Raw genomic sequence first — 288,358 nt, forward strand, 5'->3', positions numbered from 1 at the left:
ACAAAATATTAAGAACATTAAATCCCAGCCCCCCCCTCCCTTTTTTATAACCCACATCTCACTTGTAACAAAGCTTAAAACTCCCTCTGTTACTCATCTGCTCCTCTTTTATCTCCATCTCCTCCTCCGTGTAGAGATACTTGGAGAATCAATAAAGAATAATGGATTTTACCTAGACTCACCTCAGCAGTGCACTTTATAGAAAGAGTCTGCAGTATTTCTGCCCTCACTCTGCTCCCCAGCATGGCTGCTCTTCGGGTGGCGGTGTTGCTTTATCAGCCTGCTTCATCTGGAATAAAATATCGAACTACTCCAGAAACTGCCATAAATTTCTATAAGTAGTCATTGTTACTATGATCATTCCTAATGTTTTTGGCTGAGTTGCTGCATTCTTTAAAAGGAAACTGTAAAAGATAAAGGGTGATATCCATAGAAATACCAAAAACAGCAGACAATAAAAAGACGCATATGTGGCTCAATCAAGGCAATCTTAATATAAAAACGCAGATATAGGCATTGACATTATTTTATCAAGGTCATTTTTTTATTGTATTTCGTGCCAGAAAAATATAATACCGACCTTGATAAACCAGTTTGAACCCATTTATCAAACGTCTCCCACTCTACCCCTAGAATTGCAGATCAAGGACACGAACATAGTCAGACATCATTAACATATTTACTCAATCATATATAAAAATAAATGGTCATTTTTTCCCCACATGCATTCAGTACTCTAATAACATTACAGTTATGTGTTAATAACGACAGCTGCCACGCTTTCGACAAAGGATGTGAATGGTTGCCAGGTAACATACAATTTCCCAAAAGATCCTCTAATGACGTATAATTTTTTTCTAGATGAAAATGAGGCATTACCTTTCTTCCAGTGGCAAAACACGGCAGAAAATCCTTCTATTTAGAAAGTATAAGCCTTCTGGGCAATAGAGAAACGAAGACAAGGAAATCACAAGCATCATGCTCACTAAGAGAAATATGTAACGGGACCACTCCCGAAAAGTGAAATCAGCAGAAAGGAATGTACCATTTGTCCATATATTTTAGAGAAAGTCTCAAAAATGCCTTTGCAAATGATATATAGCTTTGGACATAATCAAAACGTATGTAAAAGTGTAGCTGGAGCCCTCTGCATTGGTCACATGGAGGATCAAGGTGTGTCTGGATTTTTGATTTGTCCTTAGACCAATGATGATGTACAACTACAAACTGCACCACAGAATGTCTAACACACTCTGAAGAGGTGGAAATCCTTAAAATATTTGGCTAATTTGGGTCTGGAATTGGTTTTCCTTAAATCAGTTTCCCATTAGTTTTTAAAAATATTCTTAGATAGCAATTTAAAATACAGATTATCTTTTGCTACTCTTGTAGTAGCAGTAGAGCTAGACAGAAAGATCCACACACCAACTGCCATATGTGTCTGTCATAATCCTGGGTCCTAGCCCCAGAATTTTTGTGGACTTTTATTTAAAATGCTATTTGGTTCTTGGTTTGTAAGTCAATTAGATTTGATTGTCATATTCCTTTCTGTCCCTAACCTTTAGTTCTTTGTTTCAGTTGCTATCTAGTTGTAATATTTATTAGTATTGTGGTTTGGATCATTTTGTGTAGTTGTTTCTCATTTTTCTAGCCTTACCTCTTGTATCTTTCTGTGTCAAGACTGTGTGTGTGTTCGGGTCTTGTCTCTTTCCATAATGATTGGGGTTTTTTGGCTGTCTCTTGACTTTGGGGTCTTATTTCTAGTTTTATTTCTTGTCTTACTGAATGTTGATTATTTTTACATGTTTCTTGTTTCCCTGCTGTTTCCACTCCCCTGCATACTGTATATACACCCCAGCCTTTCAGTTAAACCTTGTTGTGTTGTGCCTCCCTGCTTCCCGTGTGTGTTTCTCTGTGCTGCCTGGATAGAGTTACTTTGTTTCTTGGACTTTGGTTTCCTTCTGTCTTGGATTTTAGCATAGATCTTTATCAGCCATAAACGGCTCACGTTTTATTTTTTGATCTCAGCCTTTGCGTCCTGCATTTGGGTTCTCATTTTACACACTCTTTACATGCTGTAGTAATTCTTCTTTTTATGCCACTATCATTGGAGTTGTTCTCTATTAAGCATGATGTCAAATATATGAAGTAAGTCATTTGTTCGAGGACATTTCCATTCAACTTGATATTTAAGAGCTCACATTCTTTGCTGGTGAACATTAGCTTTGCTGCTGACTTGCTTATTTCCATGTCATGTCAAGTACCAACTAAGCAAACTGATTTCAGCAGGTGCTGCGCTTTAGTTGATGTCCCTGGAATAAAGGCAATGTCATCAGCAAAGTGGAAGTTGCTGAACAGGTGCCCTCTGAAGAGCACTCTTACTCAAGCACATGTTAAGTAAGTCTGATAGGATACAGTGTTGCTAAACAGCTCTACTATTTTCATGACACTAACAGCTTTGTTATGGAGGACATTTATGAGATTGCCAAGGTTTTTGGGAAGCTCCAGTGGTCCAAGACCTTGAAAAGCACTTGGAGCTGTGTGTGATCATGTGCCTACTTGTAATCAGTGAAGTCCTTCTGCCTTCCCTTTCATATGTTTCTCTGCCAAGGTGTTGCAGTTGCAGTCACTGACTTGTGACCTCTAGTAGAATTTTACTTGATTGGCTTATTAACCATATTGCTTTGTAGTTCTCACATACATTTGTTTACTTTTTCACTGGTTATAGTCAATTCACTCTACAGATTTGGCCATTGTTCAGAGTCCCACACTTTTGAGCAAATGTTAAATAAGACTGACCCAATCCTCTATGCTTGAGGGGTTCTACTTGAATTCCATTGGAACCAGGTGACCAACCACTATTCAGCCTGTTCACTGCTTGCTGTACTTCACAAAGCATGACTGTTTATTCTTCATCCTGATTGCTGTTAGTTTTGGAGACCTTGTAGGACTGTTGGGTTTCATGAAGTTGGGAACTGTGGGTAGCAATGCTATGGTTAGATGTTAGGAGTTTGTTCTGCCTGCCAGGTATTGATCTTTAGGGCACCTTGCTATCATTTATATGTATTGCATCCTCTGGCTGCATGTAGTGCTGATTCTGGCTTGATCAAGGCAAGGTTAATATATCCTATAACCCCCCCCCCCCAAAAAAGTGTGGAAATAGCAAACAAACTCTGGAAACAGAGTGAAACTAGACTGAAGTGAAAATAACAATTAACAGCAGACTAAAAATGACTGAAAAATCTAAAATTGTAATCTCTCTGCTCACTGCTAAACCCGGGTGGCAAGCAAAAATGAATGCAAAAAGCAAGTGGCAACAAAATTAAAACAATGCACCAAACGTAATGAACTTTTCTGAGTGACGCATTCTGACAATTATGCCAGTAAATGTGCTGTAAACATTATTTTGTTCTTCACGATGAATTGTAATAACTTTAACAACCCCCCTGGCTTTTACCCACGACTGTCAGTCTTCACTTCTCCACTGAAATACCTCTGTACCTGAAATTTTAATACAGATGAAAGATGATCCAAACTGTTCATCTAACATTATCAGCATGGTCTCATCAACTTCATCGACTGTCATGCTATGGAAAAGTTGTAGGGGCTGTTTTTCAATTTGAGGCCTTTCATTTCTCACTTTAACTCTTCATTTCCTATCATCCTATCCTGCCTACAATCCTTTCATTTGAGCCTTAAATAAATAACTGCATAATTTGCTTACATAAACTACTGGTTGTTGTTAAAAATCACAGATCTTTAATCTAATTTTTCTGTATTGACAAAAGTGTTGACTCTTCTGCCTTCACATGTACGCTATATGAGTGGGATCTCATTCTTAGTCCAAAGGGTTTCATATGATGTCAGGCCACATGTTGCAACTATCCCATCTTCAACCCCTCTGGTAAGGCTTTTCCACAAGGTTTAGGAGTGTGTTTACTGGAATTTTTGACCATTCTTCCAGACTTACATTTCTGAGGTCAGACTCTGATCTTGGGCGATAAGGCCTGTCTCACTGTCTCCACTCACTTCAAAATGTGCTCTGTCGGGTTGAGGTCAGGACTCTGTGCAGGCCAGTCAAGTTTTTCCACATCAAACTCGCTCATCCATGTCTTCAAGGACCTTGCTTTGTGCACTTTTGGAGAGTTATGTAGGAACAGGAAAGAATCATCAAAAAAAACTGTTCCCACGATTCTGACAGCATGAAATTATCCAAAATGTCTTGGTATGCTGAAGCATGCTGAATTCCTTTCACTGGAACTAAGGGGCTGCGCCAACTCTTAAAAACAACCCCACACCATACACCAAACTTTATACTTGGAACAGTGCAATCAGACAAGTACTGTTCTCATGGCAACCATCAAACCCAGGCTAATTCTTTGGATTGTGAAATAGAGAAACATGATTCGTCACTCCAGAGAATACATCTCCACTGCTCTAGAGTCCAGTGGCAGTTTGCTTTACACCACTGCATCCAAGGCTTGGCATGCGCTTGATGATGTAAGGCTTGGCTGCACCCATTCCATAAAGCTTACTACGCACTGTTCTTGAGCTGATCTGAAGGCCACATTCAGTTTAGAGGTCTGTCACGACTGACACTGCAGAAAGTTGGTGACCTGTGTGCACTACGTGTCTAAGCACACGCCCATCTGTGATTTTATTTGGCCTATCACTTTGTAGCTGAATTGCAGTCATTCCCAATAGCTTCCACTTTATAATAACACCACTAACAGTTGACTGTGGAAATATTTAGTAGAATATTTGGTAATATTGTATATTATGTGACTTTGTGACCTTATTCTAGTTTACTTTTGTAAACATCTTATAAATGATAAAATCCTATGTTTTGCAGAGGTTCACATCTATGGAATGAGAGTGATAACTGCAATTTCTGTTTTGACTGTTATATTGCATTATTTTTCTCAACAGACCATACGCCTCTGCTTTTCTAATAGGTTTGTTAGTTTCAGTTTTGTGAGGATGGATAACATTAACAATGCTATCCATTTACACACACATTGTGCTATGTGTTACATATTTATTTAGCTGTTTCTTTAGACACTTGTCCTGAAGTTAAATTACTTAAATTAATTAACTCTATGTTTAAATCTTTCACATTCCCCTCAGCCTGAACTGAAATGCCTTTTGGTGATCTCTACAATTTTATACCATTGCATGCAATTATTATATTTTATATACTAGAATAATGTGCTCATAGTACAATTCTATTTGTCCTGTTCATTCTGTTGGCCATGAAGTGAAAATGATACAATGCTTTTATGAGGTGCATAAATAAAAAAAATGGTAATTATAGCTTATTACTACGTGGTTCCTAGGGCATATGATGACAGTCTAACACATCATGCACAAATTGAATTGCAGAAAGTTTGAATCCTGCATAAAATGTCAGTAAAAACAGAAATCTCATGAACCCACATTTGATTAACAATAGAAAACATATCAAATTATTAAACAAAAAATCACCAATTTATGAAAATCACAAAATAAAAATCAGTTATTTTGAGTTTTATGGCAGCAACAAATTTCAAAAAAGTTGCCACGGGGCCTTTTTAGATTGTGCTAATGTATGGGTTCTTTTTTTTTTTTTCCATGATAGGGCTTTAACATGCATTTATGCATGGCTCAGTGAACTGTGTTCCTGATCCCATGCAGTGATTTTCATGTAAGAATCGTGCCTGTTGGCAGTCAGTCAATATTGATTTTTCCAGATTCTCTGAATATTTTGATGCCTGACATCTAATGAAAAGTGTTTTACTTTGAGGAATGTTTTTCTGAAATTGTTTCACAACTTTTAGATGCAGAGTTTTGCAGAGACTCCCTTCCTGAGATGCTCTTTTTTGCCAGTTAACCTAATTAATTGCAAAATGTGCCAGCTGTTTATTTTTAGTACCACCTGTTTTTCCAGCTTTGTTTTTTTTTTTGCCCTTTCTTATTTATTCTTTTTTTCAGATGTTATTGCAAATTCAAAATGACCCAACATTAAAATATGTCAGTTTAAGCATTTGATGTTTCCTATTTTATACACTGAAGACAGAAGAGCCCCAAAATTTGGGCTTATGAAAAATGCAAACCGTTCCTTCTGTTTATTTGCATTTTACATAGCCTGAGATTTTGTGAATAAATAATTAAAATGATATGATCCTGCTGCTGTAGTTGCACAAAGGCAAAAAACAGGCAATTTCAACCCATTGCAAGGTGGTTGCAAGGCAACCTCATAATACAGAAAAATGCATAACTGAAGTTTTGTGGATTAAATGGGATGGTTTTGCAATGAAAAAACAATGACGTTGCAATGACACAATTCTTTAACAAGGTTTTGTAGATATAGTCTAAATACTAGAAAACATGTAATTGTTGCCCTCTGCTAGGTAGATGGTTGCTAAGCAACATGATTTTATGATCTGATTTGGATAAGAACCTTCAGGGACCTATGATGTACCTGTGTGCTCAACTCTTGATCATGTAGGAGTTGATAGACAGACACACGGGCAAACTTTGTGTATTATAGTGGTATATTATTATATTTTGGAAGGGCACTTTGGGGGCACAGGGACCTAACTGTCTTCTCTTTGCCGCTATTGGTTATGCCCTTCCAAATCACCAGTCAAGCTGCACGATTTTAGTGCAGAATTTCACTTTGTTCCTAATTTGGGAAGATAAGATCTGCAGAACTATGCTGCTGCATGTGTGCTCACCTCTACCACTTAATATAAACTATTTCCGCAATACCTCTTTCTAATTTTTCTATTATCTTATTGTGTCTCCTGTCATCCATATTTGATGTTGTTGCTACTTTGGTTTTAATCAGATGAATAACATTCCCATCAGCTTCAGCTGCACTATGTTTAGTGCTAATTAGCAAATGTTACCACACTGACTTGCCTCAGGTTGTATACAGGGTAAACACTATATCCGCTAATCATTAGCATAACATTGTTTTTTTAGAATATTAACATACTGACATTAGAAGTCTACTCCATGCCCTGCTGCGCCTAAGTAGTGCTTCACAGCAGCTTGCATTGCTTTTGACTCTTGGTTTTGTTTATGCTAAGGATGACCTTTAGAGCCCAAAGTTTTCCTGTAATAATATTCACGTTGAAATTTAGACCCTTTAACTGTTGTAGGCAGGTGCACTGTGTGTGAATACTAAACAATCCCTTTAAATGTGGTGTTCTTACCAGGTGCTCATAGTGTCAGTGACTTGCTGACTTGCTCATCTGTACTGGCACCACCGCAAAGCGTCACTAATGAAGTGCATCATTGCCAGTAATTAATCTCTACCTGACGTTAATTGCTTTATCGTGTCGGTTGCTCTTATCGCATCTTTTAATGTCGTTAATGCTCTAAAGTCCTTGAAAAATGTTTCATTCTTTTCTTCACTCCATTAGGATTTAACTTTCCTCTTTTTATCGGGTATTTACAATGTGAAATTGCCTCTGTGGTATAATTTACGACCACACCAAGCCAATGAAAGCTCCATTTTGATAATTCATTCCTTCTTTAATGTGTTTTTTTTCCCTGAAACATTTCATGCCAAGTCATCTTGAGGTGCAAAATCACACATATTCAGACTCAAGTCAAGTGCACGCAACAAGCCATTTATCAGTGTTAATGAGAAGCCCTGCCCCAAAAAGAGCTGAAGAATAGAGCAGCTTTCCCTCATTGTGGAGTCTGGAGATCAGGGAAGAGTAAGAAATCATTGTAAATGCTGCAGTGATTTGGGGGGGAAGGGACGGGGCATTACTTGAAGGAGAAACTTGTTAAATATGTATGTAGGTGCTGAGTGACATGGCTATTCAAAACAGCGAAGAGTCCTTGCATGACACGTTTTTTTTACACAGATAACTTAAAGTTTCTCTGAATCTTGCTTTGGGTTCACAACAGTTTGTCTCCGTCTGCCAGACTCTGCATCAAATGCTGCTGAATAATGAGAGAGAATACAGCTGGTCTACTTTCAACTTAGCAACAAACCCGAGACACATCAGGACTCTGGGGAGTAAGCCTATATTGATATAACGCAGCTTTGAAATTAGATGTTCTGGAGGAGGATCCGATGAGGGGGCAAAACTTTAACAATGCCAACCAACTTTTAAACTTTTCTCTTTTATTAATGTGAAATTTGAACTGGGAATTGCAATCAGTGATCTCCTGATGCCTGTATGGGGTTTAAAAATGGGATGTTCAAAGATGTTTTTTATCCATCTTTTGTCACTATTTTGTAAAGGCATTTCCTCATCTGTCGATGGAGAGTAACTTGATTATTCATGTCACACTTTGTGTCCCGTCCTTGTCGCTTCAGATCAAGGATGTGCAACCCTCTCAGGCCTCAGACTGCTCTGTGAGATAATTGGTGTTAAAGGTGGGTTGCACCTCTTCCAGCAGAGAGTCCGTAATAAGTATAGGGGCTGCACCATGCAGATGTCAGCTCAGCTCCAAAGTCACTACTGGCACTATTTCCCTTTTTACAATCCAGCCACAAAACTCATTTTTGGCTCTATTCAGCCATGTGTCGGTGGTCAGGCGCGAAAGCCATTTTTCACTTCATCCAGCTTGTAAAGCAGCCATATGGAAGGAAGGGCCTGGCTGCACCCACACTGGCTCACCACTACAGTAATAATATTTCACTGTCTCAAGGTCATACGATATTTATATTTCTCTCTAAACAGTTTTACTAACGTTTAATCAAATGTTTAAAATGGCTTTGTGAGACAAAAAAAAAAGTCTAGTTCACTTTTTCCTCGATCTCATAAAAAGCATTAATCACACCATATCATTATTGCCGCTCCTGTACAGGTGAGTGTCACACACTTTGTGACATGCTTCTGCAAACATTTGTGAAAGAGTGGGTCGTGTTCAGGAGCTCAGTGAATTCCAGCGTGGTACTGTGATGGGATGCCGCCCGTGCAACAAGTCCATTTGTGAAATTTCCTTGCTACTAAATATTTCACAGTCAGCTGTTAATGGTATTATAACCAAGTGGAAGTGATTGGTGACGACGGCAACTCAATAGCTACAGACCTTTGAACATTATGTGGCCTTCAGATTTGCTCAAGAACAGCGGGTAGAGAGCTCGTCGAATGGGTTTCTGTGACCGAGAAGCTGCATCCAGCCTAACATCACCAAGTGCAAATAGCACATAATGCAGTGGTTTAAAGCATGCTGCCTATAGGATCTAGTGCAGTGGAGACATGAGATGCTCTGGAGTGACGAATCAAGCTTTTCTTTCTGGTAACCTGATGGATGAGTCTGGGTTTGGCAGTTGCCAGGGAAACATGACTGTATTGTGCCAAGTATAACATTTGGTGGAGGGCGGATTGTAGCATGGGGTTGTTTTACAGGAGTTAACTTGAACTCTTAATGCTTCAGCATACCAAGACATTTTGGACAATTTGATGCTCCCACCTTTGTGGGAACAGTTTTTTGGATGGTCTTTTCCTATTCCAACATGACTGCCCACCAGTGCACAAAGCAAGGTCCATAAAGACTGGATGAAAGGGTTTGGTGGAAAGAGCTTGGCTGGCCTGCATGGAGTCCTGACCTCTGGGATGAATTAGAGCAGAAACTGCAAGCCAGTGTCTGATCCCACAAATGTACTTCGGGAAGAATAGTCAGAAAATAGGACGTCACTTTCATATGCATTTTTAAGGCAGACGAGTGAACACTTTGGGCAATATAGTGTATAAAAGTGATTAATGAATAAACAATTGAGGTTTTTTGTTTGTTTGTTTTCTTCAACATATTTATTGATGGAACAAAAGACGAAACATGGTTTGAATCTTTCTCACAAAGAAATAAAAGAACCTTTAATAGAGCATATTAAATCTTCTCTTTAATTTAGTATAAGGCTAATAAAGAAAGCAAAAAAAACCAACTGCACAGAGACAAATTAAAAAGAAAAAAAAATTGATGAATAAATAAAGTTTAAAAAAGGGTCATTAAATACAGGATGGACAAAAGATTAGGGTTAGAGTTAGATCAGGGTCACTGTCATGAGATGGGGGTTATAATGAACTAAATCAGGTCAGGAAGAGCTGCCACTTAACCAAGAACTTTTGGGATTTGCCTTGGAGAGAATAGCTGATCTTATCAAGTTCAAGAAAGTACATCACATCACAGAGCCAGTGAGTGTGGAAGGGGGCACTGCAAGACTTCCAGCAGAGGAATAGGTGTCAATAGTGAGGTGAATTATAAAACCTTCAGCTGATTAGTAAAGAACCGCCTGTATTCGATTAGCAAACAATTGAGATTTTGAGAAATGTTTTGTCCTAGAAAAAAACTAATTAGGCCATAAAAAACTTTACAGTAAGTTTGTCTACACATTTTCAGTGAATGAAACTGCAATGATTAAATGCAACTCCTGAATACCGCCCAAGGACACTCTCAGTGAGATGCATTTTAATGTGTGCCAGGAATCACCTCCACAAGTTTAAAAACTGCATTTCCCTTCCTTGCTCTGCCTGTATGCTAACTGCTTTGTTGACTGTTTTTTTTTTTTTTTTTTTTTTTCTATTCAAAGACTGAGTAAGACAGAGACTGAAAATCAGCCTACTTCTCCTGATCCAATTGAGGGGGGGGGTCATTGCCATCTACACAGCAGGGGAAGAAAAGATGTTTTCTCCACAAACCTTCGGATTTGTGTGCATAAAAACAAAAAAGTGGTGAACATGAATATTTCATCAAATCATTACTGTGCTGCTAAGTGAGGAGCATGTGGAGGAAGCTATTACATCCTCCACTGTGCCTTTCTTTTAGCAGAGGACCCCCCCCCAAAAAAATACTAAGCCGCCCGCCATCTAAAACACAAAGACTGCTGTGTGACAAAAAGATCACCATGAGCGATACTAATCGGATCACACATTCATATGGTGAGCAGGGAATTGCATCTAATTCAAATGCTGACATCGAAACATCCAGCACCTTCCAGCTTTTATTATAATGAAATTTCACCTGATTTCAAAGATCAGAGATGGAGGAAGAAATGATACCATGAAGGGCTTTGTAGACAAACAGGAGGATCTTGAAACTGATTCTAAAGCTCACTAGCAACCAGTGGGGAGAAGGTAAAACAGGTGTAATATAATCTCTTTTTCAGGTGCCTGTGAGGAGCCCAGCAGCAGCATTTCAGACAAGCTGGAGAGGGGACAGAGCGGACTGACTGAGACCAGCGTAAAGTGAATTGCAGTAGTCCAAGCGAGAGGAAATGAGGGCATAAGTGACAATTTTGCAATCTCTCATGGAAAGAAAAGGCTCAATTTTCAAAATAGAGCTGAAATGGAAGACACTAACTGGTTTAAATTGAGATCTATGTTTAATTTCTGGGTAGCATAGTTGTGCAGTGGTTACCATTGTTATTTTCTAGCGAGAAGGTTCTGGGTTCAAACCTTCTGGTTGGTTGGGGCCTTTCTGTGTGGAGTTTGCATTTTCCCTCCATGCCTGCTTGGGTTTTTTTTTCTTCTCTGGGTGCTCTGCTGTCCTCCTACAACCCAAAGACATGTATGTCATTATGAAACAGATGTCAGGTGTGGGCGTGAGTGTGAATAGTTGTCTTAACGCTCAGTATTATTTCAATTCAGTTCGGTTTTGCTTATATATAATATAAAGGCACTTTATACAGCAAGGTAAGACCCTATTTCTGGAGAAAACCCCAATAACCAAGCAATATGTCCCTTAGAGCAATCGGAGGAAAAACTCCCTTTTCAGGGAGGTGTAGCCATTTGTAACAACTGGTTGGCATTGTGGAGAAAGAGAAAAGAAGGGAAGAGAAAAGGAAAGAAAAGAAAAAAGAAAGGGAGGAAAACATGTGGAGAGAGTAGAAAACACAGAATAAGGGAGAAAGAAACAAGAAAGAAACGAACCACAAATGGGACAAAGCACAGACAAGGAGATAAAAGACTATAAGTTAATGATATGCAACAAGAGGTGGCTCCACGTTAGAGGGGCATTATAGCTGAACACGCTTCCTTCCTCCCACAACCCCCCCCCCCCAACAAAAAAAACAAAACAAAAAAAAACTGACTGGACTGTTGTCTGTGGGTTGGGCAGCAGCTTTCACGTTAAACGTGAAAGCTGCTAGATTATTTGCCCTGCGTGTTGACATCACTGGTCCACTACGGCCCCGCCTCCGCGCTCGGGTGATGCTGATCCCCCCTTGCATCAGCACCATTTCTGGTTTCCTTGCAAAGTACCGAGAGAGAGAAAGAGAGAGGGGGGTGGGGAGAGAGCGAGAGAGAGACTCAACCTCACCAGAGCGTAGAGGCGTCAGACTGCCGCCACAGCATCCCGGTTACGCACTGTTCAGAGGCCCCATCGACCGATCACCGCTCCAGAACCAGCTAAAGGAGAAGTCAACATAGCCGGGCGCGTTGCCACAGCTACAGTCAGTAATGGAGAGCCTGCTGGATAATCCAATGAAAGCCGTTCTTTATCTGAAGGAGCTCACCACTATCGTCCAGAACCAGCAAAGCCTGATCCAAACGCAGCGCCAGCGCATCGACGAACTCGAGCGGAAGGTGGAGGACCTGATCGGAGAGAACCGACAGTTGCGGGACCCCCATCACTACGTCCAGCAGCCCTCTCAGCACCACCATCACCACCACCACCACCACCCGACTCACCGCAGCGCCAGTCCCCAGGCGCCGGCCCACCTCCACCAACACCCGGGGAGCAACAAAGCTGCGGCTCATCTCGGCCAGCAGGCGCATCATCAGCAGCCACCACCACCCCAGCAGCAGCAGCATCAGCAGATTACCGGTCTGTCGGCCCAGCCTCAGCCTCAGCAGCAGCAGCACCCGACTCCTCCTGCACCGTCTTCCCACCACCCACAGCAGCTGCAGCTCGTTCCCACCTCGCCGCAGTCGCCCAAAGCGAGCCAAGCCAGCCCCGACTCCGCCGAGGAGGACAAGAGGAGCCCCTGCTGCAAGTCGCTTGTTCCGCAGACTCCAACCACTCTCTGCCGTTCAGTGGGTCTGGCCAGGAAAGCGGAGTAAGTAGCTTTCGTGCTGCGTGCACTGCATAAAAAAGTTCCCTTTCAACGAAAAAGGAACATTAATAATAATGATGATGATAATAATAAAAATATTGAGATCAGAGCCAATCATCTTCTGTTTTTAGCGCCTTTACCTGATGCAAGTGTAGCCATGTGCCTTTTCCCAAATGACCTTTAATTAAAATGACAGAAACTGCTCTGTGTGTCAAACAGGTGACATTACTTCCCCAGATCTGCAGACTTTCTTACCTCTCATGAATATCAGATTCAGTGACCTGAGTAATTTGTTCTACATATTACATTACTGTGACGTTACCTATTTTATTGCAGTTTTTCCAGTCTAAATATAGACTGGAAGTAGCCATCATGTCAAGTCAGTGCACGCACACACTATAACAGACCACAGTGTCTGTATGAGCTCAGTGCTGGACTCCACGTGATTTCACTTTGATTTACTTAACATCCCGCTTTCAAGCTGAGGCCTAATTTTCTCATTCAAGTTCCTCCTGTGTTTTCACATTGTTCACTCTCAGTCACGGTCCTATTAGATCAAATGAATACTTAATGGATATTGATTTTGAGGACCGAGACTGGCATTTTAACTTGGGTTAATTTTGCACCAAGGTAGAACGTGACCACCTTTGCACGACCAAACAGTGGAAAGGATGTTTTTTTTTCTTTTTTTGGGAGAGTAGAACTGAAATGTGGTTCATTTATGCAGTTTACATTTTACAAAAGCTGTTCTCTTTGAGATGAGGTTACAGCGCTCTGTTTCCCTGTGCCCCCTCGTGTTTCCACATTCTGACTGTGGAATGCATCTGTTAAAATGCATCTGTTTTTAGGCACGGCTGAGGTAGCAGTTTCACAGGTGCCAGGAGTGCCTGGTGACATCGTAAACACCCATCTTAAAACATCAAGCAACTCCTAAAGGCACATCACTGACTCTGAGACGAAATGTCAGCAATTTTGCTTGGAACACACCTACATGGAACTTTGATAGTGCAGGCTGTGGGTAAAAACAGCATATTCCTCATTAAGACAGAAACGGAAACACACAAGAGGAGCAATCCGGCAGGAATAAAAGCAAAGATAGAAAGACATTTTGGGGCTGTTTATAAATCGCCTTACAGCCACGTCAGATTGAAGCTGAATTTTCTACTTTTTATAGAAGTTTTGCAATTATGGGCATCTTTACCGCGAATAAAACATATAAACCAAAATGTAAATCATCAGCAGCTATTTCTATACACACTGATTATTTACTACTTATCTTTGTCTTACTTGACAGTAAATTGCTTATAACCTACACAAAGACACAAGCGTTGGCTCTGCAGGCACTTTTCACCAACAAATACATTAACGGAGCAAAAATTAATAAATGAAAATAAACACTGCCTGCATTAGGTGAAATTTTGGACGCCGGTAAAAGGTCAATAAGGATCAAATATTTATATATCTTATATCAGAAATTAATCAATACAAATGATGGATGAAGGTATAATAAATACATTTTGTCCGTGACCTCTTTTATGTAGCTTTAGTTAAAATGTACAGAGAAGACTGATGAGTGTTAGTATGCATCTATATCTTACAGTTTTCTATTGCGAGTAAAGCCATTCAGTCTTGAATAGATTACTAGTTTGACCATTTCAACTGTTTTTATGCCATTTCTGTGCATCTTAAAGTTTCTCCTCTGTGTCACCTTCTTGCTGGATAACAAATCCTCCACAAAATTGCAGGTGTAGTGCAACTGCATCATTTTTTCCCAGTACCTTTTTGTCATTTACAACATACATTCGAGCTCACGGGTTCTGCAGGGCTCACATGGCATATTCTGATCAACTGGCATATTCTGATTGGCATTACAAAAATCCCCTTTGATTCAATGTTGTAAAACAATAAAACCTGCAAACCTTTCGCATTTAAAAGCGCTGGAGTTGCTTCGGAGGTGTCCGTGCTGCTGATGTTGTTTGCCTCCTGCAATCAAGGTCACATGAATTGACTCTTCCAGATCCGCACAGTTACAGAAACAGCACACTGCACTGAGCCCCATCTGCTCCACTTGGCTGCATTTGCATTGTTTCTGTTAATCCAGATTGATTCATCATGCCATTAAGTCGTAATTTCTAAAGAGTGCAGGGCAGGAATGGTACCGCACACACACACACACACACACACACACACACACACACACACACACACACACACACACACACACACACACACACACACAAAAAAATCAGCAACACACAAACCCACACAGTATGAACTGTACAAAATGCATGTGATTCAGTAAGTAGGTTCATTTGTTGATTCAGTGACCGTGCCCCCTGACAGTTCCACTAGGGTGATGAACAACAAGACAGAGAGATGAAGAGAGGGACAGAATTTAAAAGAGCGTATGGTCCAATATCCTATCGTTAATGTAAAAGCGGTGATACATAAAATGCGCGAGACGTGAAGCAGCATCGTAATTTCCACTTAGAGCATTGATCCCGGTCAGGCAAGATTGTGAGTCGTTGAGCTGTCACTGCTGCAGGAGAATAGATACATTTCGAGTAATGGGAGGGTGACAAGGACACATTGCGAGCATCCTAATAAGCCGTGCATGTAAATGTGCCTGTATATTTATCTATTCTATTTGCTGGCCAGTGACTTCTGGTTATTCCTATCACACAGTAAGTGCTGTGCAACAAGTGGCTTCTCCAGAGAAGTTTGTGGAAATTAAATGATGAGGGAAGCCCACCACACCCTAAAGCAAAAGAACAGGGTACAGGCTTTCTTCCTGACATCGCCAGGGTGTCTGTTTTCTGCTGTTTTCAGTGATGCTGCTAACTCAGATTTGCCCCACTGCTTGCAGTAGCTTTACATTATGAGCGTGGTATTGATCTTATCTAACTCTTGGAAAGAAAGCAAATAAATATATTTCCCCAAAGTTCACATGCCTATTGATCAGTGAAAACAATGAACATGTTTTATTTATAAAAGCATACATTTAGGTATGCTTCCCAAAGAAACAAGCTGAAATAAGCAGTCAAAAGTGCTGATGTGGAGGGATTTTCACGGTATCTCACTATGTCTTTTGAAATAGATTTTTGTACTATATTTACATGCATGTATTTTGCACAGTTGCACAAAACAGATGCATAGAAATCTCAGGAAAAATAACCCAAATAGCATCAAGAGGTTCTTGCATTAACTGCAGAATTAAACAAATAATTCCTGACTATTGAGATGTAATGGATTTCCAGCTTAGCCGCCATTTTCCCAGCTCAACTAGGTGTTTTTGTTTGATTAAAAGACAGCAGAAAATCCATTTGCAAAGCTCTAAATTAAAAATTAAATGCTCGCTTGCTCCCATCATGCATTTCTCGCCCCCTTCATTATTTTAGCACTGCGAATCGAGGCTGTTTTCAGCTTTGAGCGTCAAACTTGGCTGAAAAGTTGTTTCTAGTAACTTCTCAGAGTGACAGTCTGAAGTGTTGCAATTGTGTTACTCAGTCTGAGGCAGATTCATAAAGGGCCTGTGTGATCTAAACGCAGCAATCCTGGCTACACCTCTTTCCTCGTCACCCTTTCTCCGTCAACTGCGCCTCCAACTTTCTTGGCTTCCATTGTTCATATTCTCCCAATCTTTGACTCCTTCCTCATTACTTCTTTTCCCTTCTCAGCTGTCCATCTGCTTGTCTTTTCCCACCCTTCATTCAAACTCCCTCTCTTAAATTTCCTCTTCTCCACATGCCTTCATATCACCATTCCCCTCCCCACTTCGCTTTTCCCCCTTAATCAGCAGCTTATGCTTCAGGAGCCACCTCTGCAGTCTGAATCAGTATTCACACCAGTCCTCAAAACTATCAGGCTCTCCACCACTTAAACCATCTCCTGACTGGACTGGAGCCTTCAGTTCACCCTGCCTGCTCTGTATAGGAGCTGCCGTGTGTGTGTGTGTGTGTGTGTGTGTGTGTGTGTGTGTGTGTGTGTGTGTGTGTGTGTGTGTGTGTGTGTGTGTGTGTGTGTGTGTGTGTGTGTGAAAACGTATGTTCAGGAGGGAATCGAGGAGAGTGACATTAAGAGTAGGCGAGGTGGTGCGTTTGTGTTCATAGGGGCGACTGAGGTGGAAATCCCTGAGTTCTCACGTAGCTCCAGGTGCTTCTCTACCATTTTTTGTACCTCCCACACACTCTTACAGATATAATAGGCCTCTTGCCTTTACACACAAAACGCTCACTAATGCAGATAAAACCCTGACATGCCACATGGCAGCCTGCATGTTTTTCCACATTGGCTGCAACTCCCTCTGCACCCACCGTGCCCTCGTTTTCCCTCCTACCGGGCCCTGCACCAACTGGAGAGCAGAATGTTCGATATTTTACATGCCATTTCCTGCCTGCGACCGTCTCCTTCAGGAAAATCGTGGGGGGGGGGCGGTTTCACATAAGTCTTCTAGATTGGGATTTCAGTGAACACACATACACTCACAAATACATTGTAGCATACATTAGAGTAACCCCGCCGTGTTTCTGCTGGATGCTGCATCGTCTCCTTGTTCTGAAGCTCTCAGATCAATGAGCCTGGAGCTTGACAGTTCATGCTCTAACAGCTAAGCCATCACTTTAAAGACCCGCTAGCCTTGATCCTATTAAATCTCTGTTCTAAGGCTAGACTATTGCTTTTATCAAAATTTATTGTCTGCCTTTTCTCCAAATAATATTCTTCATGATGACTTTACAGGAGCACTGTGCAACCAACACAAGGTTAAGAGCCAAAGAGACTGCTAAAGATATGTGACAATGAGTGTTTAAATTGATGAATGCTGAATGCTTCTGGGGTGATTGTGTCACAGGAGGTTGAGCAGGTCATCCCTTATTTGGAAAGTTGAGGGTTCAACCAGCCTGCTTGCCAAAGGGTCCTTGGGAAGTGTGTCTGTGAATGTAGCTTGCAGTGAAAGAGTGTTTTGAGTGGTCAAGAAGACTAGAAAAACACTACATTAGCAACAAATCTTCTTTTAGGCATAATAAATGTCGGATACCTTTGCATCTCAACTTACCACTTGTCAGTGCTGGTTTATTTTTTCCTATCAGGATAGAGCTGGGGCAAAATGTGTTCAGGATGTTTGAGTGTTTGCTTGCTCTTATTGCATGCATCCAGTTTTCACTTCAGCAGGTTATACAAATTTAGTTATGGGTTCTTTACCCAGTAGGTGATTAAAAAAATCCCCTGAAGATTAAAATGACAAGAAAATAAATTTTGTAGTGCAATAAATAAATAAATAAAAGATTTTAAGATTGCTTAAAATGTTTCAGTGAAGTCACGTAACTTCAACTTCTGTGAGTGATACAACCTAAATTCATTGTAGCTCCACTTCTGCACTTCTGTGATTGCCCAAGTTTCTAGGCCAAAAACCTTGGCACAAAAAGTGATGTGACTAGTTCAAAGGCAGTGGTGGTAAATGGCAAAATATATATTTATGATTCAAGAACAACCATTTCCTGTCTCTAGAGCCTGACAGAAAAGTAATACTGCTTCTAAGCATGTTTGTGTATTGGAAAACAACTGTGGGAATGATTCCAAGAGAAGTAGATGGGTGGATGATGGATTTTAGGAGGTAAATGGTCCTTTCTATTTCTTGCTCTCTCTCTCGCTCTTTCTCTCTCTCTCTCTCAGCCCCCTTTCTCTTGCCATTTCCCTTTGTACCATTACTGGAGCTCTTTACTCTACTTCCCCCTCACCTCTCTGTATGGGAATCATGTCTGTTCGGTTATGACAGGGTGACTGCTGCTGCTGGAATCCAAATCATGAATATCACATTTGGTGCGTAGTGCTTTTAAATTGCTTCATTTCTCTGAGGATGTAGCTGCGGGGTGATTCCTGACTCACTGGTAGAATATTAGCTGTTTTCATGCACAAGTTGAGCAGGTCGAAAGACTGTCCCAGCTGTCTGTAATCCAACCGTGTGCGCTCATGTGTGCATATGTACTTAGGATTGTGACTGTTTTTGTGTTAGGGTGTAAGAAAATTACATAAAAATTGCTGTTTTCGGAGATATACGGGATACATATCAAAGCTTTTACATTTATTTCAGTGTGTGTATATGTGTGGTAATCCAGAGTGTAACTTCTTTAGGATTTGCCTCACTGGACACTGGACTGTTGGTCTACAGTGCTGGTTTGATCCAATTTAGTTGTAACTGTGGCTGAATTTAAATTGAATTATATTGTACTGAGTGCAAATACTCTGCAAATGGTATAAAATAAAATTACAGTTAATGGAATGGGCAGTTCTCTTCACAAGTGTGATGAGAAGCACAGGGAAATTGATCAGTTCTGTTGTGCTCGCATAATTGACTGAAAACATCCACCTTAAAAAAAGAGATTCAGTTCAATTTTTCTCTGTAACAAATTCAGTGCTTAAATGAAAACAAACTACTGGCAGCTACATTTGTCAGTGTCAAATGGTTTATTACTGTAAAACTATTACATTACTGTGTTGTATAGAACATGATATTTGGTTGCCATCATACTATTGATTTAGTGTCCCTACTCTGTCTGTGATTTCCATCAACATTACATTAAAGTGCCATGAATATAAATATAATATATGAAAAATACTTTCCTCTATACCTTTCCTGGTGAACAGGGTCTTAACCGGTATGTTCTTATTAATGCATTAGGTTTCTCATCTTTTCTTAATTGGTAAAGGGGTCTTTGTTATGGTGACACACTACCCACTGACAATAATGTATCAACACAGTTAGTGCAGGACTCTATGCAGTTCTTTTTAGTCGAATGTAGCTGATTGTAGTTGAGCAAATGTGAGCACCTCTATGAGAGCAGAAGTTTTGGCAGTTTGCTGGTTTGGAGGATTTAGATGCACATTAGCAGCACACCAAGAAGTGGATGTCCCATGGTGAGACCGTGCAATGGTCAAAGAAATTACAAAAAACCCAAGAGACTTCTGGAGCAATGTCCTTTTACAGCTAAGACCAACATGAAAATATTTCACAATAATGCACTGTGCTACAGTAATTCAGCATAAACACCTCAAACCAACTGTAAGCAAGTTGCACCTTTCACTAAGTCGAAACCCAGTTTGGGACAAGCTGTTGTCCTGCAACAGAACAATGAACACAACAAACACACTAGCAAATTTACAACAGAATGTCTAAAAAAGAAACGAATCAAGGTGCTGCAATGACCCAGTAAAAGTCCAGATCTAAATCTGAAATACTAAAATGAAAGCCCACAAATCTCGATGAACTGAAGTCATGTCGCAGAAAAGAGGGGCAAAAATTCCTCCACAACATCTTGATATGAGAGACTAAAAAATTCATGCAGAAAAATGATTACTTGAAGGTACTGCAACTAAAGTTGGTTTTGCAACTTATTGAATTTAATGGGGTGTACTTAGTTTTTCACAGGACTGTATAAATGAGAGAAAAAAAACCCAAGAGCTACATCTCTGACTCTACAGACCTCAGTTAGCATGTTAACTGTTATGCATGTTAACCGACCTGCATAGAGTCCTGTGAAAATGTTCCTTTTCACAAGATTGTAGCAAAAATAACAGTCACCAATATTACTTATGCACTACTTTTAAAGTAGAGTTGAGATGACCTTTGTTATGTACTTGCTCTATATAAATATTGTAAAACCGTACTGAAGTGTGAAGTTAAACATTTAGTGGGAAGAGTCTTTGCACTTTCCAGTACATAACTGTCATCCTGGTGGTGCCCAGTTCGTATCATTACATTGACTCTGGGAACGGATGAAAAATGATCTTGCACAGATGAGTTTGATGTGGACTCAAGCAAAACAGATACTCAAGTGTGACTTTTCCGAAAAAGAAAAAAACTGTATTATACCACAAAAACAATATGATACTATACAAGTTTTCCTGGATTTTTTGCAGGAATGTATTCATTTATTTATTTTACACATGAAAAAATCTGAAACCCTTTTTTCAGTACAAGCTAAAAACTTGATCCGTTCAGTAACTGTATATGTCAGGTTTGATTAAAGGTGTTTTTGACTGCGTTCCAGGTGATGCCAGGTGTTTTGTTTCAAGCTACAGTGAGAGGGGTGATAATGTGGCACGTAGTACAACAGTGTACAAAAACCCCCCCAGAATGACAGACAGGCTAAATAATTGGACAGATTAAAAAATAAAACAGGGGCAAAACAATTGCATAACACATACTGAGAAGCCCCATAGGGCTGAGGAGCCCAAATGTTGTCCCACTTTCCTCAAGGCTGAAGTGCAAAACAGTTTCCTTTCATTGTCCTCTATCTGCATGCTCCCTAATCAATCAAAATGAAAAACTTTGGCTCAACCGTTCTTTTTCTTGTTATTTTTTTCCTGAACATGGCTTCCAACTGTTTCCCAGGCAACACGCCGACTCGCTGAAAGACAGACGTGCCGTTCTCGTCCTTGACGCATCCAGATGCCTCATATGACATTTCATTCCATTAGTAAATATTGCACACCCACAATGTGGCTCTGCCCAGGATTTTGACATGTTTTTGTAGTTTGTCATGTTACACTAGCTGCGCAGCAAGTTGCCGCCTTCATGGTTGGAGGTAAATTATTCACACATCTGATGGATGCATTTCATTTCTTCTCCATGCAAATGAACAGCAGGCCTAATGAGCAATCAGCGGAGTGCACGCGCGCCATTAGTATGCAATCTACATATTTCAGAGTTGTGTTTGCAAATGGAAATGCCATCAGTGTTATCATCTGGTGTCACTCAGTCCCATCGCATATCGTAAACACATAACGTCACGAAGTAACCAAAGCTTGCATCAATATCAGTTGCTTCTGAAATCTGTGCTTTCTCAGCACTGCGATAACTTTTATTACGTTAATGGTACATTAACAAAATCTACAATCATATAATATTTCAAAGAGCTGGCCTCTTTAGCAGCTGCTTACCAATGGTATGATTTAAAACTGTATTTTTTTTATTGCTGAGCTAAGAAAATAAGTGATGTGCAGATGTCATTAGAGTAGCACTAGTACATGCCTCGTGGCTTGCTTTAAAAAAAATCTCCTTAAAATCCATTGCAATCTGTGTTATCGTTCAACTTAAAATATGCTTTTAGGCGTCAGTTAACAGCTGCTAACATATGCAGTGTTTTAAAAATCTGTTGACCGTAGCCTAACGCTTCTAAATGTCTTCAATGTTATGCTTCATTTAAATCTGTGCTGCTCTAAAGTTTGCCCTTCATGCTAAGATGCTAGAATTCCTCAAGGGCAGACAGCGCTGTGGCATGTCTGCGAGTGGTCAGTGAGCTCCTGAAAATGTTCTTTGAAAGTAAAAGCAGTTGTGGAAAAATGTCCTCCCATCTGTCACAGAGATTTCACCTCCCGAAAGCTTAGCAGAGAAAATCCCTCGACAGACAATTGTGATTGTTTAGCACCATGTGCACTCGTCTGCATCAGCGTGTGTGTCCGCACGAGCCTAGGCGAGCAGTTAAATTATGGGGTTGTGTTGGAGGTGAACAGTTTGAACAAAATATTTAATTTTGTGTCATTTTTGAGTCCAGTAGTGAGATTTAGTTAAAGAACTAAAGATATATATGATCCTCTAGCATCTTGTGCTACTACAGAGTGTTTATTGTCCAGCTGTGTGTTACGCTTCTTTTATATGTTGAGGGTAAAAATGATTTTGCAAAGGATAAACCTGTGCATCTTCAATCATAGCTCACCCAGCAAGCCTCCTCTGCCCTCAGTCCTCTCTCCTCTAGATGCATTTCCAGAATTGAGACATCCTTCAAGATGGCGTGTGGGATTGATGTCCGTGTCACAGCGGGAGGATGGAGGTTACAGGAGACACGGAGGCACGCAATAGACAAATGAGACGAGGAGTTCAGCAAAAAAGGGAAAAGGGAGAAAAAGTAAAAACAAAAAAAAGAAGCCATATGAGAAATATAGATAGATATATAGAATGATAAAGGATGATGCACACAGATAATAGGGAAGATGCAGTAAAGGGAAATGTATACAGGGACTATATATGTTTTATTTTATTCATAATATGAAGTATGCAACATATGCATTTCCTGCCTTTTCAACTTAGTGTAATCTGAACATTACTGCAGTTCGTTTATCGGCCGTTGCTCTCTATCCAACATAATCTCCGTACAGCATTAGATACTCGCACAGCTACACGCACACACACACTTGTGGACAAGCGCACGCTAGCCTAAGGAAATGTCAGGTATGGTTAACTTTACGAGCCAGAGTAATGTTCAAAGCCATCCACCTAAGCCTGCGAGGCACCCTGGAGTTGATCGGAACAGGCACTGCATGTCCAATCGCCTTTCCTGGTCTTCTCAACGGATCACATAAAGTCTCCACCAAGCCTCAACCATGATTTATTGTGCTGTGTAGTAGAAAAAATATACAGGAAATACTGTCATTCATGTAATAATTTCATCACATATTCACTCATTTGCATTATTTATTGCAGCTGTGGGTGCAATTTTTTTTACCTGATTAATTTGACTTTTCACTTATGAAGCTTTTAGAATTTATAGCTGCTAAAAAGTTTGTGGCTTGTATCGGCTGTGATCTGTGATATTTTGTAACCATCATAGCCTGCGCGCACATTTGGACGACCATAAAAGCACTCTGTCCTTCCCCTGCACTGTGGTTACATCATCAACGCCTGTCTGTCAACCCTTTGACGCCAGTATTACATCATCAGGTACACAGTCCCATAGGGAGGAGACAATGTTGTCTTTGGATGCTTCGACTTGGAGCAAATCCTAAAAACGGGCTAATGAGGTAATCAGGACACGGATGCTATATGAGTCATACATGTGAGACCCGAGCTTGCACGCCTTCATTTTCCCCACCGTACAAACACAATGTACAAATTATGCGAAAATCCCAAAACACAAATGCTGTCTGAATGTATCCATGAAAATAAGTTAAGCTATGTCCTCAGAAAATATAAGGAAACTGCTGCTGATCTGTTACATGGCATTTTCCTCATCAGCATTAAATCTGCAGATATGACAGCCATGTCAGTTTGTTAGCATCAGCGTGAAGTGTGGAAAATATCTGTAAAATCTGACCCGCTGCCAAGTCTTCAGCAGATGGCCCCGCAGCAATACGGTGCAGCTTGATGCTCGATATGAGCTGCTAAAATGGTTCGATAGTGGAGGCACCAGCTGGAGGTCAGATGGACGGCAATGGAAATAAATAAAAAAATAAGTAAAAAATGCTGCTTTCATGAGAGACAGAGAGTGAATGTAATTTCTGAACGAATAAAAAAAATGTCTTTCTGTCACATTTAGCATTGCGCCTGTGAATCAGTCAATTTTTTCATTTATTCAGGCTGACAAAAGAGTTCAGGCTAGCAAAATCAGTTGTGTCCATAATATTAAAATTGATTTTGAAAATCCGATTTATGATTTGCTATAAAAGGAGTCAACCAAATGAAATGCAAAAATGAGAAATAAGTGGAGCAGTTTGCTGAAACTTGTGCAAGCCTATGGAAATGTAGTATATAAGGAAGCAGGAACCATGTTAGTATAATTCTAACAGCCTTTTCTGTCAGTATTTGGTGGTATTTGACCACCTTTTTACACAGCCTGAACTCTCTTAGGCAAGCTTTCTTGTAATTTCTTTAAGACACATTAAGGATCTGCGATCCATCGCTCGTTTCTGGATTTCTCCCTTCCAGTGACCTAAATTTTTGGCCATTGTGTTAGTCACAGCCAGTCACAAAAACACATAATCTGTTCTAATTTTCTTAGTTTACTTCAATCTACGAAAATATCACATGTAAATGTGTTTGATGGGCATAAAATAGCATTGCTACCCCCAAAAAGTGATTCCCAAAGAGCTATTAGATCCAAACTCAGCATGGTGTGAAGTAATTCATCTGAAATACAAGGGAACTGGCCAAGTCAAAGACAAAACCAGGAGGGGTAGGGCTAAAAAGAGTATCTAACTATGAAGAAATAGAAAAAAAAATCCAGCAAAGAGCTGACACAGGACCTGATAGATGCATGTGGACCCTCATTATTAAGGAAATGCTTATAAATGTAGAAAAGAATGTTAAATTACACAAGAACAGGATTGAAAACCAGTGCCAGGTTCTTATGGAGTGATGAATCCAAATTTGACATTTTTGGTTCAAATTGTCATCAATTTGTACAGAGAAAATCAGGCGAGAAGCACAACAGTGAGTATCCACAGCCATCTGTGTGAATGGCAATGGCTTAATTTTTCAGTTTAATTGTGATCTCAAACACAAGTTCAGTACTGTTATAGCATACGTGGATCGAAAAGCACACAATAGAATACTACAGTATGAGTCATGGGTTAGCCTCCCCAGAGCCTGGACCTCAATATTATTGAAGCAGCGTGGGATCATCTTGACGGAGGATGGATCAAAAGCTGCCAAAAACCCAAGAAGAGCTTTGAAATGTCCTTCAAGAAGCCTGGAGAACTATTGCTCAAGACCACTTAAAAAAAAGGGCTCCTTAGAAGCAAAATATAAAGAAATGATGGGTAGCTCAAGACTTTGCATAGTAGTTAATGAGATATAACTCTTACTACATTCTGTAGGAAGATTAAGCTTTGTCATGATGAGATGTAAGAGATGTCCAATTTGAGGCACGTAGGTGATTCTAAGAATGGGAATTTTTCTTTTACTCACACATATGGCCATTTGAGGCAGCGATAAGTTCACAGTGACATAATCAAGATACACGTGGCGCTCACAGACTTTACAATTGTGAGACTACATTATTCACACTTGCAGGTGCATATTTGTTCACCCCGTTAATTTGTCTTCCTTTTCGCATATGCTACTTTTAGAACTTCAACATTTGCTTTCAAGCCTAACAAGCAGCTGATTCAGGTCCATTTTGCTCTAAGATTAACTAGTTTCTGGTTTGCGGTTACAAGCCTGTGTGTTCTCTGGCATTAAAACCCACATAGGACTGTCTTAGTGTGGCATGAAATTTGGCTAAAGAACAACATTTCTCACACAAACATCTGCCGATGACATAAATCCAGCTCAGTGTCAATCTTCGCTGAGATGGAGCTCTCTTTGACAAGCGTGCAGTCTGGAAAGTGGTTCACTCCTGTTCGTCGAAAGGGCTAGAGCTCTCTCATGCTCTACTGGGTGTGCCTCTATTCATCAGAAGGTTTTTAGGTTTTATTGAAGAGGGACCAACAGCTGGGAGTGAAGTTAAAATAGAGCATAAAATGTCGAGAGCCTGGAAAGTGCTTTGATTTCAGGGGGTGTGATATCAAAACTTGATATTTGCTGTTGATATTTTGTACATGTCTTTTTTCCTTGTACATAACTCATGTCGCTGCTAAAATATGCCCAAACTGACAACACACTATGAAAAACCTGGTTTATATTCAAATGAAGCTTTCAAATGGGCTCAATGTTCAGACAAAGATTATTACTCATCACATTCGGAAGCTTGGTTTCCACCAACTGGAGGTTTGTTTTGGCATAAACGCAAAGCTTTAGAGTGAACTGGTTTACTGTCAAATGCTGGAAATCACATAGGCTATGATCACACAGAGAGAGTGTATATATAAAGCTAAAATCCTGGAGGTTTTTTTTTTTTTTTTTTTTGAGGGCCTGAATATGCGGTTGGAATGTTTTTCCACCTCCTTTGTTAGCTTCATCTTGGAAAATTGGACTTGCTTTCTCGTCCATCTCCAGCTCTTTCCGTTTAAAGAAGGCGAGCTAAGCCGCTTGGGAGAGCCCATAAGTCCATGCTGACGTAAACCTTTCAGGGATTTTTTTTTTTTAATTCACTGTCTGTATGTCTAGAGGAATTAATATAGCAGGCTTTAAGGTGTGTGTGTGTGTGTGTGTGTGTGAGAGAGAGAGAGGAAGAGTGAGATCACTGCATTACTCATAATAGATGCCTGATTTAGTTTAAGGATAGTTTCCTGCTAATAATTCACTGCACTATCATGTTTAATTTTAAAGCCCCAACACACCCCCAGATGCAAGCACTGGGTATGTGTGTTGAATTTATTCGTCACAGAAAGCCTTACACACTTGTAGCCTGTAAAACACGGTGATAAACTAGCACTTAGAGCGGCTGCCAATTTGCCAAATGGAGGTGAAGTATTGCAAAAACATTTTGGGTCTCTATTTTTTATTTAACATGATCAAAGTGCTTCCAATAATACTGCCACAGGATGAGCTGACTTGCGAAATGCATATAATATATTAGCCGACCTAAATTAATCTCAAGGGCTGAGAGGATCGCTATGGTGATGCAGAGTACCAGTGTTCTCTCTTTTTTTCCCTTCTGTGTGAAGCACTGACAGAGCTGCTTGGCTTTAAAGCCTTTTTTCAATGGAACGCATCATGAATGTGCTTTATATAGATTTTTTTGTTGCTTCATATAGATTTCACCTTGAATTTTAAATCCATTTATGTCACAGTGTGAAATAATGTCAAAAAACAGAAATTAATCCCCTTTAAAGCTAAGTAAAAGTCCTCGGCTAGTCTTAATATCTCCCCCCCAAGGTTAATTCTTTTTGTATTTACCTTGTTTGGCCTTCAGAGGCAGACTCTGCCTAATATTTTATTTCCAGACTGCCAGGATATGCTGTGCAAAACCTAATCTATCAGTTATCACATGCTTTGATCTGCCCCCCCCCACCAGCGCATGCAGGTTTTTTTTCCACCTTGAGCCTTCAGCCAGAGAGCTATTGACACAGTAAAGCTGGATTCAACACTGGGAGGAGCGCATCGACAAACACATTAGACACCACAAGTTAAAACAAAATACAATGAAACTGCTGTGCACAAATTACGCTCTCCCTCACACAGAGCCAGTGTGTGGAAGAGCTTATAAAAGCTTATAGATTTTTTATAGGTGGTATTAGTGAGCTCAGGCCATGAGGGGGGGGAACTGAGTCATTGGTGTGGAAGATCAGAAAGCAGGTCATGCGAGTTCAGTTTAATCTTCAGTGCCCGCATTGATCAAACAGTCCGCTACTTGCCGGTGGTGCGTGTGAGTGTGTGTGTACAAAACTAGAGGCAAGGATTTGCAGTCTTGCAAATGTTCTAATTCAAACGTGTGGAGAAGAAGTCCTGTTGATGTCTTGTAGAGGAAATGTTCACTTAAGCCTAAACATGGGAGTGAGTAGATTGCCATCACCCGTAGACAGATAGAGATTAATTAGGAAATTATAGCTGCTAGTGTTGTCATATCAGTGCAACTTGTTTCCACCATGAATAGATTCAGGATATATGGTGCCATAGTTAACTTGTACGCGGGGTCAGATATGTGCTATCTCTCTTGCGCAGTCGTCCTTTTAGAAGTCCCCTCGTAAACCAGAACGGTTATAAAAAGCTTGCAAGCTGTTTTGGAAAGATGGAGGTGATAGTAAAACTGAGCAGAGAGATGGTAAAAGTAATGGAGAGAAAACTGAGGAGCCAGAGATCAAAGCAGGCAGAGATAGATAAATGAATGAAAGGAAATGTGCTTTAAAAGATAAAAAGAGTTCGTCCTCTTTCCATCCCACATTACCTTCATGTGCAGTGTTTCCCCCCCAAATTAGGTGAAATCAAGTGTCCTAAGAGTATCGAAACAGTCTGCCTCTGCGTGGATATGGATGTGACTGTGTCTGTGCACACATAAGAGATAATGGATCTGCCTCACACATGCTGTGGCTGTTGTTTTTCTAGAGTTTATTACCTGCATCTGTACATGAACCAATCAGGACACAAAGTCAAGAACTAACAGCTTTTGGACTTAAACAAAATAAATCCTATAAGTCAACGAATGATGCAAAAATAGTGGTGAGTTGGGTTTTTTTATGTGTCTGCAATTCTGGTCTTAAACTCATCACACTATACAAGATAAGCCTGATGGTTAAACATGGGTTTGGAGAACATTGTGCGGATAAGCATAAACATTACAGCAATGACTACAATAAAGTAGTAAATGATGTTTATGATAGAACGATCACATAGGCATTTGAGATGGTGATGGCTTAAATAATAAGACTTCCTGCGTTCCTGTTTCACTCATTCACTTAAAAAAAATCTTTGGCTTTCTTTAGGTGTTCAAGTAGGTTCAGGCACCAAAACATCTTTTTCTGCATTGAATTATGATAAATCTGGAGTGATCTTGTCCTCACTATGCTGTATGTGTGAAAGGCTAATGGTAAAAGAAACCAAGCTAGCAGCTTGACTGAATCATGGCAGTTGAAACTATGGGAACTGACCAAGAAGGGGCTCACTGATCCACAATGAAATAATTCATAAGATAATGATATTTGTGCACGAATGACAAATACCCATATTTGTTAATGATTTAGAAACATTGTAACAATAAATTTCATTGTATTCAACTACCAATTCATTTATTTAAGACAGTTGTTATGAAAGTTTTAAGGTAAAATGTTTTATGGTGTCACTCAGTGCTTCATGGGGTAACTGTTAATCAAACTAGCCTTTTAAAGACACCAAAATAAGTTGGTTTTTTTATCCATATATTTACCTCTACTTATCCAGTTCAGGGTCACAGAGGAGCCTGTCCCAGCTGTCATCAGGCAAGAGGCAAGATTACATTTTGCCGCAAGGCTAGCTCAAAGAGATAGATCACCATTCAGTCTCACATCCACACCCATGGCCAATTTAAAATAAACAGTTAACCCAAAAAACACGTTTTTTTTCGACTGTGGGAGGAAACTGAAGCCCCCACACCACCATGTTGCTCTTTGCAATGTTGTAAAAATGGTCATTTCTGCTGGAAAGTCAGGTCAGCCTCTAGTGGTCATTAGTAAAAATGCACATTTTGGCTCTGACTTAAATTTTCAGCCCCAGAGGTTGCTGCTTGTTTTGGACAGAGGCAGATAACTTCCCCCCTCCACCCATTCACAACATTGTGTTAAGCCAAGCTGCTGGCTCCAACTTCATTTCAAGCATATACAAACACTGTTTTCATCTTACTCTTGCCAACAATGCGCATAAGCATTAGTTAGAAAATTAATGCAATTTGGCCATGAATGCAAGAAGTGAAGACATGCCAGGCATTGTTTGTGCGACTCTTAATAAAAAAGATTTGCTCTTTTTGAAAATGTCATAGTACAAAAGTGACAAACAGATTTTACTAGGTTAATTAAACATTAATGTAACCCGTCTGAATTGTGACTATCAAAGTGCATATAATTTTTTTATGGACCTTCAGAAAATAAAACCTTTATCTATGTGAACAAGTGGCTCTGCTGTTCCAGCACTCTTACTAATCTGTGTCCCCTCTGAGACCGCCTGTGTTCTGGACCTATTAAAATCGGCCACAGCGGTGTCATGCTCGTTAAGGCGAACACAATTAGAGGAGCCATTAACAATGGGAATTAATTTGCTGTCATACCCTCCCTGTACTGCCTGCTATTGTTGCGTCCCCCCAACCCCACTGCCACTCCACCCCAGCCTTGCTTTTTTGAGGCCCTGTCTCCACTTCTTTTTTCTTGACTTTATGGAGCGCAAGCAGCACAACAATCTGTGCTTTCATGGCTGAGCCGTTTTGGGAAAGTCTAAAAATTATTATTAATTTTTTTCCCAAGGATGCTGTTTAATGTGTGCAACTATTGCACTTCACAAAGGCACTTCACAGGGAACAGACTGAAGTACTCCTAAGTTGAGCCTGTAGTCATGCTCTTGAAGGACGTTTAGAAGAGGGCGTACAGGTCTCCTTGTGATTCCAGTCAGTGATCAAAAGACTAGTATGCTGTAATAAGGGATTGAGGGATTGTTGCTGTTGTAAATGTTGGCCTTGCTTTCCCACCTTTATGTCTTGATTCTCATCTCTCTGTCCTTCCCTGTGTCCTGGGTCAAGGGATGCGACAAGGGATGCGACAAGGCATACGGAAGGCCGGTTGCTCTTGTTGTGGAAGTTTTCCATTTAAATAAAGCCTGCAGACGAGCGGTGAGCGGTAGCTGACATTCTTTAATCAAAGCACACAAAGAAACAACCAAGCTTGTGGAGAGCCTGCATGACCGCGGGGCAGACGGTCAGCAGAGTCTCTCTGAGCCTAACATGGCTCTCAGTTAAATACCTTCTCCAGGAACAAAAGGCAGTACACAGCTGTTTCACACCTTAAGATTCACACTCCCTTGCTACCTCCCAGAGTCCTCGAAGAGACAAAAGATTCTTCCTGTGGAGCTGTCTGCTTCCCCCAACTTCCTAACTAGACCCCCACCATTTGTCCTACTGTATGAGTGTGAGACTTGTTAAAATCCAGTGGCACCAAGGCATTATACAATAAAATAATGTGATTAATACATAAGTAAAATAAATTCCTATACACTCTTTTTACCAGTGACACCCTCTGACAGCAAGAGTAATTGTGCAAATTCTTCTTTAGCTCAACACGCCCAGAACAGGGGGATGGAGAGTCATCGAGAGTGATGGAAACCAAGTGTTAAAAGGACAGAAGGAAAGGAGTGGAATGGGGATAGATGTGGGTGTGGGGGGTATTGGAGTAAGAGATGGATGATGGAGACTGGAAGTCAGGAATGTGGAAAATGTGAAGTAGCTTCAACTTTGAAAGAGAACTGCGAACTGAGGAAGAAAGAAAAGCAAATGCCCTCATAGCTTTTTGACATTAAAATTTTACATCCTTGCTCTGTCCTCACTACAAGCCAGTATTGCCTTCATCTATGACTGTAGGGCCATTGACTGTTCCAGCAAAGGATGGGAATGTCTTGCTTTGATGCATTATCAGTAGACTTGCTGGAGCCACACTTTCACTGTCTTGTCAATTGTGTTTCTTTCTCTTAGAGGTTTTGATGAACTGCTAATAATGGAAAAGTTCACTGTATTAGTATAATAAAAGCACTTTTACACAGTGAGTTCTTGGTCAGCGGCTTTAAAGACAAATGAATCTAATCAGTCTTTCTACTAAAACTTTATGAGAACTATTTGTTCTGAAAAGAGTATTTTACCATTTCACAGCCCATCCTGCCAATGCATTAGTTGGAAGTGGATGGCCTGACTCTTATAGTAGAAGACAAAAATTTCTGCTATTTTGATAATCAATTAATTGTTCTCAGCCGTTAAAAAAGGAACGCACCATGGCCATCCTGGTTCTGAACCAGAAAACAAAACAAAACTGAAAGCATCAGCAGGAATTTATTATTATTTCTTTTGCAATTTAATATCATTGTGAAGACAAAGACAGGGAATATGTAATCGGTTCTGATTATTTGTTTGTTAGCAGTCCAGTGTCCACAGCTTTTAAGATAGGATTTTCAAATGCTGTGTGACTGTAGACCCTGGTAACAGCTACCTAGATTCTTTAAGCATTTGATCTTTGTTGTCACTGTTGGAAGCAAAGGTCAGCATTCGCCTTGAAAAAGAAAACATATCAAGAGTGTTGTACACACTTTTTATTTTCTCAGTATGATCACACACAATATACTAAACTAGATTTGAATAAGAATCAGAATCCTTTTATTATCATTAAACATCAGATATTCAGTGAAATGAACAATGCTAACATCAGCATGTTGTAGTATAAACATCATAAAGCATCAAAGTTTAAGAATAGCCTTTGCTCTCCTGGGGGCGAACAACCGTTTGTTGCACCCATTTTATTGCTTTATAAACAACTGAACAATTTATTCTGCACTTTTTTCATCTGGGATTACTTTTCAGAAGCTTCAGCTGAGTTGAGAATAGATGTTTTTTTCCCGGAGACGCAGTTGCCTGGTCTGCCTCTGTCCATGGTGCTGATTTATTCAAAATATCAACTCTGTGCTCCTGTGGACATCTCTCCTGTATTACCTCTAAACAGGCAAGAATGGAAAAGGATATGGGGGGAAAATTATTAAAATGAAACATCATTAGATAGTTTTTCACCTACGTAGTGTTTTTAATCTTGAGTTGAATTTCCTAAAATAAATATGTTACTAAGATTAAAAGAAAAATCCAAACACTGCAGTATATTTTGGATGAGGAATGATATATTCTTTTCCCTGGTCGTTTATTTCATACATGCTATTTTAAATTGATTTGATCATTTCTGTCAGCATACACATCTTTTAAACCATTTCCTCCACTCCCTCCTCCCCTTTCCTCGTTCCGCGCTCACTGACTCGCCGTGCTACCTTAATATGATTTCCTCATCTTTATCTAGGAATTCTGAGGAGCTTGCAGGGATCTCTTTTATCACTCGTCCACTCTCAGATTCCTGCACTTGCCTTTCTTTGCTATAAAAGGAGCTAACTGTGATGCCCTGCAGGAAAATATGTGGCAGAACTGCCATAATGGACATAACTGCGTTGCTCTATGTAGTAATGCTTCATTTCGTCGTGGATGTTAGCAAAGTCCTTCGACAAAAAAAGTCTTGCTCAGCAGCTAGTTTGAAGCTCGTACAAAAATTGTATGTAATCTGGTAATCTTGGTGACACTCACTAATGGCTTGGTGTCTCTACTCATTCATGCACTTAACTCAGGGTGAACATGCTCAGAGCTGATTGAACTTAATCTGATCAGCTGTTCTTGAACTGAAAACTCAAAGTTGTCAGTCTGAATGTTAATTAACTCTAACTTCATGAGTTTGCTGAACCTGCTTCCTGGAATAGGGCCCAGAGCACTGAACAAATACCATCTTTATTCACATTATAGATACAGTGTAACAATCCTGTGTTAGGCTCCGGGGCAGATATTGTTCTACAAGAGCAAACACAGCATCTCACATTCTCTCACTAAAGTAACATAAAGACAACTGTAATGTCAATAAGCTTGAAACAAAGGAGAAAAGTGACTGGAAAGATCACCTTATAACATCCAAACTCATTTACAGAATATATCATTGAGTAATTTTTTTCCCATGGACCAGCTTCCAGATATATCACACACACATATTTCAGTATGAGTGCATAATTTCCACATATAAATGATAACAGTGTTTCAGTCCTTTACAAAGACAGAAAAACAAACTACTCACTTATAAGAAGTCCAGTTTTGGGGCCTTTTGCTCATCAAAGTCATTTACAGCCTTGCGGTATACTCATCCTGCTCTCTTCTAGCTTTCCTCTTTTTAGCACTACTTTTTTGCTTTGCTTGCCAAACATAATTTAAAATGCCACTGTGCGACTAACTACGCTTAAACAAATTAGACTTCTCCGAAAACAAATTGCTGCATAGTTGACATTAACAGGTTTGCGGCCATTTTGCACAAACGACAAGGAGCAAGGTCAGGAAGTGCAAGTAATATATTTTTCAGCATGGCCCGCCACCATCAAATTTTTTTTAGAAAAAGTGCCTATTTTAATAAATGGAGTGTAAAATGACTGAGTAAGTATTTGCAGGGCTATAATTCAATTCAAAAGAAAAATGCATGCTGCATTAAAAAGTTAGGCTTTTGTTCACAACATAGAACAATGACTTAAACATACAGTGGCACTCTTATAATGTGCCCAGTTTTCTGTAACATTGTACTGAATGCATATAATCACAATGTAAAGAAGGTTCCCTTCCACCAACAGACATCACATGATGTGACAGTATGCTAACTTTCAACTCTGTAAGCCTGTTATGAAATGCTTGTTTCAGGCTAAACAAGCTGTTCACGACAGAGTTAATATATCTGAGATTGTTGGCATAACCAAAATAGCCACACAAAGCCACCTGTGAACTGCATTTATAATTTATTTGTATTTTTTTGAATAAAAAGGAAGAAAAATGTCCCATAAACAAATTAATATTTAGCAATTGTGAATACTGTAAAAGCCTGAGAAAGTGAATGAGAGCTTATGCCAACATTCAAACTATATTGGCTCAATTTTGGCCAAAGACATCAGTCTGCATTGCAGTTCAGTGCTAGTGGACTGCTGAAAATCACACTGTCAGCTGTCAGTGCCTCAAATTCAGGCCACTGCTGTCTTCAGATTGCCATCATAACCAATGCTAGCACAGTGATTTCATGCTAGGGTAATCCTGAAAGTCACCCCATAAATAAACTCTGTGGCAACACTGAGCTTGGATTGAGTAAAGCAGTATCTTAGAGAGTGACTCAGAAACTGAAACACAGACAAAGCAGACATTTCTGGTTGTAAGGAGTGCAAGGAGTTGAATAAGGCGAAACAGGGTGCATGCTGGTATCTTGTTTTCCCCGCTGGCATTGGTTTTATTTGATTAGCTAGGAAGCTGGAAATATGCAGGTGCTGGTGGACTACAGCTATGAGACACAGGGCTGGTGACTGATGGGAAGGAGATGTGTATGTGGGAAACTAATCAGGTGATGAGCTAAAATGGGAAATCCACAGTGGAAAACCAGTGGGCAGTGAGGAAATGCAGGCTTCAGGATGTCAGGAAACAGATTTTGATGCAAATCATAAGACACTGACGGGATCTTTTAACCAGTATGTCGGTCAAAAATTAAAATGCATTGACTGTCTATCTTCTCTAAAACAGCATCCAGATTTTTAAAAAACATTTTTAAACATCAAAGTTTTTAATGTAGGTTTTGCAAGCTGTTGTCAACATTTTGTGCGCTTTTAGAGACTGATAAATTCACCTGACTATAGAGGTTTCTCACGTGATACCATCCAACCATGGTCAAAGGTTATCTGCCTTATTGTATATAGTATAACCACCAGTCAAATGAGTTCATGACTGGCTGGTCAGAAAGGAGGGCAGACAAAGATTTACCAAAAAAATACTAAGTAATGTCAAACTAACTTTGCAGCACTTAAAACACAACTACAAGAAAGAGTCATTAAACTGTTTTAACAAACAAATCAACAAACAAAAAACATAAAAAAATTTATAAATTACTATAATCAATTACGCCCTTCCAGGTCTCACTGTTGTTGCCCACGTGAGCATTGAAGTCTCCCAGTAGGACAACAGAGTCCCCAGGGAGCACCCTCAGCCAGAAAAGGGTGGAGTGCCCACTCCGGGTCAGGGACGAGACCCTGCCCCAAGTGGAGGAGTTTAAGTATCTTGGGATCTTGTTCATGAGTGATGGGAGAAGGGAGCGGGAGATCGACAGACGGATTGGTGCAGCGGTTGTAGTGATGTGGACGCTGCACCAATCTGTCTGTTGATCTCCCGCTCCCTTCTCCCATCACTCGCTGGTCTGTTGTGGTGAAGAGAGAGTTGAGTGTAAAAACGAAGCTCTCAATTTACCGGTCGACCTACGTCCCTACCCTCACCTATGGTCATGAGCTGTGGGTAGTGACCGAAAGAACGAGATCGCGAATACAAGCGGCAGAAATGGGCTTCCTCTGAAGGGTGGCTGGCCTCTCCCTTAGAGATAGGGTGAGAAGTTCGGCCATTCAGAAGGTGCTCAGAGTAGAGCCGCTGCTCCTCCACATCGAAAGGAGCCAGTTGAGGTGGTTCGGGCATCTGACAAGGATGCCTCCTGGGCGAGGTTTCCCGGGCATTTCCCACCGGGAGGAGGCCCCAGGGCAGACCCAGGACACGCTGGAGAGATTACATCTCTCGGCTGGCCTGGGAACGCCTTGGTGTTCCCCCGGATAAGCTGGAGGAGGTGGCTGGGGAGAGGGAGGTCTGGGCTTCTCTGCTTGGGCTGCTGCCCCCACGACCCGGCCCCGGATAAGTGGAAGAAAATGGATAGATGGATACTATAATCAATAAAAAATAATGCATTTTAATGCATTTTAATTAAGCTATGTTTGTAAAGGAAATAACACAGTTCACCCCATTAAGACCATGAACAGTACAGAGGATGGACGTGGGGCTCACACCCCAACTAGCAACTAGGTACACCAACCTCATTCCATGCCTATCTTCTCCTCTTCGACCCATGGGGCTACCTAAAATGGAAACAAACAACTAAACACATGAATAAAATCAAAATAAATAAAAATGAAAAGTGGCAGTGGAGATCCTCTAACCTTATTACTCTGCTACACTTTCATGGTGTTATACATATATTAGTCATTTAGCCACTAGCCACGCTTGCTAAGCCACGATTAAAAAGTTGCTGTCATATATAGTGTTTTGTTCTACATTTAAACAATAACTAAAGTTTAAACAAAATATATGATCGTCTCTGTTTCGTTTCCACTCTTTTTTCACACAGAAACCCAACAGTACTACACCAGTTCTGCTGCCCGGCCCCAGAGGCTCCTGAGGGGGAGACCTCCACTGCCTGTGTTCCCAGGTAAGATGACTGCATCCTTGTTACATCTGCACAAATGTTTATTTTTTCCTTTTAATTTTTTTTTTATTCTGAACAATTTTAAGTTTAATTTCGTTCAACTTTAATTGCTGCCACGTATCATGCATCCTGTTTATAGCAGTGCTGCCGTAGCTACACTAGTCAACACAAGTACCCCAGCAGTGGTATCTAAGTTGAAGTGGTTGTAACTGCTTCAGGTTCTTCCAGGACAAGGTGCATTCCATTGCCTTCATGATCTCATCTATCTTAAATAGCCACCCAGCCACAGAGAGCGAGTCACTCCCCATGGTTTTAAATGTCCTTTGTCACAACAGCTTGGGTTTTGGGTCTTGTTGTGGTTGAGATTGAACTTGTTTCCTGAGTGAATTTAAGATACACTGGATACGATTTGTTATTTCCAGCGAGTGTTAGTGCCATGTTTGTCAGGCTACTGCGATAAACACAATGAAACACAGTAATACGATCTATATCAGTAACATCCCATTTTCTGGACAATGGTCAAGTACTTACGGAAACCGAACAACTGGGAAAATATTACATTGGATTTAGCAGGCAAAGCAGGATGATAATGCTGATGATATCTTTTTATGACAGATTAGCCCATGCAATTACTTAGTACTGGTGGTAAATTACAAATAGGCTATTTAATTTAAATCAAGTTTTCCATGTAATTTGAAAGCTCTGAAGTCAGTTTGATGGGGTAATTTACACCCACTGTCCTGAGAAATATGAAAAAACACAGCAACTAATAATTAGCTGCTGTAATGACTGTACTTTTGTAGGACTATTTTGGCTAGGCAGTTTTGAGGACGCATAATAATCAATACTTAATGTTGTACAGGCAGCCTCTAAGATATATAATTAGACAAGTAGGAACAAAAAAATTAATGAATGGCTTTGACAAGGTATTATCTGGCCCCTTTCAAGCAAAATTGACAGTGCCTCCTGGTTATATTTTCCCCAAGTGCACTCTACCACCAGAATTTGAAAGAAAATTATGATATTCATCTAGTCAAGGCGCATCAATAGCAATTAAGCCATCCGCCCCAAAATGGTTTGTTTGTTGTTGACTGCACGTGTCACAGAATTGCTTTGCCGCATTGTCTGAGCTTGGCAGAAAATAGCAGATAAGCAAACGCCCATTGATAGCAAATCATAGCCCCTGCAGTGCTGGACACAGTAAGTGGCAAAAGGCTGCAGACCAACACAATCACTCTCTAAATACCTCTCAGGCCTGTGTAGTTGAGATGCAGGGGAAGGAAGAGTTGTGAATATTATACAAGGTTTATTTGCTGTTTTGACAAAGCAGAAAAATGGGCTTCAGAAAGCCTGCCGACTTACCGAAACCCAACATCTTGTACTGGATCTGTTGTTACAAAAGTCACTTCAGAGCCTTTATTATTTAATACATGCTGTGACTCTATTGGAAGGGATTAAAGGTTCACAGGAGTGACTCTCATGGGTTTAAAACTAGTGAGGGGTGGGGCAATTCAAAGAGCAGAATTGATCAAGTTCACCGGCTTGAACTTTACTTGATAGAGGGTGTTTGGGGCTGTTGTGTTTTGTGATTGTTTTGTGCTTTGGGGCCATTAGCAAAAGGTACAAGCAAAGTGCACAGCAGAAGGTCCTTGCTAACTTGTCAACCCCTCCGTCCCTGCAAAACACCCCCTCCCCTCGGTGCCAGTATCTGAAGCAAACCACTTCAAAGCAGGACTCTCTGGGGTCCACACGGAAAGCAGCTTGTGGTTTTGTTTTGCCCTTTCTCGTTTCTTCTTGTTGTGTCTTATCTGTTTTTGAAAGCTGTATTCTGTTGTTGTTGATTTCTATATGTCCGCATTGTTGTCAGTGATTGGTCGATCATTTACTCACATGGCATCATCACATCACATAACTCCACATGGCACCCACACCTCATTTCATCCAGCGTCATTCATGCTCACGTCATTCGGGCTTGTTTCTTCACTGTGGTCACACTAAGTTCAAAAGAGCCATGTATGAATATTACCATGTAACTGAAGTCTTGAGTGTGTTTGTAAAACTGCCATAACACATACTCTGTGTACAGTAGGGTCTTTCCCATGTTGGAATCTGGTGCGCCTCCTTGTCGACACATGTATTGCATCTGTGTTCATGTGAAAAAAGGAAGTTCTTATCATGTTGCATGCTTCGGCTTGGCAGTGATCAGAACATAGCTCCCTGTCTGTGTGCGTGGGTGTGTGCTGATGTACATGTGTGAGTGGCAGCGTTTCACTTTGGTACACACATCACAGATTAATTAATATGCATGTAATGCAGAAAAATATACAACACAATCAACAAAGACATCCATAATAACAGACTGCCCTATCACTTGTACGAACACTTTGATTTCTTACTCGCTTTTCTTTACACCTTGCTATTCAGTGTTACATATTTTTTTTTCCTTGAGAACTGACTACATTCTTCTTTTAATAGGTTCAACAAGTTTCTGAAAATGTTCCTCAGACAGTTTGCTTCATATTAACAGGATAATATTACAATTTAGCTCCAGAATTGCTGGCTGCACATCCATGACCTGTATCTCTCATTCCACCGCATCCCAAAGGTGCTCTTCTGTTGCCGTAGCCCATCTGCTTCAAGATTGGGTGTGTTATACATTTAGAGATGCTCTTCTGCATACCTTGGTTGTAATGAGAGTTTATTTGGGTTTCTGTTGCCTTCCTGTCAACTCAAAGGAGGAGGAGCTCTGACATCACTATGGCATTTTTGCATAGATAGCTTCCACTTTACTGGATATTTTCTCTTTTTCAGACAGTTCCAGACTTTAAAGATGATTGGGTGGGGAAATCCCAGGCGATCAGCAGTCTCTGAGATACTCAGAGAAACCCGTCTGCTACCAAAAACCATGCAATGTTCAAAGTGACTTAAATGACCTTTCTTCCCTGTTCTTGAGCAGGTTGTCTTGTCCAAGCCTACCTGCCTAAGTACTCTGAGTTGCTGCTGCATGATTGGCTAATGAGTATATGTTTGTAACTCTATCAGGGAAGGCTGTAATTCAGAAATCATTAAACTTTTAGGAGATATTCCTTATATGTTTGACTTACCTCTGTCTTGATGATGATGATGCTCATTTTGAATTTAATGCCAGGAGCATCACTTATTCTTGTGTGTGCTGACATACATGTTTGTAGTAGTATTTCGCTATGATACACATGGCACAGATTAGACAAAATGCAGGGAAACATACAACATTGGCGACCAGCAAAGAAATCCTTAAAAATAGGCTGCCATGTCACTTGTACTGAACACTTGGATTTCTTACTTGTTTTTTTTCCCCCATACTTATAATCCTTAAGGGTGAAGCATGCCGTATATGCACTCACCAACACTTCATTAGTTACACCTATTTCAACTGGTTTGGACCTTATTTTGCCTTCAGAACTACCTTAATTCTTCATGGTGTCAATTACGTTTGTTTAACTGTGGGCTACTTGAGCTTCGAGTTTTTTTGTTTTTTGATAAATTAATAACAGTACAATTATCTCAAATAAGGTCAGCTGGAACTTACTGGCAATGAAGCAGTGGGTGTACAAGATGACATTCTGTGGAGGACTATTCATGGTATGCATGACATGAGAGATAATCGAAAATAACAAATCACATTTAATCTAAAAATATTTGTGTCATGTCTGTCTGTGGTGATTTGACAGAGTTATGACTCTGACGAGGAGTATGAAATCTGATGCAAACTGCAAATGGTGCAGACTATACTGAAACAAGAGCGAGTTGTCTTCAGTGATAAAAGGGTTTCACAGCAGAAAAGACCTCATTAACATATAAAAAAGACAACTCATTGCCTCGTTGTGCATTGCCTCCGCTTCGGGATGAAGCCTTCGTTCACTCACTAAACCTGACAGACAAAGTGCAATCATTGATGTTTCATTAGCACCGCTCTTTCTACTCTGAGTAATTCAAGCCTCTGTGTCAGAGGGGTCAGCTTAGAAAAGGGCAGCACCATGAGCCTCTATAAGAACTAATTGTACTGATTTGAAGCTTTGTTTGCTCTTGGTTTGTGCACGTCTTTACCTAAGGAGTTTTTTCTGATTAGCCAGGAAGCAGGGAATACACGGGCATTCACAATGCTGTGTATATAGCATCATTTAAATGAGCAGAAAGTGGAAAGTTGAGAACCGAAAAGGAAAGTGAAGATTTTACTGTCACATATAATGAGGACTCTGAGGAGGCTGGAAATTCATCGTGACAGTGTGGTCACTCTTGCCATGCATTAAGGAGGCCCCAGAGGGTTTAGAGACGATAGGTGATCTGTATTCGGGGTCACAAAGTCAGATATATAATCAGTCATTGGAGGGGGTGATTGGAAGGGATGGCCACAGCCTTTCAATTAGTAGTGTGAGCCATCTTTTGCTGGAGTGTGCTAAACTTGCACTCGGGAGTACTGTTGATACTTTTACAGTCCCATAGGGTACCTTAAGCTTAACTTTCTGCTTTACAGCAGAACTGAGAAGTGCTGTAGTCAACACACGGGGCCTCGGGAACCTAATAAATGGAAGGAAAACATGATTATTAGAATATTGTAGCACAGAGAAAGGCACAGCAGAAGATGGCACTCGGAAAGATCCCCAATGGACAAGCTGCAGGCAGAATTTGCTGTGTGTACAATGATTGAGTTTTATTTGAGTCTCTAAGCCTGTAACTACAAATGCGTACCAATCATGAAATCTCAGCTAGTCAGCAGCCTATAGTCAATTGGTTTGATCTGAATGAAAGCACAACAAAAAACAGTATGCACTTCCTCTTAAAAACCCCTCATCGAGCATATATTTATATTCACACTTTGATGCCACAGTGTGAAGTTTACTCAAGTGTTTGGGATTATATCCAAAATCATTTGTTACAAATGTTACAGGGAATCTGCACTCTTGCTTCTGAACTATTTGTTCATTTATTTGTTCATTTATTTTTTGCAGAAGGTGCTAACAGTAGTGCTGTTCTGTTCTGTTGTCAGCAGGTACATGGGTGGTGTTGCTACTACCAGTAGATCAGTAACAGTACACCGGCTTGCTGGGCTCTGCTCTGCTTAATAAATTGCTAGACAGTGTTAATCGTCACCTAGAACTTATAAAGGCATTTGTGCAATTTCTGGCAGACTGACAGCCGCATGCAGCAGGGATGTCCCAAACACAGAGCCACCATAGAGACCGCGCATAGAAAAGACTAAATATATAAAATATTAGAGACACTATTGAAGTACATTCAACATTTAGTCCTTGTTTGTTTTCTTTCATCCCTCATAAAAGACCAGATCAGTTGGAAAAGATAAATGCAACTCATAGATCAAACCATGTTTCCCACAAAATGTCACATGTCAGTGTCAGTCAGTGTCACTCATGCTGAGTTTGAAATATGAACTGCTTTTGCTTTGATAGGTATACTCCATATTACTTTGTTCACCTTTTTTTATTTTTTATTTTTTTGCTCACTTAGTCACAAATACAAAGCACCCATAAAGAAAAGTTAAACATGTTCTGCCATAATAAGTTGTTCCATTATGTTGGATTAACAAAGAAGTGACACCATGAGTGCAGTGAGTCACCAGTTTGATGACCTTCCCCTTTCATGCTAGTGCAGATGACTGTGAGTTAATTGATTCCCAGCTTGTTGTTAAAAATAAAGTCATTGTGTGGAGAATCTCAAGGGAGCTAATTTATCTGTTTAATGAGTGAGCTGTCACTTGTTATGTTATAATAAGCGTAGGCAGTTACTTTAATAGGGCAAACGAAATAATATCGGAGCAGGCCTTTATTGCATGTTCTTGACCATTTTCTGCAGTCAAGCAGAGGAACGAAATCTCACCTCTGTTTAAAGCCCGTTTCAAACATGTGTCTGATTGTCTTATTCTGTTGTGGTAAACTAAACCATCATTTGAGGAAATATGGTATAGCACTGTTTGGCACTATATTAGTTCTGTGCTATTGCTCCCGTAACAATCCTTCAATAATCATTAAAAAGCCACACTATAATAGCAACAAACTGAATTTATACTTGGAAGATAGCTATATATTTCTTTTTTATCAGAGATTATTTCTTTTCATTTACACAATTTATTTAATGATTTGTTTTTCAAAGCATATTTTAATTATGCAGCCAGCCATAATACATTAGCAGAGCTTGCAGATGGTCAAATTTATCATACCGAGCACTTTGGTAAATCTGACAACGCCTGCTGTTTTGACAGTGTTTATCTTAGAAAGCTGGTGAATCCAAACAAGGGGACTCTTGCTTTCTTAACAAGCTTAGAAAGCCAAATACTTTAAAAAGGCATGGAAAATGATTTTGATATACCGCTGTCTGGCCTTGTAGGGAAGGAGAATAATGTCAATACCAGTTAAGACCTGCAGATGTAGGCGTTGCAAGTGGTGAGCTTCTTCCAGCGACATTATAAGAGAATGACATACTCCTCAAAGAATCCTGAACTGAAGTCAAGGGGAGATTACCACAACTTTATAACTTCCAAGGAAGAAAGCGTTTTTCAAACCTTGTAAAACACTTCAAAATAACAGTTCAAGTAAATGCCCATAAGCATTCAAAGGTAACAGCAAATATTTTGTTTTTAATCAAACAAATTTCATATATGCATTGCAGTTCACCACAATTAGCATAAAAATGCAATTTTCATTCTTGCAATATAAAGCCATTTTACTGTAGTTAAACCATTTAGGGCAAAAAATATGGCACGATTTATTAAATCTGAGTGCTGTCACTTTTTGTCTTTGTAAAAGAAATAGCACAGCTCAAGAGACACGATTTTCCTGTCATTGTTGTGTCATGCTGGAACCGTAATGATGATGCTGATAGGTTTGTAAACACTCTTTTGGTCCCAGAGTTAAAAATAAACTGACCAGTCAGCCTTTGGCAGGTGACGGCACACATTTTTTGGCACGATATGTGATCGTGTTGGCAATTCGGCTGCCGAACAGACTGCTTTTCCCCACCACTTCACAGTGCTTACAGGAAGACTGACACATTGCTCAGTATCTAAAGCCCCTTTAAATTAGCTCTCCTGCAGTGCATCTTACAAGTGACATGCACAAACATACACACACACACGCCAACATCTTAATGAGGTATCCAATGCTAATTAGCTTACACAATCTGCCATTTAATTTTCAGAGAGCAAATTAGTTAGCTTCTTCGTGAAGTTTCATCTTAATGAACACATGACAATTAAAAAGAGTTTATTTAAGGAAGCTGTTTGGGTTTTTTGGTTGTTGCTGGGCAGTATCTCTATTCCGCCATCCAAAATTTAAATGTATGATTTATAGATAAAATTAGACCCAGTCCTTTTTTAAATCCCATAGCCTAATCTTTTATGATGGGTTATAAAGAATGATTAAGTAGAGAAGAGGAAGGGTCACACCTTGCAAGCATATGACTTTAGAGAAATATAAAAAAGAAGGACAACACTTTTGGGTCATTGCCCATCCAATGCCCTTGATCGCCAGCACTAATAAAACAAATGCCACGAGTGGTTAAGATGAAGCTGACACCCCGAGAGCTGGCACTGGGGAGAATTATGGTGTTTCAGCGGGAAATTAATTCACCTCAGATCATGGCATGAGTAAGACAGCTGTGTCATCTCAACAAGACATCTTTTTTTTCTGTAATTAATCACTGGAATTAATAATAAACTACACTAATTACCGGAGTCCTGCTGTCTGCCAAATGGAAAGGTGAGGCGGCATGAATAAGGACACAACAGGTTATGCTTTGCCACTTTGGGGAGAAACCCAAATAGAGTTTCTATCTGTTGAGAGAATCTGACAGGAATACAGGGACCATGATGCATTGAGGTAGACAAGGGAACTCATTCAGTGATTGATCTGTTTTGTTGGAGGACGTTCAGGGGCATGTTAAAAAGTATGCCTAGAGCCTTTTTTTTTGTCATTCAGGACTTGGCCTTGAGATGCGTGGGGGAAGTGGGGCACATGCTCTCATCAGCACACCTATTCAAGGCTGAACTCGTTAAAGTGTAAGATCGCAGATGCTTTTGTCTTCACACGCGGCGTTAGTCTCACCTGTGCAGCTGCGAATGAAATTTCACACGTGGTGTCCTTAATCATCAAATTTCCTTCACCCTCTTCACACCATAATTTAATATTTGTCCTCCCCTTCTTCTGCCTCTGTCTCTTTCTGTGTTGCCTGCCATGGCTGGGCTACTGCGTTGCCTCGGCTAGCGAAAGTGACCTTGTCGGCAGTCGTCATGGGAACAGAGGGCGCAGCAGAAACATACAGCCTAGCATTCAGATACCTCCTGAGTGTCTAAGCATTCACATGGATTGATCCTCCTTTAAAAAAAATCTTCCTCGTTGTAAGCCTTAGCTTTTTATTTTCCTGTCTTTCTGTTGCCATCTTCCCATTGGCGTACAGGGCTTTGCCTCTTGGCCAATCAGAAACACTCTGTCAGTGTCATTATCCTCTGGGGTCCATCCATTCAGCTGTTGGTTTTTGTTCCAGTTTATTCCTCTTTAAACACATCCTCTGGGACTTGCGCAGCCTAAATTCGCTTGAAAATTGAAATACAGCATTGTAAATGAATGAAAGGAGCTTTAAAGACTGCGAGTGCTTGGAGTAATTTCTAATTAAAGTGATGCTCCGACTAATTTATTTTCACCCTAAGGCCTGCTTAATGCAAAAGAGCTAAGACACCAGATCTCTTCTTGCTCAGCTGCATGATCAGAGATGTTGTGCACTTGTTTTGTCTCATTTAATATACACAAGCACACAGAAAGAAGACTCTTAGACTTTGCGTGGTGCATTCGTGCACAGTGTCGTGTCAGCCTGTAGGTACTTATGGATTCTTCTGATCTGAGAGTTTCTCCTCCTCTTTTCTCTTGGTTTTGCTGCTTATCTCAGCATTGCAAGGCAAGTGGAAGGTTTTATTGCAAAGGAGATTTAATAAAACCACAACATTTTGATGAAGTTGCTGCAGGATCTTTCATGCACCCAGCGCCTGCGTGTGTTTGTGTGTGTGTGTGTGTGTGTGTGTGTGTGTGTGCCTGAGCTTTGAAATGTTTGCATCTCAGTGTGTATCAGCAATCTTTTAAGTTTCAGCCGTTGTGTAAATGTCAAGGCCGGGTCCTTAGATCTTCCCTGACGCATGCAAACTGCTGTGAAAGCCAGAATGCTGACAGTAATGCAGCAGATTGACACTTTTAAAGAGGCACTCTGAAATAAAAGACAGTAGATAATGAAAGTTAGTTTACAGGTCATTTGGAGTGCAGCTCCGTCTTTTAAAACTGTTGAGTCAAGTTGAGTCAATTTACCACTCGAATGATGTCATAATGATGTCAGCTAACTGAAGATTTGCCTAGAGGAAAGGGTTTAGGTAAAAATGTGTTTGTGTTTGTGTTTATTTTACTGTATACTGTATATATTTGGTAAGAGTTACTTCTAGGATAAAGATGTCACATGAATATATGATCATCTTTTTGACTGCAGTCCATTGTCCTACTCTTTTTGTAGTTTTGGGTTCTTATAGTAAACCAGTTTCTAAATGGCCTATTTTTTATTTTGTCTTGTTCCAAAAAGACACTGGACCTCATTTACTAATATGTGCATGGAAATGTTCTTACCCCGCACAAAAAATTTAGCAAATTTAGCATTGGATTTATTAAATCTGCACACTGGCTATTTTGTTCTTACCATCATTCTATGTTAGAAAAATCAGAATCAGTCTAAACCAACAGGCTTGTATAGTCTGTATATTGTCTGCCCCATCCTAAGTTCTCTATACAAGGAAACATGTTTCTTTAAGAAACTGAAACAACTGTGTCCAAAGAGGAAGACTAAAATAACAGAGTTTTTGAATATTGTTTCCCCTAAGACAGTCAGTGTGACTCAAGTAAAAAAAAGACATGAAAACTATCAAAGCTGATATGAAAAAGACTAACAGATTACAAGGAAAAGAACCAGGAGCACATGATCTGTCAGCCTTAGATGAGAAACTCACCACAAAGAACAAGAAAAGAGTGTAAGTGATGAAATCCAGCCATGATATGCCATTTTTTGTAAAAATCAAAATGATATACAGAATTTAAGATGAGATAAGATAGAATTTACTTATTAGTCTTTTAATATAATTCTTAGCATTTTGTGATTCATGGTGTTTTGGAAAACGGTACATAAAGGAAATAATAATAATGACATTAGTAATGAATATTATCATTGTTATTATGTTAAAAATAATTGTGTACACACTGTGAGTAAATTAGGCCCTTTTTTCTCCTAATCTCAGCATCTGAGAGCGACCTCAAGCTGCTACAAATAAAACACATCCTAAGCAGGAAATCATAATGCTGTATGATAAATGGATCATATTTCTGCTTCAGAGCCAGTCCTTCATTTTGCTGGAAATTCTTCTGTACTCAGTCACAAATGCAACAGTCATTTTTGATTTTCTATACAGGTGGACTGTGAAAAAGTAAACAAAAAAATGCCTAATACAGGGCTTTCCAACCCTTCCAGATTTTATCATATTTTACCACTCTTTGACACATGTTTGCAATGGTTCTGGTCATTTCTAGAAACTGGCTCACACTTCCCTGGAGGCACAGCAACTGCCATAATATCTACTAAAATATGCCGCAGGATGACTTGTTATGCAGGAATAACCATTCTGTGCTGGCAGAGTCACCGCAGGGAAATAATACAATAAATATACATTTTCCTTAATGTTTTCCATTTTTCTGAGAAAAAACGAGGCAGTCATTATGAGCTGAATTTCTATTTCGATTATGGTGCCTTTGGTTCTCAAACTGAATACAGATTATTGATTCACATGCACCTCAGATGGATGCTGTATTCTCGAACTCCATCCTATGACTTTTGATAATAAAGATTTTGAGTACAATGTCAGAGCTTTATGATATATAGGTTTCTGAAACTTAGTGGGAAAAAAGAGGGCTACTATCTCACAAATCCCCTTACACACACCTGCAAGCACACAGATCCACACGATATGCTGTGGCAGCACTAATGCTTTCCTTTTGTTCCTTTCTCGTATTAGTGTTGATCATTTGAGCGGTCCCAGAATGTCCATAGTTCTATTTTACAGACAGGTCAACAGTCTGATGGTGCTGTGATAAAATGCACATTGCGAGTAGGTGATTGTTTGTGCATGCAAGAGACAGTGTGTGCTGACTGGAAACAAAAGGGAGAACAATATCCAAGGATAATTATCTGATCTCTGCATGTAGCTGTCCCTGTAAATTGTCTGCAGCTCCCCAAATGGACAAAGCATTTCCCCTCTGGACAGCAGGGGGTGCTGATGAGGAGCAGACGGTCTGCCAGTCAGAGACATCTGCCTGTCCACATGCTGGCTGCACATTTTGTCCTGACCTTTTAGTTTTTGGCCATCTGCCTATATTTTTTAACCACCACCTCCCCACGTATAGCAATCCTTGCTCCGTCTGTTAAACTGTAAAGTTTAAATTTGAGTCCAGTGGCCATCACTTTTTAATTTATAGTTAATGTAATCTTCTTGCCTTACTGTGCTAAAAAAAAAGAAGAAAAAAAAAAGCCAAATTTCCAAAAAGCAGACATCTGGCACTTTCATTTGCCCTGCCCATCTGCTCCAGAGGTAACTGAGAGGACAGAGTGTGGGCTGTTTATCTCTGTCAGCTCAGATTAACAATCTGCTTCTTCCTGCAGGACACGTCACGTATTAAGGTACTAAGATGTTCTAAGAATGTGAGCTTTGTTCTAACTTGGTCCTTCTAAATTGTTATTATTATTATTATTAGTACTAGTAGTAGTTTAGTAGTAGTAGTAGTAGTAGTATCTTAAATCAGGTTCTTCATATGGAAATGAATTTGATCACTAATTGGGTATATTAAATTGTTAATCTAAATTAGCTTAAGTAAAAACAAGAAGCTGTTGGAAATAGCATTAGTATTATTCTAATGTCACCATACTTTTCAATGTTGGTTTTGAATATTTCTGATTTTAATGTGTGAGTTTGATATGGGATTGATTTGAATCGTGTGTCAGGTTGGGGAATATTTTTGACTGAGAACCGCCTGGTCGGAAATGGAAGGATGAGATTAAAGAACGAAATTCAGAATAAAAAACAATCTAGTGACATAGTTAGTTAATTGGTAATAAGTTATGAGTAAAACTGATTCTAACTCAGTAATATTTTAGGAAATTTTTTCTTTAATTAGTGAGTAATTAAAACTACTGTAAGTAGGAAAATAGGAAACTTGATTGACATATGATCTGGTGTTAAATATATTAGATGGTTACCTAGGCAACCACAGCCAGGATGTCTGTTAGCCACTACCAAAGGTTGTGTTATGAGCAAAGTGATTTGTAAGCACAGAGCTCCAAAATTCCATGATCAGTGAGGTGGCCTGCTGTTAAATCTCCGACTCTTAACTGACTTCATACTTGGTATGACATTATTATGCTTACTTATTTTCCTCAGTCAAAGGGTAAGCCATGGCCGAGGTATTTTTTAAACTGCTGCCTGGTAGTGTCCTTTTGTCTGTCAACAAGACTACCCAGCTAATTTTCATGAAACCTATTGGGAAGGTGAAACATAAGCATAGGAAAAACCCATAATGCAATATAGATCACTTTATTTAAAATGACAAAATAGTGCATAGGCATTAATGGAGGAACTCTCCGAACTCCTTCCTAATTAATTACTGTGAAATTTAAAGTTCCAAAAATGGCAGTTCCCCCAATGCCCACTCGAGGCTGGGTCCAAAGCAGGTCAATCCCCAAAAAGCGGGTCAATCCCCAAAGACTCCATGTTAAAATTCCCAACTTTACATCGTTAAGTATTCATCATGATTTTTTTCCCCTTTTGGATTTCCTGTAAGACTCAACTACTCTAATTAAATTCACTGAACTAGACCTCCTTGCCATGCTGGTGACTTTCAGAAGATTTAAATTAAATAACCTGACAAATAATATGTCCTGCTGTGATGTATAGCCTGTCTTGGAAGTTAATGCTTTAGTTTCATTAAGTGAGGTTCTACCATTTTGTTAGTCTGTTATTTATTGCTAGTCTGCATGTATGTGTGTCTTTGCATTGTACCACTAGGGCAAAGGGCAAGAGGCAGAGTTCACCCTGGGACCCTGCTTAGATCAACACATCTATCATGAGGCTAACACACACACACACACACACACAGAATCATTCATACACACCAGTTAGAATTTCCAGTTAACCCAACATCCACGTCCCTGTCAAAGTGCCTGGAGAGAATCCACAAAAACACAGACAGAACATCTAAACTAAACACAGTTACTGATGCAGCTTGCTATCAGACTTGGTAGCAATTGGGAACTTTGGACACTACCCTGTCTTGCACATATGTTCACTTATTACACAGAAGAAAACAATATTTTCGCAGTCAAAGCGCTAATTCATATTCAATTTAGTTTTTTTAAAATGAGTACTGTATATCAAACTTTTACATACAGTCTAAAATATAATACTGTCCATCACCTGATGGCTAACCAAGCCCAATAGGACTCCTCCTTCAGCTTGATGCCTCCCTTCTGGAATTACTACCATGACGGGCACCAACCACCTTGCGGCCACAGCTCCTTGCAGCAGCCTCAGCTATAGAGGTGCAGGACATCCATTCTGACTCAATGCCTCCATCAGAATGCTGTCGAAGACCTCCTGAACCAGGGCCTCTGCCACGCGTCCCCAGTTCACCCTCACTATACATTTGGGTGTGCCAGGTCACCTCGCCACCTGATCCAACTCATGGTGATCAGTTGATAGCTCAGCGCCTTTCCAGAACATACAGCTGTGGATATCCAAGGTGTGTGTTGAGGTCAGTATCTCTTAACCTCATGCACTAACTCAGGCTCCCTCCCCAGTGTCCCCGGAGTTGACATTCAGTTGTCCCGCACATCAGCCTCGAAAGCCCTGACTGCCGCAGAACGCACAATAATGTCATGAAAGCATTTTTAAAAAAGGACCATGCAAACATGGCCACTAACGTTTCATTCTGAATGCCTTCTTTATACATGTAAAATGAATTCATTCTTTCATTTTAATTACAAGGTGTCTACATACATTTGAAATGATCTGCAGAATGATTTAGACACAAAACAAATTTCAGACAGTGTGGTACCTCTAAATTAAGTTTGTGGGATATGATCTTTCAAGAAATCCAGACCAATAACAACAAAGTTTGATCAAATGGACCAATACGGCAATGCCATGATGATCCATTTGGCAGAATAAATCCATTTGGTATCCTTGTTGGTCTTCAGACAACAATTCTGACGGCTAAAGAACCAAATGGGACAGACAAAAAAAAAAAAAGAAATCCAGACCAAACTGTTGTTGTTTGTATTTATTCAAACAGCAGGTCTTGTAGAATTTACTGGAGTCAACACCAAGTACTACTGGAATTCCTTTGAGGACAACAGCATAGTGCAAGTCTAATAGCAGAAGATAGAAAAGATCAGTAAAAAAAAAAGAAAATTCCCCAAGCTAAAGCACAAATCAAATGAGAGGTAAAACGAGTTGGTCTAAAGTATGATGCCTGAAGACACTGAAGATTAGGAATATATTGGAAAGCCAAAATATTTACCACTCATTTGACGTTTTTCTGTCCAACAGTTGCTTTTCTAGACTTGCAAGATATTGATGTAATGTGGGGAGAGCTGGTCTAGAGGGTCAAAGAAAGTTAAAAAAAAAATTATTTAGAAGCCAATTTGATTTTTAATGGCTGTGCATGGAAACAGAAAGTAAATGTACACCTCATACAACCAAGTTAGACAAGTGCATATAGTACTTATTGATAAAAATAGCCTTTTAAAAACATCATCTACTGCTATGTCTGAATGTGTGGTATTGCCACCTTTGGTTTAGAGACACGTGTTTTTAAAAAAGATGATCTAAATTACATGTAAGTATTGCAAGCTTGTTAAAAGCCAACTTCCATTATAGACAGTTACTTTATTTTCAAGTAAAATCTAACCTAGATTTGAAACACACATCAACAGGCCACTACACTGGTTTTAAATTTGGCTGTGACTTTTCATGACAAAACTTGTTGTACAAATTTTAATAAAATAAACAGTACTATGACTACTATTATTAAAAATGTAATCAAACAAAAATGTTGGTTATTTAAATGTAAAAACAGCGGGCTTATGTTGCTAAAGAATGGCTAAATTTGATATTAAGAGATGACACAGATATTCAAAAGCAGCCACAACGTAAATAAATGCATGGGTTAAGAATACAGCTAAGAGTCACCTGCTTGTAAATTATTGCACCCTGTTGATTTTGCCACTTAACAGTTTGTGTAGATTGAAAAAAAAAAAAAACTGGCATGGTTTTTTCAGATCTTCTAGCCTGCTTCACTTTATCTGATAGGTTCTATTTAAGTGATTTCTTGATTCAAAACGTCCGACTGTCTGTAGCTAGTGAGGGGTGGGAGAGAGACAGGGTCACGCAGCTTTTTTTCCTTAATAAATTAAATGTGTATTTTAACATTTGTTTAATTTTAAAATCTGCTTGGTGATCTAATATGTCTCTGTGTTACAAACATGCAAAAAAATCAATACATTAGGAAGGGGGCAAATACTTTTTCAGAGGACTGTCTAAAGTGTTAATAGCTAGTGCTTTCTCTCTGTTTTGGCTAGCTGTGCTGAGCTAACCTATTGTTAACTATTCCATTAAATACTCATCTGACTTATGTAATGCTATGCCATGCTACTATTGTGTTTGTTTTTCTTATGGCTTTGTAAGCCTGACATTAGATTTTATAGAATTGGTTTTCTTTTTTCATTTCAGCCAGTGAGTCCTCTATTAAAAAAAATCTATACTTTAAAACACAGGCACCTCATGACAGTTTTCAAGCCTCTGACACCTAAATCTCAAAGCCCTGCACTTACCCATCCTTGATTGTGTCTCGGCTTATGTGGCACATTGCACATTTGGGTTTGTTGGCTTCTTCCAAATAACTACATGATCAGAAGAGTGAGGTGCTAAAAGAGAAAAATGGTGAAATGTGTTATATTTATTCTGCTTTTGCTCCTGTTCACACAAACACTAAACAATGTAGTGATCTAACAGAGTGGAGGTTGTTCACCACGATTCTCTGTGAAGTGACATTAGGTACCCCACGTGTGGGTGACATTGTCACGCTCAGCATACATCACCGGGTAGAGTCCTTGTCCTTGACAGCTAGCCGACAGCCTCATGACGGTAGATCAACAAGAAAAAGAGAGGAGAAGAGGAGGTGGTAGAGGAAGAGGAGAGGACACGGAAAACTGCTGACAAGGCTACCTCGCTCTGCTGTCACCTCGCTCCGTGTAATGAGAGACGGGGATGACGAGGAACGTGAGTGGGAGTGAAGGGCCGTGGTTTAGTTTTGAGAATGAGCTGGAAGGAATAGTGAGATTTAATGATGTAGGTACTTGTTTCCAGAGAGATAATATCTTATTTGAATGGGTTTGCTTTTCCGTTTCACTTGTCTGTGATCAGTATAGAAAATATTGAGCAGCTGGGTAAGACTTTATGTGAAAGATGTATGAGCTTAAAATTGGCTTTTGTCTTTCCCCATTAATTTATAATATGTGAGCCACCTTCAGACCATTCATTGCTGATGAAAGGAAATGAAAGAAGGCAACATTTAGTCATGCTTTTGTGCACAATGCAGCTGTTACCATGACTTCAGTGATGCTCTTTATTTATTTATTTGATTTATTTTTGGTGGGAAGGGGGAAGGGTGGGGGTTGAGCCATCTTTGCAGTGTGCATGTCAGACTGTCATACCCTGTCAGCTCTAGCTTTGCTTGGAAGAGGTGATGGGTGGTCATCATGCGTTACTTCAGACCAGTGGTGCCAGTCCACACAGATTTTCCCCTTTTTATCAAGATATGGTTTAATAGACCTCAAATAAAAGGACAAATACAAAGCTGAAAAAAGTGCTACTGACTCATAGGTGGCGCTAATGTGGCTTCCCTGTGCTGAACTTATCTTTGAGTCTTTAATGTTCCAGGCATTGTTAGTATGTGGAGACTCTGCAGCAGATCAGACCTTTCCTTTTCATTGAACTCTTTCAGCCCACCTGGTCATAAAACGCATCATTAGTTTGTTTCTCTAGGAGCCTGCTAAGCCCATTTCGACATAGACCAGCTTTGACATTACCAATCAGTCTGGCCACTCTGTAACAGCCCACATCATCTCCAAAGAAGACCATAGCTGGAGAAAAGAATAAATGTGAAAGCCCACACTGACATAGAGTGACTCCCATTCTGGTTTTAAAAAAAATCTTCACATTTCACTGAGATGTAATTGAATTTTGCCCAGTTCTTATCATCCTGGTGAGGGGATAGCATCTTGCCACTTTCTGTGGAGTCAATGGAAACACAAGATTGGCCACAGCTGGAGTTTAATTTTTTTTTTCCACCCTGGAATAACCAGAGTGAAACATTTTTTTCACCATTCCTTTAAAAGCAATTTCACCGATGAGGAGATACTGAAGTATGAGCGTGTGAGAACAGTGACAGATAATGGAGAACGTGGCATGGAGCGAATGGTGTGCCTGATGCCAGACCATGCCTCTCCTGCCTCGGCTCCATTGTTGCAATCAATGACCTCTTCACTCAATTTTTTTTTCCTTTTCGTAACACCAAGTGCTGGTGACAAATAAACCCTGTAAGAAGGAAGTTAAATAACTTGACACTGAAAGTCTGTGAATATAATCTGGAGAATGTCTTCTCTAGAAAAACTAATGTTAGTTGTTCACTGAAACAGTTTAAAATGACCTCAGTTGAAGGCAGCAGTGTGACTCTGAACATTTAATCAGTTGCGGTAAGAGCAAGTGTACAGTTCAGAAAGTGCTTTGACATTATGGGGTGTGATATGTGTGATACAATGAACAAGGTGCGTGTTTGTGTCATGTGTATATCCATGAGTATATATTTGGCTTTATCAACTATTTGGTTGTACTGGCTTGAGCCTGTGTATAGGTATTGATAATTATTATTACATCCACAATTCTTTATGGTAAAAAGAATTATGTGCACTTTCAAGTCCAAGGTTTTACATACTATATAAGTACAGAACAAAAAGACCAGGTTCTAAAATTATCCAAGCCTCAGATGAACAACAGGGTTTGGGACGTACGCTCCTGGGAAAATTTTAACGATCTTGAATGTTTTCCAGTTGTGAAAAATCTTTCACATTGTAGAATGATGGAAACTTCAAATTGTTTGGAAATAGCCCTTTAGTCATCCCCAGACTGATGGGCAGCAACAGCTGCTTCTTTAAGAGAATTGCTCTTGTCTTTCCTCCTTGGCATTGTGTTAACACACACCTGAATGCTCCAGACCAGCAACCCGTAAAACGCGATGTTAAACCTTAGAATTTAGAGGTGTACTTTCTTTAAACCATGACTGTATATTTAGCAATGAAGGAAAACTGTTTAATCTGTAACTGTATGACTTTTATTATTACTGAAAAATATCACAGCCAGCTGCTACCAAGACAAATGCCTTAAATCCAACAGATGTAATCCCCCGTTGGCTGACTTCGAGGAGCATCATTAGCATAATGATAAATCTACTAACAAAAAAGCAGATTACTTAAAGCTGTGCTAATCAATGTAAAAAAACAAAAACAAGAACAACAAAAACAGGTCTAAATACACGGAGAACAAAAAAGGGTTTATTTTTGTATCTTCCAACTTTACTTTTTTAGCTTCTTCTCACTGCTCTCATCTGTCATTTTGCAGGTCTTATGGTCTCACTAGATGCTACCTGTCCAGCATCAACTGAACTTCTGTCAAACTTAGTGGCTAGCTAGAGAATAGTTGCACTTTCAGTTAAAGAGCTGAAACTGATGTTGGAGAGCAACACAAAGCTAAAAAGTGATTGAATATTAGACTTGGATGGGTGATAGTAAGCCCCTAGTAAATACTAATATTGTTTAATGTCTGCTTAGATGTATAAACACAGTTCATTCTTAATGCATCATCAGTCAGCTTTATAAGACCGTGTTGTGTCAACAGTTACTGCTCAGAATAAACTGGCAAACTCGATGACAAATTTGTATCTCATTGGTTATACACAGAAAAAAACATGTACACAAATTAAAAATATTTCCAGACCACCTAATCTAAAAAGATCTCCAACTCCTCCCTCTTGGTCCTCGGTCAAGCCACTGAGCCTCAAGTTGCTCCATTGGCATTGGTGTGAGTCTAATTAGCTCTCTGAGCAACAGATGCTTTTAGTGATTGTTGGACTATAGTGGCCAAAATTACACAATGTTACTTCTATAGTAAATGTTCATTTCAGAATGATTTAAAATCAATGTAGGTTTGAAAAGAGTAAACATGCTGGATGCATACATGCATCTTCTCTTTTTACTGTGATATCTGTCATGTAGCATATTTTTCTGATAAATCATTCTGATATTTTTTAAGGGGAAAAATATATGGGAGTTGCAAATTTCATATCAGTTCCTGGCTCGGGCCTTTCATCTACAGCATTTTTACCCAGTATACCTTCATGTCTGTCTCCATTGGTCCATATTCTACAGTATATCAGTGCAGCTGAGCTTCCATTTCAGTACCTCAGTCTGCCTTTCATCCTTTTTGTCTAAATTATTCTGGAAATTTGTGTATTTTCATCCCCCACACTCTTCTGTTCTCTGTTAGGCTGTAATCTCTTAGACAATCAGTTTCAGCACTGTATTGATAATCCTCTCAGAACTGATCTTTATTCTTCATACAACAAAGTTATTTTTCACCACTGGGGAAATTTCTCACTCACTCAGTATTTTGCTCTGTATTAATATTTAAATTGAGCAGTTTCATTTTCATTCGTCATGACGTGTGTGAGCCTCTCGGTGACATTGGTGACTCAGTCTAAATAATGCCTGATAAGGCTTCATCCTCTCACTCTCCTATTCTGCTATAACACAGTTAACAACTGCTGTCAAAAAATTAAAAACACTTCCAGATTATCAAAAAAAAGATAGCACCCAAATACACTTTAGCGAGTCCTGATATATTGGATGGCCCTAAAACTACCTCCAGAGTGTAGTAATGTTCAAGAATCATACAGCTTTGCAGAACACACTATATAAAGTATTGCCTCAGGTTGCACACACGTTCCCACTGCTTGAAGAAGATTGCACATTCACATTCAACTCCATAACCTGCTCTAAATCCTGGCCAATTTTTCCCTCATCATTGTGTCCTTCACCAAGGCACTGGCTGATATCAGGAGATGGTTCTGCAGCTGCCCACCATTTCTAATATTTAGAACAGGTTAAATTAATATCATGAATTTCTCTAAGGAGCAAGGAGGAAAGCCATCCTTGTCCTACACAATGTAATGGAAACAAATGGACTAAATGTAACTTAGATTTAGTTAACCTTTAAACATCCACCAAGGTTAGAAGTAATGTTAGTAATTCATACTCATAACTTGAACCAATGAACTGTTTTGCTGAAATGCATATGAGACTTGATTTGATAGGTACCATCTTTTACTTCCTGATTATTTGAGTGAGGCTATATTTTTCTCAAGATAAAAAAACAAAACAGACAATAAGGCGTCTGTAGCATTATGCTAATGCTAAACTAGCAAGCAGCGGCCCATCTTTTTTGGGCCACGGACCGGTTTAATGTCGGACAATATTTTCACGGACCAGCTAGTCTGTCTAGTCTGGACAGCCTGTTAAGGTGTAGCGGATAGAAAACAACAAAATAAAATGATACGACCAAGACAAAAACTGTGGTATTTTGTAAATATAATAATAAACGTGAAATCACTGTGTAACTTCATTAGCAGCGCCCTCCTGAAAATGCGCCAACAACATTGAAAGTAACATCCTCATCTCTGCCCCTTAATGCTCTCTGGTCCCTATGGTAACGTAAATATTTCTTTCAAAATAAGACACACAAATACAACATGGGAAAAGACAGAGTGAACGATAAAAACCCTGAAAACCATCAATTTCACACCCGAGCCTCAACTCTCGCGGCCCGGTACCAAACGACACACGGACCGCTACCAGTTGGGGATGTTACAAGGAATGTATACACTTTGGGCATGGTGGTGGAGGGATGATTTGGGCTTCTTTTGCAGCCACAGGACATGGAAAACATGCAGTCACTGAATCAGCCATCAACTCCTCTATACCAAATAATTTTAGACTCAAAACTAGGGTTGTCTGTTTGACAGCTAAAGCTTGTAAATGGTAAAATGGTAAATGGCCTGTATTTATATAGCGCTTTAATAGTCCCTAAGGACCCCAAAGCGCTTTACATATCCAGTCATCCACACACACATTCACACACTGGTGATGGCAAGCTACATTGTAGCCACAGCCACCCTGGGGCGCACTGACAGAGGCGAGGCTGCCGGACACTGGTGCCACCGGGCCCTCTGACCACCACCAGTAGGCAACGGGTGAAGCGTCTTGTATTGTCTTGTCTTGTCTTGTCCCAAATTAGGTCATGCAACAGGAAAATGATCCCAAGCACAGCAGCTAATCTACAATAGAATCGCAAAAAAACAAAAAGAAAATCGATTTGTGGCATCAGCCACAAATATATTAATCATCCATGGGATCAGTATGCTGCGCTAAAGAAATTGCACACACATAATTATACAAAAAACATTAAAAAGTAAGTTTTAATTGGCAACAGCCACAAATTGGACCATAAGAGAGCTGTGCATAAAGATTATCCACAAATCTTGATGAACTGAAGCAACGTTGTAAAGAAGAGTGGAAAAAATTCCTCCACTTGAAGTCTGAGACCGATAAAGTTATTATTTCAACTTACTTCAAGTTGTTGCTGTAAAAAGTAGATTGTACTTAATTTTCCAAAATTCTTCTGCATTGCTGCGTAATTTAAAATAAATAATGATAGTTTAATACATAATACATTAGAACTGAAAGAGGGTGCAGTTTCTTTTTAACACGACTGTAGATTTAAGCTGTACTAGTAAATACTAGAAGTATTGCTGGAGTGATATAGTTGGTCCTATTGGTAACTGTGGGTGTCTGTCTGCTGAGCTGCTGTTTCCAGTAGCTGGACTACACATGTAATCAGTAAGTCACTCACGTCAATATTTTGTATAAAACCATTTAGACTCAAGTCTGTTCTGAGCAGTTTCAGGTAACCTAGACTTTCTTTTAGTGAAGAACCAAATGCACCTGACTTTTCTCCTCTTGACTATTGATTGATTGACTATGGATTATCAGCACAAACATCTGTTTGCTAAAGAAATTCTGATTTGGACCCTTGAAAGCCTAACCTTTAATTCTCCAAATAACACTTCGAACTCAATCGGAAAGTCAAAGCATACATGAACACCTTAATCAGGGTAGTCTTAAATTTCATTATATTTTCCAGTATAATATCTCTCTGTTCACTCGCCCACATGACATAAAGTAGCTCCCAGGAGATTCAGGATCATGGTGAGTGATGTGGGTGGCTCTCCTTCTTTGATTTAATAAGTACATGAGTAATAAAATACTCAGTAAAAAACCGTGTGGCTCATAACAGTTCAGGGTTCATTCTTTTTTCAAAAGTTGAATATTTGCTTGCTGTAGAGGGGATATGATCTCAGTGGTGACAAATATTGTTACTCACCAATGACTGTGCACCATGCAAAAAGAGGACGGACTTTTTACGTGGTGTTTTTGTGGTATTCATTTAGACGGGGTTGGGGGGGTAATTGAATCATGATCTATACATCATTTTACGTTCCTTCATTCCATCCCTTTTCACTCTGATGCATTTTCCACAAATATGCTCACACAGCTGTGGATAATTGCAGAAAATGTACATCTGTCTTCAAACTACAGTACAGCACTGACTCACAGCTAAAATTTACAGTTAACTTACCTTGACATTTCACATCAGTGGCTTTTTCAGCTCTTTTGTTCCAGTTTCACATCAGCATACAGACAACATATAACTGAGTTTGTCAAACTCAGGTTGACACCCAGCACTTTGATCATAACCATGTGATGAATTACAATGAAACAAGTACTGTGCTTGCTGAATAATCATATTTCTTTATTGTCAGTAGTGTAGCAAGGTAGTAGAAAGAGGCCAGCATATTACAAACTATTACAGTTATCATATTAGTTCATAAGCACCTTTGTCTAATAATTTGAAAGGTGAAACATTTCAGATTCACTTGGATAACAGGCAGTGTGAGATGTGTCATTTAGTCCCATTATATTAAGCACAAGAACTTGCATGTCTGTGAAGGTTACTTTAATATATATTTTCAACAGTTCTCAGACTTTTTTCCATATTAACACCAAACAAGCATTTTCCAAGTTTCTGTTGTTACTGTAAATATCGTGAATATGCTATCGTGTGATCCTTGAAGTGTTCAGCTTCAAGTGTTCTGTGTTGCTAAAGAGAGCCAAGTTCAAATACAAATTCCTGCATGGGGAATCTGCCTTAGGATGTTTTCTAATATGTGAAAAAGGAAAAGAGCCAAAAACAGGAAAAACACTCTTATTTCCCCCTGACAGGCCACATAATAGGCAATTAGTTTGTGAAATCGTCTGGGTGGGGGGGGCACGGGCTCAATTGTTTGTTCCTCTTGCAACGAGGCGAAGCAGCCGCTGAATCTTTCTCCAGGCATTGTAGTTCTTGAACGCACCCCCTTTTCTCTCTGCCTTCCTGTCAGGCATCCATAAAAAGCTGCTTTTGCCATGAGGTATAAAAATAACATTGTGATTCTTGTGTGTAACAGGATGTGAATAACAAGCAGGGAAACAAACACAGGGAAAGAAAATGACATTCTAAATAACTCTTTACAGTGGACGCACTGTAAGTGTTTATCTGGATTTTCAGGATTTTTGTGACATGGACTGCAGGGTAGACATGATGCACATGTTCACTGGAAGCTAGTAAATCCATTTACGAGAAATGTGGTGTTACAATTGTGTGTGAAGGTAGTTTCAAGCACTTGGCTGAGGTCAGTGTGTTAGTAACAAGTACTGAATGACGTTTGCGATGCATGACTCAATATCTTCAGGGTAACATAACCTGGACGTCCAAGAGACTTAATCATAAGTCTTTTGATTTTAGGCTTCCAAACAAGCTTGACAGCAGTGAGTCATGGCCTCACATAGACTTTAGCATTTTTAAACCAACTTGTGCTGCCAATCTTCCCTTCTTTTCCCAGACAATAAATCTGCATCTAAACATTTTCTAACACTTGTATGGAAAACTGCATATCTCTGCATAAAGCAGCAAATACACAAGAAATCATCACATCAAAGTAACGGCGACTGGCTTACTTTGATTTGATTGATGTAATTACAATCAAAATTGTGATTGTAATTGCACCACAGTAGCAAGATTCAAAGAATGGATGTTTACAACCATCACTCTAGGAATGTCAATCACTTTCTCTGTGGCACTGATTGAAATATGTACAACGTCTAAATGGAATACAATTACATTTTGTACAAACATTCATTATTATTTGATGATTTCTAGAATTTTCCTTCAGCTCTCCTGTTAAAGTTGAAAGCTGCAGGACGATTGAAACATTTTCATGAATATAGTGTGGTTTGCAGTAATTGGTATAAGTCCATCATACACTGAAACTAATGCATTGAGCAAATTCTCCATATTCACAAGGCAAATTGTTAATGTAGGAACATATTTTTTTTTCTAGATTGAAGGGTTGACACCAGTTTTATATAAGGGACATTTTATGACACTGAATGATGGTGTATGTCATTTTCCATCCTTGAAGTCCTGCCCATGATTCCTGAGCTGTGTATATAACTATATATTACTGCAGTGTGTCTACCGTATATCTACGATGCAATTTCCACTGCCGCTCTCTCTCGCTCTCTCTCTCTCTTTCTGTCTCCGCATTGCTTGCTGTCTTTCTCGCTTTTACCCACAACCTGGGGCAACAGCTTTTGAAGAGATTCAATTTGAAATACTGGCTTGCATATTTCACGAGCCCATCCTGTTTTTATACCCTGTACTCTATTGTTGCTGGGAAGCTGTTTCATTGACATTGCATGGGAATGCCTGTGGTTACTGGTCTCTGTATGTACTTGCATACTGTATGCGCTACTAGTTTGTTCCTTCAACCTTCTGGGGTGAATATCCTCTTGTTTACTCTTGAAATTCAACACGATAAAGAAAACTCTGGCTTTTTTCTCTTTATAGCAGGAGGCAACACGCTGTTTGTGTTGCAACTCTTTTTGCATTCTCACCTCAACCTGCAAAACCTGTGATACAAATCGTTGGCCCTTAGCAAAAGACCCAAGAGCCTGTGTGGGATTTTAACAAGAGCCAAAGGGCCATTCTTTGCTTTCGGAGACACAAACTGGTTGGCATTGATCTTAGTCGTCTGCTTATTCTGCTTGCTCAGAATGTAGGGATCAAATGTTTTCCTCTCTTTGCCTCTTTCATGCTAAACAGTTGTATTTATGAGCTCTGTCCTTCCACCCAAGTGAGCACAGTATTGACTGGCATCTACATAATCAATCAATTCAAGATTGATCACAGCACAAAGAAGGGTGATGCCCCACACCATTCATCACTGCATGTCCAGTGAAGGTGAATTGCATAGGGTAGGTTTCATCAGCCATTTAAAAACAGCCTTTTTTAGTGAAGAGGAGGTTTTGCTGCATCTTATAACAATTTTAATAACATCTTCTAGTAGAAAATGAATTCAAAATGAGCTTTTCTGTTAAAGAAAAGAAAGGGAATAAAAAACAATACACAGATACTCTTTAACCATGTGAGTCATCTGTGGCTATCTCATGATTTAACCATGTCATGTCTATATTTGTAATCCATCCTACACTGAAGCCTCTCTCACAAGAATGGACAAGAAAGTGCTGCCAGCTTTCTGTAAATTACACAATATGCAGAAAGCATAAAAAATGGTTTCTCTGTCCCTTTCCGGACTTTTTTTCTCCTTTGAAACAAGAGGGTGGCTCGCACTGATGGCGCTGCAGACGTGTGTGTGTGGGCAGCTGATAAATGTCTCCAGTTGACCTTGATCATTGAAAACAGAGATTGAAAGACAAGATATATGGCTCTGAAGAGAGGCCAGATGGATGTCTTTAACTCCAGAGAGAAAATGCAGTATTTATGTTTTAAGTCTTTGTAACTCTCTATACTTGTATATTGCACACAGTATGAATAACAGGAAAGTAGTCAGGCATTAAACGACAAAACAAAACAGCATTTATACTAAAAAAATGGTTTGGTATAAATACTGCAAAAACCAAATTTAAAAAATCAATGGTTTTGTTTTTAGTAATCTACCAGCCTGACTGAAGGGATGGCAATGCTGCCTGTCTATGGCCCATTTTAGTCCACTTCAGACACTTCCAGATCATCTGAGATTCCTCAGCAATGAACCCAAAGAATGATTTCTTGACTTCTGTCAACCTCACTCATCAACAACCACATTAAAGTTTCATAGCCCAATACACTTGCATCATCAATTTTACCGTACAAACAATAAAAATGTACACACTAACTAACTAACTGATACAGTTCCTGGAGTTATCTTTAAAATGGAGTGCTATCTGTCATGGAAGGAATCAGATATGACTTTCTACTGCATCCAAGTATTCCTGATAGGAACTTGAAACATCTGCTAAGTATCTGGGACACGCCATTAAATTTTATACAACCATGAAATTTAACAGCTTTGATCATTCCAGTTTAAATTTGTCAGTGTTAACACACTAAGATGACAAACATGGTAAAAATTATTGAGGTTTCTCGTGTTATTCAATACATAAATTACTTAAGAGTCATCCTTCCATCCATCATTGTCTTCAAATACTCACTAAGTACTTGTCTAGAAAAGGTTTGCTGTCAAAGTAAAGTTCTCTAGCCAACGTGTTTAAAAGGTGTAACTTTTAGTTTGAAGGCAAAAAATATTAGCTTGAGTGTTTGAAGACCATACATTTAAGCTACGACTACAGCAATATGCTAGCAGTTGGGTCATTAATGATACAATGAAATAACAGCCAGTTGCCAGATGGTCACAGATCAGTCTCTAGGTCTGTGAATAAATGTAATGTTGTAATCGGAAGGTTGCCGGTTCGAGCCCCGGCTTGGACAGTTTCGGTCGTTGTGTCCTTGGGCAAGACACTTCACCTGTTGCCTACTGGTGGTGGTCAGAGGGCCCGGTGGCGCCAGTGTCCGGCAGCCTCGCCTCTGTCAGTGCGCCCCAGGGTGGCTGTGGCTACAATGTAGCTTGCCATCACCAGTGTGTGAATGTGTGTGTGAATGGGTGGATGACTGGATATGTAAAGCGCTTTGGGGTTCTTAGGGACTATTAAAGCGCTATATAAATACAGGCCATTTAAATGGGGCTTCACTTGTCACACATGGAAAATCACTGATAGGTAAGCATCTTAAAGTGTTAGTGATCATGTGTCTGCAAAACTTAAATATCTGTTAAACCTGCACGTTAACATCATTGTTAGCATTGTAGCAACTTCGTATTACCATTTAGCTTTCAGCCGTTAAAGTCTCACTAAGCCAGCATAAGTTGGTCAAATTCCAAATGTACATCGATATATTTAGAAATTTCTTAAAACTAATGGAAATCACTTACTTTAGAGATAGCATTTAACTCAAAATCTTCAAATGTCCTGAAATGATAAGCCTTTATGGGTTTAGCTTACATTCCCAGTAAACTGACTTTCATATTAAAGTTAGTGAAACTTGTCTTTAACTTTTATATATAAAGCATTTGATGTGGGACCATTACAGTCATAAAGTGTAAGTGAGCTATGCACCCTCAAAATCTGCTCCATTTTTCTCATTCCCAATGCAATATACATCTCATAACTGCGCCATAATGCCAGCAGACAGATCATTCCCTGTACTCACACTCAAGGTCTCCCACTTATAGCCCTGAGCAGTCACATCAGCATATGGCATTTTAAAAGTGGCACACTCCGAGTAAAACTCAGTGGAACGTCCCCTGTTGAAGCATTGTGAATGTTCATGGTTGGCAAGGGGTTAGGTCATAGATTAATGATGAAAAGGCGGAAATGTGCCATGCCGGGTGTTTTTGTTTGTTTTTTTTTACTAAGGGTGAAGAAAAATGATTAATCTTGACCCGGTGATTAGAGAGGACCTGGGCCTTTGCTGCTAATTGGCTGAAAGCTGACATTGTGCATTTTAATAGCTGTTGTTTCTTTATCTGGGCTTAGTGCCTCTAAACACTTTCAGAAACACTTCAGAAACTTTTTCTTTCCGTCAGTGTGAGACTGAGGTCAGTTGGCTGCAATGCAGTATATTTCTTTGGCTTAAGTGTGCAGCAGAATAACCTGGAAAACGTAAGAAAATCAGCTTTTCCTCAGCTTTTCCTCAGTGCCCTCCTGTTCAGCTTCAAGTCTCTTTTGTACATATGACACTAAGTCATGCATTCCCTGTTTGCAGCGACTGTGATGAATTTCAAATACACTTGAGCAAATTTGCTCCATACATCATCCTCACCATGCATTCGAAGGGAGAAATATGCTTATTTATGCAGAGGCTTCTGCTCTTCAGCCTGCCCTTGTGTTCTGCCTGATGAACTGATTAATTCTCTGGGAGCAGTAGGGTAGGCACTGAGTGAAGAGGAATTCAGCAGAGGTGACAAGGGAATTCATTTCTGTTTAATTTAAGGAATGATTTAAGTACAAAGAAAATTAAGCCAAAAATAAAATGCTTGCTAACTGACAATACACATGTTCAGTGCAAGCCGCTCTTGTAAATTCAAGCAACCATAGCTTAGCTTCTTCTTCAGGGATGTTATTTGCTGTGACTTCTGCTGATGTGGTTTTGCTCACATAATGCCCTCTTCAGCAACTCCTTTGCTGCAGTCCACCAGAGGATAGACCCTTTGAACCCCAATGTTCACACAGTCCAATAACTCATCTCTCCTTCTGCATACCTCTGTGGGGATGATGCAGCAAAAGCTCTGCGATCAAGGTTAATGATCAAGTAAAACTAGCATGAGGCAACTGAGTTCACAGCGGAAACAATCACTGCATCGCTTGTTTAAAGAATGTTGTCACTGATGTCATCGTCTGTCCAGATAACATTATCTTTCTTTGACCCGCCTGAACCCCAGTTTTTACAGTGAAAATCTGCTTAGGGTGCACTTTTCTAGTTGAATAAATCTTGAAAAATAAAGTAACCCAAGCATTAACATGAATCTATTAAGGCCGCCACGCCTTCGAACCACCCACCATTACAGTGGAAACTTTAATCCAAATGAAACAGTCCCTGTAATGGATAATCTCCACAGAACTGACTGGTATAGCTTATTTCTTAATTCGAGTTTACTTTCATTGTTCCTAAACTTGCAATAGGTTTACATTTCTTCATATTTGCTTTCTTGCCAAGAGTCAACTGTAACAATTTACTTTAAAGCTTTCTTCACGAATGCAGTTGAATACTGTAAATCAGGATGTTTTGGGAAAACTATTAGCATTAACATACTGTACATTGCTTACAGTATGTTACAGTATTTAGTAGTCTGGTATTTACCAGAGTCATTCCTAGTCCTATTCCAAGATACATCCAAAGAAAAACTTTAAAAAGAGCTTCACAAGCCCTGGAAAATTATTGCTTGAGATTGCTTTACAATTAAAAAAAAAGTCTGGCCCCTTGGAAGCAAAATATAAAGAAATAAGGGGTGCCTCGAAACTTTTACAAATTAATGTATTTATTCATTTTATGTAATGAATTGCAAATACAATTGTATTACAAATACAAATTTGTAAAATGAAACAAAAAACAACTGGTAGTATGGAATTGCAAAGCGTAGATTGTATACACAGCAGTGTAATAGTTTTCAGACTCTGGTAGCTAGACTTTAAAATAACATTTTCAGTATTTTGCTTTAGTTTCACACTTCAGCTGATGTGAAACAGCACAAAAGCTGGTTAGAGGAGTTGAGTACAGACATAGGAAAACTTCCAGTGCTCACAGAACCACCACATATCTCATTTGTTTTATCCCTGCAAAATTTTATGTGTAAAAACTTTAAAACTGCTTAGCAAATGGATATTTCCAAAAGGTGACAGTTCCTTTAATCTTTCTTCATCTCAGCCTGAAACTAAAAATACCATGTTATATAGAAAAAGTACCCCCAGATTATTGTCCTCCATTTAATTTAAATAATTTTACAGCTTCCTAATGCGTGTGCTCTTTTTTGCTTACATCTTAGATGTGGCAGCCAACTTGAATGAATTACCGATACCCTGGACTTTAAAACCTGATATACTTCCATGTTTTCTGCAGTCAGTGTTGCTTCATGTCGGAAGAACACAGATTTCTTTGCCGCTGACCTTTTGCTCCCTTTTACCTAACAGCAGAAACAATGGATATCAGTGGAGCAGCATCTCCAAAATGCATCTCCTTGATGTTCCCTTGCTAAGGCTCAAAAATGGAGCACAGCTGCTTCTGAGCCACTCAGGAGGCTTTTTAGAGGGAAACTAAGATGGCCATGAGGCCAAAAGAACTTTTATGCTTTAGGGGCACACGCTGATGGGACTTACTGATGTCATTTTTCCTATCTTATTACTTTACCTTTTTGTTGGGCAGCATCACCGTAATTGAATTCACAACATTAACACGAGAAGGTGAAAGCATGGTGATGGACCTGGTTTTGTATCTTTCTACCGCACTCTTTTATTAAGGGTGTTTTCACACCTGCTGTGTTAAGTCCATTTAACACAGTAATCGCATTTGGGCAAGTGCACCGAGACCCTTTTGAGGAGGTGGTCTCAGTGCAGTTCCCAAAACTTCCCATAGCCACATATGCTTTAATGTAATGCGGCAAGTACTATAGATGCGCAAAGGTCTGCATGGTCTAGCAACTAGCTGTGAAATGAACGTAAATTCTCCATGTTCTCCTATATTCCAGATACAACACCTTCTTCCAGTATTTACTTTTATTGCTCCCCCAGACGCTTCTGCAATAAATGAACTGAATAGTCTCACGTGATTTGTAGTGACACATTTTTATTTGCGTGGGGTACACTTGGATTTTTCACTGTGTAAAAACAAACCAAACCATGGGAAAAAGCCACAAGTTTACAAACTCATCAACTATTTGGACCAGAGTGATAAACTATAGGTGGGAAATCACCCCAAAATGCAGTAATTAAATTAGTCTAGTTAAAGCAAGGAATCAGACTGATTAACCAATCTAATAACTTTCCAGTGATGGAAATGGAAGATTAGAAAAAGATAAATGAATATTGAGATGAAATGAAAAGGTCCAGTTTAAACTATACCTTGAGTACTTGAAGGTCAATTTTTATTGGAAAATATGAATAAATCTTGCAGAGTGCCCAGGTAATTAACATTTAAATGGAAACAATAATTGATATCTAGAGAATCATTGTTTCAGAATATGGGCTGTATGTGAGCTATTGTAAACTGAAATGGTCCTCGCTGACTCTGACACTTATATAGTCTATTTGGAGCAGAGAGAACACGCACCTACCTGATTGATATTCTTACATTTCAGACATTATTTTCTTTCATTTGGCCTCTTATCATGAACAGAAGCATTGCCCTGTTTCTCATACCGAAGCTGTAACTGGGATAGAGACACTCTTCCATAATGTGGATATTGCCACACTGTGATGAGCCTGTGGAGTCATCTGGCTAAGATTTCTAATGAATCTCAAAAACTGTATGATACCTGTGGTGTTTGACCTTTTTAGCTTGTGATGAAAGTTTTAAAAAGCAGCTTATGAACTATTCCCCAAAAAGCAAAAAGAAGAAAAAAGTCAAAAAAAAAATGAATAGATTGTAAATCGATTTTTTTAAATTGCTCATTACTCATTTATTTGCCATAGACTTCTCAGATTTATCTTTTAACTCTTTGGAGGGTGTCACTGGGCTAAAATACTACTATTACTTTTGACACACTGATGCAAGAATATTAACAATTAAGTAACCTGATAAGCTGATAAGGGTACAGCAAAAGTCCGTTTCTGTCCAGTTTCTATACTGACCAGAGTTCAAGGTAACTACTGTACTTTTCCCAGGCAGAAATTACAAAACATTTTGTACTTGACGATTTTATGGCTTTCCAGTTTTCTTAATCATTTAAGTTAGATAAGTTAGATAGAAAATAGAAACTTATTGTTTTCTCTGTGCCGAATGGGGTTTATCCAAGTGCTCTGTCCAAAGACGTCCATGTTATGCTAAATAGTTTAAGTTGGCTGTGATAAAGCTTTGAGTGCTGTATAAGACAAGGAAAGTGCTATACAGCTGTGAGTTTGTTTCCAAGAATCTGAATGAATATTGATTAAAAAATGATATATACAAAAAAATGTATAAAAATAGAATGCACACTCCTGTATCCAGGTTCATTTTTGTGCTGTAGCATTAAGGTGCAAAATTGCCACCGGAGCTTTGAGATCAGTTTCTGTGAGATACAAACAGCCTGTCAAGGGTAGAAAAGGAGTACCTTAGGGGGATACAGCCCTAGTGACAAGCCATTGTACCTCTGAAGGAACAATATGGTACTTTATATTCTGTAAGAGAGTGTAGAGTATGATAATATATCAGTCACCAAGCTCTCTGTAGAATATCTTATTTTCCTTTGATGCAGTAAGTACATTTTGCTGACTTCTGTACTATTACTTCATGCAGTACAGAAACAAAGGGCCTGTCCTTAAATATAAAGACATGCATATATTCATAGAGATGTTTCCAGACTTTGACTTACTTTGCAGTATTGCAAAGGAAAACTACTCTCTCATGCATCCCGATTCAATTTAACGCCTGTAAATTGTATAGTATTTTGCCTTCTTTTACCTTCTAAATTTTATAAAACTGTACTAAATTTCATTCAGATTGTTTAAGGTGCATGGATTGTCTTTTTATTTTACACAAGTAGAGATTCCCTTTCTATGAACCTGATATTATCGGTTGTAGCCCAGCATGCCGCCTTAGCAGACGGCCCCAAACTCGCGTCACACCACTGTACCGGCCTGTTCGCAATCACGGCAGTGAGAGCAGGAGATGTCAGTGGACACTATAATTATATTCTGGATGAAAAGCATGGAGGTCACTGCGCTCATTCATCTTCAGAACTGACATATGGAAAAACTGGGAATCGAGAGGAAGCATCCAGACCTCGTCTTGATACATAGAACAGCTCAATCCCTTACCTGGGAAAGATGGAGCAGCAGGAAAACCGCATATGTATATATATATATATATATATATATATATATATATATATATATATATATATATATATATATATATATATATATATATATATATATATATATGTATGTATATATATATATATATATATATATATATATATGTATATGTGTGTGTGTGTGTACATACCATATGTGCATCTGTTTGGATGCGTGTGTGCTAGAGGCATGGTTGGAAAGAGAGGATGACAAGATAGATAAAAAGGATAGAAAAAGTTGATATGCAGAGGGAATGTCAGTCCATTCGAAGGAATGTGAAAAGCCCAAATGAGACTGAACTAACTCTTGAGCTTATATTCGCTTTATAAATACACACACGTCGATATAGAATATGTTGTCAGTGACTGCGTTCATTTTTCATGGTTATTTGTGTGTCTCTTCAAAAATAATTCCCTTTGATCACTTTTTCCTTCTTTTTTTTGTTCCTTTTATCGGAATCTGACTTTAATCCAGCTGCATGCCGCCTGTTGGTTGTCTTAATATCTCTCACCATAACGGGGGCTCTAGCAAAATGCAAATCGGAACGACTACATTTAGATTCATAACAATGAAAGGAAACATTGTAAGCAGGGATCATGGCAGGCTCTCTTCCCCCAAAAGAAGTCTTCAGTTTTTTCCAGGCAGGTCTATTTTCTGCATGAGAAAAAGCTCACCTGCAGCTGAATGTCGAAGCAGCACACTTTCCCTCTTCATTATTCATTGCTCATATAAGCTCTATTTTAGAAGTAGCAGACCTAGCTATACCCGCTCCCAGAATACTTTTTCCTTCAGCCTATGTGCTGCCATATGTGATGGATAAAAGACCCAGGCCTCTTGTGCAGAAGAAGGCGGCAGACATCAAATCTTTTTTTTTAAGTATTAACCCTCTACATTAGCAGAAATGCAGTATATAAGTATGCTTTTATTAATGAAGCCTTTTTTTAGACAGACAAGTTAAGACACAAACTAAAAGTTTGTTGTTGCAGAGCCCTTTGTCTTCCTCTGAAGAAAAATCGTGTTGACTTTCTTCTGAAGTTCTGCATGAAAAGTGGTGATTTTATGCTCAGTGATTCAATTCTTATCACCAAATCCAATAACAGTGGGAAAAAGTCTTATCTTAATCTTGGAAACAACCCAGTTGCCCAGTTGTTGTCACAGTTACTTTTAGCTGGTGTGCAAAACTGGCACAAATTCAAAGTCTTTCAGAAAAATCTGCTGATACATGTTGTTCTTATAATAAACAGGAACAGAAACGTCATTATGTCTTTCAAACTTCATCAATATTTAATCAAAGATTAGTCAGTTTCATGTGTTTAAAGGCACATGCGTGCAAATATAACAGCTACACTCTACACAGCTGGGTTTGTGGTCAATATCACTTTTTTTTTTTCTGGAAGGCACTTTTTTGTACGCCTAAAAGTGGCAGAAATCGTCCAACTGAAAGGAAGAAAAATTGGCAGGGAGAGCGGTTTAAACCATGCTTACTTTTATCTTCAACACAGATGCCAGTGTGTGTGCATTTCCATTTGGACATCCCAATGCCCCGGTTATCAGGGTGTGACGGAAAGGTGGTTCAGAAGCTTTTTGACCGTCTGACAAGCACTCCTGATAAAAGATACTGGCAGGTTAAGTGCGGTCTTACTGAGCCACTAACATGACTGCTTAGTCATGTTCTTCTATCAGCTGACAGGGGAGCATTGAAAACTGCTCACAAGGTCATGTCACTTAGATCAAAATGTCTTCAAACACATTAGATGATTAGAGAAACATATATATTTTATTTGTTCCTGTATATTACATGCCTATTACACCTCTTGTTGTTTTAAAGTGTAAAACGACACCTCCAGTACACTCAAACATACAAGTATTCACACAAGCAGACACACATTTAGTGTAAGAGGCAGTGAGACATTTGTTTCGGCTGCATGACTGTCCCCCCTACGTCTGTGTGTGTGGGAGAGTGTGTCACTATTGGCTGTTAACTATCTTGTTTTTTTTTTCACATTTTCTCTTCTAAAGATCTTGCTGTAAGAAGTAATGCCTTGATCTTTTTCTTTCTTTTTTTAAAATTTTGTACACTGTGGTTTTATAAGCTGCTCTGTGCTTTATGTTTTCCTGGTTTTCATTGTCTGTCAGTGTCTAGACAGACAAGAAAGGCATTCATAGCAGAGCAGGCAGACAGATGAACTGTTGAGTGATGAGGCACAAAAAAGAAAAAAGAGAGAAAGGGTCAACATCTTACCACTAACCCAGGCAGCCTGGAGAAGAGGTCAGAGCTCACCACGGATGCAGCAGACACCTCACTCTGCATTTTCTCCTCCTTTCTGCAGCGATGACCTTTCTCCAGACTCGTCTATGGTTCAGGAAGGGAAGGGAGGAGAAGGAGAGCTGCAGAGTGAGGCCCAGTCACAGCCACAGCCACAGCCACAACCCGAACTGCAACCGCAGCCCCAACAGCAGCAGCAAGAGACTCAGCCACAGACTCAGCCAGCACAGCCCCAACCACAGACTGAGCCCCAACCGCAGATTCAACCTCAGCCTCAACCCCAACCCCAACCCGAAGTCAAACCTCAGCCAGAACCTGAGCCGAAAGCCCAGCCTGCACCAGAGCCCGAGCCTCAGCCGCAAGTCAAGGCTCCGAGCGAGGCGGCCCCACAGGAAGCCCCTAAAGCCCCTTCGCCTTGCCGAGAGGAGCAGATGGTTGCAGAGAAAGAGAATCAAGAGTCAGAAGAAGTTGTGGAGGCAAAGACAAAGCAAGAGGTAGAGGAGGCGCAGGCCAAGCCACGCGAGGGTGAAGCAGCACAGGAGGAAGAGGACGAGGAAGGGGGAGGAGCAAAAGGAGGTGGCGCGGGGAGGAGGGCCAGTCTGCACCACACAGCCTCGCCCTTGAGGGTGCAGCGCAACGGGGCCGGCTCGCACTCCGCCGCCTCTGACTATGAGCTCTCGCTTGACCTCAAAAATAAGCAGGTAGGGTTGTGTTGGGGTTGGGAGGGGGCGGGTTGAGTGTTGGTGTGTTGTGTTTGGGAGAGGGAGGGGGAGGGCAGGAGGTGCAGTAGCTTGGCTTGTGTGTATTGTACGTCCTGTGGTCTGACATTTTTGTGGTGTTTTGTTTTTTTTTTTGTCTGAAGAGAAGGTCAGGTGGTTTGTGGTCAAAGCTGGTGTCTGACTTTTTAATTTTATTTAAATTTTTTAAATTTGTTCATTTATGTTTTTGTTCGTTCGATGTATTGATCCCTATTAGCGCTTATGGGCTGTCAAAAATATTTCCTTTTCTCCATTATCATAAACCATCATCATCAATGCCATGTCATCACTTCATTGACATCCTCAGTTGTCTTCATCACCAAAACTGGACTGTTTTTTTCAAAGTGTTAATTTCTGCGAATACACTAAACAGTTTTCAGGTGCAGGCTGCTTTACTATTCTACCAAGGATGCGCATTTACCCATCAAAGTCGATGTAAAAACAATGTCACAAAAAGCAAGTTTGTATTTGCATGACTCCTTTAAAATTTCTATATTTTCTAATGCTTGATATTAATCAGTGGACGGTGAAAAGCCTTAACATTTGTGGAGAATAAAAGCACATTTCATTGCAGCGAGTTAAACCGACTTTGTCCTGAACTGTGAAAAGTGACTGATTTTGTACGTGCATTTTCATGTTCTCGTGTCTGTGTTCTTATCACGCTGTTCATCAGGAGCTCAGATATCATCTACATTACATAATCATCAAGAGCCATCAAACATTAATTTTCATTATCATCCATCTAAACAACATTCTTCAGTCCATCGAGCTTCGACAAGGTAAGATGGCAGGTAAGGCCCCTACCTGTGGGGCTCCTCACCGTTTTTGTGCTGGATTAATTATGTAAAAGGGCCCTCCACTGAATTTTAGATCCAATTTTAGATTCAGCCTGTAAGAAAAGCACCCTTGAGGGCTGAAAAATGCATTTCCATAAACTGCTGTTTATTTACTGCCTTTCAAAGAGAGTCAGTAACTATAGACGCTGATAAAAGCATGGCCAACTTTAAAGCTAAAATAAACCTGTTTACAGCCGTATATTCTGTTGTCTCTCTAGTTAATTTTCCATTTCATGACAGTTGTACTGGGGATGGACGTTTTCATAGCTAACTTGTTAAATTATTAGGGCTTGAAGTTACTGATGCATCATTAGGGGCGTGGTCAGTGGGCTGGCTGTTGGCTCGGCTTCACCATCTGCTAAGCTGAAGTGCACTTCTCAATCCGTGTTTGTGGATCGGGTCTTTTTTTGTGCCATTTTAACAGGGCTATCTGAACAATAACTGTATTAACACACTGTACATGTGCTCCAGTTTTGGTGTGTCAAGGTGTAATTTATAAAGCAAGTAACACTGTAGATGCATCTTGCTCACCCAGCTTCCTACTGCTAACTAGCTAAGAACTCGACACTCCCTTTCTGCTAAAAGGAAACAAACAAATGAGCAAAAAAGAGCTGCAGTAGTAGAATCTGTGTTTTCGAATGTGAATCCAGATTTGAAGTTATGATTTTGAAAGAAAGCCATCCAAGACTCCTTTAAACTGCCTTGTGGAAGTTGTAATATCAAGTGTAAACTATCCAGGCCCCCCAAATCCATTTGTTTTTCCAAGTTTCCTTTTTAATTCCTTCAATGCTAATTTCGCTGGGATCCTCTGTATTTCAAGCAGAAACTTGTCAGACTTGAGCCACTGTAATGTACATCATGCAGGTATTTTTTCCAGGTATGCCGAGTCCCTTGGTTCAATTTGTTTCTTTACAAGGTACATCTCGGTCCCTCAAGTCTTGACTTCTATTACTGTCCATGTAAGTGCTGTGTGGCACACTTGGCTGCGCTTAATCAATAACCCAGAACAATCAGTAAACATAGTCGGTCTGGTGTTAAGTGTTTCTCAGAGTCAGAGCACCAGTGACACACTGTGAAAGGAAATTTGCTCACAGGTGACAGGGGAGATGTCATTTGGATTGTGTCCTTCTCTGCCAATACATATTTAAATTCGCAGAGTGAGAAGAACACACAGAAAACTGCCAGATAAGCCAGCAAAGCATTCATTCCAAGCCACTGAAACTAATATGTCTGAGCTGGATAGTTTTTCCATATTCACTCTCTGTCAGCTCCATTTCATTCAGTTTTGATTGCATTTCCTCACTCGTCACTTCTCTAATCGAGGCTCAAGGTTCTTTTAACCTTAACTTCTCCTTCTCACTTCCATTTTCTCTCTTTTAATCTTACATCTGAAGGTCCCCCTTTCCTGCTATCTCCCTGTCAACGAGGCTTGAGATACGTGATCAGCTAGATTGATCTTCTGTCTGTACAACCTGGGGTGCAGGGGGCTTGATGGATCTCCAGATCAATGTCAGAGTAATTGAATCTGTGGGGCGATACCTTGATAACTGGGGAAGAACCTCATGATGAAGTATTTGAGCATTAACTCACTTTAGTTTAGCGTTCAACCTCCAGATACCCCTATTACTTTTTCTCTCTAAATAGGGTTAAATTTAAATATATAATGGTTTAAATTTAAATACTACTCATCCCATGTAATAATACATACACTTACACGACAATGTACATTATATTTGTTTTGCTCGTAGCTCACTCATATAAGATGAGCCGTTTACGTTGCCTGCCTAAAGTTGCTGCATACCTGCAAGCCCCTTTGCAACCCTGCTCCACTCAGGCTTGGCATTTTCATGATACGTCTGACTTAATCAGTGTCATATCTGTTGTCACTGATGCTTGCTCCACACTTACACCTGCTTGTTCTGCTGTTTTACCTGGGGGGTTCTTGCTACAGCTCTGCTGGTTTTCCATGTGTGCACATGGAAGGGAATATAGAGTCCCCAAACATTTGCTTTCTGCCCTTTCAGTTAATTTTTGTCAATTTAAACTCTTCTAGCTACAATCCTAGTCACACACAACTGTGCCTACTTTAAGTTGCTCATAAAATGGAGAGGTCTTGAAGAAGTAAACAACTCATGCAGAATGCACAGCACTTTGTTTTATAATGAGGTGATGTGACCTTTACTTCTGCTCAGTAGCTGCTGCTGATATCTGCTTCAGCAGTTCATATTTCCCAAGAATCAAAAGGAGCACTGAAAATGGATTTGATGGGCTGCCTTCACTCATAAATACACTAAAAAGTGCAAATGCATGTTATGTATCTCACAAGGCCCAGGTTAGGGTTTATAGATCTTTTTAATTCCACAATAAGATGATCACTTTTCTTCTCTTTAAACAGCTCATGCAAAATTTAGAATTTTAGGGGGATATTGTTCTGCAGATGTCCGCAGCAGTGAATTATATCTGATTTTGGACACGCGGGGACTTTTTCCTTGTAGTTTTTGTTTGGCCAAGGCCCATCAGTGTGATTCTATTTTTCCATTAAACTAAGATAGTGTCTGCATTAAAATTTAGTCACCGCTGAGCTTTTTCTGTAAATGACTTTGGTCAAGGACGCATGAGCTAAAAAGATTTCCATCCTCTGATGACATCAAGACTTTTCTATTGTCATCCTCATTTACTAATACAGTCAGCAGTAGTTGTGTCCCAGTTTTGCTGTTATATAATCATCTCATTAATCATGCAGATGTTTCTGCGCTGTAAGACTGTGCATGAGCATGAAAGCTAATAATCATGGTTTGAATTTCCACCCCTTATTTCTGCAGCATGTGAGAGATCGTCTGCAGTTTTATTCACACAGCTCAGTCTGTGCCTGCACGTTTAAGGACGAAATTCGACGAATCAGTATTTTAGGGCTGTTTGATTTATAGGGACTGTAAAAAATGCAGTATTTAAACTCAGTGTGGGTAGTATTTTACAAGTCTATGACATTACTTAGCTTTGCAGGTACAGTTCAGCACATTTTGTGTTCAGAAAAAGTCGAGCTAAGCTAAACTACAGTAATACTGCCTCATAGATGAAAGGAAGCAAATAAGAGTGATTCCCAAAAACTGAGTGGATAAAAAGGAGATAAATGTTACCACTGAAAAAAGGTGTTTAGAAAGCATTTTAGTCAAAGCTGTCTTCAACGTTCTGCAGGAATGAATAAGTGAGGTTAACTAATTTTTGATTATTAAGGTAATCAATATTCTTTAAGAAGCCTTCACATATACAGTTTTACAATTAGGTGTAAATGTCACAAGTTGAATATAGATGAGGCTTTTCTAAGAGGCCATTTGTGATAATGATACCGTAGAAGGAGGTGGAGATAGTAATCATGGCACTTGACTCTAAATGGCAACAACTGGCATTTATTTGCAACCAGTAAAAACAAAAAAAACCCAGAAAAAAAGCTGTGTGATGCACCTTTAGTTGACCTTTCGGTTTTGAGACACATTTCTATTTGAAGCAGAAACTTTCAGACTAAAACATATTCCTTTTCCAAAGCCCCTGGGTATTAATATTTCATGTATAGACAGAGAAAGTATTTCAAACCAAGATATCTATCATCCCCATAGCATCTGAAGCCGAGAATCTGTCTCTGCCTCCGCAGCCCAAAAATATTTGAAATTTGCATTTTGAATTCGCACTTGTGTTTAAGTAAGATCATTATCTTAATGTGCTAAACCTCTATTAAACCCCCTGTTTGTTATGGGTCATCTATTTGACTTCAAGAGGATTAGAGACCGGTGTCCTTGACTTCAAATATTTACATACCCCTTCTATCCTTTTTGTTCACCTCAAAGTTCAAGTAAACTCTGTCGTTGCACACTCTAATTTTATTCTGCACTGTAAAATATAACTTGTTGTTTCAACTTAAAAATATGAGGTAAAGGGCTGCCTTAAAATTTTAAGTTAAGTCAAGAAATAGAGTTTGTTCTTATAACACAACCAATTGTTATCTTAATGAAAAATCACATGTTGTCTAAACTTTCATCTTAGTTTAGTTGACTGAGATTTGTTAGTCAGTTCAACTCCTTTAATTGTCATTTTTACTTGGGAAAACCCTTTCAGCTAAATTAAAATAATCTATTGTTTAAACTCTTGTCCTAGTTCAGTTGACTTGGGTTTTTTAGTTAATTCAAATACTTTAGTAGTTCTTTTAACTTAGGAATCTATTTTAGCTTAACTAACATAACCTGTTAGCTAAGTTGATTTAAGTTTATTAATTACCTGAGCTCCTTAAGGTAGCTGAGTGAACTTGTAAATCAGTTTCATTTTAATTATCAGAGTTGATTGACTGGATGTAAAGAAAAATGTGTATTAAACATCTTAAGTTTTGTTTTGTTTTTTTAGCTTTCTAACATCCATTTCAGCAAAACTACCTGTTAGGTTTATCTTAGATCTCAGGTTTAAATACCTACATTCCTTTAAATTAATTTTCTGTTGTTTACAGAAAAAAAAAAAAACCCCACAGATTCCATTAAAGTGTATCTGATCATTTCATACAGAAAGTTTGTTTTAAGAACATGACAAGACAATTACTCATGAGCACCCAACATTCACCATTTATTGTGCCATCTTAGTCATCTGAGAAACAGAAAAATCAGTGACGTAGCTCATCAGGCTCACAATCCATCAAAACTCAAAGGCTGCTCCCAGTGAAACAATAAATTTGAACCTGGTCTTGAGCCCAGTTTGGGTGAAGATTAAATTCTGACCAATACTCTAGGAGCAGTAGTGATTCTTGTGAAGTAACAACATAAAGTCTGCATTAATGTAATGTATCAACGGGACATTTGCTATTTTAGAAAAGTTATTCTTTACATTTGCAAAATTTTTAAACTTCATTGTGCTCAGTCAGACCTGTTAGCATAAAACTTGAAATATTAAAATAGTACAAAACCTTTGATAAGTGACAGTAAAGATCAGTTTATAACAAGTAAGACATCAAACTCTTGTATTTGTCTTCGTTTACAATTGCAACAAATTCCACAGAACCAATATCTCTGAAAATGAGTGCATGCTTCTGAAACATTTGATAATATGAATATTTCAGAAACATCAGTTTGAGTCTGCTCAATTGCAAAACAAAGGAAAAACTACTGACTTGCATGAGATAAGCATCTGCAGAGTCCACCATTATATTGTTGTTCACATAAGTTTCTTAAACCATGAACAAATGAGTAATTGTCTAATCTGGAATGTAAAGTGTAGTCATTTAGTGACATACAAAAGTGAGAATGAGAACTTGCAAGAATAAAAAAAACAAACAGTAAAATAAAAACTGTCCTTAACACTAAGGAGCATACAATTACAGTTCTGCATGGGTTTCTGCAAGAGTCTGTTTCTTAGACCATGCACTAGTGAGATGCACTGCCTTCCACCAATGTTCATTAGGATGTTCTGAATGACTTCAAAGATGTCCTTAAGTTCCTTTGGATAGTCTATGTTGAGGGCAAAAGAAGGCCCATCAGCATGGAAATGGCACTTGAGACATCCCTCAGATTAGACAGGATTACTGCCGCCTCAAGGACAACCAACACATCGATGATGTCTTCTTCTTTCACCATCGCAATGCCAACTTTCATCTTCTTAGAAAACGTGTCTTCAATACCTGTCGGCTATAAAAGGGTTCAAAGACAAAAAAATTAAAAAAAAATTACACAATTACAATTACACAATATCCCTTGTGCTTAAGAATTCATGTCTTTCCAAAGAAGAGCCATACTGATGCTTTGGATGATGGTGATTGGCTTTGGGTAACACTTATTAGTTGTTAAAGTTTTTCAGAATGAGATATGCACCCCATGTTACAAATCCATTTCTTGCTTTAAACAAAGACCATGTTCATAAATAACTGAGCATGTCTTCAATTGCAGAATTCAAACAAAATTTTCAATTTAAATGGTAAATGGCCTGTATTTGTATAGCGCTTTACTAGTCCCCTAAGGACTCCAAAGTGCTTTACATTTCAGTCATTCACACACATGGGTGGATGACTGAATCGTGGCTGAAGAGTTGACAGTTAAGTCTTATAATTGGAAGGTTGCGGTTCGAGCCCCGGCTCCGACAGTTTCAGTCGTTGTGTCCTTGGGCAAGACACTTCACCTGTTGCCTACTGGTGGTGGTCAGAGGGCCCGGTGGTGCCAGTGTCCGGCAGCCGCGCGCTTCTGTCAGTGCGCCCCAGGGCGGCTGTGGCTACAACGTAGCTTGCCATCACCAGTGTGTGAATTTAAATCTACTTATGCTAAATATTGGCTGTGCTCTAAACCAAACCTAGCTGAGAATACATGAAATGTGCAAACTGCAGCTACACTACAGGATCAGATTGTGGCTCCATAGACAATGCTTCTTTAATCAGTTTATTGATTAAAGTTTATTTTTTCCCTATATTAACAGCATGAAAAAGAGCATATAGACATGGCTGAACAGGTTGCATAATTGGCACTGAATATCAACATCCACCTTTACCCAGCTGCCCAATGACTCTCGGCCAGTAACCTTTAATTGCTTACCCAGTCTACACAGTCTCTTTTCCAGGGTCCAGGACATTTCACCAAAGTATTGCCCCCACAGCTGTAGCAGCCACTGCAGCCCCTTAAATATCCTAATATCTCTGCCATTACAATATACAATGTGAGAAATCAAACGTAAAGCTGAAGTGAACAGTACAGCAGCGAAATGTCAAAGACCCTGGTGAAGACATGAATAAACACAAGACACTAATAATATCACTGCTAGCTTGCCAGTTAGTTTCTCTGAAACCCAGACCAAATCCAGTGTCAAAGATCTTGTAATAATACATTTGGTGAGGAAAAAGTACACGTGTTATCATGTGGCATCTATTGTTTCATAGATGCCACATGTTTCATTAAAATCCACTGTGGTGCTGTCATTATTAAATTTACTAAAAGAAACAATGCTAACCTTCACAGTCTTGAAAGTGTGTGAGGGATCTTCCTTTAGAAAATGAGGTCCTCTGTCCTCTTCCTTTGTGTAGGGCTCTGGTCAAAGAAGTCAAAAAGAAAACAAAAACACTTTTTAAACAGTGTTTATGAAGCATGTAGACAGCTCCAAATTCACAGCTTTTTGATACATAATTCCATCAATATATGATTATCATTGGAGATTTTGAATCAGGCTTATCAGGACATTCAAGTAGAATATGATATCCAACCTACCACCAATATACATAGATTCTGTAAAAGTTACCACACTAAATGTCCAGTTGTGAAATATGATGACAGACTTTACTTATCAGCTTTCTTTCAATGAGTTCATCAGTTGAACTGGATAACCTAAAACTTAAACAAAGGATTAGATTTCGCAGTTGAACACTTACATCATCTCCGAAGCATCTTATGAGCCTAGTTAGCCCTCCTATGCCGCTCTTGATTTTGTACAGCTCCACGAACCTCTCCATAATGGTCAAGCACAGCAAAAGGAACCCTTTCAGGTCAACAGATGTAAGACGGGCAAATTCTGCTTCAACCTGAGCAATAGAAGAAGAGGGGTGGAGAGTACCGGCAGAATAAAAAAAGATTCTTTGAGACCCAAATTTAAGCAAACAGTCATCTGAGGCCCATTAGAGAAAACACAAACACACAAAAGCAAACAAACAAAAGATGCACTTTACCTGCCCTTCAGCAAACAAGGAAGTTCAGAGAACAATAAGCTCTGTCTCGAAATCTTTTAAAGTAGAATGATTGTGAAAATGACTTATGTGATGTAAAACTTTAGTAAACGTGCGATTAAAAGAACACTGAGTAAAAGGACAAGTAACAATTTCCTTATTCCTCAGATGTTTACCTTGATGAGCAATACTGTTTTAGTCCAACTGCCTCATTAAAGTTACACAACAGGCTTTTTACATTAAAGCCAGCAAGTCCATTACATACTCCCTTTTAGATCTGAAATACTGTGCACATTCTGTGTATATGTAGTGGACAGCAATTTACCCAAAAGAGCGCAAAGTTTGCAAGTCCACCTCATTTAAATGACAAAGACAGATGTGATCATCTAGACCTGTGAAAATAAATTAATGACAAACTTGCAGTTATGGATGTTATTACAACCACAAGAACCTAAAACAGTCTGCTCCATTGCTTTTGTTAATGAATCATTTGTTGGTAACACATCTGAATATTTAGTTTATTCCACCTGCATGTGATCATCAATAGTGCCATATTACTTCTTAAGAAGTACCCTGAAACTACAATCTTTATATCATTTGTTCTACAGAGCTGTTAAGTTACAATATAATCTGTGGTGTTTCCAGTATGACAAAATGCACAAATTATAACTTACCATTTGACTCCACTGACAAAAATAAATCCCCAGCATCAAGTTTGGCTTCACAGACCTAAAATAAGTCAAATAAAAATATATGTTATAATTATATTGTTTTCGCCATTTATTCATGTTTGCTAATTTTCTGACATATAAACAATGTTAGTTTTGTTACAATACAGAGAATGCAGTTTAATTAAAAGGTAAATTATGCAAAAAAAAAAAAAAAAACTTCTGCAGTATACCATGCCAAAAATCAGTGTCTCTGATGCCAATTATTTTATCACTACAGCTCTTTTAGTATGGAAACTCACACAATCTAGTCATACTGATCACAAGAGTTCAAAAATAAGTCAAAATGGTGAGCTGTTGTTAAGCATAAAGCATTTCAGGGTAACACATAACTGCACAATAGAATTAAAGCAAAAAATAAACACACTGGAGGACTATCTGATAAAAACTAATATAATGCTGGTTTGTAGACCATATTTTGTCTCAGTCCTCAGTGCACTCTTGCAGCTTAGCATGCAGCAGTTAATAACAACTTAAGTGATTACATAGGGGTAAACAGATGACAACAAGCATCCGAGTCCTGCCAAAAAGTTCTTTTTGAACCCAGTCAGTTATTGGAAATATTGCCAAAATGAACTTCCACCAAAATACAACAGCCTGTGAACTTGAAAGAAATTTACAAGTACAGAGACAATATGAAATAAGCTTTATTAATTAGCTGAGTTAGCTTGCTAATATCGCAACAGTGGTTGAGTGCACAACCTTAAAGCTAGCGGCACAATACTTGTGATTTGGTCAGTGCCACATTAAACCCATAAAAAAGGCCATATGTCAGTTTATTAGGTCAAGTTTGGTCATGACATACAAGCTGGACCTTGTCGGCTAAAGTTACATTAGCTAAAGCAAACATTTCGGTAAAAGAGAAAAACACACATCATGCCATAAATTCAAAACATGTTCCAACTTTTGTAGCTCTCTTTCCTTATAGTTATAACCAATGTTACTCACCTTGAAAGCATATTCCAAAGAAGACGATTAGGAAACGTCCAAGTAAAGTGAGCATGTCGTTAACCGCCAATTCCCCATGATGCACCTCGGTAGCAGTCCCGTGAGGCAGTTTTGAATCCTGCTGTGCTCAACTTACCCACATTGTCAAGTTCACATAAGTTGCTGATTTAGCTGGACATGAGTTTTCAAGTTAGCTTTTTTTGGTGTAATTGGGACGTTTTTAACTTGTAATTCTATGTTATAACAACAACTTCAGTCATCTATCGTCAAACTGATATAGAATAATATGTTGAAATAACAAACATCTAGAATTACATTTTACAGTGTGCGTGTTCTGCATTGTGGCACCGCTTTGCGTTGCATAGTTTTTCTCCATTTTTGTCTGCCTCATTCAGAGGGGAACATGAGGTCAGCACGGTGCTGATCTCTCCGTCAGAATCGATTTAGAGACGTGGTGTGAGAGAGCGGTGCCATCGCCGTTTTCTCAGACCACTGTGTCTCCAGAATAATCTCTCCCTCCATCAGCGCTTAGTGAAGTGATCAGAGGTAGAAGTGACAGAGGGCTAATGGGGAAGATTTTCAGCAATGCCATTCTTGGCACGGTCATCTGTCTCAACACCTCTTTCTATACCTTTCTTCCATGCTTTTTTTTAATACACGTGTCTCCTTTTCTTTTACCACATGCATTACATTTGGAGTGGATTAGCATGCAGCCCTTTAAATGACATCTAAGGATTTATTAACACATGAAGAAATCAGAGTTTCCTGAAATATTATGATGAATATTTTGCTGCTATTGCTGACTGAGCAGTAAACTGGAATTTATTAGAATCCCCAGTGCAATCGTCACCAAGTGAACCATTTTGCATCACTGTAACTGGTCTTATAGTAACATTAATGGACACAGCAGGCGGTCGCTGTGAGTTAAAAACCCACTGCATGCAACTCTCTGCACCAGTGAGCCAACAAACAAAGCTGTCTTTGGAAGACACATCAAAAACATTTTCTCTGTGTCATGAAACTTGACTCCAAATTAACGATGTTTTGTCCAACTGGCAGAAAGAAAAGGTTGAAGGTTTTAGACTTTTTGAATTCAAGTCATAGTTCTAAGAACTTAATAGTTATGCAGTGCAGTTAAACAAGACACAAGCACCACCTACATCTATGCTCTACCTTCACATTACTACTGAGAAATAAACTTATGAGGAAGAATGTAACAGTTTGACATATGTGCAGAGCCACACCAGTACGCTTCAGTACCCATAAACCAAGCAGCAGCTGGACTAGTGTTAACATAGAAGGTCAAGGACAGAGTTGCTAAATCTGCAAAGGTCCATCTTCCACTGGGTCTGATGGGTCCTTAGAGATTAAATAAAACAGGTAATACAGACAGAACCACTGTGCACTGTGTTCTGGAAACATGCACTTTGCACCTTTAACTGCACTGTCCAGTGAAAGTGGTACACAGCATTTGCAGTTCCAGCACAATCCTCGTTAGAGCTGCCATCAAATCCTGTCTACTTTCCTCACTTTCTTCCTCCATCCATCATGTTCCAGCTCGTCCCGGTGGCTGTAATTCCATCTGAATGGCACAGTGTATCAGATACGCACTCTAATAACGAAAGCAACGTGACCCAAATGCTTTATTCATCATCCCCGACCCGGCTTACGCGGAAGCCAAAACAAACAAGCTCGACTGCTACATTTAATCAAATGCAGCCAAGCTGACAGCCCTTTTTTTGCGCATTCAAGGGCACCCCTGCAGTGGAACTCTGCAGAATTTGTTTTGATGAGGGACACCTCTGCAAGTAATGAGGTCAATCATATTACCTCAGCGCCTGTCTTATAAAAAAAAAAAAAAGGCCACACAATCTCTATTTTAGTTTCCGCACAGTCATGGTGATAACGTCTTGTCGTATTAAGAGTGCATGCAGCACAGAACAATCCAGATTAAAAAACGATGAATATTCAGACTGAGTTCGACTGGTCTGCAAGGGATGACAGCCACTGAGAAGTCGCCATCAGCAGATACAGTAGAGCTGTGAACCAGCATCCTATTCAGACGCCACCTTAATATTCTCAGTACGTTTCACTTTGCTCACAGAGGCTCTGCAGTGAAATGTAAATGGAGTAGATAAGATGGATTTTCAGTGTCATTCCAACTATTCTAAAGAGCTTTGTATATGATTCGGTTGCTCCAATGGCAATGACAGAGGCTGCATCTTGCTGAATTAACCACTTATCAAAAATTGCAAACCCTACAGCCATTACAGCCTATCAGTGTTTTTTTTTTTCTTTTGCAGAAGTCTGATGGTTTGGTGACTTTGTCCAGGACTAAAGGGAAAGCAGATTAGCAGCTGAAAGTCACAATTTGATCCTTCTTAGCTGCAGTAACCATTCACTCAATTGCATTTGAATTGACAGGAAGGTTACTTTGTACGGACCAAATTTATCCTCTTGTACACATCACTCTGATATAAGAGTTCAGCTCTAAATCCGTAAGAGAATCAAAGGAGGAAAAAGCAAAGATGTGAATTCTCTCAGATGAATGCTTTGCTTTTTATAAAGTACATTTTCATGCAAAATATTTTGAACATTTATGTATTTGTTGTGTTTCTTAGTGATGAAATATAACTCTATTTTGTGGAAAACTGTTTTCCACTTCTTATTTTGCATAAAATTATATTGCTGTTAAGTCATTTGACCAAGGTAGGATTAGTTTGTAGTTGAATCGAGGCAAAAAGGTATAGCCTGAGTTTCTTGTTCACCCTTTCATTCACCAGTCTGGATACTCACTTGGTTCTGGTGTAACTGACGTCCCAGCTTCACAGACATGACTGAAAGGTAGCCCGTCTGCAGCCGTTGACTCATGAACTCCAGTCAGGAGAATCGCTTCAGGACATCGTCCTCAGCTGTCCTTTCTGGCATGCAGCCGAACTTCAGATACGTTCTCAGTCCTGGAAGTATTCAGTTTTGTTTAGACAAGCTTGATGGAGCATGCAGGAGGCAGGATGTATTTGTTGTGAATCCACCAGGCGATTAGCTGCTACAATGCCGACGTGGGCTCCATCAGACGTCACACGGACTTTGTTCTAGTGAAATGACAGAGACACTTGTGTTCTCACACGCAGCTTCGTGTCTAGAAAAGTTCAGGGCTGCAGTGCATGTGTGGAATTGTCTTGAGTGGGTTTTTTTTGTTTTGTTTTTTGAAAGAGTCACCTACTCACTCACGAGAGTGAGTGGGTGACTCTATCAATGTTTTTTGTAGGTGTTTCAGTCCCTGCAAGGCAAACGTTCACCATGAATGAGACTTTCACAAAAATCGTGCTAGTTCTGTTTGTGGTGCTGTTCTTTCAAAGCTGAAATCTCCTCCACATTAATGCCCTTGATAAAGTAAGAAGAGCAACAGAATTATATTCATTGATTTAGTGCGAGTGAAAAGGACTTTGGAAGATAAGCGCTCTTTCTGGGCACTTCCAAAGATACCCACACCCTGATTGTTCTGGGAAACTCAAAGAGGTTTCATCTAGTGTTTGAGCTGCTGTCAGATGAGGAAGACTATATTACATCTCTATCTATTTCCCACAGCATTTGAGCAATTTTTCACAGGCAAGATTAACGGCCTGTTCCGTTTCAGACAATTTAAAGTTGTGTGGAAAACTTCTCTATGGAATTCATGTAGATTATGAGCTCTATTTGCTGAGGAAATATCTGAATGCCATGACTCAGCTATTAGTGTGGCTACAGATTCAGGATACATAACAAAACCAGCTTGGAAAATACATTTACTGAACCATGACAATATTATTTAGATTTGCTGATCTTTAGTATCTAAAAATAGGCAATGTTTTTTTCTTTTTCCAACTGAATAAACTTATTTTTTCTTTAAATCTCCACCTGATTAGTATTCCACCAATGCACGCCTATATGCATTGTACACACACAAAAAAACATTGAATTATAGTAATACTCTTTTACCTATTCGCATGTATCTTGTATTTGTTCAGCAGTTTTAAAAATGATTATACAACTATGACTCTCATATTTGGTCTTAATAATTGCTGTCCTCACTTTTACTATCACTGACACAAAAGACAATTTTCACCAATTCATTTTCGCTCTGTATGTCTCTTTCCATTTTCTTTAGATCGAAATGTTAGAGCACAAATATGGCGGACACCTCATCTCCCGCCGTGCTGCCTGCAAGATCCAGACCGCCTTCCGCCAGTACCAGCTCAGCAAAAACTTTGAGAAGATCCGCAATTCACTTCTGGAGAGTCGACTGCCTCGACGCATCTCCCTGCGCAAGGTCCGTGTGCAAAATACGGAGGGTTTCTCTGCTGAACGGGCCCTGGCAGAAGGCTGTAACCTGGCAGGCATCCCACTGGTACGCTCACCATCTTTGCCTGCCACGGTTGGTGGCACCCTGACCGACCTGGAAGACTCCTTCACTGAGCAGGTCCAGTCATTAGCAAAGTCTATAGATGATGCACTCAGCAACTGGAGTCTGAAGACCATGTGTTCACTCCAAGAAGGCGGCAACTATCAGTTCAGTGCCGATTCCTTTAGCGCAGCAGCGGCAGCAGCAGGGGTTGGAGGTGGTGGAGAAGGTGGGGGTGGGGATGTGCGAGACTCGGTAATTCATCAGGGCTCCGTGGACCCAACCGACCTCTCGAGGAGTGCAAGCAAGCTGATGATGGCGTTTCGAGATGTGACGGTGCAGATTGACAGTCAGAACTTCCGCGTTTCATCTTCAGTTAGGGAATCATCCACTTCTGTCACCCTCAACAGTGGCACTCAGCAAGAAGAAGCCTCCAGCACTGTCACCACCACTTCCACGACAGCAAATTCCGCACCAGCCCCTATCCCACCCGGTCCTTCCCAAGAACCCCCTCCTCCACTTGCAGACATCCTAGCAGAGCCCAAAGAACTCCCACCACCACCCCAGGAGCCTCCACCACCACCAGAGACAGAAATAGAAGGCAGCGACCAGGATGATGAATTCCCTGCGCCACCTCCTTCTGAAGAAGAGCTTGGGGAGATGGAGCAACCTCCTCTGACCCCTCTGGATAAGATGGCATTCCCCCAAAGCCCAGAGGAGGTTGTTGTGGTGGTACCACCACCACCAAGAGAACCAACTGTTGCCCCTCCACCACAGGAGACTATAGTGCTGGGTAGCTCTCCTGCGGTGGAGCCTTTGGATGTTAAGAGATGTGGCTCTGAGACGGCAGACAATAGCTCAGAGCAGATGAGCAGCAGCAGCACATCGACGGAGGCGCGCTCGACGTCCGAGGCGTCGTCCAAGGAAGCATTGCAGGCCATGATCCTCAGCCTGCCACGCTACCACTGTGAGAACCCCGCTAGCTGTAAATCACCCACTCTGTCCACAGACGTCATGAGGAAACGCCTCTACCGCATCGGCCTCAACCTCTTCAATGTGTGAGTAGCAGATTCATTCATTAGTGCTTATGGTTCTATGGTAACAGAAATTTAAATCAGCTACCGGTTTGTTGATGAAATCTCAGTATAATTTCTAGCTTTTGAATTAGTGAAGTGCTGAGTGTTGAAGTTACGTAATAGTAATATAGTTCTTTTCAAATCTGCACAAATTTTTACACTAAAGTTATTGCCAATATTAACACTCTGGTATTCATACTGCAACCTTATTTGCAACTTCTGTTGTATTTTCCTGCGTGCCGTCATAAAGTCAGCAGAAGAAGGAAAAAAAAAGAAAAACATGTGCTCTGAAAGCTTATTTATGTCTGGGGTGTTGCAGCTTTTCTCTCATTCTGAATCCAGTTCCCCTCGCTGTCTAGTGAAGAGTGACAAAGTCAAAACCAGATAAAAACTTCCCAAAATGCCCTGCAGACAGGTGCAAGGTGGTCATATGGCAGTGATAGATAGAAAGAAAAATGTTACCAGGGTAACAGTGCAGTGCATGGGGAATGCACTTGTGTTTATGTATTAAGAAAACAAAACAATGAATCCTGGAGATGTGTGCTTGGTGACATCCAACCACCAGTAAATTAATTACTGAAACATTTAATCATAAACAGAGTTTACATATGAAGAATTTAAGTTAAAGCTAATGTCAGCAAACCAAGGGAAATTAATATCCCATATTTAATTTGTGCGCCACTATCCAATCCCATTTAAAAATGTCTGGAACCACGTGACCCCTGTGTGCTAAATACCCAACAGCAGACTTGGAAGGCATTAATAAATAGAGAAATTTACCATATGCTCTATTAGCCTTTCACCCAGAGCATACCCTAAAGGGCCTAAACACCCCACATATTCTAATAAATGAACTGGACTCATATAGCAAGCTCAGCTCAACCGCTGATCGAGTTGCTGGGTAACAGTTAGTTAGAATGCATGAAGGATGAATCCCCAAAAAATAATGGCAGTGATCCACAAAGCCTAAAATTCTCATTAGTCATTCTACTGCGAGTTGCGAATGTAATTAAAAGTTCCTTCAGCATTGTGTGAACCAGTACCTTGGGAACTGGGATGAAAAATTTGTTAACATTTCAGCCCGAGCAGGATTGGATTTTTCTCTCTGCCACCTCAGCCATTTCTGTAGAAGCTCTCTACGATTTCCAAAATATCTCGCACTGAAGGAAAATACACTCTTCTCCCTTGGGTATGAGATTTTGTGAGGATATTCACCCAATTAGGCCATGTCACACATATTTGCGAGATTGGAGCTCATAAACACACATTATCTTTTTTCTTATAATGCCAAGCTCTGCAGCGCCATAAATGTGCACAATAAAGCCGATTAACTTTGACTCAATGCTGGAATGAGACGATGAAAACAAGAGAAGGAACGAGCTGAGCTCTTAGTGAAGAGTGAGCACAGAAGGAATACCAATGTGGGAAATATCCAATATTTAGAAAGCAAAAAATAAAAGGTGAAAAAGCTGTTAACACTAGCAACTAATGGCAGTCTTTGCTACAAACGATGTTATTTTGTTTATCTTTGACTTTTTAATTAACAGCAGACATCATTTCACATTTTGCCAATTTGACAAACTCAGACCAGTGAACACATTAATATTGTGATTGGTGACAAATTAAAGGAAAAACCTGAATCCCTGACACTCATAGTAAAAGGGTCAAGAGGTAGTGCTAGTCTACTTAGAGGTGAGTGATCACCTTTATTATGTATTTGAAATTTTTCCATACTGACTGGTGTCTTTTAGGATGACATTGCTCCGATATAAAGAGAGCAAGACAACAATGCATGTGTTAATCATTGTGAAAACTTTCTATTATGTTTCTGCTAAAACTAATACATCAATATATATCCAAATTCGATGACCATTTTTTATGATGAGAAAATCCACCTGACTATTAACATTAAAAGCCTCTGAAAAACTATTTTTCATGAGCTACAATTTTGCTTGATTCAGTGGAAACCCGGAATACATTCTGTGTAAACACATTTCTAACGCCAGTGCCAATGTTTTTAAAATCCTTTCTATTAATATCTATGTGTGGTACCTTGAATTAAGCAACTAAAACACCCGAGAAAGCTTCTGGAAAGACTTTGGCCGAAATTATTTTAAAAACAGGTTACAAAAGAATCCAACCTTTAGTCTTCTTAGCATTAAAATGCAACATGGCAGCCACCCATTGCCTCTTAGACACTTCCTGCACTGGCAAATAAATGATGCAGATTAATCCAATATAGACATAATTCCAGGTGAATAAAGCAAGCTGTTATTTATGTGTAGAAAGTGTTCCTGCTAGATCCAGTTACAATAAAGGTGGGCTATGAATGTAGGATATGCTACGTACATTTAATCCATTTTTCAAACATGTCTGCTTTGATAGTTTTAGTCTGACATGCAGGTGGAGTGGCAGAAAAAAGATTGGATGTAGGATTTACCTGTTTGCTCAGTTGAGATACTGAGTGTTTAATGGCAGCCCCCAGTTTGATTATGAGCCTCTGTGACTTTTGAGCGCAGCTTGTGTAGCCTTTCAGTCATCGTCTTCTGATCAAACACCTCGAAAGATAAGCTGACTTTTAAAAAATTGGCTGAGAGGAAAGAGGGAGATAGAATGATGAATTAAGAGCAAAAAGAAAGATAGGGAGAGGCAGGGAAATCGGGCTTGTGGCTTATTAGTTCCACCAGTTCGTATCCTTCGTCTAATACCTTTGCTGTTGTATCCTTTGCATCTTAAACAGGGCTGTTTGCTTTGGGCTAAGACTTTAGGTATTGCTTGATCATGCAGACAAAAAAAGGCTCACAAATATGCATCCAACTGGGTAGTGTAAACAGTGAGTGTGCACTGGTCTGTGTTTGTCTTGCAGCGGGGGGTCTATGCATCACCTTTGCAAGGGGAGCAAGAAGGGTTGGGGTAGAAAGTAAATTAAACAGAGGAAAGTCAAAACTTTGGTGCGTGCGTGCGTGGGTGCATGTGTGCGTTTGTATGTGTGCATACTAGAACAAAAAGGCAAGACAAGTGAGTGATGGAAATGTAGTGCAAAAGCAACAGAGAGGAACTGAAAGAGACACAAAAAGGTAGCGCAGGGAAAAGGTTGAGAGAAAGACCACTTGATAAAGTTTCCACCTTGTGTGTGGCTGGAATGACAATGACTCCATTATGTGAGGAGAGTGTGTGCCAAGGACACTGCCATCACACAAGGGAGCTGGTAGAAAGTCTTCAACAGGGAAATGTGCAAAGAGGAGACAGGAGGATGTGTGACATTAATGACAGATTCCTGAGTAGATTTCTCTTTTGGATGCATGACTTTTCAGCTTAATGCGGCTCAGTTAGACATGTCCTTAATTCACTTTTCCCCGCGCATACATTCTGGTGTAGTGAAAGTATTGATTAGACCTCAGAGGAGGCCCAGCTTCCATAAAAATGGAGACCCGTAACTGCTTTTCAAATTGAAGAAATGTGAGATTTATCAGTGATGTGAAGAGTGAGCATGTGAGACAGACATATCAAGCAAGGCTAATTAACACAGCAACTCCACAAGAGGGTTTCTGCCAATCAGAAGGCGAGGACTCCACAAAAGGGGGGGTCTTGTTTGTTTACTTGGGCATACACAAACCTTTCCTGTATTAACATTCTGCCCTCAGTGCTAAATGACCCAGCACATAATTACAAACGCTGAAATCCAGATGGTCAAACAGAGGAAGCAATTTTAATTTCTCACAGAACCCAACACCTTTTACCCTCATTTGCTCCCAATATTTAAAGAATAAGACAGGCCATACTGCTTTTTTTAAAAACTGTGAACCCATTTCATTAGAACAAAAAATGCTTTGTAACAAGTGCTATCAAATGCTATCTTTTAAATAGATAAATAAACACAACGTGTCATCTTTGTGTGTATATGTTGTAAAAAGTAGCAAACTTGTGCTTTAACAACCAACCAACCTAAGGATGGTAAAAGCAGGCATGTGACTGCAAAAGCTCTGCAAAAGCATGCTTGATGGACACGAGCAGTTTGGTGCAACAGTGGGTCCATGTTAATGATTTGGGGTTTTGAAGCGTTTACAGGTACAACACGCAATCGTGTTTCCACTCAGAGAAATGCACAGGGGTGCTAACCAGCCATCAAGCTGTCACTGGTTAGTAATGAAACAGAAATGTGTGCATCTGGAGAAATAGGCAACATGCAGTGCTGACACTTAAGCTCTTGTAGGGCCCATAAAACACAGTTTTGACAGCACATCTGTCCATTAGCAATAAAATAGAGGGCCAATAAAAGAAGGTATCAAGGTGGTAAGGAAGAGGTGTATTTATGGCGAGGTCGTACTACACCGAGATGTTGCAAAATGAAAATACAAAAATAAAAAAATAAATAAAAACTATGCCTGCTCTGAGGAGGCAAGAGGGAAAGACGCCTGGGAATGTAGCACTATATTTAGAAGTTGTTGTTTTAGCATGACATCTGGGTCCTGTCTGGCACTTATTCTTCCGTTCCCCATGCTTTACACGGGTGTGGGTCAATTTGCTGTGTGTATGTTGTGCACTTGCTCTTTTTTGCAGTTTTTTTTTTTTGTCACACCTAAACTTTGTAAGAACGCGGTTTCTGTTCTTAGCTGTGAATAACATCCGGCACCATCTTGCAAAAATCCTCAAATAAAATACTGACCCATATAATCTTAAAAAAAAGAAGAAAAAAAAGCATCTTTGCTTTTAAGGCTCAGATTTGGTAAGGGAACGTTCTGGAAAAGAAAATAAATTGCAAAACACTCCACAGCATGATGAAAGGATGAAAAAGCAAGAGTGAATCAACAGTGCTTTCACGATCTAAACTTAATGAGTTTACCTGTGCAGCAAAACCCTTGACCAAAAGCATAGTGCTTGCAAATACTCTTTAATATTTCTTTTAAAATAAAACCGCTCTTTGGACAGGTTGATGTGTGCAGCCTTGCTCTGCACTGCTAATCCAAATCTTACACTTCCTGCATGATTTTGCAGTCTTCACCCCCCCACTATCTTTTTCTGATTACGAGTAATAATCACCATGTGGGATCCATCTGTTGTTGGGCAAACATCAAATGAGTGATATCTGCCAAATCCATTTGGCGAGACAGCACCTTCAGCTGAGAGGTTGAGACGCAGAGAGTGTGCCGAGGCTGTTGCAGCAGATGCTTTCAGGCAGTCCAGTCTGCGCTCATCGCCCTCACTCTTTGTCCTCACCCTCCCATTCCCGCACATCTGCTCAGTCTGGTCCTCTTCCAGTCTTCTCTTTCTATTCTGCCCTTTATCCTCCCCTCTGTCCTGCCCTTGCCTCACTAAACCCATTAGCTCTGGTACACACTCTCTTATGTAAAGGCTGTAGTTTAAACACTGTATGAAGACTGGAGTGGGACAGCTGTGACAATAATGCAGCAGCCTCCCCGGAGCAGCTATAGGGTTATAAATAGTTAAGATATTAGCCCTCTATTCATCTATAACTTTGGCCATGTAGTCAACTGAAAGCTCTTGAATCTCCTGAACGGATGCTGGACAGGGAGATGTACTCTCTTTTGAAAACAATGATTCATAGGCCCGCTGAGATATTTCGACAATTTTCTGAAGCATGAGCATGTGAGTGCACCTCATCACTCAGTAAAATAAATGTTTCCATGCACTACTCATGCATTAAATACATACAGTCCCAAATGAGTTTTTGTCTCTGTATCCAAGGGATACCGACATTCATTTACATATGTTAGCTTGATGAATTATATGCCTCTTCTGGAATATGTAAAGAGCAATATAGTGAGGTAACCATGCGTTCGTCCTGTAACAGTGACTTTATACCTACATCAAAGAGTTAAAAGAATTAGCACCAGTCACCAGTTAAACACATTAGGTAACAGAACGAAGCACTGCGAACTAAGAAAAGTAGTAAACACATTATAAGAGCATTTTACCTATCAAGATATAATAAAAAAAAAATGTAAAAATAGTCCTTACAAGGTTAAATACAAATACAACAAAAACTAAGCCACTAAGAAGATAGGTGCTGCTAATCAAATGCTAATAATTGATAATTAGCAAGTGTGAGCACCTTTATAAAAGCAGAAGTTTTGGAAGTTTGCTGGCCTGGAGCAATCAGGTGTGTTTTAACATAATGCTAAGGGGGAACAACATCAGCAATCTTAAAGAAGCAGCTGCTGTCCATCTGTCTGCGAAGGGCTACAAGAGCATTTCCAAACAATCTGAAGTCCATCAGTCTACAATGAGAAAGATTATTCATAAGTGGAAAACATTCAAGACATCTGCCAGTCCTCCAGGAGCACATGTACGAGCAAATCACCCCAGGGTCAGACCTTGCAATGTTCAAAGAAACTGGAAAGAAAATCCAAGAGCTTCATCTTAGATTCTACAGGCGTTAGCATGTTAAATGTTAACGTTCATTACTGTACAAATAAAAAAGACTGAACAAGTATTGCTCAGTCTTGTTAGGTAAAGAAAATGGTAGGACAGGTTGGGTTTCCAAAGTTGCATCTGAACCAACCTCAAGACTTCTGGAGACCCAAGTGAAGATGTTTGTCCATAATGTAATCATGCACCAATAAAATGATCCAAATCCCAGAAGAAAATCTATAACAGAATGACTGAAAAAGAAAAGTATCATAGTGTTGCAATGGTCAAGTCAAAGCCCAGAAGTCAACCTGATTGAAATGAGAGCTAATTTTGAGAGAATGAATGAATCACCACAAATCTCAATGAAGTAAAATGAGTGGGCCAAAAGTCCTCCACAATGATCTGAGAACCTGATGAAGTCATACAGAAAACATTTCTTTAAAGGTGCTGCTCCTAAAGGTGGCTCTAAAAGCTGATGGATCATAAGTTAAACTTTGTTTTTCACACACTGCTTCTACATTTTGGCTTACAGTACTTTTTATTAAATAGATAATTACACATCATGTGTTATCATAGGTCATGTGTTGTTGTTCTGAGGTTGTATTCATTTTAGAACTTGGACTATATTCGAATAATATCCTGTAATGTAATGACTGTACATTAAAGAAAAATTCAATCATGTTAGCCAACAACTAATACAAAGTATATATGTGATCCAACAAGTGCTGTTAAAAAAATACTTCAGTATTTTTTTGGTAACAGATGGTGATGCCAGTAGCAGCTGCTATATGTGAGCAACAGAGTATTAAGATTAAACCAGCTGCTGGTGTAAAAATAAAGTGAAAATAAATAAACTTGATCCCATGATCTTGGACATAAAGTCAATGCTAAAACCACAGAATTATCAGTATAGAAGTTCCTTTATATACAATCTATAGCTAAACTATACTGTATCAGAGGAAATGTAGAGCATAAAGTTAACAAAGTATTGCAGTTATGTCTGTTTAAAACCAGTACTAATTTAACTTAAGGTTTACTCTAATGTAAACCTTGTTAACATTTTTTTAGATTAGCCACCATAAACTAGCATACTAGTCACACTAGTTTAAATAAGGCTACAGGCTCAAAATCTTTGAGCATGTGCGATTTTCAAATTCCACTATTCAGATTCAAGATGAATTTGAATTTATTTATTTAAAAGGGACAGCGCAGTTTAACATAGTCCAAGTACAAAACATGAAACTGATGTAACGCACATAAGTTTATAGCTATTGCTAATTTTCAACAATTGTCCCTTGTTGGGCTTACAATCAAAATAGATACATTTTACAATTGTTCCGATTCTAAAATACTGAGGGAAGGAACAAAACCAACACTGGCCCAGAAGAGTTCAGTCAAATGATGATTTATTGAGCACGCGTGGGAAGATGTACACTGCAAAACATCAGCATAGATCTTCTTCGAACAACCCAATTCAGAATGGTTTTATTCATGTCAAGGTTCAGCCCCTTCAGTGTCACAAATGAACATAATATGCATCAATTACAGTAAAAATAGCTAAAATAGACAGAGACGTTCCTCTTTCTAAGACATTCTTCCAAACATGGTAATTAAATTCATTCTCCGAATAGTCCCTGGGGACTTTACACTTTCTTGACTCTTCTTCTGTCACTTGTTACTAGGCAAGCTCAAATGCAGTTTGAAGCTAAATGAATTCCAGGCCTTTGGCCTGGCCTATGTTTAAATCATATGTTTGTAAGCGTGAATGCTGTTTTAACCTTCTATTGCTCCAAGTCACCCACACAATAGATTGTGAAGACATCGCGCTTCACAAAGCTTGAAACCTTCAATAGACTGAGCGTCAACTCTTAATGAGCACAACATGCAATGTGTGTATACAATGATTATGGCTGCACCTGTAATAAAAAGGTTAATATGATGCTAGTAGCTTTAATAAACAATTTAATGCAATGTTAATGATGAAGAATATATTGTAGCAGTAAAATAATTTCTTAATTCTCATACAATAAAACATACATTTTCATAAAACCAAATTACATCATAGATACAATTACAATTAATAGACAATGAATTAAAATAAAATTAAAAATCATTAGTTAAAATGACTACATCTCTGATTTCCCTTTAACCAAACTTTAACCTTCAATGTAAAGGATCTGATGTCTGTAATCAATTTGATTTCGGTTGGAAGTGTGTTCCACAGATGGCAAGCCTTTATGGAAAAAGCTGACTGACCAAATGTAGATCTGTGATATGATATCTTGCAGTTGCCGTTCACCATGCTCCTAGTAATACGATTACTATCTTGTCTCTGGATGTACCTATTAAGACACTCTCCTATTTATACATTTAAAGACTAATTTAAGAAAGCACAAATGATTAAAACTCTTAAAACTAAGTAGATTATATTTCTTTAACATGTGACAGTGATGCCACCAAACAGATTTTTTATCCATTATTTTTAAAGATTGGTTATATAAGGATACCACAGGCTGAATTGTAGATGGTAGTGCTTGGGTCCAAACTGTCATACAATATGAAAAATGAGAGAATATCATGGAATGCATAAATAACTGAGCTGCTGAAGTGGGTATATAGTGCCGAATTAGCTTAAAACAATTCAGATTAGCCTTTACCGTCTTAGAAATCTTCTTTAAATGCTTGCCAAATTTAAGATGTGAATCTAAAATTATTCCTAAAAACTAAAATGCTTTCTAAAGCATTTATATTCCTTCAAAAACTTTCAAAATGATTGAGACAGACCTAAGCACATGTTAGTAAGGAGGTTCATATATCTATGTGATGTCAGAATAACCCAAAAAACAGAATAGGCAAAATTCACAGAAATGCCACCTTGAGGAGGAGACACTTGTAAAATTGACCAAAATTATGAATCACTAAGTTGCTAATGTTTGCAGAAACAGCTTTGTAATTAGGTTTTAGTTGCTGTACACAGTAAGTGACCTAGGATAGATACCTTTTTTTATTACCAGTGACACTGTTACAAAAAGCATTATTTATTGTCCACCAGAAATGGCTCAATAACATACTGTTTTAATGTTCCAAAGTATGTTCTTTCGAGTGCTCTATGTTGTTTTCATATTTCAACCTAATAACACACAAAAACAGCGAAATAAGACCATTTAGTGAGCACATAAATTACATCAACGAGTTAGATACTAACTGCCTCAGTGATGTGATCTAACCAATTTAGAATCAATTTCTTAGTTTCTTAGCATTAACTAATAGCCATTCACAAAATGTATAATAGCTATACTATACTATAAAGCTAGTGACAAATGAGTGAACAAGGGCATCATTTTGAGCATAGCCAGTCTCGTTTTAATGATGAATTCATCAAAATTTTATCACATTTGAATGAAAAATGTAAGCAAAAGTCAAAGTTTGAGGGGTTTTTTCTCTCATGGTGAAAGAAATTCTGTGGTAGAGGAATATTTTATATCTGTGTATACAAGTGGATTTAAAGTTGCTTCCTAAGGCGGCAGTTGTGATTCTTGTTATATCTTCTAAATTTAGCAGAGTGTTGTGTTGTAGTTGTTAATTAAAGTTGTAATTCAGCAGGGGAGTAACTATACACAGCCTTATGTATGTTTATCTACACTAACACTCTGTAGGTGTTCACTGTAAGATTTTCAGACCAAAATCCTCATCTTTGCAAAGAAATACTTACAGTATATACTGTGGATATAAATTCTAGCCCAGTTATGATTTGAATAATTAAAAGATAACCAAAAAATAGCATCCTTGTTTAACACTTCCTACAACTTTTGCGACAAACGATTACCTTTGTTATTTTTGTTCCTATTTCTGTCACACTGGCATATGCAATGTCGCTAACCGCTGTTCTGAACAAAATGACTTTTTAATTCTGCTAATTTTGGTTCAATATGATACAGAAAAAAATCATCTGTCACGGCTGAATGAATTTCACCAATTTTTCAGGACATAATATTGCAGCTGCACAGCGTCAAACCACTGCTCACATAGCCAGATTTATCTCCACAGCAGTGTGTCAGAGCTGGAGAATGGTGTGACTGCACCCATTATCTTTCTGCTACAGGGTGGAAAAAAGGCTTTTCTGTTGCAAGAAGAACCAAGTTGCCCTTATTGCATGATCCAAATCTTCATCCAGACTTGCAGTTGTTAGCATGTGCTGTAGGTTGGCAGCGCACTGGTTGCTGTTGTTGTTTTTCTGTTCTGAAAGGAGTTCACTTACAGATAGCACAAGAGAGGTATGCAGTGTGATTGTAAATATAGATGTAGAGTGTGGCCACTGGAAGGTTTATATCTACACTCTACATCATGCAAGTCACACCACTAGCTCACTTTAGTTCACTGACGTTTCCCCTTTCCTTTTTGTCTCAGAAACCCTGACAAGGGCCTTCAGTTCCTGATCTCAAGAGGCTTCATCCCAGACACGCCCATTGGTGTTGCCCACTTTCTGCTACAGCGAAAGGGCCTGAGTCGACAAATGATTGGAGAGTTCCTCGGCAACAGCAAGAAGCCCTTCAACAGAGATGTCCTAGAGTGAGTAGCCCACAGGACTGCAGACATTGATTCCCCAAATCATTTTGGAGGATCTTTTCTCAGTAATCTATCCTTTTTCATGAAGCCTTATTAGACACAAGCTGTGCACAGCTCTAGCTTGGGGTCTTATTATTCTCTGAAACTCAATTGTGAAGCCTAAATTATAACTTCACTATCCACTTATGTGTGATTTTTTGCGGTCATTTCATTATAGTTTCCATTGTCATAAACACATCTGAAATAAGCTCAAATTGAAGTGCTAAGATCCAAAATTCAAAAATGAGCTCTTGTCTGATTCTTAAGCTCGCAAATGTAGGTTGACTTGCAGGGCAAGAACTACTACAGAAATTAAAGGAGGTTGACATGAAGTAAAAGTAACATTTTCCTGGCCTAATAACATTTTACTCATCTTTATCACATTCATGTTAAAACTGTTGTTAATATAGAGCAGAAGTGAAAAACAAGGAACAGTTTATCTGTGATCTGATAACATAAATTTTACTTTTGAGATTTCATAAACTTCCATTTCCATTTAGAACATAGGGTAGATGTACTGAAGTGTGGGAGATAAGGCACTGCTTTATCTGTGTGTGTGTTTGGTACTGATACGTGTTGGGCATATTGAGAGGCTGCGTCTGACTCGAGTATTTGGTTTCTTGCTCACTGCTCTCCATAGCTACTTGTATGCTATGTGAAAACATTTTGGCTGACTCCTTATGAAATCTATGGACTGATAATACAGTAGTTTGTAAAAGCGCCAGAGACGTGGGCTCAAACTCAGGTAGGGTCCTTGTGTGGAGTTTGAATGTTAGGCCCATAGAGACTGTGTAATTTGATCACTGGCCACTAGGTGAAATAAGAAAAAAAACCTTGTGACTGCTTTCGTTGCTAGCAAAGACAGCTGCATTCATTAGCTGGTCAGCTGCAACACATTAAAGTGCATGTAAAGGTAGCATCACTGTAGTTTAATTCTGTGTAGTCTCCACTTTTTATAATAACTGCTAACAGCAGAAAGTCTTTGCACTGCATGTAGGCCATAGCACAGGTTTGTTTAATGAGTCCTTCCATCTCTGTGGTGCCGACTTGGCAGCCTTCCAATGGCTGTCAGTGAGATACAACATGGCTCGCTGCTGAGACCAAAAGTAGCTCTTTTAACATTTTCCCAATAATTAGATTCTATTTAAATAATACAAAACTATCAATTTGATTTCGATAGGATAGCTGAAATTAAACCAAAAACTAATACCAGGATATCCTGGTGGTTTATCACTCATCTGAAAGGTTCATGTGGTCACTTCCCATGGTGCACCACAGCAGCATCTTTAGTCTGATCATCTTGAGAGCAAAATCAGGCTTTTAGATATCTTTAGATATCTGAGTTCCCACTGTGTGGTTCACTTCAAAATGCAGGATCCTAAAACTCCAGCTGTATGGCATCAATAACACTTTTTAAGTCTCAGCCCAGATAATTGTGATAACAGGAAGACGCTTTTCCAGTACTGACAGAGCTCCTCGAGAGTTACAGAAGCCATCATGCGACTGTTTTTAAGATCTGAAAAATGACTGTTTTCATCTGACTTTAATATTTGATGTAGACGTTTCTTGGTCTTTGTGTACAGGTATATTTGTCTCAAGAACCTCACAGTCCACTAAAATTCATTTGGAAGCTGAATGGATTTGCATTTTGGTTATGAATGCTTTTCAAAAACAAGTGTTATGTGCAACAAAATATAGATACATGAGATAAATGAAGAAAAAAACAAACAAACACATGAACTTTGGGGTTTAGAGAACAAGAACTAATGTCTCCTTCATATGCATACACACACACACACACACACACACACACACACAACTCACTTCCCCCTGCAAATTAATTCCAGGTCATTAACTTTATTGCCTTTTATTTGCTTTTAAAGTACAAAGATCCCTCTCCCGTCCTCGTCTTCAGTTATTTCCATCTTTCAACACCTTCCTTGCTTTATCTCACTAATTGCCTCTACTCTGTTAAATTCTGCGCTCCACCAATTATGTCTAAATTTGCATATCAGCTCAATGAGGTTGTGAAGATCTTTCTTTTTATCTCCCGCCTTTTTGTACAAGTTACAAAACCAAGAACGGGCTTAGTCTTTGCAAGGTCAGACAAACACTCCATAGCACTCTACCAAGTTGTTCATTCCAGCTCATGCTCATCTAATATCCATATTTTCTCAAACGGACACCGTCATGGTTTCAAAGACATTTTATTAACAGGAATATGCTCTTAAGGCTTCAAGCTCAAATTCACACCACAGATATATTCCCAGCGCAGGTGATATTGGTATATATATATATATATATTTTCCCTGCAGCACTCAAACAGCAGCACTCGGGGTGAAAGTGATGTTGAAGAGGACTGTGATAGAGTGAAAAGTGTGTGAGAGCACTTTCGATAAAGTGTGCAGTCACAGGAGAGCAGGTGAGGGATAGCAGTCTAATGTGAAAATCACTCATGGTGATTTACTGAGCCTGAATGAGTCGGTGTGGATATGTGAGTCTGTGTGTGTGTATGTGTGTGCGTGTGTGTGTGTGTGCACGTGTCTGCAAGCATGTGACTTTTCATGTACAGGGAGACTGTGTGTGCATGTGACCTAGCCTTGCGTCAATATGTGTGTGGTTATGGTATCTCCCTCCTCTCCTCATAAAGCAAACTAAGTCTCATTCCCTTCACATTTCTTGGTGCATAAACAACAATAGTTAAAATGTCTCAAGACAATTAAGCCAATTTGTGGTTATAGATTTGGGTGCCAGAAAATGTACACCCCAAGGACTCATTTACTGATAACACGGTGTACTTGTTTAGCATGAAAAATGAGATCTTGTTTTCAGCCTGTCATCTACTCATTGGCTGCTTAAAATATGGCTCCATCTGGCCTTTTATGTCTTTTTATTTTCATATGTATCTGTATGCATACCTGCCATCGCAGCTTTGTAAACATAAAGTACAGTTTAAGTGGCGTTCTGCAGACAGATGTGTCTATTTCTCTCCAAGGCACTGCAAGCGAGTCAATGATAGCGTGTGTTTGTGTTTGTGTTTTATGTGTGCGTGTGTTTTCCCATGCAGATGTGTAATTATGCCAGAGTGTATGGGGAGAGATGTAAGGGGGGAGGAAAGGGCTGATGTACTTAGGCTAAAGAGCATCTCGTCTGACATTACATAAACAAGGAGTGACAGCCAGGGAAGAAGGGAGAGAGAGGTGGTGGAGCAAGGAAGTGAGTCATGAAGAGGGCGATCAGGGTGGTCTGACAGTTGACGAGTTGATAAAGAAGACGATCAATCCAGGCTCACTGCACATAGTATGAGCTTAACTTTTATGAGCCTTTAATTTTTCTCTAAGTGCTATAATTTGTTGACAATATGCACAATTTGACCTGTCTGTTACTTAAGTGTAATTATTAATTGCACTATCTCTATTAATGCAGCATTGAGCAATGAAGGTCAGAAAAAATCTGTGCTATCCACTCTCTAAAACCATGCAGGTTAGGTTTCATTGGTATATCTAAAAACGCCCATGACTTTGCATAAGATGAGCAGGGATAGATAATAAAAGGTTAGATAATGATCGCGTCTGCTATTTTGTGCTCATAAATGACCCAACCAAAGATACTTGAAACAAATGTATGGTAATTTGTTACCATTTAAGGCCAACCTGTGGTGTCCTATTGGTGTCTATTTGCTTAGCTGTACATTTAAGCAGAAGGAAAGACTGAAAGATGTAACCAACATTGTGCGGAAATGCAGTTGTGTACAGTCTGAAATAACTTAAAAGTGCATCATATATGAAAGAATAGCAACTTTGTGGCTGTAACAGCTTCTTTTCTATTTGCTGAAAAAGGAACAGCAAAAATTTTTTTCTTAATATTCAGCTAATTAACTGTATATAAACGATAGGCTTAGCTAAGTTTCACCCAAGAGTCATTGTGAAACTTCAGGCTGAACAAATTTGTCATCTTGGTTTTTTGAAACTAGATGTGACAAGCAAGCGGTTACCTGAGTGAAACCAAACTGTCAACTGAAGAGTAAAACATACCCTGCTTTAGTTTAAATGTTGATTTGATCTAAAACTAGCGACTGAGTCCCTAAAGTCATCAGTAAAGTAATTACTGAAGTCACAAAGCAACCATTAGGCATCTATACACTCTATGATTTACTCACATATTTCACTTAATGTAAGTAGCAGGAAGCCACAACATGTAAATATAGGTCTGCAAAAAATTAATAAAAAATACCAATATATTACCAGTGCACTACCATCCTCGAGCCTTTTGACCAGCCAGCCGAGTCTCTGTTCAAAGGCCCAAAGGGGACACAAACACACTTTTGACCTGGAGACTCTCGCCTGAGATCACTTAAGTTTTGCTGTCACTCACTGTTTATGTTCGTTTACACTTGGTTGGTTATGTTGCACCCTGGGAGGACACCAGGGCTTTATTTCTGTGCTTTACAGGAGCATGAAGCAACACAGGGGTAAAACAACTAGCTTCTCTTGTTAGTCGACAAGAAGAAGAAACTTTTCTTTCCCTCGTTCTCCTTGAATTTCCACACCATTACACACTATTAGTAGCTCTAATGAGTTGACTGGCAGAATTATTTCAAGATATAGTGCATTTAATAATTGGAATTAATATTAATAAAGTTGGTAGCAGTGTTGCTGTAAGTAGTAATAGAGATGTACAGTAAATCAGTTAGCAATACTTTTGCACGGTACTGTGCAATTGTTTCTTTGTATGTTGCTTACAAGGAGCCAGACTTATCATTTTTAAGGTAGTCTTTAGAAATAGTTCTCCAGGTTTACTGAAAACTGTCTTACTTTGTAGACTGGCTGCTTTTTAACTCATTTTCAGTCCATTTCTTTTACCCGACCATTTCCGTAGGAATGCTGTTTTGTTGGTTAAACCACTTAACACTGACCTATGAATCCATTGGTGTTATGGGTCTAATCAAAACAAATGTTAATATGAACATAAAAAGTACAGACAGATTTTGAGCTACCATGCAATACCATCTGGAAAACATCTGATTGGCAACAGCTTCATTTTCCAGCATGACAATGATTGCAAACACACTGCCAATGCAATAAAACCATACATGGTTAGAAAAAACTACACACACCCACACACAGGGGAACACTATCAGTCGTGGATCGGCCTCTCCAAAGCCTGGACAGTGATGTTGTCGGTGTGAACAGAATTTGCTGTGCTCTGCAGTGCTGTGTGTTATACTGTATGTGTATGGCAGGACTGAAGACTCAGCTATCTGATGCTTTTCTGCTGGAGCAGCATGTGTCACAGTCAAGTACTCACCTCATTAACTCCCTTTGTTCACAGTAATCCATCTTAATGTAGAGTGTGTCTGTGCATCTCCCCATTTCCCGCAGTACTGCAAGCAGAAAAGATCAGAGGCAAAGGATAATGTCTTGACCCCGCTACTTATTTATTTATTGACGATTTTACTATCAACGCTATCTTTTCTCCTTAAAGCATTTAACCCCTACTGCTACTACACTACAACCACTAAGTGTGTGTTAATTAGTTAGTTAATCTTGAATTGGTATGGGCAGGATAAATAATTAGAATTGTACCTCAATAGGCAACCTCACATCACAGCCAGGAAAACTTTAACCCTGCCCCCATGGTGTTTCCAAAGTCACCTTCCACTTCAAACCTCATTTCACCTCCAAATTGCCCTTCTTGTATTTATCTCCCTTGAACTCATTGGACAGGATATTTTGCTTTTTTTTAATTAAAGTAATTAAGCTTGGGTTGTCAGGTAATAGGAGGATTTTCTGCTCTGAGGCATTGTGTGTGCATGTGTGTGTATATGTGTGTCTTAGCAGCTGTGGCACAAGAAGATAGCCGGGCCCAGTCTTATCCCTGGTGTCCGTGCGTGGCTAATACCTGCAGTAAGCAGAGTAGTGCTGTGACTGGGAAGCAGATGAGTGAGACTTTTGCATCCTTTATCTTGGGTGTTCATCCACACATTCATCTAGCCCACCAGTGAAGGGGCAACCTCTACTCAACCTCTAGTGAATTTGGCTATAAATTGTAATATATTTTCCTATCTCCTATGCTCTTTGCTTATCTCACCGCTGCCTCTCTGTACTTCACAGTTGTGTGGTGGATGAGATGGATTTCTCAGGCATGGAGCTGGACGAAGCGCTGAGGAAGTTTCAGGCCCACATTCGTGTCCAGGGGGAAGCCCAGAAGGTGGAACGTCTCATTGAGGCCTTCAGGTACTTACAGTACAGCTAGCCTTTCACGGAAGCTTTTTTTTTTAAAGAAAATGTTTATCAGTCGGTATGCCCATTAAATAGGGAGAACACCAGCTTCTGTTTCCACAGAGTTACAGCTACTGGTTTTACATGTAATTATTATCAAGTTTGTTTCATACCTCATCTATCATCTTGGCATTGCAGACTAAGGTAAACACTACAATATCCATAAGTCTTGGTTGTCAGGGGAATAGAGGAGGGCATGAATAATAGAACAAAAAAAATGGATTTGTAGTTGCGCAATAGCTCCTTATAATTGAATCAGAATTTAAAAGTAGCAGTAGAAACTGTCACTTCAGCTTCCACAAAGTACACAGTTTTAGGCTAAGTAATAGGAGAGTCTGGGATTTGGGGGAAAATAGGCTTGACATGTTATCAAAGAATCTGATAACATGTATGTATATATATATATATATATATATATATATATATATATATATATATATACACATACCAGTTATTTAAAAGACAATGAAAGATATTGAAAGAATTGAAGTGTGAGTGATGTCACAATGAGATGATTAACTGAAATAGCTGAAGTTGTATTGTCTTGCTTTAAAACTCCATTCACTGCACGCTAAACCTCTCCTCATTCAGGTATCTAGCCATAGTCATATATTTAAGTTGGTATTTTGTAACATCTCCAAAAGCAAAAGTAAAAGACTAAAAGTATAGTTAAAGATGTATGTATCAACTCTAATGTAAGCTGCAAAACTTAAAATGTCCAGCTAATGTGACTACTACACTATGCAACCATGTTTTTCTTCTATGATAAAGAAGGATTTTTGGAATGATTCTTAAGGTTTTTTATTTATTTATTTATTTTTTCTAAAAAAAAGAAAGAACAAAAAGGAAAGAAAAGAAAAAAACTGACTTTTAAGCTCTAAAAAGTCATGCAGGCTGAATAGAGTTCTGTGGAAAAATCTTGAGTCATCACCCTGTATTTCTTTATATTTTGCCTCTAATAATTTTTTAAGCAAAGGTCTTTCTTTAGATATTGGCTGGATTTTCACCCATTTGCTGATATTCTTGGATGATTTTGCCTCTTACATTGGGCTTCAGTCACAGTATTTTGGTGCACAATTATGTATGTAGCAGTCAAAACTTTTGATCATGTTTAAATGTAAGTCACCCTTCATATTAAAAAGTCAACTAGAAACAGTGTTTATTATCCAACTAACTGGGCTTAAGTCCATTAGCTACTTTCTATCAATACTGGTTGACAAAATCAGGATAATAACTTAGAAATGAACCTGTTGAATTCAAGGACAAGTTTAAGTTCATGGTCATACAGATAAAAACTGATGGCTAAACAGGCGTAGGAAGGAAAAGAATGAATGCACAGTCAATTCTTACTGAAGAAGCAAGCAAGAAGCAGAGAGGTTTAGCCATGTATGGCTAATATATTTATTTATGTTCAGAAACATTGTTGTGTGTGTGTGTGTGTGTGTGTGTGTGTGTGTGTGTGTGTGTGTGTGTGTGTGTGTGTGTGTGTGTGTGTGTGTGTGTGTGTGTGTGTGAGAGAGAGAGAGAGAGAGAGAGAGAGAGAGAATAAAGGCAATAAAAGAGCAGGATATGAATATTTATCATCTTGAAAGTTATGTTTTCCTCATTTGGCAACATTTTTTCCCCACTGAAATGGAACTTTAGGTGTGACTAGAACGAGGTTTAAAAAAAATACCATCACTCAAGAAATTACTTCAGGGCCAGACTTGTTTTGTAATGCTTTAAGATGCAGTTCATGCAGTTTACAAGTGTTTTGATCGTGAAATATTCTTAAAGAAAGTACCATACAGAAAAGCAAAGATGTGAATTTGTTGTCTTTTTTGGGTGAGAAGCAAGGTTAAGAGGGGACAGAAAAACAAGTATATAACAGTTCAGTCAGAGAACTTTGATATTTGTGCATGCAAAGAGACAAGCACACCCAAAGTGGAGTATTCTTGGATTGGCATATGTGAACATTAATTGAACATGAAGATTATAACACACATTTTACTCTTTCCCTTCTGTGTGGCTGAACTAAAAAATGTTGACAATCCACTCCATCTGAATAGCGAGGCAGTGTATAATTTCTGGCCACAATTTGCGACAGGGTGACAATTTGCGGTGCAGCTGTGGCTCTGTGTGTTAATGCTAACTGTTTGCCATCGCCCCTCTTGAGTAACAACCACCTGCCACAATTGTCAAGGTTCCCAATAGGGAGAAACATGGCTGCATTGTCATAAGCAGTGGGCAGAGAGGTTGGCACTGCTAATGTTTGGACATCAGGCTGGCTCTGCGTGCTATCAGGAGCAGGAGAGAGTAGGAGGGAGGAGGGGCTAAGGAGACAGAGACTAGAAAAGGAAGGGAAGAAGGGGAGAAAAAGGAAGGAGGGAGGATGGTTTATAAATATCCAGCGTTGCATAACCGCCACTGCCTCTCTGTGCCTGCCTTCACTTGCTCCCGGGCTTTGAAATGCCTCCAAACACACACACACGCACACACACACACACACGCATTACACAGAAAGAGAGAAGTCTCAAAAGTAAGTGAAGGGGATTTGAAGCAGCAGTGAAAAACAGCGAGGGGAAAAAGTGAAAAACACCCAGTAGCCTCGGTATCTGCTGCGCCGGTGTACTAATGAATGAGCAAATATGAATCATCTCCAAATGCTGCAGATATGTTCAGTTTATGTTTTCCTTCCTGCATTACAGTGTGATATCTGTATATATTTACTCACTATGTAATCACTGTGTTATGTATCTGCCCTGTATATTACAGTCTTCATCGATGAAGACCATGCATCTTGTATAATTTCGCACTAAAATCCACCCAAGGAGCGCATGATGATGTATTACACCATTCAGGGCAATTTGAAAGAAAAGCTAAATTGCCAAAAACTGACAAATCAATTCAGCGAGAAGCATCATATGTCATTTTACCCTCTCATTTTTGTTTTTTGCTTAGTCATTTTTCCATGCCTATCTGTGAAGAGTAACAGCATACTCAGAAGGCGACATAAATGGAGGTTTTTCTCGCTGCATGGTGCAACATTAGGATTCACAGACAAGGGTGTAATTATTGGTTGCTGACAAGTCACGGTTTTCAGACAGTGAGATGTGAATGAGCATCTGTGTGCCCTGTGATTATCACACTAAAGCAAATACAGTATGCGGGACGCCACAAATACGCAAAACATTTCATTTAAGGCACTCAAACATATATCTAGACATGCACATATGTAATCATTGAGACTGAGCCCTAGAAAGCACAGAAAGCATGAAGCCAGATACATACACACCTATATAGAATGTGGGTAAAGTAAGGGAGGATTAACTACCTTAAAAATGACTCCCAAAATGCAAACTGTTCTAGCCGACTCTTTGTACACAGACAGTTATCAACTATGTTGTAGAATAATGTTGATTGCAGTTCGACAATTTATTTTTAGATGTTACATGGGTGTTTTGTAAACCATTATTGTAGTAAAACTCCAATTCAAAAAAACTTGAGATGTTGTGTAAAGTGTAACTAAAAACAGAATGCAGTGATATGCAAGTCTCATGAACCCATATAATAGAATATAACATGAAATGTTTGAAAAAATTTATCATTTTTAGAAAAAAAAGACAATTTTGAATATGATGGCAGCAACGGGTTTCAAAAAAGTTCAGGCAGGGCAACAAATGGCTGCAAAAGTAAGTGATACTAAAAAGAAACAGCTGGAGGAACATTTAGCAACTAATTAAGTAATTAGCCACAGTCATCAATACCATGATTGGATATAAAAAGAGCATATTAGAGAGGCAGAATTTCTCAGAAGTAAAGCTGGATAGAAATTCACCAATCTGTAGACAAAAAAAACTTTGTCTACAAATTGTAAATCAATTTCAGAATAATGTTCCTCAGCATAAAATTGGAATGACTTTGAATATCTCATCATCTGCAGTAATCATGATCATCATGATCATGATCATCAGTAGATTCAGAAAATCTGGAGAAATCTCTACGTGCAAGAGGCAAGACTTCATCTTGATTTTGGATGCCCGTGATCTTTGGGCCCTCGGGCAGCACTGCATCTTTCTGTCACCGAAATCACTCAATGACCGCTGGGACACTTAGAGAAATCATTGTCTGTGAGCACAGTTCACAACAAACTGCCGTCTAATAAAGCTTATTTGAAATAGGCCGACGTAAAGTGAAAAACTGTTCTGTGGTCAGGCGAATCAAAGTTTGAAAATCCTTTTTGGGAAAACAGCACACCACATCCTCTGGGCTAAAGACGAGTGAGACCATCAGCTTGTTATCAGCACTCAGCTGAAAAAACCCCCCAAGATAACCCATCTTTGATGTTATGGCGGTGCATTAATGTCGATGGAATTGGGAACTTGCACATCTGGAAAGGCACCATCAAGCTTAAAAGACATATACAGGTTTTGAAGTAACATATGTACCCATCCAGATGTTGTCTTTTTCAGGGAAGAAAATGCATATTGCAGCAAGACTAAACCTCATACTGCGTCTATTACATAACAGCATCATGGAATGAAAAATATTGCAAAAATACAAGAATGGGACTAATCTCATCAGTCTGCAGATGTTAAGAAACTGTACAAATTAAAGAAAGAAAATTCCTTCTTGTAAAAAAGAGGGCATGCTATACAGTATTAAAGAACTTTTATGAGGTCAAAATGACTTTACGTTTCTCGTAAAATGGTACGCTGGTACATTTGATATATTTTCTGTGCTTGTGAGATTTACAAATCATTCTGTTCTGTTTACATTTATAATTTGAACAACTTCCTAACTTTTTGGTGACATGTGTTGAGTCTGATTGCATTGTTGCATTTAAAAAGATGTAGCACTTCACAAAAAGCAGCTCTGTTTACATATGCAGACGAAAAGTATCGTGTCCCAGTAACAGTACAGTGCAGTTTACTGTATGCTTGTATTCACAATAGGGATTGGAGGAGAGTGCAGAAACATGTCTGAGTGCAGGGGCAAAGCCGCACGGTGACATTTACTGATGCGTCTCAATGACATCACCTGAAAGAAACCTCAGGAAGCAGCACAAGGAAAATGTACGCACTTGGATTTGTTATGCATTTACTTATTAATCAGAAGTACCAGAATGCTGCTCCTGATCTTTTCTGTGCTCTTTAACCCCTGATCTTTACTTAAAAATGCTCTCTAGCAGGGCTGATTAATTCATGATTACTGTACATATATATATATATATTTCAACAGAAAGCCCACAAGAGCCATACACACCTTCTTTTTTAATCTATATATGCCTTCCATATACATGTTGGATGTTCTCTTGTATTATTCATTACCTAACCATGAAGTTATTCTTGCATCACACCACCTTCTAGGCTTCTAGGAAGACACATATAATGTATGTAAACACCTAGCAGGCATCTAGTAGGCATCTACAAATCTACACTCCAGCACGACACTTCTTATACTCAGGAAAGTAAATCAAACTGAGCCTTTGTTTGCAGAAAAGGTGCCTAGGTAAGGGATTTCACATTTCAGTATTCAAGTATTTTCTCTTCTGCACAACGACAACCTGCAAAAAATTCATCCCACTAAGCCGACAAATGTCGGACAGTGATTAACTGCAGAATAGGACTTGACTTTTTCAGCATTTTGGGGTGCTTAGTGCAAGTAACAGAGAGGATGAAACACTTAAAAAGAAGGTCAAATCCTTTGTTTTTGTCAGCAACATCACCCTCAGTTTCTAGTGTGATGCATGACCCATATAAGTATTCATTCCAGAGGGAGAAATGAGTTTTAGCAGAGCTCACACAACCTCCCCAACGCACTGGTGCTGAGGGGCAGCTTACAGCTTCGTGTGAAGCCACCGGCAAAATTAAAGCCATAACTCTCATTTCAGTGTGACACTCTTATGCTAATGTTGTAATTTTAATAGCATGCAGTGTTTTAAAAAGTGTCTCCTGTGTATATTTATATATGTCCTATTTCCTGTCCCACCCTCTGTCATTCCTACATGGATAAACCATCCTTACCCCCAAATTTATTCATTTTACTCCCACTCTATATTATCTTACATAAAACATGTAATGTTTTGTCAACCCTTAGATTTTTACTGTTTTCTGTCCCTGTTTTTACCTTTTCTTTTACACCCACAGTCAGCGGTACTGCATGTGTAACCCAGATGTGGTGCAGCAATTTCACAATCCAGACACCATCTTCATCCTGGCCTTTGCCATCATTCTGCTCAACACCGACATGTACAGCCCGAATATTAAGCCCGACCGCAAGATGCTGTTGGAGGACTTCATAAGGAATTTACGAGGTAAGGGACATCAAGGTCACGTTGAGGTCGCATTACGGGACAGCTTGCATCTGACGATGAGCATTAAGGGAGTTATAATGACATTAATTACCTGACATAATCAGCTCAAGCCGGTAGGTGAATGTTTTAGGTCGCTTGAGAAGAGGAATGGTGGTTCTTGAGCTGCATAGTTGACAGTGTGGACTCATTGTAAATCTAATACTCAGCTTTCTTTGTCCAACCTGATGTCTTTCCAAGGAGGAACAAGGAAGAATTTCCTTCAGACTCAGGATAATGGCCACAAAAAGAAAGTTGACTAGAAAGCAGCGGTTTTCTTTTTAGCTTTATGTCCTTAGTACAGTTTATGAATATACTGTGTATATTGCTTTTGTTTTAATCTTCTTTAATTTTCCATCTTATACTTTGACTATTGTATTATACTTTTATATCATGTTTTTTATTTCTGCTTTGGATTTGGAAGATTTAATGCTCCATACATGCAGCAGTTGCTTGAGAAATGTTTCCATCACCTTGGTGAATCAATGCTATGAAGAATTAAGGCAGTTCCAAAGATAAAAGGGTGTCTAATGCAGTACAAGCAGGGTGTGCAGATCTAGAACGATAATCTATCCTGTGTTATGTGTTGCACTATGCGTTATATAATATAGCCTATAGAGCAAGGGCATTGAAAGAGACAAGCGACATCCCATAAGTTGAGTTACATATGGTCTAAAAATGAAACAGTCAGAAGGAGATTCTTTTTTTCTTTTTTTCTTTTTTTTTTACACAAAGTTTGTATTTCTCTAGATGAGAATGCTGCTAAATCCTCTGCCTCACCAGTAACTTCTGGTACAGATTCCTGTTGTGGAGCCAATCCCACATGACTCAGAAGAACTGAGTGTCCAACAGTTTCAATCAAACCTCCCTGCATAAATTCAGGGGATAAAGATTAGGTTACGTTTCTCTTCCTGCCTGATTCGCTTTACACAATCACTCAGAGCGGCACCGACAGAAAGCACCTGTAAATCTCGTCTCCAGTATGCAGACAGATGCTCATTCGGCAAGCGCTGAGAAAGAGACAGGAGCGTCATAGTTTTGCTCTCACTCTGTGCAATCAATCAGAGATTGCTGAGGTCGATGCAGAACAACTTTAATAGATTCATCCAGACTGTTCCTCACAATTAAATTAAGTTGGAAAATCAATTTCAACATCTCATGCAAATTAAGATACGCCACTCTCTCTTGGCCGCTCTATTTGTCTTCTGCTCATTTTTTTCTTTGTCTCCCTATCCATTCTTCTGTTTTGTTTTGGTTTCAGTCACAGTATTACGCTGTCTGTTTATTCATCTGTCTTTACTTGTTTATATTATGTTCCTCCTCTTTTCTCATCCACTGTGTCTGTCAAACATATTGATGGAAGAAAACATGCAGTTCACTCAGCTAATTGGCTAAGGTGAAAAGCAATTATGGACCAGAAACCAATAGTAATGAAGAACCATAGAACATTCATTATCTCAATTAAAACAGACTGTCAGTGTTAAAGCTGTTCCACAATAGGGCAACACAATATACACCAGCCTAATTAATCTGGTGACTCAACTCACTGAAAAACTGTAACATCTTAGTTATTGGATTCTTTTCTGTTTTCTTTTTTTCTCTTTTTTTTTTTGGTGGATGGTCTCGTATTTTCACAGCCCATGCATTTCACTTCCTAAGTTCTTGTAGAGGGCTGGCATTAATCAGTACACCTTGTGAAAAGCCAGATTTAAACTTGAGGATGATGAGCACAAGAACAGGATAAAGAGTTGCAAGGGAAACATAAGTAATGTCAGACTCGGACTACAGGAATTTCAGGAGAGAAATTTAGTTCAGGACTGTGGTCAGTACTGATGTTTGTCCCAGGATATCTGATATAAGAATCACTTTTAAGCCTCCTAAACTGTTCACTGACTCATCTGTGACATATCTGATATTTAATTTTTGGTGATTAAAATTATGATTATATGAGCACTCTTCACAAAGAAAGGAGAGAAAGAAAGAAATGAGAGGCTTTTTGAAATAGTGGCCACAAAACAACAAATGCCTCTAATGTGTACTGGTTTGTCTGGATCAGCTTATGGTGTTTACAGTTGCTAAGCAACTGTAAACACTCTAACCCTTGAGGTTAGCTAGCACATTTCTATTGACAGAGATGATTAACACTGAAAATCTCACCTTCAGTTCTCGTTGAAGAATGTTCAAACCCTGTTAACCACATCTCCCCAAAGTATTTTGTCATTCCGAATCATTTAGCGTTTGTTGTTGTCCTACGGTCTCTATTTACAAAGTGGTGCATTGCTTTCTCTTGCAGAAAAACACTAATAACTTCCTGTCCTGCACTCCTAGAGTCTGGGTCTGGTATGCGACTACATACTTGCACCTCTCTGAGGCTGTGTTAACAGAATGCTGACATCTTCATGATGATGATAAACCGTAAGAAGTCTGACAAGTCGTAGCCAATGAACAAGTGGTTTTATACCACAGAAAACCTTCCATTTTAAAACATAGTGTGACCAAGATTTACAAAATAGAATTACATTTTTTGATCATCATGACACATAAACTCGGCATTTAAACACTTTAATGCTGAGTTTATGTGTCATGATGATCATATAGCTCATATAGTGGTCAAGTCAGCTGTTTTTCCCATAGACATCTATATCCCACTGCTGTCCCACTGCTGTCAGACTCCACAACAAAGACTTTAACTGACCAAACACACACATCCACAAATGTGCAATAACACTAATGTGCAATAATCTTTTCTGGCATCGTTGTATTTTTACTCAGTTGTATATAGCATTTGTATTCTATTTTTATCTTATTGTATATTTTATTCTATTTTATTCTACTGTATATAGTTTTTTTTATTTTATTCTATTCTGTACAGTTGTGTACTGTATTTATTCTTATTGTATTCTAATTTTTGCTTCATAACTTTTGCACTGTCCACTTCCTGCTGTGACAAAACAAATTTCCCAAGTGTGGGACTAATAAAGGTTATCTTATCTTATCTTATCTTATCTTATCTTATCTTATCTTATCTTATCTTATCTTATCTTATCTTATCTTATCTTATCTTATGACCAAAAGTAATTCCACTGTCATAACTATCACCATCTAGTAGCCTTTGCATAGAAAGCAGTTCTAAGCCACTTCCACCTTGGCTTTATTTTTTAAAGTGCATTTTTGAAAAACCTACTATTAAAAAAAGTACACATAATGTCATGTCAATCAATTTAATTGTTGTTGAGCTACTTTGGATTGGCTCAAAGTGGTTGCTGCTAGCAAGGCTAAAAACACTTCTAAAAGTCCTAAAAAGTGGCAAAGAAAAAAAGAGAACACGAGACAATAAACAGCAAAAAAATGCTGCTTATTAATGTGACAGTTTACGCACTTTTCCCTCTGGTCATCTCTTTCTCTCCCCCTGACTCCATAATGTGCAGTGATGTCTCAGCGGTGTCCCTGGGTGCCTCACTGACACCGCCGTCACTTGTGGCAGCTTCATTTTCTCCAAACACATCCTGCCCCATTGAAGGTTCAATGTACCACACAGCACGGCGCAGCTGTATCGATATAATGGGGAGCATCTCGAGGGCAACCTTTCAGCCTAATGACATGCAGCTTTACCTGCTCCAAAATGTCACGGCCTTGAACTGCAGTGTTCCAGACAGAAAATCTTCCAAGAGATGAAGCTGGGTCTTAACCTTTCGCTTGCCAATTAACCTCCTTTCACAGGGCTTTCTGTCATTACTTAATGGAGACAGTGAAAGGAAAAAAGAAAGCGACAGAAGGACACATGAGGGGACAGAGCGAGGAAGCGCTATTCATTTTTCTCATTTTTGCACAAATCAAATGAAGAAGCAGAACAAAGAAATGTAGCATGCACACAAAGTATTTGCATTTTTTGCTATTTATATTTATGCCAGCATAGACACCCTTTTTGTTCATCTGCTACTGTTCATCTATGGAGCAATGACTCCATATCCTGTAAAGCAACCGTGTTGTAAAGTGTGTGTTTATTTATGAGTAATCAGCCTCTTCCTGTCTTAGGTGTGGATGATGGAGCAGATATCCCCAGAGACATGGTGGTGGGAATCTATGAAAGAATACAACAGAGAGAGCTGCGCTCCAACGAAGACCATGTCACCTACGTTTCCAAGGTTGAGCAGTCCATCGTAGGCATGAAAACAGTAAGGACACACTAATATATCTGCGAACGCTTGCTATAGATTCTGTTTTTTTAGTTGGATTAATTCACTCAAAGATGAGTGACTTTACACAAAAATGACACATAATGTAGTCACTGAGCTGATTGCCAAATGTGAATATGATTGCGCACGCACACACAGACAGACACACTTGTTAACTCCATGCCAAGTCACTCGCTCATTAGTCAAGCTCTTATCACTATCACCTAGCCTTAGTGGCTTTAACAGAGCACATTTATTAGTCATTAAATGTCTCATCAGCAGCTCAATCATTACCTCAGGTCATTACGCGAGCTAGATACATCATTAACCACCGCTATCATTAGACTCATTTTTTAACAGTTTAAGGTTAAAAGACTTTAATGCAACCTCATTGCACATGAACTGAAATATGTATTTGAACATAACTCTGGAGGTTCTTTAGTTAAAAGTCAACTTCAGAGACACTTGGTACAGTTTTGTCTGTTTCAGACTGAACAAGTCTGAAGGCAGTAGACTTGGCAGACAGAAAGGCAGTCTTTAGCTTTATAACTGACTAATTACACTGATTCATATAGGAATGTACTGTCTGTGCCGGCTCGAAACACTGAAAGGGGTTTTTTTAAAAGCTGCAACAATAAAGAGACTTCTGTTTGAATCCGATCAAAGCTGAAGGCCTCCCAGTCTTATTTTTTAATGAAATATAGAAAAGACAGACAGATTTTTCCTCATGTGTGCTTGGTTTTTCAACACTTCAAACATTGCACCCAAATACTAGAGTTAACTTGAGATATTCCTTCAAAATTAAATTCAGATTCAGTTTTATTCAAAGTGAAGTCTCGACATAGCATTGGGTGTGCTAGCAGTTTGGGTTTAGTGGTTTAGTCCCAACTGAAATATTGTAGCATGCCTTATGAAATTCATCAAACATATTTCTGGAGCTGCTGTCCAGTGAAAAAGGGTGGCAGCGAAACTAAAAACCCGCAGATGTAGTTCCCAAGCTCTGCTTTGTAATCACTTGTATTAGCAAATGTTAGCATGCTAATGTGAGGAGTAAAGTTGTAAAGATTTGACCTGCTCAACGTTACCATCCACCGTGTCCATTATACACTTTTTATTGAATCGTTAAACGGGCACAAATGCAGAAGTTGCAGTAAGCTGTAGTAAAAGCAGAGGGAAATATTTAATTTCAAGCCAACATGAAAATAATCAGAGGAAAGAATTAAAAAACAGACATTATTAACAAATTTACATGTGTGTGTACATATATATATATATATATTAGCCACTTAGTTAAATTGTTTCTGACTACTGAGGACCCTGGAAGGCACTGCATATGTCTTTTGCCTTTATTATCTCCCCCTGATGGTAATGCAACTTCTGCATGCAGTTATGCAACTTCTGCATGTGTGTCCGTTTCACATTTTGAAGAGACAAAGCATGAAATAGACACAATGTACTGTCTATTACAGATTTTTCAGTGATGCAGGATGTTAAAGGTTTTGGCTTTTTGCAGTTTCTCTGAGCATTGCATGGTCTGACCTTTGGTCATGGATGAATTTGTTAGGATGTCCAACTCTGGGAACATTAAACGCTGTCTTGAATATTTTCCACTTGTGAAAAACCTTTTCACTGTAGAATGATGGACTTCAATTTGCATGAAAATGGCTTTATAATCCTTCCCAGATTGATGGACAGCAACACTTGTTTCTTTAAGATCTTTCCTGATAACTTTCTTCCTTGGCGTGTTAAAACACACCTGAATGCTCCAGACCAGCAAACTGCCAATGCTCTGGTTTTATAGATGTGCTTACACATCTGATGATCATTTAATCAAGTGCATTTAATTAGCAGCATCTGGCTGCTATTCTTAATTCCTCTGGAAGATGTAAGGGTGTACCTAGTTTCTCACACACTGCTACCTTTTCTTTTGGCTGAAAAAAAGGTCCAACTTTCTTGGTGCATCCATGTCACAAAAAGAAATGAGTGAGTCTTCATGTTTTAATTAATTTTAAATTCAATACCAATTGTCACGGTTGCTTTCCAAATGACATTGACTTTGAAAGTATTCCCTCCATCTTTTTTTTCCGGCTTACGCCTTTAAGTGTCTCTTAGTGATCGATGAGTAGCCATAGGATGACAGAGGGAGTGCTGTCAAAGCCAAAACAATGATGGATTGTTGTGATAGGAAGTGACTGTTGCTGCCAATGGCGGCCGTCTGCTATAAAAAGAACGAGTCTTAAATAAAGTTTCTTCTATTGAAATAATAACCCAGCCAACAGTCTCTGTACTCTGAATTATAAACACCTTATCTACTATTACTCCAGAAGGATGTGGCACACAAATATGATGAATTTTCCTGTATAACTAGTAAATAATTGATGATTTGATGAAAGCCGTATTACAGCCTTTGATGAATGAGATGAGGTAGCTTTATATCTAAACATGTGAACGTTTTTTTTATATTTGTTTTTATTTTATTTTTTTATTTGAAGTCAATCAGTTGCCTATAAATATATTGGCATCTGTTGTCAAGCTGTTTCTTAATAATACTTTTTTGGGGGGAATGAGCAAGAGGCATTTCAGGGTAATGATGTCTTTACATGTTTCTGACATTAGTATAATGAGAAAGCAGGCTGGCTGTGGAAGGCTGGGCTCGAGTCGGTATACCCTGCAGTGATGAGCGAGCAGGAGAAAAGGAGACAGAGGCTATGTGTGTACTCAATGCATTGCAAATTATTCTCTCAGAGCAGAGGGAAGGAAACTTTGAAATGCACACAGGGAAAATTGCACAGGGGCTGTGTATATTTGTATTTTACCCTGAAGAGGGATCAACTCCACATCTACTCTGCTGCTTTTTGGATTTTTGCAGAACACAGAAAGCTGGACCAGACAAGGCAGAGACAAGTGTGTGAAAGGGTGACAACATGATTAGATCACTCCTCCGAAGGCAGTCTGTTTTGGGGGTTTTTGGGGGGGGGGTTGCAGTGTAATCTGCTTAAATTTGAAAAAGCACCTTAGTTGAAGAGGAGATGCCAAATGTTTTCAGACAAACGGAGCATTTTGTGAATAAAAAAAACCGACCCACACCTGTAAGCACAGGGCTGCCATCTATGCTAATAGAGTTTTGTCTTATGTAGGATCCAGTAACTAAACAACAAGAAGTATATTGCAGAAATAAAACTAACAGGATTTGGCAACAACTCATATTTTTCTTTTTTCTTTTTGTACAAGCAGCCTGTGGCAAAACATCCCTCTTTGAGGACTACCACAGCTACTAGAATCAGGCAGAACAAGCATCACTGTAGGAACACAAACGCAAAATATGACATTTGGAACACAGAAAGTGAATCTTCCTCTTGTCTTCTTCATCTTTTATTTTTAAGAAACCTGTTATAATCCCACTAGCAATAAAAAGGAGTTTTGTTTGGACTGGTGCAAAGACGCCAACAGCTCACTCTCATAAACAATGCATTGCAAAGATATGTGCTAGATAAGAAAACATACAAAATATATTTGCTTTTGGTGTTTTATTTTATTGTTATATTAAACTGGGATTCGTCTTTGCCAAGAGGGAACGCCGAACTTCAGACAGACAAAACCTAAGTAAAGAATCCTAAAATGTAAACCTGGATTTGTGGAAATATTCTCCTCAAGAGGGCACAGATTCTGTTCTTAAGCTTTATAACCATTCTCTCTCTTAGCTGTTGCTGTAAATTACCATTTCAAAGTACTCTTAAGACTAAGAAATAAGTGTCCATGTCACTAAGTTGTCTCATTTTGTGCTTAATGGAGTTTTTTCTACTACAGCAGCCTTGCATCTCTTAGCTTTGGGAGGAAATTTTGATTTAGGTCTTCCAGCTTGTCTTTTTCTGATTTTTTTTGAATTATTTTAAAACATCCCATCAATGTCTTTAATATGATCTTTGATGGCTGGGTCTCCCTTTGTGTTCATATTCAGGTTCTCTCTGTCCCTCATAGAAGACTAGTGTGCTGTAGTCGACTTTTTGAGGTGACAGACGTCAACAAGGCCCAAAAACAAGCAGCACACCAGAGAGAAGTCTTCCTCTTCAATGATCTCCTTGTGGTAAGTACACAAAAAGCCTTACACTTTATTAAATTGACAATCATTATGAGATATTCAGTATAAAAATACTCATCCTGAGAGTTTCTTTTCCTTCTTCTGCACACAATCAGACTTTGAAGTTGCTTATTTAGTTATGACAGCTGCAGTCCAACAATCCTTACTTTGGTTCCAGCTTTTCGCAGTGCTTGTCTTTTTTATGTTATTTCATAACTCTGGCGTCTCCAGCCATTTCTTTTAATTATAGTAAGCAAATAATAATAATCAAAGATCTTTCCTCTACAGATCTGCTTCAAAGGCTGGTAATATAGTTTCATTTCACTTGAGGACAGCACAGATTAGCTGCTCATTTGATCCAAAGTTATACAGATGTGGGAATTATCAAAGGTTTAAATGTTGGACATAATGTTCTCATTAAGAGGCGCATAGGAGTTATCTATCCAATGTATTTAACTGCCCTCATAATTATGTCAAATGCCGCAACATACAGGAAAGGCAAAAAGCAGCATAGCCATATTACTTCACTTTCTATGGAGGCATAAAAGTAATTGGGACCTGCAGGAGAGGTTGTTAAAAGTCCAATTTGAAGTAAAAGACGAAAGAAGCTATCGTCCAACATCACAGTGCAATTCTGTTCATTTGGCACTAAAAGTTAGCGGAGCGATATATTTCGCAAGGATGTTTTCTCGTGACAGCTTTGAAAGCGGGACAGAAGTTGTCTTTGAAAAATTTTCACTATGGGATGAAAGTGAAGGGGACTTCTCTTTGAATTTGGCCCCTATTACAGCAGCTTGAAAATGTCAAGAAGTGTTTAAAGTGCCAATGTGATGTATTGGTTTAATACGCCTTTCCTGGTAAATTATGCCTCACAGTAGCGCTGGAAAACAGATTTGCCTCATCTTTCTCTATCTGGAAGGTCATTCAGTGGAAAAAAAAGAGCTCCATAACATCCACGATATATCCTGATATAAGCTTGCTAAGCTGTTGTTTTTAATACAAATTAGAGCACTGGTGCACAATCTGAAACACTTGGAAGGTTGTAGCGTACATTAATATTGACTATCCGCTCTCGATGTTTTTAAAAGTTCAAATAGTTTGTTCTTTCGCAACTGCCTTTGATTTTGTTATGCGATATGGAAATCTCTGTGACAGCGAGATTTTTGGACGTGTTCAGAACATGGAACAAGGAATTAAATAGGCAGTTCTGTCATTCAAACAGTTTACTACAAGGCTCATGGTGTTGTTATTTCTACAGATCTTGAAGCTTTGTCCAAAGAAGAAGAGCTCCGCGGCCTACACTTTCTGCAAAGCCATGGGACTACTTGGCATGCAGTTTCACCTTTTTGAAAACGAATGTAAGTCACAATGCTGGTATGAAAAAACAAATCCCCGCTTGATATCTCCATATGTCATTGCTAAAACGTACCATTTCCAAGCTTGCACACAGAAAAAATATCTGTTGAAATTCGAAGCGAAGGACTGTATAATTTGTTGCTTTATTTTAAAGGGCTTATTTTAAGCACAATAGTCTTTTTATTTTTTTCTGACAGCATCAGACTAGTATCAGTTTTATACCAATCTTGCATTTCAATTTCTGGAAATGTCACTCTCCCAGTCCCATTCAGTACATGCTGCACGACATTTTTGCAAGCAAGCCCAAGTTTGCAGCTCAGAGTGACCTTTAGAAGTCTTTTTATGATCACACTTGTAACTAAGACACCCAGGAAAGTAGTTTAGATATGCTTTTCACTCAACAGTTTAATGTACTCCGCAGACTACCCCCATGGAATCACCATCCTCTCACCATTCGGATCAGACAAGAAGCAGGTATTAAACTTCTGTGCTCAAAGTGCCGAGGAGCTGCTCAAGTTTGTGGAAGACCTAAAGGAATCAATCGCAGAAGTGACGGAGATGGAGCAGATACGCATCGAGTGTAAGAATCTTTCTAAATTGTCCATATCACTCAATCAGTGCTCATAGTACAGCGATTTAATTGTTGTTATTACTTGGAATGATGTAAAGCCATTCAGTGTGTTGAGCATTTGAGTATAATCGTCAACTTTGTGTCTATTCCTTTTGTGGCAATACTCCCTACAACTGAAGAAGGGTCAAATGCTATTACATTTTGCACCAAATCAATAATTTCATATCTTGGGGTGTTAGAGATCTTCTTAGATGTGAGAATCAATATATCTTTTTTGGGTTTTTTGTATTATGTGCAAACTACTTGTCTGTGTCCCATTTGTGTAGTTTCAGACTGAGTTTTGAAAGAAAAAAAACCTTCTGATGCACTGCAGCTCAAACACACTGCAGGGGGGCAATGATACGGAGGTGAAAATAGGTCAGGGCTCCTCAAAGCAGCCAGGCATCTGACTTGCTCGGACTTGTGCGCGCTTGAAATTCTCTAGACAATGAGTCACTGCAACTTACACATGGACAACCTGAGTGTACGCAGCCAAGCTCCTGCCAGTGGGCTTCAAAGAGAGGATCCCTGCTGGGTTCTGATGCAGTTGCCTTACCCTCGATAGAGCGGGAGGCCCTGCAGCCAGGGGGGAGCAGGCAACAACATACGCAGATAGGCAGGTGTTGACAGAAGGAAATTATTTTTCTCTTGGAGCTGTGTAAAGGCTGGAATAACTTGTGCTAAAACATAAGAGAGTGCATGTTGGGACACATTTATTATATTTGCAAAGACAAACTTTTTCTCAGGTGGTGATAGATAAACATTTTGAAAACAAGAAAGAGCTGTCACCTGAACACACAAACTTCCCATCGTTTTCCTCCAAGGGGCTTCATTTTGTCAGCAGATTAGTAAACAGCCCTGCGGCAAGCTCACTTCTGTTTCGAGTTTCCCTCTTTGAAATTTTTTCCCCTTTTGCTGCTGTTTTTAATAAAGGTAAATTAAATATTGTCATAATTCTTTGCCACCACAGAATTTCTTAGTTTCGCCCCAGTTTTATACCAAATTGCTGTACACAGAATTTTAAGCCCAACCTAAAAATTACACTGACTGAGTGTGCCAGTGCAACAGCATTAAGCATGCAAGCTTATTATTCATCAGATTTTTGCTGCTTCTTCTTCTTCGCATTATTATTCTTACTGAGTGTGTCAGTAGCATTAAAGCTCACAATTTATTAGCTGTCAGATTTTATCTTATCATCATTATTATTATTATTATTATTGCTATTATTATTCCACCTAAAATTTTGACATCCTTCAGCTTTGAGAACCCCCCACAGAAGTTATACCAAGATCCACAGCTCCAGTGAGAATAGTACGCAATGGCTTTTGGTAACAATTTGTCATATAGATTTCCATATTCATAATTCAAAGTTTATTTGGGTTACAAGGCTTTGGATTTCTTTTCACAGGAGCAATTAAAGTTTCATAAAGAATTAGATTTAAAACAGAACAGTGTAGCAATATCACCTAGAAAATACTTACTTTCACAAATGCCATTAAAGCCCACCTTTTTCCCACCACCTTGCTTATAGCCAATAAATATAAAACAGGTTCTGGAATTTCACAATACAAATGTGAAACTTTTGTATTTTATACTTGGGAAGTCTCTGGCACTCGTGATGAATCGATTCTTCCGATATCACTTGTAACTTTTCTTCGAGACCCACTTCCAGTGTCTCTCTCAGTTGTTTGGACGGTAGACTCACACCTCCTGTTCTTTTTACGGACTTTAGTCACCATAGCAACTGGGGACTGGTGTCACCCTTTCTCTCAATTTAAAACTCATCATGGCTGATCCAGTGGGGATCGGTGTGTCCTGTTTTTGTTGACGCTTTGATGCAATTCAGCACAACTGTTGTTCATCGTAAGATCAATTTTATTCAAAGTCTTGTTGACTTTGAATAAAATAGAATTTTGCTAGACTTTCAAATGAAAAACTGCTTATCAGGGCTTGTAAATACCACTGGATTTTCAGGACTTTCAAAACAAAAGCTCAAATATTAAACTGGCGTTTCATCAGATGTTTTTAGTTGTCGCTTTCAAACAGACTTGGTGATGGATACACATGGTCTACACTTTGTTTCATCTTTAAAAGAAGACTAATCAGAATGCATTCTTCAAAATAGAAGCTTACACATACTAAAAACACTTAACTGGGATAATAAAAGGTAGCGGCTGCCTTAGTGGTTCCTGTTATGACCACTATTATATAAACAGAATGTATTTACATGTTCTGAACTTTCAATAAAATTAATAATAAAAATGACATTTGAACACTTTTCCAATAGTCCAATTCATACTCTGCATGTTTTTTCACCTTTCCAATAATTGTAGCCAAATTATACTTTACTGTCAAAATAAAACCTTAAAAAATATTAAAGCTGACTTTCAAGGCTTATAAAACATGACAGTTTTTATATATAATTCATTATCCTGAGGCTCCCTGAGTAGCTCAATTTATGCCTACTACTGTGGCCCTTAAAAATAAAATGTCCCTGATATCTTTTCGCTGTCTCTTTATCTAGCTTTTTTTTGAGATACTTACATTAAGCTTAAACTTTGCAACCTCCAGAAAAAAATTCTTGTTATCTGATGGTTCATCATAAATCATCATCCTGTTTCATCCTATTAGCTGCTGACAACTCAAATGGCAGCAGGTACATTAGCACACTTTTTTAGTTTTAGCTTTTTCTTACTTATACTCACCAGCCACCTTCGGTACATATTAGGTACACATATATATTTAGCCAAGCAAGTGGCAACTCAATGCATGCAGATGTGGTGAAGATGTAAGGGTTAGAGGAGAGGCAACAGTAACTTGTTACAACCGAGGTATGCAAAAGAGCATTTCTGAATGCGTAACACCCCAAACCTTAAAGCAGATTGGCAAAAGCAGCAAAAATATTAACAGCTGTTTGGCTAATGGCAAATTATCAAGACAGTGAGAGATTGTTAGCAATCTATAGTATCTTCTCAGTGCATGCTGCTAGGCATTGTTAAGATGCTGTTATGCCAGGCATGCATTCACCTAAAATAGCTGGGCTTAAGTTTGGTTGGTCCAACTGCTGTAAAGTCGATACTTAGACTGGTCTTTCCAGGGTTTAACTAAAGTTACACAAATCACTGACATTAAAAACAGTGAATAGTCCTGCGTGTAAATCCAACTTTACGTTATGGACAGTTTCCCTCTTTAACTACGGAAAAGTGCATATTAAAATCATAATGCTTTGGTAATGAGCCATAGTGTTTTAATAATGAAAAAAAAAACATAATTATAGCCACTATAATAATTGTATTGAAAGTACAACTACATTTCAAACCCAAGGAATCGTTTTATTGTTGGATTTTTCATCAGTCATAGCAGATGTTGTATTGCACATGTGACTTTACAAGAAACATCCAAGTAAATTACTGATTCAATACAATGAAAATAAAGACTGTATATATTTTTTGTTTTCTATTGGTGGAACTTGAGCTTATTATTTTTTTCCCTTTCCGTTGATCTCTTATTCTCAGAATGCAGACATGTTGTACCGCACCCTCAAAGTCTCACCTGGCAGTTTTGTGGCTCAGCATCAAAATTAGAATGCAGTGTTGTGTTGGAAACAAAACAACATTTAGTCATGATGATTGGAAATGACATGCAATTACCATCAAGTGTGAAGTTTAATTAGCGAGATGAAGAGGTGTGTGTTGAGAATGGAGAAGAGAGTGGGTGGGAGAGGCAACAGGAGAAATGTGCATGAGTGTGTATGTGTATGTGCTCGCTTTTGAAGGATGAAATGTTCCTGGTTAATTTTGTTGCTCTTACCCATCATCATCCACCAGTCTATCAACTTCCTTTCTCTCTCTGTCACGGTGATTATGAGGATGATCATTTTTGTTTTCTGCTCTCTGCAGGGGAGCTGGAAAAGCAGCAGGGAGCCAAGACACACTCGGTAAAGAACAACGGCACACAGCTAGAGCTTCGCAGTAAACAGGGCTCCCCATCAGGTGTGTGTGTGTGTGTGTGCATACTGTTGCTTATTGAATCCCACTGGAGAGACACCAACTGCGCTGTTAATTTGTTTACCTGCTGCTGTTTTTATGAACTTGATCATATCTTTAAAAACTAGGCATTACCTGTAGCATTTAACATCAAGAACACTGTGTAATTTAAGATGCACACAATACTTGCAAAGACTGTAAATGCGCAAAAATCACCTTTTGCTAAGCCTCGCCTAGTTTCAGGTGTAGTTACTAGTCCTCCAAAGTCTCATGAAATGGGGTATAGTCTCTCAAACAATGTCTTTCTCAAAGTAAACTAAACTGGGCTTCTCAGCTCTAGTTCTCTCTTTCACAGCTTACTAGTTGTCACCAAATGTTATGAAACTGTCTCATTTTAAAAAGAGAACCAGGTGAAAGGGTCTTAGATCTACACTTAATGAATACAAGCTCAATAAATGAGAATTCAAATTAGATTTTTTTGTAACAGGACTTTTTTTCCCCCTTGATCATGAAAGAATGAAATATTCATAGTACTCACAATACTTTCTACACCATAATATGAATTACACTCACTGGCCTCTTCATTAGATATATCTGATCAACTCCTTGCTAGCACAATTATCTAATCAGCCAATCACATGGCAGCAATTCAACTCAGTGGTCAAGATGACCTGGTGAAGTTCAAACCAAACGTTAAAATGGTGAAGGAATGTGATTTAGGGGACTTTGAAGGTGTTATGGTGATTGGTACTAAACAGCCTGGTCTGAGTCTTTTACAAACTGTTGATCTGCTGGGATTTTCCCAAACAACCAGTTCTCTGGATAAAAATACCTTGTTGATGCCAGAGTTCAGCAGAGAAAGTCCAGAATAAAGAAGAATATCTCTGATTGTACAACATGTCAAACCTTGAAGTAAATGGGCTACAGAAGCCAAAGGCCACACAAGGTGCCGCTACTGTCAGCTATGAATAGGAAACTGTGGCCACAGTTCATACAGGCTCTAAAATTAGACAACAGGAAAAAAAAACGTTGCTTGGTCTGGTGAGTTTCAATTTCTGCCCCGACATTCAATGGCAGCATAGCTCGTTCCTGCCTTGCATTAATGGTTCAGGCTGGTGGAGGTGTAGTGGTGTGGTTCTTTTCAGTTGGCTCCTTATTACAAATTGAAAATGGTTTAACCACCACATATACATTAGTATCGTTGCTTTATCATTTCTTTATGACCACCCGTCCAGCATATAACAACCATGTCACAGAGGTCAAATCACCTCAAAGTGGTTTCTTTAACATTTGCACTCTATGGGCTCTACATTCACCAGAGATCAAAAAATAAATCGCTTTTGCGATGAGAATCTCATCATGCATGTGCAGCCAACAAATCTGCAACAACTGTGTGATGCTATCATGTCAATATAGACCAAAGTTCCCAGCCCCTGCTAAATCTGTGGCATGGAGTATTAAGGCAGCTCTGCAGACAAAACAATCAAACAACAATCAAACTTGGAACTAGCAAGATGTATCTAATAAAGTGGCTAGTGAGTGTATCGGTTAAGGTTGTTGCCACTTGTCACGGTTTAGTGCTGTGGCGGGCAGGATGAGGACCCAAACGCAGGACTCACGGAAACAGAAGGGTGAACTTAAAGAAGCAGCTAACTAACTAAGTACTGAAACACTGGAAAATTAGGAACAAGGAACTTAGAGCAATGGAAACCAGAAACACAAAGAAACTCACACAGCACATGGAGTTGTGCAACACAACAACAAGCAGGGGAAGACTGAGGACTAAAATACAGAGGCAGGATAACAAGAAGATGGGGAACAGGTGGAAATACAGCTGGGACTAATCAGACATAATAAGACAGAGGGAAAGCAAAACTCATAACACTGAACACAGGACACAAGACTATCAAAGTAAAACGGGAAACAAGAGATATCCACAAAGACACAAACTTGACACTGACTGAGACACAGGGAACAAGAAACACAGAGCACAGAAACAGAAACCAAGAGACTAGAATGAAACTAATGAAATCAAAGCCTATTAATAACACAAAAACACCGGGTAACTGACCGAGATACGACTATGCTGTTACTGGATCCAGCAGTAGATCCTAAAAAGTAGCCAAAAACCATGTAAAAGTTTTGCATTAATTTTTAAGTAATTTTAAAAATAAACTTTTATTTGTCATGAACACATAGGGTTGTATAACCAAAATCTTCTTATCGTCTATTCATGCTTCTTACAAAATGCTGACGTTAAAGACATATAATAATAAACACTGTTTTATTGGGCACTCTTCTGAATGAGGTTACAAGGTGGCTTCCGGACAGCAGTTCAGTATGTGAGGCTCTTTGAGTGTGTTTGAATCATAGGTACACAGAAGGGAGAGAGGGACAGCCTGTGTCCTATAGCCATCCCAATAACTGCAAGCCATAGGATATTTCACATCTTTGAGTTCAAATTCAATAACTGCAACACCAAAACACAGGAGACATTATCTCTGGAAGTTCCTTACACTCAATCTGAACTGGAACACTTGTTTCCTTCCTTCCTTAGCATTCTTGTACTATGCTGCATCACAGCTTGAAGATGGATGCATTTGTTCCATTAGTAAAGCTTTAAAGTTGCATGAATGCAGTTGTGAGTGTGATGGTATTTCTAGGTGAATGATTTTCATTACTTGTATCTTGTGTTTATGTCATTTGTCCTCAAAAGAGAGCTTGACATCAGTAGCATTTTCTTAATGTGTGAGGCTAACTAATTGCCTGCATGGCATTATGATAAAGAGACAGGAGATCAGACTGTTTCATTTTAACACAGTAATGACTTGGAGGGTTAGCATTACCTGTAACAAGTTAAATTTATACTTTGTTAACATTTTTCCTTTTTTGCAAGAGAGGATAAGTGATAGTTTTGGCTTTTTGTGGAGGGTAACTTCCCCAACTCCAATAAAAAGAGGTCAGTTACATGAATAAATTCTGATGTGGCAGCATCACGGACTATAACTACAATTGATGTAAAGTTAATGATATTTATAGACTAGCTCTACAGTAGCAAACATCCGTAAAATATGCTGTTTATGCGATTCCTTAAAATTTCAAAAGCCTGCCATGAAAAGTCACTGATGCTAAGCTCTGATTGTACCTTTGCTTTTTAGAGAGGGGTTTACTGAATTTTCACTTGCTTCTAGAAGTTCTTCCACATACTGATTGATTGCATGCTTGCTTCAAGCAAGTCTAAAATTCCTTATCTTTATCTTGGAAAAAAAGAGTGATTTTGCCACCACCTTTGTCCCTTTTTCCCTTCTGTTTTCCCCCCTGCAGGACACCAGGAGATAGATGACAGAAGTGGACACAATGCAGTAGAGGTAAGTGCCTAATAATAGGCTTATGTCCCAAACAACAGGTAAGTGAGTGCAGTGAGAGTCTTTGCAGTGGCAGTATCGAGGTAGGACAAGATAAACTCAGGAGTATCTTTAGGATTAGAAGCGTCAAGCAAGTGTGGGTGAAGAGTGCGTGAGAGAACGAGTGCTGCTGGGTAACGTGCAGCGGGCATGTGAGGTAACCCAATCAAACAAAATATTAGATAAAAGGACTCCTTTGTCGTGTAAAAATTAAATATGATGGCTCGGGAGAATTAATACACTCACAGCGGTCAGAGCAGGTTGTCCTCACGATGAAAACACATCAGGCTTAAATATTATCTGGAAGCCAAAAAAAGAAATAGGTTGTAATTAGTTTCGCAAGCTCAGGCAGAAATTGTGACTCCTTTGGGGCCTTTCAAGAAAATGAAAAAAAAGGCTGGGGAAAGCTGAGGACATGTGTGAAATGCATTTACTGTGTGTGTACCCGCATGCAGCATTGAGACCTTAATTAACACAGCAGCATGCAGGCGGATAATTTTAACGCTCATTTGACCTGGAGTGGTCACCGCCCCGCCCTTTTGCCAGACCTCTGGGGGGAGGGGGACCTCTCATGTGAACATTTTGTGCAAGAAACACAGGAAATAGAACTACACAGTATGTTGCGGCGTTGCAATTACCATCCTTGAAGCATCAGATGACCTTTATTAGCCTCTTTTTTTTTTTGTGGCTCTGGAGTTTAGGCCTGGATTGAAAGTCAAATACACGGGGTCAATTTGATATTCAGTGGCTGTTTAATTCCACACAGCCACTGGTAATGTGTTACACTGTATGTCTTTTGCTCAGGTGCTGGCTCAAGCAAACATAATTGATAAGTTCTATCAGATGCTTTATAGTCATAATAATGAACTATTACCACTTTAATTTGAAAACACGTGCAGTCACATCATTGGCGTTATAGATTCCAGAGTGTGCTTTGTGATACAAAAGCCATTCAACAAACTAGCAAGAAAAAATTAGAGTGCAAATCAAATTATAAGACTAAGATTTTAGCTGTAGTAAATTTGGACATACTCCAATCCCAACAATATATTTTTTTCATCATTTCTTTGTACAGGGTTGGCTTCAGGTCATTCTCGTTCCATTTTTTTTTTTTTTTCATTTGTGTGCCTCAGGTCAGTTCTACCTCAGGTCAATCTTCATGGTTGTCTGAACTACCTTCACCAGCCATCTTGCTCTCTGCCATGCAGCCTACAGTAGCCTAAATGTCAGGGGCTGGTGGGGAGCCACTAGCTGTCCAAACACATTTATCTCAAAAACCAGGAGGGTCCACTCCAAAAAAGCCTCTTTATGCTAGAGGCAGAAATCTAAGGATACCAAATCCTGCGGCAAGCTTTTAATCTTAGATTTGATAAGGTGATGAGATTCTAACGTTACTATCTGCCTCAGAGCAGTGACAATAAGCCGACTGTGTTGTTATAAAAGCGCTGTTTAGTTGTTTTTAAAATCCTGTTTTTGTCAGAGCCTTTAAGATTTCGAGAGAAAAGGAAGTTTATTCAGTGCTGTGCACAGGTCTTGAGCCACCCTTTACTTCTTCATATTTTGCAAGGAACATGGCAAATAGGTGTGAAGATTTATTTAAACATGTGCAAAAATAAATGGAAATTTAATATATAAGTCAAAATGTTTGTCCACGTCTAACGTGTCAATATCTTGAATGAACACCTTTAACACAGCCTGAACTCTCTTAGGTAAGCTTTGTTGTAATTTCTTTAAGTAGTCTTAGGAATAGTTCTCCAGGCTTCTTGAAGGATATTCAGAACTCGTTTTTGGATTTTGGTTTGCTTTTGTTCTATTTTCTGTCAAGATGATCCCCCACTGCTTCAGTAATGTTGAGGTCTGAGAGGACCTATGTCTGATAGTGTTCCATTGTGTGCTTTTATATGCAGGTCTTTCTATGGTCCATAGAGCGAGAAGCAGGGTATACCCTGAACAGATTACCAGTCTGACGCAGGGCTACTGATGATGATCTGAGCCAAAAATTTTAAATTTGAATTTGTTACTCTATAAGACTTTTTGCCACCTCTTTTCACTTTTGCGACAAGCTGCTGGACTTGTTGAGTGTAGAAGTACCAGATGTAAAAATCCAAATCTCTAATTACACTTGCTGCAAAATAGTAGCTTTAGAGCCCAAAGACAAACTTGTGCTTAGTACAGACACATGCAAAGGCATCATGTTGGGCTTAAACTAATGAGCTTTTTGTGATTTTTGACTAATCTGGACCATCTGTTGAACAAATCTATTTTTTTACTGAGAAAAAAAAACTTTTGAAAGGCACAAGAAAGTCAGTTAAATCCTTCACTCTTTATCTGAAGTGATTTAGAGCTTACTGATACTGTATGGTCATCAAGAAGAAGTGACTCTTGGCACATTCAAAAGGAGAAAATGTTAATGAAGTTCGTTTGCGCAAGAGTCACACCAGCTGCTGTAAAAGAAGGGACGAACACCACTGTAAGACTTTTCTAACCTTAAGATACTTCAACTTCAAAGACTATTATAGTCACACAGCCAGCATTCTGAAGAGGTTTGGTGGTAAAATATTTTCTGATTGATACATTAAGTGTATATAAAATTAAAACTGGAAGGATATGTAGATAGTTGTGCTGTGGTTAAGAAGCTCAAAATACATGTAAAAAGTCCCAAATTGTTAATATACACTATTATACACTTCCATGTAGTAGACTATGTACTGTGATAAAAGTCTTGAGTTATACCTTATTTCTTTATATTTTGCTTCCAAGAAGAAACCTAATTTCACCACATAACATGTGTCTGCATATAACAGACAATTCTGCAAAGAACCAATTTTAAATGGTATCTTTAGGCACTTTGTAGCCTGTCAAAGCATAATTTGTTCTTTGTTCTTTAGCTGAATCCATGAAAAATTCCAATGATATCGCATGCCTTTGATCCCCTGGAGAGCAATAAAATAAAGTTTTGCAGTGATTCCCAAAGTACTTTTTGCCAAAAACCTGGCATATCCCGTAGCGTGTCCAGAAAAAATATTTGAGAAAAAGGTCAGCCAAAGACCTCACATAATTTTGTAACTGTTAGACAGAAAGCACATGTGTAGAAAAAAAGTGCTGGTGTGAATGAGGCAAGTTGTATAAAGCAGCGCCAGTCCAGTTACTATGTACCAAGGTTAGGAGACTGACATAACAGTGACTTTCTGCATGTGAAACATGCTGGAGGTTCTGCTGCATTTCAGCTAGTGGTGTTGGGGATCTCCAGATTTTGATTCAGCATGCAATACCTTCTGAAATGTGTCTCATTGGCATATAGCTTCATTTTCATATATAGCTTCAGTATGACAATCATCCCAAACACAGCCAATGCATTTAAAGCATATCTGATTGAAAAATCATACGATGGAACTCTTAGTCATGGATTGGTCTCCCCACTGCCTGAACCTTAACATTGTTGAAGCAGTGTGGGATCATCTTGACAGAGAACAAAACAAAAGGGAGCCAACATCCAAATAAGAGCTTTCAATGTCCTTTAAGACCCCTGGAGAACTATCACTGAAGATTCGTCTAGCAGTCCACCCTACTTCCACGCTCAAATGTTAGACTTTTATGAGTACACCATCGGGGTACTTTTTGCATTAATTATGTCCACCGTACACAGTATGCATTTCAGATTGTGCTCAGTTCCTTGAATTTCTTGCCATATGTTTTCAGAGATACACAGCTGAACCTAACTCTGAGACATTATACAATTCTGTAAGTAGGCTGCAAAAAAAGAAAGTAAAGGCAGAGAGATAAAGGGGAAAAAAGCTGAGGGGAAACTGCCTATAGAAATCAGAGTGCTGAAACAAATGGGACATCTGGAGGTTTGCATTCTAATTGATTGTTGCCTGTGGACGTCTGTGGTTGTCACTCTGCTCACTTCCTCTCCTCCTCTTCTTCCACCTCTCCCTCTTCTTCGTATGACCTTGGTCTATGTTCTGCTTACCTCGACCCACAAGTCTCCTCGTGTTCGCTGTCACCGTAGTGCCACACAGTGGTTTGGAAGGGAGACACGGGGGCCCTCAGTGTCCCCTTTGGAACCACCGGGACCATCCTCTAGCATCGTTCTTATCCCCATTCCCCACCACTATTACCAATGACGCCAGTCACACACACTGGTGTTCCCAGCATCCAGCACTGTTCCCAGTACCTGTGGGGGTGGAGGGAGGGGAGCATATTGTAGTCACAGGATTTTACACCTCCACCGATCCTTAACACCTAAGCCCCCACGCATGCCCCGTGTGTGTGTGTGTGTGTGTGCTGTGCGTTCACTCCCCCCACAAAAAAAGAAAAAGAGGGCTTGACGGATTGTAGAGGAGGAACCAGTTTTATAACATTTGATGCTGTTCTCTTGGCTGTTTTCTAAACTAGGTGTCAATTCACAACAGGCTTCAGACGTACCAGCTCAGCAGCAGCATGGCTCGGAGCCCCGAGAGCGCGGCCCTTCTTAATCACCGGGGAGAGGTGCTTTTCCAGCAGGGGCCCCAGGGGGTAACCCAAGGGCCTGCGCCTCCACCACAGCCCCTGCAGCTGCAGTCAGCGGCAAGCACTCCCGCCCATCATCTCCCCCTCCAGCAGCACCACCAGCCCTGTGTCAGCATGGCTGACCTGCGGCCTGAGGCGCTCATCCAGTGTCAGCAAATTGTCAAGGTCATCATGCTCGACAACAGCAGCCATGGACGCATGGAGGCCTTCCTCAGCCAAACGCCCACACACCACCACTACCAGCATCACCATCACCACAGCCACCATCAGCTTAGTCACTCCGCCATGTCCACCCCCGTCCGCTCGCCAGACGGCTCACACGGCAGCGATGGCCACCAGCCCCCACTGCCTCCCCCGCCTCCACCTTACAACCACCCGCACCAGTACATACCCCCAGACCCCCGCCTCAGTCTACACCGGACCCCAAGTGGCTCTCGGAGCATGGTGTAAATAAATGAATTCAAATTTTTCTCCCTGAAAAACAGACACATACTTCCACATAAACCCTATCACTTCTCTTCCTATCTAACAGTACATATTGTACATATATACATACAGATGAAGCTATAATGAAAAAAATAAAAATCCCACTTATATGCATAAATTTAAGAAAAAAAAGATAAAAAAAAATTAAGGTTTTAAAAGAGATAAGAAGAAATATAGTGCGTATATAAAGTTTTACTTGATTCCACATGTATTTTGAAATATTATGTAGTTTTAACAAATTTCTATAACTTTTTGTCAGTTTTAACTCTAGAGAAAACTCACTGCTATTCACTTCATGGATGGATTCCTTCCAGTTCCAGTATTTATCAACAACAACAGAAACACACCAATCCCTCAAATCTTTTGAAGTTTTTCTTGTAATGGATGGAAAGACATCAAGGATCTTCTGCTTCTGTTCGCTTTTATCATCCCAAGCCTCATGCCTACTGTGCTGTATGTGCACACATGCGCATAGCTGACACTTAACTGAAACTCTGTGCCAAAATACATATGCCTCCACTAAACACTGACTTCTTTGCACTTGACTAAATGCTAGGGCTAGAAGAAAAAAAAACACTACTCCTTTGCTTTGAGAAAATAGTCGTTTCAGGCTTCTTGTTCAAGGAGCAAAAAATACAAAAAAAGAAGAATAGTAAAACTGATATTTCATAAAACGTTATCTACCCATTTGCGCTGTTGCTTATTTATTTATGTGATGGAGGGCCTTCTCTCTTCTTCTCCACTCCCTCGGATTTAAAAAAAAAAGCAAAAATGACATTCTCCCGATAAGCTGTCTTTGTCATCCGCTCCTCCATTGTGTTGTGGCTCTCTATCTTCAGAAAACACTCTCACCCAATTGTTGCTCTCCATAGATCATTCTACACTGAAGGATGACAAGAACCAAAGGCAACCAATCATATAGATTGCTGCCGAGCCAAAAAAAGTTAGCCTAGGATGCTTCTGTTGATTGATGCTTGTCTCTTACTCTTCATGTCTAACATCATTAAGGCTTTCCAGGAATTCTTGCCCCTTTTGTCAGCTGATGGAGGGAAGGTTTTGTCTTGTTTTTCAACATTTTGAAAATGTCTCATCGTCTGAAATGGCTCTAAAGCTACAGCGGGTTCAGATGTTAAAAAAAAAACAGAAAAAAACAACACGATGTGCTGTCATCGGTTATCAAATGTGTCGTCGCTATATGTTTTTTTGTTCCAGGAACTCACCCGAGAATTTCTGTTAGGACGCTACACTTTTTAAATGTCGAGATGTGTGTTTATTTTAATTTGCCATTGTGCCATCATTGTGTGTTTCCCGTCGGTGGATAAATGTCGGGCAGAGTCCACCCACAAAACATCCAGACGCTGTCTCTTTACGTCGGTACGACTGCCAGCTTTTGTTCCAGATCCTCGTGACTGTTTTCTCTGCCGTGCTAACCTTTCATTTTGACATTTTCAAAAAGGCAAAAACTACATGGAGCTTATACTGCAAAAGCTGGCATTAGTGGTATTGTTTGTGCTGTTGGCTATCCTGCTTTAAATAAGAATGGAAGGGAGGGGAGAGAGAAAAAAGAATGCATTATCTGATCTCTTTCTATTTCACCTCAGCTTAGATTGTAAATACCACATTCAAAGAGTCAGAAAGGACAAGCAAGCTACCTTTAGCCTCTTCAAATTGCTATCGCCCTGTCACGCATCCGTCATTCTGAAATAGGTCAGCGACCGCCCTAGCCTGAATGCGTTCATCTTTTATACATAACCCCCACCAGGTACTGTGAAATGGATGTTCAGTTAACTCTGTTCTCATCTGACCTCCATCTGTGTGATTTGTTGATTTATAATGACAGAGCCAATGCGGGGAGGTCTCTATCTCATCTGTCTGTCCTGTTCCACTTAGGATGTCACCCTGTGAAAAGACAGCGGCTGCACAAAAAAAACCCCAAATAAACAAAAAAAAAGCTGTCTGTTGTGATTGGCAGAGATGAGTGTGTGTGACCTACTCACAGTAGCATCCTAGCTTTCCTGTAAACAAATCCGTCCTCGCTCTTGTTTATCCCCGTAATTGCTTTTGTAATTATTTCATAACACAATGAGAGGAATTACAGCTTTCAAAATGAATCAAGAGCTGTGATGATTCATTTAACACATTTACTGGCTACATTGTAGAAATGAACTTTTGAAGGTTATGTAATAAAATTTAGAAACTATTCTACTATTATGAATTTTACCTTGATTGATGATGATTGTACGGTTGCTGATTTATTTGTTTGAATCAGCTTTCAGAAATTATTGATTGATTGATTTTTACATGATTTTTCTTCTCATGCATGTCAGTCCAAAGCCTATTGAACCCTTATTCCCAAAAATCTGGAATTTGTGCATGATTGAGTTTGCTGTGGGAGGTGAAAATTTTTCTTTTTGTCATGATGAAAATGAAAGCTTGTGCTGGAATTTAAAAAAAAAAAAACAGACATGGATTTCTATTCTTTTTTTTTACGATGACAAACACCCCTTCAAATACGAATGGCTTCTTTGGGCAAATATGTTTTTGTGCCTCGAGGCAAATCAAATGCCTCTTTCATGGCCATTTTTGCTTGTTTTGTCTTATTTCTATGTATGTTATGACCCTTTCTTTATGGTTGCACATTTTAGGTGAAAGATATGCTGCGTGTGCAAGAAACATGAATATGAGGCGCACTGAAAATGACAGATTTACATTTGCAGGGAAACTAATGTAGCATTTGGGGAGTGTAGCAGATGATATGGAAGTGCAGTAGTGGGTACCTTTCATGAAGAAACTCACAAAAGGGCTCTGCCATACCAGTACACTGCTTCATGAATGACATGTGAATCTTGTCTGGCTTTTCACCACTGTGTTTGCTCATACTAGTAAAGGAAATACAAATAGAGGAAATATTTATGGATAGACAGGTGGAAACTGAGTGCAACATGAACCATCTCCCTCAGTTGGCTTTAAAACCCTCCCTGTCTTTGCAGTATATCAACATGCAATTAAAGATGATTTAAGTCTATTCATCACAATGGTTTGCTTTGTTATTGGATTCAGTGGCAAGATCAGTATACTCTGACTTGCCGGGAAAATGCTTATTTTGAAATGTTACACATCACACAACACAGCACTTTACTTTCACACACTTATAAACCTGCACACATAGTTTTCCTCCTACTTTGAGTTTTATGACAAGTAATACAATAGCTAAAGAATACATGGAACAATGAATCATAACACTACTTTTATGTGAGGTGTTTGCTTCTAGTAGTAAATCCACATACTGTAAGTTTGACTTCAGTTTTATGACACCATGTGGAACTTATCTTTATTATTGAGTCTTATTGTTTTCAGTAGCAAGCAGGTGTTTTCTCTGAAAAAGCAAACTACCTGCCAAGGAAGAGATAGTGAATAGAACAGTGGTTGGTGTCACAGCTTGAGAACGGCAGCAAAATAGCAAGATATGTACCATGATTATTGGGGAGAGCAAAAGAGGGCCAACAGGAGTCACCTGGTTTGTCAGACTTGCAACTACGGTCAGCATGAGTGGGAGTGGGTATGAATACCTCATTGTTTTTATACACCAAGAGACAGCAAAAGAAGACATTTTTATCATTATAAATTATCTTGTTTTTGTCACAAAAATTTTGATCTTCGTATATCTGTTGCAAAAACTACATGGACCAGCATGTCCATGCATGGAAATAAAGCAAATAAAGCAATGCTGTACTGTAAGTAACACCAGAAATCATGACTGGTGCCAATGCTGGAGGTATTGCATTGTAGCACCTTCCTTAGTGTCACAGTGTAAAGAACTCTCAGGAATTGCTTAGCTGAGCTATACTGCAGCACATTGAACGTGCCGATGTGTAGCAAGGAATGTCGATTTGCATTTTCTCATTCCTATTTCAGAACACAAATCTGTGCAGGAGACAAAAGTTAAATACAGAAAAGATGAGCTGGTCTTTTGTTTTGAATTAATGCCATGTTAAAAGGTTAACAAGGTTAACATTTTTAGAAAAAAGTCATTTTAGGAGAAAAAGCAAATATAGTTGTAGTTACCTTAATAAAGTGATCAGAAGTTTACATATACTCCTCACAGGTATGGATGTCATGGTAATATGGGGCTCATACACCATATTTAATGTTTTTGAAAACAAAAGCTGTGTGCACAAATTTACCTTTATTTTGGATTTTCTCTAAATCTGCTACCCTTTCACATTGCATGCTTTGGTAGCCATCAACAAGCTATTTGACCAGTCATCTTGGTAGAATTGGTAGTTCATTTTAATGCATTAATTTCCTGGTATGAACCGAGCTTTTAAGCATAGTACACACATTTTCAATAGGGTTGATGTTGGGGAATTGGGAAAGCCAATTCAGAATCTTGTCCTGAGTATTGGTCAGTCCTATGATTGTTATCAAGGAAATAATTTTTATTTAGGCAAAAATAAGAGATAAGAAGAAGACAAAATCTATCCACCCTGGAAATAAAAAACAGTTAAATTACAATAACATGGATGACTGTGAGGCGTATATGTAAAGTTCTGGCCATACTGAAGTTACTGACTTCTAACTAGCTGATGAGAAATGAAGAATTGACATCCCAAGTGCCAGTGGTATACATTTTATTAACATGAACACTGAAGCAATGTCAGGGTATATCTTCAATACAGATCATAAAGTTGCAGTCCAAAGAAAACCTTGCTTCACTATATTCAGTAATTTTAAGTTTTACAATAATACTTAAGCATTAGGTGTTTTTTTATGTATTGATAAAATGAAGCTTTTAAAAACCAAACACAATTTTGGAGATGAAAAGAGTGTCTTTTCTTTTACTTTTCTTTTTTAGATGCATGGTTTTCACATTCACCTTATAAAACAGAGTTTGAAAACACTTATCATGAAAAGTTTCATAGTTTAAAAATACACTTAATACAAACATAGACTGTTTATAAAATATGGATGTATCCAACCCACTAGTTTGTTGACTTCTGCCTCTGCATTTTTGACATCACCCTATTTTACCATCTGTTTTACTCTAAATTTGACCATTATATACAAAATAAACACTATCTTGTATTAAGCAAGACATAAAACTAGTGGTTAAAACCATAAACCCATTAGTAAAGTGTTTACTTGAATAACAGGGTAATGTTATAATAAAGATTAAACAATCAAACTTCTTCTGGTAACCAGAGTAGTCGCCCCCTGCTGGTCAGGTGAATGAATTTAAGTTTAAGGCACTTCCACATTGGCTTCACTTCTCAGTTCCTGGACCTACATCCACGTTTTATAGACAGTGCATGAATATAACAAAACAATTATATTTACAGTTCTTTAATATTTTAATCAAACTCTTCAATATACATACTTAACTTCAATATACATAATTAAAAACTAAAAACAGGTATTTCAAAACTGTGTTAACTGAAAAACAGCATATGGTAAATAACTTGTAGATTTCCTTATTTATTGTAAAGATTATCATGAGAAATATTACTTTTCATTTTCGGTCTTGCTCAGATAAATGTGACCTACAGACAACTGAAGCGATACAGTGTTGCTGAGAATAATTACATCACAGTAACTGGTTGGTTGGTTCTTTAAATGAAATATTGGGGTTCCCCATTAATAGAGTTTTATACTTCATCAAAATCAAGTTTTACCAGACAGTTCCATTTCACAGTACAACAATATTCATTAAATCTGCAGTAACGTTATAAACAAAGGCCTTCATTGTTCTGCAATTTATGAAGAGCATGTGGATTTACATTCATGGTGGTTTATTGTACATATGGGCTTTGTATACAGGTTTATTGTGACCTGTATCATTCACTTGCTTGCCATAAGTTTTACTGAAAAGGAAACTATATCTATATCAAAAATACTTATTCATCTTCTTTATTTACTTCAATTCAAGTTGAAGGACGGTTAGACACTGGAGTCCAGCAATACTGCATCCATCCATCCACCCATCCATCCATCCATCAAATTGTTAACTTCCAATATTAACTACATTAAGACCTGGCAGACAGATTTTTTTTTTAGTTTGAACAATAAGGTTTAGACAGGTGCTTCACCCACGCTGTCTGTGTGTGTGAATTCATCCTGCCCTGATCGCCTTTCATCCTCCTGGGCAGTTGTCATCCTCCGCCAACGCTGGACATGTGAAAGAAAAAATCAATTACATCAGAATATGATTAAATGATTATGATTTGAACCCAGGTGAGAGTATTGGGTGAAATTGTACTTACATTCACACATGAATAATGTAAAAAGTTAACAAAATATGCTCTTTAGCCCGAAGTGACAAATATCTCACAGGAATCAGCAGCGGAGATGTAAAGTTGCTTTGTAAATATTTACTGTCACAAGCAGTGCACATCTTCAAAAATATACTTTCCTGCCTAAAACCAGAATAATAATGTCGGCCTTGAGCAAAAAACATCCATTCTGTTCTTCCTGAATAACTACAGTCTTTATAAGATATGAACTTCAGCCTTCCAGGACTTTTTCCATTTTTAATCTCATGTGTTACCTGTATATTCTCTTTTCAACACTTTATTGCATAATTTTCTTTTAGCCTGAGATGATTTAAATCAGAATCTGAGAGAGTTATGTAAGATGTTTGTACCTGTTTGATGCTGCCTTTGGTGCTGCAGAACATGTAGACAACATAGCCTGGGATGAGTACCATGGAGGACATTGCCATGAGCCAGCCAATCGCTTGGCCCCACAGGGGGTACACATACTTCCCCAAGGTGAGAGGAGTCATCTCAATGGCACTAAAGGTAAACACTCCCTACAAAATAAAATTATAATATTCATATATCAATATACTCCAGTGCAGTAATTATTCATAACTTGAGGGTCTAGATAAGCCAGGAAACTTGTGCTTAGCAGTTTTGTCCGAAAGTCTTGAGCCAAGACTTTGCTAGGAAAATGGGAGATGGTTGCAGGAATTTATTCAACATGTGCAAACATACATAGATATACAGCAAATAAGGTAAAAAAAAAAATAGTCTAGCGATGTTAAGGTTAAGTATTTGGTGACTTTCTTCTCATTTCTTTAAGTAGTCTTCAGGAATACTTCTCAAGGACATTCAAAGCTCATCTTTGGATGTTGGATGCCTTTTGTTTCATTCCCTGTCAGGTGTAATTTTATTCTTTAATGAGTCAGTGTTAAATGTCTTAACAAGCAACAACAAAACCCGAATTCCTCTGAAAATGATCAGGTACAAGGATTGAACTGAAAATGAGTGAAAATTAAAGCCAAAGTCCAAAACAGACGTTCAGAAAACATGGCTGCGCAATGGAAGCAAATATATTTAAAACACAAAACAAACAAACAAAAAATTTTTCATATACAAGTTTAAATTTTGAAATTAAACTTGAAATACTTTCAAAAATGCCACTAAGGTCTAGCTCCTTAGATGTGAAATATATAGAGACAAGCACTGACTTGAGATTTTTGCACATACTGTAGATTGATGGGCTTTTGCAGCATTAGACTTAGCCAGGCTTTGAGCAAAATACTACTAATAGCATGCTAACCCGCTCAAAAAAATACCTGCTGAAATACCTACGTTCACCAGGTACAATGTGTACTTTTTTGACTTGCGTGAGTTAGCATGCTAACAGTCCAGCCAAGGTTAATTGTCATCAGCTTTTCTTTTAGACCACATGAGACAACAGACAAACTATCCAACAGTTTTCCTGGTTAAAATAACATTCTGCTTAGTCTTAGACAATCAGATTATCAAAGCATTGTCTGGTTTGCAATTTCTTCCAAATTTCCCTCAGTGTTCTTTTTCAATACAGGATTGACTTTGCAAGATTTCCCAAAGGACCTGACCGTCCATGAGGTCAAATACAAATTAGAATACAAATTAGATCAATTCTCTACCCAAGGCTACTGCTTTAGCTTGATGGATCCCTAGATTTCCTTACAGAAGAACAAAGCCTGACTGAAAATTACAAATTTAAAGAATTAAGCACCTCTAGGTGAAGGTCATAGAGGTCAAATCCATAATCAGTTTTCCCCTACCAAGCAAATTAGAGGTGTGAAGATCATCCAGCAAAGCTTCCACCAGCCACATGGCCGATAGCCGATCATGTCCTCGATGTTCTTATAAAATCTTTCAGCTCCTGTGGCATAAAGAGAGGAGGGCAAAGGGAGTGTGGGTGTTAATGAGGAGATAGCGACTGCCAGAACAAAGCCATAATGATGAGGAAAAAAGGGGAAGCCAAGATGGCAGAGATTTATCACGGAAAGGGTAGCAGATAGATGTAATTTCCTGTTGAACAGCCAAGTAGGAAATTTAAATGCTGGAGTCATTGTTACATTTCGTCCAGAATGACTCAAATTATTACCAATGTGGTTACATTTAATTTCACGTTGCAATATTTGCTTTAATCCTTAAAAGAAAATGGATTTCCTACCATAAAACCAGGATATGGAAATGGTTTCAAAGAAGACGAGGAAGAGCAGACACATCCCACTGGCGGAGTAGTAATCAAACAGCTTGAACACATAGAGACCACCCTAGGAGATTTCAACACACATACAGGAACACGCATAACTACTTTAGAGACCAAATATTACCATCCTTCTCTTCATTGAATAAAATATGCATGATGAGAGTACACCGCAGGTTGTTGTGAGATCGTTTTGTCATTATGCATAATGCAAGAGCTCTTTTCCCTTGTGTCAGAAAAATGTGCAAGAGTTCACACGAGCTGGGTTTCAAGACCGTCCTCTTATAATATTAAACAGGTTTATACGCATTCTGTGAATGGTTAAAACCCTCTTTACTTTGCTAATTTTATAGTGACCTAATGCAGAATTCGTGCAGCACCTGCGTGATGTTAGAGAAGCCAATGATGAAGGAGATGAGGCAGACAATGAGGATGAAGATCTTCTTCCTCTTTCGCAAAACCATGGGATATTCATCCATCAGAGCTGTGATGAAGCCCTCTACTGTGCAGAACTAAAACACGATGACATGAAAAATGTGGTTTGTTATTAAAAGAGAGCACCAGTATCTTAGTTTAGTTCATCTAAAAACTTATAGCAATCACCAATTAATCAGCTGTAATATCTCTATTACAACATCTGGATTGATGGTACCTGACTGTCCAGGCCCAACATCATGAGCATGGAGAAAAACAGGATGGCCCATAGAGAGGACATGGGAAGCTGTGTGACTGCCTGAGGATACGCTAAAAATGCCAGCCCTGGACCTAAATATTGCAAACGAGACAAATTATTAAAATTACAAATGCTTTATCTTATAACATTATATGAATTACTATATTAGGTACACATTGTTAATGCCTAGTTGGACCTCTTTTTGCCTTTAGAACTACCTTAATCCTTCTTGGCATAGATTCAACAAGGTGCTGGAAACATCCTCACAGATTTTGGTCCATACTGACTTGATTGCATCAGACAGTTGGTGCAGATTTGTTGATTGCACCAACTTGGACCAATCAATTGGATTGAGATCTAGTAACTACGCAGGCCATTTGAGATGGTGATTCAAACTTCATAACATGGAACATAATCGTGTTGCAAGCAGTAATCAGAAGATGGCTGAGGTCATATATAGAAATGGTCATAAATGGTCAGAAAAAGTACTCAGGAAGGCTGTGCCGTTTAAACATGATCAGCTGGTACTAAGGTGTTAGCATTTAGCTGGAACTGTTGATGCAAAGCACGATGAATCTGTGCTTTCATGTTGTATATGCTAAATTCTGACCCTACCATCCAATTATTGAGAATAATTATTTTAAACCTGCACATAGTAGCAATTCGTGCTTAGTTTAGTAAAACCATATCAAATATTTTTCTCTCTTTGACCACCGATGGCCTGTGTCTGAAAGCAATATTATATTATTATTTTTAAATGTTTTTTTAGTTTCAAACTTCATATCTATTTATAACTTCTAATATGTACATTAAAAATATTTAATCCAGAAGTAATCAAATCTGAATAATGAACAATTTCTTATAAGTTATAAAATATGACTTTTACCTGATGCTGCCAGTTCGTGCACGGGTTTCTTCGTGATGTTCGACATGAAGCCTACGATGGAGAAGATGACAAATCCGGCAAACATGCTGGTGCAAGAGTTGATGCAGCACACTATGACTGCATCTCTAAAGAGAAAACATCAGTCAGAGAAGAAAAGAACGTCACTGTCTGTGCATCATCTACAAAAGAGGATTCTACAACGCTTTGGATTTCCTGCTCCTACTTGTAGACATCGTTGTTGTAAGAGTTGTAGCTTCCCAATGCGATGAGCGATCCCAGGCCCAGTCCGTATGAAAAGAAGATTTGAGTTGCTGCATCCAGCCACACCTGTGAGACAGCATAGTGTAATTACTGGTGTTTGTTTGTTAAGATGCGTGGGTGATTAGATGTGGATTTGTGCAAACTGTGAACCTCAGATCGGACGAGCTTATTGAAGTCTGGAGTAATGTAGAAGAGAATCCCATCTATGGCTCCAGGGAGTGTGACCCCCCTGAAGAACAGGATGAACAGCATGAAGTAGGGATAGGTGGCTGAGAAATACACTACCTGAAAGACAGAATGATTTATTTTAAGTATTTAAATGAAAGAGAATTAAAAATGTAAAAAAAAGTCAAAAACATTTTATAAGACTGAGTATGCTGTTTGCATATTTTTGAATACATTTCTGTTAAGATATTGAGATGGCTTTGCTTTTCAAATTATCACAGTTGCAAACACGGTATTTGCTCTAAATAATTACGTCAAAAGAGATGCAAAACAGTGTACAGAAGAGGCAGCTACTGAAATATTTCCATGGTTTCTCTTTGCCAAAAGATCTGTAGGATGTGTCCCGCAGTTCTTGTGCATAATGATTATGCTTAATTGGTAATGTCCATCAAGGCCAGGGCCTTTGGGGAATTCATTTTTCTCACTGCTCTCAGATGCCGCACATTAAAATCCAATTATCCCTGGCGGTGAATGTGTAAATGTGTTTCTGCTCATATACTTTACTTGCTATAATTTGAAATCCCAGGCAGTAGGCAAAGTGAAGATTTTTCTATCACCTCTAAATTATCCAGCAGTAGTCAAATCTTACATTTTGAAGCTATTTCTATTTCAATTTGAATAAAATGGTAAAAGAGAGATTGGATGTGCACAGAAAAATGACAGCAGACAAAAATACTGTCTCTATAACATTTTGATTTTTAGTTGTCTTCACTGTGATGGTGATAAAGAAAGCATACCTGCTCTCAGTTCTTAGGTTTAAGATATCAGGACATCCTAAACAATGATCTGGTTCTTAGCAGGTTCTATATTTAAATGCGGTGTTAGATGAATAGCCTCAAATGACATATTAAACTGTGTCATTATTTATTTAACAAAAACTAAACCAAAATGCAGAAGCAGTGTGTGAAAAACAGTGCACCCAGTGATTCGGTAGCTTATAGAGCCGTCTTTAGCAGAAATAACTTGAAGTGATGGTTTTCTGTATGTCTTTTCAGTCTCTCAGATCATTGTGAAGGAATTTTGTCTCAGCTCTCTTAAAGTCTCTTCAATCAGGTTGAGGTCTGGACTTTGACTTGGCGACTGAATTACCTTGATTTTTTTACATCAAACATTCTGTTGTAAATATGCTGCTGTGCTCGGGATCAACTACCCCGTTTTCGACTAAGCTTTAGCTATCATATTGCTTTGCGTTTGATGCTAGAATATTTTGCTATACAAATGAGTTCAGGGTCAACTCAAAATGCCCGGGGTCCTGTGGCTGCAACCTTCCACTACTGTCCTCGACAGCTGGTATGAGGTGTTTGTGCTGATATGCTTGTCTGGTTTTTGCCAAGCATGGCACTGGGTATTGTGGCCAAACATCTCCATATTGGTCTCATCTGTTCCAGAAATCTTGTAGTTTGCTTAGATGTAACTAAGCTGTACTGCCATAACTCTTTCAGTCATTTATTCTAATTTTGCTGTTATGAATTTTAACATTTAAAATGTTAACTAAGGCTGAGATGTAGCTCTTGGGTTTTTATGCAGTTTGTCTGCAATTGCACCATCTGACCTTGGATTGAATTTGCTAGGTCCACTCCTGGGAAGACTGGCAACTGTCTTGAATGTTTTGCACTCATGAACAAGCTTGCACATACTTGCTGATAATTAATCAATTGAATGTGATTAGCAGCACCTGGCTTCTACTTACCCTCTTAATTCCTATGGAGAGAGTGAGTGTGGGTGCACTTTTTCACACACAGCTTCTGCGTCATTATATAATATAAAATAAAAATGGCATAAATAATGACACTTTGTAATATATGCAGCATTGTTGTTCCTTTTAAGTTTTATTAACATAATCTTATGATCTGCCATGGACCAGGTTAGCTTTTATATTCAGATACACAAAATCTTAGTAATGAAAGAGGGTGCATTCAAACAGAGAGATGATTTAAGAGAAGAGTCAGGAAATTATAAAAGATTTAAATACATTTAAACAAAAACTGAAAATTAAACATAATTTTCAGCTGATCAGTGCTTCAGTCAGATAAGAAAAAAATGAAGATTTTCTTTTTTATTTTCATGTCACTGTTTGCATCTCACACTCAAATATGCTGAACGTACCAACTCTATAGCCTGCTGCAGCTAGTAGTCCTAAAGAAATACAAATGTTCAACTTTTAATATCTCTGAATTCATGTTTCCTTTTATTAGGTTTCGCCCACTAACTCAGGCAACAACAACAACATGAGGTTTATATCGTGAAAAGCTCAAAGTCTGGTCATGTTTTCATGATTAAAGCTTTAATATTCAGGGGGTGGGAGGCAGAAAGAGGAGCTAATAAAAATACTGGGCAGTGTAAATCGAGTGGTCTGAGACTGATGAAAACACAAAGCCTAAACAACACAGAAGAAGAGAATTAACAGAAACTGGGGCAGAGAGACTCACCTTTCCCGTCCATTCAACTCCTTTCCAGATTGAGAAGTAGACAAGAACCCACGCCAGCCCAAGAGTGCCCACTAAGGGCCAGCGTAGCTCTCCTGGTTCCTCCAGGCCATTAGACAGCTGGTGCATGTTACGCCTTCAGAAACACACACAGGCATTGTTTGAATCCAGACTGAGATAAGCACCAAGAGCTTCCAGATATACCTCTTTATACATTCTTGTGCAGAATATCTCGTATTAACTTACTCCCAAAACTCGGTGACAGCGCTGGTCAAGTTGGTGGTGTCTGTCAGACTGTAGTTGGAAAAACATTTTTCCGTGTTCCAGGGGTTATCACAGCTTTGCCAAGGCAGCTCCTGCATACACAGCATACAGTATGCATGAACAAAAACAGGTTCTAGGAGGACAAATCATCAAAACTGCAAACTCACTGTTGCAAAATATATTACCTGTATCCCAATACAAAAAACCATCAGAGTTAACACAAAACTTTGTAAATTAAAAAAAAAAACATGTCTCCTTGAGACACAGACAGCACCACAAAGACTTTCCCAAACAAAAGAAACAGTGACAGAGACAGAAAGGCAAACCACCCAACAGTGAAAATGACATTTAATGAACTCAGTCTGTTTTTGACCTTCAGCTAAAAACACTGAACAACAATGACAACCCATTTTTTCCTGCTCGGTATTTTTCCCAGTACAAGAAACTCATGCCTGCAAAGTCTTTAAATTTCTGCCATCGGGCTTCTTAAAGGCAGCCAGTCATGCAGAGAAATACCAAAGCAGAATGATAATGCAGAGAAAGAAAACCATTGCACACTGAGAAAGATGGTAAACAAATCCTAAATAACCTTACTTATGGACGAGGTGGCAAAAGTATGTCTGGAAAATGGGATAAAAGAAAACTGAGTCCAACATCTATAAGATTAATATAAACTTAGCAGGTTTCATATTGGACCTACATCAACTTTTAAAATAAATGGAGGAAGAGGTGTCAAATATAAGGCCCGGGGGCAAGAATTGGCCTGGCAGAGACTCCAGTCTGGCCCACTGGATGGCTTTGGAAAATGTGAAACAGGGCATAAACTTAAACTTTTACATTTTTATTTTATTTTTTATCTTTTCTTAGTTTAATAAGTTTTACAGCTTTTTCTGCTGATGAACAACCCTAATTCCAAAAAAGTTGGGGCACTGTGTAAAATGTAACTAAAACAGAAATAAAGTCTCGTAAATCATATTTTGTTTTTATTTTGCTCATCGATATGGGAGTTTATGTTGTACTGTAACCTGCATATATCCTTTAGCACTGACAGTGCCTTTGTAGCAAGCTCCCAATTCCTAATTGGCATTGGCAGTATTAGCTCAGTACAAAAGCCTGGCAAGATGCAGGCTTAGTGCTAATAACAAGCCAGATGGTCCCTCTACTCGCTAGTGCGGAGGATGTTGCGTCTATGACAGAATGATGCCTGTTTTTAATGCTATGCTTCCTGAAGGCACAAAGCTAACAGGTACTCATGCTGATTTTTGACCTTATCTCTTGCACACAGAGACTTCTCCAGATTCTGTGAATCTTTTGATGATATTATGGATTATAGATGATGAGATATTCAAAGTCTTGACAGTTTTATATTGAGGAACATTGTTCTAATGTTCCAAGATTTGTAGACTGTGCTCACTTGATACCAAATAGACAAAGTCAATGACAAAGATAGTTCCTGAAGCCTAAACTAAGTTGCTGGAGACCAGAATATGAGATAACAGAGATTAGTACTTGTGGCCAGAAACTAATGAAGTTGCTACAGAAATGCTGGATTCAAAGACAAGCACAGGTTGCCTCAACTTAGCATGTATCACAGTGTTTACAACTTCTTTTCTGTGTTGCAGGTTTGCTACTGATTATGTGACATACCGAACCAAAAGAGTTGAATAAGTAGTAGAGCGCCCAAGCAATGATGATAATGTAGTAGATGTTGAGCCAGAAGGACAAAACAACTGCAGCCAGACCAACTCCTGAAGGGAGAACAAGTGTCAGTGTTGCACAATACAATGTTTTACAGGTCAGCTAACATGCAAGGTTGCATGTAATGAAAAGGAAGGAAGAGGGGAAAGATACACAAGTTACTAACAAATTTTAAAAAGCAGAGATGTTGCGTGACACAGAAAAAAAACAAGGTGTAACTCATCATCGTCTTTATTATTGGCAGAGTTGTCATTGTGCTGTTTCTAATGCTCAGTTGCTTTTGGCTTTGCACCACGCTCACTGGCATTGTTGCTGTCTCTGCTGCCTGAAGATCTGCAATGAAGTGCTTCACTCGAGTTATTTTAGTGTGGGGGCAATGGTGTTATTGTTATCCCCAAACAGGAGAGCAAGCAATTTCACATTTAGAAAGATGTCAAAAATAATTGTGAATAATAATAATAATAATAATAATATGGAAAGGAGCAGGAAAGATTGAGGAATAAGAAGACACTGGAAGTTCCTGTACAGGTAATTAAGGTCACACAGAATGGGAACAAGTTCAGTCACTAAAATAACGCCGATTTTTGATGTATATAGCTATTACGATGCTCATCATCCTTACAAAGGGATGTGATTACTCAGACTTTATATGTGTGAATTTTAAATGTAAACAACGAAATGTAAATCCGTATTTTCCTTTATACATTACCCTTCATCATAGGGATTAGTCTCCACACCCCAAGTCCTCCAACTGAAGTGAACTGTCCCAGAGCTGTTTCCAGGAAGAAAAGCGGTATCCCAGCAAACACCAGTGTCATAAAGTATGGGATCAGGAAGGCCCCTGATACAAACACATCAAACAGACAAACAAAATATATTTGGTAAGATCTTGTATACAGGAATTAGAGAAACTCTGAAGTTCTAATAAATTACATCGCTCTTACCTCCACCATTCTTGCCACACAAATAGGGAAACCTCCACACATTTCCTAAACCGATGGCGTATCCCACACATGAGAGCAGGAAATCAAACTTGCCCTTCCAGCTTCCCCTGTCAGGAGGCTCTTCCACATTCTTCTTTTCTGCAGGGGGCGCCACACGATCCAGCTCCTCAAAGGGAACCGCTTGTTTGACCTCTGAAGGGGAGTTCAAGTCCACTGTACTTTGCCCAGTCTTCCCCATTATGGGACCACTGTGGACCAATGGGGTCAGAAAGCCACCTTTCTGTAGTGTCTCTGGGGTTGAGTGCCTCACGCTGGGTTTGGATCTCAGTTGGATGGATTCAGGATGATGCACTGACACTGGACGCACGTCAAGTTTGAAAATGAAAGTAGAGAAGAAGAAGTTTGTTGCTGTTGTTATTATTTAATGGAAATATTTGTGGCTTTGTGGTGCATATATTTTAGTGGAGGGAAATACCACTCAATTCACAATTTATTGCCACTGAAACAGTTTTATAGTCTTTTAGAGCCCTTTTATGAACTTGGGCAACTGCCTCTGAAAACTAAAGCTAATGGCTATCACATAAATTACTGAGAAACATCTGTAGTTCCAGAAAATATGAATTAGAAAAAAGGACGAAAACCAAACCAGGAATCCTTAGAAGGATCAAGGCTCACAGAGGCCTTTTGTAGACAGGCAACAGACTTGCTTTGCTTTAACTTTAGCCCATAGATCATTAGGAGTAGTACTACCTAACATTCAATTGCTAAAACTAATTTTTCTCTTCAGGAATGCAAATAAATAACTTTAATTTCACATTCTAAACCAAAAGAAGTGCTTTACTTTCTTCTGCCTTTTTATAAAATAGCACATTTGAAAATTCACAGATAACAACAATAATTATATTTTAGCATTAAAACTAACACTTTTAAATTTTGCACATACGGGTGGGTTAGTCATTACAGAAACTCAAATAAATATATAGTTTACCAATAATGTTCATTTATGGCAGATATAGGATAAATCTTACCCTGGGTGATGGTCTAATACATTTGCAATAAATAAATAAATGAAGCACCCAATAATATATAATAGAGTAAATATTAAAATCTATATTAAAATAACTTACACAAGCATAATTTTAAAGAGTTTGTTCTAGGTGCTATATTTGGGTATACCGACTCAAGCCACAAAAAAGCACAGGACATGCACCACTGGCTATTATTAGAGCACACAGATGACTGAACTACATGTTCTTATCACTACCAACACACCTGCTGCACCTTTCTTTCTAGTCCACCACAGCCAAGTTCACGTTGGGTCACCGAAATACCAAAATGATGACAATTTCAAGAAATTCCTACTGTTATCTACACCTGCCGGTCCTGCTCACACATTATTGTCTGCCCAACGAATATTACCTGCTTTTTTTGTTAGAAAGTGGTAATAATTTTTCATTTACTGGCTGTGGAATGATCTCTTCATGCCTGGATAGCATTTTATGGTAAGGTTCATTTAAGCACTGGGTGTAAGCACTTGTTTCATGCTTGCAAATATTGATTGGCCCAGAAAATGTCCAAATTGTTTTATGCCAATTGCTGGAGGTTATTAACATTACAGCACTGTTTACTGGTATATTTCCTGGAAAAACAAGACATTCTCTGCTCAACTCTGATTTGTTTTTTCATTTTAATGTAGTTCCTCAGTGATGTGACACTGGTTATTGGAGTTAATGTTTTCTGTCTTTTTCATAGTACTTTAACTTACATAATGGAAAGCCATAGTTCATAGGTGCCTCATTTATATTCTAGCCTTTGATGATGTTGATGAAAACTTTTGGAAAAGTATACTAAATATCATAAAGAGTACACATAGTGACATGCTCAGATTAAAAAACGAGCAGTTGGGTCTTTTAAAAATTAAAACAAGCAAAATGTTATGTAATCAATATGGATACAAAAAATATTCATGCTGTGAAATGTACCATGTTCCACACTATGTAATTTAATCAGATTTCAGTGGGCATAACACCATGAAATGATCAGATATTCACTTTCAAATAGTTGTCTAGGTGAGAACAAGTGTTTTTTCAAAGGCAAAGGAATAATATAAAAATATCAGACATTCCCTTTGAGGATGTTATCCATTTAATCTCAAAGATTTTTTGTTCTTTTTTTGACAGCACAGACCTTTTGGATGCCAGCTTTTTTGGTGTGCATTAGCACAAAGGTTTAGCATTCCCCAGCAACTACAAAATCAGCCATTAAAAAAGTTCAGTTTAGCTTGTTTATCTGACAAACGGTGAAAAACAAAGCGTGAAAGAGAGGGAATGAATCCCATCCTACCTACGAGATTTTCACGTCCTTTGTCAGGTCATCAGCTTCAGTGTGCCACACTTGCAGTCTTAAAGTTCTGAAACTTCACTTCAACATCCAAAAGGATCAAGTTGAAAAGCTTCAAACCAATCCTCCATGCCCTGTGTCTGATATTGCAAATTGTTCTTTCCTGTGTGCTGTCTGTTGGAGGACTTGCAGCTGGTATCGAGTGGTTGATAATAAAGTTCGACCTGTGTGTCTACTTTGATTACTGTTCACTTCTGACTAGTGAGGCCCCGTGGCCATGGGGGATACAGTATGTCAATTGCCTAGCTCTGGTGGGGAACTCTAGCAGCAGCAGCAGCAGTGTGTGTGTTTGTGCATTATGCATATGTGTTTGTTATGATGGCCAAGGTCAGCTCTTGCCAGCGCCGTTACCATGGTATTTCCCAACAGAGAAGGGCCTGATCAGTGAAAGAGCTCATGGAGTTTTGGAAAATGAATCCAGCAATGGCTGCTGGCAGAGACCCTGGAAAAGTATGATCACAAATGTGGTCATGCCAGTATCAGACTCTGACCAAACTGATGCAGAAAGTGACCTAATATCCATCTGCAATGTCCTCGCTTGAAGGGGCTGTAGGACACAGGGGGTGTATAAAATCAGTTTCTGCATCAAGTTTGAAAAATGACCATTGTTTATATAGAAAATACACAACATCACGTGCTTGCTGCTTCAGTAAAACATGGCAGTAAAACAGTTTTTGAGTGCATCTTTAAGTAAAGCAGCAACCCAAGGCACGTTCACAAATTCACATTCTGCTATTAAAGCTCATCCCCACAATGAATCTTAAATAAACCGCTTACAAGCACAAGTAGAGAGTCATAAAATTGGTAATGATATATATTAAGGTCAGCTGCTCATTCCAGCAAGAGTGTCTTCTTTAAATACATATATATGAGACTGTTTTTGTGCTTTTTAGGATCTAGTATCTATACTGCCTTGTTCTTATTGGAAAGGGAAGTCCTCAAAAGTGCACAAAAAGGCTATAATAATGATAGAGTGATGTTATCTACACTGTCTTTTTAATTACTCAAGTGACAGTAAAACATTGTTGCCGTTATTAATAATGGAATTAGATAAGAGATGTGAATTTCTTGTTTCTCCTGGCAGGTAACCTCCTGGCTTTAATATCCAGATATTCTATCACCAGCCAATTACAGTGACTAATGAACATTCCCACAATGCCCGATGGTTTGCTGGTGGATCAGGATCGCTGATAGACTCAGGGTTTCAAAAGTGAGAGATTACATCATATTAAGGCTTAATTACACCCATAGTGAGTTGTTCCCATCAAGAACAGATTCAGCGTAATCTCTGATGTGGTTTATTGCCCATGTGGACCCACATGATGATAACTGGGTGGATTGGAGTTGTCAAAGCTGGTTTTCATCAATCTGTTTATAGGGTCCCCATGATCAGTGCAGCCTAATTATAATTCCAGGGCATTTATTGCCAAAGATAATTGAGAGCGATTATGTAGACAACAGAGCCTGAATATAAAAAATAAGTAAATACATTTTTAAAAGGGCTGTCTTTACCAGAGTTGTTAGGATTACTTTACAGTTTGATTAATTTTAGTCACACTTTTTCATAATAAAATAAATGTCAGGATTCTTTTTAAATGACATAATGAGGAAAAGGGCAGAGAAGGTTGCAAAACACAGAGGAAACACTTCATAATCATAAAGGGAGAAGTTAACGTTTTGCAGAGATTATCATGCTGCCCAAAAGTACAGTTTATCACCATAAAAGTGCCGCAGTGGTCCTTGTTGGCTTTCTGAAACAGAAGTACTTCGGGCTTTAACACAAATACAAATGCAGTTCAGTGCAATATTCTTATAGCTACTGTTGAGCATCTTCAAATATTTATGCGTGTTATTTACAGTATGGGAAATCTATAATCTTTTAACAGCAGCCTTATCGAGTATGGTACTTTAGACATTTGCTGACTCTGCATGTTTAGATAAACTTCAATGGTAAAGTCATTTGTATGTATGAGCACTGTTCCTGTCACCACTTAATGAGTGCCCGTAGCGACAAACTGTTTCTCAAAAAGCTGATAAATGGCTCATATACAATTCAAAAATAAATCATGTGTGCTGTTTCAAAAAAGTTAAACTCTGTAAACTGGAAACTTTCGTTAGACAGCGTTCTGTTGCAGTAAATCCTGTGGGGTCAATAGATAAAGGATGTACTGATTTATTCTGTTTAAGTGGTTGTCTCTGTGATGACTCAGCATTATTTCATTGCAGGAAAGTAAAGCAAAGTAATGACTCACACATAACAAACCTGAGAAATCAGGCCTTTGTAAAAAATGTTCCCAGCTTTGGTTGATAGTGAAATATCAGCATTAGTTCACTTTGAAATGAAACACTAATGGACGCATGGATTGGTGCAACATTTTTAAAGACACATAGTTGATTATGAATCCAAGTGGTACCATCATGTATCCTTTGAAGTGCAGGAAAAGAAGGCGGCAGTCTTTGAAATGGAACATCGCCTTCATCACCAACACCGTGATGCAGTCACCCTCAAAGGCTACGGGTTAAAATCATTTTTGTGTAAAATGTACATTCATGAATACACTCCAGTAAACCTAAGTGTATTTATATTTTTAGGGGTTTGTGCTATCTGGCATACAGTGAAGCTAAGCACATTCCCATTTGCTTCAGCTGTACCTTGAGCTGTGTGCTAATTAGCACATGCTACATTACTTATGTGCTTACTGTCCAGTTTAAGGAGGGACACTCAAAAAATGTTGTGCATAGTGTTACTCATTGGTTTGTACAATATCATTAAAATTATGCTTTTCAGCATCACTCTGAGATTGTTCTCTTCCCTTTTCTCTCACCCCCAACCAGTCACAGCAGATAGTTGCCCCTCCCTGAGCCTGATTCTGCCTGAGGTTTCTTCTTGTTAAAGGAGTTTTTTATTTATTTATTTTAAAAAGCAGAAAGTTTTTTCTTCCCACTGTCACCAAGTTCTTGCTCATAGGGTGCTATTTGATAGTTGGGTTTTCTTTGTAATATTGCAGAGTCTTTACCTTATAATATAAAGCACCTTGAGGTGACTGCTGTTGTGCATTGGAGCAATATAAATTAAACTGAATAGAATTGAATATATTACTTATTATTATATATGTATTATATATTACAATTTACTGTTAGTAAATGGCAGTGGTATATCTATTCCATTTGTATTACATTACATCATTGCTTGGTGCCAAATAACAATACATTATACATTACTCACATTCACATATTAGCACATATTCTATCCTAATAAGAGACATGTTAACAAAAACCAACAGCAAAGTTGGTGAAGTGAAATGAGCCCCAATAAAAGTGTTCAAAATAGTAATAAGACAGTCTATATACAGTTTATCCTTTCATATTTTTATATGCAGCATGAGGCAATTTCAACCACTGCAACTCAAGTGCTGAACCATTATATCATCAAAGTAGTAGATTTGCATGTTTCAGTTCAGCTCAGTTATATGAAAAACACTTCTCAATAACAGTTTAAGGGGAAAAAATGCTGTCTTTGAGGCCTCCTTGCAATCTGCCTTTAATTCTCAGCACGTGCCGTGGTCTGTGAATCGATGCGGGGGTTATTATAAAGCAAGGAACACCCAGAGGCGATTGGCATGCATAGATGGGAGGCTAATATTACTAACATTTTCATCCAGAATTGCAGCGAGACGATGCACGGCGCATAAATTTCCACGGGTTAAGGACAAACGCTGGGCGAGGTGCACATCAGAGAGAGCATGATTGTGTTAATGAGAGGGAAAGGGTGAAAAGATGAAAGTTGAGCGAGCTAGGGGCAGAGCAATCTCTGCGAAGGAAGAGGAGAAAAGGTATAGATATGAGTTGGGAGGCAGAGTGAAAAGATAGTGAGATAAAAATGGAAAAGCTGATATATTGCAGCCGTGCCTGGTAGATAAGAGGAGAGTGAGATGAAAAGATACAAAGAAAAGAGAAAATGACTGTAAGACACAGAGGAAGAGCGTTCCATTCCTGGAGTCAGAAAGAAAAACTGTGTGAAAGAGAACTTCAGATAAGAGAAGTGAAGGAGGCCAATGACACGTCTGCATTTACAGTTTTCTTGATACCAGAATCCAGTACAGTTTCACAGTCCTCACTAAAAAATGTGTTGTCCCCCATGGAGATATATCACAGCCTCATTTTAATTTTATTCCTCCATTACAGCTTAGTCATTTTTATCTTTGCAAGTGTCTCAAATGCGTTTGACCTTGCACTACTGATCATCATGTACCATATAAGCCCTAAAGAAGGTAAAGAGCCTTAAAAACCTCAGCTCATTCTGTTAGAAATCTGCCACTATGATGCATGATGTGTGGCCTTTATCTTAAGAATGATAGCCAGAGATTATTTTCATTATTTTTTTTTTTGTTCTGTCTTTTTTTCTGAACAAAGCTAGCAATCAACAGCATCATTAAACATCAGTGAAGATACATTGGCAGAGAGTGACAGCTATAAATGTGACACATAATGATGCATGTGCAACTGAAAACGTCATTCATCTCGAAAATGTCATATATATCTAGAAGAAAGCGTTTTACATCCATCTACTGATTTTCTCGTGGCTACCTCCACCCAGGGCTTATTCCTGGTAGGACATGCCTCATTCAGGAGGGGCCTAGGAGAGATCTATTCAGATGGCCGAACCACCTCAACCAGCTTTCGATGTTAAGGAGTAGTGGCTGTACTCTGAGCCCCTCCCTAATGGCGGAGCTCCTCACCCTATTCTAAGACTGAGCCCAGCTAGCTTTCAGAGGAAGCTTATTACCACTGCTTGTATCCGCAATCTCATTCTTTTCAGTCACTACTCAGAGCTCATGCCCATAGATGAGAGTAGGTGAAGGTAGGTAAGAGTGATTCGGAAAAACCTTATGAAGAAGGGTTTTTTGAAGATGAAGGGGGAGTGCTCAAGACATTTCATCAGCAGACGCAGGAAAAGAGCCTCCTGGATATGAAAGGATCTATTCACCCAGCACACACTGTTTGCCACCCTCCCCTTGGGCAGGAGGCTGCAAAGCATCAAGAGCATACCCACCAGACTGAGGAACAGTTTCTTCCTCAAGACTGTAAGACTGTTAAACTGTAATGATCCTCTGTAACCTCTGCTGCCCCCAGCCACAAATAACTTTTGCACTTTCCACTGCATACAACTCTGATGCTTGGAAACTGCCTTCCATTTCTTATTTGATTTTTGTGTGTACATTAGTCGGTTTCTTATTCATACTACACTGTAAAAATTGTTGTTTTTATATGTATTACTATTGATGTGTGTTGTGGTTGTTGGCCTTAACCAGGAATTTTGTTTCACTTCATGTGAATAAATGTGCTGGAATAACAATAAAACTCATGAATCCTAGAAGTTGCATGAGGGGTGGCCATGCTAGTCAGAAAGATCAACATAAGCCGGTTATTCCGGGGACCCACTATGCAGAGGAGGAGTGGTCGAGGCCCTCGCAGCCAATCACCAGTTGCTAAGTGCTGTAGAGTTAGAAACAAAACTTTTTTTAGCAGTCAGTTTTGCGTTTTAAACATTGTCAATTTCAGCTTAGCAAACAACACGCCTTATAAAAAGACTTTTAAGCTATCACCAAAACCAAAGTAGAGCAAAGCTATTCAATTTAATCAGTTATGAAATCAATCTATTCTATTTGGTTTCATCAGACTAATTACTGTATATGCAATTAAAAATGCATGGATGTTATATTAATAATTACAGCGATTCTTTCCCATGCTAGTAATGTTATTAGTAATGTTGCAGTATAAAATGGTGTGATACATACCACAAATTATTAGTAGTTATAACACCAAAGTTCAGTAAAGAAGATCTGTTAATTCACGTCTACCTTTATTCCTGCTGCGCTTTTCTTTCGCTCATCAGCTCTTTCACAGTGTCACACTCCCCTCATTACTAATTTCATCCTCACTACTCTGATCCAAAGATGATCTTGCCTGCCTTCCCAGAGCTAAACTTTCTCTGATCCCTGTTCTTTAAAACTCATTACTATTCAGTCATTCTTACTTTCAGACCATCATTCGTGAAACCTTTCTCCTCCTTTCCATCTTCACCTTATCCTGGATGTTCAGAGAGTCTCGTCCAAAGTCTCCATCAGCAGTCAGCTTGGAGTGTAGATACTCCAGGGTCCTGTCCTATTTCCTTTCTTCAGCTATGTAGCAGTCTGATGGCCAAAATACTTTTATTACTCGAACTCTGCTTTCAAGTGATGTCTCCTTGCCGAAGTACTTTCCTTGGCTATAAAGAGATAAAAACCCAAAATGAATTCTGTAGTTCACAGTGAATCCTGAGGGTTATTGACCTTTTGGAGATGCTCTTAGCCATATATGACACGAACTACTCGTTAATCTGTGATTATTTCATAAAATGGATTTACAATCTCTGTCTTAAGATGCTTTTTGGAAAGGGGCCCAGGACCGGACAGAGGCCAATGGTTCTTTTAAAGGGGTCTGAAACTAACAGTTACATGGAGGCTATCTTGACAGGATGAACCACTCAAGACAGAGCTGCTTTTAAAATCCTATACATAGTGTTGTGCCAAAGTCTTAAGCCATCCTTTATTTCTTTAGATTTTGCTAGGAAAATGGGAAATAGGTGCAGGAATTTTCTCAGGAAATCTTACAGGTGCATTCCACTTGAAAACCCTGTTTTTAAACTTGGTTCCCCTAAATTTTATGAAATTTGGAAACATGGAGTTTAAGTTGTCAGCATTTATCAATCAGCAAGAAAAAAAAGGTCAAATGGGAAATGTTCATACACTGAATTAAAGGCCCTCTAGTTCTGTCCTGTTTATGATTTTAGCAATCCATTGTTAAATCTGTTTCTCATCAGTCTCCAAATGTTATGAAAATAGAAAACTATGTTGATGAGGCAGACATTCGCTTCGGTTAAAGGTTGTTTTAAAGTGTGACATGTTTCCATGTCATCTGTTAAAGACCTCCCAGCCTTTTACCTTGATGTGTTTGTATTTGTTTTGACATGTGTGTGCGAGCGAGCGTGTGTGTGTGTGTGTGTGTGTGTGTGTGTGTGTGTGTGTGTGTGTGTGTGTGTGTGTGTGTGTGTGTGTGTGTGTGTGTGTGTTTGAGGGGCGAGGGGTGGGGTGTAGGGGGTATGATCTAGTCATTTCTTGGCATCCATGGCATGGGGTTTAGGTTTTCCATTACAGTGGCTCTGGCTCAGTGTCACAGTGGGGTAGTGGCTTATTATGTAAAGCCCTGTGGGTTGACGATCTAATTATAAATACAGGAAGTCCTGCACCACTTGCAAACCTATAGTTCTATATTCAGCCTCAGGGATTCTCTGCTTCTAAAACAAGCACAGATCTATCAATAATGCATTGATAAAAATATGCAACAATCATCTACAAGATTAGAACCACTGAGAGGCAAAAATAAGAGCAAGGCACATATTAGAGAACAAGTTGCAATGTTCGTGGAAGTAATGCAAGGAAAAGCCTTGGTCTGAATAGAGTCCATGTGTGAGTGGTCTGGGTGATGAGGGTTACTCAGACCATGGCTGAAATTGCTGAGGTGAGTGGGTAGGGGTGGGGTGTGAGGGGATAGTATTTATTGACAGTCTGAATGGCCCAGGGAAAGAAGCTGTTTGTGAGTCTGGAGATGTGAGACCTGATTGACCTGAGGCGCCGACCAGAGGGGAGCGGAATAATCAGGTGGTGGGCGGGGTGCGAGGGTCACCTATAATGGTCCTGGTTTTCCTGAGACAGGAGGATCTGGCGATGGCCTCAAGGGATGGCAGAGGGCAGCCAATTAATTTTTGGGCAGTGTTAATTACCCTGTGCTTCCTGTTCTCAGTTGTGGCCGCTTCAAACCACACATCCAGGCAGTAGGAGAGCACGCTCTCCACTGAGGAGCCGTAGAGGCCCAGCAGCATCTTCTGGTCCAGGTTATTCTTCTTCAGCAGATGGAAGAAGTGCAGCCGCTGCTGGGTCTTCTTTACAAGGGCGTTGGTGTTGTGGGTCCAGATGAGATTGATGGAGATGTGGGTGCCCAGAAACCTGAAGGTGGAGACAGATTCTCCATTCATATTGGGAGGGGAGTGGTTCTTTTGTTTTAAAGACGTTTTAAAGACATTCAGCTTCGGTTTAATTTCTGAGCACCAGTGGGACAAGTTCTCTACGCAGTCTCATCTCCATCAATGATGAGCCCAAACACAGAGGTGTCATAGGCTTACCTGATGATGACGTTGATTAGGTGGGTTTTGTGTAGTCATAGGTGTACAAGGTGTACAGTGGGGTGGCTAAGAGTGCAGACCTGCGGGGATCTGGTGCTGAGTGACACTCAGGAGTGAGGGTCATTTTATGTCAGTGTAGGCCGAGCGGGGGGGACTGAGGGTGACGAGAGGTGGAAGACAACTGGGCGGAATTGTCAGTTAATTGAATGCCAGTTTGGATCACACAGATGAATGAGCATGGCATAATGACAAAGCATTAGCACATTCGCTAGTCACACACATCCAGTGCCATCACATATCAACGCTGCATTATTGCCTTCTTGTAACCACAGACATGCGTGACAAAAAACACGGTAGGAAGATAAATGTAATGCTTTTTTTTTCTTGATACAAAACAGGAAACATGAGTTTAATTGATTAAACTGACTTGCATAGAATAGACTGGGATATTTAGCGCGTTGATATGTTATATTGTCATTGCTTGCACAAGCTACAATCACGTAAAACACAAAATCATCCAAATCTGTCCACTTTTATTGATTGATTTGACAGATTACAATGTTTTCAAAAATTAAAAAAATGTTTTACAAAATAGCAACCTTTAAATTCATGAAAAAACTTGTACAGTAAAATAATCAAACAATTCATATTCAATGCAATTGGCCTTAATTTCACTGGATGTGACAGTTCTGTGTGTATATTGCATTTAATGAAGACAAGAAATTTGCATTTTTTTGGTAAAAATTGACCAGAACTCAAATTAAGAGTGTTTTAATGCATTATATTTTAATGTGACAAGGCACAGATTTTGCATGTCAAAGTTGAGGTGCTGGTGTTTGAGAGGTGCAGGTCACTGGGGATAATTTATACATAAGCTAAACTATTATTCCTCATGACTCCACGAGTGTTACAAAAAGCACAATGTTAAATGAGCAGAGTGCTCTTTTAATCCAGTTACAGTATGCAGGATTAGAGGTATACAGGTACATGTACAATACACAGGACTTTTATTATTCATAAGCAAAAGAGTAGTAAGGTAAAAACTCATGTTAGCAAAAGAACAAACAAATACCCCTGAAGACCCTTAAGATATAATCATTTATATAAAAGGAATATTTTTTTTTTCTCAACAGGTGAAAATATAAAGTTTCATCAGCAAACATCAAGCACTACCAGGTTCTTCCATTACCAGCTTGTCTTCTCTATAGTCCACCCTGATGTCTGGCTGCCCCTGTGCCTTGACTATGACATAATTAAACAATGTAAGCGCTGGGTTGTGTGGCCGACTCTGGCGCAGGTCACTGGATGGTGTACTCATGTTTTCGGGATCCTGATTGTTATTAGAGAAATGCAATTAATGTAATGAGATAGTCACACCAGAGAAGAATCTTACAAGTGCTGAAAAATAATGCTTTAGCTTTATCCTATTTAATAATTTGTTTAAAAAAAAATTAATTATAGTGATAACACATCTCATTTTAGATGCCTTTTGAAACATTCAAGGTCACCTTATACAGAAGAGTTGAAAAAATAAATACAAGAAGATTTGATTTCACTCACCCTATATAGTGAGACCAGAATGAATACTGGGATGCATATCAGGGGTGTAAGAACAAGCACAGAGCCCAGTGTGACTCCCCAGGTGCCAGGCTCAAAACCATATACAACAAGAGGCTGACTTTGTACCAGGTTATACAGCAATGTAAGCTAGGGGATAGGAAAGAGTCAAGTTAGAAGGACAGACATCAGAACAAATGTGGTACCGCTGCAGCATAGATGAAACAAGATTAAAATTCATTTGGAATCATGTTTCAGGTGATTCTACAAATGTAAGTCAATTTTTCACTCACTTTTAGCTCTGTTTTTGGTCCTAACATCCTACTGGCCTATCCATCTATATGAGTACATGGCTGTCAGTGGAAGAATTAGTTTTTTAATTTACAGTTAGGTCCATTATTTGTTGGATTAAAACACCTTTTTTGTTGTTTTGCCACTGTATACCACCATAGTAGATTTGAAATCAAAGTACAGACTTTGTGCTTTAATTCAAGGGGATTTGTTATCTGGTCGGGAAATAAAGCCATTTTTATACATAGTTCCCCATTTATAGATGCTTACATTACTTGGGTGACAATGACAAGCTTTTTTGTGAATTAAAAAACTAAAATAAAATATCAATTTGCATATGTGAGTTTTAATTTGTATCATATTTGCTACATCAGGCCTTTTAATCTTATTTATTGTTTTTAAAAAATGTGCTTTCTTTTTGGGGGGGATACCGTTAATGATGTAGAGCTGTAAAAAACTAAATATCAAATATTTATATTACACTTGCCATTACAAGGTTAAAAAGAAGAAATGCGCTTGTATCAGAAAGGTAAAAATACAGAAAATGGAACAAACATTATCTGAAGCATACCATATCATATATACCATATATACCATACCAATTGAGTTAATGTTTTGGCATGGATATGTATGGCAGCCAGAGGAACTGAATAACCAAGTGTTAGGTGAAGATAGAAGTAGCAGGAAGAATTCTGAAGTCTATAGGACTCAGATTCAGCCAAATGCTGCAAACCTCCCAGTGCCCAAATGACCATATTGCAAAAGCAACCCAAGAGTTTCTCAAGGCAAAGAATTTATTCTTCACTGACAAAGTCAGTCACATGATCTCAGCCCAAAAAAAGAGCATGCTTTTCATTTACTAAAGTCAAAACTGAAGCCGGACAGACCCCCAAACTAAAAGCAACTGAAAGTGGCTTCACCTCAAGGGAGGAAACAGCACTTGCTGATGCCCATATCTTCTAGACTTCATACAGTTATTCACTGCAAAGGATTTTTTATCCAAGTATTAAAAATAATCCCTATATTTGCAATTATGTTAGTTTATCCAATTTCCTTTAGCTGCTGAAAATATTGTATGACCGGTTCATACAGTAGTTTTGGAAAATCCCTTGAAATGAAGCTGAAAGTCTGCACTTCAATCACATCTTGATTGTTTGATTTCAAATCCACTGTGGTGGGCGAGAGAGCAAAAGCTACAAAAACTGTCCTTGTTCAACAAATTATAGACCTAACTGTATGAACCAAATGCGCACAAGTAAAACCAGCTAACTGCTTTTTTGAAAGTGTAATTTTATTCTCAAGTAAAAATAAAAAAAAGATAATGAAAAAATCAAATAAACACTTTGATATTTCCATTTAATCTGCCTTAATCTGCCCACTTTGTGTCACAAGAAAGTTACTGACTCCTTTGTTAGTTGGACCTTACAAGCTGCCAGCAAATACACTGTGGTGGTAGCTGATTAAATAATGAATGTAATCTTATCTGCAGTATAGCATTATGTTAGCAATCCCACTACAACAGTGACTGGACACACCTCCTTAAGCAGGTCAAGGCATAGAACACATCCATCCCAATAATGCAAAGGACTGCACTGAGGATTAAACATGCTCAGGCGCAGCACACATCACCAAATGTGTGACTACATGTGACTGCTCAATGAGCTGAAAACAGTTGTCTGGTGCAGCAGATATCAACACTTTGAAAGCTGTGACAGAGAATCAAAACACAGGCCAACCATAGCGTGAGCTGAAAATCGGTCTGCAGCTCCATGAAGAAGGGAGGTCCAGACTTGAAATATAATTCTCTGGAGATTTCACACAGTCTCATTGTCTTCTAAGATTCATTTGATGCTTTGTGATTATAAAATCACTGACTCCAGCTCTGAAATTACATTGTGCTGAACATGCCTGCAATGACATGATGTTCACGTAAAAGCATGAGCCTCACTTTCTCCTTCCCGCATGTGTATTTATGCGGGATAGTATGGGAAGATTAAATTGGATCTCTTGCTCATGTTTGTGCAGGTGATGCCTTCTGGATTATTTTTTTTTTGTGGAAGAATACAATAAATAATATGACTTCCTGTGTATTACAGAATTTTCAAGAACTTTATACTCCAGCTTTTGGTGCGTAAAATTAAAAACTAGTGTTTTATTAGTCTGTGTATTTCACAGTTGAAAGAGTATGAATTTCTCTAACCAAGCTAGCCAGCCTTACCCTATACTATCTTGATAAAGACTGAAGTGTTAGGTTAATTTCTGATGCGAAAGCGTTAACCTTGGGACTTCAAAAACCAATGGATGATGTCATAAAGGATATGTCCATCTCTTATACATAGTCCATGAGTTCACTGGCAGTTAGTTCACTGCCCCAACAACTGTATCTGTACCTGACAAATGTAATCTAAGTGCAGTAAAGCGACCTAAAACTGGTTGTCAGAATTAGTAACAGGTATAAAACAATGAATATGAATAAAAAGATGAGAGGAAATTGGCATTAAAGCAGAGATCCAGTGTGAAAGACAGAACAAAGGCACAAAGCAAATGAATCAGATTAAAGAGATATGATACAGGAGTGAAGACTCACCACGCAAATGAGCGGCGTGATGAACAGCCAGCAGTACTTCAGCACAGGGAACGGAGGATACCCAATCATGTCTTCAATGTTGTCATAGAAACGGTCTGCACCTGTAACATGCACAGCAATGCAAGGGAAACAGAACTGTTTCAGTTTTACAGGAACTGCTCTAACACATAGGGCACTTCATGAATACAATGAGAAGTTGAAGCCTCATCTTAATAACTTACTTTCACTTCAACATTTAGCCATAGTTACTAGTTACTTTTTTGTTTCAGCTTTAAAACACAACGTATGATCACAAATTAGTTCTGTCCTGGATATACCATATGCATACATATGGTACACCCTACTCACACTGTTTATTAAAGTCATACAGAACAGTTACTTCTAGTTATCACTGCTAAAAGTGGTTCTACAAGCTAATGAATAATATCATGTACTTCCATTTTCACGGGACTAAATTTATGTCTTTTTTTCTACCTACATGACTGTAGCTGTAATAGTTACTTAAATTGTTAGTTTGGAAATCAATCTTGTCACATTACTTTGATGTAAGCAGGGTCGTTTATACGGTATTAAAGGAATTCATTAAGTCTCACACAAGAATTTAGGTCCACTCTTCTTTACAACATTGTTTCACTTCAGTCATTTATGCACAGGTCTCTTAAGGTACCGCCACAGCATTTGCCTGGACTTTGAAACGGTCATTCCAAAACACTGTTCCCTTTCTATTTGAACCATTTTGTAGATTTGCTTCTGTGCTTGGGGTCATTGTCCTGTTGCATGACCTAATTTTGGCAAACTGATGGACTCACCGTTGACTGTGGAGTACTTGATAAAGAGGAGTTCATAGTGGAAGGAATTAATGTGCCATGCCCAGATGTTATGGCCACAAAAACAAGCTCAACACACCACACCACCACCACCGTGCTGACAGTTGATATAACATGTTTGTGATGATATGCTATGTTTGGTTTTCACTAAGATTGGTAAATGGCCTGTGTTTGTATAGCACTTTTACTTAGTCTCTATGGACCCCAAAGCACTTTACACTACATTCAGTCATCCATCCATTCACACAGTGGTGATGGCAAGCTACATTGTAGCCACAGCTGCCCTGGGGCGCACTGACAGAGGCGAGGCTGCCGGACACTGGCGCCACCGGGCCCTCTGACCACCACCAGTAGGCAACAGATGAAGTGTCTTGCCCAAGGACACAACGACCGAGACTGTCGGAGCCGGGGTTCGAACCGGCAACCTTCCCATTACAAGACGAACTGCCAACTCTTGAGCCACGATCGCCCACAAGATTGGCACAGTGCATTATGAACAAACGTCTCCACTTTGGTCTTATCTGTCAAAGGACATTGTTCCAATTAATAACTGACATTTGATTAGCAGCATCTGACTCTACTTACTTACTTATGGAAACTTTCTTTTTCACATTACTATAAATATTCCTTAGTAGTATCAATACATCTTGATATGCTAATTACTACAGTTTATAAAAGTAGACTATAAAAAATCCAGTCACATTGGATTTTGCAATACAACGTCACTAACACAAATGCTTATCTATGATGATTCAGTACATGAGGAAGGCAGGGGAAAGAAAAACAAACAAATCAACAAACATCATGAAATAAAACTCAAAACAACTGTATTAAAAAAAGAAGTTTTCCAAATGAGAAGAAAATGACAACGCATGGGACAGCAGTGTATAGGTTAATGAGGAGCTGAGGAGGAGGAGTTCAATTGGAGATGAAGATTAGATAGCAGCTCACCTTCATTTGCTACCGAAAGAGGGAGAGACATTTAAAAACAGGAGGAAAGTTCTATGAGATTGGAAAGTAGACAATCTGCAGAATGGAAAGACATCCACATATTGATTTTCTTTGCAAATGCATAATAGCTGAAGAATTTGCCAAACCTACTTAGGAAGGCAGACACAGCTCCATGAATGATACAGTAATCAACCTTGAAACTAACAACAGCTTTACGGAGGCAGAAAGAGAGTGTCCTCGCACTATGCTGTGTTGAGTATCTCAACACTGTGTAAACTCACTTTGAAGAATAAGGGAGGCCAACTGAATGGATAAACAGCTAACAAAAAAGGGGGAAGAGGAAGAAACTCATCCATATCTCCATGTGCTTCAGCACAGTATAAGAATACCAAAGAACAAGCAGTTCAGGAAATTGAAAAACTCTTTTCAGTAATAATTAGTTTCAGTCGCATGAAAGAAAACTGCCTGGATCCATATAATACAGAGGCTCTGAGAATTGAGAATCAACCAGAAAAAAGACAAAAGATATGATCTATTGTATACTAATGACTTTGTGATAATTCTTAATAACTAGCTATACAATCATGTCATGACACTTTTGTATATGACTTTCAACATTAATCAAAAGTGCATGCAGTAACATTTACTGATCTGCTTGCACCAGTTAACGACAACATTTGTCAAATGTGTCTTTTAAAAATACTAGAAAATACAGCATTGGCAAAAGGTAAGATTCAAAGTGATAGACTCCAACAGAGAAGACATTTTATCAAAAAACAAATGTGGTGACATATCAGAGCAGTGCTGGGAGCATTATCTATCACCAGAGTGAAAGAAGCACAAACAAGAAAGATGAAATCACAAAGAGAGTGTAAGTCTGGCTTTTATACTTTTTGTGACCTTTGGGGCCCAATCAGGGATGGGCCCCAAAGGCGTGCCTGAATAAAGCCGTAAGTGAGTGTGTACAGAACTGTGCAAAAGACTTGAGCCAACCTTTATTTCTTTATATTTTGTCAGGAACCTGGCAAAGATGCTGGTGGCACTGTGGTAAGCTTTCTTATCATGTCTTCAAGTAGTCTTTAGGAATAGTTCTCCAGGCTTCTTGAAGGATATTCAAAATTTTTCTTTGCGTGTTGGATGATCTCTTTCACAACAATCCCGCACTGTAATGCTGAGATCCAAGCTCTGGGGACCAATCTTGACTGATACGTAGTGTTCCATTGTGTGTTTCTTCTGCAAAATCTGTTTTCAATTTTGACAAAATCTTCAACACCACTGGCTAAAATGCACCCAAACCACAAAAAAGCCTCTAGCCTGTTAAAACTGGTTCTTTGTTAAGTTGTCTGTTATGTGTAGACATAACACATGTTCATCCCTTGAGTAAAATGCGTTTTGGTTTTTGTTTTTGGCTAGAATGATTTATAGGTCAGTGTTAAGTGCCTTAACAAACAAAAAAAATATACCTCTGAAAATGGTCAGGTATAAAAACTGAGTGAAAATGAGCTTGTGTCCAAAGAAAGCCTGGAGAACTATCGCTCAGGAACCACTTTACAAAATTACAAGAACGTCTGGCATCTTGGAAGCAAAACATAAATTGATGAGGAGTGGCCCAAGACTTTTACACAGTACTTGTGTTTAAAGTGAATAATGGTAGTCAGTGAGCCTCACTGTCAGTGAACATTGTTATATATACTCCATTCCCCATTCCTCATTCATGGTAAAAGTTATCTAGCTTTTACCGTGTGCGGTAGCAGAAGTAAAATTAAATCATATTAAACATAAATAAACGCACAATACTCTTATCCCTGCATCATCATTAAAATGTCACTTTTAATGCTGGTCCTATAGCTGTTTTAATTTTACTTTGGACAGACCCCAACAACTGTTTCAAAGTTGGTCCCTAAAAGATATGCTTATAAAGATAGAGATAAAACGATTATGCTGATCTGATAAAACAAAGGCTTCTGTATGAATTGCATAAGCTAACTGGTTATAATAAAGTTCCTTTCTCTAGCTACTGTGGATGTACTGCAGTACTGATGATGTTGATATTCTGAAGATAAATCGATAAATCACATATTCCCATTATTTAGGTTATTATAGAAGACTGTCATCTTACTAATAAAGAGCTAAATTAGGACGCTTTAAAGCAAAAACAGTTTTACATTTAGAGGAAAATACTTTCAGAAACGATTCAAAGAACTTACAGGAAGATGATTACTTCTGCATGGATAAATTCTGCAGCACTAGTTTAGAGCCAATAACTTACCATATACCCAGCCAATAACAATGGTCTCTGCGCAAGCAATAAAGAGGAGGCTGGTTCCACTTGGACCATATGTGTCAACCAGCTGGAAGAGGACGATCCCACCCTGAAGCAAGTAGAGAAAAATTGAAAAAACCCTTCTGATAAAACTGTCAGAAGGGCTGTTTTCTCCTGTGCTGTTTTTAATGTCACCATTATCAGAAACCTATACATGCATCATGAAATGGAAAAAGCTTTAACTACTAGAGAATACGCCACCTTAACAGAATAGTTCACTTCCCTACTTTATTTGAACAAGTGCTGATAGTGCACATCCAGCTTACTTCAGTAATGAAGGGCAGCCCCAAACAGAAGCAAACAATAGCGATGACCAGAACCAATATCTCTCTGGCACGCGGCCTCCTCAGATAACGTGGAAACAGGTCTGTGAGGGCTGTGGCCAGGCTTTCCACACACACAAACTGTGAACACAGAACTGAAGATTAGCTTATTTTGATTTTTTGATCTGATCCTGGGTATTGTGCATTGCATACAATACCTGACTATCTAGGCCGAGCAAAAGGAGCATGAAGAAGAAGAGCACAGCCCAAAAGGACGAACCAGGAAGCAACGACAGAGCTGTAGGATAGGCAATGAAGGCTAAACCAGGACCTGTAAGAAGAACGTGAATGCATCTATTAAAACATGCCATACACATTCTAAGGCGTTGTTAAGGTCATAGCTTTAAGCTGTACATGAGTTTGGACTCATAGAGATGAAATAATCCCGGATTTAATGCAAAAAAATTAAACAAATTATAGACAGACACAAATAAGTTAGTGGTCATTTTGTGGGAAAAACTGTATCTGCTCATCTTTTGAGGCACTTCATTACCAAAGACAAAAAAAAGAAAAAAAACAGCATCACAACCCTCTGACTCTATCTGAACAGAAAGTGACATCTTGTGGGCATTGGATGAATTTAAACTTTAACACACAAAAACTAAACACAGCATGTTTACAGGAATAATATATCAGGTAATTATTTAGGAAACTCTATTTTAATCCCTTCAAGTATGCAATTATCTTACCACCAGCTGAAATTTCTTCCAGTGAAATGTTAAGGTCCTGAGCCATGAATCCCAGCACTGAGAATACAGCAAAGCCTGCAAAGATACTGGTGGCACTGTTCAGACAGCACAGGGCCAAGCAATCCCTGGAACAGGATAAAGAGACAACCCAAAACTATCAAAATGTTAATAAAAAAAACCCCGCAAACAATAAATGTGATGATGTCTGCCTTTGACGAGGCTGACCTGTAGCAGTTGTTGTTGTATTTGTTGTAGCTCCCCAGAGCCGTCAGCACTCCCTGACAAACAGCATAGGAGAAGAACACCTGAGTCCCTGCATCACGCCACACCTGGAGAGGGACAAGATTTCTGACATGTTTTGAAGCTGAAATTGTTAAAATAACTGGAGGCATTTCTGATCCAGTAGATTAAGAGCTGTTTTTTGTGTTTTATATATAAATTACCCAGGTATACAGCATTTGCATATTCCTGCTTTGTTGTTACCCTGTCATAAATTACATGACAGAGCCTGCACGTCGAGGCTTGTGGGTGTGGGCAGGCTTGTTTTCACTATTGTCTATCTGCAGGCTACAGTCGTGACAGCATCTGGATAACATTAAAGACGCCACAGCTCTGGCTTGCTCATGATAGACCTGGCAAGGCTCCAAAGCAATATACAGGCCTCTACTCTGACCCAGTGGTGGGCTTGGTTTATTCCCTGCCTCGGGTCAGAAATGGAAGTCTGAGACTGTGGCAAATGATCTTTACATCTTATTCTGGACAAAGAGGAAACTGTTATGTCCCTAGAATTAATGATATTTTGAAGTCCTCTGAGTTTCTCCGCGTACATATTCAAACACGCACACTGACACGGAGACAAAAGGAGACACATTCACACAATAAACAGACCGCAGATGTGGGCCAGAACTGAACCACTCCTCTGCAGTGCACGTGAAAACAGACAATCGCACGCTAAAGTAAGTCTAGAAACTAGAACAACTAGATCTGCTTCTAAGGCCATCTGGCACTGCATAAATCTGCCCTGTAACTATAAGTGCTTTCACCTGCACCTCTCCAAAACATTATTTTCACACGTTTTCCCACACTGCATTGGGGCTATTGGGTTCCTACAAGGGTAGCAATACTTTGTCTTCTAACTCACATGTGACATGACCAGATCGTTCCCCTGATTTACACAATTCTTCTTTATGAGATAGTAACACAGCAACTGAGCCAAACAGACAAAGACTGGACAGGAGAGAGCTGTGAAAACAACCGATAAAAGCAAACACCAAAGGGCTCCAACTCAGACTACGGTGGAAAGGGCTGAAGACCTGCAGGACCCGAACAACCAAGTGTCGTAGTGACAGAACATCCTAAAAAATACAGAATGAACATTAAGTGTGCTGTTTAAACGCAAATATAAATTAGATTCACTGACTCAGCTTACAAAAAATACTTTTTTGTAAGGTAAAAATAGTATTTAAACAGGTTACTTCAGGCCCTTATTTACTCTCCTTTGTGAGGAAGATGTATATGTCATACTGAAGATCATCTTTGGGTTGCTTTTCTTGTTAAGGCTATGTCTTGAGACCGGAAATAGAAGTCAGAGCAAAGAAAATGGAGGGGGAGGGGTGCATAACTGAGGATAACAGGACCCTGTATTCATCCTGTTAGAGCGGAGAGAAATCCAACAGACAGTGTTGTGTTGAGAAATGAAGATAGACAGATGATGTTCTGGTTGTTGGTGACTTTCAGTGCAGATGGAGAACTCGTTCTCACTCCATCCTTCACACTGTGGCTTTCAGATGATGGTAAAGTGGTCGTAATGTGTGCCGTGTTTGTGATTTTTGCATTCCACAACCAAACACTTCAACATAAACATTTGATAATCAGAGTGAGCTCTTACATCTGGATCACTAAGTCTGGTGAAGTCGGGCTTGAGGTAGTATTTCAGGCCCTCTCCAGCTCCTGGGAGCGTCACTCCACGGATGAAGAGCACAAAGAGCATCAAGTAGGGAAATGTAGCAGTGAAGTACACCACCTACAAACATATAAACGCAGGTTGTAGTTTTGCATACTTCTCATACACTCATTCGTTGGTTTAAAGTTGCACATGATTAGTTTTAGAATAAACGCAGCTATAAGCTGCAACTGTCTGGCAGTTGCTTTTGTAACTGCATTTTTGCCACCACCACCTCCTGCAGGAAAAACACTTCTCGTACACTGCTATGTGTTCCACTGTTTATACCGTGTAGTCATTAACTTGGTTTTTATTGCTGTTTTGTCTTCATGTAATAGAAAGGGATAAAAGTCTGCGGCTAGAAGTGGGGTTAATGAGAACAGTAGGCCTGAGCCAGAAGAAGCAGAGTTGGGGTCTGTAAAAACAACAGAGCTGAAACATAGAGTAAAATGCTGTTAGAAGAGTGGGGGTAATATCTGTCTCTACAGCACATCAAATACATATTTCCTGGTTAATATTAACATAACAGTCACAAATACTCAGATATCACACAAGCAAGCTAAAAGTGCTGACTGACAGCTTGTGCCGCCTTTTTAATAGGGAAGGGTTTATAAGCTACATGTTTTTGCAGACTGAGAATCCCTTCTTACCCACCGACCAAACGAGAAAAATGTAACACATCGCTTTGCACACCATTATAAAGCTTTAACAGGGACAGCTTTAACAGCTGATATCCTCCATGTTAAGGAAATGCTTACCTTTCCAGTTGTTTTGATTCCCTTCCAGATGCAGAAGTAACATATGATCCAGGCAAACATAAGACACAGAGCCAGATCCCAATGTATCTTACCCAAAGACATGTTTTCTGATATTCTTAACACACGGTTACTATGAAAAAAAGAGACATGTAAGAACACATGAACACATGCATGCTCTCCAAATGCTGATGAATGCTCCCTAAAACCCCCATTCTTAAAATCTTCTCCCACTGCAAATAAACAGATCCTCATATATACGTCAAAAGAACAGCACTAAGCATCTCAACATGAATACAGATGTTGAAACTGCTCCCTGTTTATTTTGGATGGATACGGTTTACATTATAAATGGGCACAGCAAAGAGCACATATTGTTTTCATTATGGAGCGCAGTTGTAGTGCTGAGCGATTTCCCAATATTTGTTCTCACACAAAATCAGGAGGTTATCATGTGAAAAGAGACAGCCATGTTTCAACATGTCTAAAAGAGAGAGGAGCAAACAACTTTGAATGAGAGTTGGAAGTTCAATAAAAATGCTATTATTCAGTGCTATTATGTCTTTTTAGGAATGTAACTGGCTGCTTGCTTTATTTGGGTGGCCTCGGTTCACCTTCTGTTGGCTCACTATTCACACCATGTTTTCTAACTTACAATTATCTTTTGATATCTGGGAAGCATTGAAAGCTATTGCTGAGGAATTTTCCACCCAAAGACAAGCTAAATAGGGAGGGTGACTGTCCAGCTCTTCTAATGTTCAAGGAAAATAAAGCAATGAGTGAGTTTCTAACCTCCAGAACTCCTCTTCTGGTGACGTGCTCATCAATATTGTTTCATTGCTGGAAAGAAAAAAAAACAAATGTATAAGGAGGGGTGAAATTAAACACTAATTTCAAATAGTCCTTTAACAATCTAACAGTTCATAAAGACCACAAACACGTTTATTTTCATAGTAAATGTGTTTTTAATTTTAAGTGGATCTTATGTACTCATTTTTGGCTTCAGATTTTTATTGTTCAACTCTACTAGAGTAGCTTTGCATGATTCGCAGTTTGAAATAATCCATATTTATCATAATGGGACTTGTTAAAGGCCTTTACTTCATCCTAACATACAAACAAAATGTTTGAGTTATTCTTGCTGTAATCGGAAATCTAATCAAAAAATAAGAATATAATAATTAAAATGTAATAATTCTAATGTTTAAACTTTTCAACCCACACTGTTTCTGCATGTGTGTTTGTGTGTGTGTGCACTCTTTCTGTGCAGATGTGGCCTTGACCTCTGTGTGTGCATCCAAGGACCCCGCCTAAATAATTGTCTGTTGTCTGATATGTCTCAAATCGGGTGATTGCACATCACACCAGGTGGTTGGTTGTTAACGTGGGATGTTGGTTGTCTCAGAGGATGTATAAAAACCCTCTACAGATAACGATTAGGCGTTTTTTCCTCTGGGCATCATTGAAGTGAGCAGATTAGAAGACAACTCAGTGGATTTATCCTTCTTTTTCCAACCCACTATAGATTCACTATTTTTGAGATTTGCTCTGCTCACTACCGGAACCATAGATTGGGACTTAGAGGAAGTTTTGGGAACATTGTAATGGGTTCTACCTCCTCAGAAAGAATTTCTGAAACAATTCATCTACAGCCAGGGTGTTCTCTCTGTCCTCCACTAAAGCCTCATCAAAACTGGTAATGAGTTATTAGCAACAGTTTAGATTTCATTGTTTTATATTTTAAAATGTGTTACTTTTCTTGAAATGTTTAAAATTTAAAATGATTTTATTCTTAATAATTGATGAGCTGATTGCTTTGCCCTTGTTAAATTGCTTAATAAAGTATCCCATCTGAAATTAAACTTAATTATGTGGACATTCCCTTTTTGATTTTCTTTTTAAATGAAAAGGTAAAACTTGGGTATGAGTTTGAACATCTACTTTTGTGAGGTTCTTATAGGTTATTCTAGCCTTTAAGAATTAACAGATCCCTGGGCCCACCTGTCTAAGTCACCAAAGTAAATTTTGTAGCAAATTTGCTCGCAAAACTGATTGTACCTTATTCAAGGTTGGTAGTGTGGTGCATCATCTAAACTATTGTGGTACTACCCCTAGGATCAGACACTCAGACCCTTTCAATGGAGACCCAGTCCAGACTTCTGTACAGAGGTAACTGGGATCTTAACAGGCTTTAAAGGGTGAAGTGACTTTTTGTGCGCTATTGCATTGAGATCTGGTGACTGTGGAGCCCATTCAAGTACAGTGAACTCACTGGCATCTTCAAGAACCCAGTTTAGGAAAATCTGAGCTTTGTGACATGGTGTGTTATTCTGATGGATGCGACCATCTGAAGATGGGTACACTATGGTCACAAAGGGATGAACATTGTCAGCAATCAATACTCAGTAAGGCTGTGGCATTTAACTGATGCTCAGATGGTACCAAGGGCTCCCAAGTGTGCCAAGAAAATATCAAATTATGCCACCAACAATAGCCTGCACAGGCTCACCAAATTTGGCAAGCCTGTGCAAATTGTAACCTCCATTTCCTGTTCTCAGCTGACAGGAGTGGCACCCTGTGTGGTCTTATGCAACTGTAGCACATGTGCTTTAAGTTCAATGTGTTGTCTGTTCAAAGATGTTCTTCTGCACACTTTGGATGTAACAAGTAACAGTGTTACCATTGCCTTGCTGTCAGCTCAAAGCAGCTTGGCCATTCTCTTATAGCCTCTAGCATCAACAAGGTATTTTCACCCATATAACTGCTGTACATGTCCAGTGACAGTTCCTGTCATGTGACTGGTCTGTTATATAATTACATTAATAACCATTTAAACAGGTGTAAGTGATGAGGCATCAGTGAGGTCTATGTGTCAGAAAATAAGGAAAAATAGGTCCACTTTAGTAAGAAATATCACATAAATGTCCAATCAAAGAGGAGTAAAGGGATATCCAAAGCAGTGCTTATAATAATGTAGAGAAGACATTGCATTAAATATACCTTAAATGTGGCACCTTTCAAACATTTGACATTAAACTAAAGCTTGACAAGTCCTTTAGATTTATTGGGTTGCTTTTCACCGTCATGTTATCCTTATATTATCCCAAGGTAGGAGAAAGTAAGCATTTCCTACCCTGAAGAACATTTACAGTACATCTGGAAACTATTCACAGTGCTTCGCTTGTCCTTCATTTAATTATGTTACAGCCTTATTCCAAAATGAATTCAATTATTTTTTTCACCTTAAAATGCTAAACACAATACCTCATAATTGCAAAGTGAAAGCAGTTTGCTTGTAATTCTTGCAAATTTGTTAAAAACTTTTTTTTTAAATGCCATGACATATAAAAAAAAATAGGCATTTTTACCTTTTTTGGACTGTGGAGCAGTGAAGATAGACAGGACAGTGGGGAGAGAGAAGGGAAGTCATGCAGCAAAGGGCTGCAGCTTGTTTTGATAAATTTGTAAGAATTTCAAGCAAGCTTTTTTCATTTTTTTATTATGGGGTGTCGTGTGCAGCATTTTGATGTAAAACATGACTTTACTCCTTTTTGGAATAAGGCTGTAACATAACAAAACGTGGAGCAAGTGCCATGAATGCTTTCCAGATGTTACTGTAAAGCATGGGTGCGTTTCAGAGATGCTATTGTGCTGTTTAATCCCATGATTACTATTAAGCTTTTCATAGTCAGACTCTTTTCAAGTCCACATAAAAAAATTTCAGTTGAGCAGACAGAGTGGGGACAGTTAATTTGTACAACTCAGAAAAACAAATTGCAACTTACTAAGTTGTATTCTCATAGTAGTCCATTGAGGTGACGTTGTGTAAGAATGACCAGTTGGACCCGGCCTGAAACAGTTGGGGGTTTGCAAAGATGCTCATGCGACTGTGGCACAAGTCTCAGCGATTAAAGAAAGAGGGATAAAAGTGAGAATGTTAGCTGTTTTCTCTTAAGTCTTGAAAAGAAATCCCTGCTTATCAAATACAGATGGGTTTAAGCAAGCATTATTACCAGAGTTCCACCAGTTGTCACATGTAGACCAGGGCAGGGGACTTTTGAAGGAGTTTATTAGGTAGAAGATAGCCCATGCCAAAACAATAATGTAGTATATGTTCAGATAGATCACAATCACTTGGGACGCAAACCCCACCCCTAGAGGACAAGTGACATTTCAGACAGTTAAAGGACATTTTTGGCTGCTGTCTTCTTTTCTTTTATGACAAGAAGACAGAAACATTATACAAAAGCAATTCCCAGCACCATGCACGGTCAATAAATCCTCTGTTTTATGTAATTAAGTTAGATAACACCTTAGTCAGCTACTGGATCTGAAGCTTGGAAATATAGACTTAGCCTTGTATATGTGACTTTCTTTACTGCTAACTGCTACACTATTGTTTTTGCAATTTCCACGAAGAAAGCGCTGTCAGAAATATGCAGTTCCTAAATGTGAGCCTTATTTTTACCCTGAAACATGGGACATATTTTCCTCCAGGCAGTCACCCCACCCTCACTGGTGTACTGTCCCAGCGCTGTCTCCAAGAAAAACACGGGGATGCCACAGAAGAAGAGGAACACGCAGTAGGGGATGAGGAAGACACCTAAAATTATAGACACAAACTATTTCATCAGCAAGTGGGTTTCTTTTCTTTTTTTGTTTTTTGTTTCGTTTTTTGTTTTTTAATGAAGGCCCTCATAATCCTTATCTATTAGTTGAATGTTTCCATCAGAAAAACTCTCCCACAAACCCAACCTCTCACCTCCTCCGTTCTTGAAGCACAGGTAGGGGAACCGCCAAACATTTCCGAGGCCAATTATTTCACCAGCCATAGAGAGTATGAACTCCATGTTGTTGGCCCATTTTTCCCTCGACAGAGCCCCTTCCTCAGGAGCCTGTTTATCTGCCTCAGAGTCTGCAGCAGGAACATTCCCGGTTGTTTCCTCAGTCATGGTCTTTCTGTCTTTTGTACAGCATTTAAATAAATATCATGGCATACCTGTTATATTCTCCCCCAGCTCGTTCTTGCATGCATGCAATTATAGATCATGAGCGTTAACTGATGAGCCTCACATTCGCCCTAATAAAGCTTACTAAAGAGATAAAGGCACAAAAATAGCATTTAATTGTTTCCTCCAGTTTCACATGGAGATTTGAGTTGATGCAACTTACCAGTGAGCTTGCAGCGAGCGCCACAGTGAAATTCCTCGACTGTATGAGCGAAGTTTGCAGAAAAGTTTCATTCTATTGAGGGGTGTGTCCTGAAGGACAAGTAGCCACACACGCTCTGGATGTGCCATCCCTACGAAAATGCTCGTGGATTTTACTCAAACGTCTCAACAACATGCACACAAAAGCCATCTCAGTGCAGTATGTTATGCACAAGTAATTGCAGAAATTGCACTTATTGTCGTCAGATGGAATAAAATTATGCACGATTGTGTATTATCGTAGAATAATGATAGTAGCGTAAGCTATGTATGTTTGGACCCTAACTTCTAGCGGCCTTAATTATGCTGCTACCCACTATATAAACTGCCTAGGGTACCATGATTATCAACATCGACACAGCTTTTAGGAATTAATTTTATAACATCCAAATTCTTCCACCATATATATGTGTGTAGTAGCTGGTTGTACGTTGTACATTGTTGTCTGTGTTATCGTCTGTACATAACTGCTAGTCAAACAGTAAAGTTAATAATGCCGGACTTTGAATATGCAGCTTGAGTAGAAGAAAAATACGAAATATATGTATGTATTATTCATTCCTCTGGTTTTTATGAACAGTTTCTTTTGTCATCTGTGCCATCTACACACTGATGTGTAATACACTAAAAAATATGTCAGCGTTTTAATAGGCTACATGAGCTAAGCGAACAAGCACAGTCCGAAATGATAACAACGGTGCTAATGTTTGAAAAGTATTAATTATAAATTGGTTCTGTAGTGTCGTACGAGACAATCAGGTGCCAAAAAAATAATGCTTTGATGGTTTGAGTGTACATGGCAAAAATAATAATTGCCGTCATTATTTAGCTTACCTAATACCCAATTTATTTGTTTTATTGACTGCACTGAAAAACAAATAAGTCAAAAATGACAGGTTGAGCTAATTATTACCCCCGATTTTTAGATTATTACAGCGACGTTTCGATTTTTTATTTTTATATTTTTTTTTTAGGGGGTAATGACTTTAGTAAGTAAGTTTCCATACATTCCTCTTAATTTATTTTATTTATTTATTTATTTATTTTTACCGCGTCTGTAACTTTAAAACACCTGAGCCGTATCACATTGCACAGTATTGCACCGGTAGTGCGCCTGTCAGAACAAACTCCGGGAAACAGTATCCCGTTATCAAGGAGGGAGGAGTTACATGACGTCTACGCTTTGACGTGGAGTGTATGACGAACGGGGAAATAAAAGTAAACAACGCCTAGGATAACGAAAATGGTTTTCGTCAGTCCCCCAAGCTTAGACGGAACCTGTGATTTTTCTGAGGCTTTGTTGATCATGTATGAAGGCTTTGTTTTCCGATAAGGACAGAGGCAGGCTGAAAACTGGTAAGACACCAGTAGAGTTGAGATGAGTCGGGTGCGGCATCCGCTAATGATAGCTTAGTTCAACATGGCAGTTTCCTGTATTGTATGAAATTGTTTACAGGATGTAATGCTCTCACGACCGTTGCTAAAAACAAGCCGTCAACGTCAGGACTGTCTGACGACCAAAACACCACCTTAGGTCCTCCCCCATACTTTCTTGTATTTTAGTTGCTATTTGCCTAAGTGTGTTGGCGTGTTTTCACTTATTAATTTCAGATTTAGCTATGTTAGCCATCAGATCGTCAGAGGAGGAGTCCACTGAGATTGAGGAGATGGACACCTCAGAGCCCAACTGGTGCTGGTTCTACTTGGCTGAGTGTGGAGTGTGGCATATGTTTGAGGTAGTTCACATGATACCACAACTTTATACACAATAGCAGACTTTGTAACTGGCTTTACTCTGTATGCCCAGCATATCGCCCCTCCTTTGGTCGTATTTTGCCAGACTCTGCAGGTTTTTATTCCCCCTTTTAGCTCATCATCAATACATTTATAGGAAAAAGAAAGGAAAAAAAACAAAACATTGCCTTGGGTTGATTATAGGGAGGCACAAAAATGGCCATCATGTGCCAGCAAACTGCCATTCTCATTTCCAAACACTACTTAGGTTATGTGTTAAACTGCAATTAAAAGGAATTTAACAATGATGCATCAAAAATCCATGAACACATTTAAAATGTGTTTTCCTGGCTTATCAGTTTCTGACAGCGAGTTACACTCAGATGTCTTATTCATCCCACCAGTAGCTCAAACCACCAAATATATAAGTGTCGATTTATAAGACGAGCTTTAAGTCAAACCAAAAAATTGATGTTTTTTCAGATAAATTTTAAGCCTTTGACCTAAATAAAGAATCAGGTCTCTTAACTAACTGTTAATTAACTGATTGGCTGGTTAACTCTTATTTTCCTTTTATTTCCCTGTCAGATTGATCCCAGTGCAGCCTGCTCTGTGACCAGCGCTCAGATTGAGCAGTGCTACAACAGGAACCAGCGTGGTGTGATGGAGTTTTACACAGCCAAGTACACATACAGACTGGACTTCTCAGGTGAAAACTCAAGAGTTAATTAAAGTAATTCTAAAGGTACTTTATCCAGGCTGAGAGTGTTAAAGCTTCTTTAAAGGAAATCACGTCACATCAGTTCTATTGAGGATGAGTTAGTTTTTCTGTTGTTTATTTTGTTAAAGAAATTGCACATGAACACTTAATTGTCATTAAATCCCCAAACAGTTATGCGACAGATAAATGTAACAACAGGAAAGCAACGGCCGATCAAACGCTCCCTCCACTCTGCAACTGGATTTAGGTAAGATTTGATGGTTTGAGTGTACATCAAGAGAGCCTTTTTATATTTTGGTTTTATTTACTTGCTATCACAGAAAAGTTATGTTAAAGGGGTTTAAGAAGACCATGTATTAAATGGAAGTTTAGGGGTCAAGCATCTCTTGTCCTTAAAATCCTGGAAATGAAATTAACAAAAGAAAAGAGAACAATTGCCTTTTGCCCCCCTTTTTTTCTTTTTTCTTTTTTTTTGCAAGCGTTGAATTATTTTTGTGTCTGAGCATAAAGCAAACACATCCATTCTCATTCTGATGCAGTGATTTGTTTACTGACTCTTCTCCTTTGCTGATCCTCTCAGGTTTATTTGTGATAATCTCGCTTTGCCTGTTCCCTGTCACTGGGAGAGAATAAACACAGATGAGCCCTATCAGGTGAGTACAGAAGTACGGAAACACATATTATTGTTCCTCTTAGTTTGGTTCACACATTTTTAGTATTGAGATGATACCTTTATGTTCTTCTGATTTCTGATGTAAAAATAGTGGCAAACATGGAATAAAAGGTTATGCAGTTGCTACAGAAGCACTGAGACTCTTACACTTCGTTATGCTTTATTTTCAAAAATCAAAGACATGGACTTGGGGTTCTTACAAAAACAGTGCAGACTGGTCAAAACATTTAGAAGGGTGTGCATGTGATTGTATGCAGTGTTTTGTCAGTCCAGAAGTTCCCAACTTTGTTCAGCCTGAGGTCAAACATTTGCAAATGAGAGAGAAAAAGAGGAAAATATATATATAGATATATATCTATATTTGAAACACACTGCAGAAAAAGGTAGAGTTATGTGAGTGTTTGTTGCCTTTGCAGCTCATCCAGCTTGGCAGAGACACATATGAATTTAAAGAAGTAGCCAGACTGTATGAAAGAACAATGGATCATCCAATTAAATCCATCCAGAGGATCCAGAACCTGGATTTATGGGAGTTCTTCTGCAGGTAGAATATTATTTTCTACATTTTTGTGAGGAAAAATGTTTCGTTGTACATACTGCCTTAATTATACTTCATTGCATTCCATTAGTGACACTGGGAAAAATGTAAATTCTAGTTTTCCCAAATTTCCATTAAAGATGCTGGCTTTTTTCTTAGCATAAATTAAAGAATTGAACTGAATTCCATGAATCCACCCCTTTTAGCCGATGTCTTCTTCAAGCTCGTCTCCTGTGCACAATGTGCACTTGTGCTACTTCTAGATCGCTTCGTGGAAATTTCCAGTATGCATCTGTAATTCACACTGGATCACCTGCACTGTGTCAAAAAGGCATCTCTTCAACTTGAATGTAATTTAATTTTCATTTTATAAAGGAAAACAAAGTCTGTTGAATAGGGCAAAGGAAGTAAAACTCCTGCCTTTACAGTGCTGGCTGTGTGGGCGTGCAGTGGCATGTTGGCAACTGCTACAGTTCAGGGTGTTTGTGCCAAATTTTTTCTCAAAAATGTCCCAGAAATGTAATGCCAGTTTGACCCCGTGGGATGAATTCACAATGCACTTGTAAGTTTACGTGGTTGAACAAATTAATTCACTAAAAGGCGTCAGTTTATACATATACCTCCGAAAACGCTTTGTGATTGGGAAGTTTCTGAGCTGGCTGCTCATTCCGGCCTTCTGAAAAGGCAGAGGACTCTTTTTTTCTTTGTTTGATAATAACCATTCAGTGGAACTGGAACCTTATCCACTTCGAAGCCCACGTTTGTACATATTTTCTATACATTGTTAGATTAAGCTTACCTGTATTCCCCACAAGGTGAATATAGTGCAAGGTGACTGGGTCAGAAACAAAAGCTGTTTTCAGGTTTTTTTTCACTTGCTAGCACATCCTAACATGTCAACACACAATAAATTACTGTACTGTTGTTATTATTATTGTTCTTATTGTAAACATATTTATTGAATTTTGTATTCATAAACATCCAACACTTTTAACACCTTGAACACATGGCAGTGAGAAAGCACTAAGAACACAAGACATTCAAAAAAACAAATTAAAAAATAATAAGAATAATAATAAAAATAATATTAATAATACTAAAGGAAATTTAAAAAAATATAAAATAAAATACAAAAAAAAGTACAGGATAGTCTATACTGTATACATTCCCAAATGTAGTTGCATATTTTCATTACTTCACTCTCTCTCCAGTTCCTCAACGTCCCCAGTCTTTAATAGCTCCAGAAACATCTTCCAAATGTCAAAAAATCTTTTCCTAACCACATAGGTCAGTTTCTATTATTGTTCTTATTATTGTTATTGTTTTAATGGTACTTATATTGCGCCTTTCTGCTTAAAATAGTACTTAAAGCACTTTCTATTACAAGTGTCGTTCACACATACATTCATACGCTGCTTTTATCTATACCTAAGCCCTTTCTCACATTCACATTGCGACAGATGTATCAGGGTCAACTCGGGGTTCGGTATCTTGCCCGAAGATAATTCACCATGCAAACTGTAGGAGTCAAGAATCAACCAACTGGCCTTCCAAGTCAGTAGACAATGCGCTCTACCACCTGAGCCACAAGTGCTAGAGACTAGGGGCATTGGTACAAGGTATTCATCTTCACAGCTGACAGCCCACAGCCATTTCCAAACTGTTTAATGCGTGTGAATTTAGTTGAAGTTTGCTTTCTGCACTGTGTGCAAGTGGTCCAAGCAGGCCTTTCAGGAAATTATTTAAAAATAGCAGCAGTAGTGGAAGTGATCTAGAGGTGCACAAGGTGAAAATCCTGAATTGCATGGATGGGGCAAAATTTAAATTGGGTATGATTTTTGCTCTTCATGGGAAAAGTTGCTGAACTTTTCACTGATCAAACTTTGTACAGTCATGCAGTATCAAAGTCATTATTTGTTTTATGTTGTCATTCCTTGGTACTCCTCTAAGGAAGAAAACACAGTTGCGAAAAGTCAAGCGAACACTGGATATTGAGGAGCGAATGCTGTTTCATGGCACGGGACACAGCAATATACAAGCTATATGTACATTTAACTTTGACTGGCGGCTCACAGGAAGCCATGGCGATGTCTATGGCAAAGGTAGATCTTTTATGTTGTATCATGAAAGACTTTGCTACTCTCCTTTTGTCCAGTTTTAACATTGCGCTCTTGTCTTTCCTGCAGGGAGCTACTTTGCCCGCGATGCCAAATACTCCAGTAAATTCTGTCACACCACAGGGAAACACAACACCACCTTACAGAGACATGGACTCGCACCACCGATATTTGCGAGTGAGCCGCCCTATAAGACCATGTTCCTGGCCAGAGTGCTTGTTGGAGAATACACAGTTGGTCATCCAATGTACTGCAGACCACCCTCTAAGGATGCCAGTTTCACCAACTTCTATGACAGTTGTGTGGATGATATGGCCACTCCAAAGATCTATGTCATTTTTGACAGTAATCAGATTTATCCAGAGTATCTGATTGAGTTCTACTGATGCCTAAGAAAATGATACCAACTTTTTTTAATAAAGGCTGGAAAAGCTAGGATATGAAATTAGATGACAGGATAATTCATTTCCATGGCTGAATGGAGCATAGGTCATCTAAGTGCCTTTGAAGAAGTTTGGAAAGACAGTAAGGACTGTGTCAAATTGTATACTGTACAGCATACATAATTAGACCCAGAAGTTAGAACGTTTCCATAACTTAAAAAATGCTAACCGAAGACGGTCTTTGTGCTGTTTTTATCTTTAATCCTGAGTCTATGCTTGCTTACTGAATATGTGTGCACATTTGCTTAGATAAAATAAGAGTGGTGCTTGCAGCCTGTAGATCATAGGCAATATCCGACCACCGGCTCCATCACTCCCTCTACTTCCACAGTGCCATACATATGCTTCTTTATAAATCCAAGAACATGCTCTGCTCACTCATTTTGCACCATGTTCTGAAAATCTGTGTCTAGTAGTACCATGTATTATATAAGCATGGATTTTTGTTCATGTTTTTGTCATAAAAACGCTCCTACCTCTGCATTTTTTTTATCTTGCACTTTTCCGCCCTTTCCATGAAAGGGTTTGTAATTGTGTCATATTGACATAAACATGTAAAATGTGTGATGTCGTCCCTGAGCAATTCGTTTCTGTGCATCTTTTCTGACCGCTGAGTTTCATTGGGGTTTTCAACCAAGTTTGTCTGTCCATCCGTTTTCTAAATTATTTTGGGTCTGTCACGTTCATAACAGAGAAGCAATCAATCATTCACACTCACATCCACATGTATGGCCAAACTAGGATCACAAATTAGCCTAAGATATAATACATTGCCAAAAGTATTCACCTAGCAGTGCAGATATTGAATTAAGGCGTTCCAATCACTTTCATGGCCACAGGTGTGAAAATCCAGCAACTAGGCGTGCAGGCTGCTTCTATAAACATTTGTGAAAGAATGGGTCAATCTCAGGAGATCAGTGAATTCCAGTGTGGTACTGTGATAGGATGCCACGTTTGCAACATGTCCAGTCATGAAACTTACTCATTCCCAAATATTCCATAGTCAACTGTTATTGGTAACAAAATGGCAGCAATTGGTAACGACAGCAACTTAGCCACAAAGTCTTAGGCCACATAAAATCCCACAGCAGATTTAGCCGATGCTGAGGCGCATAGTGCTTAGAGGTTGTCAACTTTCTGCAGAGTTGATCACCACAGACCTCCAAACTTCATGGCCTTCAGATTGGCTCAGAAACTGAGCATAGAGAGCTTCGTGGAATGGATTTCCATGGCCGAGCTGCTGCAGCCAAACCTTACTTTACCAAGTGCAATGCAAAGTGTTAGATGATGTGGTGTAAAGCACACCACCACTGGACTCCAGAGCAGTGGAGATGAGTTCTCTGTTTTGACAAAGTTTGTAAAGTGTAAAGTTTTTTTGAGGAGGGATGAGGCTGTGGGGTTGTTTTTCAGGAGTTGGTTCGGCCCCTTAGTTCCAGTGAAGGGAACTCTTAATGCTTCAGCATACCAAGACATTTTGAACAATGACATGCTCCCAACTTTGTGTGAACAGTTAGGGGATGGCCCCTTCCTGTTCCATAATGACTGTGCACAAAGCAAGGTCCATAAAGACATAGATGAGAGAGTGTGGTGTAGAAGAATGTGACTGGCCTGCACTGAGTCCTGACCTCAGCCTGATAGAACACCTTTGGAATGAATTAGAGCAGAGACTGTGAGCCAGGCCTTCCCGCCACTTCCTTGCCACAAAGGCACAGGGACCCCCCAGGCAGGATAAACCCTATTGCTGTGAGGTGATACCACTGCATCACCGTGTTGCCTCCAATGAAGTTAATTTTTAAAATTGTAACAATTCAACATTGAATTTAATTTCCAAGTCATCTGGGTTTGATGTTAAAACCTGAATAATGCAGGTTTATTTTTGCACTTTGTGTAATTTAAAAAAAAAATGTGCTCAGCACACTTGTTGTACTGTAATGTAAAATTACTTTTCAGTGTGCATTTGTTCAATTAGTTGTATGACCATGTCTGTATGTGTTTCGACCTGCACAAGGTGATGCCACAAGGTGGTGCACTTGTGGTACTTTGAGTTTATTTATATTAAATGTATGGGGGAAAAAACATCTCACAGCTATGAGTGTGTTAAGCTATACTTGTCTGTAATTTGCATGTCACAATTAATAAACTTTTCAATTTAAACATAAAATAATTATTTTAGACCATCTTTCAGGTTAGAAGACTGATAACAAATTATATTGTGCATGTAATGTCATGTGATCTACTTTGCTTTCTAGGGCAATGTATCTACTTTGGTCAAAAAAATCCACGCTTCGTACTGATGTCCACAATCCTTTTTATTTCCTCTCACAATCGTGGAGCACTGTGAAAACTAGAAGCAAGTAAAGCAATATCAATAGTACATATGACATCCATCTCATGCACTTATTTCTTTCAACAAAGTGCACAAGTGCTTAAGAAATTAACTAGCATAATGTTTACCGTGTACGCCTTGTAAACCAGCAGTAGAAAAGTTGTAGATCCCTAAAAGTCTACTGTTATCGTTCTGTCTTGTCTCTCCCGCTCACAACTTCCGGTTACCGTGACTCACGGAAGAGGTGACTACTCCACGATCATTTTAACAGAAACATTCTTTGTAAGAAAAATGTATCACTGGACACATAGATTATCTTTTTCCACTGTAAGTGTACACAAACATGAATACTAAATACTAAAGGAAAACAATTAGAAAACGATATGACAATCTCAGACCGGCTTCTGGTGTCGTCATGCCAACCCACACAAACATTTCAGCGTCAGCTACAGGCAATGTAGGAGGTGTGTCTACGAATGAGCTTATAGTCATGAGGAGTCAGAAACACCAGTAGTTTAGTAGTAGTTAGAAACACGAGTAGTGTAGAAGTAGTTAAGTCATAGAGAGGAAGCAGGTTAATTTTTCAGCTTTTTCTGTGATATAATCCGTTAAGAAACAAGAAAAACAAAAAATGGGGGGAAATAGAGAAGTGGAATATATGGATACATCTGACACCCCTGGGTGCTGGTATTACCTGGCTGACTGTGAACGGTGGCACCAGTTTGAGGTAACTTGTGCATTTCTTTAGATCACACTATCTGGTCAATTTTTCAGCTTTTTCTGTGATATAATCAGTTATATTTCTGACAAAAAGAAACGGCAGCAACAAAAAATGGGGGAAAATACAGAAGTGGATATGGATACAGCTGACACCCCTTGGTGCTGGTTTTACCTGGCTGACTGTGGACGGTGGCACCAGTTTGAGGTGACTGGTGTATTTCTTTAGATCACACTATCTGGTTACGTACTGTCAAGTAAAGTAAAGCTTATGTTTCTAGTTTCTTGTCCCTTTTCTGCAGGATGACCCCGATCTCCCCTTTAGCAGTGAGGCTGTTGAAAAGTTTTACCTGAAAAACAGCAAGTCTGTTTTAAACACATCTTCTTTCAGTGACAAGGGCAAGATTGATTTCTCTGGTAATTTTTGCACATTTTCATGCTCACAGTCTTCATTCACACATTAAGAACTTGGCTCAGATTAATACATGTGTTTCTGTGCAGCGATGCTACTGACAGACCTCACCGCACGGAGGCAAAAAAGAATCAAGAGGAGTTACAACACTGAAAAAAGGTAAAAAATGTATATTCTCAACAGCAGTGAGGTTTACAAGTTAGTGTCAGTATAGTTTCTATCAAAATGAAAGTGAAAGTTTCAGCACAATGGAAACTTAACTCTCCTCCTGCAGGTGTTCCTGTTTCAGCCTTGCTCCTGTTTTCTGGGAATCGTTTGATCCCGATTGTCCATATCAGGTGAGAAAAATGTAGCTTAATGTCCAAAATCCATACAGCTAGAGCACAAATGTACAATACAGTTTGAAGCATAGATTAAAATTCCAGATATTTCAGCAATAACTGATTTCTGATACTTTTTAAAGTTAATCCCTCTGAGTGAACACTCCCCCGAGTATCAGACAGTGGAACATTATGTAAAGACTGATGGGCTGTTGGACAGAACCATTCTGTCAATCTACAGGATACAGAATTTGGATCTTTGGGAATTATATTGCAGGTAAATTAAGTTTTACACTATGTTTTTTTGTTAATAATTTCCATTCTTTGTTACTAATTTTTTATATTTGCATCAAAGGAAAAAGAAACAGCTGATGAGGATTCAAGGCATCAAAGAAATTCAAGAAAGACGACTCTTTCATGGGACTGATATCAAAAATGTGGATTACATTTGCAAGTATAACTTTGATGTAAGGTTAGCTGGACAACATGGCAACATATTTGGCAAAGGTAAGTTCATTGTTTTGATAATTGTGCAAAAATGAATTTCTAACTCTTCACCATTTCTTCTGTCTTTTTTCTTCTTAGCTGATCTAAGTTTCTGTTTTTTACGTAGGAATTTATTTTGCCAAACATGCAACATATGCCGACAAATACAGTATGAGAAGCTCGGAACCACTGCCGGTTTATGGCGGGAAAGCACAACTTGTACACTCTGGAAAAACTAAAATTATATTTTTGGCTCGGGTGGTAATTGGAAAACCAGTTGCTGGACGATCTCATTTCCAAAAACCCGATCATGGGAGTCCCGAAAACTTGCATGACAGCTGTGTTGATGATGTCTCTCATCCTAATATTTTTGTCATTTTTGATCCAAATCAAATATATCCGGAGTATGTGATTCAGTACAGCTGAGCGCAACATGTGCAAGATCAACATGGCTACCTCAAACGGTACATTTCAAGCATAACTCCTGATGGCTTCGATGAAGTTTTTACAGCATTTTGACAACATTTTTAACATTTTTTGACAAATTTGCAATAAACTAGGTCGTTCTCAGGAAGACAATCAGTCAGCAAAGTTATCTTTACATTTCAATACTTTGGATCAGAAGTACTAATAAAAATGAGTTTATTTACCAGGTGCTACTACTGCTTAGTATTAGAATAGTTGAATATAATACTTGTGATCATGTAATGTAGATTCCCATCTAATTTATTTCTATTTAATTTAGTAATAATATAGCTTCATAAATAAATAAATACGCCAGCAGAACCAAATCAAAGTCTACATGTGTGTTTATTCCTGTTCTAATGTTTATGTTTGTATTTGTGCTGGACATAACATTCGCAAGCATTTTAGAATAACATGTGTGAGGTTAAGGAAATTAAATTCTAAGCTCATGTAGCTTATTGTTGTTCATCTGTTTTACATATATGTTAGGGAAAAAAGCTTTCATAGGGCTCTGTGCAGGATGTGGAAAAACAACATATGATTCAGTTACTTTAGAAGCATCTTTATCAGCAATAACCTGAATTAATAATTTTCTGTTTGATTCCGTCAGTCTTTCACATAAGAAATTGAAATTGTGAAGAGATTTTGACCTACTCTTCTTTACAGAGTTCCTTCACTTTTGAGGTTTGTGGGCAGTTATTTATGTTCAGCTCTCTTAAGGTCACGACACAGTATTTCATTCACCTTGAGTTCTGGTCTTTGACTAGACCACTGGAAACCTTTATTCTTTTTTTTTTAGCCATTCTGTTGTAGATTTGGCTTGGCTTGGGTTTGTAGTGTTGCACTTACCCAGTTTTGGCCAGGCTTTAGTTGGCGGACAGATGGCCTCACATTTTACTCTAGTACACTTTGGTATACAGAGGAGTCAATGACTGCAAGGGTCCCATATACTGTAGCTACAAAATAAGACCAAATCATCACCCCTCCCCCACAATGCTTAACAGTTAGTATGAGGTGTTTGTATTGATATGTTTTCACCAATCTCACTCTCGTGTTGTTGGGATAGACTCCAGCCCCCCTGTGGCCCTGAATTGGATAAGCTGAAATGGATGGATGGATGGATGGATGGGTGTTTTCAACAAATATTGCTGTGCAATATTGCTAAACATCTCCATTTCGGTCTAATTTGTTCAAAGGACTTTGTTACAGAGGTCTTGTGGCTTGTTCAGAAAAAACCTCCAAACAAACCATACTGTTCAGTCTTTTTCTAAATGTACTGTCATGTAATTATCAGTGTCGGGCAAGTTACTTTGAAAAAGTAATTAATTATAGTTACTAGTTACTTCTTCAAAAACGTAACTGAGTTAGTAACTGAGTTACAATATTCTAAAAGTAATTAATTACTTGAAAAGTAACTACTGCGTTACTTTAAAAAAAAATTTAACCCTCTGGGGTCCAGGGTATAATTGTCCATTTTTCACTACTTTTGATGTTTCCTCTACATTTCACCGTTAAAATCTATTTACTTTGCCTTGTTTGGTATCATTGTTTTCAGCGCAACCTCACGTGTTTGAATTTACAGTTATGCTTTCATTTTGACATACTGTATTAACACAATTGATCTAAAATCAGACAAAAACAAAAATTCCAAGTAGAAAAGGTTTTTTACTGTAACAACCACAAACATGTTTATTTAATCATATTTCATAATTGTAAATGCAAATATAAATTGCCAAAATGATATGCGCAAGTTTTGCAGACAAAGTTATTTGCAGCCATTTACCTTTTACCCTTTTTTAAATAATCATTTCAAACTATTTACAGAACAATCAGCTGTTCTGCATTCAATAAGATGCCGCACAAATTATTTGTACCACACCAAAAAAATAATTTCTGTCCACTATAAAGGAGAACATCACAGCCTCTTAATGCTTCAGCATACCAAGACATTTTGAACAATGACATGCTCCCAACTTTGTGTGAACAGTCAGGGAATGGTCCCTTCTTGTTCCAACATGACTGTGCACCAGTGCACAAAGAAAGAAAAATAAAAACATAGATGAGAGAGTGTGGTGTAGAAGAATGTGACTGGCCTGCACTGAGTCCTGACCTCAGCCTGATAGAACACCTTTGGAATGAATTAGAGCAGAGACTATGAGCCACGCTTCATGCCGCTTCCTTGCCACAAAGGCACAGGGACCCCCCAGGCAGGATAAACCCTATTGCTGTGAGGTGATACCACTGCATCACCGTGTTGCCTCCAATGAAGTTAATTTTTAAAATTGTAACAATTCAACATTGAATTTAATTTCCAAGTCATCTGGGTTTGATGTTAAAACCTGAATAATGCAGGTTTATTTTTGCACTTTGTGTAATTTAAAAAAAAAATGTGCTCAGCACACTTGTTGTACTGTAATGTAAAATTACTTTTCAGTGTGCATTTGTTCAATTAGTTGTATGACCATGTTTGTATGTGTTTCGACCTGCACAAGGTGATGCCACAAGGTGGTGCACTTGTGGTACTTTGAGTTTATTTATATTAAATGTATGGGGGAAAAAACATCTCACAGCTATGAGTGTGTTAAGCTATACATGTCTGTAATTTTCATGTCACAATTAATAAAGTTTTCAATTTAAATACATAGAATAATTATTGTAGACCATCTTTCAGGTTAGAAGACTGATAACAAATTATATTGTGCATACAGTGTCATGTGATCTACTTTGCTTTCTAGGGCTAGGTAGAAGGTGTGTCTATGAATGAGCTTTGAGTCATGAGGAGTCAGAAACACCAGTAGTTTAGTCATAGAGAGGAAGCAGGTTACTTTTTCAGCTTTTTCTTGATATAATCCGTTGAATTTCTGATAACAAGAAACAACAACAAAAAAAAATGTTGGAAAATACAGAAGAGGATATGGATACATCTGACACCCCTGGGTGCTGGTATTACCTGGCTGACTATGGACAGTGCAGCCAGTTTGAGGTAACTTGTTTATTTCTTTAGATCACATTATGTGGTTAATTTTTCAGCCTTTTCTGTGATATAATCAGTTACATTTCTGACAACAAGAAACAACAAAAAATGGGGGAAAATACAGAAGTGGATATGGATACAGCTGACACCCCTTGCTGGTGGTATTACCTGGCCGACTGTGGACATTGGCACCGGTTTGAGGTAACTTGTGTATTTCTTTAGACCACACTACCTGGTTATGTACTGTAAAGTAAAGCTTACTTTTCTACTTTCTTGTCCCTTTTCTGTAGGATGACCACAATCTCACCTTTAGCAGTGAGGATGTTGACACGTTTTACCTGAAAAACTCCAAGGATATTTTAAACACATCTTCTTTCAGTTACAGGATTGATTTCTCTGGTAATTTTGCGAATTTTCATGCTCACAGTCTTCATTCACACATTAAGAACTTGGCTCAGATTAATACATGTGTTTCTGTGTAGAAATGCTACTGACAGACCTCACCGCACGGAGGCAAAAAAGAATCAAGAGGAGCTACAACACTGAAAAAAGGTAAAAAATGTATATTCTCAACAGCAGTGAACAGCAGTGAGGTTTACAAGTTAGTGTCAGTATAGTTTCTATCAAAATGAAAGTGAAAGTTTCAGCACAATGGAAACTTAACTCTCCTCCTGCAGGTGTTCCTGTTTCAGCCTTGCTCCTGTTTTCTGGGAATCGTTTGATCCCGATTGTCCATATCAGGTGAGAAAAATGTAGCTTAATGTCCAAAATCCATACAGCTAGAGCACAAATGTACAATACAGTTTGAAGCATAGATTAAAATTCCAGATATTTCAGCAATAACTGATTTCTGATACTTTTTAAAGTTAATTCCTCTGAGTGCACACTCCCCCGAGTATCAGACAGTGGAACATTATGTAAAGACTGATGGGCTGTTGGACAGAACCATTCTGTCAATCTACAGGATACAGAATTTGGATCTTTGGGAATTATATTGCAGGTAAATTAAGTTTTACACTATGTTTTTTTGTTAATAAATTCCATTCTTTGTTACTAATTTTTTATATTTGCATCAAAGGAAAAAGAAACAGCTGATGAGGATTCAAGGCATCAAAGAAATTCAAGAAAGACGACTCTTTCATGGGACTGATATCAAAAATGTGGATTACATTTGCAAGTATAACTTTGATGTAAGGTTAGCTGGACAACATGGCAACATATTTGGCAAAGGTAAGTTCATTGTTTTGATAATTGTGCAAAAATGAATTTCTAACTCTTCACCATTTCTTCTGTCTTTTTTCTTCTTAGCTGATCTAAGTTTCTGTTTTTTACGTAGGAATTTATTTTGCCAAACATGCAACATATGCCGACAGATACAGTATGAGCAGCTCGGAACCACTGCCGGTATATGGTGGGAAAGCACAACTTGTACACTCTGGAAAAACTAAAATTATATTTTTGGCTCGTGTGATGACTGGAAAACCAGTTGCTGGACAATCTCATTTCCAAAAGCCCGATCATGGGAGTCCCGAAAACTTGCATGACAGCTGTGTTAATGATGTCTCTCGTCCTAAAATTTTTGTCATTTTTGATTCAAATCAAATATATCCGGAGTATGTGATTCAGTACAGCTGAGCGCAACATGTGCAAGATCAACATGGCTACCTCAAACGGTACACTTGAAGCACAACTCCTGATGGCTTCGATGAAGTTTTTACAGCATTTCAACTACATTTTTAACATTTTTAGACAAATTTAAAGTAAACCAGGTCATTTTCAGCAAGACAATCAGTCAGCAAAGTTATCTTTACATTTCATTACTTTGGATCAGAAGTACTAATAAAAATGAGTTTACTTACCAGGTGCTACTGCTTAGTATTAGAATAGTTGAATATAATACTTGTGATCATGTAATGTAGATTCCCATCTAATTTATTTCTATTTAATTTAGTAATAATATAGCTTCATAAATAAATAAATACGCCAGCAGAACCAAATCAAAGTCTGCATGTGTGTTTATTCCTGTTCTGATGTTGATGTTTGTATTTGTGCTGGACATAACATTCACACGCATTTTAAAATAACATGTGCGAGGTTAAGGAAATTAAATTCTAAGCTCATGTAGCTTATTGTTGTTCATCTGTTTTACATATATGTGGACAAAAAAACTTTCATAGGGCTCTGTGCAGGATGTGGAAAAACAACATATGATTCAGTTACTTTAGAAGCATCTTTAGCAGCAATAACTTGAAGTAATAATTTTCTGTTTGATTCCGTCAGTCTTTCACATAAGAAATTGAAATTGTGAAGAGATTTTGACCTACTCTTCTTTACAGAGTTCCTTCACTTTTGAGGTTTGTGGGCAGTTATTTATGCTCAGCTCTCTTAAGGTCACGACACAGTATTTCATTCACCTTGAGTTCTGGTCTTTGACTAGACCACTGGAAACCTTTATTCTTTTCTCTTTTTTAGCCATTCTGTTGTAGATTTGGCTTGTCTTGGGATTGTAGTGTTGCACTTACCCAACTTTGACCAGGCTTTAGTTGGAGGACAGATGGCCTCACATTTCACTCTAGTACACTTTGGTATACAGAGTCAATGACTGCAAGGGTCCCATATACTGTAGCTACAAAATAAGCCAGAATCATCACCCCTCCCCCACAATGCTTAACAGTTAGTATGAGGTGTTTGTATTGATATGTTTTCACCAATTTCACCCTCTTGTTGTTGGGATAGACTCCAGCCCCCCTGTGGCCCTGAATTGGATAAGCTGAAGTGGATGGATGGATGGATGGATGGATGGATGGATGGATGGGTGTTTTCAACAAATATTGCTGTGCAATATTGCTAAACATCTCCATTTCGGTCTCATCTGTCCAAAGGACTTTGTTACAGAGGTCTTGTGGCTTGTTCAGAAAAAAACTCCAAACAAACCATACTGTTCAGTCTTTTTCTAAATGTACTGTCATGTAATTATACAAAAAATGTCTCATTCTAGGAGCATTTTTATTTTACGACATCGGAAAAGTTAATAGTCTATTGAGATTTTAAATATTTTCATGCTATAAGCACAGTAACCTATACACAGATATTCATTTTGTGAGATTTTGCCAGCTGTGCATGTTGAGAACCAAACCTGCACAATCAATATATATCAAAGAGAACATCTGTGCCCATCTGCCCAAGCAGTAAAACAGCATTAAGCACAAAATCTTCCTTATGTGAAAGAACTCACCATTACATGTGTTATAATATTTCTAAATTGGTACAGTTAAGGCTACGAAACGCGCGTTCATTACAGAAGTTTCTGTTTCACCACGAAAGAGAAACGTCACTTGAAAACCTGTTTCACTGCTATATGCTGTATATTTTTATAACCATACATGTCACAACAAGCATTTTCCATTCACACCCAAAGCAAATACTCCCCCATGCCAACAAGAAGTCTCAATGAAATAAAACATAAATGGTCATGCCCCCACTCTACACACACCCTCTAATGCTTTGTTAAACACGTGCTTAAAATGATTAGCTGTAGTTTACCAAAACTGCCAGGAGAGGTTGCTGTTGATACAGTTTTCATTCATTCTTGGCACAGGTCAGCATCAGTTGGTCCGCATTAGATGTATCAGTTTTTCTTGGCAGTTTATTTTTACTATTATAAGTGGAAAGAACATTAACTGAATTACCAGATTTAGATTTACAATTTTAAGGTATTTAACTTTTCATTTCATGCAACTTTATCCTTCCGTTCCACTACATTTATTTGCAAAATTGGGCTACTAGTTAGTTTGGAGGATTTTTCGATGTAATTTAGACCTTTGGTTTCCAACATTTCTGACTTGTGCCCCCTTAAAGGTCCGACATATCTGCGAGTTTCTAATAGCCACACAAAAGAGGTTACTAGGAAGAGATACTATACTGTACATCAATCACAGGGATGACATTTTATGCAGAACAAGTGTTATATATTCTTTTAAGTCATCAATAAAAAAATTTCTTAAATCTTTTCTTAAAAAAGGTTTCTGTAATGGTAATCTATGGGTATGTGCAAGATCTTTAATCAAAATTTTATTTTTAATGCTAAATCTTTAAAAAAAAAAAATTAAATTACCAATTTAAGAACAGTAAACAATATTTTTATTATTATTTCATTTTTTGATTAAGATGTCAAATTACAGTTATTTGCTCACAATACTGAACAAAAAATGTGTCAGTGGTTTAATGATTTATGGTGGGAAAGCACAACTTTTTGACATTATTGCACGTTTTTAAAAATACTGATGAAATTCAGTTTGCTGATACACAAAATAAGGAACTGCCCATGTGCCTTTCCCCTACTCCCATATGTTTGCTGCCAGGTGAAGTGGAGAAGGTCAAACCGTTTATCTGACCCTGCCTCATTTTCATACCCATAGTGTGGTTTTTAGTAGTTTAACAGTGTTTCCAGCTGTTGCTCCCAAAATATCTGGCAATAATCGAACCTCCCGCACACACATGCAGCCCTCATGTGTGAATCCCTTTCATCTCCTGAAACACAAACAGTTTCTTACAGTTAATTGGCGGTTGAGCGTAAAGTACAGTAAGAAGCACAGATGGCCTTGACTAAATTAGACAGGGGCCGATTTGTCAGCTGTAGAGTCAGATTTTTAATTCTAGTGTGACATAAGAAGTAAAAGAATTTTTCATTTTTTGTTGAATAACATACGGGGAAAAATTAATTTTATATTGTTTGGTAAGTTTGTGTGGCTGTGCCCTAATTGGATGGACCTGTTCCCAGACAGAGCCAGGTCATCAGCGCTCATGAAACTATTTGACATGAATTAATTGGTCCTCTGGGTATGATGGACTCATTCAATCCAGCAGATGGTGTTTCAACACTAATGTCTTTCGACACATAATAAGCACATACTTTATTCTGTGCTGTTATTCTTCTTATTACATAACAAAATATGTCCTCACAGACTTACGCTAACTTGGAATGCACACTTTAAAATGTTAGAAACTAGGACTTTGAGTTCATTCAACTCAATAAGTGAGTCAAGTTTGATATCCTCTTAAATATTTACAGCTTGGTGTGCTCAGAGAGTCTGGCGTGTGATTACAAAGTCTTTGATGTCTGCTTGATCAGATGATATCAACATGTTGAGTTTATGAAAAGACCAACTCTAATTAGTGGATCAGTATTTGTGTGTGCGTGTGTGTCAGTGAGAGAGGGGAGAGACTGAGATTGTGGCACTATTCACTTCTAATGAAACCAAGAGTAGGTAACAGGGTTGGAGAGAAAATTACATTTCAGTTCTCAAATACTCGACATTGTTGAGAGTCTTCATGAGATGGAGTAAATTCTGGAATGTGGTAAATGATAATTCTATTTTGGTCTTCGATGCTCTTTAAAAAATGAAAAAAACTTAATTTAGCTTTATTTTATTTTATTTATCACATTGACCTTTTCAGAATGTCAGAGATGGTCCCGGAGCTACCTGAGCTGGGGCATGTCGTGGTCATGGTCATGCCATTAATAAAAAGGAAAGCTGATGCTGCCATATTGCAAGCCCCGGTCTAAGCAGCAATGATCCAGCTGGGAGTGAGGAAAACTCCACCTGCTGACTGACTGTCCAGCGTTCTCCTGGATGATCTACTCCCAAAAAAAAAAGTGTTGCAATAGGAACTGTTTGCTCCTACTGTCCCGTACCAGTATGTCCTGAGCATAGCATGAGGCAAAGTGTGTACTTTAACTATACGTGAAGTCTGTTTATCGAAGGTTGTTGTCCAGTACCGAAAGTAAAAGTGCTCATTATGTGGAGTGACACTTGTCAGACTAATATACATATTATTTATATTCAAAATACACATTAACTGATCATAATTATAAATTTATTCATGTGTATCTCTAATGCTGCAGCTCCTAATGGTTTTATTGCACATACCATATAACACTGGATAGTATGACCTATAACAACACAGTTTATCACCAAAACAGTCAACTAAAGCTTTAAAATAAAAGTGCAGACAATAAAACCAAAATATATTTGAGTAAAAGCAGAAATTATAATCTGAAAATCCCTAAAATACAATCCCCCACCCCCCACCACTGCAAAGGAAGAGCTCAAAAGGGCCTGGACTGATTTAGCAGCTCCTGGGTCCAAACCAGATGGAAGCTAAGTACAGCCTGGAGAGGAGACACAAACTAATTAATTCAATACAAAGGTTAAAACTAGCATTTTTAATCAAACTCATGATTAAAATTTCATATCTGGCATGGCAGCAACAAACATACAATACAGCTATGTTAAAAGTATTGTGTTTAGTGTTGTGTGGGACACAGAAGGTTGGTCATGCCAGTAACAGCAAGTCAGAAATGTGCAACTTCACGACAAGCATTATGTACAGAAAAAGCACAGAGTGGACACAGAGTCAATAAATATGAAGACTGGAGTGGTGCAGTGGGAGATCCCACAGCAGCAGGGGCCTGAAGCAGCATAACTAAGATAATGGAGGAACAACTCCAAGAGGGTGCCTGCCTCTCAAACTAGCAGTTGGTTACACAAGAGAAGACCCTGATGGCTGAACGCTATTGATATATATCTTCATTCCTAATGCTTTATGGTAATTCTTGTATTCAGCTGCTGTTCATATGGCATTTTGTATACCAGCATCCTGACATATAGTACTAACCTGTCACTTCTCAGAATACTTGTGGAAGACTTATTACACTTTGCACTAGTCTTGTTATACCAGCTCTGTCTTTAATTAGTCTTGTCAGCTCATGTGCTTGAGCTAACACTCATATTGTGACTCAAGAGACAGCATTCAGCTTGTGACAAGAGATACAAAGATCCATAGATGCACAGAGACTGCATTCATGGTTTGTGCTTTGGGGTGCAAACAAATGTTGGCTCTCTAAACAACATGTTTTGGTCAGAAGTTTACATACATTTATCATTTACATGAATGTCACAGTAATTTGGGGTTTTCATTGAATTCTTTGAGCTGTTCTTTTTCCAGGGTGTACAGTATAGATCTTTGATGACTTCAAAAAAAGAAGAATTAGGTGCAAATGTTTAGATTTATTTTGGATTTTCTGTAATCCAGTCAAAATTATACATGCAAGTCCAATAATATACAGGCATCCCCACTTATATTTAGTTAAATGCAAACTGCACCTCAACCAACCAATTTGGCAGCCATCAACAAGGTTCTGGAAATAGTAACTGGATATGTGACCACTCTTCTTGGTCATTTGAATTGGTTGGTTTGCTGACATAGTCCGCACATTTTCAGTAGGGTTGAGTTTGGGATTTTCAAGAAGCTTAATGTCAGCCTGCTTTATCCATTCTATTCTACCACCACCGTGCTTGATAGTTGGTACCATATTCTCAGGTTTGAAAGCTTACCTTTTGCAACTGTGGTCAAACAGGTGAGTCTTTGTGTGGCCTTACCATAAAACATTTCTTTAGAAGGCCTTTGGCTTGTCCATGTGGGCAGCAGCAAATTTCAGTCGAGCTTGAAGGTATTGATTTTGGAGCAAGACCTTGTGTCTTGGTCAGCACACTCTCAGTCCACAGCAATGTAAAACTCACTTCAATGTGGACAGGGACACTGGTGTTACAGCAGTTTCCAGTTCATGGCAGGCTTTGGTTAAGATGTTCAGGAACCTCTCCTCTGATGGATGACAGTCTCTGTCTTCTTCCAGACCTTAATAAAATGGTGACACATACAAATGTTCACACACAATTGTTTAAACTGATAATCTTGGAATCTGCAGCTGATTAGAAATGGCTCCTAGAGCCCTTCCCACCCTGTAAAAATCTGCAAATTTCCTTAGCTTTTCACTGAGTTCCTTAGACTTTCTCAATGTTCTGAGTATTGGTCATTCGAATGAGTGCTATCAAGCAAATGCTTTTTATTCTGGCAATGAGAAACTACCAGTTGTAGTCAATCATGATCTTTAACATTTAGTTAATAGGCCTTATAATTTTAAAAGATATTTTAGAACCTTCCGTACCACTTATCAAAAGATTTTATTAAAAAATATGCATGTATTTGAGCTTGTATGTATACATTTGACCCTGTGCGGATTAACAAAATTCCAAAATAAATGTAATCTTGTTCACCCTTTTTTATTATGAAAAATGTATGCTGTATAATCATTCCACCCTGGTTCTAGGGTGAGTTTATGTATCCTTGTGACCACAGACTTCTGTCTGAAATTTATGCTTTTGACTTGCATCCTGGACAACATTATGGAGCACTAAAAGAAAAAAAAAAATCATCTCTTTATTATGAAAAAGGTTCACTTTTACAAAACACAACACTGTTTAAGCTACACATTTCCTTTAATTTAACTAAACATCACAATCATCAGGAAAAAAAGCATAAAACTCTAAAATCGTTTAAAAGCTCTCTCTGTGTCACAAACTATTTTTGTGACAGGAATCACAACCTGATGTCCCTGAGCAGAGAGAACAAAAATACACATGTGAAACCATTTCAATATAGTTGTCATTTTGCCTACTGTAGCCTATCTATGGGGAGGAACGAGAAAGGGTGGGCAGATACGACAATGAAACGGCACAGTGTTGGCATATTCACAAGAAAATAACATATTAATAAATTAAATTTGATCACATGAAATGTAACATCTTTATTTGACACGAGGAACACAGGAGTGAAGAAAAGTTCTTGCTTGGCACGAGAGGTGTAAAGACTCAGTACAAGCTTTGGCACCACTGAGGAATTTTTCATCATTACAGTCACGAGAATTTAAAATGCACCACGTGCAAACAATCGTCAGTGACCTGTTTGGCTGTACATTATGCCCAAACCTATTCCTTTATGTGCTTGGAGCAATGTACAGCACTTTATCTGAAGGCGGTTCTAGAAGATGTTTATGCACTTGCATGCTTTTAATGTTTAATTGAGTGTGTTAGGAGGCAAATTCAAAGCTGGACTATCCTGAGCAATCCATCAGGGATTTCGTTTTCCTTTCTTTACAAAACAATTAAATAAAATTACTCCACCTATTTAGGATTGCACCCTTACAACATTATAACTGGGCAGTTAAGCAAAAGAAGACCTTCTTCCTTGTCCAAAACAACCAAAAAATGGTGCTTACATTGCCCATAATGCAGCTTAACAGACAACAATTTGGTCGAAACTCAATTTCGCGCCACAAGCAGTGAAACTTAAACAGAGATGCTTCTGGTCTGTTAAGCTTGCTTCCTTGTAACTCCTGCCACCCAGAATTCCTTCAACTTTCACACCTGTAGTCTTCAGACTCAATCAGCACTGACTGAAGTGACATCACTTGCTCCTTTGGGAGCAACAAAAGACTTTATACAAGTTTTCACATACACAGTAGTTCTCCCTACGACCTGCAAATAGAATCTGACATGTACAACTGTGGAAGTGAAGTCCATCTTTCAGTTAAACTAGCTGATATAATGAAACAACTTGAGTAATTTACCCATCAGTGCTGACGCTTTAAAATCTATTCTGTAAGAATTAACACCTGAATGTATGCTCTTATTAAATCAAGTGCTCTAAATCATGCCAGATGTTTAAATTATATCAACTAACAATTAGCTGATATTTGAGACCTTAAAGAATTTCAAATTATTTGCTTTTGACTTCAATGTATATTTAACATCATAGCATTTTATAAAAAATGTATGCAAAAGAAGTTTGTTTTAGTAGTTTGAGCTACCATATGGCAATATGGCATACTGTGAGGCAGCACATGCCCACTGAATCCTAGCCCTCAAACCTTCAAAGTGTCTTTCACAAGCACTGCGAGCTGAATCGCTAAAGAAATAGTCTTTAGTGAAATTTGAGCCACCAGCTCTTTCATATCTCTGAAGGAGATGACATCATCAGTGAGGGAGGAGTTCAAACATCGCCTTTCTGCATCCCGAGCGCGCGTTTAGTCCTGAGTCCCTGCCTCTCCATGATGTTCCACAGCTTGCGCAGGTTCGACTGGGTAATGACATCATCAGGTTTGAGCTGGAGAGCCCGCAGGTAGTTGGCTTCTGCTTCGGAAAGCTTCCCATTCAGGTGGAGGATGGCACCAAGGTTCATCAGAGCAGCTGGGTACTGGAAGAAGAAACAGATAAAAAAAAAAAAAGAAGGGAGCAGTTGATGTTAGGCATGAGGGTGATAAGATACAGGATTGTTGTACTTTTGCAACAGTGCTGACCTTGTATTTATTTGGGCAAACCATTTTAAACCTGCCCTTGTTATTTCTGCATCTGAAAATGATGTGAGATACACAATTTAGGAAGCTTGCCAGGTCTGGATGGTAGATTAAAGAAAGGGCTCTGGTGAAATTTATTTTAGGCCCTCCTTTAAGAAAATCAAATACCCATTAAATTAGATAGAACGCAATCTCTCTGTGCAGATCAAATAGATAGGAGTATGTCCTCTAACAATGCCGCAGTAAACAAAAAGGTAGCTACAGATTGTGTGTGGGCAAGGGCTCAGTATTTATTGTGATATGCACGATCAAACCCATTGAGAAGAGTGTTTCTGGAGTCCTCTTGATTAAAATGCCATACTTTTAAGTTGCAAAGTGAAACCATATGACCCTGAAAAGCAGTCCAGTTGTGGGGATCTACCAAATCTAAGTCATAGCCATCCGTAACTAACAAATACACCCATATCTCATCCTAAAAATCATCTGCACCTAATCGCCCAGGCCTGGCCTTGTTCCCAGGACTGCATCCCCACTGCATGACATGTTGTTACTAACTTGGAAAGTAAATCAAAAGATTTTCCCAGCATGAACACAACTGTTTGCCTCTCCTCAGCATGGATTTTTCACTTGTTTACGTTCCACTTCTCAGTGATTGTGAGCGCACTCAACAAATGCACACATACAGAGTTTGATTATTTAAAGCATTGGGAATGTTGGGAAGCTGTTGATTATTTAATGCTTTTTTTACAGGAAAACAGCTATACAGCTAACTTTTTGTTTTTCTCACCTACACAAAAAAGGACAATAATTATAATTAAATGTTATATTTCAGAGCTCCTCAGTTTTTGCCCATACAGGAATTTTGTAGGCAGGAGAGGCATACTTACTCTTACTCTTAATGAGGGTTCCTTTGTTATTCAGGGCAATATGCAACATACTGCCAGGATTAAATCACACCAAAGCCAATCATGGGACAATAGAATTGGACAGAAGAAAGAAAACAGGCAGTTTGCCTGTTTTGAGGGTAAAAGTTTCTGTATTTTTACCCTCTGTGACGAAACATAAAGTATCGACCTCTGATCCACAGCTTTTGAGAAGAGGCCTTTTAGCCACAGTGGAATATGATCACATTATCCAGCATATTCTGTTCTATTCTCTTGCTCAAAGGACATTTGTTATAGTATTAAATCAAACTCAGTGTTACCACAGTAATGACAGGTGCAGCCACATCCACCAGCACTGAAATCTTGAGGGGTTATGATCTTAAGCGCATACAAATTACAACATAACCTCATCGTATCATAATTTTTGATTTGCCGGGAGCAAGGCATGTACTGTGTCATGATTATACAATTTTCACACGCTGGAAGCATTGCCTGTTCTGCTCAGACTCGACATTATATTTGAGATGAATCTCTGAGTGGGTAAATACAGCGTTTTAGTGTGTAAAATGAAAAACACCCTCGCACCTTTCTCTGGGGGCACATATTCATTGCTTTTCTTAGCACGTAAAGCCAGCGCTGAATCTTTCATGACCTGAAAGCTATTGGATTAAGCCGATATTTGAGAGACTGTCATTCACTAAGCAGACATGTGCAGGGAAAATGTCAAAGAGAAGAGGCACTATAGTCCTGAAAAATGAAAAGAAGAGCCCCTCAGTGTGTTTGAAAGTGCATGTGAAGGCTTTAAGACTGTGAATTATAATGACTGGGATTGAAGAAACATATTTCTTACAGAACACAATGTAAACACACAGCTTTTCAAATTAAAATGGACAACCAGTATTCTTCTAGTCAAAGATCTGACTGAGCTTTTAAGGCTTAAACAGGATATAAAGAGAAAGGCAGTCCTTCTCTTTAAAAGTGTCAGATTGTATAAAATAGTAATACCAAGCCTATAGATATTCCCTACGGCAGTAGGTCAGATTAGCTTATTTTAAAAAGCTCTCTAAAAGTAAAGAATTAAGGGCCATAGTAACAGGAACAACACCAATATGGGAACACGAGACAACGTAAATGAAATTCCTTGTAGGAATAACAAGCACAAAGGCTGTTAGAGCAAAGGTCACAGGTATTATATTACTAGTCTCCATTTTCAGCAAAGTTAGAGAACTAGCTAGGGCAAAGGATACGTTAGCTGATATACGACTAAATGGAAACTATACAAGAGGGTTAGCTACATGACTTGGCTATATTATGACCAACTGTTAACTGAATGGAGTGGATAAGACCTAAACTGTTTAGCTAAAATAAGTCTCCAGAACTGATATGCGAGTCAGTCTCCAAGGTCGAACTAAGTAAAGGTCATAAATAGAAAGTAGAAGTAGCTAGCATGTAGCTAGCCAGCAAGCTGCATAAATGTCTAACTACCATAAAATATATCAAATTCCTAATAAAAACATTTATAGTTCATGGTTAGTTAGAACTAAACATAATAAAACATTTTTGTTTTCCGAGGTCATATATGATAATCTTACCAGTTCAAAGTTACTTGTGTTTAACTTGCGAAACTGTGGAGCAACAGTACTGTGACCACGTTTATTATTTAACATTGTTCAACACTGCCTGAACTCTCTAACAGGCAAACTTTCTTCTAATTTATTTAAAAAGTCTTTAGAAATAGTTCTCCAGGTTTCTTGAAAGACTTTAAAAGCTCACATGCACCCCGCTGTTAAACAGTAGTGCCCATTCAAAATTTTGTATTGAATAAGTTCTAAGTTGAGGCTTTTAGTCATTTTGAAGGTGTTTATGCATATTTGCTTTCAGAAGTTTTTATCTGGATTGATGGAAAAATCTCACTGCCACTTGATTGATCAATTTGAAATAATAGCTTATACATTCTCGATAGCCATTTAAGGGTTAGATATTACAGATATTAACAAATTTTGTTACCAAAGTAGGTATTTCTTGATTCAGTTGATTGAGTAGCAAAGAACCTAAATATACAATTTAAAATTTGTTCTTTGCTAAGATGTCTGCTATGTCTAGACACAACACTGGCTCATCCTTTCGTTGCTTGGATGAGGCAAAGATCAGTGTTAAGTGGTTTAACTTGGAATTAATTATAAGTTAATAATAGTTGGCCCAAGACGTTTGCACAATGTGTTTGACAAACACGTTGGGAAACACTGCTATAAAAGGTGTAGCCTTATAGACTCACACCAGTTAATGCAGTGGAGGCAGGATGAGGTCTAACCCTCTCATACAACTGAACATAAGTCACGGAGCAAGGCATCAGTAAGCACACTAATATAATAAATGACTCCAGGAAGCTCCTTCAGACCTCATCTAACAACACAGGGGTTCCTATAACTCTAAATCACCTTCCACAGACTGGTCCATGCACCCTTTCCCTTTGAAGTGACTGAGGTATACCAGACAGACAGGCTATAACAGCTCCCAACTTCCTCAACCACTTGTGCAGACATCAAGAGACATGATCTCTGCAAAGCTTGGTCTGTTTAACTATAATGTTATGATCAAGCATTTACTCTGAAGCTAAGAGTGTAACTTCAGTGTCAGACAACAGAATCACTAAACTCTTTCCTCACTTGGAATTTGGTTGGTTGTATAAAGGTACCAGTTCACAGTTTCCATTTCATATTCAGCACTATCACTGCTTGCCAGGAACAACAGTACTATAACGTAATGTCAGAATGATGGTAATACATAGTATGTTGTAAATTGAATTTACAGTGCAGGCGTGTGTGTGCATTTCCATGATAAGTGCTAACAGGCCTACCAGTCCAGGTACTTACATCTGGTCTGAGGCTGGCTGCACGCTTGTACTGCCTTTCCGCCGCCTCGTTTAGATTGGCCTGTCTGAAGAGAAAGAAGAGCGGAGAGTAAAAAATGTGTACATTATAAGATATTTTTTATCAGTGATAAAAACTAATGTATTTTGCAGCTAATGATGGTATTCACTCATTGTTAAGCTTCTTAGTATATAAATTATCGTGAATATTGTTCATTTAACGTAAGAAAGAAATGTGTATGATTTGACTTATACATTTCAGTGAAAAAGTCACATTAATTCATGTAGTCATTGGTGTCATTTAAATTCTGCTAGTGTAGTCCTAATAGGCACAATGATACTTAAGCTAAGAAAATTTCACACACACACACACACACACACACACACACACACACAAGGTCCAGACTTACATTTTCGGGCTGTTTCTGACAATTATAATTAACAATTTTTAGAGTCATTAGTAAGATTACATTTCTAAAGAGGGTCTTAAACCTCAAGTTGGTAACTGCTGCTTTTAACTCTTATTTTAAGGAAATACAGATTGACTCAATTTGTATAATACTATTACAAGCTGCAGGATTTCACACTACATTTTTACACACTGCGTTAAAGTATTTGACTGAATAGCAAGTCATGGGGAAAATTATACTACTATTTGTACCTGCCAAGGCTTAAATAATGACTTATTGGTTTGAAAGACTTAATTACATTCTGTCTCACGTAATTGTCAAATGATAGTACAAACTCTTTATCTACTGCAGCGATATACTGGAGCTTCTAATATAGCCACCGGTAAACAATATTCTGGGACAAGCGGCAAATAGGCTTGCCATAAATGGGATCATGTGTTTGGACACTGATTCACCACATTAGGCCTTACTTTGAGGTTCTCATTTATAAATAGATAAAGAGAAGCAGATGATGTTGATGCCAAGACTGCTTAAAGCACCAAAAGTCCTCCCTGACATGTTACAGCTAGGTATGTACAGTAGCAGTAGTTAATCGGCTCCACACTAACATTATTCATGGAGTACATGATCTGGACTTTGCTGTGCCAAAGTTAATAAAGTCCTTCCTTCCTGACATGCTAATTCGTATTTATAAGGCTTTAAATAAAGGGCACATTATGGATATCATAGTCATCTCCTAGTGTCCTTCCTTGGTCTTTGTTTTGTTTGGGGAAGTGCTAGAGAGTCATTAAATAACAGATAAAGTTACAGGAAGCCCCATTTAAAGTCAAAATCTTTAGGTATCAGGGAGGTCAAAAGTAAAGTCATTTCCTTCTTTTTCTGATAAGAAAATTGCAGACTTCCTAATCCTCAGCCTGTAAAATAAAGCATAGATTTGTGTCGGTAAAACACGTCACTCAACAGCAATGTTACACTTGCATGATGTGTATTTAGAGCTAGTTTGTGCAGAACAATTACAGGCAAATCCTACATTGCACTGGATTGTCAGGTCATTCTTATCATCCCTGTTTATGCTCAGACAGTCACTGCACAAAGCAAGCCCCGGTTTGTAGCTTATCTTTATTATTAGGCAGGACAGCTTTAGCTTTGACAGGTGGGCGTCATATCAATAAACACTAATCCTAATCTGTTTGGATTTATGTCCCGAGGGTCTCAGCTTAAAATAACCAGTCGGATCAGAACTCGAAGGAATGACTTGTCATTTAGATTTATCCTTAGGTTCTCAAACGCAAACCTCAGTCAAGCCCTTAGACTTTTAACTTTTTACAAACCCTCTGTGGCAGCGCACTGAGATGCTTCAGAGAAGAAATGACTTTTCCAGATATGTAGAGCAAAAATGAGTTAAGGTTCATCATTCCAATATTTTCCCTCAGTTGCTGGGAGTAGAGGACATTTGCAGTCCCTTTTGACACATTTTAAGATTTATAAGCTGTCCGTGTACACGGTTGCCAAACTTTGAGGGAAAAATTCTCCTATGGCTTCTTTACAAGCCGTGCACAGAAACCTCACCACTTCCATTTATATATGTAATACATAAAAACTTTACCAGCAGCTTTTCCATTGAGAGGACATTTTACTATTCTGTAACGCTGGTATAATTTATATTTCAAAAGATGGCTTTTAAATCGCAGTGGTAAAGAACAAAACCCACAAATGTTGAGGCAGCATGAGGGCAAACTCAGCAAATAATGAATTTCCAAAACACCGTAATTCCTTGAAATATCTGTTCATTCAATATTCTGTACTAGTAAGGGAATCCCCATGCAGAAACACTGCTTTTTCCAAGTGGGGATTTTAGCCAACCTGAGCATGTGAGCAGCACTGAAGACCACATCAAACTCAAAGTTGTCCAGTTCTGCAGCTCTTTCCGCCATCTCCGCAGCCTCGCCAAGACGGGACTGCTCCAACAGAAATTGTCCTGAAAAGAAAGAAAGATGAGGGTAGCAGAAGTTCTGTTAAGAACCCTGTGTCACAGAAATGGAGCTTATTCATAAGTCCAGTATGGAAGATCTGTAATCACTCATCCGTCTGCTTCTTGGGTGTTCAGCCGCTAGTCTTTTCTTTACATCTCTTCCATTTTCCCATGCCGTCAGACTCAATACTGACATCATTTTGCACCTTTTGCAAGCTAATAAGCTTTGTTCTGTGTACTTTAAATGTCAGTGGTCTTCTGTCATTCTGTCTTTCAGACTGCTATTTATGCGAGACACGTCCTCCCCATATAGCTGCCTCACCATGGTCATCCAAGCCTCCATCTTCCCCACCTGCAGCTTCTAGACTCCTATGGGTCCCGTTCTAATTTCTATCTATCTATCTATCTATCTATCTATCTATCTATCTATCTATCTATCTATCTATCTATCTATCTATCTATCTATCTATCTATCTATCTAATTTTAAAACAGATTAGCTGAATTCTGTATTTCAATAAATCATGTCAGATTTTTCCAAATGATCTCTCTTTATTGAAACATATTAATAGTGCCCAGACATGTCTCATTATGCTTCTGAGGCAAACAAAAAATTTAAAATTTGCTGTTTTTTTTTTAACTTTACAGACTTTTTCATACTTTCATGATTCAATTCATCAACTAGATGTAGAAATATTTTAGTACATTTCATATAGGGCCATTATTAGTTCAAAATTTCAATTTATTCCTACTACTAATAAGACTTTTTGCATCAACACTGAACATTTTGGCATGCTGACATTAGCATTTAGCTTTAAAAATAACTGTGCCTAAGCAGATCTTTATATACAAAATAAAGATACCAGAGCTCCAGGGGCTTTTTGTTTCCTTTTCAATTTTACCAAGCAAATGCACAACTGTATTCCTTGTTATCACACTGCAGCAAACCAATGGGATTGGAATGAGATGGGGACATCTTGCAGAAGAGTAATGACAGGTAAAGATGGTGACTGGTGTGTAAAGAAAAGGAGATGAATGGAAGCTGAGTAAGAAATGAGTGAGACAGAAAAAGAGGCAGGGAAAGCAGGAGACAAGTCAGACAGTGATAGATTGAAGGATTGTTGTTTTGCTCAGCAGCGTTTGAGAACACAGATGAGACGCAGGTTTTCATGGGTTTTCCTGTGGGAGTCTTGCCACCTGGTTCAGCACCTTCAACTCCCTGCATCAGCGGCTATAAATGAACAGCCAAGCCTAACCACAGATGTTACTGAATGCTGGAAAAAATTGGAATGTAGGGATAAACTCAGGTGTATGTCTGTTTGCATTCTTGCACTGAATGCTAACTGCGTTTGCCTGAGCTTCCCAAAAACCAAGTGCACTCCAAAGGAGACTACCTAGAAATGGTTCTGCATTAAAATGAGAACAATGGCAGGAAAGGGGTCTTTGTTTTAGCTTTCACCCTCTGTGTCCTTCCTTCTGGGCACATCTTTGTGCGTGTATTTGTTGTTCTATAATGTGAACAGATAGCATCACTCCTAACACACTCACACCTGGAGATCATCCAGTGACCCCAGGATAGCAAAGGCAGCCAGATGTGCGATAAAGGGAGGAGGCAACCCAAATAAACATCACCTATAGCAAAAAGCTACAAGATAACATTGGAAAAAAAGAAAATGGAGAGAAAGAGCGTAAGGACTTCAGAAGGGGAAACTGCTTTGTCCAAAGTCAGCAGCAGACAGACCCTTCATAAACTGACCAATCTAAACTCAAAACCAAAGATATCAGTGCAGAGAAAGCACCAGGAGGAATAGAAGGAGATAAGAGGAGAAAGGGACAATGCACAATGGTGCTTTGAGCAGGATAACACAGAATTCATTTCCTATGAATATCCCGGAGATAGCTCCTTGGAGCAGAAGGGAGTCTGTTCCTCCAAGCTGATATGAAAAGCCTCAATAACAGCAGCGTGGGAGGAACACAGTACCGTGTTTAACAATCGTAAAATGTGTATTCAGATTCTGTCTTCTCACGCAGATAAACGCAGCATACGTGGCTGTTTCTGGGTGTGTTTGCACCATCTGCAACGCTTCAAACAGCTCCAACAGTGCCAGCACTAATACGAACAAAAAAATTAAATGACAGCATGTTACCGCCATTATTTTACGGAACGCTAATAAAAGCACTGAGAGATTCGACATTTCTGGATTATTAACTCCCAGTTTTGATTTTTTTCCCCATAATTCTTATCAAGTTACATAAGCAATCAGAGTGGAACCAGTGTGGTTTATAACATTATTTGTCAAATGACATGGTAAATTTAATTGCACTCTGAGGGTGACGCCATTAAGTTTTTGTCTTGTTTTGTGGAGGGTAAAGAATTACGAGTGTGAGCACAGCTGAAGGCAGCAGAGGCCGATCATAACTGTATTAATGCAACGCCTTACAGTACTGGCAGCCATGCATGATTTAGCTGGTAGAGAAACACTTCGAACTAGATTGTCGCTAAAATAACTTCAAAACTGTGCGTCAACTACAGGCAGACACTTCTGAAGATAAAGGCATTCATGGTTTCATAATTAGAATATCTATTTTTAAACAGGCTTTGTTTAACGTGTCTCTAAATAAATCTTTTAATATATTTCTTACCGTAGTGCATGTAGCAGTTTCCTTTCGTCGGGTCTAGCTGAATAGCTCTCAGGTAATATCTCTCCGCTTCTGTTTTCTGCCCCTTAAAAAACAAAAAGCAAAAAGCAACTCAAGTCATTACAAATGATGGTTGAACATGGTTTTTTTTAATTTGTGAGGTTTTTGTTACATCCTTGATTATTCCACTTATACGACATAACCTGAACACTGCAGTCCTGAAAGAAAGCATACTGAAATAAATGCACTTCCACACGGGGTAAATCAATACTGCCAAACGCTTGTTCATCCATAAGCTCCTCTTTTCCCATAAAATGAATTCTTTTTAACTGTAAAGGCAGCTCTGAAATCTAATATACATATTAAAGGGTTAAAAACATAAACCTTAAAAAAGCTAAACCTACTTTCAGCTGCTCCCGTATTCACAAGGGTTCACCACAGTAGGTAGCGCAACATGTTTTATTTGGCACACTTTTTATACCAGATGCCTTTCCTGACGTAAACCCAAAGAGATTTGCGTCTCCTCCCAGGATGGAACAGGGAAGCTAGGCAAATAGTGAATGTGTAAACCACAACACTATTGTTTTGACATGTTTTAAAATGGTATAGATTATGCTGACCACCCACAGTACATATTATATAACACGCAATATGCATAGCTGGGCCTGAGCATGTATTTCATTGCATCTGAAAAACTGTAGTGCATCAGCAGGCCTCATTTGAGTCAGAGCAACCCAGCTTCTTTGCATCTGCAGAAAAGAGGCGCTATTAAAGAACACAGCCGCCCAATCTCTCATGCCAAACCGTTAAAGGAAAAACCTCCAAGGTGTTGGTGTGGGCGCATTTGTGTGCAGACTCGATTGCCTCTGTGCACGAGGCTGAATTTCTCCATCTCTTTTGTTTCACATGTCAGCGCCGATTGCTTCTATATTGCCAGCGGACTTGTCATGCAACAAGAAATGAGAGGGCAGGGCTCATTAGGCTTGGTTCATTAGCTTCCCCCAGTGCCGGCAATCGCTCTAAGTGAATGACCGAATATCAGGAATAGATGGCTTATTTCACATTTTCTTTGGCTCCATACTCTTTACATTCAATTAAACCTTTTCCCTAAACATCCATCAGAAAGTACAGTGGTTCAGTCCATTTAGGTAGGAGCAAATCATCATTTAGCAGATTTATGGAAGAGTTCAGGTCAGTGGAAAAAGGATGATTTTCAAACAACTATCAAAAGGATATTCCGTGATTTGTAGCTGAGTAAAAGGTTAGTTTAGGTGCTTCTACGTACTTTATCGTGTGGTCTTCCACAGTGCAAGACCATAGTTAGAATTAGCGCCGAATTATCTAAATATACGGCTGAGATTAAAGTCATAAGTCTGCATGGTGTTGAATGACCACAGATTTCCTTAATGCACACCACACCACTCTGACTCCAGCAAGATACATCTGACAGACAAGGAGGCCTGTAATATAGTGGAAAGAGTAAAGGTACACTAGCGGCTTTGGAGTTGCACTTGTTATTTGCTCAGGGATGTGGACGTGTGCGAGACTATCAGGTTCTGCCTATTATTTTGTGGATTTACATAAGTAGCTTTTTTGTGGGCAACTTTGAAAGCTGAAATGTGGTCGCTTTCGAGCTAAAATATTCCACGTTTCAAAGAAAAACAGTGCAGGCTGGGGTGAACCGCAGTACAAGGCTCGAGTTTGACCTTTCCTTCCCCTGTCTGTATTGTCGATTGACTCTAGCAGGATGGCCAAAAATGTAGCCGATGGAGTGATTCAATAAGGAAGGAGAGTAATTGAATAATAAGCCCGTCCACTGGCCTATTGTCCCGAGCCCATCCAATCTCATGTTTCTTAAGCCCTCTAGTAGTGGAGGTGGCCTCGTGGTGAGTGCATAGATCCCCTTGAGCATAAGGGAGCAGAGCAGATGTCCGGCCACCCTCGGTGACTCTAATGTGAACCTACTTAAGGTGTGTGTGTGCGTATGCTGCATATCTTTAAATCTTTCAGCAAAGAGGGGAACTGGTCAGAGGTAAGGTTTAAAGCCCTTAGGGTTTGCAGCTGCCAGTGTGTATCTCTTTGTGCACATAACGGTTTTGTAACTTCAGCTCGTTTGTGTTTTTATTCAGCACTCGAAGCCGTGGAAGGAGAGAGGTCAGCGTCGTTAAAAAGGGTTACGCAGGAAACACAGTTCGTCTCCCAAATCTAAACTTGACTCAGCTGCGAACACATCTGTCACATGCATGTGTATTTGTTTTTGTTTCATGGAATGGGAGAGGTGGAGGAAGTACAGGAAGTGACAGGAAGTTTGACATTTAGAAGTTGGGCAAGTTTGTGTGTCCTTGGATGTCTTCTAACACTCCCATGAATATACAGACACATGTAATGAAAGACAGAAAAAAAAGAAACATGGTTTATCAGGGTCATCCAATCACAGAGGGATCGCTCTCATCCACACCAGAAAAACTCCCTGCTTCTCTGACCTTCAGATGTCAGCCATGTATTTACGCTGCTCCAACACAGCAGTTTGTTGGCATCAGTCCTGGATCAGGATCGTCCTAAGGTCACTCAAAATCTATTTAATATTTCTGTCTTCAGTTTTTCAGTTTTCTTTTCTTTCACACTGTGTGGAAAGTGTGTGAAAAGTGTGGAAGTTCTGTCCAACTAGTAGCTGCAAGGGTCACACACAATGAATTAATGCGTTTGAATCCACCCTACTCAGAAAGCCCATATGTAATAACAGTTATCACAGCTCTTCAGTCTCTGCAGGGAAATCAATAGGATGGGTTCGCCTTGCTCCAGTGCCCCATAAGTTGCTCTATATGCATTATTCATCATTCCACTGTGCCACTCCAGGTCCCATTTAATTACACTCTGCCACATAGTTAACCACTGCAGTCATTACTAAGGTAATGCTTTGTCTTCTGCTTCTTTCTGTGTGAGTGTGTGTGTCTGTAAGGGAACATACAATGATGGATAGCAGTTTTCCATAAGTGAGGTGGGCAGGGATGTGGTCAGGCTTGACCCTGAGGGACTCTCTGTACCAGTGGCCTGCTTCCTCCAGCCTGTTCAGCCTCATGTAGGCTTCTCCTGAAAGGAGAGAAGAGAATGGAAAATATCAATAATAAAAAGAAAGAAAAATATATAATATTAGAGCTGTTGAATGCATTAGCATTCAATGAGTCTTTATTTTTGTGTCATTTTTTTTTTTTTACACTTTTTTCTTTTTTAAATTCAATGATCATTGAGGTTTCAAGCTGCAGCAGGTGGTGCCACACTTGGCCTCCTTGTCTCCCCAAACACAAAAACATGTGCTAAACTATGAGGCTTAAGCCATATTCACCAACACTCTTAGCTTCCCACTCAGCCTGGTGTTTTGACCGATGTACACTTGCTTGTATTTACACCTTTATTTCATCAAGGGGCTTTGCCTTTTTCAATGAAAATAAGAACCTGTTCTTGACTAAAGTACAAGAAAAAAGTCTAAACTAAAAAAAAAAAACAATGTAAATATAATATTTTAAAATTGAGTAAAGTGAGGTTCGAGAGGTAAAAAAATCTCATTCATATTCTCATATTCTTGATTATGAGCCATAGTGTTAGAATCATTTTATCGCATTTGTATGTAATTTTAACCTATTGTGTTACCGGAATTTTCCAGTTGATATTTGTGTGTTGAATTTACCTAACTTTTACACTAGGAGTGAAATATTTGTTTTAACATAGCACTCCCGGGTTAATTAGTGCTTTGTTTAATCTGGAAATGTATTTGTACTCTACAATCGTACCCATATGTAATTAATTTTATTTCATATTTTACTATTGAGAAGCAATGTGCTATATAAATAAAGTTGTATTGTATTGTAATTATCCAGAGAAGACTTACTGGGCTATTGTGATGTGATGGCATGTGCTTTTGTAGAAACCAAAAGTTTGTATGATGACAAAAATTCACAATACTAAATTGGAACAGTGACACCCCTGACTTGTGGAGGTCAGTGTTGGCTTGGTTCAAGGCTTAAAACATTTTTTTAAGCAAGGACGTTCTGAAACAGTGGAGAAACTGAATGGGCAATCAGTTATTAGATTTGGAGCCTTTACAAAAGTGGGTGAGCACTGTTGCACTCTGTACTATATGTTACAGTTATAATTGTTCTCGCTCTTTTTGGGTACTGATTGTTGTCAGTTTTAATCAGTTTTTTTAAAAGATTTTTTTCTGTTTTATTTCAGCATTTGTTTTTTCCAGCCATTTTTTGTAGCTCCTACAATATTAAACTACTTTAAGGGTACTTATTTTATCCTATTTGATTCTTCTCTTTCTGATCTTTTTCGTCTTTTTCGTCTTCTTCAAGGTGCTTTTAATCTATAATTAATTGCATTGTTTTTATTACATTTATTCTGACTTGTTATTAGCTCGTCAGTCATCTGTGAAGCTCTTTGAACTTCATCTAACAGAAGAACATGCTGGAAGTGTAACTGATTGATTAATTCATGTTTGTTAACTCTGCGCTGTCTGAATCAGATAATGATGTAATGCTGGTTCTCATTATAATGGCTTGCTGTAATAGGTCATTTCAGCAACTTCAAATTCTTCTTAACCCCATGCTGACTGAAGTGACCACAATGTAGATAAATCTGAAATTTCGCTGAAAGAACAAAAGCTGGTTATAAAAACTCAGAGATGTTGTTGGATGTGAGGGCATGCTCTTGGCCCCTAGTGTAAGAAGATAGGCTGATGACATACTAGGTATCCCCTCCCATTACACTAATGCAAACACTCTTCCTTAATCCCTCTCTCCACCTGACTAAACACATATCTTATTTTCCTTCAGCCTGCCTGTCAAAGGAATTTATGCAGACATCTCCCTGCAATCTCAACTATGTCATCGGGATGAGTTTACAATAATGTAATTAGTGTTACAATAACAAAGAGGGGGATGTGACTCGTTTCACAGATGAGCTTCACTTCTCCTCAAGAGGATACAAAGTGTGTGCACACATCGTTTATGAGTTACAGTGCTGGAATCCAACAGGTGGGGTTCCTTAGCAATGATTAAATGGCAATTTGTTCAACTCACATTTAAAGCTCTCACAAGCCAGAAGACCAACACTTGAGACGGAAACAATAATGTCAGATTGCATGGCTTTTACTCACGTCATTACTCTGTTCTTCACAGCTCATGAACGTGTAATTTTATAGATCAAATGGTAGCATTATCTCATCAAGATGCTTATTAACATTTCAAGCAGGAATCACCTTTGTAGCGATTTTTAAAAATATATATATTTTTTAATTACTGTTTAAAACAGATATTATAGGTGAAAAAAAGGTAGTCGCTCACCCATCATGTTGAAAAGGCTGTGTGGTGCAAACTGCCTTGGCATTTTCTGCACTGCCTCCTTGAACATAGACAAGGCCTCCTGTAAAAAGAGAATAGTTAATTCAGCTAATTCAGTTTTCAGTTCGAGTCACCACAATTGTGGCCTTTGTAACTAAGTAGTTAAATCACAAGCGGCACAGACAAAGTCCTAACGGAAAGCATTACAAAAATTATTTTGGTCCTTCTCTGTTTATTCATGTTATGAAAGCTGAGATACAAAACAAACACTTCTCAGCTCCTTCAAATATTCTCTGGGCCCTTTTCCCACAAACCAGACACACTGACCTCCTGCTGGCCCTGTTCATGGAGCAGTTTTCCCAGGTTGTACAGGCAACTGGTGACGGAGCTCTTGTGAGCGTGGGGATCCTTCAAATTCTCATCGGGAATGTCAGCACAAGTAAGGAAGGTGCGTTTGGCCTCTTCCAGGTGACCCTGGTTCATCAAAATTATTCCTATATTCAAGTAGGCTGCTGTGAGTTCAGAGTGAAGAGAAAGCAAGTTCAATTAAAGGCATGTGAAATGATCTAAAATGTCTTTTGACATAAATACATTTCTGTTCAGAAGTTTACATACACTCATCATGAAACAGAATGGCATGGTAATTTTAGGATTTTAATCATTGTTTTTAATTGTTTCTTTTTCATTTTTAATGACTTTAAAAGACAAGAACTGGGTGAACAAGTCTGAATTTATTTTGGATTTTCTCTACTATACATACAGGCTCAAATGTATGCATACAGCCTCACTAATATATGGTTAAATGTGGCTTAGAAAGTTTGACCTCAACCAGACGCTTTTGGAATAAATCGACAAGCTTCTGGCAATTTTAGAATCTTCACCACACTTCTCAGCAAAATTGCAAGAGGTCATTTAACTTGGTTTGTTTCCTGGCACAGACCAGGCTTTTAAACAAAGTCCACAAATTTTCAATAGAGTTGAGGTCAGGTTTTGGGAAAGCTATTACAGAAGTTAGTCACTCCAAAACCAGTTTTGCTGTGTGTTTGGGTTTATTGTCATGTTGGAGCACCCAGTTGTGCCCACATTTCAACCATCTATTTGTTGATTTGAGGTGAATTTGAAGAGGTAGTCTTCCTTCTTTATTATTCCATCCACTTTGTGCAGTGTACCGGTACTCGCGTTACCACTGGCAGTAAGCAGCCCCGGAGCATGACGCTACCACCACCATGCTTAACAGCTGGTACAGTGTTCTTAGGTTTGAAAGCCTCACCTTTACTCACCCAAACATCTCTGTTATCATTGTGGACATATAGGTCAATCTGTATCTCATGTGGCCACAAGGCATTTGACTTGTCCATGTGAGGAGCTACAAACTTCAGCCAAACTTAAAGGTGTTGAATTTGAAGCAGGGGATCTTGGAATTAGCAGTGGTATAGCAATATAGACATTTTTCAATTTGTGTAGATCTCTAGTTCCTTGTTAGATCTTCACTGAGTTCCTTGGACCTTCCCATTGTTCTGAGTTTTGGTCAATCCAATGAGCGCTGTTAAACAGATTCTTTTATTTATGTTTGCAAACAGAAGCAACAAGTTGTAGTCAATCATGATCACAAGCTAGGAGTTAATAGGGCTTGAACTCATCAGGCTAAAAGGCATTATAGAACCTTTAACACCTCTTATTAAAAGATGGAAATGAGAATGTGCATATATTTGAGCATGTATGTATAGTTATGATCTTAACGAAAATCCAAAATAAATTCACACTTGTGCAGCCAAAATTCCTGTTTTTTGAGGTCAAATATATATGCTGTACAATTATTCCACCCTGGAAAAAGAACAGTTCAAATAAATAATTATCAACTGTAAATAAAATAGCAATAAACATTAAAAAAAAAGCTTTAAACAAAGAAAAAAACCTGACGATCTACACAGAAAAACATGATAATACAGCCTAAAGGAGGCAGAACTTGAGGTCAGAGCAGAGAAAAGTAGGACACATAAATAAATACATGCCAAAAAAGAGACAAAGCTAACAATAAAGCTACTCTACTTGGTAGAGTAAAAGCTGGACCCTCATCTAATGTGAACACTCAAGCGCGGGACTGAATTGCATTACTTCACTGGCCCTTTACATGTCCATGCAAAAAAGAATAACCACCTCAGCAATAAAATTAAAGTGTAATTAACCCAAAAGTCTAATTGATGACAGCTCTTCCCCTCAGGCTGACCGCCTCATAGATCATTTACAAAAATGAGACTCTCCGAGATTTACTTACATGCCAGCGTAGGCCGACTCCCAATGGCAAGCTTGTAATAATGCAGCGCTTCAGAAAAGCGTTCATTCTCCTGCAGAAGCAAACCCCTGGTCCAAGAAAAACGCAAAGATGTGACAAGCTGCAGTACAGTTTCTGTTAACTCTGCATGCAAAGTAAGCTTTAACCTCTCATCAAACTAATGAGTGGTGAAAGTGGCAGGTTTTGCTTCCCGTATCCCATATACTAATACATAATCCCAATATAGCCAACCATCCATCAAGCTCAAGTAGCACCTCTGTTTTAAAGAATGCAAAACACCTTTGAGTTTTCCCTTCTCTCTTTGTTTCTTTGCCAGTTTCTTGGCACCTGTAACTTGAGAGGGAACGGAGAAGTGGGAAGGAAAACAGTGTCTGCATGAGAGTTACAGACACGGGTCTGCTATGAGGTTTTGGCATCTGTGACACCTTGTGTTGCAGGATTCTAAGTGTCTTTGTGTTCCCCCAAACCCTGCAAACCATGACTAATCAAATCAGCAGCAGAAGGTACAAAGAGCCACAAGGGACACACAACTCTCTTGCGTCAAGCCATACTCTGTATTTCATTTGCTTCTTCTCCTATGTTAGATCTATTCTTGTGTGCCCTCTGTAAGTTTTCCTGCTAGTCACTCTGTGTCTATATGCGCTCTCTTCTCTCCCCTTTCTCTTCCTTTTCCACAGTGATCTAAAGTGATGGATGGTAGGAATCAGAACTTGTTTGTGTCAAGACTATGCAAACACGAGGAGGCGGAACGGGCATCTTTATCACTCACAGGTTATACAGCATGTCAGCCATGTTCCCTCGGTAGTGCAGAGCATTTCTGTATGCCTTCTCTGCCTCCGCCATCTTGCCCTGGTTCTTCAGTACGTTCCCCAAATTTCCCCAGGCTAGAGGAGATGTGCCAGTCAAGAGTTATGCAGCAGAAAAAAAAGATGCAGTTGGTGTTCATGTAAAAGCAGGTATTCACACTAATTTGTCAAAGTAAACTAGTATCAGTTGATAAAAACAATTAATTGTACTTCTCATGCTTACTTGGTTATTTAGAGTGCTCTCTTTTTTTATTTAAGTATGCTTAGGCAAGTGTGTAACAATCCTCTAAGCAGTTTTCTGTTATTTTCTTGCACATATTTCCACTTGCCTCTTTCAAGATCAGGTACCCACAGTGGGTTTCAGATCTCAGCCCAGTTAAAAACATGCATATTAAGTAGAACTGGGAATTGTTTGAGTTTTTAAAAATTTGCTGTACATGCCTTTTTTTTTCCTCTTTAACAAAACAAATGAAATGTCTCAAATGTACTAAAAACGTACAGAAACAAATGTTAACACAGCACAAAATCCAAGCAGCAAAAATGCATTTGCCAAGCAGAGTTTTTACATTCTTTGTTCACTTTCATCTTGAGTCGCTAGCAGTATTCATTGATGCCGTGAAACTGCTTCGTTATCTTTGAATGTAACCTGTAGAATAACATGAATGGATAGCTAGCTTTGAGTTTGTAAAATTAACTAGAGCTTGAATGATTTATCGGCAGGCAGATATTACTATCCAATTTTGCTGACATATCTGCAGTGGCATATCTTAATAATAATAAATACCTACACATGAAGATTCTGTTTAAGTTCTGCGTGCTGGAAAGAAAACATCGCTATCAGTCCTAAAAATTCCTGTATCAACTGAGCTCTAAAATTCAGTCATTCAAATTCGCTCCTTGCTTTAGGCTGAAGGTAGGAGGATTCCTACTTACATCTAAAGATAGCCAGTAGCCTTCTTACCTTTAGCGGGATTCACATTAATCCCAGACTTGTAGAGGTTTTCCTCATTGCTCCAGTCTTTGTTTCTTTGAACAGTTCTGAGGCCATTCAGCAGTACTAGACCCATACAGAGACACAACAGCACAGCCTTGCAGCCTCTAGTCCTCAGTCTAACAAACGAGGCTCTTGCACAAGCAGCAACAAGCAGACAAAAGCCTATACTGGGAATGTATAGTACTCTCTCTGCAATTACAAAACCCACATAAAAGAATAGGTTAGTGGCTGGGATGAAAGGCAATGAAAGGATGCCCAGTGAAAATAGTACTAGGCTTTCTGTAGGGGGCAGGGGTGTCCGTGGAGGGCAGTGGTGCAGTCCAGCTGAGCCATTTAGGGCGGTTTTTGGAGAGCCATGCTCTGTGTTATGGTTTGCATCAGGAGCGTGGTAACCATTACCATTAGTGATGGATTTCCCATTAGTGACATGGGCCTTCCCATTGGTCTCCTTGACTTTGGAGGTGGGACCACGAAGGCCAAACAAAACCAGAATGCTCATTCCAACATAAAAGGCAACAGTGTGAAGGTTCCTACAGTCGGCCAAGGACCTGACCAAGGGCACGGCATCCATGGACCAATCGAAACTGAGCTTGTCAGGGCAGAGCAGGAGCCAGGCGTTGGCAGCAGGCAGGTGGAGAAACGTTAGCGTTCGAGTGAGGAAATGAGGCGAGTCGGCTGCAGGGTTGTCGGAATTGGAGAAGTTTGGAGGTTTATTGCCCATCCAGTAGAGGCGAGCTGACAGCAAGAGTACTCCCCAGGAAGCTAGCACGCCAAGGCTCAGCAAAACGTTGATGTTCTTTTTCTGAAAAGTAGGGGAAAAAAATGTTAAAGGGAAACACCTAAATCAACATTTAGGTCAAAGCCAAAGGTTTTTGTCTGTGTTCAAGAACACCTGATGCACTTCCTGCTAGACAGCTATCTAAATGTATATCAGATCTTTTAAAATCAGCCCTCAAGCAAAACAAAATAGTCCTATTTGTGTTTTTTTTAGTCTATATGAACAAGATCCTTTTCTGTGTTATAATAAGTAATAACGTTTCATTATAATTTATAGATATGCACTTGCTTAAATATTATTTACTCTGTTATCTTTTCATTCCTACAATACAGAGGAAAAGAAAGTATGTAAAACAGTCCCTGGAATGTTTTTGCCTGGGGTTTAAACCACACTCGTGAACAATTATACTGCAACACTGGCAGACTTCTTAAAGTTAAAATGCACAAAAAGCCAGAAACAACACTATGCAAACTGGTGAAAGACACATTAGGATCTGGAAAGCAGGGCGCTCTCGTTGATGTCAGTTTCAGTGTGAAGCAACAGGATTGTTTATATGATGAAATATTTGCTTCAGATTGAATGTGTCTTACTCAAAGTGGTGAAATATTTTTTGTTTGAAATTCACGACTGGTTTGCCAATAAATTTTTGATGTTCAGAAAGTTATATTAAAGATAACAAGAGAAAATCTAAAAAGTCAAAAATCAAAGAATAGAAAAAAAATCAACAAACTTCAAAAAATGTCAGTTTATTAGTATTCCACACACCCCCCTCAGTTCTGACCTCACTGTAGGCAACTCCGAAGCAAATTTGAAGCAGTGGAGGTTTTCTTCCCAACTCTTTCTGCATTGCCTGTTGCAGAAAGTGTGACTGGTAATCAGCTTAGGACTCATTGTTCTGATCTATGCTGTTTACATCTCATAAGAGCATTACTTCTATAACATAATCACTATTATTTTTTTTCTGTCATGCACCAACTTCGACCAAACTGCCACACAACTGTTTAAGAACCCCTAAATTGAGTTTGTGTGACCTTTCTAATTTTACACAGAGCGCTGTTGCTTATTGATAAAGCACATCCTTGAAAGGAAGTAGAACAAGGATTTTTTTTTTAAATAAAATAAAATAAAAATCCTTTCACTGCAATTTGGTTTACAGTTTTTAAGATATGACAAGGTTGCCAGATCACACCCAGCAACCCCCCATACCACAGAAAGATAAACTAAACAATCCAAACTGCAGTTCTTCCACAATATTTCCTGTTTTGAGGTTCAGCCCATTTAAGAAGTTTGAGCCCTTGTTTTAATGATTCATATTCTAGTATTTTTCTTAGTCTCTCAGAGCTCCTTAGCAGTTATCTGTATCCGTCCAATGCAAACCAACTTGCACCTTCTTAAAAATGGTCAAGAAGTAAACAAGGCATTGATCAAAAATGCCAACAATGAGGCTTCAGCATGCAGGATACACAAATGGCTGACGTTACAGAGGCAATGTCCATCTATAATTTACAGTCTATGATTCCCTTGATTGGTTAACATTTGGTCACAGATTGGTTAAATTACATTTGTTAGGTGAAATCCGAGGGAGCTGTAAGACCAATGATGCTTTTGAGACCATTTTAATTTGGTTTTCTATCTGTCAGATGTGACGCCAGACTTCCTCAATACCACAATTTGACATGATGTGTTCTGAAATCAATTACTGCTCGAATCTGATTTAGTGGTGTGTTTTTGACAAGATTAAGCAAATCTGACTTCATTTCTTATACACTGATTACTCTTCAAAGTCGTATAGTCAAAGACTTACTGACACAGACAGTGTGGCGCCAAACCAACTAAAAAGTGTTTGTTAGTTATACTACTGTGTACTGAACATGGCATAACACTATGAGTGATGATCACCTGAGAGAGATGCTGCCTGGGGCCATTTATTATCCAAGCACCGGTGTAATATGAACTCTATTTGAACCTACAGTATCCTGAGGGAATTGAGCTTTCTGTGTGTATACAAGTGCATGCTCACAGTGTTTTTTTAATGTGTACTATCACTGCCCAGGACAGGAGGAGCACACATACTTTTGGTCTAGTAGTAATATTACCACCCGTAAAGCTTTAATACATCTGAAAATTACTACAAGAGCTCATATAACTCATATTGTTGATCAAGTATAGCACAGCTTTGGCTTTTATCTCCAAGTAAGTTTATTCAATATAGTAATCGTTTATACTCCGCTGTATAATCCACTCCATATGAACTGCCATTTCTTACAGATTCACAATGCACAAAGAGCAAATCAGTCGTGTCATTAATGAACTCTGATGAAATGAGCATGCTCGAGTAAGCTCACGCGTGCTCATGTTATCCATAACACGCCCATGCTAGGATTAGAATAAGAGGCTTAGCATCTACCCTGACCTGCTGGCTCCACTTAAACTGTTGATTTCTCCAGATCTGAAAAGGAAAAGCATGGTCTCTTTGGAGAAGTTAGATGAGGCAGGAAGTCTAGTTACACTAGATCAGTTGTCAACTGTAGGATGAAAAAGGACCAGTTTAAGGACTTCAGCACTTAGAGCATTCTGAGAGGCAGGGGGCAAATGAATGAGGAAAAATTGGATATTGATTCAGATGCCAAAAGGTGGTGCGCAAAGGATAAAATAGAGTGCCTTTTACACAAGAAAAGGTGGGATGTGCTTATTGATGGATGAGACCACACTGAATGTAAAGAGAGGCAACTGACAGAGAAACCTACTTCTGCTCAGTATTGGAAGATTAGCCAATTCCTGTAAGAGAGTCATTTGTGGTATAGCTGAATGGGTTTTATTCTGCTACTCGATGGCTTGTCTATTTCTAAACTGTTCCTTAATTGATTTCGCAATCAGTTGCACACAGACACACACAAACACACTTCTCAAACTGCAGAACGGTGGGGTGCACCTCTAGTTCTACTTTCCAGTGATGCACCACTGCGCCTTCACAAATTCAGAGAGCAAATAACTCTTAACACCACCTTTCGTTAGTGCATTTTAGAGGAAACTGTTTTTTCCTTCAGGAAAGTCAGTTAAACCTCAGCAGAAAATTATGTGGTAGCTGAAAACAGATCTCCACTAACCCAACTTTACCCTCTTCACACAAAACAATCAGTCCTTTAACAGATCCAACTTCTAACTGCTATAAAAGTCCCTTTATCTTGTCCACTTAGCAAAGAACTCATCCAAATATTATAGAGTAAATTGCTATTTTGTGGTCATCTTTGATATTTGCCATTTATCCAATTTTGTTACCATTCTCAAGGTGCTTTTTAACTATGGGCAAGGTGCTCCAGGCATGAGAAGCCGAGGTATAGCACCTTTTCAGACACGTGACACAAACTATTACTCGCTTCATCAGTGTGGTTATTTCACAGAATTCTGTGGATCACACAAAAGGCATTTTCCACTTGCAGTGCCATGCACTGTCAACATCAACTGCACTGAAGTACGAGTAAATTGAATGCTTGTTTTGTGTTCCGACTGCATTTCATTGTTAGTTTTCCACTCCCTCGTTTCTACTCTTTTAAAGCGGGTGCACTGTCAAGAGGTTGTCATCTTGCTTTCCAGTTCACATACGTGGAACGTGTGCTTATGTGCCTACTGTGTAGTACATTTTGAGTTCAGGTTTCCAGGCATCCACAGACACAGAAACCACAGCTTAAACTGCATTCTCTCATCTGATGTAAAGCCTTGCCAAATATTTTGGATTAAGCCAGGAAGCTAATCTCTACATTATTATATACTCTAAAATCGAATTGTGGGATTGTGAGCATAGCATAGTGGAGCCTGCATTGCATTTAAGCTACTTTTACCTTTCTGTTGTGTAAAGTACAGCATAGCAGACAAATTTACACACTGGACACTCAAATACAGCCGTGGACAGTATGTATGGCTGGTATACTGTTTATAGTACAGAGAGTCATTCTGCATCACACAGCATCAGAGACAGATGGTAGAAAAATGGTCACCCTGTGTATTATCTTGGCCTTTAAACGGCTTTCTTGAAGGAGTGTCAGCATTGTTTAAGGCAATACAGGTACTCTTGATGCATGTGAAAGTAAACACAGAAAGTAGTCCACTGGATTATGAGTAATGCACAATGCTTCCTTATGAAGCAGGGAGTCGAAACGTAGCAGCAGAGTGACTGATGTGAGCATACTGAGAATTTGCCTTCAAATTCATAATCCTGAATGTCTGGGCTAGCTTATAAGTGTAAATATTTAGTTTTTTTTAAAACCACAAGTTCTTTTGTCTTGAAATAAGACTGCATTGCAAGTCCTCTATATCTCTGCTTTTCATTGTTATCTGTGGATTCAAGACTCAACGGATCCCGGACTTACCACTGGTCTGTTTTTAAAGTTTTGAAGGGGCTTTGTGATTTTAAAATTTTACCGTTATCAGTCGGAGCGAAATTCCTGGGAACTGGTTCTTACTCTTACTAGCTTTCACAAGATCCGCGTGTATCCACGGAGAATGGCTGGCATAATCCCCAGCCAGCTGTCAAACGTAGCATCACGCTCGCGTCAAACATCCGAACCTAATACTCTCCCACATATCTCCTCCACTTTGGATCCTCATTTGGAAATTCAGCATCAATTTCTGAAGCTTTCGCTCAAATACTTTTTGTTCTCTTTTGCTTTATTATCCACGTTCTCCCTTGAATTAATATTCTCTCCATCGGCCTCTTTCTGCACATAAAACATAGCTCCTAAGCCTTCATCTTTAAACTGCCACTCATTATTAACTCTGCTTTTATAAATCCCAGAAGTGTGTGGTGTGCCTGTTGACACTGTAGCGTGCAGAGTGTTTAAAACATGTTTCAAGACAAGGCACCCTACAGTTGACTTCATATTTGTGCTGTTTAAAGCCGCCTTGGACTGACGTAAGACAGCAAGGGAACAATCTTCCTGACTTTTCTTGTTTAAGGCATTTAAACAAACAAACTCCTCATAATGCTTTGGAACGTGGTGGGCAGCTCATGCAGAGCATTTTTTTAATCTAAATCTTATATTGTTATCCTTTGTGTTTTCAAACCTTGAGTTGAAGTTGTGCCTTTGGGGTGATTCGTTCTCAATGACATGTGCATGGAAAGGCCTACAAAGTGTTGGACACTCTGCATTTGTATAACAAACATCCAGCAGTTAATGCCTGTCTTATTTGAGGCATTAACAGTGACATAATACACTGTGATGAAAGGTACAATGAGGCACGTATTCGGTGCTTTTTCCAGCACTCTAACGTGTTCTGTATTGTGCTGACTTGGCGCAGCTCATCCAAGTCATCAGACGGCAGCGTGGCTGGCACTGAGAACGGCTGACTTTGATAGAGTGACCCAATTATCTCAATGTTCTCCTCATGAAAGCTTTGCTGCTGCTGGCACAGAGACCTGTAATGAGATAGGTCACAGGGTGAAGCTTTGCACGCCGTCCAGAACAATAGCTGATCAAAGAAGAGGCGCTGTCCATGTTGAGCTGACTTTTAAAGAGCTTCCTGTGTGTGTAATGTCAGGTCATCGGTATCATAAAGAGACACAGTAAAAGTCAAGGCTGGGTGATGCTGCTGAAGAGCTGTCATGTATCTGATTTAGACTTTAATCATTAAAGCTGATTATAATTGAAGCTGTGTATAAGGAGCTAAAATGCACGTTCCAAATATGAAAATTTTAATGAGCCACTTGAAAGAATCGCTTATGCGAAAACGATCAGATTTAATTGGCCCCGTGAAAATGATGTAAGCCTCTAATTACTCAAATATCTTTTATCTGAATGAAAGCCAGATGCAGTCTTTCATTTACACTTAGCCACATACAGTAAACATGCATCTGCAGTAAGCTGAAAAAAAGCAAATCCATCGGACTTGATTTTTTCATGAAACATGCAAATAGGTATTGGCTCTACTCTGGCACAGGTAGCTGAAGCTGTTTAGTCACTGAGAAAATGTCCAGAAGAACATCTTGTGCACTGTAGTAGCAATATTTAACAACTAGCAGTAGCCGTTAGCTACTTGAAGGTGCATAAAAGGGAACCCAGCAGACACTGAAATAGTGTTGTGCCTCTCATTTTCAGATGCCAGATCAGATGGATGGCAAAACCCCTAGAAATTAGGAAATACTGTTGCTTTCATATTTTTGTTATGAAAAAAGAAAATGCATCTCTTTAAGGCAATACCCTTTTTAATTAAATTTTATGGGTGAACTGCAATAAGACACTACACTGGATACTCATTCAATATACCTATGACATAAGAAGAGTCACAAGAGCTTGATGCATTCATTTTCTTACCTATAAACAAAATTTAAAAAACAGTCCAAGCATGTTATTTGCCCTATGTCTGATTTTCCCCACTGAGCAAAACATTTGTTTAACCTTTAGCTTCACCACATGTTTCTTAAAATTAATGTTTGGGTGTTTTTTAGTTGGAACACTTTACAAAGTAAGCAAGATTCGGGGGCTAAGTATATAAAAATATGCTTGCCTTGCCAGCATCCACAGGAATGCAAGCTAAATAGAGAGCATGCAGCAGATCTTGCAACAGGGGGCCATCATTTCATAGCCGAATGCTTCTGCTACAGGATAATTGGCACAACATTCATCAAGCCGTCAGCTGGTTAAACTAACCTTAATCTGTGTGTCTGGGGCATTCATTGAGACAAATGAGGAGAAGTCCATACCAATTCAACTTCGACTTTGTAAGCTTGCCATCAAATCCCTCCCATTGTCCATCTACCTCCACTAAACCATTTGCCGTCATCTTTGATCACACTGCAGTGCAAGTTCAACGTGTCAAGTATGGAGAATTAAAGTAAATAAATTCCTAACATCTAATCTATTTTTCTTGAAGGAACTACTTTTAATTTCATACCTTGGATTTAAAGATTTTCATGCAATACTTTATCTGAAAGGTACAATCACTGATATTCATGTTTTTCATGCAAGTAAATGCTTGAAACTCAGGCCTTCCATGCTGTTGCTATGAAACAGATAGCTGTGCTTGGGAAGACGCCTCCCGGCTCTTGTTGTTAGTTACATGGGTTGCGTATAATCTTGTACAGATTAGCCAAAACACCATGCACCAGCTGCAAATAACAGTGCTATAATACTTCTAAGTTATGTATTTAGACTCAAAGGTATTTATATATATATATATTTTATGTAATTGTATGTTTTAGGTGCAACCTCCCTTTCATGCAAGAGATTCTGCCAAACATTTCATCAACCTGGGTTTACGAAATGTTTGGCTTTCCTTGGCTTTTCCTAATGCAAACAAAAACAAACTAGTTTCTTGGGCCCGTTGTCAACATGCTTGTTTTTGCCACTGACAAACCCAGAATTGCGAAACAAAGACATAATGTCTGGGATATAAGCCTCACTCCGTTTTCTCAATGCACTGCGGCTCTAACACCTCACCTTCATCTGTTTCCATCTATCACCACCTAACTCTCCCTCCATCCTACCTTGTTTCATTTGAAATCTCATCTCAATCTTATTACAGAGTTAACAAGATGAGAAATGGAGTGCTGGTCGAAACACACCTGTCCCCTCTGCTGCACTGGAGCTGCTTTTGGAGTGTTTCCTTTTTTGTTCGTAGCTGCTGTGAGGCAGCTCATTCAGGTGATTTGATGTTGATGATTTTGTATTATTCAACTTCATTTGGAAGAAAGCAGGAAAACGTGTATTCAGACAAAATCACAATATGCACCATTGTTCTCTGAGGCACGTCTTTGCAGTCTCTCCACCGAAGATACTATCCAATTCAATAGCAACTGATTAAGCCTCAGTGGCAACAGGAGAGCCCCCCATTCCCAAAGTGCTTTAAGGGAACCGTGGGCAAGAAAAACCAAGAATAGATAAAGGAAAGGAAGTGAGAGCATAGTTTCCTTCTCCCTCACTTGCTCTTTCTCTCACTTTATCCATCTCCCTTGTTTTCCCATGCGTCCCGAGACGTCTGGCTCATAATGGAGGAAATGATTGCCCCCACGGCTGGCCCCAGCACGTAACGAGCTCTTTGCCAAGATAACTGTGACTAGGCCAGTAGACAAGGGCATTGCCAGATTGATAAATGAGCCAGATGTGCCGGCAGCAACAGGAGTTGCTGGGGGGTTGGCACGGACCTGATGGGCTGGCACAAGGATGCTGGCCAGGGTTATTGTGTGTGGGCAAAGAGGTGCAGGTTGCTGTTAATATATCTGCTACATAGCTTGATAAACACACAATAAAATCTGATTTTCTATAATTCTGTCTGTGAAGCTATGAGACAGGCTGCGACAGGCTGAAATAACATTTAACTCTCAAGTCAGCCCTGGAAGCTTTCTTTGAATAAGCCGAAAGTGTCCAATCAAGACTGTATACACCATTAGATGGCTCACAATTCGCAAATTCAAAGTTAGAAATGGGTACATGCAACCTCTAGGGCTTTAAAAAAAAGCCAACACACAAACGCCAATTCCTGCAGTACCATTCTCCACTTGAGGCTGACTCCAAACACAAGTCAAGGTTCATAGCGTGGCGCAAAGAATGTGGTGCTAACTGACAAGTAATATGGCCCTCTCTGTGGTACAGAGTGACCGAGAAGTAGAGCAGGGCGATACGACCAAAAATATTTATCACGATATACATTTGAAAATTTGCCATAATGATATAACTGGCGATATAATTGACACTAGACAAAATACTTTACAACTCCATAACTTTATTAGTGCAAAAAAAAAAAAGTATTTTCACTTAAACAAGCAGCTGTTTTTTATGTGCATTAAAGTTATATAAAAACGTAACAGTGCAAATGCAAATTCTTTGCTGACAGTTTAACCAAAAGGCATTTCCAGTGGAAATTGGCCGACATATCTTGAGCATAACCATGTATAATATCCACAAAACTCAAAAAGAGGTTATACACACACAATACGGTAATATTATGTTGAAGCACAGTACGTATCACTCCGTGAGGCTCCTGTCTACGATAGCCGTAATGCTCCGACAATCCATCAAGCGGGGCAGGTTCGTAGATTAGCAAAGTCGTACTAAAACATTTGACAGATTTTCGAGCGCCGTGTACCACATAAAATCGTTTCGAGGTCAGTAAACACAACCAGAATTCATAGATAAGGCACACGGGATTATAAGGGGCACTGTCGATTTTCAGAAAAATCAAAGGTTTGATTTTAAGTGTGTCGTATTTTCCAAAAAAAACACAGTAATAACGACGGCCCGCCAGCATGCTCTACCAAAAATAGTGCTTTGTTGTGTATCTGACGGACGAAAGCTAAACCAGTTCCACACCACTGAAGTTGCAGCATTTTTACAAACCAATTCTGGTTCATCCGTTTCATTCAATGATCCGCTTTCGCCCTTCTTATTCTCCATCGCCTCCATGCTTTTTCCGCCATGTGCGTATGAAAACAAAGGCACTGCGCATGCGCGTTTTACCCATATTCTATCGCGATGTTTCATTTTCTTATCGTTGCCCAACATTATACCAGTATTACCGTGAACGGTATGATATGGCCCAGCCCTACCGAGAAGTATGGGTTTCAATTTTAGGACATTGTTTTTTAAGTCTGTTATCAAGCATTAATTAGCAAGTACAATTTGTGAATACTGCTTTCACCAAGGTTGATAGCATTAGCGGACAGCTTTGAAATACACACAGTGGTTTGTTTAATGTCATGGTTGCTTTGTGGAATTCTTAGTATATTTAGTTCTTTTCTGAGTTGGTTTAGAGTTTAATTCCTCCCTTGGTGTTTGACTGTTTTGTGTCAGTAAGTCTCCTGTCTTTGGTTCATTCATGTGTCTGTACTTTTCCTGTTTTGTTTTCCTGCTTTTGTTGATAGTTAGTGGCTCCATGTAATTTGCTTTTAGTTTTGCTTACTTTGTTTTATCTTCTGTGATTCAGTTCAGTTGTGTCTCGTTCTGCTCAGCCGTCTCGACTTTTGCCCTTTTGTGTGTGTGGATATTCCTGTCCTCCCTTTAGTCCTTTTTCAGAGTGACTGTGATCTTGCCCCAGTGTTTTTCCTAGCTTTATGTTTCAATTTTTACAGTTTGCGTTTCATCTTTTCAGAGGACCTAAAGCTAGCCAGAATAAACGTTTCACCCTTTCTACCAGAAATTTCACCAGTCTTTGGGTCCTCATCCACATAACGTGTAACACTTTTAGCTGCAGGGCTTCTTTTATATACCCTATGTTTGGTTTAGCCAAACCAAGTCCAGCTTAGGCTGGTTTTCAGTTGACTCCATGCTGACCCACATATGTCCTGCTTTGTAGCTTCTCTGGGACATTTTCACTTCTTGGATAGATTAGCTTCAGTAGATGAAATTAGCTTATGTTACCTAATTTACCTAGCTTACCTATTAATGTGAACAAATTGCTAAGCAGTCAATATAGCACCTATCAAGCTAACCTTTGTATATGTGTTTTTGTCTTTTGTTCTTAACAACTGGATTTTTCCAGCAACTCTCGCCTCAGTCCTCCAAATTTTCAAATTACACTACAGTCCATTTACACATCTTACCTTGTTTTCATTGTATACAAAGTGAAATATTGTAGTCTGGAACAAAAAAGTGATACAAAATATATTTTCTGTAGAATGTAAAAGATCATTTTTCACACTCTCTAAAGGCAGTATTGCACAAACCTGATTTTCAAGGGTTAACATTTAAAACCAGGTTTTTTCTTTTTCACTCATGTATCTTGGCTTGTATTACGGCTATTTTTTCTCCATCAGCATATGCAAATACTGAATTATTTGTATAATGATTTGCATATGATGGTCTTTCACTTCTTGTTATACTAGATGACTGAATACAATTTGAAAGGCAGGTGTTGTTTTGTATCTACTATGGTCTACTGGCTGTGAAAGCACATATAATTCCAGGTTCTCATGCCAAGAACATAGTAAAGAAACAGGCTGTGACTTCTCTGGTCTCTCATCTCTCTGGGCCACTGACTGCAAACTTCTTAATAACAGTCATGGTTACTTATTCTGCCAAAAACAACTCCAGAAGAAGATGGTAAAGAATGTGTTTTCGTTGGAATGCTGGCAGCATAAAGAAGACACGAATGTGCTGACACTCTAAGCATAACAGAAAGTGCCACAGGACATTTGAGATGAACTGTACAAGGTTGCATCAGAAACCTTCAAACAAACATAGGTATTTATAGATGTTTCCACAAGAAGAGATTACTATAAACAGATCCTCGTGCAGACACGTGCACATTTAGAGTGAGACTGTCCTTGCACAGTAAACCCAAGGGGACTTTTTATTACACTAGTTATGCATTTTACAAGGGCCATCATGTTGGCTGAAGAGCAGCTTCTCTAATCAAATGAGGAGTGTGGAGTCACACACTCTTTCCCATAATCAGATGAGTCACCACGTCAAGGTTGTCTTCCTTAAATAACTTAACTTTGGAAGAGGGGAAAAAAATTGAGCCATGCCGGGCTTCCCTGCAGAGGAAGCACATGTTATCTTTGTGTGCATACATCTGTGTATTAACTGTGTGTATAACCAAATCACACACCTGAGAAGGATGTGCTGTTGCTTCTCTGCACATACCTTTTGTCACCTTCAAATGAGAAATCAACTCACCCCTGAAATAGCTTTTCCTGTCCAAGCCCCGTTTCCTCAAATGCACATGTATCCACGCATATGAGTCCGAGATCCTAATTTAGATTTCCTTGCATGAATGTGTATCCATTTACCGCAGCAAATTGAAGGTGGTGGCAGCATTGTAAGGAAGTGAAAAACTTCCAATCTTCCTGTTTAGCAGGCGAATGAGGAAAGCTAATTTTTCATGCAGCAACTACGGAGTCTGCATAAGCAAACAGCTTTCCTAATTACACCCCTAATGAAAGGCAAACACACAATTCACAAACAAAACCTTGTTAAATACACACACAAAACTTAATCCAGGAACCATTAACAGCTGGCAGGCTGAGGCTCACCTCTAAGGGAAGGAAGAGGAAATTGGGGTGCGCAGAGATGCCAAAACAAGAGCCAGTGAAAACACACAGACATTTACCCCCAGCGGCAACAATTCATTTACCTTTCCTAATAGGTGAAGAAGTGCCTGGCGAAACCGGAGCCTCTGGAACACGAAGAGGTCATACACAGCTGACACAGCCAGCACCGTCACCCCCTGCTCCTTCCAAAGCATGCTGGCTGCTGCAAACCACAGGCTACCCAGCATCCAGCCCCAGCACCTGATGACAGAGCCTCCACCACATTGCCTGTTCTGGAAGGCCCCATGTGGCACCGATCGGAGTCCACAGTGTCTCACATAGCAGAGAAGAGACAGCAAGAAAAACAAAGCGGCACCAACGTCCGCCCTTCCCACCACACCAGCGACTGCTTCAGTGTGAATCGGGTGGGAGGCAAAAAGCAGGCCTGCCAAAAGGCTCCACAGTCCCCCACCCAGCAGAGGCCGGCTGAAGGCTGTGACAAGGGCTGTGACCAGGCCGTGCAGCACCACATTCAGTAAGTGGTAGCCCCAAGGGTTGAGGCCGTGCAGGGAGTAGTTGAGGCGGAAGGAGAGGGTGCAGAGTGGACGGAAAGACTTGTGGCTGCCACTGTGAGTGAGCAAAGTGCCCCAGAAGTCGTCGTACAGGATGTTGGTCCAGGGAGTCTCAGGGAGAAGATCCTGGTTGGTCTTGATGGCTCGGCTGAAAGAACGAAAGGAACAGGTCAGAGGCGTTTTTTGATTTAATATTGATATTTTGTGCTATGAGCCACCATTTTCAACATACAAGTATGCATGTAGTCAGTTTAAAATATTAGATTAAAGCAACTTTAAGGTCAACATTCTTTAAAATGTGTTTTCAACTGCGTGTATTAATAAAGAATTTCTTTGCAGAAGCCCTTACGTAGCATCCATCTGAATTGTGTACACAGAGATAGGAGTCATTTGGAATACTAAGTTTTCTATCTTGCTTATCATGCACTCATAAGTGAAACTTAATAGACAAATGCAATGAGAACACCACAGAGTATTTGATTAAACACAGAGACATGTGCACGCTGCTGAGCTCTCACACACACAGCATGCGCATATGTCACATATACCTGCAAACACACACACACACAGACAGGTGGTATAACACCCCCGAAGCTGCTGCGGATTCTCGTAATTAGCGTCTCATTACTGAGGGACATGATCTGCATTCGTGTACAGTCACAGACTGCAACAAATGAAGATCACCGCAGAGACTGAGACTGATGAATGGGATCGCTGCTACAAAAACAACAACTCGAAGCAAGGTGAGGGAAAGAAGAAGCTTGTGTAGATATTCCACACATTATAAGTGTTTACCAGGAGAAAAGTGAGACCACAAAATAAAGACAAAGGAATCAGTAACAGAGGGGAAACTGCAGTGAAACTTACATTTTCCATACACTTTAATAAAAGTCTGTGTTGTCACAAAGCACCTCAGGGCACTTTCTTGAACAAACTGACCTTTAACAAACTTTAATCAGTCAAATGATAAAAGTCACTGAATGTCTTCTTAAATTTCTATTTACTTTTTTCTGTAATCTTTAAATTCCCAAGAAATCATTTGTCACTCTGGTCTGCTCTCTGCAATAAGTCAGTAATATTGTTATCATGGCTACAAAGTCACCAACTTAGCCACACATACACACACAGATTCCTCCATCAGTTACCACAGCAACCAATGCAGATATAGAAATTCAATCAATCTTTTAAATGACAGCGCAACAGTCAGTCCTAAAAATGTGATTTGCCTAATTAAACCAGGTAGTTAATTTTTTTTTTTTTATATAATTGAGGTTTATAAAACTGTATTTTCACTAGATCAGTGCAAAACTGAGTTATTTTCCCATTGACTGAAACAGGCAGTATCTGAAATTTCTGGGTAAAGCGAGAGAAGCCCTGTTTTCGTGGAAAGCAGCGGTGCATATCCAGTTTTTTTTGCAGCATTTGCTTTCCCACCATGAACAGCTATGTCAGATAAAAATTATTTTTGCTTCACAGCTGCATGCATACAGCAACCAGTCAACATATAATTTATATCAATTTCTGTCAAGACTTGTTCTTCAAATTGTGCAATATAAAATGTCACCACTGAAGACAAAAAACAAAACAAAAAACTGTGTGTCCTTGTTCTTTCACTACATCCTAACACCTGTGTGGCTTTCCTCTTTTCCTCCTCCTTGGGAGCTCCATTTTTACCTACCCTTTGTCTAATATAGCCACTATCCTTCCTCTGCACCTTTCCAAACCATCAAAAACTTGCCTCTCCAATTTTGCCTCCAAACTGCTCAACCTGAGCCGTTCCTCTCATACATTTCTAATCCTGTCCCTCCTGGTCACTCCCAATGAAAATCATAAATCTTTAACTCTGCCACCTCCAGCTTGTAAACCTTCCCCTTTACTCTTGCTACCATTCTTCTGTCACAAATCACACTTGTCTCCATCCACTCCACCCTGCCTGCACTCTCTTCTTCACCTTTCCTGTGCACAGTCCGTTGGCTTGAATGGTTGAAGCCAGGTATTTAAACTCATCCACCTTCAATACTTCTAGTCCTTGCATATTCACAGCTCACTCCCTACATTTAAAGGCCTTTATTTTTACTTATTACCTCTGGCAACACCTACCCATGATCCTCCTCCTCCTGTCTTCGGAGCACAGTTTAGCTCCACTGGCATCTTACTGATCAACTGTACCAAAGGCAGTTGTTGTTAACTGATCTGGTATGGATATGTAATTGATGGCCCGCATATATGATTTGGCATTGATTTTATGCTCAATGTCCCTCCTGACGCAACCCAGGCCTGTGACCAGCGTGTGCCGGGGCCCACACCCCACACCCACTCATGATGACTTTGACCTTTCATCACTTCATCCTTGGGTTCAAGTGCCAAATCTAAAGGCATTCCATCATCACATGGAAGAGATATTGCATTTACAACATTGATGAAACAAAATTACCCTTTAGCCAGCTAAGCCATAAAAATAAGTGCAGCATTTGAAAAGCAGGACTGATGCACTGAATAAATGAAAAGGGGACTGAAAACACCAGAACACCAGTGTCTGCACTGAAAAATCTGCTGAGTGTTTGATGGATAGTAATTTGATGCAATGTCAAGTATCACTGAGGCAGTGTGGTTTTCAAAGAAGGGTTGCATGCTGTCGAGAATGCAGCCTAATGAGTACCTACGAGGTGACTGGAGCAGACAAAGAAAATATTACTGTAGATCAAATTATAGTGGATGTAGAAAAACAGAGAAGCCCACAATACAAGAAATACGCCACTAATTGTTGGAACAGGAAATAAGAGTAAACTGTGTTTAATTTATAACATAGAGAAAACCAAAAGATAGTCAGATCTACTGATCTCAGAGCTGACTTGCCAATTAAAAGCAGCTGGGTGATGACAACAAGCAGATTCATTCCAGCTTTTCTTATCCTCTGAGGACAATGCTGATTTTTTTTTTTTTTTTTTTTTTTTTAACCAGGCTGAATATATTATTTTAATATCGCTAAGAGAAGCTTGGGTTATGTGAGGTTGATTGCAAAAGCTTTGCGTTTCCAGGATTTTAACACTGACCCAGTAGTATCCCCTCCTCTCTCTCTCTCTCTGGGTTTGATCATCCTTTGCAATGTTTCTGTGTTTGTGCATGGCACACTCGGGAAGGAAAGGAACAGCAAAAGGAGGCCAGTTGGGGACTTCCTTTGTCTACAGACTGTAACTCAGAGCTGAGCTTATAAAAAAAAAAGAGGACAGGGGAGAAAAAGACAGGGAGAAAGAGACCGAGCTGCCAGCCTGTAATAGAAGACAAGATAAAAGTAAAAGAATAACTAAGACAGCAAAGAGAGAGGGAAAAAAGTCAACCCATTAGCCTACAGATCCAGTGTCAAAACAATAACTGCTGAAGGAATTAATTTAAATGTTTTTTCCTTCAAGCCTTCAGTCCTGTCATCGCGTGAGCTGTAGTAAATTCCTGCATTTCCCAAGATTGTTCTGTCAGGGAAAAGCATTGTGTATTTCTCAGGCTCTCACTTACAGCATATAATATTTCTAAGGAGGCGATGCATTACATCATGCAGTTTACAAAGCCTCTTCCTTTTTTACTGTAGTTCCACATTGAGCTGTTATTTATGAAATGATTTACAGTCCCAGCATAGCGTGGAGTATGAGGACAGCGAGGACTGAGGATACAAGGAAAATAAATGTATCCCGTGTTTATAAGAAATTCAAGTTTTATAAGCACCTGTGTGCACGGTCTTTAAAGTAATCTCAGATTACAACTCATTCTATGCTTATCCCAAAACACTCCTAAAAGATGTTGGCTATTTACTGAAGCAGAATAAATATTTTGTCCGTGAAAATCTGCAACTCTGCTCACGCTTCTTCCCATCCTGTCCCTTCGGGCGCTTAGTTAGCACACCATGAAATCCATACATGGCTTGATTCAGTCTCACCCAGCTCCCTTGTGTCCCTCTCCATGTCTTGGGTCTCAAAACTCTGCGGTGATAAATAATTTAAATATTCAAATCAGCACCAACCACTCATCTCCCTCCCTGCTCCTGCCCGGCACTGGAGGATGAAAAGAATGCATTACCCATGAGAGTTTGGCAACGGGTCTGTGCATGCGCACGCAAAGGAATAAATGGTTACATGCGACGTGCCCGTTCTTTGTGTTTGCGAGTGCATGCGCATGTGAGATTGTGTGACAAGAGAGCCTGTGCTGATGGCTTCATTGAGGCCCGTCTCTGCAGCGGTGCAGATAGAGTGGCCTCCCAGAGTGATTGCTCTTACAGAAGGGGGTCTTTTGTATTCAAACGCCGTATGTGGGGCAGGCAGGCAGGCTGCAGGGCACTCTATTCACAATCCGTAAAGTACAGGACGGGGTTTGGGCTTTTCAATTTTCTTCTCTCCTTTTTTTTTGGTGGGGGGAGGTAATGAGGGATTTCCACATTGTCTGAAAAGACACATTGGTGAGCAGGGATTTTTTTCCCCCTCTTTAGATCAATTTGTGATGGGGTGAGGTCTACTTTCACCTGTCCGCTGCTTTTAGTGGAAAGAAAATTGGCTGTCTTTCAGTGTTTGGGTATGTTTTTTTGCTCATTATGCAAATGAACCTCTCCAAGCGGTGATCTCACCACCAGTCATTTGGTTTTTCATGTGTTGTTGTTGCCCACAGACACACACCAGACTTTTTCCTACACTGGATGTGAAAAATATGGACAAATATTTCACAAATATTTATTCTAAAGTGTCTCCAATATATTATGAGTTATGCCCTGTATAAACTTCATAAATGACAATTTTACCAAAACCCAGATAAAAGACAAGCAAATTCCTACAGTTTAAGAAGATTGAATTTTAAAGTAAATGTATTTAAAAAAACAAATATAGCATACCAGCAGATATTACTACCATTTTTTACTATTTTGTCCCTTTGCTACAGTGCATAAAAATGCATAACTTCCTTAACGGCTTAAGGATTTATATTTACTGTCACCAACAACCAATCTTTGTCACGAGTTGCACAAACTTGGTCTTCAGAGCTATTTCACTGATTAAAGAAAGAACTCTAAACATTTACTCAATTGCTCAAAGATCAGATCACATCCCAGAAGAGGCTCTCATGCTCCATCACAACAAATGAGGAAAACAGGAATTCAGACCCAGTAATGGTAAAGAGCATCCTGACAATTTTCAAAATAAAACACCCCGCTTCTGGTCTACTTTGCAGTATTACACTTTACAAAAAATACTATTGCTACGGTGGCTTTAGGATATTTTAGTTATATTTAGTATGTTGCTTTTTTTTTTAAATTGATAGAACGCACTCCTCAGTACTAAAAGGGAGCATTCCAGGAGTTCTAGGTACACTTGTAAATTGTTGTGATTTCAAAGTAAGTTTCAGGATGTAGGTGAGCACTAAGAACAATTTTGTAATCGTAGTCAGCGAGCCTTAGAAATTGCACTCAGTTGCAGATATGCTGCAGACACCATGGATGAGTAGTCATTTCTGTTACTCTTTTTATTTCATGTTTGCTTAAGGTTGACCTGAAAACTAATGTTGGTGTGTTGTAGTGTAGTTTCTCTGGCATCACAAAAAGTGTGTTTGCAGACCAGGCAGATGTCTGCAAACACATGCTCTCCATGTGATGAAGAAATTTATGTCAGTAAGACCAAAACAGAGCCCAGCACAATAAAGCCACCGGATCTCCTCCTAGTAGGGGTCGAGGCTTCAAGGGCTCCGTGTGTTGTCATATTGTATGGACATCAGCTAAAATCTTGAATCCCAAGATAAACAGACTGCATCCCATCCAAAACTTGTTTCCTTAACTGCAACCTCTTAAAGTTCAGCTTACAGATTTCTCTCCCACTGCGTGCTGGGTGAATAAATCATTAGTTTACATGTTTTTTGCGACCTTTACTCAAAGGACAACAGTATTAACAACATTGCAAAACACTGCACTTGAGCCTATTTTAAATATTTGGGCCCTCGTCCAGCTTCGTACGTCTGCAGCATGTACACTGGCAAGCCTGTTCCGCTGTAATAAACATGTCTAGTATAAACTGCCATCACTTAACATAATCAGAACTGGCTGAATTACAGGCGTTTTGAGCAGAGTGCATCCTGCTGCTCCCCGACAGCAGTAACGAGATGGATTAGCCAATCATCATAAAACAGCACTGTTAATGGACACTGGCCTGGACATTATTTCATGGATATCATCACCTCTTGGTTCGGTTTCCTTTCACTTCTCTTCCATTTGCTTCTATTAATGCAGATCCATTTCCCCATTTTTTTTTTATTCACTCCTGCTTTATATAAAGTCAACACCACTTTGTCCATTTCCTCCATTTCATTTCTTTTGTCCTCCACCTTTCTCTTTATCTTCGCCATCAGCCTCTAAAGCCTTATCTGCTCCAGATCCTGCTTCGCTACCAAACCTTTTACAACATGACTTGTCTGGCCAAGATCTATTAAATTCCCATCTCCTTTACTTGAGCAATCTGAGTGCTAATTAAACTCACAGACAGAGAGCGGCAGCAGACCGGCCTATTCACACACTGCTAATCTTGGTCTGGCGCACTGCTGAAGTAAACACGGCACTGATGCTGCTGGCTTTGTGCAGAAGTATCAGGAATGCAGATAATTAAAACTTTACGAGGAGAAAAACTCTCCGCAATGGAGGGGACAAAGCAAATTCATATCACACTGGCACAGCAGAAAATGTGTACAGGTGGAGGGTTTAATTAGATGAGCTGCCGTCTCTGTAAACAAATAAGAGCTGCAAGACTTATCATGTGTTTGTGCACCCATCTCATTCTGAAGTTAATTACTGTTATGGAGGGACACAAATGCCAAAATCTGAAATAAATGAATAAGTAACTCAATAAACAAATATGCCAAATATGGCATTAATTCATTTCAAAAATATGAATTCATGAATTTATATTTGTAGTATTTTCCCATTCATTTCTTTTGTTAATATTTGTTTCCCTTTGCATTCAACACTTTTCTTTGTGAATTCATTCATGCCTGTGTTTATTTTTCATGTCAATTCTACATTTAATACCATATGAACTGTTCACTGACTCACTTGTTTTAACTCAGATATATTTTTGATTCTAATAGTCTATTAAAATGAATTTAAAAATAAACCTCTTTTAACATCACTTTAAGCTTAATCTGTATATTTTCTCTGCATCGTCTTTGCTTTGAAGTATTTGAATTATTAAACTGACATATATATGCTTCTGAAAAGATTGCTGATAAAAACACTTGTCAATAAATAGATTTGGGAACCTTTGAGTTCTTAAAATTATTAGTATTTTAACTGTGCTGCAACCGAGTCCAGTTATTGATTTCATCTTGATTTCAATTCAGTCTCACATACAGTGGGATAAAGGCCAGTGTGTTAAAGAGAGGGCTTGTATATGGGTGGATGAGTGGATGTAAAGAGTCCAGAGAGCTTCTGTGTTAATCCAATGCTAACAGGATTGGAAGGTGATCATATAGTGCTCTGAGTTTCTGAGACACGCACAGAGGTTGAGGTCAATAACTAATCTGATTTAGGTCTGTGTATTATATGTATGTGTGCTCAAGTCTCCTCACTTTTGATTCTACAATACAGTGTCCTGATCCAGCTGGGGAAGGCGTTGTTGCCTGTAAACGCCACAGATAAGGCTGAAGATAAATATTCCATGAGGCACCTAACACGTCAAATCTCGGCAGATGAGTGTCACAGAGCTAGATTTATGGGCTTGCAAAGTATGGTGAGCCTCTATTTTAAGCCGGCTAGATCACATAGTAACTTTTGCTGAACGCATACCCTCGTCTGGAGCAGGTTATGTTCAGAGTTTTGGTTCGTCATGGATTATTTTTCCCATGACATGCTCTAACTGCCTACACTCATCATTGGCATGAATGTCGTGGTAATTTGGGGCTTTTAATGATTTCTTTGAACTGTTCTTTTTCCAGGGTGGAATGAACAGACAACATACAACTTTAATAACTTAAAAAAAAAAAAGAATTGGGTGAACAAGTGTGAATTTATTTTTTTGAGCTGCAGAAGCCGACATACACAAGTTCAATGCCGTGTGGAGAAAAGATTGAGCTGTTTGGCCAAAATGACAAGAGGAGTAGAGTTTAGGCCTTAAAACCTCAGAACACTGTACCAGTTGTTAAGCATGGTTATGGTAGTATCATGCTTTGGGGCTGTTTTGCTGCAGATATTACTGGTACGCTGCACAAAGTGGATGGAATAATAAAGAAGGCAGCTCTTCTTTACCTCAAATCAATATCCAGACAGTTAAAACTTGGACACAATTGGGTTTTCCAATTCTAAATACAAAGCAAGCTAACATTAAACTTCTAGACAGAATATTCATGCCCTTGATGAGTGTATGTAAATATCTGACCAGAACTGTAGTTTCAGCAATTTATGTCTATTAGGTTGGTGATGCGGATAATCTCCAAATATGTTTTTATAGATGTTTTTATCCTTATCTGCTGCAACTCCATTTTACACTGCTAACTGCAGCTAGTAGAACAGATAATCAATTTTATCATAATTTCTGCCCAACAACTGCAAAAATCTAGTATAAAGTCATTATGTTTGCTTGCTTGCCCCAAGTCATTCACTGGCTGATTATGATCTGCTATAATCCTGTGAGTACGTTGCCACAACATGATGACAGACTATGAGGAGATGATGATGAAGATGAGTGAGATGCTGAGGGGGATCAGAACCCACAGTTCATAATTACCTGTTCTCAATATTACCTAAAGTAATTACCCCTGGTAAACCTACTTTTTTCTTATTTGAACCGTAATTTTTCTCCTCATAAAATTGTTATGCTGGAGACTCAATGAGAAAATAAGGACATTCATCATTTTTTATCAACTTTTGTATCTGTTTAGTTTGTGTATCTGAAAGGTCAGGAAGTGAGCATTAAGGGTGTGTTTAAACATCACACGTCATCAACGCGACTCGCAGAACAATACCAGAAGTGGCACCGCTAATTTCCCACACTTTGTCCCACGCCAGTGTGGCACGAATATGGGAGGAGGGGGGAAAAAATGCATAAATGTCTAAGATAGCATTCATAAAACCCATGCAACCAGTGGCCTGGTGAAAGACTTGTACAAAGGTTTTCAGAGGCTCTTCCTTTTCCTTGTGCGTGAGGCAACATCTGATATTAATTTGGCTGATTTTATGCAGAGTTCAGATATAATGAATTGTTTCTTTCAATCAACTGAAATGTACTAAATGTGATAAACAGCTGCTGGATGGTGTTCCATATAAACTGGGCTCTGAAAACTGGCAAGATTTTCATTTGTTTTTTATGTTATTTGAAAGAAAACCTGAGACACAAGATGAAGCTTATTTTATATTCAAGGTACTAGACTTTTTTTTTCTTGCTCGCTCAGTTTGTTGGATCTATATTTTCCATTGATTTAATAGCCCATCATGCTGCTCCCAGCAGTTTTCCCTTGGGTGGAAAAAAAACCCCACATTCAGCTGAATGAACAGACCATTTAGATGACTGATTTTAACTCTTCACGTAAATGTGAAATAGCTGCAATTAATTCAGCCAATGTGCATATTTGCAGCCATTTCCGTGGTCACAAATCCCTCCAGTGGATGTATGTTTACTCTGAGGAAATGCTTCTTGACCAAGTGTTTATGAGGAAATTGTTTATTGTGTAAAGGTAGCCCACTATCCCAACAGTTGTATATAAACAAAACTTGCACAAACACTGTAAAGGAAAGGCTGGTCTTTCTCAAGCTCTGTTATTGAAAACACTGTGACTTCAATGCAACCCAGCTTTACACTGGCATACATAATTAGGCTGTAAAGAACATACAGTTGCATCCACATACTGTTTTTGCATTCATACACTCCTGTTTCCACATACCATGGACCAAATGCAAAGCTGCAATCAATCCATCCATCCTTCAACCGCCTATCCAATTCAGGGAATTTTTTGAGTCTTAAATTGGCTGAACTGCTTGTTTATGTTAATTATTTTCTGTAGCCACTTACAGTATATGCCTCATACATGTGAATTTAGCTATTCTGAATGAATAGCTAAATTTGAACCATGTCCCTAAATAGTTACCCAGAGTTCATATACAGTCCCGATCAAAAGTTTAAGACCACTTAAAAAAATGGCAAAAAAAATCATATTTTGCATGGTTGGATCTTAACAAGGTTCCAAGTAGAGCTTCAATATGCAACAACAAGAAATGGGAGTGAGTAATAACTCAAATTTGCTTACACTCTAAGAACAGATAAACTAATTTGCTATGTCATGTATAAACTGTGATGACGCCTAATGGACAACTGGATACCATCGCTGCAACATTTGGCCTCAGCCCAATTAAATATTATAACTATCTGCAGATTTAACTGTTGCAATCAATTGTAAGCTCTCACTTATGACTCATCACTGAAGTCCAGCTGTTTTAGCTTCAGGTCAACTCACTGTTGATTAAGATAAAGGCGCCTCTACATCCTCAGTCTGCCTAAGCTGGCGAGTCAGGGCAAGAGATTTCTTCCGGGGGCTTTGAGCTTCAAAGAGGGAGAAACAGTGTGAGTTCAACATCAGGAAGTTGGCTGTCTCTCTTTTGTCAGGGAACGGACTTGCTTTCATGTTTCCTATAAAGCCGGTTTCCTGATAAGCAGCACAACTAAAACCCAACAGTGCACTGCCCTAAGTCAATGCCCTAAATAAACCTTGAACACGAATTGTCCAATTTTTAAGTTTCTTAACGTATATCAGAATTGTTTCACAAGCGTTCAAACATTGTAATATCGGTTTTGATTAGTGTGAAAAGTACTGACGAAAGGCTGGGAATTTGATATAACAATGAGAAAACTGACTGTAGTCTAAAGCATGAGTGAAGCTATGTGAAAATTCATGCCTCTTGCAAATATCGTGACTGACTGAGCGATGCTGATGATTCAGTTTATGTAGAAATTATAGATGCGGTTTTGTCTTAAATGACATGTTTCATTATTTTCTGTTTTTATTATACTTAACAAATCAAATGAAAAGACTAACAACAACAACTGGGTCTAATGATTTGTCTGTTTATCCATGCAATCTTGGTAGCTGTGGCTAACTGAACCCGATGTTGCTCCCAGTGGAAGGCAATTACCTTGTATGGCAACCAATGATATGTTAATGAGAAACGCAGTAAAGAGTTTTACAGAGCTTTGGTAAGGTTAAAAGACCGTTTATGAGTGCAGACCATTTATCTTAACCCAAAGTGACAGATTTGGGGAAATATAAGACTCAGACTTACTGAAAATTATTTCTGTCTGTTTAGCTTTAGTTTAGAGCCAGGAAGTAATTAACTTTGCTGGCTTTGTCCTTTTACAAGAACTGACCCCCCCCTAGAAATACTTCCATTCTGCTCGTTAAATAAGTATCTTCTGTTCATGCTCAACGGACAGTAAAAGCTAGTATAAACCAATTGATGTGATCCCATTCTCAGCACTTTTGTGATACAATGATGAGCTGTTCACTGTTTTATACACTGAAACAAAGTTTTGTTTAAAACTTTTGCAAAGTCTTGAATAAAACCCACTGTCAATATATGGAATTAGTGGTTAAAAGATCATGAACCTAATCATTGAGAGTGTTACTCCCTCGTCTGTTTTTCAGCAGATTGATTACCCAGTCTTTATCTCCATCTATGTGATTGATTGATCACTTCCCATTACGCTTGTCCCGCAAAATCGAAATGATCTGACTACAATGCCTCCACTGCCACCTCAGCTAAAAATGGTGGCCGGGGCCCCTGCAGTATTTCCTGAGAGCTGATGTCAATAAAAGGTTGTGATGAATCCTCAGACTCACCAGCGGGAAGGCTATGAGAAATCAATTGCTAATAAATCTAATGCTTTACATCTCTACAGGGGGGAGCAGAGCAGGTGCAGTGAACAGAAAGACTTGGTTGAGATTTAAAGAGGCCAGCCCTCACAGCACAAAAAAAGCTTTATGTTGAAAGGGGTTAGGGTTAACTTACCGGACTGAACTGCAGAAGTTGTGCAACTGTTCATCCTTGAAGAATAGCAGTTTAAGTATGTTGCAGACCAGCTATATAGAGTTGTCGTACAAACGACTAGATGCATTTATGCTGAAAAACAATAGAGACTAAGGCTTGGCTAGTATTTCAAGTGTAGCTTTTCAATTCAACAGCAAATTACAGTTTTACATCTCCATGAACACCCCACAGACCACCAGGAATGCTTATATACAGTTGTGTTTATCCTGTATACATTAAAATGGGAGCCCTACTGCAAAATTTATAGAATTCTGCTAAGCCTCACCCAATAAATATGCCATACAGTTTGGTACTGTGCCCAACAGCAGACGCAGCGTGAAACACTTTTAAAAGAGTCCAATGTCCAGGAGCAATGGATGCTGAGTTTTATAGGGTTTCCCCACACAGCCAGCTCTTATCAGTGAAACAGTGGCCAACTCTAACACCCTCCATCCCACCAGTAAGATCCAGCCAGAACAACCTCCAGCAATGTTACCAAAAAGCAAATGAGCAGCCAATCACCTCTCAGTTTTCCATCTAGCTTAGGCTCGACAGTTAATTACAGTGTCTGACTGTGGATGTGTAATTAGAGAGGCCTCCGCGAGTCGCCTGCATCCCGTGATAAATGTGATGCTTGATTAAAAACGGACAGAGCTCTGTACCCTGACTTAGTCAAACAATGCATAAATCAGTGTTGTGTACAGGCTGGGGATATGGTGTAAAATGCAAGACAGTTGTTGTTGTTGTATCTTCGCTTGCTGGGATTAATTATTGCTTCAACATGAAAAGCAAAGAAAGCCTGTTTTACTCAGGTCTTAATTTGCTGCGTCCCATCATACTATGTGAAAACAAGCGTTTATACTTAAACCCCAAACTACTATTTAAATGTAAAAAAAAAAAAAAGACAAATTTTTATTTAACTTCAAATTCAAGAGCACTGGGGGGAAAAAAGAACCACTTTTACAAATTAATTGTTATGCTTTGCTTAATTGCTTAATGTTATGGCTAATTCGATTAATTAAGCATAACAGAGATGCTTATTCATAAAACGGTCATCACTGAGTCACAGAGTATTCCTTTACACTTTATCCCAACTGATTGAGCTTTTGTGAGTTGTCATGCCCCAGAGGCCCATTCTTGGAAAAGAAAAACCCTAATTAATTATAAGTCTATAATTATATTTCAATTAAAACTGCAATTTAATCAACCGGACGTCTATGGCACAATCCAGGAGGGGATGTCCCTAAAATTGTTGCATTAATTTAGGCTAATGTTCTCTCTATTATTGCAAAATCAGGCCACCAAACAGCCTGGCAAATCCTGTAGGAAGCCTTTGGACTGCATCATAGATGGAGAAGCATATTAATATATAACATATGAATATATATTTTGTTGGCTTTGGAATATGAAATGCTTTAAAATAACATTAGCTTTTGACTTCTCAGTGAGGCTCTAAAAACTGAGGTACCTGCATTTTTTTATATTCATATTACAGTTGTCACAATACAAATAAAAGACACTATATGTGGTACCATTTTCAATAACACATTGCTAAAAAAAAGAAGCATTGTTTTAATGAAGAACAAGACTGGTCCGAGCAATTGTATTTACCTACAGCCTTGTTTATTTCCTGTGTGTCTGAAGACCTGGCATCATTTTATTATTAGCCATAGTTCCTATCTGCCACTTTAATGATAACTTAACAGACAGCTAATAATTGGTAATGGTTAAAGGGAAAACATTAACGTGTGCACCGGCCAAGTTAATCTTTATAAAGACTGCTTAACACTACATTGTTGTTGAATCGGGAGCTTTACCCTCACAAAACTTTGCCTAAAGATCAGGGTGGCAGTCTTTAAGATGGGTTTGTTGTGCTGCTGTTCAAGTGTTCAGCTGCTAGTGAAGGGAGGGGCTGTGTGTCTACAGCAGTCCTGTGTGAAGCTGTGCATCAGCTGGAGGAGGTGAAGATGCACTGCCGCTTTTAATACTGTTGAAAAATGGATATTAGTATCCAAGTATTTTTTTGTTTATTTGTTCTTTTGATAACCACAAGTAGTGTATCTATTCTTTCTTCTGGCATTTTCCTGTTTGAGGTTACCTGGGCTTTACTGCACCAGTTTTTTCTGTTTAATCTTTACTCCCTCCCTTCATCATCCCCCACATGTTCATGAGTCTTCCTCATCATTCCCTGCATTTTGGGGTAGGTTTTTTTTTTTGCTTTTGTGTTTTGTCCATATTTGGGACTCTTCTGTTTTATCAAGCATCACTAATTGAAGTGTTTTAATCTTCTTAATTTTGTCTTTCTCTTATCTCCATTTGTCTGCAGCTGGGTCCAACTTAGAAACAGTGTTGCAGCATGACAGCCTGTCTACCACTACATTGTGCAGCTGAAGTCTCCATTAAAGAAAAAAATTATTACATTGTATTTTTGTATCCAAATACTCTAATATTATAGTCACAATACATACATTTTTTTAAACAGCAGGTAAAATTCTCTTTCCTTTTCCTCTTTAATTCACTTCACCTTTTGCTTCTACAATCAATTCCACTGGCCTACTTCCAAATAGCTGCAGGTGTTGGCACAGTGACCTATAAAAAGGTGCACCCCCCGCCACCTAAACTAATCACTATGAAACACTCCTTCTTCCATATTTGAATTGAAATAGGGGGTCCAAGACCAGGCCAGTGCCTGGCATTGATTGTTCTCTATGGGGAATAGATGGGTGTTGACAGGTCACGAAGAATCGTGTCTCCGAAATGGTTGCCAGTGTTCTCGTCTCACTTTTCACCCAAGTCCAGCTGTGTAACTTAAATGCACATGTTCAAATTTACACGCAGAGCACCAGGTGTGGACACAAAGCATCACCGATTCCCTCTCCGGTCTTGCTGGCCTACTTTGTTCACTTGCAATGTCCAACAGAGTCTATTGTCCTTCACCAAGGATAAGGTTCCTTCTCTTGTTCTCCTTAAAAATAGCACACAGACATAAAAAAATGGTATTTTAAATTTTTTTAATTCCTGAAGGTTAATCAAAAAATTATGAGGATTCTACAACCATACTACAGATCTTTGCCACTGAGACACGACTTCTGTTCAGACTTTGGAGTTTCTTTGAGAAACTGGATCGGTTTTGATCTGCAATCGAGATTATAATGAAGACAAGTTTAATTGCTGATGACAAATCACAGAGCCAGTAGAGGATCGCAGTGCTGCAGCGCTGCCAAGGGAGCAGCTGGAGAAACAAAGCAGCATTCTGTTTCTGCTCAAACGCTTTCTGTCTCTGATTAGGAAAAAAAAAAAATTCACTTTAATGCTCCCCCAGAATCGTTTTGTAATCCGATCACAAATTTAAAAATGCAGCTATTTTGAGAATGTGGAGGATTTGCATTATACGTAAAGAATGGCTACGAGTCTTACAGAAAACAGTGTTCAGTGTCACATTCTGGACCAGTCAAGTTTCTCTCTGTTTTGACAGCTTTCAGTGGTCAGATTCACATGCAGAATTTGTAATGGCCAAGTAAGCTGCACTAACAGACCATACAGCACTGTATCCAATTCAGAATAGGCCCTTCTTTCTTCTGCCGTGACCAGTTGTCACATTCCAGCATTAGCCAGAGAGAAACGGCAGCTAAAGAGGGGTACCACAGGGGCCAACCCAAACTAAATCTGTCTTCTTTTCAAGGATCGGTGCTAATTATCTAAGATCTTTTCAAATTCTGATCTGTGATCTGTTAAACACGGCTGGTACAATGAAACTATTTTCCTAAACTCAACTTTAACACTGGAACCAATGGAGTCATCCCAAGAGTGGAAACAGCATCCATTTGACCCTTAAGTTTGGACAAAGCAAAAGTTGTCAAAAGTCATTCAAAGATAGTTTCATTAAAGACTTCTTTTGAAGCATTTCTGTGGACTACTGGCAAGTGCATGGATTATGAAACTGATAAGATTTGGTGAATTACACAAAAACATGCCAAATTCCCTTCTATGCAGGAGGTTTATTACAATCCAAGTTTGTCAAACTATCAGCAGGTGTTCTAAAATATATAGCTACGTTTGAATGCTGCAGGAAACTCTATTATACAGACCATAAAACGCATTGTGTAACACTATAAAAAGACTATATTCCCCTCTGAGATAGACTGGAGGGAAAAGCAGACATGATGTCATGTTATAACATCATGACAAGTGTATGGAGGACTGGGTTACAAGTGACTGTGGCCAAGTTGTTCCCTTTGTTATTCAATACATACATATTACACAAGGAGGCGAAAAGAAACTGAACTTTTCTCTAATGTTTCCAGATATATGAAGGAAACACTTTAATTTGCTTAGCTTAGCTTAGCTTAGCTTAGCAAAACAACTAGAAACAGGTCCAGCTAGCTTGGCTCTTCCTGAATATAACAAATTCTGCCTATAAGCCATACTAATGATAATTAATATAGTGTATCGTTTCTATTCACAGAAACTATTATATCCTTTTTAAAATTTTCTGTCATATATGTGAGATTCATATATTAAAAAGCACAAAGATTAGCACAAAAAATCTGAATAAGCTTGACAACTGCTAACCAATTCCTTTTTATTTGTACAAAAAAGGCAAAGTGTAAACTAGAGACCACCTTCCTCTGAGATTACATTAACTGCAAGACCTGTCGAGATGGTCTTGCAGTTATTGTAATCTTGGAGTATATAGTAAAGTTAGGATTACACTTGCATATATACTGCAAGTCTAAATGAATGTCACTCGGACCAACTCAACTTGGTCCGAGTGACATTCATTTTGTCAGACGGTGAGCACAAAGGTGCATGCAGATGTCCATGTGCCTGTCTTTTTGTGGTGACCGCATAAACTTGTTCATGAAGAATTCACATACCTCAAATAGCAGACATCAAGTAGACATGAAAGAAGAATAAAAGACCGCTTGGCCATTGGGTCTCCAACTCTCCGTGTTCATATTTGTGTGCACAGTAGAGTCCAATCAAGGCCAAACAACTATACAAATCTTCCACCTTCATGTTATCTCAACTACACAGCTATTATCGGAACAGTGAAGGTGACAGCAAGGTTGAAAATAACACAAAACCTGTGGTAGATACATATCCAGGGAAACATGCCTGAAAAACTGATTCATAAGATGAAAAGAAAAAAATATATGATAAAAGGTTAAGTACCAGAAAAGTTCTTGTTCCCAGAAATGACTAATTTTGTGATTAAAGAAATCACTTCAGCTCGCCAACAAGTTGAGTCTTCATATTCCTTGTAGCAACACAAGAGCGGTATCAACTCTTCAAGTCTCAATAGGAAACCATCTGATTCAAAAACAAATGATAGCATGCACTCTAATCTGAAGGGATATATGTAGATGCTATGTAGACAAATGTCTTTGGTTTGTCCAACAAGTATGTTTCTTCCACTAACAACACTATTTATCAGTAGATGCTGCTGGTCATAGTAGGAAAAAAACAGAAAGACCACAGAGTATAGATTAAATTGGTGCTGTCAGTCAGCTCAGTAATGGTCTAACTTGAAGTGGTATCACAGTTACAGGGAGCCTTGAGGGTGGGAGGGTATGTCTGTGTGTATCTTTTGATGAAATATGCGCAGTGTGACGGGTGAGCTAGCCCATCACGCTCCACAGTGACTGCTAATCGGACTGCTTGCTGTGTGTACAAAGCACAGATACAAATCTACCACAGGCCAGCACCTTTGGATGTTTCTTTGCTCACACTCACATGAAAGGGCATGATTGATTGCCTTTAATAGTGAATTTCTTTTAATCAAGGGCAAACCAATTATAGTATCGACACATTCCAAGTTCTCTGGTGTCTGCTTCTTATCAAAGTGAAAGCGAAGACGCATCACAGAGCTCATATAAATTGGTCTTGTTCTTATCCAAATAAAAAGCATGGCCTTCAATACAGCCCATAAGATTAAAAAAATGATCTAACTGAAAGGCTAAACTGTATAGGATATTCAAAAATCTATTAAAAAGAAATTACAGAGTTATCATAGCTTGTCATAAAAGCACAATAACTGCACAGCCTTTCCTAAAGCCACTGATCCATGAATATTAAAACTGCACCTCTGAAGAAAAAGAGAGACTGGCTGGTTTATCTCCAAAGCAGCCATTATCATGCAGATTTGCTGCAGTCCAAACTGCCATGTTTATTTAAAGAGCAATTCGCCTTATCTTCCAAAACTCCCAATACCTGCAAAGCCAGCCAGTGATTCCATCACAAGGTTAACTCCAAAGAAAAAAAATAAGTTCAATTTCTTTCTGTAAAAATGGGTGAGCAGACTATTGAACAGTGCTTAAAGGGCAGTGCAAAATAGGAAAATTAGCTTAAATGTTTCCTATCCTTGGCTTGGTAATTAGAGAGGATAGTTAACTTGAGGGATGATATGCTTTATGCTTCTAAACACAGAATAATGACCTTGCAACTGAGCCAAACCTGAGTGACTTGGTGTTTTCTGACTGAAACGGTGTACCACAAACCCGAAAAATGCAGCCATACGGCAAAACAGGAAATTAGTTAGAAACTCAGAACAGCTCCGGATCAAACCATGCTTATTCCACATTTCTGAATAAAGCAACACTTTAAGAACAATGGAAAATGCGTTCATTTCCAACAAGCTACAATAATAATATAATTTCCCTTCATTATGCAGCTTGTGTCATCACTCCTCCAAATAGCCCTCTGTTATACCACGATGAGTCAGGGGCTAAACAACACAGTAGCATTGAGACTTCCACACTTCCTCTATCTGTATTATCTCGTGTGATTCTCAACTTTTCAGAATATCAAGAGGAAACAGGAAACAAAAAGAGGCTATCTCACTATGCAGAGTAAATCAAGGGCATTGGGTGAGAAACAAACAAGCTATATGCCTTATAAACATTTATAAATTCAATACGGTTGAACAGACATTTTGTACATTTCTTGATGACCTCTTAGAGGCTTTGCTTCTGACAATTAGATAAAAGTAACAAATGCCAAATTTCAGCGTAATCTCTTCACTCCTGCTACATCTCTGGACCACATAATATACCTTTGAGTAAAGGTAGCAGGGCTGTCATATGATCTCTCCTGAACCCCAAATCCCTCTACCCCTCACACTAGCTTTCACATTCTCCACGTCTCAGGTTTTTATGAGGTGAGAATCACAAACTGACTTTCCCCCACACACATACTGGGTACTCTGCAGCCAGCCCTGTTCTGACCCAGAAAGCCTTATTCATATTACTATATTTTTATTAGCTGACCATGTGTGAAGCTAAGTTAGTGCCAAGGCTGCCAAGCTAATGAATCTCTACTGGTTTTGTGAAGCGCTTGGCACTTGGAATAATAATTAAGGCACAGTGCAATTGAGTGTCCCATGCTGAGATGAATGGGAGTTTCATCGCAGCTTGCATGGCATAATCATTTTACTTCATCATATTCTAGGTATGTACCAAACAGAAAAATAGTTTGGCAATTTAAAAAAATAAAAAGAACATTTATTCATAATAATATTCTGGCGAAAGTTCTACCAACTCAGCTTAAAATAAAAAGCACTCCAAATATCCAATAAGCTGTAGCTGTTTAGTTGTAAAACACAATATGGTCAGCAGGATTGAATTCTTGAGTATTTTGTCTGCTTGTGTTTACTAAGAAAGAGTAGACACTCTGCATAGAAATACCTCTAAATTAATTCAATATACAATTTGTTGGGGTTGGAATTCGGTTGAGAGAGATCCAACCTTAGGAAAAACAGCAGTGAAACTCATGTCACATGTTTCCTATACTACCCCAAATCCCCTCTGCAACCACCTATTGCAACCTTCTACCATAAATAGAGAAAAAAAAAAAAGCCTCCACAAAAAGCTCCCAGCTCATACCAACCACAAGCATAATCCATCAGCCCAATCATTTACACAACAATCTACTGACGGCTTCCTCATCACAAGGCAAGGGCTGTCAGTGGTCCCCATACATGAAAACACAAATCCTTCCACATCCATGAACACATCCTTTTTAGATTGTGATCAATGTCAGGATTCGGTTCAGACTCACTTTTCAATGTGTAGTGAAACACGACAGCTTTGTCAAGTGCGGGAAAAAAAAAAGAGAGAGAGAAAAAGGCATGTTTGAGTTACTGTCCTGACAGCTGTTCTGGGCTAGAAAAAAATCAACAGTCACTGAAAAATGATACACAATGGCTATTGATTACAAATGGTAGAAAGAGGGACCGTGTGATCCCCGGCTTCGGTTTGGTTTTGTATTACCCCCCAACTGCCATGACTTGTTTTGAAGTCCACCTCACAGTGTAAAGAGGGAATGTGGATGCTCACTCCTAAGTAATCCAATGCCATAGAAAAAGTGCCTTGCTTACAAAGAAAAGTTTAGTGCCCTGTGGTAGAAATTCAACCCCATGCTGCTGAACACAGTTATGAAGGGTCTCAGTTTAAGAGGATACACGCATTTGGACAGATTATAAATTTAAGACTATGTTTTCACCACTTTATCTACAAACCTGAGAACTCCATCCTGCCAAATCTAGCATGAGTGCCACATGACAAATCTGTGCCTTTGGTATGTGTATTGTGCAGAGGGCTGGCAATCTTGTAAGCAGAGTTGTCAGTGGCTACCACTGTTTTGGGATACGCATATGGTGTGTACACAGGGAGGGTCGTGGGACTGAGGTTTAGCGGTCCCGCCTTGGCAGAAAGGCGGGGCGACTGCGGCCTGTGGAGCGCAAAGGCCAGCCAAGGGTTACTGCAGCAGCCTCAACCAGCCTCATGCATCACTGGGATCTGATGGGACAAGGAGGGACAATCTAAAAATAACAAATCCATCTCTTTTGTGTGTCTGTGTATTGGGTGCGAGCATGGTACAAATATTAGGTGTTCCTTACTAGCTTTTAAAAAGGTACTGAGAAATGTACTGATGGTTTTTTTTAACATCTTTGCAAATAGCAGATATGTTTATCACTGATTTACCTGCCAGTTTTTTTATCTGCTTATTTTTTTGACCTATGAAATGCAAGAAATGCCAATATCAGTTTGCAAAAACTCAGCAACACTAGTAAACCTAAAGACGTTTAGTTTATCATTACACTGGGGAAAGAATACATTAGTTTCTTACTATTGAAAAATCAGATTAGTTGAGGATTTGACATTTTTGCCTTTAAAAAAAACAACAACTATGATCTAAATGCTGTATGTGAATTGATTAATCATTTTAAACAAAAGCAAACTTGTGGAGTAACGTATTAACAAAATAACAGTGTAAGTGCGAGTGTTTTTCTCAAAAGAGCATGTCAGTTCAGAATGAATAAATGAGAGAAGGCTGAAGCAGACTGAATACTTTTATGATACTAGGGTAAACTTTTCAGTTAGAAAATGCTGGCGACTATGTGCAGTCTTGAGTGGAAAGCAACATTTATCAAGGGAGTTCCACCATACAAACTTGAAATCTGTGTGTAACAGATGACATGTACGATGTGCAGAACACAAAACATTGTTTACTGTCGGATCCCAAGCCATCTGTGTGTTATTAAAGTTACTGTACTGTACCACATCTGTAAATGTGTGCACCGCTGCAGTCTGTGAAACTGAATGTAATCTGTGCCCTGGGGCTGGTGTCGCACATCCCACAATTAGAAAGCCTTGCCTTTGTAAAACCTAGCTTTGTTTGGTATGAATATCCAACACTATGTCAGAAAAGCTTAAAAGGTCCACTTAGTCCACTTAGGATTGAGGCCTCATCACAAACAAGTGGCACATCACCGCAGGAAAAGAATGAGAGCTTTAGGCTGTAGTCACACAATCCCAGAAACCAGATAGCTCTTAGCAGTTTTGCTAGCAAGTAGCTGGTGAATGTTTGCAAAGAAGTTTACCATACAAACTACAAGCACTTGCAAGGAGCTAGCAACAGCAAGCAACCTCCCACAACCACTCCCCAACTGGTTGGGAAACACACATTTTTCCCTAGTGACCAGTCGTTATTCAGGGTGCCTGACCAGTCTCTTGGCCAGGGCTCTAACAATTGCTTTCACAGCAACTGCCAGCAACTTCCCACATCCACTCGCATCTAGCTGAAAAATACAGTTTTTTTCTGGTTGCCGGGCAATTGCTAAATGGTCTTTAGGCCTGTGTGACTAGCGCTTTCAACGTGGAGGACCCTGGAACACAGTTCATATAACACCACTTAATGAGGAGGCATGAATTGCAACCCATTTAAGATAAACTAGTATCACACAAATGGAGCTGTTTACATTGTTGTGTGCATTTGTGTAGTGTAACCTTGAAACTGAAGATTTAAAAGGAAACTTAATCTTAATCATGTTCTAAAGTTAGACATCAAAGATGGCAGACCATACAACTCTACAATGACAACTTTAAATCAATAAAACCTCTCATAAGATGGTTCTGATCAACAGAAAATGTCTCAGTGCCCCTTTGTTATGAAGAAAAATCTCTGCAAGTGGTTTTATTTACCACTCCTGTAAAAGCTTTGAGCTCATGCCATTTCAAGGAGATTGGCCTTGATGTTTCATTCTCTGTCTTCAGCTGATCTATTGCCGTTTGTTCCCTTAAACGTGGAGCTAGACAACCACTATTGGGGAAATCTAATTCAACCCATTCAACTTCCTGACTTCTCCAAGCCTTCATTTTTGGCCTGAAAACAGTTTTGAAGCCACAATATCTTAAGGGTTGACCACTAAGTGCTTACGTTGACTAAATCTGCAAGTAATCAAGATGAGACTCCTTCCCCTGCCTTCCTATTGTTTTAATGATAGTCTGAGGTCTCCATCCCAAGTGTAAGGAGCCTGCAGAAACAAGACATCAATGGCAACACTTCTTAAAGCTAGGGAGCAAAAACATATGTGAATGGTTATTGGGTGCATATGACGGTGACACATTACCAGAAAAGCTTTTTTTTTCACCACGAAACCACACTTTTCATGAGGTCTGCCCATTTCTCCTCGAAAGCACATAATCCTTTAGTACGCAAATCTGGTTAAAAGTCTTTTGCCTCAAAACTATCTCAAATTACTGTTCATAAAGACCCTTTTTCATCAGTTATCCTTACCACACTTTAATTCTGTCTTCAGGCATTTTACACTCAAAACTCTTCCTGACAGACACAGGCCGTTTCACCTCAGCTGGATTACTTGCTCCGCACATAGTTCAGAAAAAGAGACTTTGTTCAATCATTTGATTAGCTTTCCTCTTGCCTCAATATTTAGCGTCTCCAAGCACATACTGTAAGTTAAACAGTCTCAACGCAACTAGGGCAGATGTTTTAGATAATTATTCCACTAGAGGCAACGGGATTCCTGGCAGCATTTAATATGGTGGGCTGAAACTGATCACAACGAGCCTCAACCCATAAGAGATAGTGATTATGAGCTGTTATCATGAACAGATATGATCGAGAGATGACAGGGGGCATTTGGTTAGCAATGACATTTTTAAAAAGTGTAATGTGCTAATTATAATTTTTCATTTCCTCAGCCTCAAAAATGTGTTATTCCAAAACATTAAATTGTTTCTTACTGTTTTAGTCATGATACCATGTGTCACCACATCCGCGGTGGCGGATAACTTAATGAGGTATTTCAGTAATGGGTAATGTAACAGCACACGAAAGAAGTTTGTCTTCAATGCTTTTTGCCAAATAGGCTCTGTAAGACCTGGTTATCATTTTTTGAAAATATTTGTGTGGAATTGTCTTCAATGTGCATTATTTTTTAAAAGTGAGCAGGAGGTGACTTTTCTGTTTGCAACAAAGTCCAGCTGTATGGACATCTACGGAAAACTGCCCCTTAACTCCTTTGATCCATGTCCCCAGTAGAACTTCCTGATGAGGTTAGGGTCTTAATCATTGCTTTAAAGTATTTTTGAATACAGCATGATGTTTATTTTGTAAAACTACAATCCCATTAGCTTCACAAAAGACAATACAGCAGGGTCTACTGTGAGAAGTCGCAACTACATACAGTGTAAAAGGTAGACGTAGCAACCATGACATCACCCACTGGTTTCTACAGTCCTGTTTTGAAGCCTCAAAGTCTTTTTGCAACCACAACTATCACCATCTGGTGGCCCTCGAAGAAAATCCAGGTTTAAGGCACTTCTGACCTGCATACATGTTCTACTGTCAATGGTCACTATCGCGTGAGCTTGTGACATCTGGTTTCAAAAAGTTAAGGCAGAAAAAGTGAAAAGGCTGCTGCTGAAAACTAAATATAAAAGAGTAGCGTTTTGGGTTTTTTGCCTCCCACTACCTATGGTTTGGAGCTATTTTGGAAAAACAAAGCATTCTGTCTCCTTTAGATCCTCCTTTTAGTCTGGCTTTCATAGAGCTCACTTTGGAGTGATTTTTCTGTGGCTGCTTCTATATACAGATCCTCTTGCAGTTCTCTTGCCTAGGGTGTGCCACAAGGTTCTGTTTTGGGGCCTTTATTGTTTATGTACAGATCTTTCATAGGTGCTTAAGATTTTATATAAAGTTGGAAGGCTTAACAATGGGGAAACATAAATCCTTGTTTGTGCTCTGAACAGATTTGTGCCTCAGGTAGTATGAACTCTTTCCCCCTTGGCACGGTTACCAAATCTTTTATCAGGAACCTTGGGGTGACTTTTGACTCTGCTGTTACTTTGGATGTTAATTTTAAATTTCTGGTTAACTTTAAGCTTTCAGAGCTCCGCATGGAAGAGCACCAGCGTACATCAGTGAACTTTTACATCCACACATTCCCTGAGGTCATGTGATCAGGGCATGCTGACTGTGCAGCATACAAGGCTGAGATCTAAAGGAGATAGAGCTTTTGCAACAGTGGCCTCCGGACTCTGGAACTCTCTCCCACTGAGCTTAAGATCTGTGGACTCAATGGTCTCTTAAAAAGCAGCTAAAAACTCATATTTTTAAACTTTCTTTCAGGCAACTTTTCACTTTGTGATATTTACCTTACAAAGGATTATATAAATAAATTACATACTTTACTTACTTAAGGTTACCGATATAAAACTATGTAACCATCAGTATTTGGATAATTTAAGGAATTTTGTTTGTTTGTTTGTTTTTTTGCTTAATGTCTTAGCAAGAGCTTGATTGAGTTTTGATATTGTCTATGTCTTCTACAGATCCTAGAAATGTAGTAGTCAATACCACTACCAGTAGAACTACACAATCATCAATACTCAGTTTGACACCAAAACAAAATGATTATCCCTGAACAAAAACTCCTGTATTAAAAATTTAAATAACAAAATTAAACAGAAGGGAAACATAATGAATGTTAGTAGGCTACTCATTGACCAGCCTAACACTACTATGAGGTATAAAGTTAGTTACATTAAATTACTTCAAGCATTTATATAAAGTTAGCCCCTGCAAACGTTTTAGCCTGATTTTTACAACGGCAATACCAGATGTCTCAAGCAAAAAGGTAACACACATTTTTAAGGTAATATAAGAAGGATAGAACATTGGATATTGTTTAATGCTGACGTTTTTAAACAGATCTAGATGCTGGTCCATTAGATACATTGCTAATATTAGAAGTATTTCGTCCCTTGGTCTGAGTAAAGGTATTGCAAATACCAGTTCTGGCAACATCTACTATGTTCAGTAACAGACTGGCTAGGACGTACCCTCCCCCACCAAAAAAAGAACCTGTAGCTAACTGTTAGATCTAGTTAGACTCAGGTAACCTATCTTGTTTACACTATGTTTATGTTTGAGCTGATAGAAAAATATTACAACATAAAAACATGGCTATATGGCAGCTGTAGAGAAGACATTATAAATACAAAAAAAATACTTGAAAACTTTTTGTCTAGTTAACTCCTGATTCAGTCTGCTGTTAAGCACATAGACATGTAAAATCTTCATTATTAAGCGAGCATGCTTCCACAACGTGACTACATACAGAAGGAAGCAAGAAAAGCAGGATTTTCTGGATTTGATTCTGTTTTCTCTGAAAGTGCACAAGGCAGTTTTGTTTGTTTTAGTAAGTGTTCCACAGTGCTAAGCAATGTGTGCATCATTAACATACATAATCCATTAGCACTTCAATTCAAAGCTATATGGTTTGAACTATGATGAAAGGGTGCTCCTAAAAGGAAATCTCATCTTGATGCATTTATCGGTTAACCACAAAACCCGAGCTAGAAAAGGAGCAGATGCTGCAACTAACAGACTCTGTGATCCTCAGTCTTCACTGTGCCACTTCTTTTGAGTCACTATATGTGTGGTATATTTAATTAGCGCTGAAAATATGGAGGTTTTTACAGTGCATTTTTCAGGACCACGTTGTGCCATACAACAAAATCCATACGTAGCCAAATTTGTGCAGCCCCGGGAGATGAAACTGTTTGGCTAAAACAAAGAAGGAAGATGTTTTCACTTCAATCCCCTTGGGGACCGTAATGCACTTCTGAGCTGAACAGAGGGTCTGTGACGTTACTGGGGTCACAGATGTTTCTTGGAGACACTGAAAGCCACTTAGCATGCATTTCATTTCTCTCCTCATTCATTTATCTCTTGTCCTTGCCTCACATTTGGCATCCACTGAATAATGCCATCTAAGTGAAGACATCCATTCATCCACTTGATCCATTAGTCAGAAGGTGTGGTTATAAAACCAATATTATTGAGATGTCAGAATTACACAGAGTCACATTTGTCAAAGCTGCGATGATGGGTATTCAAAGGAAAGTTCAGAGGTTATGGTGAATACATTTTCCAATCTATTACCAAATCTCTCACACAATCAATCTGACAAATACAAACATCAACACTATGGAGATTTTGTTTTTTATGGATGAAACCATAGATGAAAAATCTACCCTTACATTTGGCTAAAAACCCAAGGAAAGCCCTACAGTAAAAGAAGTCTTGATCTTTTTCCCTGAGTCAAATATGGCCTGGCTCAACTCCCCTCCCAGCTCCCGTAAAACTTGGTCATTTCACACGCAGAGGCTTTTCATTGTGATTACCACTGGCCAAGAGACTCCTTGGCCAGGCCCTGAGCAATGCCCAGGAAAAACACTTGACATGATTGAAAAAGCAGAGACACGCCATAACATCCCCACAACTCGGAATGCCTGAATTGAGAGGTTTTATCTGCTTCAGCATCTTGTGTAGGATGCTAGGAGCTGCATGTGACATGTAATGACAATTTGATTAGAGAGTTAAAGGTCAGATAAGATCATGTAAGCTCCCTACCAGGGGACAAACAAACTTGACTACAACCAAATCAGTCTTGCAGAGAGCTCTGTACCAGAACGATTAGTTGAACTCTCCTCCACTTCAATCCTTCTCCCACCTTAACCTTTTGCTCGTAACTCTCGTTCAAACCCTGAGGGAAGAGACCGGGAGCGCACGACTCTTGACCCCAAGAGAGGACTCCGTTTGATGAACGACCAGGGAATGTCAGACCTCTGATTGGTATTCAGCCTCCTCCATCTGAAAGCACTGAACCAAAACACCAGTGCTTGTCCCCCAGAGTGTAAATTACCATGGTGACTTTGATAGATACACAGTGTTGGGTGGGGGAGATACTGAACTTTCACTGAGGGGATGAAGAGCAAGCGTAGGCTGGAGTGGGCAGAGCAGCTCCCCCGGATAATCTTTCACCGACTGGCTTTTTGACAACCTTGCAATGCCGTGCAGACAAAGCCGATGGCCACAGAACCTCTGGGCATTTTTACAGGGGGATACTTGGCGAGGTGCGATGTAACTGAAGATAGAATACGAAACTTATTCCTACCACCACTCGCACGTTTCTGTGCTGCGTCACCTCCTTTTTCTTCACTCCGTCCTACTCAAACACAGCACACAGAGGGGTCACCGATGGTGCTGAAAAGTGAAAGTGGGGGGATATTTTGACTTTTAAGGGCTGTCCATAGATGCTAACCAGGCAGCAACCTTTCTGACTGAGCTGTGGCTGAATAAGGGAGGCAGCCTGCTCTCTGTCTGTTCATGCTTTTAATCCACAGAGAAACCTACCGCATACCTTGCATATCAGCAGCTTCGCCCCGTGATTCAACACTTGATAATGGAAGACGAATTAATATCAGGATTGACAGAGCCAAGCTCTCTTTATGGCCATATACAGTATTTCAAGGTCAGTGGGGAACTATCTGTCCAGATGTTCTTTTTCAAAGGAGCCCAGCTGTGCTGCAACTCCCAGGCATTTACATTACGAATTGGCGATTCTAACAAGCACAGATGCATTGCGAGCACACCCACTCCCTGAAATGTACCACATTTTTCTCTTTTGTAGATGGCTAGTGTCACCTAATCTGATCTTCTGCATTTTGTTGAGCCCCTTCGCTTATGGAACCATCTATCTTACTGGTTTGCGCACATGTTTTTTCCTTTTTTACTTCTCAGACTGTATGAAGACAATAAAGACCAATTGCAGTTTCTCCAGAACAAGGAGAATTGTGTTTTACAGCATTAAAAAAAGAACCTTTGGGCTCTTAGCTGTTAATTGGATATAGTGTATAATATAGCTGAATATTTGTCAGCATTTTATAGGCTAAACAACAGAGGAATCAATGGAGAAAATAATGAGCAGATAAATCTTGCTGATGCAGATATCCCTAAACATAAGACTTCTGTATGTTTGCTTTACAGTGATCATAACTTTGTGTCCTGTTTTGTCCACCTTTACATTTTACAGTACATCCCTGTCCATCCCTGTCCAGAGGTTCTCTCTAATCGCTCTTCCATAGCTATTAAAATGCTGGCATGTTTATTCAGCTGTTTGCAAAATCACTCCCGGTTTAAATTAGCCTTATTCCCCGGAGAGTAGGGCATTGTTAGAACAAGCATGAGTGCAACACAAAGAGCATCAGAAGCGGTGCATGTGCATGCAGGCGAGGGGACCAGGGCTGCTATCGGTTCACAACGTGTTGAACTTGAGCTGTTAGGTTCCTTACTGTGAAAATGAACCCCGCGTCTCTGTGGACTTTAATCATGTCCATTATACTTAAGGATTATTTCTTGGGCTAAATGCAGAACATTAAGACGTACACTGAGTCATGAGGCTATATAAACTCAAGAGCAGCTCAAGTTATATGAACGCACAGTTGAGCACAGTAGATGTTTTAGGAATATTAACACATTTATTTAACGCTTGGGTTTTAGTGCACTCCCACCCCCTCACTCTGTCTTTGTGTCTTGCCTTAAGCCGACAAATAAGCGGTGATTCATCACAGGCTACAGACAAAAGCACATGCAAACATGCGGACAGGAGCAACGACCCGTCCCTCTCCGCTTCCCTTCCGTGCCGACGTAACCGGAGGAGATGACAAGTGTAGGAGCGGGCTGTGATGTTGTTGGCAGCGGCGCTGCTGCGCTCCGTGGGCGAAACCTACCTGTCATCGTAGCAGAAATCTGCGTCCAGCGTGTTCAGATAGAGACCCACAGCCACGGCGGTGCACACCAGCTCCGTGATCATCTCTCAAAACCAAAGTGGGAGAGGAACCGGGATAGAAATGATTGGAATCAGGTCCCCTCGTCTCTGTTTGTGTGTGTCTCTCTCTCTCTCTGAAGTCTCTGTTATTATGCTCTCAATTCAGCCGCTCGGCAGCAGAGCTCTACAGACAACGCAGGGCATTTTCCCGTGTCATGCAAAGTGTGTCAAAGTTTGCCTTATCACCCTCTAACCCATTGTGCTGTGAAACGCGTAAAGCCTGCAGAAGTGGAGGTGAAGCTGTCGCCCGGTCCGGCTCGGAACGGTGCGCATTTCTGTGCTGCGGTGCCTTCAGTGTGAGCATCTCCCTGCCTTGGCACTGGAGAGAGCAGAGCGGGGAGACGCATGTGGTTTTCAGGGAGGGTGAGCATGCGCAATGGGCTCTGCATTGGAGAGAAAAGGTGGCGAGTGAAGTAAGGATTTGTGGTTTTGCGTGTTACTGATGGGCTACACTGCAAATCAATTATAAACAGGGAGTCATGCATGAAATGGTATTTGCAGATTGTTGCCATGACAAGATTATATTTTTGATTTCATGCCACAGAATCCAATTTTAACCAAAAATGAGGAACAGACTTCCATAGGTCAGGACCTCTGTATTCTTCCAGTGAGATGTGTGGCACGGTAATTATTATTAGTCTAAAATATGACATGGAATAATGATGTAACTTTGAGCTGGAAATTAAACCTTTGGGGAGTAAAAAAAACAAAAAACATTATTTAAATAAAAGCAAGCTTTGGTTGCCGAACAAGTGCCACCCTCTGGAGCTAAAATAGGATGCAAACATCAAAGTGTAGTTCCTCCAGTTGCCACTTGATGATCCTAAAGCTAATCAGTTTCTATATATTCCCATTTTAAAATATCAAACCAAAGCTGTGAAATTTACATGTTTTTAGCCTAGTACAAAAAGTGAGTTTGGTCTTCATAGCTAATTTGCCTTTTTAATACAGTTTTTAAGTTACTCTTGATTTTTTCTGTAGCTTAAAAGCTGCCAAAGCAGCTTTGATTGACCACCGTGCTGACACAGCTGATAGCTAACCTTAGCTGATAGCTCACCACTTCACCTTCTAATTTTTGACACTAAGAAGCAAACATTTTAGTTGCCAAACTGTTACCAGTGAGACTTTGAAATGCAGAGCACAGAGGCTGAAATCACAATGTCCATGAATATCTTTTGTGTACACATGGTGTATCTGAAATAGGATTTAAATGGTTGAAATTCATGTTGCTGCGGTGGTCTTCATGTGACTTTAGAAGGGAGAATGGTGACCATCAACCCTTAGCCCCCTTAGGGATTCAGTAGCTCTGCTGATATCCAACTGATGGAGGATAGAGGCAAATTTACACAAGGTTGCGTTGAATGATTGTTTAATGCCACAGTTCTATCCTGTTCGAAGCGGTCTTCTCTAACCAAGGATGAGAGGTAGATAAACAGTGCCTCCATCCAAAGGGCACAAATGGTTGCCGTATTGTTTGAGTATGAAAATTTAGGTTATTATATTTTATGGCTTCTGCCATCACCAGCTCTCTGGTAGCACTGCCACTTCACAGGGTTCGATTCTTCCTGGGCCCTTCCTGTGTGTGGTTTGCATGTTGCATTTACATGCAAACCACATGCATTTTCTCCAGGCACTCAGGATTCCTCCCAAAGCCAAAAGACATGCATTTTAGACAGTTTGCTTGTAAATTTGGCTGTTAAATGTTGGTGAGACATAGATAAACTGCTACAGATTTAATTGTTGTGTGAAAAGGTGAATAAGGCTTATAGTGTAAACCATTGTGAGTGGTTAGTAAGACTAGAAACATGCCACTTAAATTCTATTCCATTTTTAACTTAGTGAGTCAAAGAAAAGTACGCTGAAGCTGTTCCTGTTGCATGTTTCGGACCAATGCGATAGTAAGACACACTGTATTGTCTTTTCCTTTACTTTGTCAGTAGTCTTACCTTTTACTGATTTTTCCGTGTTTCAACATGTTTTGCCTAATATGAAAATATATAATTTGTATATATTCAAACGTCATTCTCATGCTGCAAGGGGATAACAGATAATAATTTCTTAGCACTTTCTCATCAGGCATATGTTGCCTAATGACTGCAAACTGGTGGAAGCCTCAGGCCCTTTTTCTTTGAAATTCTATTCAAATTTAACTCTGGGAAACTGAGATGGGGAAGCCCCTCCCACTGCAGGCGTCACATTAGCTTCTTTCTTACTCCAAATTGAAAATATTGATTAATTTGCCACACCAACCCCCCACTGTCTCTATGGAGAAGCTTTACTGAGAGAGTAGGTGTGATTGATTAACTACTGTACCTCACCCTATGGTGAGCATGCATAATAGTTTGGAAACGCTTTTGGCCCCGCTGACTACCAGCTGGACAAACGCCTGTCCCACAGTCGGGGATCCAAGACGATAAATCCAGGGCAGAGCAGCGGAGAAAGAAAAACAGATGGCTGGAGGAGAATGTATAGAACATACGGGCACTGGCTGACAATGGCTGAGACAGTGACAAAACATTAAGGGTGGAAGTAAGAGAGACATTTGTACCAGTGACCCTAATTCTGAGCAGGACTTGACCTCCACCTCCTGGAACTTGTCTGCTGGATTATTTAGGAGACCTGAGACTTATGTTGATGTTTTTCCTCTTCTACAGTATTCATCAGTGTCAAGAGGTAACAAATGAGAGTTGGTGTTGGGCTGTTGGAAGAGATTTGATCTATTTAACAGTTTATGAATGAGACAAGCTCAAAATATATCCCTTTTTTATGTTAGTTATGATAGATGATAGATAAGGAGTCTTGTGAATGAACATTGTCACAAGCTATACTCAAACAAACACATACTAGCAGGCAAACACAAAGATGAACACTGTGCCCTCTGTCTGCCCCACGGGGACAGGGTGATGCTCTGTATGGGAGAAGCCCGCACAAGTAATTAAGGGATTAGTAACGGAAAAAATCAGGAAAAAATATTCCAGGGGAAAGAATAAACAGCTCCAGGGCAAAACAAACACATTGAAAGGAATAAGTGTTTACTCCCTCAGACTGATTACCTGCAACCCTCTTACCGTGTTGGCTCGTAACGAACATATTCCGTGCTCTTTTGGTGTAAACAGCCAAGAATCCTAAATAAAAACATCCTATTTTGGTTTCAAATGGCCTGAAAGGTCACTCGAGGCCTCAGTAAATGGAGGATGAGGAGTCTTTTGAGCATTCAGGGCATTTGCCATAATTGATTAATGTATTTTTCCTTCTTTCATTTCCTGTTTGCTTTCTGTTTTGGGGGGAAGTGGCAATCATTTTTAAAGCTTATAATTTAAAACTTATGTGTTTGATCATTAAAACCAGATTTTGTTTTGCTCATGGAAAAAACTAATGCTCGCATACTGAATATGATATGCATCCAAACTTGTTTTTGTATGGTTCTTCACAATGAGCATTATGCTTGTTGTTGATTAGCATAAAGACAGCATAGCTCTGTCCTAAACCAACAAACCTAACCTGCCACCATCTCCAAAGGTCACATGTTGTGAATTATTTATTGTATTCAAAGCTACAGTTTTACACTGGGGTGTGCATTAAACTATTTCTTGTGTACAAGCAGTAACCTTATATTTCCATGGGTTTATCAGCAACTACAGATAATTCCTTCAAAAAGAGGAGCTGACTCTCACTACTGTGTGCTCACTACTCCTAATAGCATCATTATACAAGTGCACAGGTTAAATAAATATGTTCTTTAGCAGTTCACAAAGCAAATCTAAGCAAAGTAAAATGCAAAACTGACAACAGGGCAATTATTAAATGCCACAACTATGTCCACTTCCTCATCCCTTTTAGCCCTACAGAGCAAGTAATGGTTATTTCCACATGCTATTCACTCCGGAACCACTGGTTCTTCCCCTGAAGCAGATTAACATCACACAGGAAAAAGATAATCACAACTGGAAGGACCAGGCCTCACAGAAATAGCACACTCGTGGTATTAATATCAACATTGAAGCTTGGCAACCAAAAATCAGAACCTCAGATCAAACCCACCCTGGTTTGTGGAACATCCGCAAAAGCCTTCATATCCTAATTCAGGAAGATCAGAAATATCATTTTGTCTTGAATAAGTGTGAGCACGATTATTGTTTTGGCTTGGGCAGTAAATTAAAGTGGATAAGTTAATGAGGTTTTGTTATTTGACATTTACTTTTAAATCAAGATAATGGTTGACTGAAGTTGGCTTGAATAGTGGTTAAAAATGTCACTGGATTGTGTTCTTTTTGTAAAAAAAAATAAAACCTCTATTAGATAAAAAAGTTGCCCTAATGTGAGGAGAATGAAAACACTCATGTGTAGTACAGTATAAGTATCTTAGAGTATTTTATTGAACAGCATTGAACAGCACATAGATTGAGCTTCTGTGCTCATAGCCACTCTGTGTACTTGAGCGTATATACACTCACCAGCCACTTTGTTGGATACTACCTCAATGGGCTGGACCCCCTTTTGTCTTAATGGGATCCAGCCCAAAAGTACCTTTATTCTTTATGGCACAGGTTCAACAGGGTGCTGGACACATTCCTCAGAGATTTTGGTCACTTTGACACAATAAGATTATGCAGTTGCTCCAGATTTATCAGTTTCACACCCGTAATGTGAATCTTCTGGTGCACAACATCCCAAAAGTGCTCTATTAGATTAAGATCTGGTGACTGTTTTAGTGCACTGCTATGTTCAGTATATCAGTTTGTGCTGGTTTGAGCTTTGCGACATGATCCACAATTTTCATGTTGTTTACGCCATATTTGGACCTTACCAGCCAAATGTCAAAGCAGACCAGACAATGTTTTTGTTAAACTTCTGCCTCACTTTCAGGTTCTTAGCTGACAGGCCTCGTATCTGGTGTGGTCTTCTGCTCCTGTGGCCCATCTGCTGCAAGGTTTGATGTGCTGTGAGTTCGGAGAGGTTCTTCTGCATACCTTGGTTGTAACGAGTAATTATTAGAGTTAGTCTGGCCATTTTCCTCTCACCTCTGACATCAACAAGATATGTCCACCCAGAGAACTGCTTTTCACTGGATATTTCTCTTTTTTTGAGTATTCTTCGGCGACTCCAGAGATGATTGTGTGGGAAAATCCCAGTAGATCAGCAGTTTGACCTCCAGCAGGTTGTTTTGATAGTTACATTTAATGCACTGAGTTACTACCATGTGATTGTCTGATTATTTATTTGCTTGCAACAATCAGTTGAACTGGTGAACCTAATGAAGTGGATGTCACTGTAAATGAATGCATCATTACTGCCCTTTAATAATATATATAAGCCAAACCATTGTGTAACACTGACTTTGGACTTTCTGCTGACCACACGTAACAGCGTTTCTTTTTTTTCTCTATTTTTTCATGACTTAGCAGATGTTTTAAATCAGTCTAATTTGCTATTAATCTGGATACCATTCCAAGGGAGCGGGCAAGATGAATGGAAAATATGAATCAGAACGACAAGAACTGTTTTTCAAAGGATGTGATGACTGTGTTTCACACTGAAAACATCATTTGTCCATTCTCTCTTAAGTGGTTCTTCACGGCGACGCTATTTGGAGCGGAGACTCAAACATTTACATAGTTTGACATCCCTGTTTACACTTCCACAGATAAATCTCTGACAGGTGAATGCGTTTCGGTCCACGTGTGTCTTCAGAGAATGTATCTGAAGAGACTGGAGGTGATAACAATAAAAAACAAGCCGCGTGTTTCCAGCGCAACGTCCAGCTGAATCTCTTTATTTCCACAAGCCTGCCGTCATAAGCAGCGACAAGGTGGTTTGTGACTGGCACGCAATCTCTGAAAAGTCCCCTGTTTCTGTTTAGGTAAAAGAGAACACCACAACAACCAATTCTTTAGATGGAACATATTAAAATAACAGAAGAGACCTAATCTTAATTCGCAATCTGGTATTTTAGAAGTGACTACTTGAAGTAGTCATGCTATCTCTGATAAAGTTTGCCACTTCCCTTCGACATTGTATCCTTTAATTATTTTGGATTCATTGACTAAGACTTTGTTTTCCCTCTCGGATGAAAGAGCATTCTTCCAGTCTACATTCATTCACACAGACCTGCTGTGTAATAGAGATATTACTGGACAGAGTAGTGCTTATTACGTTAGTGGGCCCTTGAGATTTTTTCTTTAGTTTAAATCAGGGAGGGTGGCAGGAGCTTGTATTGTATCCAAACACCACCGTGAGAAACAGTGATCACAGCTGAAAGCAAATGTGTTGACACACTCCCCTCGCTTCCTCACTGCTTCCTCTCATTCCTACCTTACAGTGAGAACTCTGAGGTGGGAATGCTTTGAATGATTTTCCTTGGAGACGATTTCTGTCTGAAGCCGTCATCGCACCCTAAAACATTACTTTCCCTGTCATCTGTCAACTGCAAAGTCAGGAAATTGCAGTTTACCTACACTGCGCCGACTATAGCTTTCAACTGGTTTCTTTCACGTGTCTGTGTCGGATGCAGGCCTTTCATCGTGCCATTTTCCTCCTCTTCCTTGTGGGCACATGAAAAAGAGATTGAATTTGCGTAAACATGCGTGCTAGAAGTCAAGGATGGGAAAGGTCAAGAGGACGTGACTCACATGCCGCAACAAAACCCGGCAATATTTATATCCTAAACAAGCTTTGTACACATCTTGAATTGCTTGTATTCGTGTCAGTCCAGTTTGGCCACTACAGCAGGCTGTCAGTGTGAAGCACGGTGCCGGATCCAAACACGGTCCAGACACAGCAGAGAGAGCCTCGCCATGTGTCTTTACAGAGATAAAAATAACACTCGAGGACACAGCTTCACCACGGCAACGTTGACAGACCTATGAATTGCCAACAGATGTGCAGGCTGCTGTGGCTACAGTGACAAATAGTAGATGCAGTGGGAGAAAACAGAAGAAATGCTTTGCACCAGTGCTGCACAGTGGGAAAGTGTTCTATGGCCTATTTCCTTACTTTCAGGCTACGTTTGTTCAGTCTCCATAATTTACTACCTAGCTTTAATGAAAATGTTCACACACACAGCTGACATACTCATTACTGGCTCAGTGGTGGGATTTTGCGCAAAGCGGAATACAACTTGACAGAACTAATTCTCATTATTTAGGAAGACAATATTGTTTCCAAACACTTTTATGTTTTATTTATTCAACTGCAGCCTTGTTAGATAAACTAACACTACAAAAGCGGTTATTTTGACAATATTTATGGTCAAGTTTTGCACTTGACAGAGGTTTAACATTTTAACCAGTTAAATATTTTATTCATATAGTAAGAAGCTGTCATCCATTAACCTGGCAGCTAAACAGTTTCTCATTAATTTAATGTTTTATTTCTATAATAACCATATTAACTATACACTCCCTGTTCAACTGCTTGTTAATGCAAATATCTAATCAGCCAATCACACTGTAGCAACTAAAAAAAATTAAACATGGTCTTTATGACCGGAAGTTCAAACTGAGCATCAGAATGAGAAAGAAATGTGATTTAAGTGATTTTGAATGTGGTATGATTGCTGGTCACAATATTTCAGAAACTGCTGATCTACTGGAATTTGCACACACAACCATCTTATGGGTTTTACAGAGAAAGGTCAGAAGAAGAGATATGTGCTAAAAAAAAACAAAAAAACCCCACATACGTTAATTTTCAAACATGTACAAAGAATATTATTTATTAAACAGCCAAGACAGAGGCAGAGGTAAATTTAAAAAAAAAGTAAATATTAAGATTGGAGACAAGGGCACCACATGCCCTGTCTTTTCCTCTACTTCCTCTGGTTTGGGGTTCTAGAAATGGAGTTTCCAGACCTGCTGAGGGGACCCTGGTTACTCTAAACCCCATAGTGCTTCAAACCCCCTAAACAGTCTTTAAAAACATGTTAAAAGGATGCAATACATAGTATGCTATCAAAGAGAAAAGGCAGTTTTTCCAGGTGTTTCGAGCATGGGTTCGATCTCTGAGAAGAACCCAAGGCCAAGACCAGAGAAGTAGAAATATTTCAGATAGTTTTTCATTTAAAAGTAACACCATGTGTTCCACAAATAGAGATAACATTAAAAAAAGATTCAATCTAGATGAAATGTTGCAGTTAAAACAAACAGTTGGGAATGCATACATAATACAATCACTTTCAAAGCGTGATTGCTGCTTCGTTCATGTATAAACATGACCCTTGAATCATTGTATTATGTGCATATGTTCGAGTTCCTCAGCTTGTAGTTCTTTTTCCATCATTCTTGAGTCCGATGACAGCATAGCATCTGGGAGACAACAGGGGGTCAAACAGTTGCACCAGTGCAGAGAATGACACGTCCTCCTAGTATACAAGAAAAAAAAAAAAAAAAAAAACACCCATAAAAAAAATAACACACAACAGAGCTGATATAAAAATCTTGATTCTGCTCCCAGTTTGGGCTTTATTACAGCTGAAGGATGTTTCCTCTATAAAGAATTCTCTATTGAATCCCCAGAGAAGAAATATCTGTGCAAGTGTTCACTCAGGTGGGCTCATGTTTATGTGCAAAACAAGTTTGTCTTCCTTGGCAGCTAAGCTGTTTAGCTGTAGAACTATAGCCAACCCAGAGGCTGTATGCGCGCTGGAAATCTCTCTCTCTCTGTCATCATCTAGTGCCGACTAGGGTGTGTTCAGAAATTTCTCAGGCAGTCACCCCACAACCATGTTTGTACTCAGTCCATTTAAAAATCTTAAAGCAGGTGTTTGTAACTCATAGCCAAGGGGTCTTCAGAAATATCTGTTGTAAGTTATAAGACTGTGCTATTATGGACAGAAGTGCATATCTACAGAGGGGGAGCATTTACACCAATAAAACAAGCATACTGTGTCGCTTACTCCCACCTATCTTTTCTGAAACTCTGATATGATTCATACACCATCAAGTGATCATGTCATCCATCCAACCATTCGCTTCCATTTAGGGCCAGTTTGCTGCAGGGCTAACAAGGACAACCATTCACACTCACAGTCACACCAATACATGAAAACAAAGGGAGAACATCCAAACTGCACACAGAAAGCCCCCGGCCAGACAGTGGATTCAGATCTTGGACCCTCTTGCTGTGAGGCATTTGGGAATTCCGCCCCTAAAATAGTATTTTTACAATGAACTTTTACCCGTGAACACTCTTTAGAGTTTTTATCTGGATTAAAAACCTGTGGCTGGGGGATTTTACAGGAAGGCCTGGTGGGTGGTGCTAGGTTTAGTCACAAACCAGTGACGGACAAATTCAAATTCTGACCAGCCCCTAGGCAAAACAGGGGACTGAGCAGCTGATTAACACTGTCATCCATTAAACCATCACAAGCAAGAGCTTTGTTGCTGCTGTTGTTGGCTGAAAAGTGCAATCCTTTGACTTTGTTTCTAAAACTGTTGATCTCCACCCACATTTTGATGTGACTGGGATCAGATTAAGAATTGTGGACAGCAGGGCTACACTGAAACACAGAATACACAGAACACACTGTGCTGATCGAAGTTTTTGATGTGAGTTCAATACAGAAAGATGTCTTCTTTCATGTTCTGTCTCCATTCTTCTTAGTGATATGGGCCAATATCTTTGTGCTTCTCTCTTTTTCTCTCTCTCAGTTTTTTCCATTGACCGATCCAGCTATTTTCTGCTGCTTATGTGAGTCTGTGTTTTAGGATGGCAGTCTAAGAAGAGACAACCAGACCTCCCTCTGCCTGGCCACGTCCACACAGGATTTCTTGGGTCTTCCCAATAGGACGTGCCCAGAACACCGACACATCTTGGTCGGATGCCTGTACCACCTTAACTGGTTCTGCTTCAAGTTGTTCTAAATGACTGAAAACCTCACCCCATTACTAAGGGAGAGACCCTCCACCCTTGCGAACAAGCTGATTTCCACCACTTGTACCCATTATCTCATCCTTTTTGTCACTGTCACCAGGAAATCAACAGCTTCTCTTTTATGTTCAGCTCCGTCTTCACCACAACAGACCGGTACAGCTTCTGCATGACCCCAGCCACAGACTTTTCACACTCCTGCCATCCGGCAGGCGATTCAGGACAGTTTCTACCCACAAGCCATCAGACTTTTGAACTGCTGACATTCTATACACACCATTACACACTCACTACAATTACATGACTCTAAACACTGTCACTTCAGCAAATGCCACTTAAATGCTCATGCACAAGTTTTGCACAAACTGTAAATACCAACTTGTCTTAAATTCACTAAATATTTAATACTTTTTTCCTCTCTTTTTTCTCTTTTATCATTATTATTACTGCTATTTTCTGTTATTTTCTTCTTAATATAACTGCACACTTTCTATGTGCTCATGTAAAGCTGAGGAGCACGAGCCAAAGAGTTTTATTATGGGTAAATGTGGCTACACTGTTTATCTGCACATGACAATAAAACTTGAAACTTGACTGCCGGTGCCACACCAATTCATCTGTCAATGTCCTGCTACACTCTTCCCTCACAAGACCCCTGAGATACTTAAAACTCCTGCACTTGGGACAACAATCCACCACAACAAAGGGTGGGCAGTTCACCCTTTTCCGGCTGAGAACCATGGCCTCAGACTTGGAGGTGCTAATTCTAAACCCAGCCGCTTCACACTCGGCTGCGCCGCCCCAGTGTGATTTCGATTTTCCACGCTGTCAAACTCACCTCTATGAAAATGTTGCCGTTTCTGCTTTTATCCAAAAATAATCTATCTGCCCACACTCTCTGGGTCAGTCAGCCTCTATTCAGGCCCCTGTTCAGTCCTTTAAATTCCCTCTGTAAAGTGATCTGTAAAGTCTCCCTTTCAGGCCGTCCGTCGTGCAACCCTCCTCCTCCCCATCTCTACATCATCCAAGTTTTCCAGGGCATCTCATCCAAAAGTGCTCAGCAGCCATCTGCTTACTCTGCTCCACAAGCAGTGTCTGTGACTCCTGTGGGTCCAACCAATCTCCTACCTTAATCTGGGAATCTGCTCCATGATGTCGCCTCTCATTTGAGTCTAAATTTGCATATTCATATTTTTTGTAATAAATCTCATTCTCTTCTTCCAGATGATCTCTCCTTACTGAAATATGTGCATCACTGTTCTACCACCAGGACCTGCAAATTCAGTGAAAACACATCAATTCAACACCTGATCTTTGTGTGCTTACATGATTGTTTAAGACTGAACGTGCTTCTGCACACTTATCACCGCATGGATCACATTAACATCCATCCATCATCTCCTATTTTCCCCTCTTCCTCTGCTTGACCTCAAGGGAGATCTCCCAAACGCTGACCAGTGCACTTGATGTTACATAGCTTGATTACGTCCCCCCCTTCTCATTTAAGGAGGTTCATCTGACATATAATCTCGCATAATCAGAACTTCAAAGTTTTCCGATCATACGCATCTCATCGTTATGACTCAGACCAAAGATTAGCGTGTTGTGTTTGGCTGCCGGAGCACGAGACGATAAATTGCAGGCTGGCTTCAATTTAGCCGACACCTATGTTACTGTCAGTAACAAAGAGAGGTTTCCAGATTTCAGCTGACATTTCTGTGTGTTCACTTTCATCATCTGGGAAGTATATTTCATATCCCAATCAACAAGCTGAACAAGCGAATCATAAAGATGAGCCCAGACAGAAAATTGGAAAAAGCCTCCAAAGCTGTACCGTGAATGTTCTAAAGCACCATCGGAGCTGAATTCATTTAAGCAGGATTTGACATTTTGATGAAACCAAAGTTTTCTTTTTTACCTGTTCTTTCAGATAGCAGAGGCGATCGAGGAGAATCAGACCTTCAATACAGGGAGCAAGGGTCACCTTCAGCTGTAGAAAGAGGCCGACATGAGAGAAAGCACATGTGTATATCTTTTTTTTTTTTTTACTCCATTTGATACATGTGCAAAAGTTGTGTCTTCCAAGTAGTTCCGCAATTCCCCAAAACCTATTTTACTGGTTTGTGTCATGAAAGAAAACTGGTATGCTGGCTGACATCACAATTAGTGGCCTCAGAAAAGAAGAGGGAAAAAAGTGGCTGGTTTTCTTCTCGTTCAGAGTAATCACTCTCATTATTTCCCCGTAGAATACAATGACCTCACTTAATGGTCTGTAATTTTTTTTTTTTTTTTTTTTTTTTTACAGGATTGAAAAGGTTTTTACACAAAAAAGGGTTTAAACATGTTGTTGGAGTCGAAGGTGGGAATTAAATACTAGGATGCTCGGCAGGGAGAGAACCAAGATGTATGGAAGACTTACCATGTTAAAAGCATGCATCTCATCCATTCGCACTCTGTATGTGTTGTGGTAATCCTGGATGTCGCTGTCAGAGAGCTAAAGAGAGAGTGACGTGTTATGTATGCAAGTAAAATAGAGGAGAATGACAAAAAAAGAAGTTGGAAGCAAGCTGTGAGGGAGATGTGAAATGGGACAAGTGAAAGAAAATAGCATATGCTTTTAAAGAGCTGTGAGAAACATGGGACAGACAGAAGTGCGCCATCGCCCACTGTTACCCAGAGCAACCAGATGACAGACTTCTCAACAGCCTGGTGCCCTGAAAGATCCTATATTATACTATACTACACCATCTATTGTTAACCTAAATCAACCTGTTAGGGTTTTAGTTATATCCTGTCACATACATGCTGTTAGAATGATTGTTGCTCAAATTTTCAAATAATGAGGTCAGCATATGTGAAAGTAATCCCTGAGAGGCAAAAGCTCAGGCCTCATCTACTCGCAGCCTATGATGTCGGCTTCACAAGTGGCTAATGCTGTTGCTAGCATTTATATCTGTGGAGGCCGCACTGAGTGTGACGTGTAGTTAGATTCCTAGGGAGCTGCACATTAGGTCACAGTGCAGTAGGTGCAGAAGTATTGTTCCACTGTCAGACAGTCTTTTTTTGTATTTATGGCTCTGTAAGATGTCAAGACATCTGGGCCCATCCACCTGCTGATTGGCTGGTTGGGACTGGCCCCATGCTAGCCAATCAGAAGAACAGCTGGATCAAAGGGAGGGTGGCCTTAAAGAGAGAGGAGCTTAAACAGTTGAGAATGAACTCAGGGACTACAACAAGGGTCATTATAAAACAAATAATTTTGAATTGTGAATTATGCAAAGCTCCTCTGTTTGAGGTGAATAAAAATATGGATTGGAAATGGTCCGCTTACTGAGTCTAGCTCTAACCTAAATCTGGAGCTGAAAATGCAGAAGGACAGTGTGTTTATTTCTTTTCTTGTGTGTTTGTGGAAGGTGTAAAGATGAGTGTAATATTCTTCTCCCGACCTTTGATTCATCCAGTTCCAGTCTGCGCAGAGCTCGCCGAACGTAGTCCACAAATGACTTTGCCTTGGAGTAAACATTCCCAACTCGCTTTTCACTGTGGAACAAACATGTTTCTGCTCAGTGACGCATTCACAACTCAGCAAATGTTTCGAAAGGTTTAAACGATGATGAATAGGTGGAGTTTGGGGAAAACTAATGGGTATTCAATGCTGATCTGATGAAGGTCAAAGGTCAGGAGGCAGGTTCTCTTTGATGGTGTCTGGAGTGATAATAATATAATAATAATAATATAATAATATAAGGGTAAACTGAGGTCTGCAGCATTTCCTTCTATTGTTTGGTTTCGTCGGGCAGATATAATCAGTCACTAAAGATGTGCACCACACTGGCTGAAAGGCCTTACAGTATGGGGAAGGGAGTGAGAATGGGCTGGGGTGTAAAGCAGCAGCTACTCTTTGGATAGCAAGGTGAATTAAGGATAAACTGAAGCCTGAAGGATGCCTGCATATTCTGCCTTAATTGCTACCAGATGATGTTAAGGATTTCTACTTTTTACAGTTTTTCTAGTAATGTAGGAAATGTACAAATGTTCATTAAAATAACAAGAATCCACAACAAACACCAGAAAATTCACAAAGAAAAAAGGTGATGTGGAGTTAAACTTAAAATGCATAATCAAGAACCACTGCCAGTCTAAACATGTTTCTGTGTGCGTTATGACGCTGCCTTCTCATATATGTGCCCATATTTTGGTACCTTTATTTAAATTCTCTCCAGGCAACGGCTCACCTTTTTATTCCTAGTAGTTTTGTGGATCTAAGTAAGTCAGTTATGGCATGTATGTCCACCCGTTAGTCTCGCCACCACTTTGGTCCAAAGAGAAATAACTAAAAGCAGCTGAAGTTTTATAGAAACAACCATGATTCTCAGAGGACAAATTTTAATGATTTTACTGGCTTTTTTAGACTATTTAATGGGCTGCTGTGAAATTTGGTACATTCACCTTCCCATCAGTATGAATTGGAATGACTTTGATTGCATTAGCATTAGAGTCCCATCATCACTTTAATTGCCATTTTTGACCAACTACTGTTGTGTTTAGTGCTAATAGTAACTACAATGCTAACTCTGTATATTAAGATGATAAGCATGGTAAACAGTATTTACTCTTGGACAATTTATTAAGTACACCCGTTCAAATGCTCTTTAACGCAAATATCTAATCAATCAAACAAGGTAATTATTCAAGGACTTTAGGTTGAAGTTTAAACCGAGCATCATAATGGGAAGAAAGGTGATTTTAGGGACTTTGAACACAGCGTGGTGATGACCTCCTCTGAGCTGGGATTTTCCCACACAACCATCTCTAGGGTTTACAGAGAATGGTCTGAAAAAAGAAAAAATATCCAGTGAGCAGCAGTTCCCTGGGTGAAGATGTAGTTGATGCCAGACCTCAGAACAGAATGGCCAGGCTGCTTTTGGGTAACAATAACCCAGCTAGCCACTAATTACTACCAAGGTATGCAGACGAGCATACCAACACATCAAACTTTGCAGCACATGAGCTACTGGGAAAACATTGACTGGTCTGATGAGTCTCAATTGCTGCAGTGATATTTGAACGGTGAGGTCAGAATTTAGTGTAAACAACATGAAAGCATGGATCCATCCTCCTTCGTGTCAGCAGTTCAGTCTGGCATTGGTGTAATGGTGTGGGGGATACGTTCTTGGCACTCTTTGGGTCTCTTATTGCCAACTAAGCATCATTTAAATACCTAAGCCTAGCTGCGTATTGTTGCTGACCGTGTCCACAGTATACCTGCTTTCTGATGGCTGCTTACAGCAGGATAATATGCCATATCATGAAGTTCAAATCATCTTAAACTGTTTTTCGAATACAACTTTGAGTTCATAAACTCTACTAAAATTGCCTCCTGACAAATTTGGAGCAACTGTGTGACACCATCGTGTCAACATGGGCCAAAATCTCCGAGGAATGTTTCCAGCTGTGTTATGTGTTAGCGCAGACAGTATGAACATATAACATAGCTTACGTTAGCATTTAGATTAAAGCAGCATTGTCCTACGTGGGGTCACGCTGCATATAGTAGGGAATGTTCCTATTTTTTGGCAAATAATACCTGCAAGATCAGGAAACTGGTTTAATCAAATCTTTATATAATGTTTCCTGTACTGAAAACATCACTATAACACTGAAGGGTAATGATCTTTGAACATTTTCAGAACAAAACATTTGTAGCTGTGCTCTAGCCGCTAGCATTCCCATAGGTTACCTGCTTGGAAACAAAAGACTTAGATTCCTGTCAGTTCATTTTCCGTCCACTAACTGATCTATATGTAAACTTCGAGCTTATTTGAACCCTCAAGTCTATTATTCATTAGGCCTGATACAACAATACACCCAAATCTGGCCAGGAATCGAGTACATATGGCTTTTGCTGGCAAGTCTTGGGTCATTTGTAACCTAAACAAGCCAGAGAGAGAAACCTTTCATTTCTGGTTCACAACAAATAAAACAAAACCTTTGGACTGCTATCAAAGCTTGACACCTGTTCTGTTCTAACTCATTCTAACCAAACACAGTTGATACTGTACACACTGACGGGGGAAGGAAAAAAAAGGTCTTAAAAAATTACATGCATTTGCCCTCATTTCTCATACTCCACTAGAAATCCGCTGGTCCAGATGTGAATTCCTGTAGATTACCTTTTATAGGAGCTGTAGTGGTCCCTCAGAATAACATGAAGGACTGCTCGGTAGAACAGAGATTCCATCTGAATCTGCAGGGAAGGACAAAGCTGTTTATTTGAATTAACATAACTCAGCTTTTATAGTGAAAAACTTCTTTTTTTCCTTCACCAAACGTGTACAAATGGCCGACGAATATTTCTGACACTTTGCAAACTTAGTGCAACACTAGCAAGCAATCAAGCCTGTTTTTGGATTCAGAGCTCTGTTCCAGTCAGTAATCAATCTTTCCATGATTGCATTAATATTTATAAACATTCCATATTAATGGCAGCGGGTGTCATGTATCAGCTTTGGCCTGGAGCCTCCAAGCTCTGCATTTCAAATAAATACACTGTAGTCAATCACAGACTTAAAACAATAGCAGAATTAATGGGCTGATTGTTTGAATGCATGCCGGAGATCAGCAATGAAGATAATACGGTGCTGGGTGATTGTGAAAGCCCGTACTTGTGATTTGAAATCATTTGATGTATTTGTTTTGATGAGCGTAATGACAGTTTACAGAAAGAGCTTCCATTCTTTTGCAATGATGGCTATTTGTCTATGATATTGATTACAGTTAGTATGCACGCCTTACTTACCCCTTGGCCAAGTGCAACTCTTTCCAGTGCCTGTTTGAGACAAATGGGAAAGTGTTAAGACAAAGACTTTCCTTGAAAAAAAGTGAGCTGTAAGAGCAAAGAAAAAAAAACATTTCTGATGCTCTGCTTATACTAATGAGCCAAAACATTATGATCACCCTTGTCTAATATAGTCTTGGTCCTTTGTGTGCTGCCAGAACAGCAGATGGACTCTACAAGACTTGTCTAATATAGGGGTGGGGAACTCCAGGCTTCAAGGGCCGGTGTCCTGCAGGTTTTATATGTCACCCTGGGTCAACACACCTGAATCAAATGATTGGTTCATTACCAGGCCTCTGGAGAACTTCGAGACAGGTTGAGGAGGTCATTTAGCCATATAAATCAGCTGTCTTGGATCAAGGACACATCTAAAACCTGCAGGACACCGGCCCTTTAGGCCTGGAGTTCCCCCACCCCTGGTCTAGTATATTAGGTACATAAGTATTTGAACAGTGGTACAATTTTTGCATTTTTGCTTCTGTAAAACGCCACATATTGAAGTTGAATTTGGTAGCTGCTCATGGGAACTCTCAATATTACAGACATGGAAAGATGTGTCAGCGCACATGAAGAATGCCATCGTTATGGTGAAAAACAAAAGAGATCTACTGGAAAGATAGTGGAAACTCTTGGGTTGCCAGTTCAATTTTGCAGGTTCTTGGAAAGAAGGGATGCACCGGAAAGTTCAGCAACGTGGATAACAGAGACATTTACCCAAGGAAGGCAAGAAATTTCTTGATGATTGAAGAATTCTTGGTATTGCCTTGGTGAAGAAAAAAACTTTTACCTTGGGCCAGAATGAAAGGGCTGATGGTCCAAAGTATTCGTTTTCAAACTCTTTGCGAGCAAGACACAACTACGGAGTATCTATGCAAAACAATCTTTGTCACCCAAAGTGTTCTCCCTTTTTCTTTTCAGAATAACACTCTTTGACAGCCCGTGCCATTTGTAATTTCTTGCAAAGTTGTCACCACTCAATAATACTTTGCCTCTGTTAACTTGTCAGCCTTTGGTATGAATCCAGTGCTCTTTTAACGTAGGCCAAGTTTCTTTCAGAAGAGTTGTTTGGCTTCTGATTCTGAAACGAACCCTTATACTGCACATAGAACAGTTATATTTTTGCAATAACAATGCAATGGTTGTACAAAAATACCAAAGCACACCTGGACCAGGGCACACCCGGACTTGCCTCATACTAGTGGGAAACCACTGACACAAAAAATACCAAAGTGTCTGTCAAAACCGCAGTGATGCGTTGGTGGATGCAGGATCTGGGCAACTGGTGCAAACTGATGATGTTTTCTCTACGAACAGATATCTGGACTGGTCACAGAGGACAGAGACATGACCTTAATACGAGAAGATTTCTGGCTTCTATCTATAATCCTTGGGGAGCCTGTCTTTAAGCAACTGTGTGACGATTAATAAGTGGCTAATCAATGGACTCCCGGCCAAGGTGCTCAGATCTGCAGCATAAAAATAGGGCCACGATGGATGATGCTGCGCAAGCAGCCCCAGAGATTTGTAAGGCGAACAAATGTAATGTTCCTAAATATCCAATTCAGACAAGTGACCTCAATGCATCTGAGCATGCTGTTCAAGTGAATGTGCGTGTGGTGGTGGGGGGGTTAGTTTCTTCTGAGCCTGTGAAAATGGAAAGGCTTTATAACAAATGGGTGTAATTTGCCATGCAACGTTTTTTAAACCGCTTGTAATAAAGCTGCAGGTCTGCACTTCAATCACAGCTTCACTGCTTCATTTCAAATCCACTGTGGTTGGGTACAGAAGCAAAATTATATACACTGGAAGAGACTGTACAAATACAGTCGACTGTATCCACCAGACCTCAGTATGCACCAAGGTTATGAGAACGTGAACAGTATGTGATTCATCCATTGATGGTCAGACTCTTGAGTTCATCAGTGTAAAGTTTTACCGTCAGCTAATAGTTTTTTTGTTTGTTTGGGGGGCTTTTTGCATGCAGCCATGAAAAAAGAAAAAAAAAAAACACATGAGAAACTTACCAAACATGCTGACATCCTGGCATTTCTGCCACAAAAGCAGGATTGGTCACGGAGGTACTGACTCAGAGGGAAACCACACACACTCTGTAAACACTCTGTGAGAGGACACACAGGAATATGAGTCAACTGATTAATCAGTTTAGTTGACCAGTGGGATTTTTCATGCTGTTTTCATCTATTTCAAATATTTGCAAGAGAAACATCAAGATAGCAAAAGTACCGAACTTTTTTTTTGTTGTTTTTTTTGCAGTGATTGCCTTAGAACATCCCAGAGGAGTGGATTCAAATGACCTATTAGTTACCGTTAAATTAAATCCGAAGACGCAGCCACCAGGAATTTAGCTTAGCTTAGCACAAAAGATAAACCTTGGGGAAAGCAAGCCTAGCCTAGCCTAAAAATAACATTGATTCGATCCTGAGGTTTTGTACTGTTTAGCAAATTTCACCTAGTGTTAATTATTTAGCTTTATAGATGCTGATAGATGTGTTTCGTTACCTTTGAGGACTCAAGAGCATTAGCCTCCTAATTTCTAATCATTTTGTGCTAAGCTAATCTAACTCTCAGCAGGAAATCACCCAAACGAACTTCAAACTTCTCTTTTAATGCAAGCAAATTCATATGTTACCCCCTAAATAGTCAGTACGGCTAACCTCTAATTATTGTGTGGAAAAATAGCAATGTGAGCCCCATTTTTCTAACCGCAGGAGTTCTTAGTACTCAAAAACCCTGATTCCCAGTGGGAGGGTGGCGAGTGCTGACAGCATGCCATCCTTTTCATGTCCCTTTAAAAAGGTTGGAAGACTGAGGCCAAGGCACAGCGAATCCAGTGGGAGTACAGTCAAAGGAAGCACTAATAACATGTGCAGCTGTGGATGGTCAGGCTCTCACAAACTGCTCTGGACACGGGGGCATATTAGCAGTCAGGTTAGCTTCACGTCTGCCCGGCACATGGCCGCCAACACAGGCCCTTAGAAGCAACTGAAGTGGACGAGGCTTTGTGACATCTGAAGGGTGGATTTCAGTACAGTATGTGCACAGAGCTGTTTATAGTAGCTTTGCTTGTGTTGGTCACAGAGTTCTTTCTGAAGTGGCCATGTAAATTCACTGAAAGTCAGATAAATATTTCTGATATTCTACTGTGCGACCGGACATGTACACTCAAAATCTGTACTCGTCTTGGAATCGTTTTTGCTGTTGTGAGTATATAGAAAGTTTACAGTACTAGATGTGGATGCTGCACTTCAGGAATTCCTTGAATTCTAAATGAGTTGATCACATAAATGTATAACGTCCTTCTCTAACGAGAAAGCTCTCAGGCCTTTGGATCCTTTTTTGGGCTGAGGCAGGCCACCACAGGCGCTGGCCTGCAGCCCAGACTGCACTGTAAGGCCAACAGGGGAGTGAAACTGTGTGCGTGTGTGAGCGAAGGCCTTTGTTCCCTTCCTTAAATGATCGAGAAACAAGTGTGGAAAGGAGTGTTTTCAATCAGCTGTCATGATAGCATTTTCCGCTCTCGAGTGTCAAGGGTCGCGCTGTTAACAAGAGATGACGTGGTACTGCATCGACTGCAGCGAGGCCTCTTTTCCTGCAGACGTGCAGAGGCTACAGACAAAGCACGAGGACACATGTAGACAATTTCATACCTCATAAACTTTGGAGTGGAGGAATATATGAAACAGGGATGATATCAGTCTGCATTCTGGCACCTGCGTTGCCGTCAAGTTAGGGCAGCAGCAGACAATGATAAACAGCCTCCTCGGTGTGAAACTCGGGGCTAACTACGACACCGTAAACACAAATTACTTCACGCTGGCTGCAGAATCAATTCCTTCCAATAGATTCTGTTTTTAAATATAAGGGTCAAATATTCTCATTTTCAGCAGCCTTCAACAGCCATTTTAAATCCATAAATCCAGTCTAATGACTGTAACAGTAGGCGTCAGAGCTTAACTCAATCTCCAGAAGGGTAACTAGGCCAAGTCTCAGAATTCTCAGTGGAATATTGGACTTGTTTACTAAAAAGTAGGAATATGCACTAATCAGCCACAACATTGCAGTGTGGTTGGGCATGTCCCAGCCATGGAAAAATAAATAAATAGCTAGCTCAGACATGATATGGAGGACTCTTGGATCCAATCTGCAAATCTCATATAAAGCACACCATTCAACCTGACTGAGTCTACCTACAGTTGCTGCAAAGCTGCAAGCTGTCGTGCAACTCTCCTCCACCCTAGCTCCCTCTCTCTAGCCTACGTCAGGTTTAATCAGTGTCATATCTGTTATCACTGATGCCTGCGCTATTCTCTACAGGTGGTTTTGCTGCTGCCCTTCCCACCATGTGAGTATGTTTTGGATCACCAGGGAATATTTTTCTGCCCTTCTATTGTCTAATTTCCATTAAACCGTATGAACTGTAGCCTCAGTTTCCTGTTCTTATGTGACAAGATTGCCACCTGATGTGGTCTTCTGCTGCTGTAGCCCATCTGCCTCAAGGTTTGACTTGTTGTATGTTTAGAGATGCTCTTCTGCATACTTTGGTTTTTACGAGTGGCTATTTTAGTTATTTTTCTATCAGCCCAAAATAGCCTGGCCATTCTCCCCTGACAAATCAGTTTTGCCCAGCCAGCTGCTGCTCATTGGATAATTTCTATTGCTCTGACCATTCTCTGTAAACCCTAAAGATGTCTACATGGGAAAAATACGGAGGATAGTCCTTCTCTGACTATAGTGGTTCACACTGAACCTTATAGGACTGAATCCAGCACCATGGCACTGACTGGGACTTGGAAGATTCAAGGCTCGATCTGAGCAGGCTCCAGCCCACAGCCCACAGGGCCCAAAGACTCAGCTGCCAAAGCCCTGGTGACAGACACCGCAGAACATCACCGATCTGTGTCTACAGGTCAGTGCTCACAAGCGGAACCAACACAATATCTGGCAGGTGGTTTTAATGTTGTGGAGGCTCGGTTTAAGTGTTTATGTGACTCTTTGTGGGAATATAATATTACATTTATGATAAGAGCAGATTGATGAGGTGCAGGTGTCTGAGATTGGACTATGGGAGAAGTGTCAGTGAAAATAAGGAGGGAGAGAAATAGACATAAACAGCACATGAGAAACCACAGACTGTGTGTGTGTGTGTTCGTGTGTACAGTTACAGTTTTTCAACTCAAACAGAGACAGATAGAAACACACCTCCCGACTCCTGGAAGCGATTTACACCTCTAATTGTGTGTGTGTGTGTGTGTGTGTGTGTTTGTTTACCCTGTCCGGCAGGGTCAAACTCCTCAGACAGCAGGTGATAGCAGCAGCCCACACTGCAGACTGCGGCTAGCTCCGGTTTAGCCACAAACATCCTCAGCGTGCTGGGAGCCAAGTCGCCACAAGTGTGCAGGCCAACCATAACTGCATCCTGGGGTTTGGAGAAATCACACAGAGATGGGAGAGAACAGAAAAGGAGGTGGAAGCAAGGAGGGGGAGTAGTAGAGATCGATGGTAAAATTTATTGATGATGACGCGCTGCAGATTTGGCACCGCAGTCACACCCCAGACTCACTCCAGTAATGCAAACTCCAGCTGCTGTGACACACTTGTAATTCTAGGAGTTGCTATGGGAATCAAGCTTTGCTACTATGCTCTACAGCTGGCTGAATATATATGAAGCTTTTTTTTTTTCCTTTTTTTTTTACATATATTATTAAACATTTACTTTTGGCTTTGGGTTTGCTCACCTCCAGCTCATTGATGAGGTCTCGGAGCTCTGTTTCTGCAGTAACGTAAGATGTGAGAGGTGAAAACACAGCTCCGGTGCTGTCGGCCCTGCTCTGAGCTTTCCTCTCTAGGTTCTCTCTCTTCCTCCTCTCTCTTTCCTCAGCACTGAGTTGACTTGGGGGAACTCTGGGGGAAGCAGGCTGTATTACATCCACGGATAAAGCACTCAGGAAGAGCTCATCTGTTACTGGGTTTTGCTCTGAATGTCCTTGCACTGCGGGGTTGATGTCTGATGAGCTTGTTAACACCCTCTCCTCCTCTTGTGACCGAATTCTTGGCCCATTACCAGATAAAACATCTTCGTCTCCATTCAGCCCAGTTTTTTTTTCTATTAACTCCTCCTGAGGCGAATGTGTGGCCTCTGCTTGCGTCCTTGCTGCTTTGGTGTGTTTCTGGTATGCTTTCGAGAACTTCTTTAGCTTCCTGTTCCTCTCCTGAGCACCGTGGGTGTTGGTGCTAGAGGAGTCAATGCCATACACCCGAAGGGCATACTGAAGAGAGAGGAAGGAGCTCAAGTAGCCCTTCCCTGAGCCTACATCTATCACCTGCATGTCACGTTAAAAAACAAAAAAACAAAAACAGTACATGTTAAGAGCTGTTTAGTGGTTTTTACATATTTTTTTATATACTTTTAGGATATTGCCTGTACCTATGAAAATGTTGCCCTACCTGATTAACCCCACAGTGCTGAGCCAGGCAGGCCACCACCTCAGACATGGACTGGACTTCATGGGATTTCTTAGAAGTCATAAACTCATCTGGCTCAAAAGCAGCCACTATATTAAAAAAAAAAAGAGTCAGTGGAAAAAAATGTCACAGTTTCCCTAAAATTTACATCGCATAGGTTCAAAAATTATGATTGTGATTTGAACAGGACAATCCCGGATTGCTTCCTGTTCTCAGTGGGAAACAATCTTCCCTACCTGTCTCCTCTGGAGTACCAGACTCGGACCTGGTGTCCCTGAGGCCCTGCAGTAGCTTCTCCCGGCTCATGCAGAGTCCAAGGCCGGGGAGAGAGTGCTCTTTAGCTGCCTGCACAAGTTCCTGGGTGTCAATCAGTCGCTTTGTATCATTGCAAAACCCAAATGTGGTGCTGGGCTGCTCTGTTTAGGGAGACAGATATGGTATATATGTAACATAAAGTCCACACAGAATATACTTTAAAATTTACAGTTTCTGTCCATGTAGTCATATAAGGAATAAGGTATAAAAGCTAATAGTTTTGCTTTTATGCCTTGGTAATTTATATAAAATTGTAAATACTGGGGATCAAAACTTTTATAAGTTGTTACTAAAATAGATTTTGGTCCAGAACGTCTGCAGTCCCTTTCCAGATGCTATGATCCATACACATTTGGGCTGATAATTACCTTCTTTCAAAAGTAACTAACAACTTCAAGTCTAAGTGAAATCAACAATTTAAATACACACACACATATATATATATATATATATATATATATTATCAGTAATAGCTTATTACTTGTTCCT

At 39.2% G+C, this 288,358-nt stretch overlaps 8 protein-coding genes across 16 annotated transcripts in view; 4 read left to right on the forward strand and 4 right to left on the reverse strand.

Annotated features, from left to right (window-relative positions):
• Positions 1 to 12,544: 12,544 nt before the first annotated feature.
• iqsec3a (IQ motif and Sec7 domain ArfGEF 3a) lies at positions 12,545 to 138,309 on the forward strand. Of its 2 annotated transcripts, none has more exons than XM_031726513.2 (13): positions 12,545 to 13,003; positions 37,073 to 37,153; positions 87,779 to 89,070; positions 99,868 to 100,029; positions 106,179 to 106,301; positions 112,475 to 112,641; positions 116,713 to 116,852; positions 120,811 to 120,936; positions 122,189 to 122,288; positions 122,708 to 122,866; positions 126,796 to 126,888; positions 130,207 to 130,250; positions 134,685 to 138,309. In XM_031726513.2, the coding sequence occupies exons 3-13, from the start codon at positions 87,785 to 87,787 to the stop codon at positions 135,246 to 135,248; spliced, it is 2,964 nt and encodes a 987-aa protein (XP_031582373.1). In that variant the 5' UTR covers positions 12,545 to 13,003; positions 37,073 to 37,153; positions 87,779 to 87,784; the 3' UTR covers positions 135,249 to 138,309. The 2 variants fall into 2 exon arrangements, with proteins under 2 accessions (XP_031582373.1, XP_039456662.1); XM_039600728.1 differs by having other exon boundaries at positions 134,702 to 134,883.
• A 1,596-nt stretch (positions 138,310 to 139,905) lies between these two features.
• Positions 139,906 to 153,573, reverse strand: slc6a1l (solute carrier family 6 member 1, like). Its single transcript, XM_031726577.2, has 15 exons — positions 153,489 to 153,573; positions 151,146 to 151,502; positions 150,911 to 151,042; positions 150,151 to 150,251; positions 148,486 to 148,595; positions 148,243 to 148,375; positions 145,739 to 145,873; positions 145,551 to 145,654; positions 145,328 to 145,452; positions 144,421 to 144,533; positions 144,149 to 144,280; positions 143,733 to 143,835; positions 143,338 to 143,438; positions 141,925 to 142,092; positions 139,906 to 141,449 (listed from the first exon to the last, which is right to left on the reverse strand). Exons 2-15 carry the CDS (start codon positions 151,381 to 151,383, stop codon positions 141,354 to 141,356), a joined length of 1,791 nt encoding a protein of 596 aa, XP_031582437.1. The 5' UTR covers positions 151,384 to 151,502; positions 153,489 to 153,573; the 3' UTR covers positions 139,906 to 141,353.
• An 8,709-nt stretch (positions 153,574 to 162,282) lies between these two features.
• On the reverse strand, positions 162,283 to 179,288 carry LOC116309859 (sodium- and chloride-dependent GABA transporter 2-like). Of its 4 annotated transcripts, XM_039601040.1 has the most exons (17): positions 179,184 to 179,233; positions 179,011 to 179,104; positions 178,774 to 178,926; positions 178,480 to 178,614; positions 178,025 to 178,165; positions 177,797 to 177,911; positions 174,804 to 174,851; positions 174,015 to 174,144; positions 173,203 to 173,337; positions 171,540 to 171,643; positions 171,315 to 171,439; positions 170,784 to 170,896; positions 170,569 to 170,706; positions 170,249 to 170,351; positions 166,202 to 166,302; positions 163,327 to 163,473; positions 162,283 to 163,096 (listed from the first exon to the last, which is right to left on the reverse strand). In XM_039601040.1, the coding sequence occupies exons 3-17, from the start codon at positions 178,859 to 178,861 to the stop codon at positions 162,929 to 162,931; spliced, it is 1,791 nt and encodes a 596-aa protein (XP_039456974.1). In that variant the 5' UTR covers positions 178,862 to 178,926; positions 179,011 to 179,104; positions 179,184 to 179,233; the 3' UTR covers positions 162,283 to 162,928. The 4 variants fall into 4 exon arrangements, with proteins under 4 accessions (XP_039456974.1, XP_039456972.1, XP_039456975.1 ...); XM_039601038.1 differs by lacking the exon at positions 179,011 to 179,104 and having other exon boundaries at positions 178,774 to 178,974; positions 179,184 to 179,288; XM_039601041.1 differs by lacking the exon at positions 179,011 to 179,104 and having other exon boundaries at positions 179,184 to 179,214.
• Positions 179,289 to 180,398: 1,110 nt separating this feature from the next.
• LOC116309893 (protein mono-ADP-ribosyltransferase PARP11-like) lies at positions 180,399 to 187,608 on the forward strand. Of its 3 annotated transcripts, none has more exons than XM_031726624.2 (8): positions 180,399 to 180,577; positions 180,833 to 180,957; positions 181,544 to 181,664; positions 181,848 to 181,923; positions 182,257 to 182,329; positions 182,766 to 182,893; positions 184,842 to 184,989; positions 185,074 to 187,608. In XM_031726624.2, the coding sequence occupies exons 1-8, from the start codon at positions 180,532 to 180,534 to the stop codon at positions 185,374 to 185,376; spliced, it is 1,020 nt and encodes a 339-aa protein (XP_031582484.1). In that variant the 5' UTR covers positions 180,399 to 180,531; the 3' UTR covers positions 185,377 to 187,608. The 3 variants fall into 3 exon arrangements, with proteins under 3 accessions (XP_031582484.1, XP_031582483.1, XP_031582485.1); XM_031726623.2 differs by having other exon boundaries at positions 184,838 to 184,989; positions 185,074 to 186,011; XM_031726625.2 differs by lacking the exon at positions 180,833 to 180,957 and having other exon boundaries at positions 180,422 to 180,577; positions 184,838 to 184,989.
• Positions 187,609 to 187,989: 381 nt separating this feature from the next.
• On the forward strand, positions 187,990 to 190,499 carry LOC116309888 (protein mono-ADP-ribosyltransferase PARP11-like). Of its 2 annotated transcripts, XM_031726617.2 has the most exons (8): positions 187,996 to 188,500; positions 188,588 to 188,698; positions 188,793 to 188,907; positions 188,992 to 189,061; positions 189,177 to 189,240; positions 189,366 to 189,499; positions 189,578 to 189,729; positions 189,836 to 190,499. In XM_031726617.2, exons 1-8 carry the CDS (start codon positions 188,405 to 188,407, stop codon positions 190,132 to 190,134), a joined length of 1,041 nt encoding a protein of 346 aa, XP_031582477.1. In that variant the 5' UTR covers positions 187,996 to 188,404; the 3' UTR covers positions 190,135 to 190,499. The 2 variants fall into 2 exon arrangements, with proteins under 2 accessions (XP_039456653.1, XP_031582477.1); XM_039600719.1 differs by lacking the exon at positions 188,588 to 188,698 and having other exon boundaries at positions 187,990 to 188,500.
• A 1,615-nt stretch (positions 190,500 to 192,114) lies between these two features.
• Positions 192,115 to 195,144, forward strand: LOC116309811 (protein mono-ADP-ribosyltransferase PARP11-like). The gene is made up of 8 exons (XM_031726512.2): positions 192,115 to 193,156; positions 193,244 to 193,348; positions 193,438 to 193,546; positions 193,630 to 193,699; positions 193,825 to 193,888; positions 194,014 to 194,147; positions 194,226 to 194,377; positions 194,484 to 195,144. Exons 1-8 carry the CDS (start codon positions 193,064 to 193,066, stop codon positions 194,780 to 194,782), a joined length of 1,026 nt encoding a protein of 341 aa, XP_031582372.2. The 5' UTR covers positions 192,115 to 193,063; the 3' UTR covers positions 194,783 to 195,144.
• A 6,264-nt stretch (positions 195,145 to 201,408) lies between these two features.
• Positions 201,409 to 264,675, reverse strand: tmtc2a (transmembrane O-mannosyltransferase targeting cadherins 2a). The gene is made up of 12 exons (XM_031726629.2): positions 264,269 to 264,675; positions 234,392 to 235,007; positions 221,515 to 222,349; positions 220,517 to 220,631; positions 219,730 to 219,815; positions 217,782 to 217,966; positions 217,458 to 217,536; positions 215,084 to 215,205; positions 212,119 to 212,200; positions 209,369 to 209,483; positions 207,100 to 207,163; positions 201,409 to 203,242 (listed from the first exon to the last, which is right to left on the reverse strand). The coding sequence occupies exons 1-12, from the start codon at positions 264,349 to 264,351 to the stop codon at positions 203,039 to 203,041; spliced, it is 2,586 nt and encodes an 861-aa protein (XP_031582489.1). The 5' UTR covers positions 264,352 to 264,675; the 3' UTR covers positions 201,409 to 203,038.
• Positions 264,676 to 271,235: 6,560 nt separating this feature from the next.
• mettl25 (methyltransferase like 25) overlaps positions 271,236 to 288,358 on the reverse strand; it is a 17,631-nt gene continuing 508 nt past the window's right edge. Inside the window, exons 2-13 of one of the 2 annotated variants that reach the window (XR_005608950.1) lie at positions 287,791 to 287,970; positions 287,537 to 287,643; positions 286,828 to 287,412; positions 286,361 to 286,508; positions 283,096 to 283,190; positions 281,033 to 281,062; positions 280,407 to 280,480; positions 277,680 to 277,773; positions 276,653 to 276,727; positions 276,152 to 276,223; positions 275,362 to 275,506; positions 272,599 to 272,725 (exon numbers count right to left, since the gene is read on the reverse strand). Coding sequence is in view for 1 of the 2 variants with exons in the window: in XM_031726594.2 (XP_031582454.2) it covers positions 272,618 to 272,725; positions 276,152 to 276,223; positions 276,653 to 276,727; positions 277,680 to 277,773; positions 280,407 to 280,480; positions 281,033 to 281,062; positions 283,096 to 283,190; positions 286,361 to 286,508; positions 286,828 to 287,412; positions 287,537 to 287,643; positions 287,791 to 287,970 (1,568 nt within the window). In the remaining variant the exon portion in view is untranslated. Of the gene's footprint in view, positions 272,726 to 275,361; positions 275,507 to 276,151; positions 276,224 to 276,652; positions 276,728 to 277,679; positions 277,774 to 280,406; positions 280,481 to 281,032; positions 281,063 to 283,095; positions 283,191 to 286,360; positions 286,509 to 286,827; positions 287,413 to 287,536; positions 287,644 to 287,790; positions 287,971 to 288,358 lie in introns of both variants that reach the window. The other variant, XM_031726594.2, reaches the window with a different exon arrangement.

The sequence above is a fragment of the Oreochromis aureus genome, linkage group 17 (assembly GCF_013358895.1).
Source record: "Oreochromis aureus strain Israel breed Guangdong linkage group 17, ZZ_aureus, whole genome shotgun sequence".
In the NCBI taxonomy this organism is placed as follows: Eukaryota; Metazoa; Chordata; class Actinopteri; order Cichliformes; family Cichlidae; genus Oreochromis; species Oreochromis aureus.

What these genes read in the sequence shown, in the direction of transcription:
- LOC116309893 (XM_031726623.2), top strand. Translation starts at nt 180,532, where the DNA reads ATGAAGGCTTTGTTTTCCGATAAGGACAGAGGCAGGCTGAAAACTG. An exon ending in ATACAGACTGGACTTCTCAG is followed by an intron (nt 181,665 to 181,847) that starts GTGAAAACTCAA and finishes ATCCCCAAACAG; the next exon opens with TTATGCGACAGATAAATGTA. An exon ending in TGGCGATGTCTATGGCAAAG is followed by an intron (nt 184,990 to 185,073) that starts GTAGATCTTTTA and finishes TCTTTCCTGCAG; the next exon opens with GGAGCTACTTTGCCCGCGAT.
- LOC116309859 (XM_039601038.1), bottom strand. Translation starts at nt 178,963, where the DNA reads ATGACTGAGGAAACAACCGGGAATGTTCCTGCTGCAGACTCTGAGGCA. An exon ending in CCAGACTTAGTGATCCAGAT is followed by an intron (nt 171,644 to 173,202) that starts GTAAGAGCTCAC and finishes GTCCCTCTCCAG; the next exon opens with GTGTGGCGTGATGCAGGGAC. An exon ending in GGCTGCCCTTCATTACTGAA is followed by an intron (nt 170,352 to 170,568) that starts GTAAGCTGGATG and finishes TACTTGCTTCAG; the next exon opens with GGTGGGATCGTCCTCTTCCA.
- LOC116309811 (XM_031726512.2), top strand. Translation starts at nt 193,064, where the DNA reads ATGTTGGAAAATACAGAAGAGGATATGGATACATCTGACACCCCTGGG. An exon ending in GACATTGGCACCGGTTTGAG is followed by an intron (nt 193,349 to 193,437) that starts GTAACTTGTGTA and finishes CCTTTTCTGTAG; the next exon opens with GATGACCACAATCTCACCTT. An exon ending in AGCTACAACACTGAAAAAAG is followed by an intron (nt 193,700 to 193,824) that starts GTAAAAAATGTA and finishes CTCCTCCTGCAG; the next exon opens with GTGTTCCTGTTTCAGCCTTG.
- LOC116309888 (XM_031726617.2), top strand. Translation starts at nt 188,405, where the DNA reads ATGGGGGGAAATAGAGAAGTGGAATATATGGATACATCTGACACCCCT. An exon ending in GACGGTGGCACCAGTTTGAG is followed by an intron (nt 188,699 to 188,792) that starts GTGACTGGTGTA and finishes CCTTTTCTGCAG; the next exon opens with GATGACCCCGATCTCCCCTT. An exon ending in TGGCAACATATTTGGCAAAG is followed by an intron (nt 189,730 to 189,835) that starts GTAAGTTCATTG and finishes TTTTTTACGTAG; the next exon opens with GAATTTATTTTGCCAAACAT.
- iqsec3a (XM_031726513.2), top strand. Translation starts at nt 87,785, where the DNA reads ATGTTAGAGCACAAATATGGCGGACACCTCATCTCCCGCCGTGCTGCC. An exon ending in CTTCATAAGGAATTTACGAG is followed by an intron (nt 112,642 to 116,712) that starts GTAAGGGACATC and finishes TTCCTGTCTTAG; the next exon opens with GTGTGGATGATGGAGCAGAT. An exon ending in TAAACAGGGCTCCCCATCAG is followed by an intron (nt 126,889 to 130,206) that starts GTGTGTGTGTGT and finishes TCCCCCCTGCAG; the next exon opens with GACACCAGGAGATAGATGAC.
- slc6a1l (XM_031726577.2), bottom strand. Translation starts at nt 151,383, where the DNA reads ATGGGGAAGACTGGGCAAAGTACAGTGGACTTGAACTCCCCTTCAGAG. An exon ending in GAGTTGAATGGACGGGAAAG is followed by an intron (nt 145,874 to 148,242) that starts GTGAGTCTCTCT and finishes TCTGTCTTTCAG; the next exon opens with GTAGTGTATTTCTCAGCCAC. An exon ending in ATAAGCTCGTCCGATCTGAG is followed by an intron (nt 145,655 to 145,738) that starts GTTCACAGTTTG and finishes GCTGTCTCACAG; the next exon opens with GTGTGGCTGGATGCAGCAAC.
- tmtc2a (XM_031726629.2), bottom strand. Translation starts at nt 264,351, where the DNA reads ATGATCACGGAGCTGGTGTGCACCGCCGTGGCTGTGGGTCTCTATCTG. An exon ending in GCTGACATGCTGTATAACCT is followed by an intron (nt 219,816 to 220,516) that starts GTGAGTGATAAA and finishes TTCTTGGACCAG; the next exon opens with GGGTTTGCTTCTGCAGGAGA. An exon ending in ATGAACAGGGCCAGCAGGAG is followed by an intron (nt 217,537 to 217,781) that starts GTCAGTGTGTCT and finishes CTCTTTTTACAG; the next exon opens with GAGGCCTTGTCTATGTTCAA.